Source organism: Urocitellus parryii, chromosome 13, assembly GCF_045843805.1.
Source record: "Urocitellus parryii isolate mUroPar1 chromosome 13, mUroPar1.hap1, whole genome shotgun sequence".
Lineage (NCBI taxonomy): Eukaryota > Metazoa > Chordata > Mammalia > Rodentia > Sciuridae > Urocitellus > Urocitellus parryii.
The window spans coordinates 36,088,605-36,376,962 of NC_135543.1; the positions used below are offsets into that span (position 1 = coordinate 36,088,605).

Genomic DNA, 288,358 nt, shown 5'->3' on the forward strand with positions numbered 1-288,358 from the left:
AATTGTGGTGCTGGGTGTGGTAGCACATGCCTGTAATCCTAGAAGTTTGGGAGGCTGAGGCAGGAGGATCATGGTTCAAAGCTGGCCTCAGCAACTTAGAAGGTCCTAAGCAACTCAGTGAGACCTTGTCTCTAAATAAAATATAAATAAGGGCTAGGGATGTGGCTCAGTAGTAAAGCACCCCTGGGTTCAATCCCTAGTACCAAAACAAACAAACTCTAATTAATTGTGGTGATGGTTTGTACAATTCTGAATATACCCCAAACCATGAATTATACACCTTAACTAGATGAATTGTATAGTATGTGAATGACATTTCAATAAAGCTATTCTATTTAGAAATAGGATTTATCAGTAAAAGCATCAGGGTTTGGTGATTTTAAATATAGTTTTAAGCTCCAAAGTCAATGTTTAAAATTGTTGTAGGATATTTTATCTTACGTAAACTTTGATAGTTTGTTGTTGATAGTTTGAGCCTTTGGTTCATTTTATGTAATTAAAAAAAATTGTCATTGTAGATAGACAGCATACATTTATTTGTTTATTTTTATGTAGTGCTGAGGATCAAACCCAGTGCTTCCCGAGTGCTAGGCAAGTGCTCCGCCACTGAGCTATAGCCCCAGGCCCCATTTTATGTAATTTATCAAATTCATTTGTATAAGTCATATCTGTGGGGTCTTTAGTTAAATTTCTTTTTTCCTTTCTGATTTGGCAATTTCTATCTTATTAAAATTTGTCAGTCTGACTAGAGGTAAGTCAAGTTTATTGATCTTTCAAGGAACAAGCTTTTGCTTTCATTGATTTTCTGTATCACTTTTCTATTTTCAATTTCATTACTGTGTTTTATTATGCCTTTCCTCCTGTTCACTTTAAATTTGTTTGGCTTCTCATTTCATATGGTGGAAATGGATGATCATTTTGAGACTTTTTTTTGGCAGGGGTGGGGAGTTGCTGGGGATTGAACCCAGGGGCACTTTACCTCTGAGCTACATCCCCAGCCCTTTTTTTGTTTTGAGACAAAGTCTCGCTAAGTTGCTGAGGCTGGGCTCAAACTTGCAATCTTCCTGCCTCAGCCTTTTAAGTTACTGGGATTACAGGTTACACCTCACGCCCAGCTAGAGAGTTTCCTGTAGCTAGCAAGTAATTGGATGCTTTTCACAAATTCCATTTTGCCAAGCTGTCTTTTAATTAACATGCTAACATCATTTACTTTTAATGTGATTCATAATATGTTTGAATTTAGGTGTCCCATTTTATTATTTGTTTTCTATTTTGTTTTAGTTAGCTTTTGTACTACTGTGACCAAAGTATCTGACAAAAACAACTCAGAGGAAGGAAAGTTTATTTAGGGCTAGTAGTTTCAGAGGTTTCAGTCCATAGATGACAGACTTCATTGCTCTGGGCCCAAGGTGAGGCAGCACATCATGGGAAAAGGGCCTGGCTGGGGAAAACTACTCGGCTCCTTGTGGGGTCAGGAAGCAGAAAGAGAGAGAAGGAAGGGGGAGGTCACAGGGAAGATGCATTCTTCTAGGGCCCAGTCCCAGTGACCACCTCCTCCAGCCACAGCCTACTTTACCTACCGTTACCACCCAGTCATTCCACTCAAACTAGGCTGGACTGAATATGTTCTTTATTTATTGATGACTGGGATTGCACATAATTTTGGGATTCACTGTAATATATTCATAGATGTGTCTAACATTATTTGATCAATTTCATTTCCCAGTGCCTCCTCCTCCCTCCCTCCTTCCCTCCCTCTGCTCCCCTTCCTCTATTCCACTGGTCTCCCTTCTACTTTCATGAGGTCCCTTTCCCCACTCTTTCCTCTCTAGCTTCCACATATGAAAGAAAACATCTGACCCTTGACTTTCTGAGTCTGGTTTATTTCACTTACCACAGTGCTCTCCAGTTCCATCCATTTTTCTGCAAATGGCATAATTTCAATCTTCTTTATAGCTGAAAAAATCTTCATTGTGTATATATACCACACTTTTTTTCCATTTATCTGTTGATTGACATATATGCTGATTCCATAACGTGACTATTCCATAATACTGACTTTAATTCTTTAGGATAAATACTGAGGAGTGGTCTACCTGGGTCATATGATGGTTCCAATGCTTGACTTTTGAGGAAACTCCATACTGCTTTCCATATTGGTTGTACTAATTGACAATCCCACCAATAGCATACAAGTGTTTCTTTCCCTCCAACCTCACCAGTATTATTATTTGTATTCTTGATGAATGCTATTCTAGCTAGTGAGATGAAAATCTCTGTAGTTTCAATTTGCATCTCCCTAATTGCTAAAGATGTTAAATATTTTTCATATATGTGTGTATATATATGTGTGTATATGCTATTTGCATTTATTCTTTTGAGAAATGTTTATTTAATTAACTTTTCCATTTATTGATTGAGTTATTTGGGGGATTTGGAGTGTTAAATTTTTTTGAGTTTTTGTATATTCTGGATACTTATCCTCTGTAATGTATTTTTGACATTATCTCTTTGCATACTTTTTCACTCTTCTAGAGATTACAATATACATATTTAACTTTTTACAGTCTGTTTAGAATTAGTATTTTACTATTTCAAGTGGAATATAGAAATTGTATCACCATAATGAATTCACCTCCCCTTTTTGTTATCATTGTCTTATGTGTTACATCTACATATTTTGAAGCCCTTTTAAGTGCTATTATAATTTTTGCTTTTGATAGTCACACATACACATTTAAGAACTCAAGGGTTCACAACCTCCACAAAAAGAAAGAAAATCAGAGTCCCAGGCCACACCCTAAACCGCTGAATCAAAATTTGAATTTGCTGGATGGGCATGATGGCACAGTGGTCCCAACCACTGTGGAGGTTGAGGCAGGAGGATCACAAGTTCAAGGCTAGGCCAGGAAGCTTAGGTAAATCCTGCCTCCAAATAAAAATAAAAAGGGCTGGAGATGTAGCTCAGTGGTAGAGCACCGCTGGGCTCAATCCCCAGTACTAAAAACAAACACAAACAAACAAATCCTCAAGAATAATCCATTACACCTATTATAACAGATCTTTACTATTCTGTTCTTCTTTATTCCTAATTTTTCACATTTCCTCTCCACTCTTACTTCCCTAAATAACCCCTAGTGGTCCAACAAAGACAATGAAGAATCACAATCAAAGAAAGAGGAATCAATTTTAAAGGATTTAATGGCTGCCTGACTGCTCAGACTATTTTCTAGTATAACTGCGCCACCTGCTGGAGAATACACTTTTTTGTTTTTATATTTATTTGGTATTAAGGATTGAACCGGGAGGTGTTAACCACTAAGCCACATCCTCAGCCTTTTTATTTTTTATATTTATTTTGAGACAAGATCTCAATAAATTGCTTAGGGCCTCGCTAAGTTGCTCAGGCTGGCTTTGAGGCACAGGGATTACAAGTGTGCACCATCACACCTGGCTGTTTTTATTTTTTAAAAGAACCTATCACCAAGTTCTTGCTGGAATTGAATGCCTGACCCAAGAATGCTTTGTGGTTCTTTGGCTAGACACCCCATTTTGGGCTGGAACAACTCCCCCAATGACTAACAGGGTGACAAGCACACAACAGATCTCTAACAGGAAATGGCAATATTCAAGGGCCAGTTGGCCAAGCTCTAGAAACATTTGCCTTTTACAGTTGAAAATGGGCAGCAGCACCTTAAAGTAAGCATTAATCCCCTCCATGTTCCCTAAAGCAAAACCGTTGACTTAGCAGCATCCTCAAGTCACAAAGATTTTCCTAATGGCCTGTGCCTGGCTCCCAAGGTTTGCTGTGTTGAAACCTGACGTGTCTACTGCATGGTTCAGTCTCAGTAGCCCTCAGCCTGGGTATCACCTCTGCACAAACTGAGACTCAGTGGACAGAACTCTCTCCAGTCCTCACACCCCATAGGGCCAGCGTTCATTACCTCTTCACTGTCACTAATGGCCTGGCCACACCTGCTACTGGGAAGACTCTAGGCTGTGGATTACAGACACCCCTCTGTGGGGCGATTGATGGGGCAGTTGGTATCACCGATATAATGCGCTCAGTAAGAATTTCCTATGAGACCTACAGGAACCAAACTTCAGATCCTGACTTCACTGCCCAGATCACAGCCATTCCTGCCTGGATCTACTTTCAGGTTTGGGGATGCCTTGAGCCCAGGCAGGGGATTCTGGAGGAACAAAAGTGGTCAGTTCACTGCAGGTGCCGGGGTACTTCAAATTCCAAGCTTCTTCCCATGCACCTGCTACTGTTTGCTTCTCAGAGTCTTCATGGAGCTGTTCCACACAGTGTGGCTATCAGTGGAACAGACAGGGAGGGGTGTGCTCACTCCATCTCACCCAGGACTAGAACATGAGGAAGAATTTTAGCAGGTGGAGAGGAGATTAGGGCATTTCTGGTGCAGACAAAGTGCCAGGGCTAAGGCACAGAGCAAGGAACAGAGGATAGATTCTGTGGACAAGAATAGCTCTTTGGCTGGGTCCTAAGTGCTGAAGGAGAGCAGCAGGAGAAAGATCTGACAGAAGGGTTTGGCCTGAGTCCAGGAGCCCAGGTGGGGCTTTGCGGGGCAGCACTCACAGGAAGCAACTGAGGGGATCCAAGAGCAGGTGCTAGGAAGGAGCTGTGCTTCAGGACCCTGAGTGCTTCAGGACCCTGAGTCGCCACCTGGAATGTTCTTTTTGCGTTCTTCACCCAGCCAGCTCTTTATCAACCTTCAAGTTTTGGCTTAGATGTCAATTCCTCAGGGAAGCCTACCTGGCACCCCACCTGCTCAGCTCAAACGGTGGCTCCCACTGAATTCTGTATGTTTCCTTCCTGGTCCTTATCATGCTGTCAGTTGTTAATCATTTGCAACAGTTCATTTCACATCTGTTCATTTCACATCCCTGTCACACTGTGAGCATATGAGAGCAGCAGCCACATACGTCTTGTTCACTGCTAAGGGTATTTGGTCTCAGTTGGTTGATCAGCCAACTTTTAGGGACAATATGCTCTGTGTCTGCCCTTACACAGGGCTCCAACATTCCTGGGAGGAGAGATGTGGCCCCTGTGCACTGTAATTGCCACAAGCTCTGGAACCCAATGTCAATCAACTGTCAAGGGTGTGTGCGCGCGTGTGCGCGCGCATGGAGGGGAAGAAGAAGGGGCCAGTGTTTGTGCTTGGAGACAGAGTCTGCTAAGTTGCTGAGCTTTGTATTGAATTTGCAGTCTTCCTGGGCCAGGATCCACTAAAATGCCCCTAAAGAGGGTTTCCACCTGCCAGCAGCAGGGCCTTGGGGTGGGTTGGAGTCCAGAAGCCGACTCTGCCTGAACCCTTCAGAAATACAAGGAGTGGCAGATTCCCAACACAGGAACTTCTGACACTCTCTGCCTAGTACTCCTCAAGCAGCACCAACAGGGCTGGTGGGAGGAAGGGTGCTGATCACCCCATGGGCCTGGCCCAGAGCCAGGGATTTTCATTACTATTCCCAGTAGCACAGGAGGCCAGGTCTGTAGGGCTTGAGACTTACATTGGATCAACTGACTTGGGGAAATGGCAGGGCCAGGACAGGGATGCAAGCCCTGTTTGCTGTGAAGCTGTACTGATCTCCAGTGATCACCTTTGTTCTTCTCAAATGGGATCTGGCTGGGCACAGTGGTGCATGCCTGTAATGCCAGCTATTCCAGAGTCTAAGATGGGAAGATTGCAAGTTCAAGACCAACCTCAGCAACTTATCATACCTTGTCTCTAAGTACAAACATAAAGGCTGGGGAATGTAGCTCAGTGGAAGAGCACCCCTGGGTTCAATCTCCAGTACTGCAAAAGGCAGGGTCTGCATGGGGAGGCCCTCTCAGGCAGCTCCCTCTCCATCCTCAGTCTCTTAAACCCTGAACTTTCTCAGGCCATGGCCTTGGGGGAAAAAAGACCCATGAAGAAATCATGTTCTGCAAGCCACCTGCTGTCCCCCTGGAGCAGCCCCCTCCTGCTGCACTTGTCTCCTCAGTGCAGTCTTCTTGGAAGGAGACTCTCTGTACCCAGGGTCCCAATGAAGCCCCTGATTATTCAGGGACACCTTCAGGCAGGGAAAGTAAGAAGAAGGCCTCTCTCAATCTCTCTCAGGATCAGGAACTTATACCTTTTAACCTCCACCCTCAGAATCCTTATCTTGAAAGGAGGGTATTTGCTTAGAAAAGCCAGCTGTATGGCATCCATAAGCTTTGCCCCCAGAGGGCGCTCTGCTCATAGAAGTCTGGCCTCGTCTTGCGTCTTGCATCCTGGGCCACAGCAGGGTCTGGTGGGAAAGACTGAGAAAAACAGTGAACAGACTTGCTTGTGTCTCACCCAGAGATTCTGGACCTATCTTCCTGGGGAAATAAATCCATCTTCCACAAAACACCTTTCAAGAATCCACTGCAGTCAGCTGGGTGTGGAAGCTCTTACCTGTAATCCCAGCAACTCAGGAGACTGAGGCAGGAGGATTACAAGTTGAAGGTCAGCCTCAGTCATTCAGCTAGGCCCTAAGCAACTTAGGGAGACACTGTCTCAAAATAAAAAAGACTGGGGATGTAGCTCAGCTTTAAAGTGCCCTTGGTGGGGGGGCGGGGGGAAGAAAGAGAAAAAGGAGTTCATAGAACTTAGATTGGGGGACCACCTGAATGTTTTTGTTTGTTTGTTTTGTGTAGATGCCTAAAATATGCTGACTAAGCAATGAAGCTTGGAGGGGCTATGTCCCTTCATAGAGTACCACCTTTACTCTGCTGAATCCATGCGATCTCAGAGCCCCTCCTCTGTGATGCCTCTGGGATCCTGTGCATTAGGGAGCTGAACCTGATTCATCTTGGCCTTCTGGGCCCTAGCATAACCTCCTCAGATGCTGGCGGTAAAGAAGCACAGGAAGTATTCCAAAACGTTCCAAACTGCTGTGTGAGTTACTTCAAACCAAGGGGAACAGTAGCTTCTCTTATCAGGGCTTTCCCTGATTCTTCCCCGGTCTGATTATCAGGAAAACCCTCCCTGGAATTCCTATCAGGAACCACCAACATGCCATAGGAAGGGACCGGTCTGGACAAGCTATCACCTCTTCATCTGAGGGCCTCCTCTTCCCATAATTGCTCACTCTCCCCAAGGTGCCCACATATCCACCTCCCATTTCTCCTGTAGGGAGGACACATAAACTTTAGGTTATACGAGGGTGTCTGCTGTTCATTTTTCCTTCAGGTCATGCTCCTCTGAACAATCATAGATAATAAATTTGTGTCATTGCCTTTTGTTGATTGCCAACTTTTCAGAGGCTCAATTATCAAATCTGCTGGCTGAGGTGAGGGATCCCTTTACCTCTACAGTGCAATAAATTTTTGCTGATGCCAAGATCAGCTGCAGAGCCAAGGCTATACCTCCTTCTGCAGGACTAAAGGCAAGTGTGTGTGTGGGGGGTCCCATCTTCATGAGAGCCTCAAAGCATGGCAAATTTCATGACTGTCTAAGTACATTGATTGCAGAGCTACTGTGTGCCAGGCACTGTGCAATTGTGCTCAGGCAGATTTTCTGCTCCAAGTTCTTCAGTCCTTTGCAGGGGAGGGGGTGTGTTATGTGATGGAGGAAGGCGCTGGCCCAAGTTCCCCTGCTCTGCTCTGGCTCACAGTACCATTCCTGTAGATCAGCTACACCTGGGACCTCATTCCCCAGCCTCCACCCACCCCAGTCAGTGTGGAGCAGGGATCTGGTCCAGGCTTGAAAGAGGGCATAGGCTGAGGCAACACATAGTAACACACAGTCAGGTGGGAGCATGGGGCTGAGATGGTCCCTCATAGTCTCCCTAGTCTTACTATTCCCCGTGGACCATACCATGCTCAAGTCCCTGATCACTCAAGCCCTGCTGAGTTGATAGCCCCTTGCATAAAAGCTGAATTCCTACAGCAGCTCTGACTCTTTGCTTCCTTCTGCTAAAAATAGGCAGGGCCTAATATAAATACCCCACACTGTTGAGGTTTTAGAGGCAATTCTAGTCGTTTTGGTGACTAACTACTGGAAAAACATTTCTAGTCTTTAGAGCAAAAATCAGTCTGCTGTTCTTTTCAAGAACAAATTATCTCAGACTCCAATAAAAGTAAATTGCTTATTTCTAGTGGTTTCTGGAGCACTCCGAGGTATGTTACTATAAAGCCAAGATGGCCCTCACCATGGGATTCTGAGGTGCTCATCAGGGCTCCCAAACCTCTCCCACTCCCAATGGAAGGGTGAAGGGGATGGGATCTCCAGGGCTACCACAGAGCTGTGGAACTTTCTGAGGGTATGGCCCCCAAGTGGCCAGGCCAGTTGGGGCTTCACCCTTGCCATTTCTCCTAGATCCTTGCCCAAGTGGGCACGTCATATCACAGACCAGCCCTCACAATCCAGAACCTGGGTTCTGAGGAGAATGTAGGGGAAATGTGTTCTTTAATGGAAAACTATAGATAGCCAGGCGAGCGCGCTACCGCTTGAGCCCCATCCCCAGCCCCAAAACTGAATTATTTAGATTACACCCTGTGGGGTTATCTGTGTGTATTTTACAACTGTATAAATTGTGATGATAGCAATGCAGAAAAAGTCTTGTCTTTGGACGTGCAACTGAATTCTCTCTTGTGGAAAGGCAACCTGCCCCCATGTGGAAAGTTCTCGATCCATTTCAATATTATTTCAATATTCCTGATATGTCTATTCTTTGGATTCTGATTGAAACATCCTATAGTTTCCATTAGTAATGAAATAATTAAAATCCTACACAATGTTCATTTATATGTACATTAGAATCATAATTTTTTGCTGTTATTGTTGTTGAAAAAAAGCCTTTAAAATACATTTCAGCAATCCCAGAGTTCCTGATAGAGGAGGTCTAGGGTAGGACCCAGAATATGGGATGGCTAACAAGTTCATAGCTCACACTTTGAGAACTCTCTGTGGTCTGAGGGCATCCTTGACTGTCAGGGCTGTGTTGTGAGGGAAATTCTCTTGGGTTAGTAGGAGGCTGAATTCCTGGAGACCCACAGGGTGCCTCCCAGATCCTCCCAGAGACAAGCAGCCAGTCCATGGAGGAGGCCGCAGCTATGGAGAGCAGAATCACTTAGCTGTTGGGGCTCAAGACAAACTTCCCCAAAATTTGACTGCAGGAGATCAGAATGTGCTACCCCAAAATATACTTCTTTAGCATATTTTGAGCAAGTTATTCTGGGAAATTGCAGACACAGAAGTAGCTCTGAGAAGCTGTTCCTTTGTAAAGCACATTGACATCTAAGAAGGACAGCTACATTAGTGAAATATCTGCATCAGTAAAGGGCTGAGATTTTTTCACTCGATTTCACCTGCACAAGGCCAACTTTACTGCCAATAAGAATTTCCCCTCTCCTTCTCATAATTTATTTCCACTCCACATCCTCCAGAAGCCCTCAGTCCCTGTTCCTTCTGTAACTCAGGATGCTATATAAGTCTCAGTCATCTGACCTTTACTTGAGTCATATTTTTGTGGGGCTCCCATGCTGAGGTATATAATTCAACACAGTTTTTTTCTTGTCAATATTTTATGTTGATTTACTTTGTAGCCCAGCCCAAGAACCTCAGAGGGTGGAGAGAAGCCATTTGTTCCTCCTCCACCAAAACAATGCTGCTTCTTTAACCCCTAGTGCGCAAGCTGTCAAGGTGTATGTGCTTATGACCCATGCAGCTATCACTGGTGCCCTTAAAGATGAGACTTTTTAAGGTGGACATGAAACCCAGGAGGAGTGGGTGAGTTGGGGCTGCACCCTTGCCACTTCCTTTGGATGCCCTTGCCCAAGTTGGCACGTCATATTACAGACCAGCCATGGTCCAGAACCTGAGTTCTGAGGAGGGACAGAGACATGTCACTGCAGATTAGTAATCCTACCACTACCTCTCACTACCACCACCATCCTCAACCCAGGACCCAGAGGACAGGGTGTTCTGAGGTCTCTACCACCCATCCCAGGAAGGGTCCTTACAGGTTCCCCAAAGACTGGGTTCTTCATTTTGAGTTTTCATGGGTGCCCTCTGAGATCAACTTCTAGGCTGTGCTTTAGCTTAGGGACCGCACACTCTAGTGACCAGCTGGAGCTTACCTGTGTGCTTCGCATTGCCTCTTGCCTTTTTTCATTGAGGTCAAGTATGTCTTGCTGGTCCTTCAGTTCTGATATCTGTGGCCATCTTGACCTTGGCAATCTAAGATATGCAGACTCCATTGTCCTGCAAGTCTTCCCAGCTCTTTACTTCTAGCTCACCACAGGGCTGGATGGATAAGGTCAGGCCACTCCTTGGTCACCTGAGCCTTGCCCAGGTTGGCATGGTCCCCTGCGGGAAGTGTCGACCCCAGGCTCGGCTGGCTTTCTAAACATGTGGTCAGTGTGAGCAGTGGCTTGCTTCACCTCTGTGCATGCCAGGCTCTACGGAAATTATAGTCATACCCACTTTACACTTCCTTGCACCTGAGTCTCCTCTGTACAAGTAGATGTAGCAAGTCCAGCCCACAGCTTGCTGCTGGGACATATCAGGTATTTGATAAAGGTTTGCTGAATGAGTGAGAAAGCCACCAACCTGCTGTGTCTGATGGAGTCAGTCCAGAGCACTTAGCTGGTCAGGGCAGGGGACTATGTTCAGGATATTTTATGCCCACCCCCTTCATTTTACCAAAGAGGGGACTGCCAGAGGGGGCTGGCAGATGACTGACAAAAGGTGGCATAGTAATTTGAAGACAAAGCCAGGCCCAGGGTGAAGCACAAGGGAGGCTACAGCCCTCTCTTTATACCAAACTTGAACTGCAGAATAATATAGTTGTGTTGTTTTAAGCCACCAGCTTTTTGATAACCTATTATAGTGGCCACAGGAAACCAAGAGAGATAGCAAAGGTGAAGGCTCATTATAAGAAGATCCAATGGTAAGGGGCACCATAGAGTTGATAAAGGAGTCACTGCTTCAAGTGTAATAGCAATTATGAGCTGTGTCCCAACCTCAGGAACATTAAAATATTTAAAAATGTTAATTAAAAATGGATCCATGGTTCTAGACAAGATAGAATAAATACATGTACCTCTATTTTTCCTGCTAAGTATAGCTAAAAGCCCTGGGCATTATACACAAAATAAATAAGAAAATGCCCAAAGGCAGTGAGATGAAGGGAGACCCATGAGGGAATCAGGACCTAAGGAGCTACATGATGGAGTTGGTTTTTTGTTTTTTTTTTTTTGGGGGGGGGTTGTTTTTTAACAGTCCTTGGGTTTGAACTCAGAGGTACTCTACCACTGAGCTGCATCCCAGCCCTTTTTAGTTTTTATTTTGAGACAAGGTCTTGCTAAGTTGCCCAGGCTGGCCTTGAACTTGTGATTCTCCTGCCTCAGCCTGCAGAGGGGCTTGGATTTCAGGCCTGTGTCAGGGTGCCTGGCACCCCCTGGTTTTTTGTTTTTGCCTTGTGTACTTGGACTGGATTCTAGAGAAGCCTGTAGTCTGGAGATACTGATGAGCACAGACAAAAAAAAAGTTCTAAGAAAAGCTCCCTCCCTCCAGCTAAGGGACCAGGAAAGAGGCAGCCTGGCAAGACAGAAAATGTTTAAAAAACAAACAAAAATCCCATGAAAACTGTTTTACTCCAGCTAAATAGAAAACGCTGACCCACCCCATCTCTGTCAACAAAATCCAAGTGGGAAGGCTAGACTTCTGCCAGTGGCCCAGTGTAGCAGGGAGGTATCAGAGGCGGCCACTTGAGGTGTCTGAATTGCCACCAGACCCAGCAGGAATGAGGTGGCTGTCTCCTCTCCATTGGGTCAATGGAGGCTGAGTGAGGAAAATTCCATCCCTACTGGCACAGGGTCAGAGAATGCATGCTAAAAAGAAAATTTAATCAAGATCTAGAGTCTCATAATACCCAAAATGTCCAAGACGAAAATCACTTGTCACCCCAAGGAAAATTCTAACTTGAATGAGAAAAATTAACAGACCAACTCTGACACAACCCACATTTCAGAATTATCTGAGAAGGATTTTAGAACAGCCATATAAAAATACTTCAGTGAGCCATTAAGAACATGCTTGAAATAAGTAAAAGAATATGAATATATATATATATATATATATATATATATATACACATATATACACACATATGTATATATATAATATATGCATATGTATACATATATGCATTTATTTAATACATACATTTATGTACTTTATTTTTTTTAAAGAGAGAGGGAGAGAGAGAGAGAGAGAGAGAGAAAGAGAGAGAATTTTTAATATTTATTTTTTTTTTAGTTATTGGCGGACACAACATCTTTGTTTGAATGTGGTGCTGAGGATCGAACCCGGGCTGCACGCATGCCAGGCGAGCGCGCTACCGCTTGAGCCACATCCCCAGCCCCACATTTATGCACTTTAGCAAATAAATAAAAAGCCTGAGGAATGAAATAGGAGATATAAAAATGAATCAAACAGGAATATTTTAACTAAAAATTTATAATAGCTGAAATAAAATGTTCACTGAATGTTTGGACATGGTGGCACATGCAGTTTAGAAGACTAAGGCAAAAGGATCGCAAGTTCAAAGTCAACCTCAGCAATTTAACAAGACCCAAAGCAACTCAGCGAGACCCTGTTTCTAAATACAATACAAAAAAAGGGCTGGGGATGTGGCTCAGTGGTTAAATATCCTGGGTTCAATCCCTGGAACCAAAAAAGAAAAAAGTTCACTGGATGGGTTCAACAGCAGAATAGAGAGAACTCAGGGGGAAAGAAATTAAGAACCAGATCAAAGAAAAATAACAGGAAAAAAATAAAACAGAGCCTTAGAGACCTGTGGAAATTATAACAAAAAAAGCCAACACTTTTGTCTCTGGAGTTGCAAAAAGTGATGAGAATTTGTGGGACTGAAAAAGTGTTTAAAAAATTCTAAATTTGGGAAAAGATATGATCCTACAGATTCAAGAAGCTGAGCAAATATCAAACCAGATAAACCCAAAGAAAGCTATGTCAAGGCAGATCAAAATCAAAATTCTGAAAACCAAAGACAAAGAATTCTTATCAGTGAGAGAAAAATGACACCTGGCCTATAAAGGAAAAACAATTCAAATGACAGCAATTTTCTCATCAGAAACCACAGAGGCCAGAGGAAGTGGCACAACATTTTTCAAGTTCAAAAAGAAAAGAACTGTCAACCCAGAATTCTGTACCCGGTGAAAATATGCTTTAGGAATGCAGGATAAATCAAGACATTCACAGATGGAGGAAAAACTAAGAGATTTCCTTGCCCACAGAACTACCCTATAAGAATGATGAAAAGAAGTTCTTTAAACAGAAAGAAAATAATGAAAAACGAATGCCTCTTGATCCCATACCTTATTTCATACATAAAATCAAAAAAGAGCAAATATCTTAATTTCAGAACTAAAACTATTAAACTCCTAGAAGAAAACATAGGAGTAAATCTTTGTGACTTTGGATTTGGCAATAGTTTCTTAAATATGACACTAATAGCATAGCAACCAAAGAAAAAATAGATAGATTGCATTTCATCAAAACTTCAAATGTTTGTACTTAAAAAGAGTATCATCGAGAAAGTGAAAACATTAGCTCACATAGTGGGAAATTTTTTTTTTCAAATCATGTATCAGATGAAGGACTTGTATTTATCATATATAAAAAACTCTTACACTATAATCATATTTTCCCCCCAATGGTCAAAGGATGTGAATACAAATGGCCAATAAACAGAGGAAAAGAAGCTCAACCTTATTAGCCATGAGGAAAATTCAAATCAAAACTACAGTGAGATACCATGCCATGCTTATATAAGGATGGCTAAGATAGAAAAAGATAGACAATAACAAATGTTGAAGAGGATGTAGGGAAATTAGAACTTTCAATAGTGATAGTGGGGATATAAAAGGATATAGCTGTTTCAAAAAACAATTTGGCAGTTCCTCAAAATGTTATATTTACAGCTACCATATGACCCAGCAATTGCACACCGATGTACATACCCAAGAAAAATGCAAGCATATGTTCACACAAAATCTGTGCATGAATGTTTATAGAAGTATTATTCATAATACAGTTGCGGAGAAACAGACAATAATAAGGACCCCCCTACCCACCAAACTTCGATTCTTGCAATCAAGTCAGAAAGATTTCAGACATGTCACTGAGGAACAGGAATGAATTTATTAAAGGGATAGAAAAGGGGAAGGGGTTACTATCAAGGGAGAGAGTGTGTCTTTTCAGAGAGTGCCACAGTCTGGCTGGGCACAAAATCACGAGCCACTCACAGCCTTGTAGATTCAAACAGCAATTCTTTATTCCCGAACTCACACCGGCACTCTACAATCACGTTCTGGGGAAATTCATGTTCTGGGCAAAATCCACGAACTCCACCAGGCTCTAATCAGCAGGATACGCCTTATTCCCGGCAGGATACACCTTAAACCTGGAACCGCCCTAAACCCAAGGAGAGGGATACTCCCTAAAACCTGATCCGCCCTAAACCCGGATCCACCCTGGTCCTTGAGCAAGGTCACCTTACTCAAGCATACATGCAATGTCACTGCAAATGACCTGAGTCTAAGACAAGCCCATTTCCACAATGGAGAGTCCTTCCTCTAAGCAACATGGGGTACACTGGCAAGGAAATTTCGATGCGTCATTCCTACTTGGCAATGGCTCTCAGCAAGAGAGGAGAGGGACATTGTCCTGCATTCCAGTTTTATTGGGGATCCCAGAGAAGTCTCCAGAGAGTCCTGCCCAGGTCCACCTCTTGACTTTTGATTGACAGGAGGATGATATCAGACTTTTAAGTACCTACTGTCATGGCAACTCTAGGTCACCCTGGCCCATGCTGACTGGTTCTAATTGGATTCTTCACCATACATTCTAGATTTATGGTTTGGAGGAACTATTCTTATTTCTTAGTTTCAGGATCTGATCACGAAATCTCCTGGTTTCCTCTCATGGACATTATCTTGGGCTTTCATTTCTCCTGCAGTTAACAGGTAGTTTGCTGAGGAATGTGACATATTCTGTCCACTTAGGCCAGGCAGGGCTGCAGGTGAATTGCTTCTTGGAAAAGAAAGCATGTGGGGGTCAGCACAGTGGGCCCATTTTATAGAATTATTCTCTTAACTTCATGTTCTCACTATCCTCATCTGTTTGTCCCCTAACAATAATATCCAAATGTGAAAACAACTTAATGTCCATCAGCCCATGAGTGTATGGCAATCATTGTGCGGCACATTCCCACAGTGGAATAAGGACGGACCTTAAAAACATTTTTCTATATGAAAGAAGTCAATCACAGGACATCACACATCGCAACATTCCATTTATATGAAATGTCCATAATAGGAAACTGTGTATAGAGAGAAACTAAATTAGAGCTTTCCTAGGACTGACGGGAAAGAGAAAGAAACAGATTAGGGGGTGACAGCTAAAGAGATGGGGCTTCCATTTGCAGTGATGAAAATGTTCCAAAATTGAGTGCATGGATGGTTGCATGACAGTAAATACACCAAACCCACTCAACTGAAGACATTAGATGGGTAAGTTGTACAAGATGTGAATCATAACAAAGCTTTTTAAAAATAATACAAAGGAAAAAAATACTAAGGATCCTTGAAACATCAGATGGGGGAAAATAAAGAAAAAACTGAAATGTGAGTAACTATAATAGGTTTTTCATTTTCTTGAGTTTGATGATTGAGGCAAACATTACTATTTTCTGACATGGTTCTCCAGATATGTTTAGGAAATAGTGAAGACATGCATAAATGGGGGAGAATTAAGAGTTTTGTGGGAAAATAAATCTTCCCTGGATTATCAGTGTTCCTGTAAAAAACCTCAGGCATCAGAAATTCAGAAATTAATATTCAGTAAAGTTAGAGAATGTCTATTTCTGCTTCCCCCAGGAACATATCCTTTCCACATATTATTAAGATTATTTTGTAGTCATGTGTTTTCCTAATGGCAGAGCTATTGCCTCCATCCTGTGAGCTTTCTCTTACCTCTCCAAGAGCCAAAAGAGCTACTATGCAGGATAGGCGCCTAGGCAACTGCAGTACTTTCCAAGATGGTGAGATTTCTAAAGGGATCCAACCTAGAACACAGAGACATTTGTTCTTTGTAGAAGCCAAGACGCTGGGCTTATGCGACCCTTGGAGATATTTATTCAATTCAAAGCCCTGTAAGGAAGCAAATCAAAGGAAACACTTTCAGAAGCTGTGGGGAGGCGCTGCCTCTTTCTCCTGTGCGTAAATGGCCAAGATGGTCTTTTCTGTGTTCCCACTTACCATCCAGACTTTGTGTGTGTAAGCACACTTGACCTGGCTCTCATCACACTGTCCTAAGAACACAGGAAAAGCACACATTTGTTATTTTTTTTGTAAGGTAAATAATCAGAACTCTGTTTCTTATCTCAACATCTCATAAACACATTCATAATACAATGAAAAAGGATGAATGTTAAAAACCTAACACACACCTTGAGCTGAAAAAATATTAACATCAGTAGACCAGGATCTTAAATACATTCGTTGTAATACTCTGGACAAATGCTTTAAAAATACCACACAGAGATACATTTAAAAAAAAAACACTACAAGAAAATTAAAACTCTAGAAGGTAAATAAAAATGGGAGTCTAAAACCTACAAGAAAATGACAACCAAGACATTAAAAGCATAGGAAACATCAGGAAAAAAAATTAAAATGGAAGGCTTAATCCTAACGTAATAATCATTACGTTAAATGAAAATTACCTAGACATATTGATTAAAAGACAAAGAGTAGCAGGTTGTATTTTTAAATTATCTCAACTATAGTCTGTGTTTAAGAAAGTCATTTCCAATATGACAATATTAGGTGTAATATTAAAAGTAAAAGAATGGAAAAAGATATACCATGCAAAACTTATTTGAAATAAAAGTGTGGCCATGGTATCAGATAAAACAGACTTCAGAGCAAAGAAGATTGCCAGTGATAGAGACACTGATGAGAAAAGAGTTGATGCACCAAGAATATATAGCAATCTTACTTTGGATGTACCAAACAACAGAACTGCAAAATCTGTGAAGCAAAAACTCAAAGAACTGAAAGTAGAAATAGATACATCCACAGATATATTTGGAGAATTTGACATCCTTCTCTTAACAATTCATAGAACAACTAGACAGAAAATTAGCAAGACTATAGAAGAATTTAACATCATCAACCAGCAGAATCTAATTGACATTTGCAGAATGCTTTACTCAACAACAAGAGAATATGCATTCTTTTTCAGGTGCCCATGGAACATTTTTCCAGTAAAAATCATAACCTGGCCTTAAAACAAATCTCAACAAATTTAAAAGAATTAAAACCATACAGATTGCATTGTCCCACCATAATGAGTTCAAATTAGAAATCAATAACAGGAAAAAAATACTTTGAAACCAAACAACATACTTCCAAATAACTCATGAGCCAAAGAAAAAAATGTCGAGGGCAATTTAAAAAATACAAAACAACATTGAACTGAATGAGAGTGAAAATACAACATATCAAAATGGGATAGTTAATGAAGGCAGTACTGAGACAGAAATTTATAGCATTAAATTCTTACATGAAAAAGAAGGAACATCTCAAATTAATAACAGAAGCACTCCCCATTAGCAACTAGACCGAAATAAGCTCAAAGCAAACAGAAGTAAAGAGATAATAAAAACGAGGGCAACAGAATCAATAGAAATGAGAAATGGAAAAATAATAAAAGAAATTTCCAAGTCCAGATGGTTTAACTGGAGAAGTCTGCCAAACATTTGAAGAATTCTACACTAATTATATAAATCTCTTCCTCAAAGTAGAAAACAAGGGATTACTTCCTAACCCATTTATGAAGTAGTATTAACTTGTTACCAAACTGCACAAAGATAGTACAAGAAAGTAAACTATGAAGGCGGGCATGGTGGCACATGCCTGTAATCCCAGCAGCTTGGGAGGCTGAGGCAGGAGTACCTCAAGTTCAGAGCCAGGGCTAGCAACTTAGCTAAGTAACTCACCAAGACCTTGTCTCTAAATAAAATTAAAAAAAAAAAAAAGAGTTGGGGATGTGGTTCAGTGGTTGAATGACTGTGGGTTCAATCCCTGGTACCAAGAAAGAAAATAAACTATAGACCAATATCTCATGTGAATATGGCTGTAAAAATCCTTAAAAAAATATTGGCAAACTCAACTCATCAATCTGTAAATTAATTATATAACAGGTCTTAATGGTGGGGGAATTATTCCAGAGGTGCAAGGCTAGTGGCTATTTCAATATGTAAAAATAAATTAATGTAACCTACCATTGTATTAGCTTCATATTGCTGCTGTAACAAATTACCACAAACTAGTAACTTTAAAACACAAGTTTATTGTCTTATAGTTCTGGAGGTCAGAAGTTCTAAATAGGTTTCACTGGGCAACAATCAAGTGTTAGTAGAGCTGTGTTCCCTTCTTCAAAGTCAGCAATGGCCGGTGAAGTCTTTGTTGTATCACATCTCTCTGGCCTGACTCTATTGTCTCCATCTTCCACATTGAAGGATATGCGATTACACTACCACTGAGACAATCCAGGATAACTTCCCTATCTCAGATAGCTACAACCTCAATTCCCCTTTGTGAACATACACAAATTCTAGGGACTAGGACATGACCTTCTTTGGGAGGCATTATTCTTTAAGATTCACTTGTATCTCACATGCAATTTCCCCAAACCAAGATGCCCCAGTGTCTCAATAGGATCAAGCCCAACAATTTCATCTAAGTGTTATCAACTCCAAATCACAAAATTTCATCACTTAAATCAGATATGGATGATGATCTGTTTATAATCTCTTCTGGAGAAAGATTATCTCCCTATGTGCTAATTAGTAGAAATATTTTGTTTTTTTCCCTGAGCTCCAGGCTAGAACATGCACAAGCCCATGTGGTGCCACAGCAGGGCAGACATCCTAACCTCTCTCTGGGATTGCAGTCACTGGTCCTCATTTCTTAGGCAAACACCTGCAGTAGCATCCTTGACTCCTTTGTTTCTCTCACATCCACATCCTGTCAATCCATCAGTGATGCCTCACTTTTGTTTTTTGTGATGTTGAGAAACCCAGGGCCTTGGGCATGCTAGGCAGGTGCTCTACTGCTGAGCTGCATCCTCAGTCCTGTTACGTTTATCTTTAAAATCCACAGCCCCATTCTGCCCAGCCGCAGCCCCCACTGCATCCCAAGCCCTCATTCATGGGATCCTTAAAGCACTCTTTCTGAAGCGTTGCTGACACTGTTAGTTCTAGCAGAAGATTCTCCTCACAGCAGCTAGAGTGACTTTTTTGAAACTTATGTCAGCTCGTGCCACTCCCTGGCTCAAAACCATCCTTCCTATCACACTCTGATTATAGTACAAGTCCTCATTATGGTTTGTAGGGCTCACTTACTCTGGCTCCTGCCTGCTTCCCAACACTGTTTTGGACTCTTCCCTGTCTCCTCACTATGCCTGGTCACACAGCCTGATCAGTCTTCTAGCTTGCTGACCTTGTCCATGTCCCAGGGCCTGTGCTGTGCCCTCACTGTTCCCCCATGAGGAACACTCCCCTGTTGACCTATGGCTTATTCTTTTGTGCCTTTGGGGCTCTGATCAAAGGTCCCCTCTTCAAGTAGACTGTCCAACTGCTCTAGAATGGCCTCTCCCTTTGTCCATCTGCTCCCATTGGCTTCATAGCACAATCTTTATTGTTGACTTGCTTTTATTTTTGTTTCCGTCCCCCGCACAATGTCAGCTCCATGATGAGAGGGAGTTTGACCTTCTGAGTCTTTGGTGAATAATAAATAAACAAATGACGACCATCAGCAAATAGAACAAATTGTTGTTCTGGAAATTTTCCCCTCTCCTTTCTGTTTTGTGTCCTAGTGCATTGCCTGCAACTTCCTGGGCTGGTAGGCAGTAATGGTGATAGCAGATATCCTTGTTTTGTTCTGGATTTAAATAGCAAGGTCTCTGGGGTTTTATTGTTAAATATAATTTTAACTGTTGGTTTGAAGTCAAAGTGAAGTAGAATGCTTTTGAAAAAACGTGTTAGCACATGCTTTTGCAACAATTGGTAATGTCTTATCATACATGCATTGCGATATGGTTGGCTTCAAATCCTGCTCTTTCCAAGATGCCAAACTACCTCCTCACAGCTGGCCCTCTAATTTGACCACTCGATAGTCAGTATTATGAACAAGGATGGTGTCACCCTCTCTCCCTGCACAAGCCCCTCCTTCAGAAGTGCAGCAGGATGTTGCTGGCTGTACTGAAATATGGCAAAGGCCCAAGGCTGAGGACAGAAAATGACAAGCTGTTCAGGCCTATGAGATGAGACCTCAGGTCCAAGAGGCAGTCTGCATAGGCAATCTGTACTGCGAAGGATCCCAGCTGTGAATGGGAGGAGAAAGAGATAGTTTTCTCTGGTCCACAGTATGTCCTTCATCTGCTTGGGGTAGGCTTGCTGAGAACCCCCCACCCCGCCAATGCCACCCAGGAGAATGAATACATACAAGCTGCATGGCCGAGAGGATCCTAGTTTCTAAGCACCAAGTAAGGTGGTAAAGGAGCCCTCTGGGAGTTGGCCTCAAGGGCAGCTCCACTTTGCCCAACTCTGGAGGGGAAGTACAACCAAGGACAAGATGAAGGTCACTGGTAGGCCCAGTGAAAACACCAAGGGAAGGAGAAAAGGAGAAATGCAGAGAGGAAGCAATTGCTGAGATCTCTGCTCATTTTTTTTTTTTTGCCTTTTAGTTGTTTTCTTCTTGACTTTTTGGAATTCCATGCTGGGTACACTTAATCAGCCATAGATTTGAGAAGTTTATATGCAGACTGGGGGGCCCCTCTAACTACCTGGGATTTTTCTCCCTCAACTTCCAGCCATTCTGTTTGCTCCCAAGACTGTGGTCTCCCCAGCTTTAATCCTACAGTTACAATCTGTGTGAACTCTACCTCCAGTGTGCTGTGTGCATGGGGAATGCTTTCTGGGAAAAAGCTGTGTTCTTACCCAGTACTTTATTGAGGTATAATATACATAAAGTAAAATGTATGTATGTTAAGTATAAAGGTCAATAAATTCTTATTTTTCCCAATAAATTAGTTTTTCTTGTTCAACAAGTTTTAGCTTTATCCCTATTGTCAGTTAACTCATTCTTTCAATTTAGAATAGTATCTAATGTATAAGTTTATCTTTATTTATCCAGTAACTTATTACTGTTGAAGTGTAATTACTGAGTCACAAGGTAAGCATGTTTACCTAGGAACTAGCAAAGTCTTTCCCAAGGTGATTATATGCCATCCTACATTCTAAGTTACTCCCTGTTATCACCATTTGACAGGTATGCATTGGTATGTCCTTGTGATTTCATTTTGCATTCTCTGATGACTAACATTTACCACACTTTCCTATACTATTTGTGTAGCATTTGAATGGCTTCTATGAAAGTGTGTATTCAAATCACCTACTCATTTTTATATTAGGTTGTTAATAATGTTTTTTTTTTAAAGTTTTTTTTTTCTGGATGAGTTATATGTGTTCTAATATTTTCTTAAGCCATGGCACTTTAGCAGCATCTTTTTGATGAGAAACATCTAATTTTGATGAAATTTACCTTTAGATTTAATAGTTCAACCCCAAGGTCTTTAAAAATACCTTTTTCTTCTGCAAAATGTATTGTTTTGTCTTTCACACAGATCTATAATGCCTTTTCAAAAAATTGTGTACGGTACACAGAATGCATCAGTGTTCAAATTTTTTACTGTACAAATAGCCACTACTCAGTTTCAATAGGAAAAACTTTCCTTTCCTATTGATTTGCTTCGTATTTTTATTGAAAAGTAAATGACCATGTATAATAGGTCTATTTCTGGACTCTTATCTATTGATATATTCTAACTCTAGTATCACACACTCTTACTTATTGCAACTTTAGAGGAAAAAATCTTGAAATTTGGAAAGTGTCAAGTCCTCCAGTCTTATTTTCCTTCTTCCACATTACATCTTAGTCAATCTGTATCTACTGCATTTCCACTTGTCAATTTCTACAAAGCCTAGAGAGGGATCTTGATTTCATTGAATCTATAGATCAATTTGTGGGAAACTGACATCTTAATATTATGCAATCTTCCAATCAATAACAATAGTGTATCTATTGTGTGTGGTTTTTCTTAGCACTGTTATCTAGTTTTCAGGTTAGAGGACTTATACATCTTTTGTCTTCCACAACTTTCTTCTTAGATATTTGACTTTGTTAATTATATTTCATTATAAATGGCATATTTTAAAATTTAATTTCAACTGTTTATTTCAAATGTATACATATGCAATCGAGTTTTGTATATTTGCCTTATCCTGAAAATGGCAGAAAAATAAAGTAACTCTTTGTATACACCTTTCACAGTTATCACTTTCAGAAATACTACCTTCTGAATTTCTCCTCTGAAAAACATGTAAACCTTGGAGTTTAATTTGTTCTTGGTATTTATTTGTGGAAGATAAGAGCACTGAAGCCTACAAAAAGAAACCTATGTTTTTTTTAGCTAAATGGAGAACAGGGAAAATGACACAAAGGCCTGCATGGTGTGTTACATTTGCAGAATGGTAAACAAAGTGGTATTTCTCAGGAATACCAATTAGGAAAGGCAGACTATTACAATGGACTGAGATTAAGATTGGGTGAATAGGTTTGCTGAGATTCAAATTATCTTTAATTGTCACTTATAAAATTCTTCACTGGGCTGGGGCTGTAGCTCAGCAGCAGAGCGCTTGCCTAGCATGTATGAGGCACTGGGTTGGATCCTCAGTAGCACATAAAAATACAATAAAGGCATTCTGTCCATCTACAACTACAATTTTTTTTTTAAAATTCTTCACTGGTCAAATACTAGTTGTATGTATTCATCCCTTGCTTTTTCTTTTCATTCTCAATTTCATTTGTAATAGAGAGATTAGCATCTCTAATCTACAAACAGCTATGATAAAAAGGGATCCATTTGAATTTCAAATAAAACCAATGTAAGGCACAACTATTCAGGAATCTTTTATATTTTCAAAATATTTAGGAATATTTTAATTAGAAAAATAAAGGCAATGGGATTTCTATCAGATTCTAAAAGTACCCATGAATTAAATCACTCATATCCCCCACTTAAAAAAAAAAAAAAAAACCAAACCAAACCTTAAATCACATTGCTATTAAGCTTTCTTATAGTAAGGAATAAGACCAAGCTATGCTAAAGTACAAAAACCTGAAATTCTGAGCATGAAAATAATTTATTGATTAGACATCTGATTTGTTCAAGCAGTAGGCCTAATGAAGACAGAATTAACATAGCTCATGGAATAGAAAAAAGATTCCATCCAGCACCTGCATCATTTCATATTTCCTGGGGACAGATTATGCATTCTGTATCACAGCCTCACCCTAAAGCATCCACATGTGCTTGATGTTGATGAACTTGAATTGGATATAAGAAACTTCATGTTTGGCAAGTATCATTAATGATGTTACTTTCAGAAACAATTCTTAGGCACTAGAAATAGCACTGCCTGCAGTGAGTCTTTGAAAACTAAAGAAAAGAATACCATCAAATATAATCTTAAAAACAGGAAGGAAAATATATGCATTTTCGTGAATGAATTGTTTTACATATCAGGAAAAAATGTTGCAATGAGGTTTTCTTTCTAGGAGAATTAAAAAGTAACTTTTAATTGATAGGTGATTTTTGTGGTATGAAAAATCAGAGAAAAATAAAACCAATTTAACCTAAATGGAATTTAAAAAGAAATGCAGGACTAGTAATATGCACTTCTTTGGCTAACTTATTAAAAACTGCTAATTAAACATTTTCAGTCAAATTTTATTAAAAAAAAGCAGCAGATCAACATTACAATTCAAGAATCTAATCTAAATATGCACTTGACAATGAAGCACATCTGAGTATGGAGTGAAAAAGGTTTTCCAAAAAAACCATCAAATATATTATCTCCAAATACCCAAATTATAAACCACTCCTTGAAAGCCTTTTGTTAAATGAAATCATAAAGAACTGAAGATTTATTGCTGTGAAAACAAATCTGTAGTACAGTAGTATGAATCTTGGGTATTAAGCATAATCAGCTGAATCAAGTTAGGAAGGTGAAAATGTGGTAAGAAGAATGTGTGTGTGTGTGTGTGTGTGTGTGTGTGTGTGTGTGTGACAGAGAGAGAGAGAGAGAGAGAGAGAGAGAATGAGAGAGAAAAGGGAGGGAGGGAGAGAAACAGATAGAAGACCGAGACTGTAAGCCAGTTGACCCAAGAACAACTGATATCTAACTTGTTCAGTTGAGACCAGGCATCATGTTAATTCTCCATTTTTTAGAAGGCAATTAAAAGTCACAATTCCAACAGCCCACAAATCAAATAAAAATATTGTAGAAAGAAATTAAAACTATGTTCAAAGAGCTTTTTCTCCCAGCTCATTTTCAGCACCCCAAGGAAAATAAAAGCATCCATGACTATCACAGATGAAAATAAAATGAACGTCATTGGAATCAGTTATTTTTCCCCACTGAGGTATAAAATCTATATAGAAATTTGATACTATACTATAACAAATTGTACTTCTCATAGTTCTGTTTTAATTTTGTTTAAACCCTGTTTAATATAGTTTTTTTTTAATGTAAAAATGTTGTTTTCATGATTCTGTATCTGGTTTCAGTTCTTTTTCATTTGCTTTTATGTCAATGTTTAATATACTGGCTACCAGTTCTAATCAGGAAAAAAATCTTGGTAATCTCTTCATTGACAGCACACTCAGCAGAAATTACTGATGTGCAAGCAAACCATAAAAGGTGCAGCTCTCCAGAAAGCACATTTTGTTGACTGTTTCACTGTCTGAATATTCTTTTCCATGATTCTTGATGAAAGACTCTTTCAATCTTGTAAACATCAGTGTGCACAGTCTCACTACTATGCAGTTTCACGTCCTTGGACAGGAAGGCTGGTTCGCAGCTAGTGAAAAGCTAGAGGAGTCTGAGTTTTAATGGCTGATAAATCTTACATCCCGCAGAGGAGGAAAGCACTTTTCCTTTTTTGCTACTTAAGAATGTGGCAGAAACGTATGCTGAGGTAGCCCAGTCAATCCTTATTTTTTTTCTTTTTTTAAAAATTTGGTCTCAGAATATTTCTGGAAGGGTGACATTTCGAAGAAGCCACTGCTGGGACCGGCTTCCACTGCAGTCTCTAATGCTGGGCACCTGGCTGTCCTCTTCCGTGGCTTTATCCAGGCACTGATTACTGTTCACATGCTGCAGGGTTAATTTCTGAAAATGACGGGGAAAAAAAAAGAAATCTTAACATGAAAGTGGAGAAGGAAAACATCACCCCACCCCCTTTTCTTGGTACTGGGGATTGAACCCAGGGGTGTTCAATCACTAGGCTACTTCCCTCGTCCTATTTTATTTTGAGACAGTCTTGTTAAGTTGCTTAGGGCCTAAGTTGATAAAGCTGGCTTCAAATTTGCTATCCTGCTTCAGCATCCCCAGTTGCTAGAATTACAGGTGTGTACCATCACATCCAGCTTCAACTATCATTTTGGTGATTACTAAATTTGTCTGTAGAAAAGATTTTTGGTGAGCAGTATAAATTATTTAAAAGACAACAGAGGAAATGTGCATATTTAAAGATGCATTAAGAGCTAAGTGGGAGAGAAAATCCATTTGGTTCAGTGGGGCACAATTGACCTGCAGGAAGATGACCTAATTCTAAGCCCTAATTCTGGCATAAGCTCTGTAACACTGTGAGAAACTTCTCTTTTTGTGAGTGTGCACTCTGGTTTCCCTAAAAAAAGAAAGAAATGAAAGAAAGGAAGACCAGATTGGTTCCTAATTTAGGATCCTCCAACCTATTTCCAAACAGCAATTTCAAAGTTTTTTCATTCCCCTGTGATAGGGCTTTTCCTGTAAACTCTGTGATTCCAAATCTCAAGCTTTAGAAATTTAGGTCTTTTTGCAGAATTAAAGTTGTATGAACACTGGGATGGCTACGATTTGGTACAAGCAATCTTAAGTCTGTGTTATATTCAATCCAAGAAAAGACTAGCCTTGTGGTTAAGGCAGGTGGTGTGGTACACAAGAACAACACAGGAACTTGAGTTAGTCTGGTTCATAGCCTGGGTAACTTGGCCTTCCTCCTTTTAAAAATGTAGATTACATATTTTGAGCAGATTCTGTGAGGTTGAGACAACAAAGTTTATATAATATCTTACAAAGAAGGTACTTAACAAATGGCTGACAGATAAAGCTATGCATCTTCGTATCTACTCATTTACATTTTGTAATTGATATTATCTTGTTGATTTTTAGGATAATTTCAAAAAGGCAGGAAAGAGAGTTAACAGATACACAGTTAAAATGATCCAGACTCTGATAATGTACTCTGGTCACATTAAAGTCTTCAGAATAGTTGTGGCAGGCATAAACTTCAAGTTATTTTATAAGTTCAAATGACTTTAAGGAAAGGTGGGACATCAACAAACATATTTATTTGGTTTGCTGACAATTTAAAAATAATTATTTTATCTGGAAAATCTCATTTTCATGAAGTTTTTCTTTTATACCTATGTCAAAACAAAATGTAATGATTATATAACAACTATTTTGGCTTCTAGTCATTCACTATTCTTGTGTTAAAACAAAGTGAGAACTGGCAAAAGATGGTATACATTTGCAGATGTCTCTATCCACACTGATTTAGGTTCAGTGACTTTTGAATTCCTATAAATGCATAAAAACGGAACCGAAAAAGAGTGGATGTTTTAATTTTTCACACAGATGCTGTGTAATTTATTGGCTGATAAGGTGGGCTTAGCAGTCAGACATTCCTGGAATGAATTTTGGATTTGTCAACTGAAGCATAACTTAATGTAACTCGTCATCAAAACAACCTCTCTGACACTCAGTATTCTCACTATAAAAAGGAAGCAAAAATACTCACTTCACTGGGTTTTTGTGAGGAAACAATGAGAAAATGTACACAAAGTGTTATCTAGTCTGGACTAAGAACTTGACAAATGGTACTTATTAAAAAACAATATCCTAGCTACACCCTGGGCAGCCATGAACACAATCTAGCAGCCCGACATACTAGACTGCTGAAGCTCTGCATGCACACTGTTGCCAAAGCAGTCACATAAACAATGCAGAACAAGAACAAATTCAGCAAAGCAGCAGGATACAAATTCAACATACAAAAATCAATAGCTTTTCTATACACCAATAATGAACCCAATGAAAAGAAGTCAGGAAAACAATTCCATACATGATAGCCTTAAACCAAAACAAGGGAATAAATCTAACAAGGAGGTGAAAGATCTCTACAATGAGAATTATAGAACACTGAAGAAAAAAATTAAAGAAGACATTAAAGGTAGGAAGACCTCTATGTTCTTAGGCAAAATTAATACTATTTTTAAATGACTGTATTATTAAAAAAAAGTGATTTATAGATTTAATAAAACTCCCACCAAAATACCAATGACAGGCTGGGATCATAGCTCAGTGGTAGAGCGCTTGTGCCTTACAGGGGTGAGGCACTGGGTTCAATTCTCAGCACTGCATATAAATAAATGAATAAAATAAATATCCATTAACAACTAAAAAACAATTAAGAATATGAATAGAGAACCTACAGAATAGGAGAAATCTTTGCTAGCTACTCTCTGATAGAGGATTAATATATAAAGAATATATAAAGAACTCGAAAAACTTAACACCAGGGCTGGGGCTGGGGCTCAGTGGTAGAGTGCTTGCCTAGCATGTGTGAGGCCCTGGGTTCAATCCTTAGTGGGAAACATTTCAATATATAAATGCAGGCATCAACTTCCTTAATAAGACTCAGTAAATGATGTATAAATAAAGCTCAGTAAATAACAATAAGAATCTATAAGTGGAATGGCATCAAATTAAAATGCTTCTGCACAGCAAAGAAAAAAATTAAGAGCATGAAAAGAAGCCTATGAATGAGAGAAATTTTTTGCCAGTTACGCTTCTGATAGGGAATGAACTAAATACTCATTTCTTAAAAGAAGAAATGCAAATGGCCAACAAATATATAAAAAAAAATGTTCAATATCCTGAGTAATCAAGAAAATGCAAATTAAAACTACACTGAAATCTCATTTCATTTAGTTAAAGTGGCAATCATCATCTATGTATGATATATCAAAGTGCATAAATGCATTCTACTGTCATGTGTAATTAATTAAAACAAAAAAATTCTTAAAAAGAGAAGAGAATATAAATAATAGATGATGGTGAGAATGTGGGGATAAAGAAACACTTGTATAATGTTGGTAAGATTGTAAATTAGCATAACCACAATGGAGATTCCTCAAAAGACTAGGAATGAAAACAAGGGATGACCTAGCTATTCTGCTCTTTGGTATTTATCCAAAATAACTAAAACTAGCATATTATATTGATACAGGCACATCAATGTTTGAGTCTTGTCTTTTTTTTTTGTGTGTGTGTGTGTGGTGTTGGGGATTGAACTCAGGACCTCACACATACTAGGCATAGCATGCTATACCACTGAGCCATATTCCCAGCCCTACCATCAATATTTATAGCAGTGCAATTCACAATAGCCAAGTTATAGAACCAGCCTAGGTGTCACCTACACATGAATGGATAAAGAATATGTGATATATACACAATGAAATTTTATTCAGCCATAAAGAAGACTGAAATTATGCCATTTGCTGGTAAATAGAATTAAAGAACATTATGCTAAGTGAAATAAGCCAGACTCACAAAGTCAAGGATCGAATATTTTCTCATATGCGAGAAGCTAGACAGAAAAAAGAAATTGAAAAAAAAAAAGGGAGGGATCTCACAAAAATAGGACAGAGACCAGTAGAATAGAGAAGGGAGGTTGGGGGGAGGAAAGAGGTGAGGGAAAGGGGAAGTATTGGGGAATAAAATGGAACAAACTATGTACATGTATGAATATGTCATAATGAACTCCACTATTATGTATAATATAATGTACTATAATTAAAAAAAAAACCCTGTGATTCTGCAATCTGTATTTGGGGTAAAAATGGGAGTTCATAACCCACTTGATTCTAATGTATGAAATATGATATGTCAAGAGCTTTGTAATGTTGTGAACAACCAATTAAAAAAAAAAGAATATTTTAAAAAAATAGATACATTGTCCAATCCAGGACAGCTACTTCTGGCCAAGATGGAGTCATGAGATAGATTTATATTTGAAACAACTTAAACAACAACAACAAAAAACAAAAACAAAAAAACCACACAAAATCTGTGAAACAACAGTAAAAGACAATAGACATGAGGCACCAAAGGACAGTGATCCCTGAGAGATGAGAACAACCCCATTGCGTCCCAGCTTACTGCATACAGTAGGTACCCAGGCCACAGCACAGGGGCAGGGATCTGAGCTGAGGGACAGAGTAAAGGAAAGGGAAGATGCAGAGAAAGAGAAGCCCAGAGGATGCCTCCCAAGTATTCCTGTCCAGAGACACAGCTCTGCACCTGCCCTAAAAGAGGTCTCTTGCCCCTTCACAGTCAGTCCCTGGAAACACACCCTTCATTCCCCATGTTCCAGAATCCTCTTGAAATGGATGGGCTTTGCCTGTTCTAGAAGTTGATGTTGTAGGATTAAAGTTCTCTTTCTGTCAAAGTTAAACCTGAAGTTTGAGTTTCATAATATGTAACAAAAATATGTTTGCTGTAATCTAAACCATTTGGTTGAAATGTAGCCATCTGAGCCCCCAACATAACTCCCTTGTCTTCAGTCTTCCAATCGTAATGGCTATGGTATAGCCAGGCATAACTGTAGCCCTTCCCCTTGCCCTCCCCAGTTTTAAATTACTCAGTCACATAGATTGTAACCCCAAACTTCTCCTATCAAAGCAAGAGGCAGTGCTGCCTTAGAAATAAAAACCTGGGCAGTGGGCTTGCCTGCCAGATTTTGGTAGCACATCCTTCTGCAGAAGCAGAATCTGCCTTGCCAAGTAACTTTTAAGTATGTGTTTGGTTTCTTCCAGTACCCTAATATTTCCAACCAAATGCAAAGAATCATATAATAAGCTTTAGGGTGGGGGATTCTGGTTTACTTTGCTCAGTGTGATACTTTTCTTGCATGTGTCAATACTATGTTTTATCTCACTACTCAGTAGCAATGCATCAAACAGAACAACTCTGTTATGGAAATCTGAGCCAGTTTCTTTTTGTTGCTATTTAATAAAAATGTTATAAGTATTCTTATACTTGTCTTTTTAAAAACATATATTTTAATTTCTTTATGTAAACATCCAGCTATAGTATTATTGGTCTGTTAGGTAGACACATGTTTATGAGAAACTGCTTGACTGATCTTCAGAGTGGTTGTACTACTTTGCATAGCTATCCACAATGTATAAGAATTCTGGTTGACCCATGTCTTCACCAACATTTAATGACGGTCTTTTAAATTGTAGTCTTTCTATGAATGTGCATGGTTTTATTCTGCATTTCCCTGATGACTAGTGATGGTACTGAATACTTTATGTGCTTTGTTAGCCTTTTGCCCATTTCTTAATTCAGTCGTTTATTTTTCTTATTGAGCTCTAGGAGTTGCTTATATGTTCTAGACATAAATCCTCTGCCAGAATGTGTTTTACAAATATTTTCTGCCTTTTCATTTTATAAATGGTATCTTTGATAAAGAGAAGTTTTAAATTTTGATGACAAAAAAAAAAAAACAAAAAAACCCTCAAACATTCCAAAACTCCCTGCAAAGCTTGTTCTATTGACATTCTTCCTCAGGCCCATGGCCAATATTATTAAAAACAGAAAGAAATTTAAGTACAATAAAAATTTGGTTGGATAATTCTCTTTTTCAAATCCCAATTTCTAAAAATGTGCATTTCATTTATCTAGATTAATTCAAATAAACTTGAAACAAATTGGGTTACTGTTTGGTACTGATTATTTAACTGTTTAACAACAGTATAAAATTCTCATAATTCAATTGAACAGCCCCCCAGAGACCTGGACTCTGGTGAAGAATCTTGTTCCAGATAAGGCTCTGGTAACTGACATGGGGTGAAGAGCTCTGTGGCTAGTGACACTGTGAGCTTTGTCATCTCAGGACTCAACAGAAAACCCAGCTAATACTGACTAGACTCCACATAGAGAAACCTCAATTAAGGCAACTAGACAGGCAAGTGACAAATATCTACCTTTAATCTTTGAAGAGGATAAAAGTTATAATTAATTTTTACAAAAAGTCTACATATAAGCTAGAAAAAATAATTTGCCCACCTCCTGCCCTGATCCCTAGATATAATGGGGTTTCAAGCCACACTGTAGTCTAGAAGGGACAACTGTAAGTAGTCATAGCAAAAGAGGATGGTGTTACATTATGAAATTTATGTAATATATAATATAAACAAGATTTAAAGATATATAAATATAGAAATTTAATTAAAGACACCATGGTATTATATAAAAAAATCCTAGACCAAAAATCAAGAATCCCAGTTTTGAGATCTAGTTTATACCATTACCTGTTCTGTGACCTTGGGCAACTGAGTTCCATTCTGGGCTTCAGTTTCTACTCACACAAAACAGTGTCCTGGATTTTATTTCTAGGGTTCCTTTGAAATCCAAGATTTCATTACTTTGAGTTTACATTTATAAATTACTGATATAAATATTTTGTTCTCTCTCTAGTTATGTTATGTTTTCAACAGCTAGAAGCAGGATAATTTGTTATGTTTTCAACAGCTAGAAGCAGGATAATTCTGATGGATTGTTCCCCTCTAGAGCTCCCTACTACAGTCAGCTCAGGCTGCTGGAGGTGGACCAGTACTGCAGCTTGACTTCTCCTTCTGTCCAATTTTGCCTTCTCCCTTTCCTTTTCACAGGTATTGATTAAAAAAGTGACCTCTAATAAACATCTGAACACTAAATTTTATTTTACAGACTGCTTCTGGGAGAAACTAGCCTATGACATTGAATTTTTAATCTCAGGAAAAAACTCTGCAAAGTGATTCGTAAGTTTTAAAACTTTACACTCAACAACCAGTTCTTTATAAATACCCCATCTCCAGCCTCTTATATTTCTAAGCAAATATTTACTTTTCAAATACCTGTTGTGGTAGACTGTGTAGGATAAATAGACAACAGTCATTCCCAATCTTTGTCACTTGGCAATCTCATACTATAAAGACTAGAAAACCAAATGCTTAGTTTTCTGTTCTTCCTTGTCACTGAGCTGGGGGTCACTATGGGATAAAGTTCTGGCCCATAAGAAATAAGCAGAGTTTGCTAAGAGGGTTGCAAAAAAAGCTTTTGCTTTCCTGAGTAAGAGCGACATATGTGGTAGCGAAACACTCCCTCTTCCCTTCTCTTTCTACTTTGAGTTTAGATGTGACAATGAGAGCTTCAGAAGCCATCTTCTGGCCATATAGAAAGTTGATAATACTATAGTTATGCTATCCCTGACACCAATGTCCCATTGAATCTATACCCGAAACCACTGACCTCTAGATTTACATAAGAAAAATAAATGCCTATTTATTTAAGCTACTATAAGTAGTTTTCATATTGCCTAATTAACACACTGTAAATTTCCAGTGAACTTAAAAGTGGGAGGTTTTTCAGACTAGTGGGATTCTACATCATATATAATCAGAGAATGAGAAATTATACTCTGCTATATATGATGTATCAAAGTATACTCTACTGTCATATATAACTAATTAAAAGAAAAAATTTAATTAAGTTCTCCAATGATTAAAAAAAAAAAAGTTTTGGTTGTCACAATGACTGTGCCACTGCCACTTTCTGCCTCATGCCAGAGATACTCTATATCCTTCAATGCATGGGGCAGGCACAGCCAAAAGAGCAGTAGCATGCACCACATCATTCCAGAAGAGACTATTCAGGCCATTTCCAATGGCCATATTAACCATATTAGTTGATATTAGTCATTGTAGCTATGAAGAATATAAACATACTTAATGACAGTGACAGTCTAATTATTTTATTCCTATAGGCTACTGGATAGGTAACTTACCACTGGGTCATACTCCCAGAGCTGGTTGCCTTTTAGGTGATGGCACTTGAGCATGGTAACTGGGCCATTAAGTTTGGAAACATCTAAGCAAAGGTCATCTGTTCTAATTTCTTTATTGGCAGTATAAGAGAAAACCTGGAAAACAAAATGGAAACATGTAAGCTTTAATAACAAACAAAAAAAATTAGCCAGTATTTCATATACTCAATAACCTAGGAGGGAAAAAAATATTCTAAGAAACACAATTCTGCATTTTATTGAATTAATAGAGACTTAAATGATTCATAAAAGCTACCACCAGGTTTATACAGAAAAAAGTAAAAATGGCCTTAGTTCTCTGCATACACTAAGTGTGCTGTCAGGGAGTATAATTTCACTAGAAAGCACAAAATAAATTTTGTGTTCAGCAATGTTAATATAGTTCTCACAAAGGGCCTGTTACAGGAAAATATTTCCTGAATGATGTCACAGATAAAAAGGGCAAAGTAAAAACAGACTTAAAAATATTCTCCTTTTTATAAGTTAATATTAAGATACTCACCTGATTGCCTCCCATACCATGACAATTAAAAATTCCAACTTTTTCATTCTCTTTTCTAGCCATGTTATCTAGACACTGATTTGTTTCCACATTTCGTATCTATGGGACAACAATGAAAATATCAGAAGTTAGAAGGGTTAACTAGACAGATAAACACATATACACTAAAAAATCAATTTAAGTTTTCCCCATACTACCATAAAATGACACTGGATTCCCCATATAAAGGTGGTAGGCTGGGGTGGTTTGTGGAGAGGATCAGTAACTGGCTACCTAAAATTCTTTGGTCTAAAAAGAAATATATATAAATAATTTCTGGGTTTAAGAGGGAAACTCCTTTAAATTCTTTTTCCTTCATTCTTCTAATGTTCTCTAGAATTTGTATTTAGTCTAATAAAGTCTTCTCTAGCCAAACAATGTAACAACTCCCTAAGGACACAAATAATAATCAAGACAAGCATATTATATTACTTTTGGTAACTACTCTGATGACTTTTCTGGATACTTAAGATGGGCATTTTCTAGTCAAAGACCTTGGAAATTGGCTTATTTTGGAAGCCTAAGCATGGTATAGTATAATACAAACTTTACTCTTTCATTAGACATTTATCAATTACACAAAAGGAATTTAAATCAGTCATCAGACTTGTGAGAAATATTTTGAGCAATGCCCCTTGACACTCTGCTTTCTTTAAATCACTGCAGCTTCAAAGCACTTGATAAATTAACAGACACCTGAAAGTCCTAAATCTATTACCCTGCATGGTATTGTTAGCAGGTATGCCAGGGGGAAAGGTGTGATAGACTACATTTGTCATGTTATATAGACAGAAAAATCTAATTGTGTGATGAAGTAGGGTTAAAGTTAAAAGCACAAATACGTCATTTGCTTTTATAAACAATTATATGGTTTACATATTATTCCAATATTTTAATAAGGCACTAAGAAGGCCAGATACATAAAAGTACAACTATTATTCCCAGGCAGCCAGGAATAAGAATTGAGGCTCTGGCACAGGAGACCCAGATTTAAATCCAAGTGGCCCAAACCTTTTAAAATCAGTAATGGCAATCAGGGTTAGCAGAGGGATGCGGGGGTGATGTCTAACAACCCTATAGTGAGATTATGTAAGACACTGCATCAAAGTATCTACACTGCATCAAAGTATCTACGTAAGAGTCCAGTACAGCTTGATTCAGAAACAGCAAGAATCTGCAATGTTACATTATCACTAGTCACCAACATGTGGCTATTCACTTTATTCAAAACAGATTTTTCAACTTTTTAATATTAATAGTTCCTCATCCAATATTTTAATATGCTCCCATCCCACCTTGAGAATTGCTACCTGAAACATATCTCATTATCATTCCTCAAAAAACTTTCCCTATTCTCCTGATTATCACTAATCTTACAACTTGTCCAATATTCAAGTTGGAAATCCCAAGGTCTTTTTTTGTTTCTGAGTGCAATATATCACATTAGTGTGTGGTAATTCTTTTACTACAAGATTCATATACATACAAGCGTATATGGATGTGGATACACACACACACACACACACACACACATTTTGGCCCTGGGGATTGAATACTCTGTTGCTTAGCCACAGCCCTGGCTCTTTTTATTTTTCATTTTGAGACTGGGTCTTGCTAAGTTGCTGAGAATACAGGGATGTGCCATTGTGCCTGGCCAATTCATATCATCTTTTAAATCTATTATTTAAATTCAGGAACCCATTACTTAATAAGAAATAATAGGTTTTATAATTAAACACAGATTTGCATAGAGCAAATCTTCCTATACCACAGTTGGAAATCAATTAATACTTGATGATGATGGCTATCTTACTTGAAAAAGAATTCAAGTTATGACAAGATGATGTATTCATACAAATCAATTATTCCTTATAGTTTTGATTAAAATATCAAACTCTCCAATTTTTTTTCTTTTTTTTTTCCTTCCAAACACAGATGTAAAAGTTGCTGAAGAATGGGGATACATACGACAAGAATGATTATTAGAGTAGAACCAATGTTATTCCTGGCTTCTCAACGAACAAAATAGCTATTTTGTTAAATAACTGACTAATCTTACAACTAACTTGTCCAATATTTATCAATTCAATATTTATTATCCAATATTTATTTACAATTCTTTAACCAAACTTAAAACACATTTTTTTTTTTAAAAAATGCAATACTCCCCAAAACATAACAAGGCTTCTTATCACTTTTTAAGTATTTTATAATAAATTAACTTTGGCCATTTTGCTTTTTATAGGTGATATGCTGCTAATAAATGATAGCAAATAAATTGTGCTTAACTCTGCTAGGCACTGTTCTATGAGATCTGTATAAGAGCTTATATCATAGATATAGTATTCACGACTAATTTTGGGTTGTTGTCTGAAATGAGAGCTGATTTCTATCCCTTGGGGTTACTACTGACTACTAGATGCAGAAAGTGAAGTTTCTACAAGAACTGGATACTTCCCATCAGCTGTTAAAAGTAAGGGAAAAATAGCCTATATCAGTAAAATGTGGCAGTGAGTCCCAGGTGAGATGGGAAGTCAGAGACCCAGTGTTAGGGCCTCTGGTAGGGCCTGGTGACAAATCTCCAAAAGGCGGGGAAAGTGAAGAGATGTCCTGCAGATTAGGTTTCTGGAAGAGGGCAGTTAATGAAGTTTTAATCTTGAGTGGCTTTAATATTAGCAGGAAGAGAGGTGTGTTTGCCTCAACAAATTTGTAGCATCTTTGTTGCTGGAAGGGTATGTCTGCTTGCCCCAGGTGGGTTGCTTTATACACTGGTTGGCTAGATGATGCAATTTTGGGGGAATATCCTTTCTCTTGTAAAACTGTATGTGGATTACCTCACCTATTGGGTGTTTTCTCAAGAATATACTAAAAATCAGGATGACTCATGGGTCAGGTTTTTGTTTTGTGTGTATGGTGCTTAGGATTGAATCCAGAGCCTTATGCATGCGAGACAAGCACTCTGCCAACTGAGCTATATCCCCAGACTTTGAGGGTCAGTTTAGGAAACAATTTTATTAGGATCCTAGGAGGGAAAGGATCACCTAGTAGAATTAATTATCTGGTGGGAATTAAATATGAAGAGCTTCTGGAGAAGAGAAAAACTAGGAACATTTTCTAAGGATGTTGAATTAGAAGCTCAAAAGTTGTAATTCCATATGGCTTTAAGAATATGCAAATAATTGTTAGCTTTCTAGTGAGACATGGAGGGTAAAAATGATGGCAACACCTCAATGTTTACTTTGCAATGGACATAGGTACTAGGGTTGGCTATTCAACACCTGACACTTTAAAGAATATTTGAGGGCTGGGGTTGTAGCTCAGTGGTAGAATGCTTGCCTTGCATACGTGAGGCCCTGGGTTTGATCCTCAACACTACAAAAATAAATAAATAAATAAAAATAAAGATATTGTGTCCATCTACAACTAAAAAAAAAAAAAAAAAAAAAAGAATATCCGAAACAAGAATGTTAGAAAAATATAGAATGCTATCAAACATATAGGCATGTTATTAGGGAGAAGAAAAATATGTGCAAGAATGTAAGACTAGCTAATGTAAGGATATTCTAGGCAAATGCCTCCTTTGTTGGACTTAAAAAAAAAAAAAGTACAAATCTTCTGAAAAGTTAGGCAGTATACTGAATTTCAATACAAAGAACAAAGAGGCTAACTTCTTTTTGGTTTTCCCCAGTCATTCAAGGTTTTATCCCACCTTCTGGTGTACATACAGTGCAAGGCTAACTTTTCAGGGGTCTTACAATGCTATTAATTCTTTTTAGTTTGTTTACCTTCCAAATCACACCTTGATGACTATCATAGAGTATGTTTCCTTGTTTGGTAACATACTCATAGCAACTAAGATTCTACATCATTAGGAACCCTTGAACTAAAAAGCTGATTTGATATGGGAAAAGAAGGGAGCTCTTTCTGGTTGAAGTGGAAATTCCTGAGCATCCGTATGGTCCTGATGCTCTCCTTAACCTAGTATGAAGATAACTACTGACAGGATGGCTTCGGAATTTGACATGGTACATCACACAGAAGTGTTTCAGGATAACTCAAAGTTATTTAGGAGTAAGGAGTGTCATGGAGAATATGTGTTAACTCTGATTTTTTTAAAACCAGGGAGTTTGACAAGCCAGATATGAGCATCACAACTTAGGACCCAGGCAGGGAGAAATATGTGAAATGACAAGGTAGCAGTGTAGATACAGACAGATGGATGACCTCCTGTGCTGGCTGGCTGTGTTAATGACTCCACATTATCCAACAAAACTTTCTGTAATGATGTCAATGTCTACATTTGTGCTCTTCAATATTGTAGCCATGAATGGCATATGTTCATTGAGTACTTTAAATGTGGCTAGTGTGACTGCTTAGCTAAGTTTTAAATTTTATCTTAGCTAATTTAAATTTAATGGCTATGCACTGGATGTGCAGGTTTAAATAATGACACAGAAGGAAACCTTCACTCAAATGGTGGACAACATGCTAATAAATCCAATTCATCACATCATTGACTACTCTGAAAATCATGTGGAAAGTGCTCAAGTTTGGTTTGTACTTTCTGAACAGTCCTAGGGGAACCTAAATGATTTCACAAGGCTAATTTTTTTTTTCCTCCCCCAGTGCTTGAGATCAAACCCATGATCGTGCCCATGATAAGCAGATGCTGTACTATTGAGCTATGCCCCAGCCTATGGTTCATCCTAAACAAATTATTTATGGCTGAATAATATATCTTTACTTATGTAGTCAGACATGCCACTGAGCCAAGCCAAAACCATTTTAGGCACCACATTCAGATTGTAAAAACGTCATAAAATGTTAGAAACAGGAACTCTTCTACTTGAATTGGCAATATAAGACTTATACTGGCCAGAGGCAATATCCACACTTTCAAGGTATCTATAAGGTGAGAGCTCAGGATGTGGACACATGCAGACCCTGGCCTCATCAAGACATTACCATTACTAGCTATGATACCTTGCAGGTAGTTATTGACTCTAATACAGGAGTGCCTAAAATCTTGATCTGAGGACACTATCTTGCAAGGTGTTGACACATGTGCTACTAAAAGATGGTTTCTGTGATCAAATATGCTTCGGAAATAGTAGGCTAAACAGATTTAAATAGGATTCCTTATTGAAGGACTTCTCACAGCTCTCTAATATATGAGGACTCCTGATGGAGATGGGAAATAGTGGTACAGAAAGACAGAAGAAAGATATAAAACCTCTAACACTTCCCAAACATTTATGGTCACAAAATCTGCATCTCTGTTCCCCCAGTATCTTGTTTTCCAGTCAAGAATTGTGAGGGTCATCAGGCATAAGTATTTGATTTTCTCATCATTTAAACAAGGACAAAAATCTTTTAGATTTGTTGAGAGCTCTAAGTAAAATACTAGAGAAGGCCTAGCAGAGACTCATACACAATAACTTGTTTTTCTTTCTTCATCCACAGATCCAGTAACTCTTTAACTGTACTTCTAAAGCACCAACAGGTGTATACAAACATGGTTACACTAATACATTATTTTTTACTTTAAGAGTTGAAATAATTGTGAATGTACTCATTCCTGGGAAGCCAGGCAAGAAGTCAGACCTTTTGTCTCTTAGTCTCTGCTACAGTCTCCTTCAGACTCTTGGTACCTCCATTAGGGTGGAAAACATAAAAATGTTGTCAAAGCATGTTTGGAACCTAGTATTGTGGAATCTGGATTCACTCATTCACTCTTATCCACAAGTAAAATTCTAGTTGGATCAGAGAAAGAATATGGTGTTAATGGTTAAGAGTATAGGCTCTCTTGGGGCTAGGGTTGTGGTTCAGTGGTAAAGCATTCGCCTAGCACATGCAAGACACTGAGCACCACATAAAAATAAATAAATAAAATAAAGGTATTGTGTTCAACTACAACTAAATGAATATTAAAAAAAAAAAGAGTATAGGCTTTCAAGTCAGACAATCTACATTCAACTCCTCTTTTCCATTTTGTGATTGTGACCTTAGCTATGCTGTTTAAATGTTTTATTTGTGTCTCAATTTGCTTATCTGTGAACTGGGGATAATAGCATCTATCACATAGTGTTTAGGAGAGAATAAATGAATATTAACAAAGCATTTATCCTGGTGCTTAACATAAAGTATATGCTTAGTAAATGTTAGAATTACATGTCTGCCTGAAAAGGCAACTACTCAGTCCTAAGACTGACCAAACCTGTTAAGGGCTGGATTATTTGCTTTTTGTGGCCGGTTAGAATGTTCAACACCCGGATTTAGGGAGAGTATGGTGAAACCTAGTAAATCATGCTATGTATGAACATATTACAATGAGTCTTGGTTATACATATGATTATAATGTACAAATAATGATGATGATGATGATGGAAGGGAGATTAGCATAAGAGAGCTGTAGAGTATATTGGGGAGGGGAGTGTGAGAAGGAGGGGGAAAAGAAAGGTACTAGAGAATGAGACTGATCAAATACATGTATAAATACATGTATGTGTGAAAATGGCATAATGAATCCTATTATTATGTATAATTATAATGCACCAATAAAAGTAAGCTTAAAAAAAGAATATTCATTTCCTGGATTAACAACTATTAGATACCATGAAGAAGCATGTTTATTTGACTCCAAGTCCTACAGAAGCTAAGGAAGTCAGACCTGGTTGCAGACATTTTAAATTCGATTACCATAGTCATATTTTATATTTCCCGATTTCTCCCTCTGCTCTAAAATTCTGATTTCAGATTTTCCTGGGCCCTTGAAGCATGACAAAAGAAAAACAAATCCCAGTCACTGGCAAAGGAAGGCTCACATGGGCAAAGGTTTGATCATAATCTTAATATCCTTATCTGCACTTTGATGGGTGCTTGATAACAACACTGTCCCAGAAATCAGATCTTTAAACTAGAGGATATAACTGGTATTAAAGGCCTATTAGGCCAAGTTAATGACCCAATAACAATAAGGCCATATATGGTAATATCTGTGACTTTACCAAGGAAGACAGCTGGCAAGTGGTAGCTAAGACACCAGCTTGCCTTGGCTGGTCTCTTATTATTAAAGTTAGACTAGTGTTTCTGAAATACGCCTATACTTCAGACCAGCCAATAATGCTTCGGCACTCTCCAAAACTAGATCAGTTCAAAGGAAAAAACCTAACTCCTCATTTCCCATTCTAAAGGCAAGTTGCAGGAGTGACTGCTGTAAATCCTTCATGGCACATCAGCCACCTTGGGCCTTTATTGACTGGAGGGGGCTGTGGCAGAGAAAACAAGACTCATTTTAATGAGACCTCAGTGAGAATCATCAGAAGCTCAAGAAACTCAACAAAACTGCTCCCTTGTTTCAGGATGGATTCCTTAAGTCACAACAAAGTTCAGAGGCAGCTCAAGTCAACCCTGTAGTAGCCTCAATAACTACTAATGATAAACATGGGAGGCAGTGCCTGCTCTAGCTCTAGAGAAAACACTACTAAGCCAAATGGTTTCACTAACCATTTGGCTCCACTTCTGTTTTCTACTTCTTTTCCCATATCCTACATTTCTGGTCCACATTTTTCCTTCTTTACTCAAGTCCCTACATCACCACCACCTACTGTCACTCTCAGCCAGTAAGCTTTTATCTAACCAAAGAAGCAAGTCATTAGAAGAGAACTTCACACTTCCACCTCCAAACCTATATCTGATCTGCACTTGTCCCTGTCTTGTCTACTTTCCTTTCTATTCCAAGGGATGAAATGCCTTCTTCCCACATCCTTAATTAATAACCTCCTCTTGTACATTAATCTTCCAACTACTTAAATACCTAACACCTTTGACTATTAGCTCTTCCTGGTTAAAAAAAACCAAACACACAAAAGTTACCATCTTAGCCAGTTTCAAGTACACTGTTCAGCAGTGTTAAGTATATTTACATTGTTGTGAAACAGATCTCTGTTCACGTCTCCTTCTTGCAAATCTAAAACTTTATACCCATTACACATCTTCTTTTCCACATCCCTTCAGCCCATAGTAGCCAGCGTCATACTTTCTGTTTCTATGAATTTGGCTACTCTAGGTACCTCACCCACGTAAGCAGAATTATGTTATTTATTGTTTTTTGTCACTGGTTTATTTCACTTAAGCATAATATCTTCAAGGTTCATCTATGTTGTAGTACATGTCAGAATTTCCTTCCTTTTTAAAGGCTGAATAATATTCTGTTATATGCAGCTACCACATTTTGTTTATCCATTCATCTATTGATGGACATCTGGGCTGCTCCCACCTCTTAGCTATGAATGGTGCTCCTATGAACATGGATATACAAATACCTCTCTGAGACCCTACTTTGGATATATATATAGTCAGAGATGGGACTGCTGTATCATATGGTAGCTGTATATATTTTTGAAATATTTTGGCACTGGGGATCAAACCCAGGAGTGCTTTATCACTGAGCTATACCACCAATCCTTTTTGTTTTCTCAGACAAGGTCTCACTAAGTTGATTAGGGCTTTGCTAAGTTGAAGTTGACCTTGAACTCATTATCTTCCTGTCTCAGCCTCTCCAGCCATTGGGATTACGATGTGCACCACTACAGCCAGAGTTAACTGTATTTTTAAATTTATTTTTATTTTATTTTTTTGCAGTGCTAGGAACCAAACCCAGGGTCTCACACATATTAAAGTTAAGAGCTCTACCACTGAGCCACATTCCTAGCCCTCTATTTTTTATTTTTTGAGAAACCTCCATAGCATTTTCCAGATCAGCTGTAGCATTTTACACTACCACCAAAAGTGCACAAGGTTTAGATTTTTCCACACCTTTCCCACACGTGCTACTGTCATTTTTTTTGACACAAGTCAGACTAATGGTCCTTCTTTTGTATGTTCCAATTTTCTCTTTTGTGCCTAACTCATATGGCCCAGTTTTATCTAAATAAATAAATAAATAAAAATTAAAAAAAACCTCTTTCCTTAACTACATATCCTCTTCTAGCTAACACCCATTTTTCTGCTCTTCTTTACAATAAAATTCCTTGCAAGACTGTTAAACATTCATGATCTACAGTTCTCCCATTCTCTCCTGACAATCTCCATGGAAACTCTTGACACTACTTACAGCATATCCTTGGCCAGATCAGATCTCAGTACTCATTTTGCTTGTTTTCTCTGTAGTATTCAAAACAATTGATTATTTATTCTTTCTTGAGGCAAATACTTTACATAGTCTCTGAGACACCATTCTCTCAGTTCTCCCTCTATTTCACTGTCTAGTTCTCAAAATTTTTTTGTGATTCTTTCTTATCTCCATGGTTTCTCAACTGTGAAGTTCCCTTGGCTTTGTCCTCAGTCTTCTCTCTCCACATGTATTTGCTCCTCCCAAGGTAACCTTATGTAGTTTTGTGAATAAAAATCATATATATGCTGACAACCCTTACATTTAGATCTCCAGTGCCAACCTCTTCCCCAAACTACAGATTTTTAAATGTCACTACCTAATCAACATCTTCCCTTGGATCTCAAATTTAATGTGCTCCAAACTGCTCTGCTGAATCCATTCAGAGGCTCCTCTTTCTACAGACATTTTCATCTCAGTAATGCCAACTCTACCAGTACCGGTATTTCAAGTCAAAACCTTAATATAATCCTCGACTATTCTTTTCCTTCCACTAATACACTGTTCGACTCTTGCTCCCACATATTTATGCTCCATATAGAGGCAATCTGATCTTTTTTTTTTCAAAGGAGTTTGCTCATATTGCTTGTCTTCCCACCAAAATAAAATCCAGAGTCCTCACTACTATATGTTCTGTATGACCTAACCCTCATTATGTTGTTGACCTTATCTTCTACTATCCCTCTACTTGTTCACTCTGTTCTAGACAACTCCCTCCCTGCTGAATATGCCAAGTGCATGCACATCTTAGGAATGTTTGTTCTTGGTGTTACTGGTGCTCAGAATATCCCCTCCCCACAAATTTATATGACTTGCTCACTCACTTCTTTCAGATCTCTGCTCAGTAAATTACCTTATAAGAAGGCTGTCTCAACTACCCTACAAAAAACAGCACCATTGTCCACGGTTACCAGTTGTTCTCTATTCTCTCGGCTCTGGCTATCATCTGATATACTGTATATTTTTCATAACTTGTTTCCCCCATGACTGTAATATCAACAAGGGCAGGATCTTTATTCATTACTATGTCCTTAGTACTTAAATAGTATCTATTACATAATAGGTACTGAAATAAATATTTCTGAATGAATGAACTGAAGAAGAGACAACTTCCTATAGAGTAGGGAGGGGATTACTTCCTGAGTGTTAGAAAGATTAACTGTTAGGATAGGGCCTGGCTATGGCCCTGGTCACACATGTCATCTTTTGCTACTATGCCTTTGAAAAGGAAATTTTGTCCTATCAATTTCTATCATAAAAGGTTGGATTTTCACCTCATTTTGCTTCTTGTTCTTTCTATAAAAGCCGTTTTTATAATCAAAAGCTCATAAAGACCTGCAATGAATTGCAGATGGTTCAGCCTGTTAACAAAACACATTGCTATAGGGAAAGAATAGCAGAAAAGGCAAGATTATTTATACACTATACACATATCTTCAGGCACATTAACCCAATGGATTTGACTTTTGGGGAGAGGTGGGAGCAAAACAGTATTATTTACACTTATGGGATAAAAAGGGGGAAGGAAGCAAAGAAGTTTAATTTTATCATTTGAAGAAAATATCTCAATAAAAGCTCCAAGTGTTCAAACACAAGCTGTAACAATAGATGAGGATAAGGAAGGTTGTCAGTGATTGCTCCTGACTGCATATTCCGGGGCTCAGTAAATATATTTGAAAGTAAATATTTTAGTCTTCTGGGTCATATGGTCTCTATGGCAATTATTCAACTCTACTGCTGTAGTGCAAAAGTAACTAAATGCAGTAAGTAAATTCAGGGACATGGCCATGTTCCTATACATATTCATTTACAAAAACAGGCAACAGGGTGGACTTAGCCTGCAGGCCATGGTGTGCTGATCCCTGTCAGAGACTACCAAATACATGCCTATGGTACTGGAATAACTCTTCTTTTTCCCTCTCTACAATTTTTCTGTAAGTCAAATAACTATGGAGTCAAAACAAGGATGGCTACATCTCTTCACAAAGGGCCTATGTACAAGTAAGTCTTTTAAGTGCTAAGACTATCCCAGAAAAAATGAGCCAATTCCAAGCAAAGGAGTCTGTGCAGGGGTAGAAAAAGAAATAATGGCTGTTTTATGCAAAGTAGGAGGCCTGTGTTCTCTGGGTAAAAGGGACAGAATGCAGAAAAGAAAGTGTATCTACTGGAACGGTGGACAATAAAAGAAGAGGCTAACAGATAGAAAACATCTGATAGTGAGTATATTCTATAATATAAAACTAGTCAAAAAAGAATTGTGATGTATCCTTTAAAAGACAGAGGCTTTCAAACTTTTTTGATTGTAACTGATATTGAGAAATATATTTTCTCATCATGATTCAGTAAAAACTTTACTGTGAGCAATACGAATTTGTACTTTTTTCCCAGACTATTAAAAAAAATGGTGGTCAAAAGCAGCTGAATTGATTTACAATCCAGTATTGGGCTGTGTTAAAAATCACTGACTTCAGCAGTGATAACATGGATCTTCAACTTCTTTAACAATGATAAAGAAGAAACTGCAAGATTATTAATAAAGGATATCTCAAATCTTTATAGTCCTAAAACTTGGAGTGTTCTACTATAATAAAGAAGAGAAGGAAAGGCACTGCTTCTTGGTAAGACACAGTAAACCAACACCTCTGCATTAAAAACTAGAGGCAAAACATCAGTTAAACTGCAAGCTGTTGAAAGCACTAACTTAAGGTAGACTGTGATACTTCAGAGATGAATACTGAAATCTCTACAGCAACTATGAAAACAAAAACACAAGCATTACAACTAAGAAGTCAACAACAGAGAATAAAAAGAAAATTAACAAAAAAGAAAATGGTTCTTGTTTCTTGGGAATGGAGGAAGGAACAGGGATTTAAAAGGGCTACAGATGAAGACAGTTGTGTCCGCTTCTAAGAAAAAAGTTTGAACTTAGGCTTCTGGAAGACTGACCTCCAGAGTCAACATTTTGGATTAATAACAATAACAATCAGAATTCTGGGCTAGAGGAAGAACCTATTTGGATCCCTAGACAAAGCCAAGGCCTAGATGGAACACAGAATGGATGGCCATTGACATTCGAGGAAGACGGCAGTAGTAAGAATGTAAGTATGTCTCTCTTATAAGAGATCCTTACAGTATGGGAATTCTCTGGGATAAAAAGCTAACCTCCAAAGCTTAACTAATTTGTTTTAACTAATTAGAAGCATTAATAAGCAGAGACTACTTCAGATTTCAAGAACATTTGCTGCTGAATTCTAAGAGAATAACTAAAAGCATCACCAGAAACAAACATGTTTATCGACATTCTTTCCAACTTCCCTGCCCAAACCAAGACTTACAACTCCCAAAGGATAAAATTTGCCAAAAATACAATGTTATGAATGATCTTTCAAACTTCTCTGTCAGTCTTTACAATTTATCTTGACTTTAAAATTTCTTAAGCTTTGATTTGGGACTAAAACTAGTATATAAGCTTTATGAGTATGTGATCAAGTAAATGGGTTAGTTTGTTAAAAAGTAAGTTTATTGAAGATATTTATATTGTAACAAGATAGAGCATCCTTATTTTAATAAAATATAACATGATAAAATAATATTTCAACTCATGAGGCAGACACTGTAAATAAGAACTTTTCCACACTTGAGATTACTTAATTTTAATCTGAAGGTACTCTGAAGTATCTTAGAAATTAAAAGTTTAATCTCTATGTTTTTTAAATGAGGAACTAAGAATATAATAAACACAAAGAATACATGTTTTTACCTCTCCCAATGAAAAATAGTGACGTGGAATTTGAGAATCAGGGTAAATATTCTCTAGGTACCAAGAAAAAGGTTTGCATTGTAGTTTGTGTCTTAGACCAAGTCTTGATGATATATCCCCATAATCTACCTTTGTAACACCTGTTGAAAGAAATAATTAATGCTGAATTATTAGTGTCCTATCAAGTAATACAAATCCATTTATATGTTGATTCTAATAAGACAGTTGAATAGAAAAATAGTATTATTTAGGTGACATGATTACATAGTTACACACCATGAATCCATCTCTAACGTATAAAACAAGGAAAAGACATTAAATGTATTTTAATCTTTCAAAAGAAAACTACATTTATGTGAGAATAAAATACATACTAACAATATATGCAAATACAAGCTATATAGGAATCAAACTTTAATATATCTTCTGGAAAAACAAAAAAAAATCAAAATCTATTTTGCTAAATAATAAATAGTACACTTGTTTCCAGTCAGGTTTCTCTTATACAACTCACTGAATTGTACACACTACTATTTGTTAGACTTGTGGTAACTAAAAAAAGAGGACAGAATTGTAACAATGTCAGGCGGATTTATAGCTAATGAAACAATAGTTCCCACAAAACTCTGAATAGCAGAGAAATGTTCCTAGAGACCATGTTCAAGAGCTTTGCATAGGACTTGTGATATTTGACAATTTAACAAAATCTTGTATGATGGCTTCAAGAGCCTGCTTTCAGAGAATAATCATGACCTACTGCTAAAACACTGTTTTGTTTTGTTTTGTTGATCAAAAAAGTTAAAAATCCAGAAAGTCATACAAGCCTGGAAAATAGCTGAAACATCACAGAATAAATGTCAAACACTGCAGTTAGGTTAAAAAAGAAGAAGGAAGAGGAGGAGGAAGAGAAGAAAGAAGAAGGGAGGAAGGAAGAGGAGAGGAGGAGAAGAGGGGAAGAAGAGGAAGAAAAGGAGAAAGAGGAGGTGGGGCAGGAGAAGAGGAAGAAGAAGATGAAGACTATGACAACCACTACCAACCACCACCACCACCTGGGCTGGCAAAAGTGACCATGATAATTTAGTATTATTGCCAATGATACACTGGGCACTTTGCCAAGCACATTCTATACTGTGGTTTCATTACTTCTTACCATGACCTCATTATAGGGCAAGTGTTCATGCTCAAAGCTTCATTTCTACCCTCTTGCCTCTCTTCAGAATGCATAGATGGGGGAAGAAAGTATATAGCCTTTTATTTCTAATGCAAAATAAACTAACCTGGAGAAATTATATAGAAGAAATTCTTGAATTCATCCATCCATACTTCTGCAAGTCGTCTGTTATTTTTATTGATAATTTGCCCTGTGCCTCCTGGAAATGTGTATGGGGTAGCCTTCCGAAACACATGTCCAACATGTGAGCAAGTGACAATTTCCAAAGTTCCTCCACACTGCCAAATCTGAACACAATGCAAAGAAGACCATGTAATACATTGCTCAGTATCCAGGAAAAGATAATCTTAGTCTTCTCATTGCAATTTTCCTTTCAAATGAGTAGAGGTTTGGCTTTTATTTAAACTTAAATGGAAAATCTTCATTTACTGTTAAAAACCTTCCAAACTACCTTCACACTACCAAATCTGAAAACAGTAAAGAAGGCCATATCAAACATTGATTTTCTAAAAAAAAAAAAAAAAAAAAAAAAAAACCTAAACTGTTGACATCTATTGAGTTTTATAGCTGTAATTTCATAGAATCCCAGGCAAACAGTGGTTATTTGATTACAAAGCCACTGCTTCTCAGGAGCAAACGTTTCTCCAATCATCAATTTTGAACAAACGAAAAATAGCAGATTAAAACACAGAAAAGATATATTAAAGGCTAAATACAGAAGAGACAGAAGATGTTGAACACTTATTTTTCTAAACACAGGCCAGGATTCATAAGAGGATCATAAATTCAAATATCAGAATTACGACCAGTCCTCGTTAACAAGGACATACTATTGCTTTGTTTGTGTATAATGTGTTTATTAATGTGATTCTTGGTTAAAAACAAAACAAAACATGCAACTGACCATGTAGTAACCAGCAGATTTTCTTTCCTCCCTTCTCTAATCTGTGTCACTATTTGTACATTAGACAGAACATAGGAATTGAAATCAGATCCATCATAAGTTCTTCAGGGAGATAGTGATAATGTTTTGTGGTAAAAGCAATAAAAACAAAAAAGGGGGAAAAGATCAAGTATGAGGACAAGTATTTAATGCAAAATACTTGTCCTTTCAAATATATTTTCTCCCTAAATTAAAAAATCTCATATAGCTGTTTGCAATTAAAATCACATTTTGAAAGGTTTTGATTTCATTAACTATTTACAGCCTATCTTCAAGTTTACCCAGGATCTAAAAAGTGTTAAAGCTAGATATATCTCCTAGAGGATCTAGGGCCCAACCCTCTCCTTTTACAAGAGGACAAAGGGATTCACTAGAAATAAGTGAGCTCAATGGTTCAGATTTCAGTATGGTTCTATTATAGTGAGATATGTGTTGTGAGTTAATTACTGAATATATAACGTCATCTAAATATGTTGATTTTAGTGAACATGAAATGGTTTTGATATAAGGTCAACTGTGTTAAATTAATTTAGAGCCAGTTTTAGAAGTTTTGTACTCTATTTTTTATTGAAAAATTTAAAGCTGATAAAATGACCAGGTATTATATATAAATGAAAAATTTTCATATAAGACAAAAAGTATATCACAGAATATGAAATTAAGTTTTAGCAGTTAAGTACCAAAGTAACATATATAAACTACATATTATTTTTTAAAGCTTGAATTGTTTCCTTGAAAATGATAGAAATTAAAAACAATTAGGGAATCTTATGTAAATTTTATAATTGGACTATTAAGATAATTAATTGTATTATTTGCTTAAATAGTTTATAATGAACCCTTAATAGTATTCCTAAAGTTTTTATGGGCCGAAGGCTTTGGAGTCAGATTAAACTCACATTAACTTCAATTTTATTTTTTATTTAGAGATAACATGAATAATCAAAGCATAATATTTGAGGTTAAATACAAGACTTAATTTTTTCAAAAGAAACTTACCCTAAAGGAAATTTCTAAGTTTTCTCCTCCCCAAATATCCATTCCAGCATCATATGTTCCAATTTCCTGAAAGTAATCTCTGTCTATTGAAAAAAGGCCTCCTGCCATTGTAGGTGTTCTGAAATTCAATCATAATACTATATCATTAATATTAATGATTAAAAATTTACAATGAATTTTTAAAAAATTATTTAATTTGTTATTAGAATAACAAATAATAGAATAATAGAATAAATTTGTTATTTCATTTCTCTGATTGTACACAAAGTAGAGTCACACTATTTGTATCTTCCTACATGTACTGAGGGTAACGATGTCCATCTCATTCCACCATCTTTCCTACTACAATGAGTTTTTGTTTTTAAAAGATACTATAGTTTTGTAACTGTTTCTAACTACAGAATAATGCTTATGCTCACTCTTCAAAAACTTTCAAAGGCTTCTAAAGGCTTTTGGTGTCAGACAAGACTTGTATACTGCTTAGGCTATCTGCTGGACCCACTGTCAGTTTCTGCCTGGATATCCCTCACTGTGCAAGTCTTAAGGATGTTCCCTGTCTTGAGCACCTTTCTCTGTTCTCAATTCTGACTTCGATTCCACTTCAAACTCCTTAAACTGAAGCTATTCCTCATAATCCTCTCCATGTGACTGTGTACACATTACACAGTTCCTAGCAATTATAAAGGCAGTTAGTTGACTATATGAACTCATGTTAGAGTTATATGCCAGATTCAAAAAGGTGGCAAATACTCCAAAGTCATAATATTAAATAGGACTGAAAATGATAAGGCCCTTTTCCTATGCTTAACAGAATAATTTAATAATTCTATTAAATCTTAATGATTCTATTAAATATTCTTTTTTTTTTGGGGGGGGATACCAGGGATTGAACTCGGGGGCACTAGACCACATCCCAGCCCTATTTTGTATTTTTTAGAGACAGGGTCTCATTGAGTTGCTTAGTGCCTTGCTTTTGCTGAAGATGGCTTCGAACTCGAGTCCTCCTGCCTCAGCCTCCTAAGCCACTAGGATCATAGGTGTGTGCCACCGTACCCAGCCCATTAAATATTCTTAATAAAATCATCACCTTGACCAAGTACGGTATGTTTTCTCCAAAGCGGAGCCCAAATCATTGCACCAGGTATGCAAGGGATTGGGGTCGGCGGGCATAAGTGGATTAAGCAGAGAAATCATAATAAAGAATAATTTCAGGGAGATTTCATTTATTTAAATGATTTCATTTATTTAAAATGAGTATCAGTTAATCATTTTATTTCCACAAAGAATGAGTATGGAGATAACACAGACTCCAGCAAGGAGAAAGTAAGTACTAGGGTCTGAGGATATTATAAAGATTATATTTTAAGATGAACTGGTCACTTCTATAGCCCTAAAATATATTTAATTCCATGGTCTACTTAAGATAACAGCACTTGCCTATTAGTGTGGAAAATTGTTTCCAAAAAAATTTGGACTTATTTTGATCTTAAAAGAGAAAAAGAATGAGAAAAGGCTAAAAATATTAGGAGTCAAAGGACACAGGCCAACATGCAGAGCTACTGTTTAGTATAGGGATACCTGACCTGCTAAAATCTTCTCTAAGTCCATGTGCATCTTTTCCCATTGGAGAAGACTCATGTCTTTCATCAGACTTTCAAATAAGTCCATCATCTTCAAATTGTTGAAGAACCCCTAATTTAGATGTTGAATTGAACTAACATCTACAGAGAGGGAATATACCTTGTCCTGGTAAGAACTCAGGCTGGCTTAGGACAAAAAAAAAAAAACAGTGAAAAATCTCAACTTAGCTAGAACTGGACTTGAATTCATGGGAAAGCAGACCTCAGAAGTCCAGAATAGGAGAAAGCAGAAGCCTAAAGAAACTGAAAGAACTCTTAAATACTACAGAAGCAACATGTGGATGCAACTGGGATAAATCCTAGATGATGCAAAAAGTGCAAAGATCTCATATTCTGAACTACATAAAGATTTTTCTGGGAAAAAAATCTATATATAGTCAAATGTGAAACAAAATAAAAATTAAAAAATGAATTAATGGATATCTTTTTTGTACTTTGTTAATTCTAGTTATTTTTATGTTTGAAAAAGCTTTGCTAGCCTTACCAGATAGGAACTATCATCCAGATGGTATGAGACTGAATTAAAGGTCTTCTCTTGTAGTGCAAGGATCCAGTTTTAAGTAATGTTTTTATATACTGACACAATTCATTAAGGGTCAGTTTGATTTATGCTAAATATTATTATCTTTAACAAATGAATTAAAGCAGATTGGACATTTTCAAAATGGTCATAGAGAAATGAAATAATATGTCATCATATTTCATGTATGTTAGATTTTTAGAATACATGGAAAAGTTCTAATTTTATTAACTGATTGGAGGAAAAATTCCTTTTAAAAATATTGATATATGTGAAATTGGCTCTTAAACTACATATAAGATACACAATTACTTCATGTTTCTCCAATTACACTTATAATCTTTTTGATACAACTCCCAAAGCTTTACAATCCTCTGTCAATAATACTTTACCTGACAGGAAGAGTCCTATCACCTTTCCTTCTGTCCATTTCTCTCTGGGGAACAGGATACCAGCGAAAATTAAGCTTCCAGTTGAATCCACCATAAGTCATATCAGAGCCTGCCATGTACTCAAAAGTGTCATCACTGATCACATCAATGATAGGACATACCACTGTTCTCCTAATATTATAAAAAGCAATTTAAAAATCTTTCAGAATGTTGCTGCTTACCATAGTTATATAACAATTATACACCAATTGTTTTTAAAATAAAAACATACTCTATAATGTTAAAGATAAGGATGAAAAAACTTCCTGCAGTAGCTAACATCATGATTATGTGTTGGTTGATAATCTTCTGTTCCTTTTTCATTTACACTTTTGCATATATGCCACATGTAAAAAATGCAAACTATTTCTACAGGTTTTTAAGATTACACTTTTAGTGACTATAGTCATTTCAAAGTATTTTCTTAATAAACAACTCTTGGACATTTGTGTTCTTTACAGTTTTTTTTTTTTTTTTGCTAATGAGATACTAAGTGACTTAACTGTTGCCTTAAGAGTAAACTTCCAGCAGTGAGGTTAGTAAATTAAAGGCTCTATTCCTTCTTGTTTTCCAGAAATGTTATATGCAGCTTTCTCATAATGCTATCAATTTTGGATGCTTTTTCTTATATAATAACATTAAATAATATCTCTGTATTTTAAAAATTTGCATTTTCTAATTATTAATATACTTTTCCTTCAGGTTTGTATTTCTTCATACAAACTAGTTGATCATAAATTGAAGGGATTTTCAACTGGTATTTTGGGGTTTTAAAAATAAGTCTGAAAACACACATGAATGACAACCGCTCTTTGTAAGGGAATGTGCCCTAGAGTCTTTGCTAGCCAAATTTTATAGTATGTAATATCCTACCCAGCCTTTGATCTTACTTAAGAAATCTTTCCCTCCCCCAAGATCATAAAATTGATTGCATGCATGAGGCCCTGGGTTCAATCCCCAGCATCATCCAAAAAAAGGAGAAAAAAAAAAAACCCTCAAAGAAGTATATTTTTGCTTTTCACATTTAAGTCTTTAATCTTTAAGAAACTGATTTTGGGTATGATAAACAGAGGTATCCAACCTTATTTTCCTTAGGGATTACCAATTGTTCCAGCACTATTTATTTATAGTCCCTTTTTCCTCTGCTATAATTATCAGCACCTGCTCTGTCATAAACTCTATCTAAATCAAGTATGCATGTGAAAATGGGCTGATTTCTGAGGCTGCCCTTTCACTAATCTTTTTATGAATTTCTACAACAATGTCATTGTCATAATTAATATAGCTTTAAAATAAATCTTCACAGTTGGCAGAACAAGTTCCCTTATGCTTACTCCCTCTAGGACCATCTTAACCATTTTTGTTCTTTTTTGCATTTCCATGAAAATGTTAGAACCAGCTTGTCAAATTTCTCAAAAAATAAAAATATTCTGAGGTTTCAATTGAAAACTCATTGAATTTACAGACCAATTTGAGAAAAGTTGGTATTTTTATGATAATGACTTTCCGTGGAGGGGGGAGGTGGTAAAGATTGAACCCAAGGCTTTGTGCATGTGAAGCAAGCACCCTACCAACTGAGCTATATCCCTAGCCCCCAATAATGACTTTTCTATTCATGAATATAAGCCTTATCTTCCCTTGTTTCATTTTGATCTATTTTCAGTGAATTTTAGTGGTTTCATATTTCATGCATCTTTTGATAGTATAATCCTAAGTACAGATTATGATTTCTATCACTATTTTTAAATGGTATCTTTTGTTTTTACTATATATTTTCTAACTATTCCTTGCTGGTTTAGAGAGAGCAATTTACTTTTCTCATATTTGGCCATATTGTTAAATTCTTATAATTTCTATTATTTTGTATACAGATTATCCTTCACAGACAAGAATATCATTTGCAATTCAGAGTATTTTTTTCCCCTTCTACTGCAAAAATTTAAGATTTCTAATGATACCAACAGAGGTGATTTAGGATTTGTTTCCTTTTGGTGCTCTGGATCAAACCCATGTACTCACATGTGCTCTACCAGTGAGCTACACCCTCAGCCCAATTCAGGGCATTCTTATTTTTCTCCCTATCTTTTCAAAAACAAACTCACTATGTTGCCCAGCTGGGCTTGTATTTGAGATGCTCCCATCTCAATCTCCAAAACAGCTGGGTTTCAGGTGTGCACCACCATACTGCTGCTTTCAACAGTTTTTCTTTTATATAGCGTTTGCTTATGAAGGGTTTTTATTTTTTTTTAAAGCATTCTTTCTTGGATTAGTAAATTTTAATTCCATAATAGCTTACTAAGTATTTTCTTATAACAAATGGATGTTAAGTTTTAGTGAACGCTCTTTTTCTCTATTTATGGAATTGATCTCAGAGGCTTCTAATAAGTTTGTAATTATAGTTTTACTATTACAGAAATGGATTTTAAACTAAACCAATTAGTTATATGTGTATGTGTGTGTGTGTGTGTGTGTGTGTGTGTGTGTGTGTGTATGTTTTGATGGGTTCAATTTGCAGGTATTGTGAAATTTTTATGCTAGCATTCACAATGGGTTTGGGCTATAATTTTCCTCATAGTTCTTTCTGTTTTTTTGTAAGCAAGTTACTCTAGCCTTAGATTTTGGTTGTTTCCGTTTTTCCTATACTCTGTTTTACAAAGCCCTATAGGAAAGTTGTTTCCCCTCTTCCATCCCATACTAAGGTTGAGACAGGCAAGTTTATTTTGATATGGTGGAGTCTATATATCATTCTCACACTGAGGTATAGATGTCAGATCACAGCTTTATATGGGTATTTGCTATTAATCTTCTCACCTTAGGTAAGGCCTAGGCTTTGCCTCCTGTCCTCTCATGTTATTTACCTATCAAGGCAAAAGCTCAGTGTCTCCAGAGTTCAGCATAAACCATGTAATTGAAAGCTGGCTTTAATGTTTGGACAACTCATTTGCTCTCACTTTGTTATAAGATTGGCAAAATTCTTAAAACCTCTGTGTCAACTCAATGATGCATTTAAAATTTTGTATTGTATTTTATCTGATATTTTATCTTTTTCACTTGAAAAAGTTACTCAGAACATCTAATCCACCACACAGCCCCAAATGGAAGTAACTGTGTTTGTTATTTTGGCCAGTTCTCTTTTATACTGTATCACTGCACACTGCTCTTTCTCTATGGGTTCAAACTCTTGTTTCTAAAGGTTATGTTATCTTTATGCAACCAATTCATTCCTAAATCTCAGACAGAGCTGAGATGACCTGTCCCAGTGTTACCCTAAAGAGTAGGGACAGTAAAGGTTTTTATCCTGCCATCCTCGAGTTCATTGTCCAGATGTTTGCTCCTGTTTGGTGGTGAATATTTAACAATTCCCACTAATAAAATAGTTTGTACACATTATTCATTCCCACTAATAAAATAGTTTGTACACATTATTGCCAGAGTTTAGGTCATGTTCTTCTTACTTTGTTTAGAATCTTCAGGGCTTTTTTTTTTTTTTTGATACCAGGGATTGAATACCTGGAACCCTTAATCACTGAACCACATCACCAGCACTTTCTGTTTTTATTTTGAGACAGGGTCTCACTAAGTTGTTTAGGGCCTTGCTAAGTTGCTGGGGCTGGCTTCAAACTTGTGATCTTTCTACCTTAGCTTCCTGAGTTGCTGGGATTAAGGCATTTGGCACCAAGCACGGCTTTTTAAGGACATTTTAAAAACAATTCAAGAAGAAATTATTTTTGTATTTATTTAAAAATAAAGAATCTTCCAACTCATCATGTAGTCTAGGACAAATGTACTGAGAACAAATTTAAGACTCCAAAAAATTACCTGTCATGTTTGATCCTTGCTAAGAGAGGCTCCAGCCATCCCACTGTGCACTCACAATGAGCATCTAAGAAGGTGATCACCTGGCCTTTGGACACTGCAGCTCCTTTCAATCTAGCTCTGATCAATCCAGAACGCTGTTCCATTCGAATTACATGAACTGGCACTTTGAGTTTCTTCACATAACTCTCTAGAGGTCTTTTCAAAAAGTCTGAAAAAATTAACAAAACAATATCATGAAAACTTCTGAACTAGCACTATCTAGATGTAAAGCAATTTTGATTTGCAGTATTCCTTTGATGTGTATTTACTAAGCACTCCCACCATGCCTCACAATGTATTTCCCTGAAGGAAGACTTTCCATTTCATGACAGCATGGACTAGAGCTGCCTCTCTCTTATTACATGTGGAGCTCTGACAGCATCTTGGCTCTGGCTTCACCAAGGATAGGCATGTCACAACACTTCTCTAAGTAACTCTGCCAGGCTTAATGCTTCATTTTCTAACCATACTTAAGGATCATCAATTCAAAGAAAGTAGTTTAGGAGTATTAAATCCTGACCTCAACAGAGAGAAGAGAATATGCCACAGCTATTACAGTTCTGAAAACTGTGAAATTTCCTCAGAGGCAGAAGCACTCTGTCTTATTGATTGCCACAGTCTCTGATTATACAGTTTTTTTTATTAGGAGGAAAGAAGTGAGGTGAAACAAATGAGAAATACTAGACTGTAACTGAAAAGCCACAGAGAGATCCTTAACAGAAAAGTAGGTCTAAGAAAAAAGCTTTTAAGAGGGAGGAGCAATTAAAGATGAAAAGGAAGTAAAAAGGAAAGGGAGAACTATCTTGGAGAGGTCATATAAGAGGTTATTATCTGTAAGGCAAGCATGTCCTGCCTGCAAAGTTCACAACTGACTAAAAAGTAGAAAAGACACAGCTTTATCAAAGTAAAGAGAAAAGATCTTTTGAATCAGATCACTTTTTAGGATTTTATGGCAGAGAAGTTATCGATTGATGGTAACATGACCAGATGTCTTCAACTAGTCCCCATGTGACAAATGTAAGGATAATTTCTGTAGGAATGGAAATATTGAGATGGAACTACTGGGATTTCTCTGACTAGCTCTATCTAATAGGACTCTAGCAATTCACAGAAATCAGGATGTAAATTAAGGGGTTCTTTAAATATTGAGCATAGGAATCCAAAGTACTTCCTATATAGTGGGGTAGGGAGGACAAATGGGAGTGATGTGATTCCTGTTTGGTAAAAGCAAAATGAGTCAATAATGAAGTAATCAGGGATATAGAAACCATCCAGATTACAAGTAATTTCCATTTCTGCTAATATACTTCCTAATATTTGAGCTAAAAATAGTATCTAACAAATATCAGTATGGTTTTATGAACTAAGCCTTCAGATCAGGAATACCTAATTAGATTATGAGTAAAAAGGTGGGAACTGCAAATCCCAGGAAAAAAGCATCATTTTGCAGTTAGCAGCTAACATTTTGTGCCTATTTAGCACAATGCTAACTTGTTACATGTTTTACCTCACTGAATCTTCACAACCACCCTGTGAGGTTAAATGTTATTATGCATACTTTAGAAATGAAAATCTAAGACTCAGAAAGTTATATAAATTCAATCAAGGTGACATAGCTTGTTATGGGGTTGGATGCAAGAGTCAAACCCAGTTCTACCTGCCTTCAAAGCCCACCTTTTTGTCCAGAGCAAGAAAACCCTAGAAGGAAACGCTAAAGAGAACAATTTAGGGTTGTGGAAACACCTGATCCAGCATCAATTTAAAATACTCTATCTCGAGAATTTGACAGAATCTCATGTGGTAGGTATGAGATATATTCTTGTACCTAAGGTTAGAAAAGTTGACTGTATCATAAAAAATGTCTCCCAACAATTTTTTCCAAAAAAATATATAAAAATTTAGTGTAAAATACTTCCTAAAAACTAAAGTAATCTAATCCCCAGATCCCACACCTTTGAAATACATAACTGTTTCTAGTTGATGCACAAAATAAAAAATACATGAGACTGTGTATGATAATGTAACAAACCGGGCGGGAAAAGTAGGAATATCAAGTCACACTTTACAAAAATGAAGCCATGAGAAGTGAAGTGACTGTGGTTAGAAACTACTATCTTTTCTTCAACTATTTATACTAATAATTCATGGGGTCCATACCTCCACATTTTTGTTTTCACTCTTTCTGAGATATAAAGTTTCAAGATTTCATCTTTCAGCATTATAGGTTTTCTGCCTCAAAGATTTGAGCAGTATTCCTGTTCCTTTAGTAAAGAGATGAAAGTGCATGTTTTTAATCTTCCCTTTTACAAAGTATTAAAATAAAGATTTTTTAAAAGCCATTACTTCACATAAAAATAAGAGTGAATCTTGTTTATTAGAATATCTATAGTTATTGTCCTATAAATGGACCCCTAAACAACTCTCCATCAGGAAGTATGAAGCTATTAGTGAGAAAGGGAAAATCTCACCATTCATAGCAACATCAGAGAAATATTAATTGGAACTCTAAAGAGTAGTAGGAAGAACAAGAAATGTAGAAGCTAATAAATCTGACTAATTGACTTCCTTATGTGTAAAATGAGAAAGACAACAACCATTTCCGATTAGGAATCTTATACAAATTCTAAGAGTTAAGATAAACTTTTAAAGTTATGATCCCGTAACTACTGACACAAACCAGGGATTTATTCTTTCTGGGACTTCATTACAGATCATACAATAGTAAAGTTCTGTCAGAGGCAATCAGAAGTGATATATGCAGAAGTTAAGAGGTCAGGCCCTGAGTTTACAGAGTCTAGATATCAAATAGGGATAATTGGAGCATCTACTTCATACTTTTTTAATAAATAGAGCTTCTCAGAAGGTTAACTGTGAAATCAAGTACTCTTGAGGCCATGCGCAGACAATGCATACCATATACTCCAATTAGAAAGTATAAGACAAATTAAAAAAAAAAAAGAAAGTCTGCACAGAGCATTAAAGGATGGTAGAACATGCATTCAATAAATGTGCACTATGTAAACAGTCTGTGGGTACTGAGGAGATAATTGTGAGCAAACAACCCTGATGGAGGGATTAGTGTTATAGAAGAACATAGACATTAAACATACAAGTCAATAATGGAAACTCTGTTAAGCACTGTAGAAGAATAGGAAGTGTTCCAAGATGTGTTCAGAGAGATGTGACAGGGTCTGGAGAGGTCAAGGAGAACATGTTCTAGAATAAAGAATAGCAACAGTAGAGGTGAAAGGTTCTGAGACAGAAAGAATGGTTCTTTTAACAAATTCAAAGAAGAAAATTATGAATAAAGGACAGAAGTATAGGACCAGAGTGGCAGGGAATGGTTCAAGAAGTGCCTGGAAATGCCAGATAGAGTTAGGTGACACAAACCTTAATCAGAGAAGTCACACAGTCATGTTTTTATAATTAAAGGCCCATTCTGTTCATACTGGGGTAAACAGATGGGAAGGGTTATCTAAATAATTCTCAATCTGTACAGCAAAGTCTGTAGCTATACAAGGAAAATAATACCTAAGGTTCCCCTATATCAAACATGAGGACCTGGATACTTGACACTTTCTAAGAAAAAAGATAAAAAGAGAATCAGATCCCAGAACAGAGACTCTGAGGTAGCATTCAGGAGACCCTGCCTGGAAATTAGGAGCCTTGGGTGAACCAGCAAAGCAGACATCTTCCCACATCAGTTTTCACTCAGATTTACAAAACTTGGGACATTAAGTAAAGGCCTGAATGAGGCAAAGGAAAGAGAGCTGGCATACTTGAGTTCACTTTAGAGTGAACACTTTAGTTTGGGTACAAATACATTTCTAAGGAAGCCATATTCTACCCAAACTTACTTCTATATAGCTTTTCAGCCATTCACAGAGTAAGAGAAAACCAAAGGAGGAAATGGAAAAAGAATTCATTCTCTTTGTGGAAAAATATCTCTCCTTGAGAAATATTTAATTTAGCAAATATTAACACATAAGTAAATCAAGCATAAATCACTTGCAGGATGTTTGTACCACGATGTATTGCATAATGCTATTTTGGTCAAGGATGGACCGTATATATGATGGTGGTCCACAAAATTACATCACTTAGTGTTGGCACAGCTGTCTTAGTTTGTGTAAGTACACTTTGTGTTTGCACAATAACAGTCACCTAGCAATAAATTTTTCAGAACTGTTCCCATTATTAAGCAATACCTGACTTTTATATATTGCTCCTTAAATTAAATTAGGATAATTTATTGAAGAGGAATAAACTTATAGGAAAAAGTAATCCATATGAAACTTATATTTTTATTGTCAATAGTAATTATTTCTTTGTTAAGGCTTGTGATTTATAACAACTCTCATTTCACACTGAGTTGTTACACATTAGAGTATTTATGTTTTGTGTGATTACAAATTATTCCTTTAATTAGGGTAAGGAAGAAGATACAAGGCACTTGAGAAGGTAACTGTATTATTATTATTTATTATTATTATTTTTTGAGGTGCTGGGGATCCAATTCAGGGCCTTGTACATGCTAGGTTAGCAATCTACCAATGAGCTATATCCCTAGCCCTAGAACCATATCTTATTCTTCATTTGTACCTGTAAAATCTGGCAAAATAACATTTAAATTGTTATTTTTAAAAATATTTATTTTTTAATTGTAGTTGGACACAATACCTTTATTTTATTTATTTATTTTTAATGTGGTGCTGAGAATCGAACCCAGGACCTCGCACTTGGTAGGTAAGAGCTCTACTGCTAAACCATAACCTCAGCCCTAAATTGTTATTAACACATAATTTACTCCCCATAATTAATATTCAGTGTAGGCACAGAAATGAAGGGTAGAATACCTGACTAAACCATCTTAGGAGACACAATGATAGAGTAGGTAAGATAAGTTGAAGACAATAACAAAAGAAGTTAAAACAATGGGTCATGAACTTTAAAGCTGAAGGAAGGAAAGAAAAGCAATAGGAAGCTGTTTTCTGTAACGCTTTCCAAATTTTTCTTATCTAAACACAGAAATATTGGGGGAACACACAACACCAATGATCCCTAAATAGATGTACTGTGGGGGGGGGATAAGAAAATTAGGAAATATTGGCTGAGTTTGACAAGTTTCTCTACTGATGGACTAAGTTTTTTTTCCTATAGTACACTGCATTGTGAAATCTACAAGGATTCAGAATAAATAATGCCAGCCCATTACATTAATTTAACTTTTCCCAAAAGAGTGCTTTATGAAACTGTTTAGGAGACTGTAAGCTTATGAAAAATTCTGAGATTTTTAGAAGAATATATGGGCAAGAGTTATTGCAGAGATTTATTAAGAGATTAGAATCTTTTATTACATTACATACTAGGGATTGAACTTGGGAGCACTTTACCACTGAGTAACATCACCAGCCTTTTTTATTTTTTATCCTGAGATAGGGTCTCACTAAGTTGCTGAGATTGGCCTCAAATATTGTGATCCTCTTGCCTTAAGACTCCCAAGTTGCTGGGATTACAGATGTGCACAACAGTGCTTCGCTCATCCTTCTTAATCTTTTAATGAACTTAAGATTCCTGAAACTTGGAAATAAAGAAATAAGGAAACTCCACAGAAATAGGAAGAATCTGAAGAACTAAGGGCTCTCCAGCTTAAGACTCCATTTTGCTGTCAAAGGTACTTCCTATACATAGAACTAAAATTCTCCAATTATGGCTATAAGTAGGATCTAGTCTTTTTTTCACTGACTCAGGGCTGCAGCTTTCCACAGAAGAAATTCTAACAAAATTATGTGGTTTTTTTTAACTGTTCTCATAAACATTTACATTATAAAGCATTTACCACAAGCACATCAGACAGAGCACTATTCTAGGATATATAAAGCACTCAAAAACCTTAACACCAAAAAAAACCCCAAATAACCCAATCAATAAATGGACCAAAGAACTGAACAGACACTTCTCAGAAGATGATATACAAACACTCAACAAACATATGAAAAAAATGTTCAACATCTCTAGCAATTAGAGAAATGCAAATTAAAAGTCTCTAAGATTTCATCTCACTCCAGTCAGAATGGCAGCTATTAAGAATACAAACAACAATGAGTGTTGTCGAGGATGTGGGGAGAAAGGCATACTCATACATCAATGGTGGAACTGCAAATTGGTGCTGCCAATCTGGAAAGCAGTGTGGAGATTCCTTGGAAAACTTGAAATGGAACCACCATTTGATGTAGCTCCTCGGTTTATACCCAAAGAACTTAAAAACAGCATACTACAGGGACACAGCCATATCAATTTATAGCAGCACAATTCACAATAGCTACTTTGTGGAACCAATCCAGATGCCCTTCACCAGATGAATGGATAAAGAAACTGTGGTATATATACACAATGGAACATTACTCAGCATTAAAAGCGAATAAAATTATGGAATTTGTAGGTAAATGGATGGAGTTGGAGAATATAATGCTAAGTGAAGCAAGCCAATCCCAAAAAACCAAATGCTAACTCATAATCGCTATGGGGGGGGGGTGCAGCATGGAGGAACTTTAGATAGGTCAAAGGGGGAGATGGGGAAGGGAGGGAGCAAGGAGGTAGGAATGATGGTGGAATGAGTTAGACAGCATTACCCTAAGTACATGTATGAAGATACAAAATGGCTTGAAAAATTGTGCTCTATATGTGTAATATGAAATAAATTGCATTCTGCTATCATGTATAACAAACTAGAATAAATAAATAATTTTAAAAACATAAAATAAGATTAAGATGTGATACAAATTAAATGCTAAATGAATACTCTGCATTTTTTCAAAAAATTACAAGTTTGTATAAAATCATTATAAAAATTATAGCAACTAATTTGCAAACTATTAGTGATAAAATGTGTAGGATATCACTGCCATCAAAATTTACCTCTTTCACTGGCATCATCTACTAGAACAATTTCTTCTATCATGTGTCTTGGTGAGCGATTAATGACACTATGGACAGTTCGCAGAAGTGTGCTCCAAGCCTCATTATGGAAAACAATCACGACACTTGTTGTAGGAAGATTATCTGGATACACCTTTGTTTTACACCTAAAAACAAAGAAAATACCTTTATAAAAAGTGACTGTTAAAGATAATATAACAAATCAGTCTGGACTAGAAGGGATGAAAGAACAATAAAAATGGTATGAATTAGTGGCAAGTCTGTTAGTACCTTTTATTTAGGTTGTGATTAATGTCATATATTTAATAAATACCTATTTAAAGCAATAAGTTATTTTAAAGATGTTGCTCATAATTTTAAAATCAAATACCCCTTCCTGATAAATGTTTATAGTTGATTCATTTCAATGTAAAATAAACTAAGGCTGTATTATTATCAATCCCACACTGAATGTATTTCAAGAATCCAATTAAACAAAAAAAATCAGAAACACTAGTTTAGTTTAATAACCTAAACAAAACTATAACTTCTACAAAGAAAGAGAAATAGCATTTACATGAGTACCTATTATGTACCAAGTTCTTATTCTTCCTATTCATTCTGTAAGGAAAACTAAAGTCACATGTCACACTCACGTGACAAGCCAAGACAGAGATAGCTAAAAAGCAGCAGGGCCTGACTGAAGACCTCACAGCCCATGTTCTGCTGACCAAACTCCTTGTGCTGCTGCTTCCATAACTAATTATCAACTAAATGCATCTCACTTAGTAAAGATTGTGCTTACACATGCAAACATCAGAAAGATCAAACAAACCCAAAATATATTCACACAAAATCAATACATTACATTGTATGTTTCTAACACTGTGTTAAGTACATGGTGTCTTCCTTCAACCTTGTTAGCTAGATATTACTAGAGAACAGATACCAAGAGAATAGTAGTAAGCAATCACCTATTAAGGGATGTGTTTTTAAAATCTAAGCTTCTAGGAGCTGGGGATGTGGCTCAAGCGGTAACCTGCTCGCCTGGCAGGCGCGGGGCATTGGGTTAGATCCTCAGCACCACATAAAAAAAATAAAAAATCTAAGCCTCCTAAAAAGAGCGTCTGTAACTCCCTGTTAGATATCCACACTTGTAATAGTTTCTCCAGCCTTTCTTCCTTTTTTTCCCTGCTCTCTCTCAAAAACCTAGTGCTTCTTACACTGTTATAAATTTGGAGAGTGGAAAATGGGAAGAAGGGAAAGGGAACGAGGAAAACATCAACCAAACTCCTCTTCTGAAGCTTCTGTACAATCCTACTTACTGTACACTCTACCCTGGGGCTTCTCACAGGCAGTAGGAAGAAAAGGGAAAGGGTAGGAAAAATGATGACAAGGTAAAGGGGATAAAAGGAAAAAGAAAGGAAATCACTGTAGAGCCCTATCAGTCCTTGTTCCTCTGCTCTCCTAGAGAAAAAGATACCAAATGAGTAGTTTTCACTGTCATTCGCTATATACCATTTCAGCTCCTCTCATCCTTTTTTACCAAATTCCCATGACCTGGGCTTTCCAGCATGGTCTCCATCCTATTACCAGGAACCTATCTAGCTGCAACTGATCCACAATGCCCACAGCCTCATTTCCACTTCTCTGTCCATGCCCCATTTACCCTGTTTACTCAAAGCCATTGTATATGATCTCTTTTCCCCAACTAAATCCTTATTATTTTAACAGAATTGGGAAGGAGAACACAGCCAAGGTTATTGCATAGCTGCTGGTTTACCAAAATAACAAAAAGAAAAAAAAAAATCAAGAGAAACAGAAGGTTATTAGGTAAAACGTACCAAGAGCATTGTTAGCCACGTACATGGCAAGAAAAGCAGAAAGCAATAGAAGGCCCATACAGTCTGCTACACTCTGTAGCACCTTTCCTCCAAGTCTGAAATAAAGACAGGACCCAAAAGACTAACTACGTAGGCCATAATAAAGTGTGTTCCTAGAATTCCTAATAATACTTCTGAAAAGTTTCCTATCACAACTTTGTTATAAACAGTAGCTAGATAATTTATAATTATATAATATTATGCTTCAGGTATGGAATAAGTAATCAAGCCAATATTCAATGTTTTATGAGGATGCATCCTGAATGTCTCACTTGAAAATTACTAGCACAAGACTGTGAAATCAGGAATGGCCTGGGTATGAGCCAAGAAGTTCTGAGAAAGTTTCTTTTATTATTTAGCTGGATGGTATTGTGTCATATATGGTCGCTTTTCCTAAGTTAATCCTTATTAGACAGTAGGTTTTGCAGAAAAGAAGTAGTGATTCAGATTTATTTAATGAATGTTAAAGAATTAAATTTTAAAACTGTATGAAAAAAATAAGATTATAAGAACATAGTATTCAAAAAGAGAAAATTAGATGAAAACAAATAACCCAATCAACAAATGGGCCAAGGATCTGAACAAACACTTCTCAGAGGAGGATATACAATCAATCAACAAATACACGAAAAAATGCTCACCATCTCTAGCAATCAGAGAAATGCAAATTAAAACCACTCTAAGATACCATCTCACTCCAGTAAGAATAGCAGCCATTATGAAGTCAAACAATAACAAGTGCTGGCAAGGATGTGGGGAAAAGGGTACACTTGTACATTGCTGGTGGGACTGCAAATTGGTTCAGCCAATTTGGAAAGTAGTATGGAGATTCCTTGGAAAGCTGGGAATGGAATCACCATTTGACCCAGCTATTCCCCCCTTCTAGGACTATACCCCAAAGACCTAAAAAGAGCATACAACAGGGACACGGCTACATCAATGTTCATAGCAGCACAATTCACAATAGCTAGACTGTGGAACCAACCCAGATGCCCTTCAATAGATGAATGGATAAAAAAAATGTGGCATTTATACACAATGGAATATTACTCAGCACTAAAAAACAACAAAATCATGGCATTTGCAGGGAAATGGATGGCATTAGAGCAGATTATGTTAAGTGAAGCTAGCCAATCCCTAAAAAACAAATGCAGAATGTCTTCTTTGATATAAGGGGGGGGGGGGTGACTCAAAACAGAGCAGGGAGGAAGAGCATGAGAAGAAGATTACCATGAAATAGGGACAAGAGGTGCATGGGAATGGGAGAGAGAAGGGGAATTGCACGGAAGATGATAGGAGACCTTCACTGTTATGCAAAATTACATATAAGATGGTGTGATGGGGAAGAAAAAAGAGAGAGAAACATGTCACAGTAGATTGGGTAGAAAGAGGTGATGGGAGGGGAGGGGAGGGGAGGGGAGGGGGGATAGGAAGGGTAGCAGAATACAACAGACACTAGTATGGCCCTATGTATAAATGTAGCTGTATAACCAATGTGATCCTGCAATCTGTACATGTGGAAAAATAAGATTACGAACCCCATTTGAAGCAAATGTATGATATGTCAAGATCATTGTAATGTTTTGAGCAACTAATAAAAAAATTTAAAAAAAGGGAAAATTAGGATCCAGGAAAATTATATACAGAAGAATAGAAGACAAAAGTTAAATAATATCCTAAGTCTAACAGTTAAACATAATAATTCAGAGACCACAACAAATTTGCACAGGGTAATATTCTCCCAAAATAAATCAGAAAGTACCACAAAGAGTGGGAAAATCATGTATGCTCATGAAAATACACAAACCCACCTGGAGAGCCATAAAACACTTGAGAAGAACCAAAGAACCTTTTGGAATTATAGATCAGCTTTTATAACGGAGAGATCACCTGTCTGTGTGCAATGATCTACACATGACTCATGAGCTAAAAGTCTGGTCTTTTAGTGTGGTGATGTTGAGAGCTATTAGAACCTTTACAAGGTGGGCTACATATAGGGAGAGGTCACTGGAACTGCTGCACTTGGGAGAAGTGATGTAGTTCTTGTAGGATCCTAGTTAGTTCTCTCAAGAAGGCTGTTATAAAATATCAAGCCTGACCCCATGTTGGCTTTGTTATAAACAGTAGCTAGATTATTTATATTTTTATAATATTATGCTTCAGGTATGGAATAAGTAATAAGACCTTCACCTCCTGTGAGATTTATCACTCTCACATGTACTCCCACCATATGACATCTATCATGGGGGTACTTCATTATGCTATTTAGAGTTACAGACTCCAAAATTGTGAGCTAAATAAACCTCTTTTTTTCTCCATTTATTTTTATTGATGTGTCATAGTTTTACATAATAGAATTTGTTGTTACATATTCGAACATATACACAATATAACAATAGAATTTGGTCAATATCATTCCCCAATATTTTTTTATAAAGTTCCAACCTCAGGTATTTCATTACTATAATGGAAAATGAACTAAATAACATTTTTTTGTTGTTGTTGGGGGGAATTCACAGAATGCAGAGCTGAGGATAAGCAGAAAGGCCCCAGGCAGTGTTATAAAGCAGATTCCACTCACCATGTCACAACTCAGTCTTTAATCTTCAATCATGAAACTAGCCAGAGTAAGTTAGGGATAATTTTTTTAAGTTACATACAAGATTAACAAGAGTACAGAGTTAGGAAGAAAGGGAAATGTCTTCCCTTTTTTACTGAAATATAATACAAATATAATAGAAATACATATAAAACCCTGACAAATCATTAAGTGTTTAGATGAGTGAACTTCCTCAAAGTGCAATGGCTTCCACTGTGCTCCTTCTCCCCAGGATTTCTAATATTACAGTTGAGTTTTATCCGTTTATAAAGCAGTAGTACTCTTAATTTTTTTTAAATTTAATGATCCCTTTATGCTTAGAAATTGAGGACCTGAAAAAGCTTTTGTTTAAGTGGGTTATATCTATTGCTATTTCCAATGTTACAAATTAAGACAGAACTTTTAAAAGCAGGAGAACTCATAAACTCATCACCATCAACTACCAGAGATAACCCATCATGTCATATGGTACCCATTATACATTTATTGCCTTCAAGCTCTAAATAGATTTTTCATTTTCAGTTCTATGACACTGGCCCCTCCAAGTGGTTCTTCTTTGCAAGGGGCATCATGTATACAGAAGCTCTGTTAATGGAGGGTGTTGGAGGAATGCTGCAGGAAGAAGAAACTTTACTTCTAATTCCCACGGGCTCCATTTGTTTTCTTTTCCTTCCTATGGTATGGCGCTCAGAAGTGTGGGTGAACACCCAAAGGCATTTAGCAAACTTTTCTGCTATCCAGTGAACTGCAATCAGATCTTCTTCAATGAGATCTGAATCCCAGCCTTGGGGAAGGAGCTCCCTTCTGTGTCCCCCCCCCCTTCCTTGTACTTTTCTTCAACTCTAGGGTATCTATAATGTCTTTATCTTCTTATAATCTGTCCCATTATAGTTAATACTTATTAACATTAAACTTTTTATATTTAAATTATTGTATGATCTGTCTACTCCTTGGTTCCTAATCCACATAGCCCCTCCAACTCCATTACATAGTAGTTGAAGTTGGGCAAATAATGTCTTAGTATTATTATGAGAACTGTTTTGGCTTTGCAGACTCCCTAAAAAGGGTCTCAGAAATTGTTTGAAGTTCCAGCATGACAATTTGAGAACAAGCGAAACAAAGCATAATCTTTCGTCTGAATTTTTTCACTCAAAATTATATTTGTACATCATCCATGCTGCATGTACAATAAAGAGTTTGTTGACTTCTATTAATGCATGGCAATAAACTATATTAAACCATAATTTACTTTTCCATCATAATACTGATGGACAACAGTACTTCTCAATCTGGATTATTATGCACAGTGCTGTGATCATCACTCATGTACACATTTTTTAGTGACATTTCTGTATTGTTGGGAAATAGGGATGAATAAGTTCAGTTTTAGTAGATACTATGAAACTATTTCCTAAAGAAGCTGTAAAAGTTCTGTGTTAGAGTTCTAGCTGCTCTATAAACTCATCAATATTTGGTTTTGTGTCATTTTTTTTCATTAAATTAATTTTAATGTTTTCATTTCTCTCAGTATAACACCCAGTATGGGCTCACTGGGTTTCATGTAAATAAAACCTCATTTGAAAAATTGCCTAACTCTGTCAAAGAGACTGCAGCACTCTGCAATCCTAATAGAAATGTATAAACATTCCAACTAGTCTGTATCTTTGTCAGCATTTCATTTTTAATTTTAGCCATCTAAATAGGTGTAGAGTGGTATCTCATTATGGTTTTAACGGGCAAACATGGCTAGTATCTTTTCATGTTCTCATTTGCCAACCTAACAGCATTTTGGGTGACATATCAAGTCTCTAATTTTTATTGTATTAATTTTAAAAATTAGATTGTATACTTGAAAGTTCTTTAAATATTAAATACATAAAAATATGTCCTTTATGGCATATTTGCCTTGCAAACATTTTCTTCCAATTTTTAGCTTGTCTTGTTATCCACTGTACAGTGGCTTTAGCAGGGTGAAAGTTTTAAAACTTGATGAAGTTCATTTATCAAATTTTTTCTTTTATGAAATCATGCTTTTGGTATCATATGTAAACATTCTTTGCCTAACTCCAGGTACTAAATATTTCCTAAAAGTTATAAATTTTTAGGTGCTAGATTTAGATCTATGAGTCAATCTGACTGAATTTTAATAGAAAATGAGATTTAGGTTGAGATTCACAATTCTGCATAGAGATGTCTAATATTCCCAACACTATTTGTTGAGAAGATAATTCTTTCTGTATTGGATACCTTTTGCACTTTTGTCAAAAAGCAAACAGTTCTATCTATGTGAGTCTAATTCTGAACTCTCTGTTCTGTTTCACTAATCTATGTAACTATTTCTTTGCCAACATCACACTGTCTGGTATACTATAGCTTGACAGTGAATCTTCAACTTGGGTACTGTTCATTTCTCTAACTTCATTCTTTCTTTAAAAAAAAAAGTTGAAATCATTTTTCATGGGAGGTATTATACTTTCTTTGCCTTTCAAAATAAATTTTTAAATCTCCTATTGGGACTTGAATGGGAGTGCATTAAATCTACACAGCAATTGGGGAGACCTTTTATGATTGAGTGTCTCACCAGAACTAGAAGAGATGAGCTGTTGGTTTCCTTGCTTTGATGCATACTTCTGAGGATGGTGTCATGTGTTCTAAGTCAGTGGTAGAAGACAGAAAAAGGAAAGCAATGGTGATTCTACTCATTCTCTAGAATTAAAAGGTTTTTTTTTTTTTTTTTTTTTCTGGTCAGAAAGAGGATCTCCCTCCCTCACAGTTTTAGTTGCTTTCTTGGACACTGCTCTCACTGCTGTGTCACCTTGACCATATAGCCTAGAAGCTGTTGTAGTAAATAAGCAGAAAAAGTAGGAAAAAATAAAGAGAAAAATATCCCCCTCCTTCTAATATTTTGTTGTTTCTTGAACCAGAAAAACAGGACCCAGTGTGCACTCCTGAGTGTTGGGATGCCTTTAATACAATTCTGAATAAAAGCAGTGAGCACAGACATACCTTTCTTGTTTGTGATATGACACTGAAAGCACAATCTGTAAAAGAAACAGTTGATAACTCTGACTTCAAGTTTAAAAGTTTTTATGCTTCCAAAGGCAATATTAAGGAAATGAAAAGACAAGCCACAAACTGTGAGAAAATATGAGAAAGTAATTTGAATAAAGGATTTGTACTGAGAGTACACAAAAAAACTTTAGAAAGACAAATAATCTAAAGAAAATCAGGCCAAAGATTTGATGACATTTCATCATAGCTACAAGAATGGCAAAGAAGTATCTGAAAAGATCTTCAATATTCTTAGTAGTTGGAAAAATGCAAATTAAAGTCATGAGATACCACTTCATACTCACTTAATACCTGTAGTAGAAAAGTAAAAAAGTATAAATGAAGATGTGGAAAAACTAGATCCTCATAACATTATTGGTAGGAATGTAAAAGATACTGCCACTTTGGAAAACGGTTTGCCAATTTATAAACAGTTAAACACAGAGTCACCAGGGGATCCACCAACTGAATTTCTAGGAATCTACCCAATAAAAGTGAACACTTGGGCTGGGGATATAGGTTAGTTGGTAGAGTGCCTGCCTCACATGCACAAGGCCCCAAAAGAAAATTTATATTCACACAAATATTCTCAGCAACATTATTCATAATAGCCAGAAAAATGAATCAACATTGGACAACACAAAGGATGCAAGTTAAAACATAATGAATTCAAACATTATCCTCAGGAAAAATGCCCAGATGCTAAAAACTGTATCGTATATGACTACATTTACCGAAATGTGCAGAAAAAGCCAATCTAAACAAATAGTACATTAGTGACAATCTAACCCTGGAGCTGGGAGTGGGAATGGAAAGTAACTATAAATGTGCAGGAGAAATATGTTGGGGGTGATGGAAAATCTCTAAAACTTGTGATAGTTGCATAACACTGCAAACTGACTATATAAATAATTGAATCATACACTTCAAATAGGTGTACTATTTGCTTCCAAGAAAGATGGAGTAAATGCACTCCATTCTCTTTCCCTGAGTGAACTATAAATCTGGAAGGAATTCATAGAGTAGCTATCTGAGCAGACTTATTATGAAATGTAAATGGGAGCAGGTCCACTGGAGAAGAAGACCAGCATTCAAAGTTCCCCTGAGGCAGAGACTGGCCTAGCATGTACAAAACCCTGGGATTTTCATTCATTCTCCCTCTGGCATTAGCCAAGGCACACTCAAATGTAGTCCAAAGCTGGCACTGTGCATTGAGTATTTTTTTTTTAAAGTGCCCAAAGCCCCAAGAGAAGCCCTCTCCAATCTGAGGAATAAGAAAAGGGTATATTAAAAGTCAAAAAGTAGGGGAAAATCTCCCCTTTTATTCCTTTTTCTTTTTCTCCTACCCTAGCAAGTTTGAGAAGCACTGCATTGAGTCAGTCTGTGCTGGGTGAGATGTATAGAGAGATCAGAATTATCTGAGCAACTTTTTATATTTTTAGTTTGATCAAAGTTACATACACAAGCTTAAAGAGTCAAGCAACTTTCCAATACTTGTTTAAAAAAGAGGGGGGGGCTGTTCCTTCAATTCTCCCTTCCCAATTTTTTCACTTGTTTCTCTTTCTTGCTATTTATCTCCAAAGTTGTTTTTTTAATTTATGTATTTATTCTAATTTGTTATATATGACAGCAGAATGCATTTCAATTCACAGTACACATATAAAGCACAATTTTTCATTTCTCTGGTAGTACACAAAGTAGAGTCACACCATTCATGTCCTCAAACATGTACTTGGGGTAATGATGTCCATCTCATTCAATCGTCTTTCCTAACCTCCTGCCTCTTCTTTTCCTTCCCTCCCCTTTGTCCTATCAAAAGTCCCTCCATTCCTACTATCCTCCCCCTACCATCCCCATTCTGTAATCAGCATCCTCATGTCAGGGAAAACATTTGGCATTTGTTTTTTTAGGATTGGCTTACTTCACTTAGCATAATATTCTCTAACTCCATCCACTTACCTGCAAATTCCATGATTTTATTCTCTTTTAATGCTGAGCAATGTTCCACTGTGTATATATATCACAGTTTTTTTTAAAAATCTATTCATCTACTGAAGGGCATCTAGGTTGGTTCCATAATTTAGCTATTGTGAACTGTGCTGCTATAAACATTGATGTGGCTGTATTACTACAGTATGCTGTTTTTAAGTCCTTTGGGTATAAACCAAGGAGTGGGCTAGCTGGGTCAAACGGTGATTCCATTCCAAGTTTTCCAAGGAATCGCAACATTGCTTTCCAGATTGGCAGCACCAATTGCAGTCCCACCAGCAATGTACTAGTGTGCCTTTCTCTCCACATCTTCTCCAACACTCATTGTTGTTTGTATTCTTAATAGCTGCCATTCTGATTGGAATGAAATGAAATCTTAGAATAGTTTTGATTTGCATTTCTCTATCTGCTAGAGATGTTGAACATTTTTTCATATATTTGTTGATTGATTGTATATCATCTGAGAAGTGTCTGTTCAGTTCCTTGGTCCATTTATAGATTGGATTATTTGTTTTTTTTTTTTGGTGTTAAGTTTTTTGAGTTCTTTATATATCCTAGAGATTAGTGCTCTATCTGATGTGTGTCTGGTAAAAATTTTTTCCCATTCTGTAAGCTCTCTATTCACCTCACTGTTTCTTTTGCTGAGAAGAAGCTTTTTAGTTTGAATCCATCCCATTTATTGATTTTTGAGTGTATTTCTTGCACAATAGGAGTCTTATTAAAGAAATTGGGGCCTAATCCAGCATGGTGAAGATTTGGGCCTACTTTTTCTTCTATAGGAGCAGGGTCTCTGGTTTAATTCCTATGTCGTTAATCCACTTTTGAGTTGAACTGTTTAAATGGTGAGAGATAGGGGCTTAATTTCATTTTGTTGCATATGGATTTTCAGTTTTTGCAGCACCTTTTGTTGAAGAGGCTATCCTTTCTCCAATATATGTTTTTGTTGCCTAATATGAGATAACTGTATTATGTGGGTTTGTCTCTATGTCCTCTATTCTGTACCATTGGTCAACAAGTCTATTTGGGTGTCAATACCATGCTGTTTTTGTACCTCCAAAGTTAAGTACTGTGTATTTTTACTTTCTGGTTTTTAAATTTCTAGTTCTAGGTATCATGTATTTGCTTCCTATTATAGAATGAGAATTTACTTCTATCCCCATCCCAACACATATACTTTCCAGTTTCTCAATCTCTCAATGTAATTTGGTGACTTCATTATTTAATGATTACATTAGGATTGCATAAATTATTTTTCAATATTATATTTTTAAGGTTGAGATGCATTATTCCACTTATGTTTACAAAACCCTAAGACTGAAGAATTACTATCCCAATTTTACATATGAGAAAACTGAGGCTTAGAAAAATGAAGTAGCTTATCTGGCACTTCATGTCACAAAATAGAGAGGGTTGGGAAAATGAACAGGTAGGTGTGAATACACTCAAAGACTAAGCTTAAGAAAACCATATTTGTTAACAGTGAAATGTGTGAGACTTGCGGAGGGTTTGCTCCCCGCCTCACAAGTAGAAGGGAGCAAACCTTCTTGGGAGGTTCCTGAGATTTAGACTGCCAGCAGAAATCAGCATCTGCCTGACCCTAGGTAGGGGTGTACTGATCTAATCTCTCCAAATCAGATACCACTCAATAAAGTCCCTAAAACCTGATTAGAGCTAAGCCTCAACCCCCGACCCTCTGAACTTCCCACTTAGAACTCTGCAGCATTCTCATCATGGAAGTACATCCATCTCGTCTGTCTGGACAAAATTCCAAAAGAGAGTACTTTCCATTCCATCCTACATCACAATGGTGAGATGGGAATTTGAAAGCTATTTCAACCAGCTCCAGCTTTATTTTTAGGCCACTACAGCTGGCAGCTTGGTGAGCAACACACAAAAAGAAAAGGATTTAACAACTCTCAGCCCTTGCATGCACTAGAGAGCATGCATACTCTTTCTTTTGCTCTCTGTACGTAGCCCAAAAAGAAACAGAACAACCAGCATAGGCAGTTATATCCTCACTGACAGTTATAATCACCTAGGAGACAATAGTTTTATTTCTCACTGAGAATTTTTTCTTCTTTTTTTTTTCTTCCTGTTCGTATTCTTGTTGTGTTGATTGGTTCGTGTATGCACACACGTTTCTTTTTCTCATTTTTTGCATTTTTTTTTTTTTTACAACTGCTCTTTGTTGTGTCTTTTGACGGTTAGGGTTTATGTGGTTTGTTTCAGGTTTTGTGTTTTTTTTTCCTCTTTCTCTTCTTTCTTCTCCCCCGAAAAGCCAATTCTCTTGTTCTTTCTCTATCCCTTTACGTAGTGTTTTTTTTTTGTTGTTGTTGTTTTTAATATTTTTTTCAATTGTAGTTGGACCCAATATCTTTATTTATTTTTATGTGGTGCTGAGGATAGAAGCCAACGCCTTGCATGTGCTAGGTGAGCGCACTACCACTGAGCCACAGCCCTAGCCCCTTACGTAGTGCTTTTTAATTTACTTTTTCTCTTCTTTGTAGCTGTCAGTTGCTACATCTCTTCTGCTTTCTGTTCATATTTTGAATTTTCTTAACTCTTTTCTACCTTCTTATTATATTTTCTTTTCTCTTAACTGTATTTCTGCCATCTTGCAGAACTATTTAGTTTATGTAAGTTCTGTTCCCACCATTCATGTTGTTGCAGTGATCAGTACAATGGATGACAAGCTGCTTATTTTTTTGTTGTTGTTTTTGGCAATTGCTAACCCCCACCATTCCTGTTGTTGTGGACTGGGCATTTATTTTAATGTTGTACACTGTTTACTTCTGTTGTTGCTACTGTTTGTTTCTTCCTTTTCTGTGAGGTGCTGGGAATCTACTGGGACAATAAAAGTTCAAAGGGTAAAGATTCAGCTACTGAGCTAAATCCAGCCAAGAGACAGTATACTTTGCTCCCCATACAACTTAACCAGACTTACACTTTAATAAGTGATACTTTAATACAAAAAACAGAAGAGTCAAAAATCCCAAACTAACAACCAGGCCCCAAGTAGCAACAGCTAGTGGAGCCAGTCAGGCAGGTCCCATTCATGGACATAACACACACCGAATTAGCACAAAGGCTGTGGACACCACATCTGACAGGTCTCAATCTAGATCACTCCAATACCTCTTTAGAATATACAGTAGAAATGTTAGTGAAAAAGAACAATCACAGAGGGTGTATCCCATATAGCCTAACTGAATACAATTGCCAGATCTACAAGAAGGACCCCTTCTTTTGAGACCTATAGGAAAAATGGAATCCCCAAATTCTGACATAATACATACTGTATCAAAATACACTAATCATCATCAAAGAATTAGCAGGGAAACTATAATTCAATACCCACTTAGAAATATATTAAAAAATTCCTGACAACCTGATATCCCAGAACACTTTGGCAAAAGTAGGCTGTGCCATAAAAAGGCCCACACAAGGGAGTGGAGGAGAAATCTCTCCCAACAGCTGCATAAAACCCAACACAAGAATACAAGAAATATGAAAAAATAAGGTAACATAATGCCTCCTTTAATTTATAATACAAGAATAACTAACTCCAAAGACACTAAAGTTAAGATACCAGAAAAAGAATTCAAAAGAATGATTATAAAAGTAATCAATGAATTCCAAGAGAACACAGGAAAACAACTGAATAAATTAATGAAACCAGTATAGGATATGAATGAGAATTTCAATAAGAATTTTAATTCTTTGACAAAGAATCAAACAGAAATCTTAGAAAAGAGAGGCACAATAAATCAGATAAAATGTTCAGGTGAAAGTACAGAAGACAGAATCTCAGAGTTGGAAGACAAAGTGACTGCCTTGAACATTCAGATACTATTAAAGAAGAGAAAACAACTAGGATCAGAACATACAAAAGCTCTGGGACAACATTAAGGGATCAAATTTAAGAATCACAAGATCCAAAAAGAACCTCTCCACAACACATTAACACAAAGAACAAAGATAGAATTTTTAAATCCTCAAGAAAAAAACCTAAAGTCATATTTAGATGCAAGTCAATAAGAACTCCAGTTTCTCCGCATAAATTCTAAAATCCAGGAGGGCTTAGAACTATATGTTCTAAGTCCTGAAAGAAAATAACCATCAACCATGATACTTATATCCAGCAAAGCTATCCTTCAGTATCAAACAAGAAATAAAACCCTTCCAAGAAAAGCTGAAACAAAAAGAATTCATGACTACTATGCCAGCACTACAGAAAAATACTTAAAGAAATACTACACTCAAAAGAAATAAAAATACCCAGAGTTCACAAATGAATAAATCTAATTTAAAGAGCAGCTAAGCAAATGAGAAATAGGAGCAAATTAAACATTAGAAATAAATCAAGCCAAGTGCAGTGGTGTACTCCTGTAATCCCAGTGACTTCAGAGGCTGAGGCAGGAGGTTCAAAGCCAGCATTAGCAAAAGCAAGGCACTAAGCAACTCAGTAAGACTCTTATCTCTAAATACAATAGGGCTGAGGATATGGCTCAGTGGTTGAGTGCTCCTGAGTTCAATCCAGGGTACCAAAAAGGAAAAAAAAAAAAATGAAAATGGCAGGAATTAAAAAAAAATTTTTTCTATAACAACACGGACAATACTCTCCAATTAAAACACACAGGCTGGCAGAGTGGGTTAAAAAAACAAAACCCAATTGAATTGAGAGACTCACTTTACAGGCAGGCTTAAAGTGAAAGGATAAAAACTGATACATCATGCAAATGGAGGTCCTAAAGAAGCAGGATTAGCTACTCTCATATCTGATACAGCCATATTCAAACCAAAATTAATTTGGTCTCAGAAGAGACCAAAAAGGTTACTTAACACTGGTAAAGAGAACAATCCAACAAGAAGATATAACAATAGTAAATGTTTATGCCCTCAAATATTTGTACACTTAATTACATTTAACACAGACATCACTCAAATTAAAGCTTCACACAGACCCAAGTACAATAATACTGAGTGATTTCAGCACACCTCTCTCACCAATAGGTAGTTCATCTAAACATAAACCCAGTAAAGGCTCTTCATACCTAAAAAATACTATAAATCCAGAGGATCTAAAAGATATCTACAGAATACTTAGTCCAACAACAGCCAAATTCATTTTCTACTCAGCTGCTCATAGAACCTCCTCCAAAACAGGAGGTTTACAAAGCAACTCTTGATAAATATATATATATATATATATATATATATATATATATATATATAAAATGGATATATAAAATATATATATAAAATGGAATAAAATCAGAAATCAACACATACACATGGAGACATGGAGAGCAATCCAGTTTTGAATAAGGAATGGTTGATAGAAGAAATGAGAAAAGAGACTGAAAATCTCTTAGAATCAATGAGAATATTGATAAAACATATCAAATCCTATGAGACACTATAAAGCAGTTCTAAGATGAAAATTTATAGCTATGACTGCCTACTTAAGAAAATCTGAAAGATCCCAAATAAATAATCTAATGATGTATCACAAGGTTCTTGAAACACAAGAACACACCAATCCCCAAACCAATAACAGAAGAAGAGAATTAAGAAACTCAATGAAATAGAGAATAAAAAAATTACAAAGGATAAATGAAGAAAAGTTGGTTCTTTAAAAAGATAAACAAGATTGAAAAACCCTTATCCAAACTAACCAAAAGAAAAAAAAGACCCAAATTAATAAAATTAGAGATGAAAAAGGGAGAAATCACCACAGATATCATAGAAAACCTAGAAGAAATGGCTATATTTGTAGACACAGTTTTGACCTGCCAAAACTGAATCAAGAGGACACAGAAAACCTAAACAGATCAATAACTAGCAAGGATGTAGTAGTAGTAATAAAAAATCTTACCACAGGGCTGGACTTGTGCCTCAACGGTAGAGCACTTGCTTAGCATGTGTGAGGCACTGGGTTTGATCCTCAGAACCACATAAAAATAAAATAAAAATATTGTGTTCACCTAAAAAAAAAAAAAAACCTAAAAAATAAATATTAAAAAACAACAACAAAAAAACCTTACCACAAGGAAAAGCCCAGGAGTAGATGGATTCTCAGCTGAATTCTACCAGACCTTTAATGATGATCTGCTGTCAATACTCCTCCTACTCCACGAAATAGAATGGAAGCAAGTATCACCCTTATACCAAAATATGATAAGAACACATCAAGAAGAGAAAACTACAGACCAATACCCTGCTGAACTTAAATATAAAATCATATTAACAGAGCTACAGTAATAAAAACTGCATGGTGCAGGCATACAAACAGACACAAAGATCAATGTTATCAAATAAAAGGTACAGAAACAAACCCATACAGATACAGTCATCTGATCCTTTACAAATGTGCCAAAAATGCATGCTGAAGAAAAGACAGCCTTTATAACAAATGAGGCTAGAACCTTTTCACCCTGTAAAAATTGACTCAAAATGGATCAAAGATCTAGGAATTAAACCAGAAACTATGCAATTCCTTGAAGAAAAGTTTTGCCTCAACATTCCAACATACCGGCACAGGCAACAACTTACTCAATAGGACCCTGAAAGCTCAGGAAATAATGCCAGGAAAATTAACACATGGGATGACCAGTATAAAGTTTCTGCACAGCAAAGCAAACAATTAAGAATATGAATATAGAACCTACAGAATAGGAGAAATCTTTGCTAGCTACTCTCTGATAGAGGATTAATATATAAAGAATATATAAAGAACTCGAAAAACTTAACACCAGGGCTGGGGCTGGGGTTCAGTGGTAGAGTGCTTGCCTAGCATGTGTGAGGCCCTGGGTTCGATCCTCAGCACCACCTAAAAATAAATAAATAAAATAAAGATATTGTGTCCGACTACAACTAAAAAAATAAATACCAAAAAAAATTTAAAACCCCCAAGCCATTAAAAAAAAAAAAACACACCAAAACAAAACAAACAAAAACCCCCAAATAAACCTATTAAAAATGGGCAAATTGGCCAGGTGCAGAGGCACACGTTTATAATCGCAGAGCTCAGGAGGCTGTGGCAAGAGGATTGCAAGTTCAAAGCCAGCCTCAGCAACTTAGTGAGGCTCTAAGCAACTCAGTGAGACTATCTCTAAAAAAGGGCAGTGCCCCCCCCCCCCCGAGTTCAATCTTTGGTACCAAAGGTGGGGGAAAATTAAATAGACACTTCTAAATAGACATTTCTCAAAAGAAATACAAATAGCCAATAAATATACAAAAAAAAATGTTCAATATCTTTAGCAATCAGGGAAATGCAACTCAGAACCAGACTGAGATTTCATCTCACTCTAGTTAGCATGGCAGTCATCAAGAATACAAACGTCCTTTCCACGATACTCAGGGAGGGGTCCATTCAGCATTGTTCTTGATTCTAATCGTAACTTTAAAGGGAAACTGTCACAATGTCTGGAGCCCTTGAAGTCCTGCAAATGAAGCAGGAGGATGTCCTCAAACTCCTTGCAGCAGAAACCCACTTAGGTGGCACCAACCTTGGTTTCCAGATGGAACAATATTTCTACAAAAGGAAAAGTGATGGCATCTACATCATAAATATGAAGAGCACCTGTGAGAAACTTTTACTGGTAGCTTGTGCCATTGTTGCCATTAAAAACCCTGCTGATATCAGTGTCATATCCTCTAGGAATACTGGCCAGTGAGCTGTGCTAAAGTTTGCTGTTACCACTGGAGCCAATCCTATTGCTGGTTGCTTCACTCCTGGAACCTTCACTAACCAGATCCAGGCAGCCTTCCGGGAGCCAAGTCTTCTGGTGGTTACTGATTCTAGGGCTGACCACCAGCCTCTTAAAGAAGCATCTTATGTCAATCTGCCTACCCTCCTCTGTGCTATGTGGACACTGCCATTCCATGCAAGAACAAGGGTGCTCATTCTGTGGGTCTGATGTGGTGGATGCTGGCCTGAGAAGTTCTGCACATGTGCTATACCATTTCCCATGAGCACCAATGGGAGGCTATGCCTGATCCATACTTCTATAGAGATCCTGAAGAGATTGAAAAGGAAGAGCAGGCTGCTGCCGAAAAAGCTGTGACCAAGGAGGAATTTCAGGATGAATGAACTACTCCAGCTCCTGAGTTCACTGCTGCTCAACTGCCGTTGCAGACTGGTCTGAAGGTGTGCAGGTGCCCTCAGTGCCTATCCAGCAGTTCCCTACTGAAGACTGGAGTGTCCAGCCAGCCACTGAAAACTGGTCCACTGTTCAGGCCACTGAGTGGGTAGGAACAACCACCGAGCGGTCTTGAGCTGTTCTGAGGACACTTATTAATAAGCAAATGGAAATAAGGTTACAGAGAATAAATACCAGTTTCTTAAAAAGAATACAAATGTACAATAATAAATGCTGGAGAGGATGTGGAGAAAAAGAAATACTGCTACACTGTTGGTAGACATTGTTGGTAAAATTATAAATTAATATAACCAATATGGAAATAATTATGGAAGTACCTCAAAAAACTAGAAACAAAACCACCATATGACCCAGTTAATACCATTCCTGGATGTTTATCCTATATGAATTAAAAGTTAGCATACTATAACAATACATGTATACTCATGTTTACAGTAGCACAATCCACAACAGCCAAACTTGAGAACATTATGTTAACTGAAATAAGCCAAACTCAGGAAGCTGAGGGTTGAATGTTTTTTTTTTTTTCACATTTATACAGAAGCTAGAGAGGAAAAAGGAAAAGAAAGGTGATGGAAAAATCTAAGGGAGATCAGTAGAGTAGAGGAAAGAGACCCAGTGGAAGGGAGGAAGGAAGAAAGGAGAAATACTAGGGAATTTTGTTGACCAAATCATATTTTATATTGTATACATGTACAAATATATAATAACAAATCCCACCATTATGTGTAACTACAATATATACCAATAAAAACAGATGGAAAAATATTTGGAAGCTAAAACTTCACCAGTTAAATCTAATTTATCAAATAGCAACGAAGAAAGGAAATTTAAAAAGACAGTAAACAGAAAACTAGATTCATTAGATCAAAATTTATGATATTCTAGCTCAATCCAACTGTTTTTTTCACTTGAGCTTCTGTGTGTGTCTAAAGAAAACATATGACCATGCTGAGTGGTATCATTTCAAACTTACAGCCACAAACCTCAAGTAGACTCAGCACTTCCAACAGCACTGCCACATTTCCTAATCAACTCCTTCAAACTACTACCTCTCCACAGATCCTAAAACTTCTCCCTGCCTCCTCACTGTCAACCTTGTTTCTAATTTCACTGGACAAAATAAATAAACAAAAACCTTCAGATGAGAAGTTCCATAGTCCCATCAACACATGTACCATCCTGTATGCACCTGAGATTATAAACGTTGCACTTTCTCCTACTACACAATGCCTGAATACCCTGGTTCTCATCAAAGCAAACTATATCCCTTCTCACCTATGTTCAGGCTCTTGGTATGACTCTTCTCTCAAACTTTCCCTCTCAACTGGATCATTTCTATCACCACACAAACATACTGTACTAATACCACCTTTATAAAAGATAAAGGAAAAAGCCTCCCTGATTGTATGCTCTCCCCATTTAGCAACCCTTTCTCTTTCTTCTTCACAACAGCTTAACCTCAGAAGCACTGCTACATTGCTCACTCCATTGCTTTACCGCCCACTTGCTTCCAATTTGATTTTATTATGAAGTATAGCACAAATACTGATATGGAGTGCACACAAAAGGGAGCTGAATGAGTTGCTGAGCTAACACTGTGTAACCACCATTCAGAAAATGCTGCCAGCACCTCACAAGCCCCCTTGCTCCTGTTAATCTGTTTCCTTCCCAAGAGTGATCAATCACTATACTGTATTAGTTATTTTGCCCATTTTGACTCCCCACAAATAGCAGCACTCTCTGAATATTCTTATTTGATTGCTTTGCTCAATATAATATTGTTAAAATTTTGGTGAGATTCATCCATGGTGTGGCAAGTAGCTTTTGTTCATTTTTACTGCTTATAAACTATTGTATGAACATACCACATTCTATTATTGACGAACAGATGTTTTTCAGTTCAGAATGAATAAAACAGCACTGCTATAAACACTTTGGTCCTTATCACCTAAACATTTCTAAGATAACTTGGAGTGAAATTGCTGGGCCATGAAGAATGTAAAGGTTCACTTTAGTAGATACTGACATATTTTTCAATGTGGCTGCACCAATTTAAACTCCAAAAGTGTGTAAGAATATAAATTGGTATGTCACTGTGGGTTTTTTTTCCCCTTTTTAATTTCTAGTGAGTCTCAGTACCTGTCTCATGTTTATGGCAGTTGAATGATTATTGATTATGCAAATGATTATGCATCTTCTATGATATTTGTTTCCCACACGCTTTTTTATTGGATTGTCTTTTTCTTATTGATATGTAGCAATTTTTAAAAATTTCTGGATCTAAGAACATTACTGATTATGAATGTCATAGATAATATCACTTCAATGACTTAGTTATTTCCTTTCACTCTTTTTTTAAATGAACAGAAAGTCTTTGATGAGGGGATCAGAGTGCAGCTCAGTAGTAAAGTAGGTGCCTAGCATGTCCAAGCCCACAGGTTCAATCCCTAACATGGCAAAATAATAATAATAATAATAATAATAATAATAATAATTAAAAATAAGTCTTCAGTGTAGTCAAATTTATTAAGCTTTTCCTTCATATTTTTTGTGTGCTTTTGTGTTTTAAGAACTCTTTCCCAAGTGTAAAAGGATATTCTCCTATGTGATCATCTAAGGTTTTACTGCTTTGCCTTCACATTTATATCTGTTATACATATGAAATATAGACTATTCTGTATGATGTGAGGAAAGGTAGTTTCTATTTAGTCCTTAATTATATCAAGTTGACCCATTTGTTTATTTTTTTAGAAGATCATCCTTCTACTACTATGTACTGCTACCATTGTCTTCAACCAAGTGTTCAAAGTATGCATGAGACTGGTTATAAACTCACTACTTTGCTCCACTGATTTATTATATTATGCCATATTATCTTAATTACTATAGTTTTCTTTAAAAAATTTTTCATAATTCTTCTATAGGAATGTTTGAGCCTCCCAGGTCTTTGCATTTCCAGTGACATTCAAGAATCAATTTGTCAAATCACATATACACAAGGTTATGAATAAGACTACAATAAATTTATAAATTAATTTGGAGAGAAGGAACATCTTTATAATATTGAGCAGTCCAATGAATATGAGGCATTTCTTCATTTATTTAGGCTTCTAATTTCTCTCAATGTTTTAGAATTTTCCTTAAAGGGTAGGTTGTTTTATTTTTTGATATTTTACATTTTCTGACTACATCTTAAGTGACACTTAAAAAATTTATTTTCTAGCTTTTGTCAGAAAACAACTGACATAGAAATACAATAGTTCTTTCTTATAAATACTGACCTTAAAGCCACCAACCTTTTTGAATACTTACTGATTTGAATCTTTATCTATACTTTGTTTGGATTTTCATCCTACACAATCATTTCAACTGTAAATAATATGGCTCAATTCCTTCTTTTTGGATCCTTTTCTTGTCTCCTTACACTGGCTAAGCCCTGCTGTGTGACAATGAATGCCAGTAAGTTGTGTTCCAAATCTCAGAGAGAAAGGTTTTGAAATTATTTTTAAGTATGGACAAGGTAGTGTTCTGTTTGTTTAGGCTCTCTATATCAGACTAAGGAAGTTCCCTTCTGCTCTTAATTTGCTAAGGAGGTTTATCTTGATAGTGACAAATTTACAAATAATTTCTCTGCATCTAATGAAACAGTCACATAATTTGTAACTTTCCCCTGTTAATTAGTAAATTTTACTGAGTTTCAAATACTAAACCAACTTCCTATGTCTGAATAAAACAATTTGGTGTTAATGTATCAACTTAACATACTGCTGGCTTTAACTAACTCATGTAATTAATGTCAGTATGAACTTGTCAAATTTAAGATCTTATGCGCTGATTACAGGAAACACATTTAGTAATGTTCCCTCCTGTTTTAGTATCTAAAAAAGTTTCTGTTAGTTTCAAAGTATTTCTTCCTTAAATATATATAAAAACCTAATTTGTTAACAAAGCTGTCTATGCCTGAAAGTCTGTTAGTATTTATGTATGTATGTTTTTAGATAGTTTTTAAATGATTAATTCTACTTATTGATAGTTATAGTACTTTATATTTTCCACTTTTCTCTGGTGTCACATTTTTCTAGGAACTGTTAATTTTATCTAAAGTCTTAAATAATTTTATTCATAATATTGACTTGTAATCTTACTTTGGTTTTGGTAAAAAAAAAAAAAAACATGAGGTCTACCTTCTTAATAGATGTTTAAGTGAATAACGAGTAGTGCAATCTATAGACAATGCTATACAGTAGACCTCTACCTAATTATCTTGCAAAACTGAGGCTTTATACTTACTGATAAACTTCTCATTTTCCCTGCCCACCACAATTCTATCCTCTGCTTTTGTGAGTTCAACTATCCACTTATAATACTTTACACAATCCACTTATAATAATTTAAATATCTACAAGATATGCAGTGATACTCTCTTTTTCATTCCTGGTACTTACTATTTAGGAAAGCATTTCTTGTTTTGTTAACTCTTCAAAGAGCTAACTTACAGCTCTGTTGAGTCTCAATACTTTATGTTTGTAGTCTATTTTATTAATTTCGGCCCTTAATAATTATTTTCAGATCTGGACATATAATAACCCCCCCCTCCTTTCCATTCCTTACTTAAATTATCTGTGACTCCTTCTATTTTCTTGATTGGTTAGTTTTATTAGTTTTTTCAATGAACCAGCATTTGACATTGCTGTTTCCTCTATCATATACTTACTTACTATTCCAAGTTTTATTAAATCTTTTAAGTTCCTATTTTTGCTTCTATTTGCTCTGAATTCAATTTTCTGTTCTTTGTCTAACTTCCTAAAACGGACAGGTCATTAATTTTCTATCTTCTTTTTAAAATATTAAGTGTATTCAGAGTTATATAATTTCAGCTAACTGAAATGCATCTCACAAGTTTTGAATTGTAATAGTGGCATTATTAATTAAGATAATTAAGTATTTTCTTCCTCAGTGAATTTAATACCTGGTTAATAGGAGTTACAAAGAGAAGACAGACAAATGGGACACATGGATCTGTCCAATAATGATATAACACTTACAGGCCAGATTTCACACCTTTATTACCACAAGCACACAATTTATTTGATTTCAAGGACAGTGGGTTCACAATTCCTCTATATACAATTACTAATCTATAGGGAAGAAAGAAAACAGAGACACATGTTCAATGACGCCACAGAGATGGAGTCAGCAAAATGCAAGTTAAGAACAGACAATTCTACTTGCATTCATCAAATAGTAAACTGTAGGGGAGAAAGATGGACAAGGATCTTAGGTTTAAGAGACATGCACCAGATGCAATGTAACCACCTTATTTCTACCCTGATACTATAGAAAAGGAAACTATATGGATAATCTGCTTCTACCTTATTGTCCACAGATGTTTCTAATCTAACATAGTGCAGATAGGTTTCTACACAGGTTTCTCTATAAAGGCTGCTCTTGTCATATCAGCTGCTTACCCTAATGTAAATGACTCTAACAAGAGTAAAAGTCCAAAATGGATACCACAGTTTATTTAATAATTTAATTTTGAAAGTTACATTTTGCTACTCATATCCTGTATTATTGCTCAAACAGACCAAACCTAGTACAATGTGAAAAGAGACTTCACAGAGGTGAGATTGTTATTATCTAGAGGCAAAGATTGTTGAAGACTATCTTAAGAGGGGACAGATGAGTATATAAACTGAGACTGTTGGGAATTGTTGAAGGTAGGCTGTGAACACATGAAGGTTCATTATTTACTATCTCTATTTTATTTTTATACACATTTGAAATGTTTCATAATAAAAAATGTAAAAATTGTTTAAAAAGTGGGGGGATGCCACTATAAAAAGGTAATTTTATGGTAGTAAAGAGTCCCTCTGAGATCTCATGGCTGGTCAAAAGGATTGCATATAGCAGCTGTACTTTTGTCAAGTCTGAGGAAGCCTCATCAAGCCTAAAATCTGTTGTGCAAGCATGTGTATCACACCATTTATGTTTTAAATATAATGAAACTATTCACTATCAAAAATTAGTGACTTAGGGGCTGGGGATGTGGCTCAAGCGGTAGCGCGCTTGCCTGGCATGTGTGCGGCCTGGGTTCAATCCTCAGCACCACATACAAAGATGTTGTGTCCATCGAAAACTAAAAAAATAAATGAATATTAAAATTCGCTCTTTCTCAAAAAAAAAAATTAGTGACTTATAATGCTACTTACTGATAAGATTAAGAACCACATAAAGGAGGCTTTCAAGATGGCAGAATAGAAATCACTCTCCTGGCTGCTCCATGGTATGAAACCAAGAAAGCAGACAGGCAGCTTCTCAGCAAGTAAGGTATTGGAAAACTTCAGAGACACTGTAAGTCCACAGGGTAGAAACTCTGCTGCTTCAGATCCACACTGTTAAATGGGCAGACATACAAACAACATGAAAAAGTAAGGAAACAAATTGCCCCAAGCAAACCAAGATATATATTTCCAATAACAGAATGAATTGACACCACAGTGGAATAAATGTCAGAGGAAGAGTTTAGAATATACAAAGCTAAGCTGACTTGCAAGGTAAGGGACAGTTTAGGGAGTAAAATCAGAGAGAAAAACAGAGAGTGAAAGATCACTTTAATAAAAAGAGATTCTAGGAGGAAAAAAGAAAGCAGAAATCCTTGAAATGAATGAACCAATAAACCAAATTAAAAATTCAATTGAAAGCATCACCAACAGACTAGATCACTTGGAAGATAGTTTCATGCAAAAAAGACAATATACATAATCTTTTTTTTCATGGGGGTGGTGGGTACTGGGATTTGAATTCAGGACAACTCGGCCACTGAACCACAACCCCAGCCCTATTTTGTATTTTATTTAAAGACAGGGTCTCATTGAGTTGCTTAGTGCCTCAATATCGCTGAGACTGGCTTTGAACTCTCAATTCTCCTGCCTCCGAGTCACAGAGATTATAGGCGTGTTCCATCACACCTGGCCCAAAATATATAGTTTTAAAAACAAAGTTGACCATGGAGAAAAGATGTAACAACACCATGAAGAGAACTTCCAAGAAATATGGGATAACCTGAAAAGACCAAATTTAAGATTTACTGAGAGAGATGAAGGCTCAGAGATACAAATGAAAGAAATATACAATCTTTTCAATGAAAAAATAATCAGAATTTCCCAAAACATAAAGAATGAAATGAAAAATCAATTACAGGAGGCTTACTGAATCCTAATTATACAAAATTACAACAGACCCATACCAAAGGATATTATTATGAAAATGCCTAACATACAGAATAAGGGTAGAATTTTAAAGGCTGCTAAAGAAAAACAACTGGTATTGTTTAGAGGGAAACCAATCCAGATTTAAGCTGATCTCTCAATTCAGACCTTCAAAGCTAAGAGGTCCTGGAAAAATATATACCAAGCTATGAAAGAAAATGGATGCCAGCCAAGAATACTATAACCAGCAAAATTAAGCTTCAGAATTGATGATGAAATAAAAAACTTTCATGATTAAAAAAAAAGTTATAAGAATTCACAACTAGAAAGCCTGCATTACAAAACATACTCAAGATATTTCATGAAGAAGAAATGAAAAATAAAAACGAAAACAAGCAAAGGGAGGAATTACACTACAAGAACAGTGAATCAATGGTAAAACAAATTCAAATTAAAAACCAGAAATAAATCCAAATGACGGAATAAAAATCATATCTTAATGACAAAACACTGAATGTAAATGGCCTAAACTCATCAATAAAAAGACAAAAGACTGGCAGACTGGAATAAAAATCAAGACCCAACAATATGCTATCTCCAAGACACTCATCTCATAGGCAAAGACATCCACAGATGGAGATAAAAGGATGAGAAAAAACATATCATTCACATGGATCTCCTAAACAAGCAAGGGTTTTTCTCCTCTTATCAGATAAAGTGGATTTCAAGCCAAAGTTAATCAAAAGGGAAAAAGGACATTTCATCCTGCTTAAGGGAATTATACATCAACAAGACATAACAACTGTAAATATTTATGCCCCAAATAATGGAGCATTTATTTACATCAAACAAACTATTCTCAATTTCAAGAATCAAACAGACCACAAAACAATAATATCAAGTGACTTTAACACACCTGTTTTACGATGGAATAGATCCTCCAAACAAAAACTAAATAAAGAAGCTATAGACCTAAAAACTAAAATTAACTACTAAAATTCACACTGAAAAGGACAAGACACTACTAAAATACAGATAATAATCAGAACCTATTTTGAAAATTTATACTGTAATAAAAGAAAATCTTGATGATATCAACAAATTTCTAGAGATGTATGACCTACTCAAATTGAATCAGGAGGACATAGAAAATTTAAACAGATCCATTTCAAGAAATGAAATTGAAGACACTATCAAAAGCCTACCAAGGAAGAAAACCCCAGGACCAGATGGATTCTTAGCTGAGTTCTACCAGACATTCAAAGAAGAACCAACATCAATCCTCCTCAAACTATTCTGTGAAATCGAAAAGAGGGAACCATTCCAAAATCAATCTATGAAGCTAGCGTCACCGTGATACCAAAACCAGACAGACACACGAAGGAAATAAAATCTCAGACCAATATCTCTGATGAACACAGATGCAAAATTTCTTAATAAAATACTGGCAAATCACAAAAAAATATATAAAAAGGTAGTGTACTATGATCAAGTGGGGTTCATCCTAGGGATGGCAAGGGTGATTCAACAAATGAAAATCAATAAATGTAATGCATCACATTAAAAGACTTAAAGTCAAGAATCACATGATTATCTCAATAGATACATAAAAAGCATCTGACAAAATACAGCACCTCTTCATGTTAAAAACACTAGAAACACGAAGAACAGTAGGAAAACATACCTCAATATTGTAAAAGCTATATTTTCTAAGCCCAAAGCCAATATCATTCTAAATGAAGAAAAACTGAAAGCATTCCTTCTAAAAAGGAATGCACTCATTCACCACTTCTATTCAACAGAGTCCTGGAAACTGGCCAGAGCAATTAGAGAGAAGAAAGAAATTAAAGGAATACAAATAGGAAAAGATGAACTCAAAATATCCCTATTTGCTGATGACATGATTCTATATTTAGAAGACCCAAAAAACTCCACAGGAAACTTCTAGAACTCATGAATGAATTCAACAAATCAGCAGGATATAAAATTAACACCCACAAATCAACTGTGTTCCTATATATCAGTGATGAATCAACTGAAAGAGAAATTTAAAAACAATCCTATTCAAAATATCCTCCAAGAAAATAAAATCTTTGTAAATCAATCTAACAAAAGAGGTGAAAAGACCTCCACAATGAAAACTATAGAACACTAGAGAAAGAAATTGAAGAAGACCTTAGAAGATGGAAAGATCTCCCATGTCCTTGGATAGGCAGAATTAATATTGTCAAAATGGCCATACTATCAAAAGTGCTATAAAGATTTAATGCAATTCCTATTAAAAATCCCAATGACATTCTTCATAGAAATAGAAAAAGTAGTCATGAAATTCATTTGGGAAACCAAGAGGCTCAGAATACCCAAAGCAATCCTTAACCAGAAAAGTAAAGCAGGAGGCATCATAATACCACACCTTAAACTATACTACAGAGCAACAATAACAAAAACGGCATCATATTGGCACCACAACAAACATGTAGACCAATGGTACAGAATAGAAGATACAAAGACAAATCCATATAAATACAGTTAGTTCAATCTAGACAAAGGTGCCAAAAACATACATTGGAAAAAAGATAGTCAATTCAACAAATGGTGCTGGGAAAACTGTAAATCTATATGTAGCAAAATGAAATTAAACTTCTCTCTCTCACCCTGCACAAAAATCAACTCAAAGTGGATCAAAGACTTAGGCACTAGAGCAGAGATGATATGCCTAAAAGAAGAAAAAGTAGGCCCAAATCTTTATCGGGTCGGCTTAGGACCTGACTTCCTTAACAAGACTCCTAAAGCACAAGAAGTAAAATTAAGAATCAAATAATGGGATGGATTCAAATTAAAAAGCTTCTTCTCAGTAAAGGAAACAATCTATAACGTGAAGAGAGATCCTACAGAATGGGAGAAAATCTTTACCATATGCACCTCAGACAGATCACTAAGAGCACTTCAGGATATATAAAGAACTCAAAAAATTTAACACTAAAAAAAAAAAACAAATAACCCAGTCAATAAATGGTCTAAAGAACTGAACAGATACTTCATACAAGAAGAAATACAATTGATCAACAAACATATGAAAAAATATTCATCATCTCTGGCAATTAGGAAAATGAAAATCAAACTAAGATTTCATCTTACTCCAGTGAGAATGGAAACAATCAAGAATACAAGCAACAAATAATAAGTATTGACGAGGATGTGGAGGAAAAGGTACTCTCATACATTGTTGGTGGGACTACAAATTGATGCAACTTCTTTGGAAAGCAGTATGGAGATTCCTCAGAAAACCTGGAATGGAACCACTATTTAACCCAACTATCCCACTCCTCTGTTAATTCCCAAAGGATAAAATCAGCATTCTGCAGTGACACCACCACATCAATGTTTACAGCAGCTCAATTCACAATAGCTAAATTATGGAACCAACCTAGATGCCCTTTAACAGATGAATGAATAGAGGAAATGTGATATATATACACAATGGAATATAATTCAGCTTTAAAGAAAAATGAAATTATGGCATTTGCATGTAAATGGATGGAACCAGAGAACATCATGCTAAGTGAAATAAGCCAATTCCAAAAAAATCAAAGGCCAAATGTTTTCTCTGATAAGTGGATGCTGATCCATAGGTGGGGGGAGAATGAAAGAACTTCGGATTGTGCAGAGGGGCATGAGGAGAAGGGTGGGATTGTGAGGATGGGAAGGACGGTAGAATGAGACAGACGTTATTACCCTATATATATGTATGATTACTACTGGTATGACTGACTCTGTACCATGTACACAGCCAGAGGAATGAGAAGTTGTGCTCTATTACTATACAATGTGTCAAAATGCATTCTACTGTCATGTATAACTAATTAGAACAAATTAAAAAAAAAACAGAAGGGAGACCAGTAGAAAAGAAGAAGGGGATCAGGGAAGGGAGGGGAGAGAAAAGGGGGTACTCGGTAATAAAACTGATCAAATTATACTGTTTTATTGTGTGTACATATGAATATATATGTTATGTATAATTATAATGTGCCAATAAAAAGGAAAAAAAAGAATGATATTACAGCATTTGCTGGTAAATGGATAGAACTGGAGAACATTATGCTAAGTGAAATAAGCCAAACTCAGAAAATCAAGGGTGGAATATTTTCTCTCATACATGGAAACTAGAGTAAAATAAGGGGAAAAGGCAGGAAGTGAGGGTAGGGGAACCAAATACCATAAAGATATAGGAAAGATCAGTGCAGTAGAAGGACAGTTAGAGGGAGAAGGGAGTGATGAGGCAGGGGAGAAAATGCTGAATGAATTTAACGAAATCACATTATGTGCACATATAAACATACCATAGGGAATTCATTCCATCTTTAAAAGTAGAAAGCACCAAATCAAAAATAAATAAATAAGTAAACGTGTGAAAGAAAGATCAGTAGAGTAGAAGAAGGAGAACAGGGAGAGGGAGGGAGAAGGAAGTGAACAAGGACTGAAATGGAGTACAAAGAGTCCATACATACATGATTTTGTCAAAAAGAACCCAATTATTGCATATAAGTATAATGCTCTAATAATTTTTTTTTCTTCTTCCTGAATAGTCTTTACTTGCTCCAAGTTACTTTTCAGTTTGTTTTGAACTCTACTTTTCATGTTTGAGGATTTCCTATGATGTCTGGTATTCCATGGTTATCTGTTTGTTATTAAGAATGGAGGACCAAAAAACTGATTACAAATAGAATTTATCAGCTATGAGCTTTGGAAAATCCACAATGTCTTTGTAGGGTGTTTTTTTCCTCCAACATGACTAGTCTAACTCTGCTAAAAAAGATTCTCCAATTTTTGGGGGACTGGAAATCCTGGCTGCATTAATGAAAGCCATACAGAGCAAGGTAGCTTGGGATCTCAATAGCCAGAATGTAGGTGATCACTTAATCCCTTTGTCTTTTGCACAGTTCCCTTGCTTTTAACAGAGTCTATTATCATCTAGTCTAAATATCGTGTATTATCTTCTTCACAAGAAACAAGCAGACCTCTTATATTACTGATAGGAATGGAAATTGATGAAACATTTTGGAAAAATGTTTGGCAGTACATGCTAAAGCTCTATAAATTTCTAGCCTATTCTCCCTTCCACAAAAGAAATGAAAGTTTAAATTGTCCAAAAGGAATGCACAAAAATGTCACAATTACTTTATTTACAATAGTCAAAATGTGGAAAGAACACAAATATCTATCAATGTATTTAAAAAACATGGTATATTCATATAACAACCACTATACTACATTGGTGGGGAGAAAAAAGTCAGACATATGCAACAATATGAGTCTCAAAGACATGAGGGAACATACATACACACCTACCTACCATGTGAATCTATTTATAAAAATTAAAAACAAAGACATGTGTATTTATAAAAAATTACATAAATATATTTATATAAATTAAATATATTTATAAAAAATTAAAAACAAAAAATATGTGTAGAGAGGTCACAACAATGGTTGCCTCTGGGGATGGAAGCAAGGACTGAAAAAGAAAATAAGGGAAATTTAAGGAGTGATGAAGATGTTCTGTCTTGGTCTAGATGATGGTTACACAGTTGCATACATACATAAAAAAATCCGATAAGCTGTAGCCTTAAGTTATACACAACTTGAATCTTTTTATAAAAAAAATACATAAATATTTTGGTAATAACAAAGTTTAAAATCTCCTATTAATCCATTAAGATAAATGATTATTTTCCAATAACTGGAATAATCAGCAATATCATGAGGTATTCTTTTATTATCATTTAAATATGCTTTAATTTCATTAAGTAGTAACTTAATAAATGTAACATTCACTTTAAGAACAATCAGCACTAAAGTGCAATTTACTGGGAATTCAGAACATATTTTTCATTCAAATACTAATGGGCCCACACTAGGTACTTACCCTTCTAATCTAACATCTGGTAAAGATCTGTTGAGTGCAATCATCTCACTTGCCATTAAATTGAACTGATTGATTTTAAACATCTCTTTCATCTTTTCTTGATCCTCTTTAGGAATGACAACTGGTTTCCCCATTTCTCCAGGACCTTCATGAGGTTTTTGTACTGGCTCTAGAACTAATAAGGAGGAAAAACTTAAATTAATTTCATAGCAATTAATTTATGTTTCTGTTTAATAACATTTGAATTGAAATTGTGCCCTCAAAAACTAGAGCCATTTCTGAGCCCAAAATCTCCCACTCTGTTAATACTCTAAGGGGTTGGGTTGTCCTCTACTTCCATGCTGGGATGACCTGACTCAAGACGTATTCACTTTGTCCTATTCATCTGAATTGCTGCATAGTTTTGCATTCCCATCTCAAATATTTTTGCCACATTAAGTTTCCCAAAGCACAGCCTTCATGTTTTTTCTCATGGTCTCCTAAAGTCCAACCTCTTTAATAAAGAATTAAATTCAACTTTCCAAACCTATTATCCATTTGGTGCTGCTCCACAACCCCTCAGAGTATTCCTTCCTTCAGTTCAATACTGACTCACTACTTTCCTTCAAATGTGCTTCATGTTCTCTTGCTTCTATGCCTTTGTTCAAACAGGTCCTATCCCTTGACATCCCCTTCCCACTCCTATCTCTGCAATATAAACCCACATTTATCATGCCAGGCCCAACAGCTTTTTTAATCTTTCTATGAAAGTCATTTAAGATTCTTGATTATCACACCAATTTCATCTGGAACTCTTACTTCTCTAATCAATTGCTAACTCCAACTATAATGATTACTAACCTGTTTTGCAACACCCCCCACTATGTCACATTTCTTTTTTCGACAGGGATTTGAGTCTTCCTATATCTTCTATGGAGTTTAGTGTGGTGCCTTATAACAGCTTTGTTAACTATATGCTGAATTAATATGTTAAGTAAAAATGCTACTCAAAATAAGTTAAGATGAAAATCCTACACTTGATAATGATAGGTACTATAATGAAGTTTATGCAAGGTGGAGCATCAGGAACAATAATTCTAACCAAAAGCAGTGTTATAGCATTATATGTACATGTGTGTGTAATACAAAGTAAGCAATATGCCCCATTAGCACTTAAAAAACATTACTCCTTGTTTTAATCCTTTTGAGATGTTAATAAATGTTCCAAGAAAAATAGGTTCTGAGATACTGAACTTTGAAAATATTGTGTTATATTTCTCATGTAAAAGGGACAGAGAATGTGATAAGGCCATAAATAGAAAAAAATATGTCCTGCATGTTACTTGTTTATTTTTAAAGCTGAAAATTTTATTTTCCTTTAGTGTTTTTTTATGTTTGTGGTGTGTGTGTGTTGGGGGGGTGGAAACTGGAGATTGAACCTAGGGATGCACTGAATAATATCCTCATCCCTTTTTATCTTTTGAGACAAGGTCTCACAAAGTTGCTGAGGCTGGCCTTGAACTTGTTATCCTCCTGCAGGGATCCTTTCCTCACAGGGTTTACAGGAGTACGCCAACATGTTGGGCCCTTCTACTGTGTTTTTTAGGCATTCTCAAAATATCTACCAATTAGATATGATTTTTTTTTAAGTAGCATTAAGGGAATAGAAGAGCCATCTCTTCCATTCAGGCTTTATCTGCCCAATAACAGCACTAGTTGGTAAAGTTGTTCTGTAGGATGACTGCTGCAGATGGTGGTACAAAGCAAACTATCAGAAATGCAGAGTACGAATTTATTCAGTGTGTTTTCAACAAGTTTCTCAGAATATAAAAATCCATTTCATAGAACTCTTAATAAAAAATGATGTACAATAATTTCCCCTGTTCTTAGAATAAACTGGTTTTAGGAAAAACATTAAAATATTAAGAAATAATTTTTAAAATTGTAGAAAACACAAATAATACAGTTTTGAAAACAAATTCTGTCAACTATCTACCAAGCAAATAAGCTCTTTAAATATAGGGTTGGCAGAATTTTAAAAAAATTCTCAACAAGTATAATAAAAACAAAATGTGTAATGTCTTTTTTCTTTTTTTAACTTTCAAAATCATTAATCATAAAACTCTTAAAGATCATGTCTACTTACTTACCTCTGAAAATAAAGGGCAATCAACAGATTATGGGATTGGAATGTACAGGGATCAACAGGAAGGAGTAGAGGTGACAATGATCTTTTATGGATGGCACACATAAAGAAAAGGTGGGAGACATCTAGTGGCCCTGATTATAAATATTCTTCTCTTACCTTCGTTTGATTTTGGTATAAGGTTAAAAGAGAAATATTTTCATGCTGCTCAATTTAAAAATTATGAGTATTAAGTTACACATTCATCTTCTATAATGAGTTTTTGCTAAGAGTTAATAAAGATCCTGAATCTGATCAAACCTCTGGACTGTCTACCAATTCAAAAAAATATGGGAGAAGAATAACATAATAAACAACATTAAAAGGGATACAAATCCCGGCTGTGGGAAACTGGAAAAAAAGGAACAATACAATTTTTTCTTTTTCATCAACAAAAAAGGGAGGTTGGGGGACAATGAGAAAGAAGTATCTGTGCCATAAGACTAGCCATGAACTGATAACTCTTGAAGTTGATATAAGTTCAATTTTCTGTTCTCTCTTTTGTTTGTTTCAAATTTCAATGGTGATGGGCATGAAGAAGAACTCAATAAATTAAAGAAATTATTATCTTAAGAACTATATAGTATAAGTGTGATTGTTTATAGCATAAGAAACTAGATATGATTAGAAATTTAAATCTTGCCCCATCATTGTTGACTTTGAGATCTTAAAGAATCAAGCCAAGAATGTATAACACATAGAATCCTTCTGTTGCAATATTTTATAAGTTTAATAACCTGGTACTTATTATATTTAAGTTCTAGTATAAGGCCTACATCTAATTTATTGGTACACATGAGATATCAGAGCCACATTCAAAATTACCATTAATCACAAGTTGTATGACTTCCAGCAGCTCAGGAGGCTAAGGCAGGAGGATCTCGAGTTCCAAGCCAGCCTCAGCAAAAGCAAGGTGCCAAGCAACTCAGTGAGACCCTGTGTCTAAATAAAATATAAAACAGGGCTAGGGATGTGGCTCAGTAGTCAAGTGCCCCGTCGAGTGCCCCTGAGTTCAATCCTCAGTACACCCCCCAATCCAAAAAAGTTGTATGACTACTGTGTGACTTACAGAATCTATTATAATACTCTAAAGAAGAAATGGTAATGGTAATATCCTAAAGAATTACATGAACTATTAATTTTCCTTGGCAAAGCGGCCTGGATAAAATGTATGCAGCTATGAATATATTTAAATATTAGTGCTAGAAAGCAACCAACAAAAAAGATGGTTTTAACTTTTCTTGTACTCACCTATCTTTCTTATAAATTAAAAGGGTATTTAGGGGCTGAGGGTATACTTCAGAGCTGGAGTGCATGCTTAGCAAGCATCAGGGTTTGGGTACAAGCCTCAGAACCAAAACACACATACACAAAAGAATTTAGGACAATTTTTGTTTGAAATTAATTCAAATGGGGCTTAGGTATCATTTCAACAACTGAAAAACTTTTTTGGCATAAAATTTTATATGTAGATAAATTCTAAGAATCAAATCAACTTTGAAAAGGGAGTGACAAAAGTGTCTGTGGAGATTTGGATAAGTGTCTCCCAAAGATCTGTGCATTAAAATGCTTGGTCCCTAATTCGTGACACTATTGGACCGTGGTAGAACCTTTAAGAGTTGGGGCCTGGTTCAAAGTCTTCTTTCTGGTCATATGGAGACATGCTCCTTATGGGGATGTTGGCACCCTATGCGTCCCACTCTTCTCTTTTTGCTTCCCTGCCACAATGAGGCAAGTAGCTTACTCTGTCATGTGCTCCCATCATGACATACTGTCTTGCCAGGAGCCCAAAAGCAACAGGTAATTTATCTCAGGTATTTTGGTCACAGTGAAGAAAACCTAACACAGTGTGATTCCTAAGTATTATGTGAGGACAAAAATACTTTTAGTAAATACTTCTGATAAGCTTCATTTACATTACAATTAGAGACATGTCATGTTTTAATAAACTTAATTACCAAGAAAACTACTGATTCACTCTGAAAGCCTGAACATAAAACATACACAAACTACAGGACATACTTTGAGTGTACTTTAGTCAATCCTTCAAATTTCTAATCTGTGGTTTTTTCATGGAAATGGAATAAAGATGTTGAAGTTACAACTCCTTTTGTGGGGGGAGGTTATTAATAAAAAGTAAAAAAAAAAAACTGTCTTCCAAACTATTTTTTGTCTTATTAAAAATTATCATCTTTATGTAATATACTTCACCTATTCCAAAACCTTTTGACCACATTTTAACGTTTCTGAAATTGGAATGTGGCTTACAATAATTGGAATATATTTGTTTTCACAGTGGCATATAAAATAGATATCCTATAAACAAAGATTTACGACGTACTGAAATTTAGTATATTATCTGATTCTTTTAAACTTAAAATATCATCTATAAATAAATTCACTTCTAACACTCTGCTACTTCAATATCCTTGCCAATTTCAACCTTTGTTCCAATCTCATGTACAATTTATAAAACTCTAAATGATTTTTAAATAATTCTAATAGAGTTTCTGAAAGCTTTTAATGATAATATTTTTACAAAATCTTTTAATCATTGGAAATTCTTTCTGTAAACTGTGCCCTCAATGTTTCCTAATATTTGACAACTAACAAAAGAGCCTGAAAATTAAACCAACAATATTTCAATGATCTGGATATCAAGTAGAGTGGTAAGCCTGAAGGATCAATTCCTACTTAAAACTGAACCTGTAAAAATAATGAACACTCTATATAACATCCAAATTCATAAACTGAAAGAATGAGCAAATCCTGGAAAGTGGAATTCCTAGGCTATAACCCACACTAACCTTGATATTTCAAAGAAGCCCCATCTAGCACTCTAGCATCAGAAGAATTTTTCTACTTTCAGATAGTCTAGAACATAAAACCCACATACAAAACTGTGAGAGAACTACTCAGGAAAACAAAATAAACTATGGAATCACTGAAGAATAGCCCTCTTAAAGGAAGTGGAACCCAAATAATAAATTACTCGGCTCTGACAGAACTACAGACTGTACAACCACTGCACTGAAACTTTACTTCAGGGTAGAGTTTTCAACTGTACTCTTTCCCCTAATCATTTCTCTTCCTTTTGCTTCACCCTCTTAAGACTGTTTTTATAGTATGACAGCAGCTGCTCCAAAGCCTTGTAAGAAACATCACCACACAAGGCCTTCAGTCCTTGCCTTCTGCCTTAAAGCTCAGCCCTCTTTTCTTATTCTTCCACTGCTGACTTCCTTCTCAGTCCATCCCAGTGAACACCAAACACCCCACATCATTACCAAGCCTCTTCATTTTGCCCCATCTACTAGTCTAATTCAAATCCAGCTCTCCTCCAGGTTCCACTAACTTCAAAATCTTTTCTGGGATAATCATTCATTTGCCTTCTTTCCAGCTCCACACTGTTATTTCCAACCATTTCGCCCTTATTTTGTACTTTTGTACAAAACCTACTCCTTTTCTTTGAGGTTCATGCCACTAGTGGTTTTAAACTGTTATTTTACCTTAGGATTCTCCTTAAGAATAATAATCCTTTTCTTATGGTTCTGATACCACACTATCTCATAATTTGATCTTTCAAGTATTCCTTTTTTCCTCTATATTTAAAACCTCTCTTCTCAACTAATATAAATAATATATACATACATACATACATACATAGAAAACCAACTTTGGCTCCATTCCTTTCTTCTGACTTTTGTTTTACCACCTCCCTTTCATACCAAGACTTCCTAGAGAACAAGTTACACATCTCTATTACTTCACTGGTACATCAAATCCACTGGTCTCCACACTTTGTTGTCTGAAATGCCAGGATCACTAGAAACTCCATTACTAAACATATCAGAAACACTTCATCTTAGGTAATTGCACAAATGTCATACCAGAGTCACATCAAAGCTGCTCGTCCTCTGGGAGTTCCACTTCTTACCAACTTGTCTAACCAAGGAGACCTAAGAGTCACCTTAAACTTTCCTTTCTCTTATTCCCAATATTCAATGCTTCCCAAGTTACATAAATTCCACTATTTAAACACTTCTCATATATATGCATTTCCTCTCTACCTTCAGTATAATTTTAGTGTAAACCAGGGTACATTTCCAAATTTTCACCATAGTCTTCAAGTGGTATTTGCTACCTGTCAAATTCTCTTCTAGTTCAATAGCCAATAGACCACCAAAGTGTTCTTCTAAAAGTACAGATTTGATCTGAAGTTAAGGTAACTTAACACCCTTGTTTAAAAATTCTTCAAGAGCATGTCATTGACTAAAGCACAAAGTCCAAAATGTTCATTATGCCATAAGGATTCTCTGACAATCATGAAGTTGTTCCCTCCCCAAGATTCATCCCATGCATCCTCCAACCCATCAACTCTCTATTTCTTATCTTGCACATGCTTCTTTTCTTGGTTTAGTCAGTTTTCATCTCTCATATCAAATACCTGCCTATCCCGATACTCAACTGGAGCACACTTCCTTGTTATACCTTCTCAGTCACCCCAAGCCCTTCCTTCCTTTCTGCTTGTGTACTTCTGTGATTTCTATGATATCATTATTTTAGAATTATTCCCTCTCTCCATTAGACTGAGTTTCTTAAAGGGAGGAATTCTGTCTCACTTAAGATGTTGTTCAACAATGTTATGACTAGCACATAGTGCGTGTCCAGCACTATGAACTCTCTATATAACATCCAAATTCATAAACTGAAAGAATGAGCAATATATCAGCACTTTAAAAATATTCACCAAGTGGATCTTCACAAGCTAATGGCTCTATTCTTTCTCACTTTTAGGCCTTAGAATTTAAGATAGAACACTATAAGCTTCCTATACAGTGGCATTCAACTAGGGTAGAATGAGGGGAAAGTTAATCCATTCTGTTTGAGCAAAGAATACTTGAGTTTCTTACTGATGAATGGGAATATTTGTTCTGTGATTTAAAGGTATACATACAGAAGGTTTAGCTCTGACAACAGTTATGAAGTTGGTGTTTTACTACCCACTAAAGTTACTTAACAGAGGAGTCATAAAGTAAATATTATACAAATAAGCTGACTTTGAATGAAACTGTATTTTATTCAAACTTATGTAGAAAGTAAAAATTTAAAAAGGTAATGGTTAGCCTAGGTATTACTAGCATCCTGTACTAGCAACAGAATCTAACTGAAGGAAAATTTCCCAAGAAGAAATAAAAAGGTAGTTACCAATACAAATGAATAATTTTTAGATTATAAATGTTGAGGGACCAAGTGCCATTTCTCTTATAAAAGTGTAAAAAATTCAAATGTGGCTATATACGCTAAGAAAACCTATGACAAAAGAACTATTATTTACATAATATTCCTTAAATAGTGGAAGTATTATATAACTAATCATAGACAGTTCAGAGCCTTTAACAGTTAAACTAATAACTCTTCACAGTACAGTTATTTTCATTATGGCTAAAGAAGAAAAGAAAAAAAAGGCAACATGTTTGTTGATATGAATGCAAGGAGTTTAAAATCGAATTTTCCAAGTGTTCTCTGCCAAAATATCAGTACCACGTACCTTGGCCCTTCATGTTTTCTTTTCTCCCCCTATATCATTGCAATGAACTCAATGTAGCCCCTATTCTATATCCTGATCCTAAGCCCTCCCTAAAAGCACTAAAGAGAACTATCTGTAGCATTAACAAAAAGAACTCTCCAGATCTCATGTATCTATAAAACTTCTTCCCCACCGAAATAAGATGGCAGGGCAGGAGACACATCTCTTGATACCTAATGGTATTATTTTAATGCTCCAGCAAGCATATGGCATTAGACAAATCTTGTATAAAATTTTGATAGTCCAACTACTAGATTCCCTACATTATTTGCTAACATAAAATAATTTGTAGAAATTTAACTACATTTAATATTGAATATAAAAACAAAATTGAGTGATTAAATAATGATAATTTAATATTAGAAGAACCTATTAAAGAATTGTTAGAAATACGATCACCACATATATAGGAAGCTAGGAATTATACCTAAAATGCTTAACTTTTATATTATTCAAGTTAGTAAAAACTAGTGATATGTTTATCAAAATAGTTGTATTATAAAATGTTACTCACCATCCCCAGCAGGAAGTCCTCTTTCCTTTTTCTCATCACATTTGTTGCATTCACTGAAGTAAAGCAGCAAGAACATATCCAACAGTACCCAAATTAAGGAGGTGGCTAGGACCACCTTGCAATATGCAAATTTTCTCATGGCACTTTAAGTCAAATGCAAAATTTTAAAATATATATATATATATAAATATACAAAGATCATGAAAATTATTCCAATCCAGTTTCATCAGAAATCACATTCACACCCTGTAAAGAAAAGAAGGAAAAACAGTGACTTAAAAAATTTGAAACCTAGAAAACGAATTGTCTAATACATTAAGATATGAATTAATTTCATTAATAATGTGCAATTTCATGATTATACAAATAACTCTTACAAAGCAGTATTCAATAGAAAAATGAATAAAGGATTTAAACAGGCACTTTGCAGAAGAAAAAGATACAACCATGAAGAAATGTGCTCAATTCCCTATAATTAGGCATATGAATTAAGACAATACAAAGTTTGCTATTTCACATCCATCAAACACATGGGTCTCAACTCCCTTTCTATACAACTGCTACATTTATTGAAAACCAAGTTCTGAATTGCCTTGGGTTTGTTTTGTTTTGTTTTGTTTTGTTCTTGGTACTGGAGATTGAACCCAGGACCTTGTGTATGCAAGGAAAGTACTCTACCAACTGAGCTATATCCCCAGCCCTTTGCCTTGGGAATTTAAGCAATAAGTGACCCCTGCCTATTTCAAATATCCACATTCAGTTCCTAGATCCAAAGACCTCCCTGTAGCCTGTACTGCCGCAGGTACTTGGGATAATTCTTGTCCTTCTTCCCTGCTGAATCCTATCCTAAAAACTCTACAATCACCAATCACTCAGGAAATAGAAAACATCATGAAAAAGAAAAGGGTATCATACAATCTGAGATGGAGTCTTCACTCTTGACTTCCCTGATTTTTAGTTTCTATTTCCCACTATCCCACTTCCCATTCTTCTGTTGTAACAGTATGAGAAAGTACTTGGAGTAACTGTAACCAAATTTGGAAAGTAACTTAGGATAGTTTGACTAAAAATTTTTCTGGCACATAAAAAGTTCATCTTGCCATGGGAGGTAGAGCATGATGTAATAACCAGCGACTCAAGTAGCTGAGACAGGAGGATGACAAGTTCATGTCTACATTGGCAGTAAATGAGCAAGATCCTCTCTCAAAATAAAAAAAATGAAAAGGACTGGGGATATAGTTCAGTAGTAGAGCACCCCTGGGATCAATTCCTAGTACCAAAAAAGAAATCCAAAAAACCGAGCTCATCTTGGTGAGCTACGATGAAGTCTGAGACTTCATAGAGGAAAGGAATGTTACTGTGTAATGGACAACAAAGTTCAAAGACCTATCACTGCGGATCAGGAGAGAGATAAGCAAAGTGCATTCCAATACTGTAAACTGAGGAATTATATGCTATGCATGCATGCCCCATACAGAGAGCCACAGAAGCAGATGTTCTGAAGCACTGCACTGACAGGATGTAGTCTCTTCTTACAAGGGCAACTTTATGTAACATGTTCCATGGTAGCCAGCAGAGATAGATAAACCTAAACAATTCAGATAAAGTGAGTGAGTTTATTTATAAAATAGATATAGTAGTTCTTCACAAGATTGCTAGTCAACAACCTGAAAATCACCTAAAAAAAATTAAAAAAAATATATATATATATATGGAATAGTTTAAGCACAAAATATTCCTTTTTCTGTTCATCTCTCTGGAGTCTCTGATTTCTTGCTTATATTCTTCCTTTAATCAGATCAGCATTCTCTGGCTGCAAAGTGAGAACAAAGATGCTACTGCCATACTTCTGCCTTAAAATCATGCTAAATCAATTTAACACTTGATATTGTGTCACATGCAGTGAGCTGCCACCAATGACTATGATAACGGGTAAAGGGATTATAGGGCACAATGTCATGAGACAACAGTTCTCTGCACAGAAGCAGATGTATGAATTTATATTCTGAGCTATTTCACATGAAAGGCTACACCTCTTGTGGTCACTAGCAAAGCATTTGATTACTCATGAAATGGATTTCAAATATGGTTTCATGGTCTCTAAAATATAATGATTTTTTAAACCGATATATAGTCAGTTCAGCTTTACAGAGAAGATCTCAAGAGAAAGGAAAAACATGTCTACACAAAAAAACTGTATTCACATTATTTAAAATATCCCATCCCCTGTATCCAAAACCTTACAACACTTTAATCATAATCAAAATCTGGAAACAATCCAAATATCCATCACCTGATGAATAAATAAACAAATTGTAGTCCAGATTGAGCATCCCTTATACAAAGTGCTTGGGATCAGACTGTTTCAGATATTAGAGTTTTTCAGATTTTTGCAATTTGTACAGACTTTACTAGCTGAACATCCCTAACTCAAAATCCGAAATGCTCCCAAAACCCAAACTTTTAAACTTTAGAAAAATTTTTTAAATATATATTTTTTTAGTTGTAGGTGAACACAATATCTTTATTTTATTTATTTGTTTTTTTTTATTGGTTGTTCAAAACATTACAAAGCTCTTGACATATCATGTTTCATACATTAGATTCAAGTTGGTATTTATTTGTTTTTATGTAGTGCTGAGGATCAAACCCAGCACCTCGCACGTGCTAGGCAAGCGCTCTATTGCCGAGCCACAACCCCAGCCCCAAAACTTTAAAAAATTTTTTAAAGTGTCACACTGCCACTAAAAACATTTCAGATTTCAGAACATTTTGGATTTCAGATTAGAGATATGCAAGCTGAATATCTATAAAATGAAACGCTACTTAACAATCCAGCAATAAGTCAGAGGAACAAGCTTATCATCTGAGAGACTATGTGTACAGTCCAATAAAGTTTACTGGCTCAATATTTCCATTTAGAGCATGCAGCATCTGATACCTTGAATTTTCTAAAGTAATAAACTGATTTAAATTCTAGCAATATCTTAAAAGTTGATAGTTTCTTCTATTTATACAGTAAATATGTTCAAGACAAAGACCCTGGCAAACATAGAAAACTAAAAGATTCAAAACTACCTGTAAATTCACATTCCAGTTAACTCAATAAGTTAAGTGTCCTTTCAGTCATTCAGAACAGACAGTATACAATGTCATATTTAAAAGCAACTTTGTAATATCTATTTTGACTCAAATGCTTTAATAGCTTCAATGGCCTCATTATGGGGAGGGGGAGAAGATGGGTATAACTACAAAGTGGTAGCATGAAAGACCTTCATCATAGTCACACTGCATTTTTGGTTTTTTAATAAACAATGTGTTTAACAGATACCCCTCTTCCCACCACAACCACTGAGAAATGTGTCTTTTTGTTGTTGTTGTTGTTGTTTTGTTTTTGGGGGGGAGTACTAGAGATTGAAACTAGGGGGCACTTAACCACCAAGTCACATCCCCGGCCCTTTTTCTTTTTTGGAAATTTTGAGATAGGGTCTCGCTAAATTGCTTAAAGCCTCATTAAGTTGCTGAGGCTGGCTTTGAAATTGCAATCCTTCTGCCTCAGCCTCTTGAGTTGCTGGGACTACAGGTGTGTGCCACTACACTTGGCTTGAATACTGTGTCTTAAGAAACATATGTCTTAATCCTCACTTCAAAATAGCCATGATATCCACAAAGCTATGTAAAAATGGCACATGTACTGCTTTAAACTTGGAGCAAACACATAACAGACAAAAATAAAAGAGGCTTCCTGGCTCAAGATTCTGGCCCTTATCCCCTTTCCCATTCCCTCCTGTGAGCACTGATACACACTCTTTGGTAGTGAAAAATGTTTACAAATGAAAAATTCTTAAACTTGCTGTTTTTTCTAACATTGTATTCAGAGATTCATCCGTATACTGAAGATAGGTGTAGTTAATTCATTTTCACTATGAACAGTATTCTTTCAAAGTTTAGCATACCACGGTTTCTTTACTCTTAAAGAACATTTAAGTTCTTTCTAGATTCATTATTATTGGGGAGGCAGGGGTGCTAGGAATTGAACTCTGGAGCACTTGGCCACTGAGTCACACCCAGCCCTATTTTTTATTTAGAGACAGGATCTCACTGAGTTGTTTAGCACCTCGCTGTTGCTGAGGCTGGCTTTGAACTCGCAATCCTCCTGCCTCAGTCTCCCGAGCCACTGGGATTACAGGCATGTGCCACTGTGCCCAGCTAAATTCATTATTATAAGTATGCTATGTAACTATACCAGATCATGTTCCCTGGTACACATGTACAGAAGTATTTATGTAAGGCAGAGGTTTCCCAACCTTTATGGCAAAGAGCCAGATGATAAAAATTATAGGTTTTGGGGGCCATGGTGGTGCATGCCTGTAATCCAGCAACTTGGGAAGCTGAGACAGGAGGATCAAACGTTTGAGGCCAGTAGCAAGGCCCTAAGCAATTTAGTGAGACCATGTCTCTAAATAAAAAATAAAAAGGGCCTGGGATATGGTTAAGTACCCCTGGATTCAACCCCTGGTACGAAAACAAATTTTTTTTAGGTTTTGTGTTTTATGGCTTTATGGGTCATTCTCTGTTGCAACCATTGAACTCTGGCATAAATTTATGCTGCCATAAATGAATGTGGCAATAGCCAACAGTTTATTTATAGGCACTGAAATCCAAATTTCATAGTTTTCAATTACAAATTATATATAAAATATTATTTCTATCTTTAAGCATTTAAAAATATTAAAATCTATTCTTAATTCATGAGTCATCATAATGACCCCTGACCTAGAATATATACCTGGGGATGTTAGGTCAGAAGGTATGTGTTTTTCAATATGATTAGATATCATCAATTTATTTTCCCAGGTGGCCGAAACAAACTACCCAGGAACTCTGGAAGATGTGTTCAATCCTTGGCCAGGCTTACTGTTGTCAGACTTTTATTTTTTACAATCCTCCATGAGTGTATAGTTGGTATAGTAATGTAGTTCATCTCTGACATTACTGGTCATTCCATTTCTTCTCTGATGTGCCTACTGAAGTCTGGTTTACTATTCTATTAGATGAGTTGTTTTGTCTTAGTTTGTGAAAATCTTAATACAATGCCACATGAGTTACATATCCTGAAAGAATCTTTTCCCAGTTTATAAAGAAACACCAACCCAGGAAACCTGACAGGAAAAGATACATTCAGATAAAGAAATTTTCAAACAGGTTTTATCAGTAGGCAGTATAAGGTAAGATTTCAAGTAAGTTTTTTTCTACAGTTGTTTTGTTTCTGTCATTCCTTTACCTAAAATCTTTTCATGGCTTCCCACTGTCCTTTAATTAATGTTTCCCACTGTCGTGTTTTTCTTAAAGAACATTGATACTGCAGGGCCCGTACTTGAGTGGGTCTTCACTAAACAAATTCTATCCATTGTCAAACAGGTTGGGGAAATGTTGCCCAGGCGAGGTGGTGCACACCTGAAATCACAATGGCTCAAGGGGCTGAAGCAAGAGGATCATGAGTTCAAGCCAGCCTTAGTAAAAGCAAGGCACTGAGCAACTCAGTGAGACCCTGTCTCTAAATAAAATACAAAAAAATAGGCCTGGGGATATGGCTCAGTATTTGAGTCCCCCTAAATTCAATCTTTGGTACCCCCAAAAAATAAGTTGGGAAAATGTTATATACTTATATTCACCCTAGAAGGTGCTAAGCAACTCAGTGAGACAATCTCTAAATAAAATACAAAAATAGGGCTGGGGATGTGGTTTAGTGGTCAAGTGCCCCTGAGTTCAAACCCCCAGTACCAAAACACACACCAAAAAAAAAAAAAAGAAGAAGAAGAAGAAAAAAGAAAGGAAACCTATTTAAGTTTTTAAATTTATAACTTCTCAATTTCAAGCATGGAACTTTCCCCATGTAAACTGTCTTTACTGAATAACATGAAATAGAGTTCAAATAGCACTGGAATAGTAAAAACTTGTTCAAAAACCTAAAATTAGGCAATTTTTAAAATTATGCATTGTTTGCTTTTGTGAAACTGGTATTTCTGTGAATCTGCAAATTCTATTTTTAAAAAAAGGATCCCAGTATATTTAAAAGCCAACATATATATTGATTTAACTATTTGAAATTCATATTTCTCTATTGTTCTGTAATGTAAGATGTATTTGCATATAAATCAGATAGTTGTGGACAAAAATGCTGGAAATTCTATAAATCCCTAAATGAAAAGAATCTACAAATTTCCCCTCAGAGAAATGAAATTTATCAACTATTTCTACTATCTCATTTTTTTTTTTTTTGGTCCTAAAGACTGAACCCAGAGGCACTTTAATGCTGAGCTACATCCCCAAACCTTTATTTTATTTTGAAATAGGGCCTCATTATTGCTTAGGGCCCCTCTAAATTGCTGAGACTGGGCTCAAATTGTGATTTCTCTTGCCTCAGCCTCCTAAGTTGCCTACAGGCATGCACCACTGTGCCCTGCTTTTTTTTTTTTAAGTTTATAATATCATGCTCCAAAGACTATATTTACCATCAAATACTTCACTCATTATTTCATGTAAGATACCATAAAAACAGAATTAAACACAGCAGGTCTGTATTCTTTTAATCTCTAGGGCATATCTGAGCCTTGGTGGTAACCCTAGTCAAACTCTGAGAACTGAACCCTAGAATGTTCAGTTACTGGTTAATGATCTTATTCTGTATGTTCCAGGCAATGGTCAGGTTGTAATAAGCTATTAGCAGGATTTAAAGAATCGTCAAGATTTGTGATGTGTACCTGATATCTGTCTAGGGTTTCAAATTTCAGTTGCCAGAGATAATTATATGGCAGAAATAAATGTAACTGTGGGTCCAGCTCCCTATAAGACTAACACTTACAGCCATGGCTACAGATATTTTGTATGTGTCTCTCTCATTTATAGCCAGAGAAAAGCATGTTCATATGATTCTCAGAAGACCTAGAAGCCTAAGCCTGACCTCTCTTATATTTATCTGAACAACTTTTCCCTTCTGTTTTGTACTGTAGCCTTTGCTATAATAAACATCAGCAATGAGTACAACTTTATATTGAGCTGTGTGAGCCTTTCCAGCAAACTAGTGGCAACTGAGACCAGTCAAAACAGATATCATTTTAAAATGTGGTTTGCCATAATACCTACTTCTCTATTTGTCAGAAGGTAAGTGATCATAATTATAATCCCTTCAAATGAATAAATAAATGGTCAGGAGAAATTTTAACATAGTAGCCCTGAAATTGCTATCCTTATAAAAGCATGGTTGGCAAGGTTACCCCTGGCTGGCACCTAGGAATCTGAATGGTAAAACAGTTCTCTATACCCATTTAAAACCTTCCCTAAATGTTAAGTGTGGATCACTGTACCTAAACTGTACAAACAGTATGATTTATGCCACTCATTTGTTTTCCTTCTAGAATCTAGAATTTTTCTATGTGCTAAACAGTAGATGCCTACTAACCAACCCCAATAAAAACCTTGACACTGAATCTTTAATGAGTTTTCTTAGTAGACAACATTTCACAAGTGTTGTCACAATTCACTGCTGGAGGAATTAAAGCACATCCTCTGTTACTCCACAGGGAGGGTTCTTAGAAGAATATACCTGCTTTCCTCCCCATTTCATCCCTGCAACTTTTCCCCTTGCTTGGAATCCTTTTGCTGTAATAAATCTTAACTGTTAGTATGACTATGTGATACAGCCTATGAGTCCTTCTACCAATCACTGAACACAGGGGTGGTCTTAGGAATCCCCAATACAATCATCACACTAAAACAGAAATGAGTGTGTGTTTACAAAGCCCAATACTAAAGTTCAAATGTAAGCTCAAATTACAGTTTCAACACTTATACATACCCTAGCTAAGTTAATTTATTAACAAAAACCTATGCTTCTTTATTCCTTAAATGAGGAAAAAAAAAAAAACATACCTACTTCATAGTACCATCACAGTAAATTAAATGAGGGAATGCACAATTCACATACTACACACTTAGTAAATACTAAATGGTATTTCCGGGTGTACTTTCTGAGATGAAACAATCAAATCTTTTACTTGTACACGGATGCAATGAAAATTCTATTGGCCATTTGGGGCACCACAAAAAGAATATCAGCACGACTGACCTTGTATCTTCAAATGCTGGCTTTCTGAATTATTTCCAGATCACATGACAGGATTATTAGATAAACTTGACCAAGTTAAACTCTATATAAGAATTATCTTTTGATTTCTGAGGCTGATCTTCATTTAATATTCAAATTGAACTCTCTAATGAGAAATAAAAGTACTAATTAACTAGTACTGGGGCTGTAGTTTATGGTTATGATTCTCAAATTATTAAACTGGGATTTTAGTATAAGCCCTTCTCTTACATGTATATGAAGCATAAAGTCCAACTAATGTAAGTTCATAGCATAACCAGTAAGTAGGTTTTCAAACCTAGAAAGCTAAAAGATCAAGCCCAAATGTAAAAAGAACAAAACTGAAGTCATTCACTCCAGTCTATCAACTTACCCCAAAGCAGTTTTTCAAATGAATTAATATTCCAAATCCACATGTCCCACATTTCCTGTTGAAAAATAAATTTCCTAAAATCAGTAGATTTCAAAGTAATTCTCTCTTTCCCCACTTACCTGAGCCACCCTGTTCCACCAGACTGCAGGCCAGCTGCCATCTAAGTGCAAGGACATGACAGCACAATACCTGGCACACACTTAGTGCCTGTTAAATAAATGAGTGGGTCAAAAAATGAAATATTACTAAAATCCAACACCAAATTCAGTGGAAATACTATAAAATTTTCTTTCTTGTTCTAAGAAAATTATGAGGATATTAACTTTTCGGGGAGAGGACAAAGATGCTCAGCTTATTCATTATTCTACTTCTACATATTTTACTGAATTGGACCTCAACTGAATTCAAGTGATAACTCTATGCTAAGCTTCCTATTCCTAACTGGTCCATATCAACTATAATGATTCTATTTCTCTTACCAGGGTAAATGATCAAATCCTGAGGGGAAGCCTGCTAGGAAGCATTTGGGAAAAATTATTCTTCTATATAAAAATGCTGAAGGAGAAACTATACTTTTCCATCTTTGGATAAGCACATTTAGAAGAGCTGTAGCCATTCTGAGGCCATGAGGGAAGCAATCATCAACACGCTAAGAATGACAAAATAAAATCATGGACAACACACAGAACCAAACCAACACTGAAAATTCCTGCATGTATGATACATGACTTGATAAAGCCCTCAGTGATCAATTGGGTATTCTGGCTCCTACAATCAAATACTTCCTGATATACCACTCTAAAACTTATAATTATTGATTTAGATAGGTATACATCCCTATAAAGAAAAAAATGAAGATGTAGAGAATCTAAATTAAGAAATCTACTTTCATGGAAGAATACAAAAAAGTAGAATTTCAACATAAACTTTATACCTAAAAACCAGAACTTTTGGTTTCTGACATCTCCAGCTTAGACATGACATTACAGTCAGGAGCCACATCACAACAGGATATGTTCTGAAAAAAATGCATCATCAGATGATTTCACTGTTATGTGAACATCAGTGTGCTTACACAAACCAAGTAGTATACAGCTACTACACACCTCAGTTATATGGAATATATCATTGTATATGGTCCATCCTTGCCCAAAATACTATTATGCAACACATGGCTACATATAATTAATCACAGGATTAGAGATCCCTAATTTGCTCATACTTTGTCAAATATCTGCAAGACACTACTATAAGTAGTCTGATGCACATAAACATGAAAATGTTCAGTCTCTCATATGGTTTGCTTATGTTTCCCCCAAAGTTCATGTGTTAGAAACTTAATCCCCAAATTCAGATGCTGATGATTTTGGAGATAGGATCTTCAGGAGGTAATCAGGGTTAGATGAGGTCATGAGGGATGATGAAGAAGAAGAAGAAGAAGAAGAAGAAGAAGAAGAAGAAGAAGAAGAAGAAGAAGAAGAAGAAGAAGAAAGAAGAAAGAAGAAAGAAGAAAGAAGAAGAAGAAGGAGAAGGAGAAGGAGAAGGAGAAGGAGGAGGAGGAGGAGGAAGAAGAAGAAAGAAAGAAAGGAGGAAGAAGGAGGAGGAGGAAGGAGGAGGAGGAGGAGGAAGGAGGAAGGAGGAAGGAGGAAGGAGGAAGGAGGAGGAGGAGGAGGAGGAAGGAGGAAGGAGGAAGGAGGAAGGAGGAAGGAGGAAGGAGGAAGGAGGAAGGAGGAAGGAGGAAGGAGGAGGAGGAGGAGGAGGAGGAGGAGGAGGAAGAAGAAGAAGAAGAAGAAGAAGAAGAAGAAGAAGAAGAAGAAGAAGGAGAAGAACCTAAGCTGAAATAAGCTGACTTATTAAGCTTACTTAATAAGTAAAGAAATTTAAAACCACAAATACAGAAAGCACAAAATGAAATATTAGGGAAAAAATCCAATAAGAAGATGTCAAGGGCTGAGAATGTGACTCAGTGGTACTGCACGTGCTTATCATGCATCAGTATCTAGATTCAATTCCTACCACTGAGGGAAGGGGGGATAAGATACACTGTTGGATAGGAGTTTTTAAAATTAATTAATTAATAAAACCTATATGTTACTTATGAGACATATACCAGAAATAAGGATTCCAAAAAGTTGAAAGTGAAAGCACAGAGAATTTCACTCAGAAAAGTAGAATACTTACATTGGACTAACACACCCATAAACAGTAAATTATGATCTCTGGCCAAAACATAAAACTAACTATGTGCAGGCTCCAGAGAGCAACTAAAAGGCAGAAACTACCGAGAAGCCAACACTTGAAAGAGAGAAACATATAAGAAGTGCTTTTTTATATATAGCTGCTTCCTAAAGACAGATACCAACTCAGCAAGACAGTTAAAACTCAAGAAATTGCAATCACATTACCTTGAAGTACTAAAGGATGAGGTACCAGCTAGCACAGTAACTGTAAAGTGAGGAGGAAAACCAAGAATGTGGAACCCCAAAAATATGTATGTAAATTCCAAAACAACCCTTAGCTAAGCCATAAATCATACAACACAAGATAGACTCCTGTTACAAAACAATAGTTAGATGGCTAAAATAACTGAGCAAAGATATCCCCTGTTGCCTAATTTAGGGGAATCAGTTTAGAGTTTAAGTCTAGCCAGTTAACTGCCTGCTAAAAAAACAAAGAATCAATACTCTTTAGGAGAAAAATGAATTGAGGGTCAGAAAAAGTATTATCCACAATATCCAGTAAACAACAAAAAATTACTAGAAATAAAAATAAACGGGAAAATGTTATTTGTCATCAAGGAAAAAAGCAATCAACAGGTATCGAACATAAAGCGACTCAGATGATGAAATTAGTTAAAGAAGACTATAAAGTAGTTATCATGTATAAGTTTAGTAAGTTAATAATAAAGGAAGAGAGAGATCTCTCATCAGACAAAATTATAAAAAAGAACCAAGTAGAATACAAACAAAGTCCGAAATGTGAAGTTTGCTTAATGGTTTAACAGCAGATCAGAGACAACAAAACATAAGGTCAATCAATGTAAATATAGATCAAAAGAAACTATGCAATCTGAAGATCCAAAAGAATAATTTCCTAATGAACAGAACCTCAGTGAGCTATAATTCAACATAAAATTAACATGTGAAATTGGGAGTCCCAAAAAGGAAAGTACAAAGAAAATTATATAGAAGAGGTTTCCAGTGACCTCTAAAGAAGATAAATATAAAAAAGTAATAAATCCTATAATTAGAGCACATCATATTCAAACTGCTAAAACTCAAAGATGATAAAAATCTTAAAATCAGCTGAGGTAAAAATGACATTTTATATATGAGGGGAAATAGCTGACTTTTCTACATGAAACAAAGACATTTTCATGTAAACAAATGTCAAGACAACTTATCTCTCAACAGCCTTGCACTGTAAGATATATTAAAGTTTCTTCAAGTACAAAGGAAATTACTCCAGAGGAAGCTGTAAGAAAAAATGAATAACATAAAAAACATAAATATATGAATATAAAAGCCTACTTTCCCTTTTAATTTCTTAAAAGACATATGACTAGTGAAAACAAAAATTATAGCTTTGTACTATTAAATTTATTAACATGAAGATACAATATGTGACAAAATTAAAGCAAAGGATGGAAGTAGGAGAAAGTTTAACTATGCAGTTGAAAGGGATTTACATATTATGTAACACAGTACAACCCAGCATCTATCTAAAGCTAAAACCAAATAACTCCTGGGAAATTAGAATAGGAAAGGACTTTGTTAACCTGACAAAAGATACCTGCCCCAAATCTACCATAAAAATAAATAAATAAGTAAAAACTATTACTGATTAAGTGTTGAAATTATTATTATTATTATTATTATTATTATTATTATTTGGGTGGTGGTGTTGGGATTGAACTCAGGGTCTTGTGCATTCAAGGCAAGCACTCTACCAACCAAGCTCTCTACCAACCAAGCTAAATCCCCAGACCCCTGGACACATTATCTTAAAAGTTAGGAAAAAGACAAAGATGCCTCCTATCCCTTTCTTCTGTCTATAGTATACTAGAGCTCCTATCCAGCACAATAAAACAAGAAAAAGAAACAAAAGATTTAAGAATCAGTAAGAACAAAAGAGAGAGAAAGAATTTGGATTAAAAAATTGAAGGAAAAAAAGACTACTGGAATTTATGAAATCAACATACAAAATTTAACTGCATTACTTGGTACAAATAAGAAAAAAATTGCCTTAAATAAATATGTGTGTGTATATGTGTGTATAGTTCAATAAAAAAAGTAAATTCTCTATGTGCTTTATACAGGTTTCCAATCAAAACCTCAACATACCTCTTTACAGAACTTTAAAAGTACCTAAAACCACATGGAAAATGGCCAAGAACTAGGTGAGACAATGCTAACATATATCAAGCAATGGTAATAAGTCAGTGTGATAATGAAACAGAATAAAAGATGAACAAAACAGAATAGAGCCCAGAATCTGAACCATATGAATATGCAAACTTGATATATGACATAGATGGAACTACAGATCAGTGTAAAAAGGATGGGCTATTTGAAAAATATTCACCTATGCATAAAAATAAAATTCTTACTTCATACCATACCAAAAAAAATTCAGTTACATATGGATTAAAGACTTAAAGATATATATATATATCTCCCAAACTTTAAAATATTGGCCTATATCTCCATGTCATTGAGTAGGAAAGAATTTCTTAAATAGCAATAAAAAAGATGAATAATATCTACTACACAAAAATAATACTTTTAATACAACCAAAGACATCAGACAGCTAAAGGTGGACAAAGATCAGGAGAAAATATCCACAAAACAATTAGCAAAAGATTAGTATCAGAATGTATTAAAAACTTCTCTAAATTAAAACAAACAATAAACAAGAATGCATACAACTGAAAATGGCCAACAGGAATAAAAGGGCAAGCCACAGAGAAGAAATCAGAAACAACCAATGAACATAGATAAAAATATGTTCAGCCAGGAATGATGGTGCTCGTATCCCAGTGACTCAGGAGGCTGATGCAAGACAATCACAAGTTCAAAGCCAGGCTCAGCAATTTAGCATGACCCTGTCTCAAAATAAAAATAAATAAATAAAAGGGCTGGGGGTGTACCTCAGTGGTTAAGCACCCATCGGTTCAATTCCAGGTAATGACAAAAAAAAAGTTCAACCTCAGCAGTATTAATAAAAACACAAATTAGTAAATAAAGAAATGGACATTCATACATTGTTGTTCCAAGTGTAATTTGGCATTGCCACTTTGAAGAGTGACCTGGCAATACCTAGCAAAGCTGAAGAAAGTACACCCTACCATTCAGTAATTCCACTTCTAGGTTCATAACCCTGAATAAACTCTTACATGTGAATATAAGTAGACATGACTGCACCAGTGTTTATAATGACAATAAATATATAAATAAATAAAACCTAAATGTACATCCTGAAGAAAATGATAAATGAACTGTATTACAGAATACTATAGAGTGGTTAAAATGAATAAGCTAGAACTACATCTATATAAGTAAAAAAACTCTGAATGAGAAAAAAGTAACTTGCAGGATAGGTACAGCCTCTTCCACTTATATTATAGTTTTAAAACATGTTTAAAAAAGACATACTGTTACAAGTACAAATATAACTTGTAAAGATAGAATAAGCCAAATACATGTTAGTGGTCACTGCCAAGGAGGAAGGAGAAGGGCTTCAAATATACTGAAACTTTTTTTAATAGAAATGATCTAAATTATGGCAGACTGCTACTTGTTCACTTAGTATCTACTTTCTTGTCCTTTCTTAGCAAACAAACTATTATTACTAAAAGTGGCAATCTACATTTCCTTGCCTGCCTTGCAGATTAGGGTAGCCAATAACATAAAATCAGAAGTCATAGGATATTTGGCTCTGGGAAAGATATTTAAGGGAGACAGACTTCACTGGAAGATGGACCCTTTTGCCCTTATGCCTTCCTTGATTCTACTCCCTGGAATGTGAACATAATGGATGGAGCTGCAAAGACCTTCTGTACAATCATGAGATAACCTTGACAGGGAAAATAACAAGCTAAGGAAAGACAAAAGGAGCTGGTCCTTGGCAACCACACAGTTACCATATCCAGAGTGGGGATGGGGAAACACTTTAGCTTGTTTTAAAGTACCTTTTAGTGGGGAAGGAAGGAATGCAGGCATCTTTCAGATGCAGCCAAACCTAATCCTAACTGTAACTGAATGACATAGGGCAAAATATTAAGATAAGACAGCGGAGAAGAGGACTCATGAGGTCTCGTTCCTTATCTTCAACTCACTGTGCTTTTCTATAGGTTTTTTTACATTAATTTTAAAAACCTTTTACTTCTCAGATTTTGAACAGTGATTCTCAAACATTACCCACAAACATCCATTGGCTAGCAGATCAAGTTAAGAGCAGAGACAACATGTATACATATACTCTGAGGTGGCCAACCAGAGTGGATAAAGAATTCACTAGGAACTTGCCAACTATACTCTAGAGAGCAGTGCTGCCACTGCCAGTTTGGATAACAAACAAGACTGTAAGATCCCACAGTCTCTTGGCACTGGACTGGGGATGAAAAAGACCAAAAACAATGTGCAGACTAAATGGAAACCTGCTGTCACTCCTTTTCCCCTATTTTTCCTTCTCCATGCATTTCCCAGAGCTCAGTCCCATAATTTTCTTCTTCCTCAACTGAGTCACCAAGGAGAAGAAAAAAACAGTTGTTCCCTTAGATGAAATTTTGATTGTCTTTTACAATCATAATCATAAAGCTCCTTCTAAACCAATTCCATTAAACACTGTGTAATGTTTCTTGGATATTAATTTAAGTGACCTTTTGAGATCTAAAAAGTTTCAAATTCACTCAAAAGAAAAAATTTGGGATGGAGTAGATTTTAGATTCTGGCCCAAGATAATCATCTGAAATATTCAGTTACCATTGAAAAAACAAAACAAAGAAACTGTTCATCTGTTAGTCTGTTACAGATAGTTATCTAGTTAGTTACGAATTCAACTTCACAAATTTTATCACAGGTACCACACACTATAAAAAGCACACACCCCTCATTTTCTTTCCTTATCTAGTCAGCAAATTTGGTATATCGGTTTTTGTGTTGTTTTCTTAATTTGGTTTCTTTCTTATTTAGTTTCTCTCTAATGTCATTTAACTTTTCCTAGTTTATAATCTTGTGGTTGTTTGCATTATCTCCTGCGGATTTTTCTGTCAATAGCTACTACCTGTCTCACTCCCTCATTTCAATATTCTCCGTAGTCTCAAGCTTCTGAATTCATACCAGTTAAGACCCCTTTTAGGGGATGACATTTCAGTACCTTTTAATGAGATTTTTTTTTTCAGCTTTTACAGGGACAGATTATAGGATCTGCTTCCTGCTCTCAAACAAACAAAAATAGTGCAATTAAGCTGTTATTTACTCAACAATGTAATAGGAAATTAAGTAAATTGTTGGAAAAGTCTCCAAAATAATCCTATTTAATTCACATCAATAGCTCAAAACATTTTTTTTTTGCATTACTTTTTAAAAATCTCATCTACATTCTCAAAATTGTATGTTACTAAAAACCTTTAAACCCTTGGGTTATCTCTCCCTGCCTTATTAAAAACAGTAAGTATGTTTGTCTTTCTATCAATAAAAATATCTACTAAAAAATAAACTTTTGCAGATGACATTTTCCACTTGAGTTTCAGAGAATATAATTAAGTTTACCCACAGCAATCTATTCCAAATACAAATATATTATAGCCTAGTCTCAAGCTTCCCTCTTTAACCATAAAGCCAAGAGAAATAACTACAAAAATTTTACAGATAAATGTAAGCGTTTTCAAAAAGCATATTTTTAATAATTATAAAATAACGTTTCAGCTTTCACAATCCTGTGATAGCACTGAACATAATGCTATGCCACTAATGAGAAAGTTCAGAGAATAGTTACACTTAGCTGTAATTTTCAGTTTTGCATTTTACTGTGCTATGTTTCATTCTTAAAACAAACAAACAAAAAAGCACAGAAGTCTTAAAGAGAAGATGAAACCTTCACTTGATATAGCAAAGTTTATGGTTTCATTATAAAGAATGCTAATCTTGAGGGAGAATTATGAAAAAGAAAAGAAAAATACTAAAAACCAGGTATTTTACTCTTCCTAAGCAGAGCTTTTTTATAAAAAATAAATGTAATGTGTGGACCGTGTGTGACTTCTGAATCTATAAGCCAACTTAAAAAGACACTTTAGGGACCACTAGGGAAATATGATAATGGACTAGATATTAGGTACTACTAAGGAATTATTGTTAGTTTTATTAAGAATAACGACATTGTGGGGCTAGGGCTGGGGCTCAGCAATAAAGCACTCGCCTAGCACATGCAAGGCACTGGGTTTGATCCTCAGCACTACATAAAAATAAAGAAATAAAAATAAAGGTATAAAAAATATTTTTTAAAAAAAGAATGACATTGTGCTGGGTGTGAGGGGCACATGCCTATAACCCCAGCAACTCAGGGATCTGAGGCAGGAGAATCACAAATTCAAGGGCCAGCCCCAGCAACTTAGTAATACCCTCAGGAACTTAGTAAGAACCCAGCTTCAAATTTAGAACTTAAATGGGCTGGGGATGTAGTTCAGTGATAAAGCTTCCCTGGGTTCAACATGCAATACACAAAATAAAAACAGTAATAATAATAATAATAATAATAAGAAGAAGAAGAAGAAGAAGAAGAAGAAGAAGAAGTAGTAGTAGTAGTAGTAGTAGTAGTAGTAGTAGTAGTAGTAGTAGTAATAATGGCATTGTGGTCCTCTTTTAAAATGTTCTCATTTGGGGGCTGGGGATATGGCTCAGTAGTACAGTGCTTGCCTATTATGTGAGGCCTGGAATTCAATCCTCAGCACTGGGCATGGGAGTTTCATTTTAAAAAATTCATACTGAAGAATATTGGAAGTAAAATGGCTACCACTTTAAAATACTTGCTCTTAGGACAGGAGAGAGAGAGGAGAGGAGATTAAGAGGTGAAGCAAAAGGGGCAAAGTCTTGGTCTTTGTTGAATCTGGAAGATGGATACAGGTTTAAGAAAATTTATTTTACTTGTCCCTCTATATTTATATATGTTAGAATTTTCTAAAACACAAAAGTTAAAATAAAGATATGACTTAAATGTGTTTCAAATAGCTAAAAGATAAATTAAGATTGCCAATGGATTTTATATTCTACTTTGGCAGACCAAGTATTACAAACACTAGTTTTCCATAAACTTGGGGCATGCACATATTCACTCACTCAGACCATGGAGAACAAAAGTAAGTGAGACAATGTTACTGTTGTTAGAAAGGAGAGAGTGAAAACAAATTTGTAATGTTTCAATAGAAGGGTATGGAGAACAGCAGCAAGACAGAAGATGGAAGGAAAAACTGACTGAATGGCTGCAATGTGCCATAGGTATTATATTTACATATCACTGCTGTTCAAATGGAAGAGGAACTACTCATGAAATTGTGTTTGTTTTTATACCATACCTCATCCCAGCATAATTAAATCAGAATATATGGGTACAGAGTTCCTCCACGAAAATTATTCATTAGAGAATTTCACCCTAACAACAGTCCTTTAAAGTAGGTTTTATCTTCATTTTCCAGCCGAGAAAGCTGTACACTCGCAAGTTTTAAGGATGATTAGAACATTGACATTTACATAACTAGAGGGTCTGAGAGGTCAGGGAGAGTGGTGACTAAAACAAAAGCACACAGAGTTCTGAGAAAGGAGTCAGAGACAATGCTAAAGAGAAAGGTTAAGTGACAGCAGAAACTGTTTTAGCCAAGTATTCGGCAAGCAACAGTGAGTTTGGTGATTTAAGTGTACCACTAAAAACATCAGAGGGGCTATTTTACTTACCACAAACTGTGGTAAGTAAAGAAAATTAAACATTACTCAAGACTTTAGGGTGCAAATATTTGAGGGCTTAGTATAGCCACATATTAGCTATAGCTATACAAATCTGGATTAAAAAAAGAATTTGCAATTCCCAAATCAATAAAGGCTCTTTTTAAAAACAGGATACAAGTTAAAGGAGAATGAAAGTATAACAGTCACTGAGTACTTATTATGTACCAAACATTTTTACTGGCACTACATTATATAGTCTTCCCAACAACTTAATGAGGTAGGTCTTCTATGCTCATCAACTTACAGATAAGAAATAACATTTTGGCATAGAATGCTCTCACCATGCCACACCCAACTCTATTGGCTGTGCATGTATGTCTATACGCCCACCATGGTCAACATCTGGCAACTGAAAGGAAGATGGCACCTGGTGGGTGGCAAAGGCTTTGATGAATATATATGAAGGAAGTAGGAATGAAACCAACACTGTGAAAAATGGATGTGATGCCTAAACCAGATTCTGTCATCACTTATGATGGCAAAAACCTCACTATAAAGACTGAAAGCTCTTTGAAAACAACAGTTTTCTTGTACCCTGGGAAAGAAGTCTGAAGAAACTACAGCTGATAGACTCAGAGTGCCTGCAACTTACAGATGGTATATGGGTTCAACACCAGGAGTGGGATAGGAAGGAAAACACAAGAACAAGAAAATGGAAAGATGGAAAATTGCTGGTGTCCCACTTTGTGCGTAACTGACAGCTGTATGCAGGTCTATGAAAAAGTAAAATAAAAATTCCGTCATCACTTTAGATAGCAATTAGCTGTAAGAATCGCTAATTCAGCTCAGTTCAATGAGCAAATCTCCACACTTTTTTTCCCCATTACTGTGTTCAATTATCCTTATCATAAATACTTTACAAGCAACTATTTCAGAGTGTTGGTTTATGTTTGTGCTAAAACAAAATAAAAACACTCCAGAAAAAATAAATAAATAAAAGCTGAAACTTTTAAAAAAAATTCAGGCACAGTGGTGCATGCCTGTAAAAACTTTTTTAGGCACAGTAGTACACGCCTGTAATCCCAGAGATTCGCTCAGGAGGCTGAGGCTGGAGGATTGTAAATTCAATATCAGCCTCACCAACTTAGTGAGGCTTTTAGAAGCTTAATGAGATCCTGTCTCAAAAGAAAAAATAAAAGGGCTCAGTGGTAAAGCACCTCTAGGTTCAATCCCCAGTAGCACCCCACCCAAGAAAATAGGTAATTTTACCAAAGTCACAGAATATATATGTCAAGGCCAGAATTCAAAATTAGTCAAGTCCCAGTAACCATGGTAAAATTCATAAATCTGTACCCTTTACATTGCTCCCCTCTGGAATTTACATAAATGAAATCATACGACAATTTATTCTTCTCCTCCCTTTTTAATCCAACATGTTTTTAAGACTCATCCATAATTATGCATTAATAGTTCATTAACTACAGTGTCACAAAGCAAGGGTTGGCAAACTATTTTTGTAAAAACAATTTTTGTGGGAATATAGCTCACCCATTCATTTATATATGGCTTATGACTGCTTTTGCACTATAATGACAAAGATGAATAATTGTGAAAGAGAATTTTGGCTTGCAAAGCAAAAAATATTTATTATCTGGTCCTTTAAGGAAAATTCGCTGATAGCTGTCATAGAGACATACATGGATAATGCTATACCCAATAATGTCAAACTTTCATAATTTTGTCAGTATAGTTTTTAAATCTGCATTTCATTAATAACAAAGTTAAGTGGCAATTTTTCTCAATTTTTCGCCTATGAAACGGCTCTTCCTTTTCCTTATTTAGCTTTTTCACATTTACATACATGTGAGTACTAACAAATATATTGTATATTGTGAGTAAGATCCTTTATGTGTTAGAAATTTCTTCTACTACATACTTGGTTTTTGTTTTTGTTTTTTAGGTAATGGGGATTGACTCCAAGGGCACTCTGTCACTAAGTGGCATCCCTAGCCCTTTTTAAATTTATCTCAAAACTTAGTCTCATTAAGTTGCCGAGACTGGCTTTCGATTTGCAAGGGAACACAGCCCAGGGCCCTTGCACATGCTAGGCAAGTTCTCTCTCTATGAGCTACACCCTTATACTCTATACTAAGTCTCAAAATCTTGTAGAACAAGTGCCTGCTTCAGGGATTTTACAATTAACTTGTCAAGTTCCACAAAAACAAATAAAATCATATTCTGCAGGGCTTTTTAAAAAAATACCAAAGAATTTACATATTATTGACAGGTTAACATATATTTTCAATAAACATGACCATGTCCCCACATATATTTAAGTCTTTAATGTCCTTCAATATATTTACAACTTTTCTGATTTAAAGATCTTGCCCTCCCTGCGTAGTTTGATCTTGATTTTCGTCACCAAAATGCCCATACATTAAAGGCTTGTCAGCACCCTGTGCACTGGGAGATGGTTGGATCTTTAAGGGATAGGACCCAGCTGGAGGAAGTTAGATCTTGGAGTTGGGAGGAGGGAGATACTCTTCAAGAGGTTATTAGAACCCAGTTCCCTTTCTGTCTTTCTCTTTTTCGTTTCGCTACAGAGCTCTGAAATAAATAGGTCTCTTCTGCCACATGCTCCCACCATGATGTACTATGACACCACAGGCCCAAAGCAACAAGGCCAAGCAACCATGAAGTGAACCCTCTGAAACTGTGGGCCAAAAAAACCTTTCTTCCTTTTAAGATTATCTTACCAGGCAATGGTAGCACACACCTGTGATCCTAGCGCTTGGGAAGCTGAGGAAGGAAGATTACAAGTTCAAAATCAGATTCAACAATTTAGTGAGGGCCTAAGCATTAGCAAGACCCTGTCTCAAAATAAAATATAAAAAGGGATGGGTATTGGACTCGGGTCAAGTGCCCCTAGGCTCAATCCCTGGTACCAAAAAACAAACAGACAAAAAAAGATTTGTCTCTGTTATTTTTTATAATGATAGAAAGCTATCAAATTCCCCTTTTAAGTATTTATTCCTAGATAGCTCTTTAATTATTGTGAAATGTTCTTATTATATTTTTTATTGTGTGTAGTTTAGAGTAACAGAATTTATTTTACTATATGAAGCTTATGTTAAACACCTTACGGAACTACATAAATCCAAAAAATTTATCTGGTCTTCTTGAATTTTTTATGAAGATAATCATATTGACTCTAGAGAATGACCACCTGGTGACTTCCTAAATGAAGCCTTACAACTTTTTTTTTTTTTTTGCCTTATTGCACTATCTCGTATTTCCAGTGGAGATATAATACAATGCTGGAGAGACAAAGTATGATGGACATTTCTATACTGTACTAGTTCTTGTATTAAAGGAATGCTATTAATCAAGTATGATATCTTCAGTAGGTTTCTCATAGATATCCTTTATCAAGTCACAGAATTTCCTTTCTGTTCTGTCTGTAATGAGATTTTTACCATATAAGGCTGTTGATTTTAAATTAAAAATTTTAAATTCATTTTCTGCATCTTTTTAAAAAAAAACTTTAAAGTGTTCATGTGAATAATTACATTAATAGATTTTTGTAATGCTGAACCAAGTTTGCCTTCCTGGAAAAAATCCTCTTTTCAATATGTAGTATTTCCTTTACACACTGCTGAATTGAGCTTGCCTACCTATTTTTGATAGTCTCTTGTTCCTTAGCCACATATTTTTACCCTTTATACACAATAAACATTTTATATTCTGAATCTGACAACTAGAATATCTGTATTTTTAAATACCCGGTTGTACAGTTTTCTTGCTCTGCTCATTAACTCACTGTCACTTATTTGAAGTATTTTTTTTTTCATTGTAAGCTCATGTTCCTTGAAACTTCACCTGCGTTCTCTCTCTGAGGCCTGTGTTCCTGTATTTCTCCAGAGAGGAGCTGATTTGGTTCTCAGTCCTAACCTGAGACCACTTTTCACTAAATTCTTGGCTAGGGATGGTTGTTGTTTTTTGCTTGCTTGTTGTTTTTGGTTTTACCATTCAGGTAGTAGGAACTTTAACCCAAAATCCAGTTAGAGCGGATTTATAGTTTTAACTTCTCAGGGAAGACGATTCATCCTTTCAGTAAAAAACAAGCTTAGGCAACTTTCCCTTTCCCATCCCACACTTCTCCCTGCACTGTGGATGACTTTTCTATTTTTTTCTAGTTTTACCCACTGATAACTTTCAGGGAGTTCCAGGTCTCTACATGTTACTTCTGATCTTTCTTGATATCCCATGGTTACCTGCAGAAGTCAAATCTCTAAGCTTCCAGAGATCTACAGTACCCCTGGTAGTGTGACTACTACATAACCTCTGTGGATTCAAGGTTTCTTGTTTTTCAACTCTGTTATGGTTTAGATATGAGATGTCTCCTGAAAGCTCCAGTTAATACAAGAATATTCAGAGATGAAACGATTAATTATGAGAGCTATAACCTAATCAGTCCACCCTAGCTTTGAATAGACTAGGTATTAACTACAGGTAGGTAGGACATAACTAAGGGTGGGGACGGAGGGGAGTGGGCACTGCCCTGGAAGGGTGTATCTTCCCTGTGGCACTTCCTCCCCATCTCTGCTTCCTGACATGGCCATAAGCTAAGCAGCTTTCCTCAGAAAGGCCCTCACACCATGATATGCTGCCTCATCTTGGGCCCAGAGCAATGGAATTGGCATTCTATAGTCTGAGACTCTGAATCCATGAACCCCAAATAAACTTTTCTTCCTCTAAGTTATTTTTGGTGAAGGCAAAGCAAAGACCAACTAAAATAGTCTCTGAGGAGTTGCCTTGCTTGTACTCAAACTCAACAATGGATTTAAGATATTTAAAATATTTGGTCCAGTAATAATATTAATGTTTTATAATGTAGACCTTTTTTTTTTCCTATTTGAATGTCTAGTCTGCCACACTGCCAGAAAAAGAAACCTTTCTTCTATGAGCTGCAACAGTTGGCCAGCTGACTATTTTTCCCCAAATGAAATGTACCTTTACTATCTAAAGCCAAAGGAAAGCTAATTAACAAGTATCTGCCAAACACTGTTCTAGGCACTTGGCACATAACCATAAAACTAAACAAAAATTAATGTAAAGTGTCTATGTGGGAGAAAAGACAGCAAACAATAAACATAAGTAAACTGGATTATATTATAGAAAGAAGTAAATACAGTGGGAAAAAAATCAAGAGACTGGGTAATAAAAGGATCAAGAGTGTCTGGCGTTGGGATTGGGGGAGTAAATTAGTGGTAAAGAACTTGCCTAGCATGCCCCAGGCATTGGGTTCTATCTCCAGCAAACACACACACACACACACACACACACACACACACACACACACACACTTAGTGGTGGCATAGTGGTTACAATCCTACAAAGTAGATATTACTAAAACATTTCATATTTCCCTACAACATACCACCAATTAAATTTTATTAAGTATAAAATTATAAGGAACTATGAGCATTTTCCTCTTAGTGTGAGGTAACAAGAAGGGCAGCCTACAGATATGTTATTACTACATGACTCCATCTACTTCAAAGAAACTGGAGCACACTTTAATATTAATACTTGGAGATGGTGCTCAAAAAGTTGTAAGGCTCCCTATTCAAAAAAATTAAAATAAGTGAAATCTAAAAATAAACACGAAAAAATATGATATGATCAAAGTCAGTACTTGATGTTCACTCAAAGAATGATTTAATAAGCAAAATTACCTTTCACAAACACTTCTAAAGATAATTACAATTTAACTGTATTTCTATTAGTCAATTCTTTGAATGTTATACTTAACCTAGAAGGCAACTTGTCCAATTATCTATCTTTCATGGAGATATGCCCTATTAACTCTTTAAAATGTTTTTTTTTTCCTTCTCTTTGAAAGAACTGGTACAAAGCTATTAAATCACACCTTAAAAAACTGAACTCCAAACCCAAGATAGTACTTTGTAGCCTTATAATTACTTTTATGGTTTTTATCTTTCAAGTTTTTGCTATTAAATGGTAGCAAATAAAACTAAAGCTAACATTTTAAATAAACATTGTGTTATATAACACAACAAATCATTTTTTTTCATTTTTTCCATCTCTCTTTTTAATGATATGAATGATAAATGGTGATAGTAATGAGGCCACTTTAAGTTGTCTGTCAAAACTCCCAAAGGACAGGGCATACAAAACTTAAACATAGGATTTACTTATAAAAATAAAAATTTTATAGGAAACTTTTGCTGTGATCCCCTTTTCAAGACAAACTGTTTCATGGGCAAATAAAAAAAGACCAAGTTGAGAATGTTTCCCAAGGCAGACAAACACAGGTTTTTGTTTTTGTTTTGTTTTGTGTGGTGCTAAGGATTGAACCCAGGGCCTTGCACATGTGAGGCAAGCACTCTATCATCTGAGTTATATCCCCAGGCCCCAAAATACAGTATTTTAACACAGCAATATAAAATCCGCTAATAATAATGGCACTTAAAACACTTCCAAGCTCTAGTCTTGCTCTTGCTCCCTGCCATTCTCCCTTAATCTCTATAGACCATGAGAATTCCTCCTATATTTGGTCAGTATATTTAGTCTCCCCAATTACCAAAATTCAGCTTCCTATAACTCCTTACCTTTATATATTACCAGGTATGCAAAGAAAATAAACTGTCTTTTAAAAACCTAAGATATTTAAAATTTTTGTAAATTACAAATTAAATTTTTCTTACTGGCTTATACAAAATTGGAAAATAAACCCCAGAAACAAAATGTTGTTTTTTTTTTTTTTTTTTTTTGTGTGTGTGTGTGTGTGAAAGCAAACTAATGATTATATACTTACAGGAAAATGGCCTTAATAACATATTAATACTTATATTTCAATGATTACAATGTTAGTAATGTATATATAAGACATACACTAAAAGGCCATTAAATAAAACACTATAAAGTATGGTACCACGTATTAAATCCCCACAGTATGCTCAAATGCCTTTCTTGCTCTAACACAATATTCCTACACTGGAAATATCAATCCCTTGGCCAATGTAGTGGTTTAGCCAAGGAATGAGAAGGAAAGGGAAAGGAAAAACTCCAGAGACTCCCCCCCACCCTCTTAGTCCCAGCACATATGCACTTTAACCCAAAGAGTTCCACTCTGTCTCTATAGATTGAAGGTGAGTTCAACATATTATTTGAAAATGTACTCCTGCTACTAAGAATTTTGAAAACTACATCTAGCATCAATTCTTCAAGTGAAGTACAGGGATTTACCCTGCATTCTAGGAATCATCAAAACTCTTTCTGCAAAGTCAAAACCATTTTTATACTGTATCAAGTTATTTGCCATTTTATTCTTATTCTCTAAAGCAGAGTTCCAGGGACTACATGATATGCATCATCAAAAGACTGATTAAAAAGATTATGAGAATGCAGCTACAAGAAAGGCAGATACTGTGTTTTACACAAATATAAAAACAATGTCAAATTTCTCACTAATTTTTTGTTTGCTAAATTATTTTTTGTAAAAATAAATACACTAATATGTAATCAGATTATTATTTTGTGGAGTGTTTGTTTGTTTTGCAGTACTAGGGGTTGAACCAGGGCCTGGTATATATAAATAAGCAGCTCTACCACAGAGCTATATCCCCAGCTCTCAACTTAGTACTTTAAATGAACTACCTTTAAATTTTTAGTTTTTGTCTTTAATATAATAAATATCAACATATATTTCCCACAAAATAAACTTTTGGGGTCATTAATCACTTTTAAAAATGCAAAATGGTCTAGAAGACAATAAGAAGCACAAATCTATAGAACAAAACAAAAATCATAGTTTAAAAAAATCCACATTTACTTTCATTCATTCCACAACATATATTAAATGCCTGCGTTACGGTACGATCTAGCATAGCAGTAAATATGATAGACAATGTTGTACTCTCATGAGACTGTAGTCAAGTGTTCAGAAATACACAATAAAAAAGTAACACTAATAAGAAACTCCATGAATAAAAGAGCTGGTGTGTTCTCAAGAGACTGTGTTACTATATTACACTGGCTCTTCAGGAAAGGCTTCTCTGAAGCACTGTATTGAGGAGGAAGGAGATGGGGGAAAGCAAGGAGCCAGCTACAGGAAGAGCCTTCCAGGCTAAGATCTTTGGGACTCTGCCCATCACAGAATCAACCATACTCCATCTTCCACACCTGCTTCAAGTGCCCTGCTCTTCAGTTACATCCACCAGCTCTTAGATTCCCAAATACGTCAAGTTTTCTCTTGCTTCCCTAACTCCACATCCATCTAAAATGTCCTGTTTCTCCATCTACCAAACTTGATCCAGGTCAAAGTTTTATGAATGCAGAGGTTTTACATTCCCAGGATCCAGGGCTATGTCTGCTGACATATTGCTAGAACTCACCAATATCTCCCTGTCTTATGGCACCTTTATTAATGTCATGTAGTTGTGCTTTTATATGCCAGGTTTACCCATTTGACTATGAGTCTCTTGAAGGTATTTCTGAATTTGCGGTACTGAACACAGTGCCTGATTTACAGTAGTTAATAATCATCAGGCAAATGACTAAAACAAATAAATCACTGGGTTTTTGTTGTTGTTGTTGTTGTTTTGTTTGGTAGCAGAGACTGAACTCAGACGCACTTGACAATTGAGCTACATTTCCAGCCCTATTTTTTTTTTTTTTTTGTATTTTATTTAGAGACGTCTCACTGAGTTGCTCAACGCCTCACTTTTATTGAGGCTGGCTTTGAACTTGCGATCTTCCTGCCTCAGTCTCCTCAGCAACTAGGATTACAGACATGCACCACCAAAAAAAAACCTGGCTGAATCACATTTTTTATTCTTATTGTAGCTATTTTTATGTCTAATCTTTTACATGTATGAATTATGTCTCATTTGTCTTTCTATCACTGAGTCTAACACTGAACATATAAAACCACACATAGTCCATATATGGTAATCTGTAAAGCACTTTATAATTTTTAAAGCCACTCTGTAAAAGACAATATTAAAAGGAATATCCAAGTTACGATTTTACCTAAGAATGGAAGGTGTGTCTGGTATCCATGGAATGGAAGGGTCTCAGTTCCCCAGACCAATATTTAAAGGTAGAAAAGGCTCTATGTTAAACACTGGATTTTTACTAAGGTCAGTCAAAACCTGAAAATTGGATTTAACATTCCAGCTGGCAACTGCACAGAGCAAGTTAAACAGTAAAAAATGATCCCCATATTACTAGTTCTGATTATATCTAATCAACTGAGCTTATTTCTGTTATGTGAGAAGCTCGATTATATACTAGCTGTTTATACTGCAACTTCCTTAACCCCACAATGTTCTTAATTTTCACAAGCTCTGAATAGTTTATTTATTCATATACTTTTCTAGTAGTTCTCTTGAACTGCTTATCCAGTATATTCACCCCAGCCTATGGTGAATACATTCTTTTCTTCATTCTCTTTCCTTTGAGTCTTTCAAGACTGGTTAGAACTTTCAGAATTTACAGGAAAATAAAAAAATTTAAACCTACACCAATAAATAATGCAGCAGGATTGGAATATGACAAAGATGATTTATTTATTTTGGTGCTGAGGACTAAACTCACAGTTTCCTTTTCTACCACTGAGCTACAACCATAGCTCCTATGACAAACATTTTTTTAAAAACAAAACTGTTTGGAGGGAACACAAAATTGGTTATGCCAAAACAACTATTAGAAGGTCAACATTCACATTTTAAAGTGATTGAACTATGAATCATGTTTAAGTAACTACCTGCTCCCACTTATTTCTATCATCAGTCATATATATTTAAGTTTAAAGTGATTTTGAAAAACAAAAACTACTTGATTACTGCTCAAATTAGCTTAATTTAGAAGAAAAACTGTAGTGAGGGGGTGCATAAAGCAAGTTTTCAATAACAAACATGCTGGCCATTGTACCATGTTTTCTACAGGCAATACAGACATACCACACTTACACAATTATAAAGAGTTCATCTACACTATCATAAAGGCCCTTTGCTTTTCCTTATCCTCCTTCCTGTGAGTCTTTCAAGGGTGGTTAGAGCTCTCCGAATTTACAGAAAAATAAAGAATTTTAAATCTATACAATAAATTTTGCAGCAGGATAGCAAGTATCACCAAGATGATTTATTTATTTGGTGCTGGGGACTGAACCCAGTTTCATTTTCTACCACTGAGCTACTTCCCAGCTCCTATGACACAAATTTTTTTAAAGAACAAAACTTGCTAGAGGAAGAACTGGGAAATAATTCAGAATAAAATTCCCTGGAATTATTTATTTTAACTACTCATATCATTATTTTTATGACCACTGTGAGAATGGCAATTATAAATTATACTGTCTCAATATGACAATTTAAAGATGGCAAAAAATTAAAACTTTCAGAAGCATTTTTAATGGCCTATAAGAGAGAAGAGGTTAAGCAATAGCAATGGGTTCTAGGTAAAGGAACGCTTCCCTATCCAAGGGGTGACAGGGAACCCCAGAATCTCAAAGAAGTCTGAAAAATAAAGCTATTTCCACATCCTACAAGGTAGGCCTCAGAAATAATGCTCTATTAAGCTCAGGTTATCCTATATACACTGAATAAATTGACTGTACTTTAATTGACCTGAAATTTCTACATAAAAATTCAATTTCAACTTAAGCTTTTAATGTAGATATCCTCTAGGGTACCACTAATATTGAGGATCAAATTTCTAAAGACAAATATAGATAACAAAGGAAATGAGGGTAAGATTTAACGTAAAACAAAATGCCAGTGGCAATCTGTCAATTTATAAACACTGCTATGTTAAAAAAAATGCCAGAAGAAATGTTTTAAAATGATATTTTATTTTGTAAATAAAATAAAATTGGACTTCTGGAAAACTGAGATTTGGTGATGAGAAAAATTTTATATGACATAAGCATTATACATATACTTACTGCTCTTCTGTGGTAGGTTTAGGGATCTGTTTAGAAAGCTTCTTTTACTCTGTTCACTGGGTAGCTCTCATTAGAAGGAGTATCTGCAACTGAACTAATAATAATGCCCCATGAAGGCTTAGTCTTAAGTCAGCATCATGAAATGGATGTTCATTTTCTGTTTTAAAGAAATAAATGAGGTAAAATATACAGCCAGCGATTCTTTTTTCCCCCTGTCATTTTTTTTCATACCTTTATTTTATTTATTTATTTTTTTATGTGGTGCTGAGGATCGAACCCAGGACCTCATACATGCTAGGCAAGCACTCTACTGCTGAGACACAACTCCAGCCCCTTTCCCTGTCATTCTAATAAGTAAACTATAATGAGAATCTTTCTTATTTTATTTATCATACTATATTATTATTTACTCATACAAAATGAACATCTCTAATCTGAAAATATAAAATCCCTCAAATTCCAAAACACTTCAGGTCCCAAGCATTTTCGACAAGGGATATTTAATCTGAACATCTGTCTCTCTGCCAAACTGTGAGACTAAGATGTGATGAGCAATGGGACAAGGTTTATTCCAGTACATGAATGTGAGAGAATGCCCCAGAGAAATAGAGAACCATGGTGTAAGAAATTAAATTGAAGGAAGAGAACCCAATTACTCTAAAACCTTCTGCTTAGTGAAATTCAAGGGCAAATATTTTTATGAGGTCACTTTCAAAGAGTTGTATGATAAAAAAGCACTCAACCTCAGGTTTACTGGTGTTGCCTATACACAACAGGAGATCTTCCACAAAGAATCAAGTCCAAATGATCTCCTCTTCCTTCCCCCCAACCTTTCTCGCTGAAATCCTTTTTCCTTAGATCAACATACTTTGGCATAGATGGTTCCAGCTTACAAGGAAAGTCTATGACTGCTCAATAATATTTCATGGAAGAGAATATTCAGAAGTTAGAGAAGAATACAAGTTATCCAGCTGGCTTGATTCACATTTAAAGTTCTTGATAATTTTTTCCACAACTTCTATTTTACTACTGTATTCTATATTACTAGATCCAGTCTACTGTCATTTGTCTACTAGTTTCTACCTTCCTGCCCAATCTGAATCCAGCTACTGCTCCCATTGGTCTCCAGAGAAAGTAAAAAAATTCCAGTTTAGGGCCCAGATAATGTGAAAGTCTCCTCATGTTTCTCTCTTTGCCGTAACTTATCTTAACCTCTGTATGTAACACCCAATATCCTAAATTCTCCCCAAATTCTCCCCGCCCCCAGTTTTCACAGCATCCTCTTTCTCCAAAATATATCCCTACCTTCTTCCATTATTCAAAATGCAATTCAAATTTAATTTTTAATGATATCTATCAGCAAGTCACACCCAACTGATGTTTTCTTCCCCCTCTAGTTTAATTATCACATCTTTTCATAATATTATACTTCATTAAAGAAACATTTTAGATATCTCTCATGTGGCCCAGAAAGATTTATGACTTCCATTTACATTGTTAAGAAAAAAATGACTTAGGTGAAACAATCATTTTTCACTATAACCTTCTGGTACTGTCAGGATAATTTATCATATAAACATGTTATTTTTCTATTTTTTAAAAAAATCCCACTATTTAATAATACAAAAAAGTATCAAATTTTCCTACTCTCCCAATAATAGTTTTATGAAGAAATATGTTGACATCAGATGGAGAGAAGAGAGCTTCCCTAAATTCACAATCATTTTGATTTTTTTTTTTTTTTTTAGTTTTCTATGGAGGGTAAGAGGTGGACAAGAGCTTGTTGCCATAAAATTACTTTCTGGTCATTAAAAAAAAAAATGCTCTAGCACTGCTTTAAAAAAAAAAAAAAAAACTAAAGACTTTTTCAAGTACTTGACCCCTTAGAAAGTGGTACTACAAGTACTCAGGCTCCCAAGGAATGTTACAGCAAGATTATTCACTGCCACTTACAAGTCTGGGAGCTGTAATAAAGTGGGAACACAACTGGTCCAGACTTACAATCATCTCTGGTGCATGGGTAAGACTCCTAGGTGGACCCCATCCTTTTTCCCTAAGCAGAATGGATCACTCTAGATCTTTTGACATATTATTTTATTGCTTTTTTTGGTTATATATGAGAGTAATTTACATAAGATATTTTCCATGTGAATGCTATAACATATCATAAATGTGAATTAGTCAAAATCTGCCACTTGACTTAGGCCCTACCCCTAAAATATCTGTTCCATATACAGAGACTGATCTTTTTGGCACTATCCATTGAGCTGATATTAGCACTAGATCTACCATCTTCTTCCCCATTTCCAACCCCATCTCAAGCTTGCCTTTAGCAGACTCAATCCTGGTGATGTCTTATCTCAGGGCCCACCACCAACTTGCCCATCTACACCTTAAACTTACACTCCAGTCAAAACTAAACCTAGACAAAATACTTCTCAACCATGGTCTCCTGACCAGCTGGTGCTTAGATTCCACCCCTGCCAAACCTGCTCTTCTCCATCTACTTGCAAATCACCTCCTGACTAGGTTTCCAGTTTAGGCTCAGCTACCAACCTACAAGTTATACAACCTTTATAATTATGCACTTTGGCACACATAAATATCCTTCAATAGGTTGAACTTTTTAGTCTTACAATCTCTAACCCTAGACAAACACGATTATGCACTTCTACTTCAGGATATTAATATAGCAAAGAAATTTCTGGAAACACTGCTTAGTTCATTGTAAACTCATGCTAACTAGCCAGATGGTGCCCCATTCTTTACAACTCCTCTCCTTCCACCTTCATTTATGCAAACCCTCACAAGTCCTCTAACATAATCCCTGCTCTGCACAGAAATCCTACCTCATCAGATTCAAGTTCCTCCCACCTCACTTTTACCTCACAGTTCCTTTGTTCCTCTCTCTCAAAGGCTCTCCTCCTTTTCAAGGATAATATTCTCTACTTATACACATAATTACATTCCTTTCTATATCCTTGGTTTCCCTGTCCCACAAATCACTCCTCTTCACACCAATTGACTCTACCAGCCCTTTCCCTGGCTGTAATTTATAGACTAAAAACTATGCAAAAATGAGAGTTTTGCCCCTTCTCTGTCTCCCCCCAAGAAAGATTTTTAAAAACTGAATGACTTGCCAACATTTAAAAAATCAAGACATTTCACTTGAAAAATCAAGATGGCTGGTTCCTCTGATAAGATAAAATTCTCTGCCATCACTATACATACACAAGCAGTGCTATTTCCTCCTCAAAATCTTTCAAGACACTGAGGACAAGGTCCTGCACCAGCTATCCACAGTAATTTTTCCACCTTCATCTCACTCCTCTTCCCTTCTGCAAAAGGCCCTTAAGTTACACTGATCCTTCAGTTCTTTAAACAGAATGAGCTCTCTTATGCTACATGGCTTCTGTGTATACCATTCTTTTTACTGGAAATCCCTGACTCTCTGTATTATTAAAATCATTTGACTTATGTATTGCTGCTGAAATGTCATTCTCCAATACTTGCAGAGCACCAGCCTAGCAGGCATGAGGCCCTGGGATCCATCCTCAGCTCTACCCAAAGGGGGGGGGGGGGACACATTCATTAACTATCCTCAAACTTAATGGTGGCATCCACTCAGGTCAAGAGACTCAATTCTCTCTTTCTTCACCCAGTGACAACACTGGATTCCACTTCTAAAAATGTATCTGTATGTTCCTGCACCCAAGTCATCTGGGCAAAAAGTCCATTAGCCTCATTTCTTACCTGTAGTCTTTTATTAAAGAAACTTACTAATACATTCAAGCTTAGTTTTGATCATGTCAGTCAATACGCTCATCAAAACCCTTCAACAGATCCCTCTTGCCTTCCAAATATCCATACTCTTCTATTTAGCATTCAAAGCCCCTCTCAGTCCTGCCTCCTAGCAAGACAGTCTAGTTTGCTGGTTAAGACAGTAAACTCTGGAGCCCTAATGCCATGTTACACAAACAAACAAACAAACAGAAAAACAAGTGCAGATCCCCATTTCACCACTTAACTTTGCCAAGCCATGTAATTTTACTATAAGGAGCAAATGTATAAATGTAAGTAGAGCTCTTAGAATAGTGTGTGGCATATGGTCAATGATATCTATGTTGTATTTTGCAGCTCCATCTCCAATTATCAAAAGCCAGCATTCCCATCTGTCTGAACCAACTCACAATTGCCCTAATACTCTTCAGACTTTCCCTTCTTGAGGCCAGAGTCTTCTACAGGGTAAGAACCAGCAGATAAGCTGACAGGGTTGCATTCCCTCCTTTAACTTAAAAGCAGTCTAAAGCTTCTGCCACAAAAGATCCTTTCTCTATACATCTCATGCACTGACAGTTTGCTCATCAAAGAACTTCCAATCCTGATCAAAGATTCTCAGTCTATAATTAGTCACCCTCTTTCCGCCTCTACTTTCTCACTACTCTCCCAAGATGTTGATCAGAAATCATCTTACCACCTATTTTCATGCCCAATAGCAAAGCTGTTTTAGTTCTTTTATACCTCTAAACTAGGTAAAAGTTGAAACTCTCATGCTCTTCTGATAAGCAGTTTCATTACTTCAGACTATGTTCAATTTACATGAAATAGAACAACCTTCTCTGACAGAGGACAATTCTTGAGTCAAGGGTATACAAATAGCTGTGCTTCGTTACTAGAATCTTTAAACAAACTCACGGGGAAGCTGAGTAAACCCCAAACAGGATAAACCTAAAGAAACGCATAATATGAAGTACCATAAATTTCAGAAAAAAAAATGTGAAACACAGCTAAAACAGTACTCTGCAAGCAAGAAACTTTTAGTGCTAAATGACCTGTGATTATAAATGCAAAAATCTTTAACAAAACATTAGTAAGTAGAATTGAAAAAATATAAAAGAATTATATGGCATGACAGAGAGGTTTATTCCAGAGATAACTTCAAAAAATTTTAAAAAGACAAAAAGTTCCAAAGAACAATAAGAGAAAAATACACCTTAACTTCAGAGGAAAAATGATTTGAATGCAATGGATTTCTCATCTGAACTTAAGGAAACCAGAAGAAAGTGGCACAATGTCTTTTAAAGAAAAAGAACTATGCACACAGAATCCTATACTCACAGAAAATGGAAGGGGAAATTAAGATATTCTCAAATGAAGGAAAACTAAACGAATTCTTCAGAAGACTTACTCTACAAGAATGAATAAAGGAAGTTTTTAAAAGAAAGTAATGTATAAAAGAAGGAATCTTGAGACCTCAAGAAAAAACACAGTAAGCAAAAATATGGGTAAATACTAAAGGTTTGGGATTTTCTAATTTATTTTTGACTCAGAAAACTAAAATTAAAACACTGTCTCATGTTATGTGTGTATGTATAAGAAACATTTATAATTATAAACAGAAGTGTAAAGGAATGTAAAAAGAAGGTTTCTATATCAATTGAATAGGTGAAATTAAAACACTAGCAGATAAAATAAGCTCTATAAAGATAAATGTAATATCTAGAGCAACCAATGAAAACAAAACAAGATCTATACAAAGAATTATACTCGGGCTGGGGCTTTAGCTCAGTGGTAGTGTGTGAGGCACTGGGTTTCATCCTTAGCACCACATAAAAAAAAATAAAGAAATAAAATAAAGGCATTCTTTTCCATATACAACTACAAAAATATTTTTTACAATAGTTACACTCAAAAACTGTATAGAAAATCAAAATGAAAAATTTTAGGGGCTGAGGATATATCTCAGCTGGTAGAGTGCTTGCCTCACATGCACAAAGCCCCGGGGTTCAATCTCTAACACCACCAAAAGAAAAAAAAAAGAAAGAAAAAAGAAAAATTCTAAAATATTCAAGCAAAGCACAAGAAGTCACAGAAAGAAAAAAAAAACAGAAGAAACAAGAAAAAACTAAAATACTAGACTCAAGCCCCAATACAGCAATAATTACATTAAACATAAATGTGATTATAAATGCAATAAAGACAGAGACTAGCCAAATGGATTAAAAATATGACCCAACTAAATGCTGTTTACAAGAAATTTACCTCAAATATACCAGAATAAGCAGGGTAAAAGTCAAAAAGGGTCAAAATAGATATATTAGATCAACAATCAAAACAAAGCAGTACTGGTTATGTCAACATCAGGTAAAGTACAACTCAGTGCAAAGAGAACACTATCGAGTCAGAGGAAGACACTGTATAATGAAAAAAGGACAATCTACCAAGAAGACACAACAACCTTATATGTGTACGAAACAGTTGAAAAATACATAAAGCAAAAACTGAAATAACTTAAATAAACAAATCCACAATTATAATTAGAAACTTGAACAATACTTTCTCAATAGTTAATAAAATACCTACACAGAAAATGAGCAGAAGGTTGTGGGTATAACTTAGTAGCAAAGCACTTGCCTAGAATACACAGGCCCTGGATTCAATCCCCAACCCTGCAGAAGAAGAAAAAGAAAAGCAAGGATACAGAACCCAACAAAATCATCAACGAACAGAATCTAATTGGCACTTAGTCCACCCAATAGCAGCAGAAAACAAATTCAAGTGCCAACAAAACATATACCAAGACAGATTATATTCTGGGCCATTTTTATTTGTCATTTTTAGTTATACATGACAATTGAATATATTTTGACATATCATATATACGTGGAATATAACTTCCCTTTTTTTTTTTTTTTTTGGTTGTACATGATGCGGATTTATGCTGGTCATGTATTCACATAGGAACACAGGAAATTACATCCAACTCATTCTATTGTCTTTCCTATTCCCATCTCCCTCCCATCCCTTCATTCCCTTTTGTCTAATCCAGTGAACTTCTATCCCACTACCCCCCAAATTATTCAGAATTCGAATCCACATAGCAGAACATTGGGCCTTTTGTTTTGGAGATTGGCTTATTTCACTTAGCATGATAGTCTCCAATTCCATCCATCTTCCAGCAAACGCCATAATTTCATTCTTCTTTATGACTGAGTAATATTCCACTGCATATATGTACCACCTCAACAAATTTAAAAGAACTAAAATCATACAGAGTTATATTCTTCAACCATAAACCATAATAGAATCAAACTGGAAACAGATAACAGGAAAATCTCCAAACACTTATAACACAGCACGATTCAGAATAATACATGAATCAAAGAGAAAATATCAAGAAAAATAAAAACATACATGGAATTGAATGAAAATAAAAATACAGCATATTAAAATTTGTGGAATACAAGCTTAAAACAGTGCTCTTCAAGAAAGAAACTTTTAGTACTAAATGCCCTCATGATTATAAATGCAAAAATCTTAAAAATTCAGAAATGCATAAAAAATAATGATAGGGTATATCCAGTGTTGTTTATTCCAGGGATAAACTTAGCTCAATATTCAAAACTCAATCCACAGAATTCACCATATCAAAAAGAAAAACTAGGGCTAGGGATGTAATTAGCATATGTGAGGACACTGTAAAAAAGCAAGAAAGAAGGAAAGAATGATCAATTGATCATATGATTATATCAAATCGATGCATAAAAACAAAATTCAACATCTACTTAAAATTTTAAAAAATCTTCAAGGGCAGGGGCTGGGGCTCAGTGGTAGCACACTTGCCTGGCATGTGTGAGGCACTGGGTTCGATTCTCAGCACCACATATAAATAAATAAATAAAGATCTATCAACAACTTAAAAATATTTAAAAAAAATCTTCAAAAACATAGGAATATAGAAAACTTCCTCAACTTGATAAGGAGCATCTATTTAAAAACTCTACACTTAACATATTTAATGTGAAAGAATAAACACTCCCCCCCCCAAGGTCAGGAACAAGGCAAAGATGTCTTTTCTCATCCTTCTTTCTCAAAACAGTAGAAGAAACTTTAGTCAATGCAGTAAGAAAAGGTAATAAAATGCATATAGAATAAAAAGAATGAAATAAAATTACCTCTATCTGCAGAAGAAAGGATTATCTACATAAAATAATCCAAGGAATCTACAAAAGACTCCTACAACTAATAAGTAGGTTGAACAAGATCATAAAATACAAGATCAGTATATGAAATTAATTTTACTTTTCTTTTTCTTTACTTTTCTAGCAATGAATACAAGGATACTAAAATTAGAAATTCAACACCACTTACAATTGTTAAAAATTTATTTCTATATTCATGTATATAAAAGTCTAGCTGGACACAGTGTTGCACACCTGTAATCCCAGCAGCTCTGGAAGCTGAGGCAGAAGGATCACAAGTTCAAAGCCAGCCTCAGCAACTTAGCAAGGCCTAAGCCACTTAGTAAGACCATGTCTCTAAATAAAATACAAAAAAGGGCTGGCAATGTAGCTCAGTGGTTAAGCACCTCTGGGTTCAATCCCTGGTACCAAAAAAAAAAAAAAAAAAAAAAAAAGTCTAAAAAAAAATCAACCAGATCTAAGAAAACTGTTTTTCCCTCTGTGGTTTTGGGTATTGAACCCAGAGGTTTGTGTATACTAGGGAAGTACTTTGCTACTGAGTTATACTCCTAGCCCTAAGAAATCATATGTATAGGACTCATGATAAAACTACACAATGTTAATGAAAGAAATCAAAGATCTAAATAAATAGACAATACAGTGCTCAAAAATTGGAAAATGCAATATAGTAAAAATGTCAATTTTCCCCAAATGGATTCAGGTCCACCAAAATCACAGCAAAATGTCTTTGGAGATACAGATTATTTTACAATTTAATGAAAAAGGAACATAAATAACTAAATAAACTTTGAAAAGGGAATAAAGTGGGAGGAATCAGTCTACTCCATTTAAAAATTTTTCATATAACTATAGTAACCAAAACTGTGTGGTACTGGCAGACATACACAGAATAATGAAACAGAAAAGAGAATCCAGAAGTAGACTTATACAAATATGCCCAATTATTTTTTGGCGAACATACAAAAGCAATGGAAGAAAGACAGCATTTTTAAGAAATAGTACTGAGGCAATTCAACATCTATAGGCAATTAAGAAATAAACTTTGACTTAAGTCTCATACCTTACACAAAAATTAACTCAAAATAGATCATATAAAACTATAAGGAATAACTTTTAGGAAAAAAAAAAAGCACAGGAGAAAAATCTTCAGGTCTAGGGAAAGGATTCCTGGATTTGACACCAAAGGCATGATCCACAAAAGAATAAATTGAGAAACTGTACTTGATTTCTGCAGATACCTTCTTAAGGGAATAAAAAGACATCTATAGACAAATTACATTTCTAACAAAGGACTAGTTTCTAGAATACATAAAGAACTCTTACAACTCAATAGTGTGTATATATATATGTGTGTGTGTGTGTGTGTGTGTGTGTGTATTCCAATTAAAAAATGAGCAAAAGTCATTTCCCTGAAGTATGACAAATAAGCACATAGAAAAAAATAAAATAAAATGGCAAATAAGCATATGAAAAGACTATCAAGGGCTGGATGTGTATTCAGTGGAAGAGTGTGCCTAGCATGTGCTGGGCCCTGGATTCAATATCCAATGTTACTAAAAACAAACTAACTCAACATCATTAGCATTTAGAAAAAGCACCTTAAAATCACAGAGAGATTATTACTCTGTACCTAACAGAACAGCTAAAATTAAAAAATAGTGACAACACCAAATGTGGAAAGGATACAGAGAAACTGATCATTCATACATGACTAACAGGAATATAAAATGTTTCAGTCACTTGAAAACAATTTGATAGGTTCTACAAAAAGATAAACATTCAGTTATCACACAACCCAATAACTGCACTCTATCACTTTGTCCCAGAAGACTTATGTTTCTACAAAAATCTTACAGCAGCTTTACTTGTGATAGCCAAAAACTGGAAACAAACTGATGTCCAAAAGGTAGATGGTTAAAACAACCATAAAAGTACGTCCACACTATGAAATACTACTAAGCAATAAAAAAGAAGCAAATATCAGCATATGTAACAACCTGGGTTAATCTCTGTACTATATGATTCCATTCATAAAATATTATTGAAATGACAAAATTGCAAAAATGGAGGACAGATTACTGATTCTAGGACTTAAGAGTGGGGTAGAGGTAAGGGAGAGAGGCATAGCCATTTTAAAAAGCAAGAAAAGGAAATCTTGTGAAGATGGAAATATTTTGTATCTTGACTGTATTACTGACACTATTATCAGTCTGATATCATGGGTGCTATAGTTTTACAAGATGATACCACGGGAAATAACTAGGTAAATGGTACATAGAATCTTTCTGATTATTCCTCATAACTGCATGTGGATCTATAATTATCTCATAACAAAATGTTTTATTAAAACAAAACTTTCACTTACTGTTCTAAGGATCATCACCCAAATGTGAACACTTCAGATCTCCATTTCAACCCCTTATTAGTTCTACTTTGTGCTGGACTAAGTGAAGACACACAGATATAAATGCAAAGTATTATCCCTACCACTGAACATCACACACTCAAACAGAGTGACAAACACAGGCATAAATCAACAGTGACAGTCTTCATAAAGGAGATAGGATGTGATCAAACATTTGCACAAGAGGCAGCACTTCTGCAAGTGGAGGTGGAAAGGGGAACATCTTGGAAAGAGAAGAAATCATTGAAGTCACAGAGCTAGAAATAAATACAGTGCCTATGGAGAAAGTGATGTGTGTGTTGTGAAATAAACAGAAGGATTAGCAGTTTGGAGTTAATTAGGGAGGGCCCCTAAAAACCAGAGACAGGAGTTCAAATGTCACTCAGAGAAGCCTTCCTCATGAACCCAGTCAACAAAGCAGTAGCTCCCTTACCCTCTCTTTCACACCATCCAGCCCCTCTAAAATCCTTTACTTTATAGCACTCATCACAGGCTGTAATTATTAGATAATGAATTCATCTGCATGTTTACTTGTTTAAAGATGCTGGCTTGCCCCCCAGTTATCTTGAGCCTCTAGCATAGGTCAGGCATACATTAATCACTCAATAAATAGTAACTGAATAAATGAACAAACAGTAATTATTTGCTTCTGGTTCTTTTATCTATGTAGCTACCTTACTTACCTTACTTCTTCCTCTATTTTCTTTCATTCTTTTGCATTTGTCCTTCATTGACCTATTGCCTCTTTCACCTGATATTTCCCCTCTCCCCGCTCTTTCACCTGTCCTTATCTTAACTCATCATAAAAATAAAACTCAATATATATTAAAACAGTGGTACACAACTGCAACATTGCAACATTTCCCAGTCTCAATCTATGAGGAACTGTATCCAAGAAATTTGTTACTGAAAACAAAGTACAAATGTTGTTATGTTGTTACTTGAAAATAAGAATATGCACTACACAAACAAATTAAGAGCTGAAAAAGGATTGTCCCTGTTGTGGCTATACTTGCCAAAGTATGAAAACCTCTCAGACTGGATGATTCTACTTGGTCTCAGGAAGCCAAAGAAAAGACACTGATGTGGTGGAGAATGCCTGCAGTCCCAGAGGACAGGGATACACAGGAGGATCACTTATGCACAAAAATTGAGACTAGCTTTTATAACACAACAAGATCCTGTCTCATAAAATGAAATAGAAAACCAGAACAGTACTCCTCCAGGCCACCAAAGTTATGAAAAACAAGGAAAGCTTAAAAAAGGAAAAAAGAAACGCTACAGACCAAAGAGGCATGACATTTAAATACAATGTAGTACCCTGGACTGCACCATGGAACAAAAGGAAGATATTAGTAGAAAAATTGGTGAAATCCAAATAAAGTCCAGAATTCAGTTTTTTTTAAATCCTACATAAGACATTAATATATGATTAAAATTTGAATTTATTAATATTATGTTATTAAAGAGAGAGCTAGATTATATACCAGGAGCAAAATCCAGCTCATTTCAACTGAGGTCCCCTGAGCTCACCTGATGCAATGTGAGTACTTGGGACTAACAACCAGTTTTAACTATCCTAGTAGCTTGTACACTTACTCAGCAAACATTTACTGAGTGCCTACTATTTATCAGACACTATAAAGTCTGTAAAGATACAGGGCTAGATAAGGGAGGGGAAAAAATTTAAACAACACTGAGAAAAATCAAGCATTTAACAAGTATTTGCATAAATGGTGAGTACTCCCCAAATTTTTTACAGCCATTCATTAAATCCAGTAATCCCTAGTATTCTAAATAAGGCTTCTTAAGATTCAAAGTACACACAAATAACCTAGAATCTTATTAAAGCAGAAATTAATTCAGTTGATGGAATCTGGGGCCTGAGATTCTGCATTTCTTCTAGACTCTCATATGACTGTAATGTTGCTGGTCCATGAACCACACATGCAATAAAAAGGCTCTGAAGTACCACGGTTTTAACATCCTCAAACTATCATGCAAAACACAAACTCCAAAAACGCAAAAACATTGTCTCTCATTTGCCACAGTATTCCCAGGACTTAAAACTGTGCCCAGTATATTCAAGATTTAAAACTAAGCAGCTGGCACTCAAATATTTACTGAATACATAAATGGATGTATGATCTAAACTGCTGTTCAACTTAGCCACTTACCCATTTGGCTATTAAACACTTGAAATATGGCTAATGACTAAGGAGCTAAATTTTTCTTTAATTTTAACTTAAATAACCACAAGTCACATGTAGTTATTTTAATTAAGACTATCATAATGGAAAGTCTAGGTCTATGTGACGAATGTGACACAAAGAGCACTGAACTAATAAAAGTCTGAGTTTCAATCCCAACTCTGCCGATTAGCCTGTGACCTGGAAAGTTTAACTTCTTGAGGCCTCAACTTTTTCATCTGTGAAATGAGGTCAAGATCTCCTAAGTCTCAAGGTTCCTGACAAGAATTATCACAAAGTAATGTATTAAACATAAGGTATGATAAAGGTGAACATTTTCTGCCCTCCATAAACAGTTCACCATCACAAAAAGACCACTTTACCCACACTTGCCAGAAAATGCCAAGCGAGTTTGGTTGATGGACTAACATCGCGGCTTTGAGAAAGAGGCCAAGGTCATAAAATGGGTGGTAGGGGTCGCTTAGTAAGATTGATGTAAGATTGGCAATGACAATGCAAATCATCACAATTCCTGGCAAATCTTTAAACAGGCATTGTATTGATTATGGGTGAGTAAATGACATTTCATTCATTCATTCTTCCAGGAAGGGCTCCCACATTACCTAAAGCCCGCTACTTCCCAAGCACAAACATTTGCTCATTCGGAGCCAGGTCCTCTCGGCCCACAGCCGGCCGGGAAGCCCCCGCCTCCAGTTACCGGCGCGTCTTCCCCTCCCCCGTCGCGCCGGCCCCGGCGAGGGTCAGGCTGGTACCACGGCTCCAAATACCCCACGACCGAACCCAGAAGCCATATTTAGCTATATTCTTGTCAATAAAACAAACTTCCGTCTCCTAAAGAAAAACGGTTCTAACTCAATGTCAAACTAGGACGGAAACTCGCTGCTCGCCGCAGCTGCCAACCAGAGACGCCGCGTGTCCCCCGGCCCTGGAGTCCCCGACCAGGACCCCGCAGCGAGCGCACCCGCGCCCCGGCCCTCAGTAGCACCGGCCACAAAGGGACAGGGGGACGCGGACGGGCCTCCTTCTCCTCCTCCTCTGGCCCCGCGCTAGCGGCTGCGGCTCCAGGGCTGCCCCGGCGCGAGCGGACACTCACCTCGCTCTGCGCGCGGCGGCGGCAGGCGCTCCTCCGGGCCGGCCAGGGCGGTCGCGGCGCGGTCCCGCGGGCCGCAGCGCGGGCGCTACTCTGGGGCCGCCGTCCGCCGCGCCGCCTCCTCGGCCACTGCCGCCGGCTCCCCCGGCGGGCGGGCGGGCCTGGCGCGAGCCCCGCCTCCGCCGCGCCCGCCCCCGCCTCCGCGGCGGGCCTCCTGGGCTCGTCGGGCTAGTCGGGGCCGCCCTGCATGCCGCGGTCGCTGCCGCTCGCTCTGGGCCCCCTCAGCGCCGCCGGCCGGGGCCGCAGGGCCGCCCGCAGGCCGCTCGGGCGCGGTCTCCACAGCGCGCGGCGTGCTCCGCGGCGGCGGCGGCCCGTGCGGCTGCGCGGGGGAGGCGGGGGCGCCGCGCGCTCACCCGGATGCGCCGGCCCCCTCCTGTGCAGCGAGCCCACCTCGCGGCGGCCGCGCTTCTCTCCGGGGCCGGGAGGTTCCGGCCTCTCCACTTGGCCGCCTTTTCTGGCCCGACCCGCCGGGAGGTGCCGGACCGCGGCGCCGGCGTCCGGGTCACCGGGAGGGAAGCTCCCCCTGCGATGGGTTCAGTGGTGCTGTCTGGGCCGAGGGATTCTGCCCCCCGATCCTGTGTAGGGACAAAGAGGCTGCGGCAGCGAGTAAAATAAACCCAGGCCGCTTCACGTCGAGCCCGTCACGGGCGGGAGAAAATGGAGGAGCCCTCACCGCGCGGAGGAGGCCCTCGGATCGACCCCGGGCCTTGCCGCAGGCCACCCCTGACTCGGGCGGAGCCACCTGTAGTGTCCGGGGAGGTCTGAAGCTGGAGAACTGTCGGTGGTGCCTCGTCAGACCAGGCGGAACCGGGCGACTGGGCTGCCGTGGTCCAGGAACGGAGCGGGCAGTGAGAGGAGAGGCCACCGACCCGCACGGCCGGAAGAGGCAGCCCGGCCCCGAGGGACCAAAAGAATGCCTGGGGGGTGAGGGGTGCACGATTGGGACCGTTTAGGGGTCTGGCTCCTGCGCAGTATCCTACAAGTGTCTTTCCACTACGCCCCCTTGGGAAGCACTGCTTAGTACTCCTTCTCAATACCCAGCCGCTCCCTACCCTGAAGACGGTAGACCCAACCCTGATCCTCTGTCACACTAGGATAACCAACCGTCTTTTTACCAAGTAGTCATCCAGAGGTTTGTGTCTTACTGCTTGCCAACCAACAGCCGGAATGATAAAGAGACTGTACCATTGAAATAGCCCCATCTTAAACTTTTAAGTACGTATTGTTATATAGGCTGGGGGCGTAGCCCAGTAGTAGAGCACGTGCCTACCATGTGCAAGGCCTTGGGTTTGAGTCCCAGTACCACAAAAAAATATTCAGGGGTGTGTGTGTGTGTGTGTGTATGTGTGTTTTGACATAACCAAAAGGTTGCAAGCAAAAAAAAACAATTTACCAAAAAAAAGTTTACTATCCTGCATTTGCAATTATCCACATCTTCCAAGTACTGTATTCAAAAATAAAAGTTTAAAACAGACTATTTTTAAAATACTTATATAATATTTTGGAAGAAAGTCAGTGATTAGCCCTTTAATGTTCCACAAGAGGAAACATCACTTTGAAATAAAGATGTAGTCTTTTTAAAATACTGTGTCCATATTTTGTGAGCAAATATTCACAAATCACATCTGATAAAGGATTTGTATGCAAAAAATATACAAAGAAATATTACAACAACTTAATAAGGCTAATAATCCAATTAAAAGTGGGCGAAAGAACCCACATTTAACCAAAGATTTAAATGATCAACTATTAGTATTCAACATTATTAACCACTTAGGGAAATGCAAATTAGAACGGAATTTCTCAATGGGAAATTTCTCAACGGGAAAGCTCTTCACCCCTATCAAAATAGCTAAAATTAATAAGCAAAAAAAAAAATTTGCCAGGAAGTAGAGAAATCAGGACCTTCACAACCATTACTTAAGATAATATAAAACAATGCACCACTTTGGAATAAAGTTTTTCAGGTTCTTAAAAAGTTACATATAAAACTAACATATGACCCAACAACTTCACTCCTAGATACATACTCAAGAGAACTGAAAATATGTTTAAATGATGTATGCTTAAATATTTATAACAACATTGTTTGTAATCATCAAAAAGTGAAAACAATCCAAATGTCCAAAAACTCCTGAATAGATAAACTACATGTGCTGTATCCTTATTTGATAAAAGAAACAGAGTACCTATAAAAGATACAACATAGAGGAAACTCAAGATTAACTAAGTGGAAGAAGCCATTTTGCAAGAACACATATAACATGATTCTGTTTATTTGAGATGTCTAGAAAAAGTAAATCCATACTGAGAGTTGATTGGTGGTCACCTAGGGCTGAGGGCAGAAATAAGGAATGACTGCAAAGAGTACAAGAGATAGTTTTGCAGTGATAGACATGTTCTAAAATTGGATTGTAGAAAATTTAAGGCCAGCCTGGGCAACTTAGCAAGACCCTATCTCAAAATAATATAAAGGGCTATGGATGAAGCTCAGTAATAGAATATTCCTGGATTCAATCCCCAGTACTTAAATAAATAAATGGGTTGTGGTAATGGTTGTGCAACTCTGTAAATTTACCAAAAACGGAAACAAGTGAACGTTGTGATATGTAAAATTACTTTAAATAAAAAAAAAATTTTGAAGATTTCTGTGTTCCCTTAAGTGATAGTACCTTTTTGGTTTGATTTCAAAAATCCTTTGCAATTAAAAATGTAAAATGCAAGTAGAAAATTGGCTGTAATTTGCATTGTACAATGTAATGAAATGTACTTTTTTTGCAACTGGTTGTATAGCCAAACACATTTAACCTTCAATGTCCACATTCTACTTACTCCTATTCATTCAAAACTCTTTCTTCACTTAATCCACTATAAGAATAAGAAATGAGGTAGAAAAGGATAAACATGTTTGAAAGCAAGAAGGAACTGAGTATCTGTGGTGATGGACAAAGTTGTGACTTATGCAGTCAAGGGGGAGAAATAAAGAATGTCCACGTGCTTCTGCCTTTTTCAATGCTTTATTCACTCAAATCACTCAATACAATTCCACTCTATAGGTTCTTAATCGAGAAAATGACAATCCTTAATGTCGGGCACTGCAATAGACATAATGAATTCAAAGTAAACAATTCTAAGTACTGTTAACACACTTAATCATGACAGACTCATTACATACATTCCCTCTGCACGCTAAGCTCAAGTGCTAAATCTAGAGTCTAAAGTCTTAGGCCTTAAGTCCAGCAGATGCACACTCACTCAGACCACAGTGATCAAATCAGGAACCTATGGAGGCTTCTCCTCTGGTAGAGCTTAATAATGTTGAGGAGAGGGTCCTAAGGGGAAGTTGCAGTTCTCACCAGGGTCAAGATGTGGCTGTAGAGTTTGAGAGCGATGAGAATGATGCAGAGGATCAGACAGATGATAAGAGGTGGGGTGTCAGTCCAGGTCCTCATCAGGCTCTCTGGCATGTGGGCTTCAGTGTTGGCTGGCTGGATATTCATTTGCTCCATCATTTATGTTAAATTTTGGGGCTTCTGCTCACCCTTTCAATCCCTACCAGCCATTACCAGATTTCTCAGTGATGTCTTTCATTCTAGGGTCAGGATATCTTGTCTGGTGGTTTCCGCCCTGATCTCTCACCTCTGACTTTATCAGGGCAAAGGCAAATGACAGTTACTTCACTCTGAGTTTTATCTGGGTTGTGGAAAGTGACTTATTTTATCAGGTTATGCCTGATGACAATATTGGAGGGCTCCATAGGCTTGCCTGGTGGGGATTACAATTTTATTTTAAGATGGAGTTACTTAGGCTAAAGCCCTTCTTAGCGTAAGGCCATCATTGCGGTATCTCCCATCAGGGTCCAGCTCTCCAACGAAGAGTGGAAAAAAGGGCACAGATCAGAGAGTCCAAAGTAAGGACACTGACATAATCTTTCCAGTGTTATTCTCATTTCCCTTAGTCTCAGATCCCCAGGAGTCTGGTTTCCTCCAAGCATGCAGATGTGTGCCTCAAGGGGAGAACTGCCTTTGGGCTAGATAATAATATAATTCAGAATTTTTAACATAATTGTATGTATTTTAAAAGGATTTTTTTGACTTCTATGATTTTACCATCTGGTGCCTAGAAGATTGATTAATGCAGACACATTGAAATTGAACATCCCATATGAAGTAGTCTATCTGCCCTGCATTCCTTCATCATAGCTCCCCATCCCAGGAAGCACACCAGAGGCTGCTGCTCCTTTGAAGGAATCAGTAACTCAGTGCATCATTTCTAGAATGCCTTCATTTAAATAGTTGTTATTTGAATGATGCTGATATTCTTTTGACTTGTGAATAAAGCCAAGTTTGTTCCCAGCTAGCTAGAAAGCAAATGAATGGTTTCTAGGATAGATTGGTTTTTGTGGGAAGATGTGGGAGATGGCCTGAAGCAAAATAAACTGCCTGTGAGTGATTGACCTGTGGTAAGAGGAGAGGAAAAGGCAGAAGAGGTTGGTTATACAGAATGTTGTGTCAAGCACCCAAAGGGTAGGGAAGAGCAAAGAGGGTGATGAATGAAAGAGGAACAGGCAAAGAGGAGCCCATACAGGACTCAATATTTTGCTTTTCCAAGCAAAGAGCTGGCAGCCCTACCTTGTGGCTACAGCCTGAGAAATGAATGTGGGTGCCCTTCATTCTCTCATAGCTCCCCTGCCTATTGCACATCATCACTGTCAAGACAGCTGCACTGCTCTGAGGTCCAGGAATCAAAGGGTGTGAATTGGGTTGAGGCAGGAAGCTGTTCATCCTTTGGGTGGTGATCATGTGTAAGGTCAGGTGGTGAGTCAGCAGTCCTGGGCAGAAGAAGGTGAAATCACAGTCAGGATCCCACCAAAGCCTTGGATCTGATGATCAGATCAGGTAATTATGACTAACACTAACAGTTATACTGTACTAGATGGCTAAATATAAAAGTCCCAAATCCTGGTCCCTTAAAACTGTGTAAATTCTGCTGGGCATGGCAGCGCATACCTGTAATCCCAGCAGCTCAGAAGGCTGAGGCAGGAGGATTTGTGAGCTCAAAGCCAGCCAGGGCAAAATCGAGCAGGCAACTCACTGAGACCCTGTCTCTCAATAAAATACAAAATGGAGCTGGGGATGTGGCTCAGTGGTTGAGTGTCCCTGAGTTCAATCCCTAGTGCCCCCCCCCCAAAAAAAAAAAAACTATGCAAGTTGCTTTCTATCTCACACTCCATGTCCCTTGAGGATCAGTAGGGGCTCTGCACATCACTGTGAGCCCATGTTAAAGGACAATCAATAGCAACACACAGCTCCTCAGTGGAGAAGACAGTGCAGGTAACAGCTTACATGGAGTCTCTACACTTCGTCCCCAATATCTCTTTCATGCTTGTATTTCCATGGTCACATCAAATCACATGATCAGGGAAACAGACTCAATCCCAGTGTGTACCCTAAATGCAGAGGGAAGGAAATATGTGGATCACAACATTAGCGACTACCAAACATATCAAACATCAAAGTCAGGGTAATTTTTTAAAACTTTATTTTGAAATAATTATAGATTCATAGGATGTTTTAAAAACTGAACAGAGAGATCCTTTATACCCTTCACTCAGTTTTCTCCAGTGATTACATCTTATGTAACCAGTAGTATAGTATCAAAACCAGGAAACTGATATTAATACAACATGTGCATATAGCTCCCAGCCATTTTTAGCACATGTGTAGGTTTCTGTAACTACCTCAAGAATCAAGATACAGAACTATTCCATCACCACAAAGATCTCCCTCATTCTGTCCTTTTATACATAGTCACACCCACTCCTTCCCTAGCCCCCATCTCTCTAAACCCTGGCAACCACTAATCTGTTCTCCATCTTTATAATTTTGTCATTCTGAGAATGTTATATAAATGGAATCATATAGTATGTGACCTTTCAAGGTCGACTTTTTATTCAACATATTATCCTTGCAAACACAGGGGTCATGTTTGTACTGTCTGCTCTATTGACTGACAGGATGGAAGTCCTGGCTCCAACTTGGTCTTCTCTGACACCACCCAGCAATGCAGTCAGGGCCCTGAAGGATACTTGGTGAAGGTGGAGGTGAAGGTCGGAGTCCAGGTTTTCTATTTAGCCATTGCTGACTAGGGTAAGGGTGAGGCAGTGTTTTTTTTTTTTTTTTTTTTTTTTTTTTTTTTTTTTTTTTTTTTTTTGTGTGTGTGTGTGTGTGTGTGTGTGTTTCCTGCAGTGTTTGGCTGGAATAGAGCAAGTTATTGTCCAAAAGTTTTTGTCTAGTGACATTACCCTTCTCTTGGTCTTTTGCCTAGAGAAACCAAGGCACTTTTTTATTTGGATTTTTTTTTTAAAATCTTATCCTATGATAGTCTGGGGTTGCCTACTTCTCTAGCATTTAGTCCAGGATGTATGAAGCTAGAAAAAAAACCAGGAAAACTCTTTGCCTTGTCATTCCTCAGGTCCCAAGATTCTTAATCAATTATCTTCCTCTCTCCATGCACCTAAATCTCCTTCTGTTTGTTTATATACAGTGCACGGGCTTTGACCTGTCCTCAGAGGACATGTACTCCACCCTCTATTTTACCTTGGTCTGCAATAAAAGTGGAGAATAAACTTTTGAAACCTACATTAGAGCAGATAGCAAATTATTCCTATAAAAATGTCCCTCCTGGTTTCTTGTGTTACATTTGGCTTTCTTGAGTTAGAAAGAAAAAGAAAGATTCACTGCTGGTCTACTAGGAGTTCCAAATGTACACTTTGGACATCCATATAGGTTGTAATGTTTATTATAGTGAGAAAAATGCTAGCAACTGCTAGCTAGATCACAGACCCAGTTGGAGTCTGCAGTCAGCAAGTATGGAGGAATGGAAAAGTGGAGACAACCAGTGAGAAGAAGCACAGCAGGCCAATAGATCAGTACTTGCATTGGTACAGGCAGAAAACACTGTAAATCTTCTAGAAACGTGGTCAATGAGAATAAAGAAGGTAGTGGACAAAAAGAAATCCAAGAAACTAATATTTTGGAAAGTCAGACAAGTCATCAATATGAATTCTCTTAATTTTAAGGAAAACAGGAGCCAAGATAGAAGGAAAACCTGTCTGGTATAAAAAGCATCAAGGAAAAGGGAAGCAAGTCTTAAGAAGCCATAGATTTGGTTTGGGGTTTTTTGTGTGAGGGTGGAATTTTTGTTTTGTTTTGTTTTGTTTCTGTGCTGAGGGTTAACCAACTCAAATAGGGTTGCACAATTTAACCAGAGGGGACCAAAGCCACATAATGTCACTAGCTCATTAATCTATCCTTGCCAAATGGATATTGTGAGGAAGATGATTGGGACAGCAACACAAAAAAATTCCTGAAGTGAGAGTGACCAGACTTGCTGTGGATCCCAATTCATTCAACTATTTTAATAAGTGAAAAACCTACTTTGCTCACAATGCCCTTCAACTTTCCACAGCTAGGTACATTGTGCTCCTCAAAGCGTTACCTACTCCACAGACAAAATGAGTGAAATTCAAACTGGCTGAGATTGTTTTCAGAGTTGGAAAAGTCGGGGATCCAGTGACAGGAAAACTGGGTGCAGAAACAACTCACCTGGAGAGTCTGTTCAGTTTGTAAACCACTCACCTAACCAAAAATCTGGAAGAACTTAGTATCTCATCAACACAGTGGAGGAGGAGCAGAAAATGGAGCCAAAGGGAAAGATTTACACATTTGCTTTATGGAAAAAGAAAATTTTCTGTCTCATCATAAACTATGTCCAATTTCTCTGTGGTATTTATGAAATAGCTAAAAGTAAATGGAGTAAAGGGCTTATTATAATTTTTCATGAAGGTTTGTGGTTCTATTTTTTCACATTTTCTTTTAAATAACATACTTTCATATTGCACTTAGTATGCCTAACAATATTGCACTTAGTATACCGAGCAATCTGCTGCTGCATTATTTTGTTTCAGAAGGTATATTTTTTCAGAAGGTTTGTTTTTTCCTCATTCAAAAGAATGTTGAATTTATCTGAGAATTTTATTTTGGGAGAAGAAAACCTCTTATATAAACATGTAAGTCCACATTAAATGAGTATTTTTGATGGTCTACATTCAAAATAAATTTAAAATTTTTTCTCTGATTTCACCAATTCCAAAAGGAAATCATCAACATGTTTGTGGTCAGAATTTTTTAGATTAAGCTGTATTAACAAGAATATTGAATGTAGAAATAAAATTTTTAAATTAAAAAAAAGAAAAAAGCAAATCAAATAGCATGAACTTCAAATTAGGAGAAATGGAAGAGGTGATGGGTACTTGATTTAAAATAGGCACTGTAGCCTGCATGGTGACACACAACCGTATCAGCTATTCTAGACTGAAGCAGGAAGATGACTTGGGGCCAGGATTCAGCCCGGGTAAGGTAGTGAGCCCCTGTTGCAAAAGAAGAGAGAGCGGGGGGGAGAGAGAGAGAGAGAGAGAGAGAGAGAGAGAGAGAGAGAGAGAAACATAGGGCTAAGGCTGTAGCTCAGTGGTATAGTAAGTGCTTAGCATGCACAAAGCCCTGAGTTAAGTCCCAGCATGGGGGAAGAGGGAGAGAGAGACAGACAGACAGAACTATGGCAAGAAGGCTGGGAGTGTCGGGAAGCCTGGAAAGCTTGACCAACAAATGTGCACAGAGAGTTGTTTCATGAACTAGGTGTTTTAGGAAGACCAAGATAGCAGGGCTGTGTAGAATGGGTTGTATATAGAGAAGAGAGTTCTCAGAGGTGGTGGAAACTATCTCAAGGGCCCCTTTGGCAGGTAGTGTGGCATATGTCAAGGTATAGTTATTAAGTTGTATAACTCTTGTTACTACATCCTTTGGGCCTAAATATACAAAAAAGCAGTATCTAACTCTTTTGCTAGAAATATGTGGTTCTTTATTCAGGTAGGCAATTTGATTGCCCTGCAGGACTGGAAAAATATGACTTGCTGAAAGAAGAGGCTATATTTTATAATCCTATGAAAAGTTTTTCTAACTGGAAAGACCTGTAGAAAATTTTCCCATCTTGTGTTACTTGACATGTTTTTTTGTTTGTTTGTTTGTTTTATTTTGTTTTACCTTCTTCTTCATGGAGTTATCCTAAATTCCATCTAATAATTATGAATTTGTAGTTACAATTTTTGTTGTTACTCTGCAGTCTTTTCAGCCCCTCTCCACATTTCATATGCTATTTGTTTCTTCTTTACTTATTTTCCTCCATTTCTCTTAACCCCCAAAGATCCATTCTACGGCAACTTTGCCTTCAACGAGCACTTCAGTTAGATTGATCTTTTCTTTTTTTCAGAATTCCTACAAAATTCAGAATTTCATCATTTGTTGAACTTTATTTTTTCTGACATTAATTAAACATCTCATCATACTGCTGCTATAATGTTTTACACTTTAAAGGTCTAACCTCCTAGATGGTGTGCACTATGTTTGTATATTTTAATTATAAAAATAACACGGGCATTTGATTGAAAAGTCAAAAGGGCAGGAAGATAAAAAATGAAAATTTAAACTCTCCCTCAATGCCATCCTCCAAAGTAACAACTTTTTAAACATTTGTGTTACTGTGTATCTCTCCTGTAAACCATCCCTAGCTCTAAACAATACACTTAGAGTTCCAGTTTTTGATTTATAAACCTTAGATAGTGTGTCAATTTTTTTGCTGCCATACAAAACAATCCCCCAAACAAGGTTTACAACATTTACTTCAAGCTTATGAGTCATTGGATGCAGCTCTGCTGGACTTGGTCCAGTGTGGGTCTGTGTATCTTCTCATTTGGGGACTGGGATGAAGGAGTGGCCATTGTTTGGGGCACATTGTTTCCATGGCAGAGGGTCATAGCTCAAGAGGAGCAAATGTGATACTTTAGAAGGCCTCTGTTCAGAACTGGCCACTGTTACTTCCAACTGTTACTTCTACCTGTATTCTATTATTCAGACTAACACAAGGTCCAATCTTGAGTCAATGAATAGGAGCACTATATGTGCTCTGCCAGGATGAAAGGCAAAAAATCACACGATAAACAGTGTGGGAATATAATGTATTACAGAAGGGGAGCATAGAATTGGGGACAATTGAAGCAATGATCCACTTCGCCATATACAAATGTCTGTTGAGTCTCACTTTTCAAAGATAAGGAATTGATCTCCTTAATATCCTGTTTCCCTCTTCTTGAAGTTTCTCAATTGTATTACACATAGTTCTTCTACTTTATGGCTTTAGATAATATAGATAAAATGTTTTCTGATACTCAGCTTTAGATAAAATCTCTTTTGAGTTTTTATTATTAAAATAAGGATATGCATATGTAACCCTTAGATTTTTATCTCTTTCCACCTCAAAGCATATCATGAACATTTATAACATGCCCACTGTGTTTTATCACTAAATTCAAGTCTTTAATGCCTTGGATACAAGTCAATTTAAGAAACTAAAATCCAATGAAGATCATTTATGATACTATCCTTGTGCACATGTTATTTTTTACAAAACCAAGAAATGTAGTTGGAATGGACTTGTAGAAAAAGAAAATTGAAATCATCTGCTAAATATGTATAAATGAATATTTTAAAAACTGAGATCAAATGATTTATCATTCATGACACTCTACATGCTGTTCAGAATCACGCTACACTTAATTTCTTTTATATGGGACTGTGCTTTTTGCTATAAAGCTTTTTGTTTTTCATGGAGTTTCTCCTTGTTGACAGGATTGTCACACTACCTCTAAGTTCATAACAGCTTCTTAAATCGTACTTATTTGCTGAAGCGAATCCAGTTTCCAGTTTCTTATCTCCAAGCCTTCTGATTATTTGTTTAATTTGAACCAATTGCCTTGATATCTACTGCCCAGCCAATTAGCCTGAAGGTTCTTTTTATCGCTGTTCTGAGTTGTGACCATTATTTCCTGGATTTTTTTATCTTCATTTTTTAAAATTTCCATTTTCACTTTCACTCAACTGATTTTTTTTTTTTCAAAAAAGGAATTAAATGTTGAACCTTTTCAGTCTGACTTGCAGACTGATAAATTGGCTGGGACATAGAATTCTATGTCCCAGGACACTTTCTCTTTCTACTTTGAAGGCATCATTCCATCGTATTCCTGCCTAAAACTGGAAAATCCAAAAGCCAGTATGATTCTCATCCCTGTGCAAATAAGTTGTTTTTCTCTCATAAAGCTTTTAAAAGTTTTCTCTTTGACATAGTGTACTGAAATTTCATAAGAATATAAAAGTTCACAATGAGTTCTTTTTAAAAAGCAGTTGTTAACCAATCGGAATTTTTAAATATCATGTTACATGGTCTATAGTGTTGAAGACATGGGGGGAATGTACAAAAGGAACACAATAATATTTCAAAGAGTTTCAATCCAAGGACATTTATAATCTAGCTAAAGAATAAACAATTAGGTAGCCCTTATGAAATGAATTCTTAATTAGCCAAAGTGAGTTCAGACATTTATTTTGTGTCTGATGATATAATGTAGGGATTCCACCTCTTGGGTCCCCTTCTTCCTCCGGGAAAAGTCTTTTCTGCTGTCCTTTAATAAACTTCTAATTTCTACTCTGACCTTGCCTCGGCGTGCTTTTCTGATGTTATTCTTCAACATTGGGGAAGCAAGGACTCCTCACCGGTCAACAGCGGTAACATATTGGAGGTCCCAGACCGAGATTCTTCTACACCGAGGTAAGCGCCTCTCTACGCACCCCATGTCTGTCTGAGGTGCATCTTTCTCTTTCTTTCTGGAGGGGAAGTTGGGCACCCAATGGCTACTTAAATGCAACTAGTGCAGCCGCCACTCTTCAAGACTCGGGTGAGATGTTTCCCGGCCTAGGCAGCTCTCAATCACCTGTTCGGTACGGAGCAGGCATGTTGGGTTCTGCCAAAGCCGCTTCCAACTTTTCTGTCTGGGCCCGGAGAGCAATTGGCGTGAGTACACAGTGTCCAGAATCCCGATCTGCCTCGGATGCGTGGAGGTGGAGGAAGGAGTTTGGAACAACTGCGGAATTCCGGTCTGGGCCACACTCAGACATATTCCTAAAGTTCCTTTCTCTTGAGCCCCCTGACAGCCCTCAGGGGTATCTAGGGTGATCGGTAGATGAATGGCACTGAGGGAAAGCCCCAATCACATTTGCTTCCATATGGGCTATGCAACACTCCCAACCCCGCATCCATTCCTTCTTGGATGCTCCCCTTCCTTCACAGGTCAGAGATGATATAATGTATACTATATTCCCTCTCTCTCTGTCTCTCTCTCTCTCTCTCTTTCTTCTTCTTCTTCTTTTTTTTTTTTTTTTTTTTTGGTACTGGGGATTGAACTCAGAGGCACTTGACCACTGAGCCACATCCCCAGCCCAATTTTGTATTTTATTTAGAAACAGGGTCTCACTGAGTTGCTTAGTGCCTCACTTTTGCTGAGGCTGGCTTTGAACTCATGATCCTCCTGTCTCAGCCTCCTGAGCCACTGGGCTTACAGGAGTACGCCACCATGCCTGGCTTCATTTTCTCTTTTTGATTTGTTCTGTAACTTGATCACATCTTCAGTAAGCTTCTTGGTGACTTGGTTTGTCTTCTTAAGTATTACTATATTTTCCTTTAGGATCATAAAAATCCCATACCAAAACATGGCCATTTTTTATTTTTCCTTGTGGCTACGTGCCTAGAAGTGGTCTAAGACCACATTGCTCTTATAGCAGTGAATGAGAACATGATCTTTCAAAGTAGATGGAAATAAATGAGATATGGTGAGAAATACAGACCCCAGAGAGTCCTCCCCCAACCCACACAAAAAAGAATAAAGTGAGAATACCACCTCTGAATGTTTTTATGACCTCCTTGTTGCCAGTGAGAGAAAATAATCAAGGAGTAGTTTAAAGAAACTGATCATTTTAAACAAGGAAAAGGAATGTACTTCTTTTAGGCTAAAGATCCTTTAAAATTATGTTTCTCAATCCTTAATGTGATTCAGAGTTCTCAAGAGATGCTTGTTAAACATACAACTCTCAGGGCCTCACCCTTGTAGCATCCTGGAGCAGGTAGAGCTGGATTTATCCCCTCCCAGTCTCAGAGCTCTTTCAGGAAAGTCTTTGAGACTTTTTTTTTATATACAGAAGTTAAAAAAAACCTAAGACTCTATTGCAAAACAACAGCTCGATGCAATTGCCAAACTAGTGCTACCTACCCCACCCTTGAAAGGTGTTGCCATGTTCAGAAGGCCTTTCAGTGTTTATATTTCTTTGGATGTCTGTTTGTAACTTAGATAACTAACTTGCTGACTATTAGAAGAGATTGGACACAAAAATTTTCACTTTGGGATTTTTCTCAATGTATTTTCTCAGACAAATGACTGGAAGAGAAATTTTATAGCTGAGAAAATTGAATCCCTACTGATGGGCGTGTGTGTGTGTGTGTGTGTGTGTGTGTATGCACATACTATAGCACACACATGATAACACTCTTACATATATAACCATGTACACAAGACTTTTTACTATATAGATGAGAGTCCATAATCAGAAGGCAAGTTTAGAGTATTCTTCTGATACATAGCTAATCAGAAAAGCTTCTAGCCATGAGAGAATGAAATAATTTGACAGACAACACAAAAATAAGATAAAATACTAGGATTTTCAGAACTGTATGGACACTAAGTCCTGTTCCTTTCTCTGGTTCTTTTTTTTTTTAACTTTTTTTTTTTGTAGTTGTACATGGATAGCATGCCTTTATTTTATTTGCTTATATTTAGTGCTGCTAAGGATCAAACCCAACCCCTCACACATGCTAGGCAAGCGCTCTGCCACTGAGCTACAGCCCCAGCCCCTCTCTGGTGTCTTAATAGCCTTCCCGACATCCCTGCTAAGTGGTCATCAGCCCAGGTTTGAACTTAATGGATGGGAAATTTAGTTACTCTACGGGTCACTATTCTAATTTTGGTATTGTTGCCTAGGGATTTCATCCTTACATCGACAGGAAATCTAGAACCTTTACCTTACCTTACTGTCTAGATTTTGCCTAATTTTATCATATGTTATGCCACTTATTTTTCTGTTTTGGCAATTTTTCTCTATCCTTTCATTTTCAATTCTCTGTGCTTTCATTCAGGTATGTCTCCTCCAAATAACATAGAGTTAGAATTTAAAAAACAGTCTCTGCAATAAATTTTTCTTTGAAACTGTGCTTATTCTATTGAGTATTATATTTGAAATTATTTCTAGTACTCATTGTAGGGATTCTATTTGTCCTATTTTTCTGTTGTTGCTTCTTTTATCCTTTCTTTTTATATTCAATTCTACTTTCCCCCTATCACTTTATTGTTGCCGAGGTGTTAGTTTGGAGATTATCTACTTTATTTCTATTTTTTCTAGAAACTTTAACAATATTTAATTTACTGATAATTTTATTTGCTAACCATTTTCTTCTTATATTTCAGATCTTGCCTCTGAGATAGTTTCCTAAGTTTGTTCCTAATGTTTGTTGCATGAAACACAACCCTTACTGTTGGCATTATAGAGGGTCTATAGTATTAAATGATTTCTATTTGTCAAAACATATCTTTATTTCATAACATAATTTTATTCTTGAAAGTTTCAATGAGAATACAGTCCTAGATTTATGGTCAGTGTATTGAAGATACCACTCCAAAATTTTCTTGGCTTCCATTATCACTGTTGAGAAATCATCTTTCAAAAACATTTTTATTTATTAATCAGTAATTTATATTTTTGTTTCTGGCTGCTCTTTGTCATTGTTTAAATAACTAGAAATTCACAGGAAGCTCAACATAGTATGGAGCTGCCTTTCAGACCCTTCCCCAGTTTTCCCCATTGGTTGTATCTTACAGAACTATAATAAAATAGCAACATGAGGAATCTGATGTTGGGACAATGTGTATACATAGTCCTATGCCACTTTATTACATGTGTAGATCCTGCAAGCTCATCTAGTTTCAAGATGCAGGACTATTCCATCACCCACCACAAAGATCTTCACAATGGCCCTTATAGTCACACCCAAACTGCCTATCATCCCTAATCCCTAGAACTACTAATCTGTTTTCCATCTCTATAATTTTATATTTTTAAAAACATCATATAAATGGAATTATATTGTATGCTATGAACTGAATTATATCCCCCCAAATTCACATGTTGAAGCCCTAACCCCCAATTTGACTGCATTTGGAACTAAGGCCCGTATGTGATAATTAAAGTTAAATGAGGAGACACCAGGGGACTCCTGTTCCCTTCTTCTCTCTTTCTTTCTCTCTGGCATGAAGACACAGCAAGAAAATTGCTGTCAGCAAGCCAGAAGATAGCGGTTACCAGAAACCACCAGTTAGCTCTTGATCTAAGACTTAGAGATCAATTTTCTCCACAACTTTGAAAAAATACATTTCTGTTATTTAAGCCAGTCTATGGTATCTAGTTATGGATGCCCAAGTGGACTTATGTATGTTATGTAAACTTTTGAGACTGTTTTTTTCCCACTCAGGATAATATTTTTAAAGTTCACTCAAGTTGGATGTGTTAATGGTTAGTTCCTTTTTATTGTTGACTAATATTCTAGCTGGCTGCTTTCAAGAGCTTCAACTTGTCTTTGGTGTTCTATAGATTAGTTACAAGGTGTCTAGTTGAAATTCTTCTTTTATTTTTCTTTTTAATTTCTTCTTGAGACTTTATCTCCTCCCCAAATTTGAGAAATGATGTTATTAATCAATTCTGGAAAATAGTCAGTATTTCCTCTGGTATGGCATCTCTCCCATTCTCTCTTTTCTTTCCTTCTAGAACTCTGATTAGATATCCTCACTTTATCCTCCATGACTCTTGTATATCCTCTCTCTCTCTCTCTCTCTTTCTCTCTCTCTCTATATATATAAAATACTAGATTTATATTCCAGATAACTTACATTTTCTAGTAGTTTAATCCATCCATTGAGTTTTCATATCATAAAAATTTCATGATAATATAATGCACATTATATTACCTCTTTAAAAGTACAAAAATTTCATGTTTTTAGTATATTCACAGAGTTGTGTATCCATACCACTCTGATCCAGAATATTGTCATCATCCCAGAAAGAAACTTGCTATCCATTAGCAGTCACTCCCCTGCCCTCTCTTTTCCAATACCTGGAAACTACTAATATACGTTGTTTCTGAAGTTTATGTATTCTGGACATATCCATGGAATTCATATCCATGGAATCCTACAATATGTATCCTTTTGTGTCTTTTTTTTCATTCAGCATAATGTCTTCAAATTTCATTCATATCATATCGGTATTTCTTTCCTGTCATTGCAAAATACTATACCATTGTAGCAGACCATATCCCATATCACCATTTATTTGTTAACCACTCATCAGTTGATAGGCAGTTTTGGCTGTTACGAACTATGCTGTTATGAACATTCATGTACAAGTTTTTGTGTGAGCATATGTTTTAAATTCTTTTGGTTACAGGAGTAGCCTTGTTGGGTAATACAGTACCTCTATGCTTAATCATTTGAGGAATTGCCAAATTGTTTTCCAAAGTGGCTGCATGATTTAACATGCCCCCTAGCAGTATGTGATGGTTCTAACTTTCCTGTGTGCTTGCCAGTACTTATTATTTCCTTAATTTGTATCATAGCAATCCTAGAGGGTTTGATGTGGTAGTATTTCATCATAGTTTTGATTAGCAATTTTCTAATGACTAATGATGTGAGGATCTTTTGCTGTTCTGGTTAGCCATTTGTACACTTCTTTGGAGAACTCTCTAGTCAAATACTTGGATCATTTAAAAATTGGATTCTCTACTACTGAATTTTAAGAGATTTTTATACAGTCTAGATACAAGCCCCTTATCAAGTACAGGTTTTATTAATGTTTTCTCCCCAGTCTTTGGATTGTCTTTCACTTTTTCCTGTTTTGTCCATTGAAAGACAGAAGTTTTTAGTTTTGATGAAATCCAGTTATTATTCCCTATTCTATTGTTCCTTCTGCTTTTCATAATATTTGTCCAAGAAACCTTTGCTAAATCCAAAGTCATAAAGATGTGTTCATGTTTTCTTCTTATAAGTACTGCACATTGATTGAGCCACTGAAGCTACTGTATGTTTTATTCTAAGAGTTTTATTGTTTTAACTCTTACATTTAGATCTTAGGTCCATTCAGAGTTTTTTAAAAATTTTTTAATTGATTTAAAAAGTAAATAAATGACAGTGGAATGCATTACAATTCTTATTACACGTATTCAGCACAATTTTTCAAATATCTGGTTGTATATAAAGTATGTTGACACCGTGTCTTCATACATGTACTTTGGATAATGATGTCCATCACATTCCACCATCCTTGCTAACTCCCTTCCCCCTCCCTTCCCCTCCCACCCCTCTGCCCTATCTAGAGTTCATCTATTCCTCCCATGCTCCCCCTCCCTACCCCACTATGAATTAGCCTCCTTATAGAGTTAATTTTTAAAAAATATTTTTGGTTGTAGATGGAAACAATACTTTTATTTTCATGTGGTGCTGAGGATCTAAGCAAGCCCTCTACCACAGAGCTGTAACCCCAGCCCAATTTAGAGTTAATCTTTGCATGTGATATAAGAGTCCAACTTCATTCTCTTGCATGTGGACATCCACTTGTCCCAGAACCATTTGTTGAAAAGATTATTCTTTCTTGCTTTAAATTGTATTTGTGTGTGTGTGTGTTTTCCCCCCAATAGTCTAAGGGTGTAGATCAGTGGTAGAGTGCATGTTTAGCATTTTGAGACAGAATCTCTCTAAGTTGTTCAGGGCCTTGTTAAATTGCTGAAGCTGGCTTTGAACTCCACTGCAGTGCTTCTACTTCAATCTCCAGAGCTGCTGGGATTACAGGTGTGTGCCACCACACCTGGCTTCTCTCTAGTCTTTATGATTTTCTGCCTGCCTCATTTTAAGGTTTCAGTTGCTCTTCCTTTGTTCTATCTTTTCTTTTTTCTTTCCTTCCTTCCTTTCTCCCTCCCCCCTTTCCTCTTGTTATGGGGAAACCGACTTGTCGAAAAGCAGCAACTTTATTTTATGCTGGCGAGCCCAGAGGAAAAACAAAACTCCAAATTCTGAGCACCTATCTACAGTTTCTCACAATATTTACAGGCTATCTAGTGTTATAAATTTTCTAGTCTACCGGATATATGATTGTGTATGGGGTTTCTAGTGGGAAGTGTGTTTACAGAAGCAGATTGTCCTAAGGGGGAGAACAAGGCCTTCAGTACATCTCTACCTTGGGCCAGGAACCTCCACAGGTGTGTTTACATTTCAAAGTTATCTACAATCCCATAGTCAATCAGGCTTCCTGAAGAAAATCTATGAGAAGGCAGGGGAACTGACCCCTACTCTAGACATAGGTTTCTTACCATAACATTTTTATAATTTCATTTCTCAAGTAGGTCTGGTTTTGACATCACACTCTCTTTATGTATCTTTCCTTCCTTCCTCTTTTCTCACTCCTTTCTTCCTTCCTTCCTTTTTCAATGCTGGGAATCAACCCCAGGGCTTTGGGTGTGTTAGGCAAGCACTCTATTAATCGAACTACACTGTGGTTCCTTTATTTATTTATTTATTTATTTATTTAATGGAGAGAGGAGAGAGGAGAGAGAGAGAGAGAGGGAGAATTTTTTTAATATTTATTTTTTAGTTCTCGGCGGACACAACATCTTTGTTTGTATGTGGTGCTGAGGATCGAACCCGGGCCGCACGCATGTGAGGCGAGCGCGCTAGGGCTTGAGCCACATCCCCAACCCACGTGGTTCCTTTAAAAAAAAAAAAAAAAAAAAAAACACAATGTTACCAAAAGCTCAGTCCTTGTCCCTGATGCCAATCTAATAACAAGGGCATTGTTTTGAGAAAAAGGAAAAAGAAGTTTTATTGCTTTGCTAGCAAATAAGAAACAGGGGATTCCTGTCCCAAAGGCTGTGATTCTGACCAGTAGCAGGAACAGGGGCCTTTTAAAGAGGTGATTCAAAGGCTACATTCCATGTATTCTCTGTTGGAGTTGTAACTCACTTGTTAGTCTGGGGGATAGTCATTTCTGAAATCTTCTGGTACCATCCCCAAAGTCTGGATTACTTTGCGTCTGTTTCCACATTCCCCTGGTCCACTTCATGCTTTCCTGTTCTGCCACAGCAACTTATTTTTAAAATGGACGTATTTCTTTCTTTTCCTCTCTCCTTGCTCCTCCCTAATCTCTCCCCTTTCCTAATCTCAGGGAAAACAGAATTTCCTTTCTTCCCCAATTTTAGGCAGATTCATCTGTCCTGAATACAGACCCACCTTAGGTACAAATCAATCCAGAGGAGGCCACTGGCCACAAAGGATGTGGCAGTAGGTTCCAGTATCATTGGTTTATGACCTGGGGACAGAAATAGTCTCTCTTTTAAATATCTTACAGGACATCCCATTATTATTATTCACTGGGCAGAGCAATTCTTGATGTAACAGGATCCCATCAAACTAAATGCCTGTGGAGACTGGCAGAATAAATAACTGCACCCAGAAAAGAAAAAGACAGAAACTAATGCCAACCAGTGTTTTGTAGGTGGCCTCAGCAAAGGGATCTTCAAGGAAGTCTAAAGAAAAGGATGAAAAGGGCCTCCTCCACTGCTTATCAATATGCCTAGTATAAGGAAAAGACCCAAAAGAAGACTGGGTAAAATTGACAGTGGGGAACACACTTAAAGTTGATGGCATTTTGATAATGATAATGGGGACAGGTCAGGCTCAAAAATACCCTGTGCTCCAACCCCTTGAATGCTACCTGGGAGAGAAAAGATGAAGTCACAGTTTTTGTATATGCCAGATTGCCTGATCCCTCTTCTGGGATGAAAAATTTACTGTGTAAATTAAATTCACAGATAATATTCATAAGGATTATTTCAGAATGTAAAATTTAAGAAAGGGTCCAAAACAAGAAGAGATAAAAGAAAGATGTAGTTTTGGAAATACATTTTAGTATGGAAAATGAGAAGGAAAAGAAAACGTTTCTGGATTACAAAGTATTTTGTCTGGTAAAGCAATATTCCTGGGCTAAAGTCCAAGATGAAAGAGGACAAAATTAAGGATGTAAACAAGTTGTGAATGTCTCAGAAGTTGTAGAAGGTTTGTGGAAGGTTAATCTCAAAAGTTGTGTTTGTGATTATATTGCCTATAATTAGCAGCATCAGTCAAAATTATTTGAACTTTAATGTAATGTTATGAAACAAAGCCTAAAGCATTGATATGCTTTTATATATCAAGATAATTTTCTTGTATTTCTTTGTAACTGGTTACAAACTAATTATTTATAACTTTATGTGTTTGCATCTAAAGTCTATATCTGTCTAAGCCTTGCCTAAGTGTTATGCAAACGTTTATAAAATGAAAGTTTATGTAAGTTTACTGGCAAGTTAATCAATAAGTGCTCTCTTTTATATATTGTATCTGATAGAAGGGCCACACTATCATTTGAAGACTTGAATTATATCCGTTTGTTTTGACTAAGTCAATTTCTGATCATCAACAGTGTTTTCTAAATGTATAAGAGATTTACGGCTATCCTTTGATTTTCTGTTAACCCATGCAGACTTGTGACTATTATTACTGTACATTCTGGATTCTAAATTTTACTTTAAAAGTTAAACTTAGTTAAATGTAAAGCATAGGAGAGCACTTTGCCAAGTTGGCATTCTCCAAACTAAAATTATGTATAGCAAAAGTCTCAGATTTGTATAAAAATAACAAATTTGGTTGATATTTATTCATGTTGCTGCCAAAAGCTTGGTCCTTGTCCTCAATGCCAACCCAATAACAAGGACATTGGGGGCTGAAGTTATGGCTCAGAAGTAGAGTGCTCACCTAGTATGTGTGAGGCACCGTGTTCGATCCTCAGCACCACATAAAAATAATATAAAGGTGTTGTGTCCACCTACAACTAAAAATAAATGAATAATTTTTTTTAAAGATAGGACATTGTTTTGAGAAAAAGGAAAAAGAAGGCTTATTGTTTTTCTAGCAAAGGAAAAACACAGGGGACTCCTATCTCAAAGGCTGTGATTCTGCCCATCAGTAGGAGCAAGGGGCTTTTAAAGAGGTGATTCAAAAGCTACATTCCATATATTCTCTGTTGGAGTTGTAATTCACTTGTTAACACGGAGGATAGTCATTTTTGAGATTTTTTGGTACCATCCCCAAAGTCTGGATTATTTTGTTCCTGTGGTGTATTCAAGGACAGATAACTGCCTAACATTGGGAAGGAATGAAATCCTATTTCCCCTGAAATTAGGAAGGGGGAGAGATTAGGGAGGAGCAGGGAGAGAGGAAGAGAAAGAAACATATCATTTAAAAGATAAATTGCCGTGGCACAGCAGCAAGGGCTACATTTAAAGCATGAAGTGGACCATTGTTACAATGTCTCATTTGATATTTTATAGCTGGATAAAGTAACCTGTTGTCAATAAGTTATATATACAATTTTGTGTTACTCTTCACACTGGAATTGGAATTTAAATGCATTTTTGGAAGATTATAAGGAGATCCTGATCTGTTTAAAGGGTGACATTGAAAAACATGGAAGAATTCTGCCACCTTTTCCACAAAAAGTTAAAAGTTCTCTTAGGCTTTCTTTGATTCATGTTTCAGATGTAATGTTGTATTGTGTTATTTGTGAAGAGCCCCACCTTGTCTGAGATAAGGTTCTGCCTGCCACCTTACTCCAACTTAGAATGGCTCCAAAATAAGCTAGACTTCAGCTCATTTAAAGTTGTATTCAAAAGATTGATTTGGGGGGGCTGGGGTTGTGACTCAGTGGTAGAGCGCTTGCCTAGCACATGTGAGGCACTGGGTTCAATCCTCAGCACCACATAAAAATAAAACAAACGTATTATGTTTACCTACAACTTAAAAAAAATGATTGATTTTTGTTGTAAAGATTACTGTGATCTTAAACAGGGGATATAATGTATAACTAAGTAAAGGTTCAAGATTATAAAAGTCATTTTTCTTGGTTCATAGCTATTACACAAACTGAATATGTTTTTGCTCTATTAATTTCATTTTTTATTTTCCTTGTAAATTTTATAATTGTTGCCTATTAATGTTGTTTCTTAAAAAGAAAAAAAAAGGAAAGGGGAAAAAAAGCAACAAACAAAAAAATCCAACCTGGGTTAATTTGAGATATAAACCATCATCTACAGGACAGATATAATGCTGACTTCTAGTACTAATGCTTACTCCATTTAAATAAAAGGGGTAACTATAAAATCATAGATATTGAAGTTATATCCTGTTATTCCCTCTTTTAAGACAGTTGAAATTGGCTTGCTGGGTGCTTAAAACCAAAAATTTGAAGACAAAAGTCAAAAAGTAAAAGGGCCAAGTAAAACAACAGCCAACATTTTGGCCCTTGCCCTCTAAGGACAACCAGGACCCAGAGAACAACAGGACCCCTCTCTGAGCCCTGCAATTCTGGTAAATCAGGGAGACTGAGAAGACCTTGGAGAACAGGAAGTCAGCCAGTGCAAATTCTGCAGAGGAGGGTCATTGAGGATGGAAATGTCCCTGATGCTTCCAAGAGAAGCCACATAGAGTCAGCAGGACCCTGACCTATCATGGCATCACTGAGAGAGGAAAGCTAAAAGAGCCAAGAGGCTTCACACACGTCCCCAAGAATGATGACTGAGGAATATCAACTTACTCATAAGAGTAGATAGGAAAAAGGTCAGTTTTAAACAACTTGGTCTTAAACACCTGGCAGGAGAGTATAGTCTAAGTGCGTCCTTCATGCACATTTAAAAGGAAAAACAATAGTTTTTTAAAATGTAACTTGAGGTGTACAATTTGTCAGCCCTATCAAAAGTAAGTAAAGCTGGAAGCTGTAAAGGAAGGGTTCTTGTATGGGAGTGCCTAATAATAATGTTCACCAAGGACTCTAGAATCACAAATTTGTCCTGAGTTAATTTGAGTATGATCTCATAGGCCTACAAATCTTCCTAACCGCCTACATAAACTTGAGCTGTTTTTCACTGATAAGATTATGAGTTAACTGTCTTCATGGTTTTCAGAGAGTGACTGAAATACTGATGATTTTTGTGCTAATTGTTTACCAAAAAGTAATGCTTTGCTGTCTTGTTTATTGTTGGCTTAGCATAATCCCTGCCCTATATATGTCTTGAACAGTCACTTGCCATCTGCAACTATGGACCTCTGAACTACTCTAATGCTGAATGCCTTTAACTGTATGTGCCCCACCTCATAGAGAACAAGGACTTCCAGTTACTTCCCCCAACTCCACCCCCTTTCAGCAGGAAGCAGTTTGGAGATGTCACCATCCATTTTTCCATAGAAATGGAATGCGGACATTGACTGAGGAAATTTAACAGTGCTCTACTTTCTGCCATGGCAGCTTGTTTTTTTTTTTAAAATGAACATGTTTTTTTCTGTTCCTCTCTCTCTGCTTCTCCCTGATCTCTCCCCCTCCCTAATTTCAGGGAAAATAGGATTTCACTTCTTCCCAAAGTTAGGCAGAGTTATCTGTTATCTGTCCTTGAGTACACCACAGGAACAAAATAATCTAGACCTTGGGGATGGTACCAGAAAAATCTCAGAAATGACTATCCTCCATATTAACAAGTGAATTACAACTCCAACAGAGAACACATGGGATGTAGCCTTTGAATCACCTCTTTAAAAGCCCCTTGGTCCTACTGAGGGGCAGAATCACAGCCTTTGGGATAGGAGTCCCCTGTGTTTTTCCTTTGCTAGCAAAGCAATAAACCTTCTTTTTCCTTTTCCTAGAAACCGTGTCGAAACTGTGTCCTCATTATTGAATTGGCATCAGGGACAAGGCCTGAGCTTTTGGCAAGGGTAGTCTATTAGATTCTTCATGTGGGCTTTTTCTTCTTTATTAATTATGGGAATTTACTGATATAAGTTTCCTTACCCCTGCTTTTACTGCATTTTATAAGTTTTGGTATATTGTACTTTCATTTTTATTCATCTCAGAGCACACTACTTTCTAATTTCCCTTATGATTTTTTTCTTTGATCCTTTGGTTACTGAAGAGTGAATTGAGCCTGGGGTGGTGGCACACACCTATAATCCCAGTGAATTTGAGGCAGAAGGACTATAAGTTCAGAGCCAGCCTCAGCAAATTAGTGAGGCCCTAAGCAACTCAGTTAGATCCTGTCTCTAAATAAAATACAAAAAAGGGCTGGGGATATAGTTAAGTACCCCTGGGTTCAATCACCAGTACAAAAAAAAAGTGAATTATTTAATTTCCACATATTTGTGAATATCCTGAATTCTTTCTGTTACCAATTTCTAACTTCATTTCATTTTGGCCAAATAATATATCTTCAGTGATTTTTAACTTGATTTTAAAATTTATTTGGTTTTGTTTTATGCCTAAGCATATGGTTTGTCCTGGAGAATGTCCCATATTTACTTAATAAGAATGGAAAAAATGTGTAGAATTTTCTATATATGTCTGTTAGGTCTTGTTGGTTTATAGGATTAAGTCATCCATTTCTTAAATGATCTTTTGCCTGGTTCTTGAAATATTTTAATATTTTTAATCTATAACTTTTTTGGTCCTTTAAAATTATGCTTGGTTATTTTTAATTAGCTTTTTCTCTCTAGTTATATTTTGCCTCTCGTTTCTAAATTTCTACACACAGATTAAACAAACTTAATTTAGATTTAGTATCTGATGACTTGAATAACTAAAGTCTGTTAGAATGAATTTGCTGTCTGCTCTCACCCATGCTACCTTGTTTTCTTGTATATTCTGTAATACTTGACATAGACTTTCTATGCTTTGGAACTTTGTGGAAATTCTTTGAGCTCTGACTTCAGGGCATATTCTTTCATAAAAGATTTGGCTTGCTCCTGTGGGTGCCAGAGGCTACTTTAAATTTTCAGACTGAAGTTTTTAAAACCTCATGAGTAGTTTGAATTCAGGCCAAAACCCATATGTGTAATTCTACTGAGGATTACATATTATAAGGGAAGATTTTTGGCCTCCACTCAATGTCGAAGTTAAGACAGGCAAGTTTCCTTGCTGTCTTTTTCTCCATGGTAATTGTATTTGTAGTCTATCATTACATTGACATGGTACCCCTTGGGTTTCCCAATTTTATGCAGGCATCTCCTTTTAGATTCTGCACTTTGAGCAGGCCTTGGATTTTAGCTCCTGTTTGTCATATGCTGAAGGACCATCCAATGAAAGCTCAAGGTCATCGGGGTTCAATAGATAACCTCAAAGTGAAAGCTAACCTCAAGGATTTTCTTCTTATCCAGATTTAAAATTTTATTTCATTTTTTGTCTTGAGAGGCTTTCTTACTGCCTTGAGAGTTCATAGCACTTAAATGTGTTTATAATATATATTTCAATAACTTATTTAGCATTTTAATTGTATTCTAGTACAGAGTTACTTAAGGTATGTTCTGTACATGTTCATTAGGTCTAGTCAGTATACACTATTGTTTAAATCATCTTTTTAAAAATTGATCTTAGGGGATGGGATTGTGGTTGAGAGGTAGAGCACATGCCTAGCATGCGCTAGGCACTGGGTTAGATTCTCAGCACCACATAAAGCAAAATAAAAAGACACTGTATCCACCTATAACTAAAAATATATATATATATTAAAAAATCAATCTTAAATGTATTACTACATTTTTAATTTCTAGAACTTATTTTTGGCTTTTAAAATTATGATTTGTTGCTTAATTATCTCTCTTTTTTATTATTAGTTGTTCAAAACATTACAAAGCTCTTGCCATCATATTTCATACATTTGATTCAAGTGGATTATGAACTCCCATTTTTACCCTGTGTACAGATTGCAGAATCACATCGGTTACACATCCACATTTTTACATACTGCCATACTAGTGTATATTGTATTCTGCTGCCCTTCCTATCCTCTACTATCCCTCCTCCCCTTCCCTCCCCTCCCATCTTCTCTCTCTACCCCATCTACTGTAATTCATTTCTCTCTCTTGTTTTTTTTTTCTTCTTTTTTTCTTTTTTCCCCATAGGCAAAGTATTGTATACTAGTAGCTTATAGTACGTATGATACATGCATAGCACATACTGCCACATACTATCAATTAGTCCTCAACAGCCCAGCAAATTCTAGAGAAAACAGCATATTAAAAAGATGCCACTTTTGACTACCTTCTTTTTTTTTAAAAAATATTTATTTCTTAGTTTTTTGGTGGACACATCTTTGTTTGTACGTGGTGGTGAGGATCGAACCCCGGCCGCACGCATGCCAGGCAAGCGCGCTACCGCTTGAGCCACATCCCCAGCCCTTGACTACCTTCTTAATGCATCTCAGAAAATGCTTCTTTACAAGGAGGTGCTTGAGGCATAACCATTCCCACTGCTCACCGTCAGTACCTCCTTTTTGTGTCCACCCAGCATCCTGGATACCAAGGTCTCAGGCCAGGAAGAAAGTGTTCCTATAGCAGAAAGAAGCAGGAAGAACCAAGGTGTCAGGACAATCAATAGGAACCCTGCCAAGCTGAAGGTCAGGAGCAGATGGATAGTTGGATTAAAGAAAGGAACGAAGTATGAAAGCCAGAGCCAGAGGCCATGGCCATGGCCATATAGAGTCAGAGTGCCACAGGTTGGCCCTCCAATGTCTATTCCACTCAAAGTAGTAGTTTCATGCTACCTCTAGTCTTTGTCCAAGATGTGCCACTTCATCTTTTAAACTGGGGCACAAAACTGCTGCTTGAGTTGTTGTAGCGGAGTCATTGGCCCCTTACAGCAGATGCTGTCACTCTAAATAGATGGCCAGACTGCTTTAGCTTTGTCCATTGACTCATGCTGAGTTGACACCTAAAACACCCCAATTCTTTTCCTCATACTAATTCATCCCCCCATTCCTATATAATTGGATATTTTTGTTTGTTTTTAAATCTTAGCACATAAACACATTGAGATTCAACCCATCATTGGAGCCCACCAGAGCTTTTGATTCTGATCTGTCTTCATTAGTATTTACCATCTTTCTTGGTTTCATATCACCTGTCAACTTCATGAGTACTTTGCTATCTATTCATCCAAATCACTGATGAAAATACCAAGCCAGATGAAGGCACAGTTCTTGAACATTTTTTTCCCAGCTGATGTGCATGCATTGCTTGATACACTTTGCATATGATTGTTCAACTAATTATTAATTCACCTAGCTGTACCCGTACCCAGAACAAGTCTGTTTGGTTATCATACATGTTCTTGTCAAGAGCCTTGTTGCAAGTACATATTTTGCCAAACTACCTGCATAGCAACCATCGCAAAAGAGTGAAACCAAGACAGGTTTAACAAGATTTGTTCTTAGTGCATCTACTTTAATGGCTAATGATAGCTACCACCTAATTACTCACCAACTTCCCTTTATTGATCCACTCCAGAAAATGACTCAAGATCACCTTCAAATTCACCAGTCAAAATTTATGGACTATGCCTTCCTCTCTCCTAAAATAAAAAACTTATCCCCACGTTTTTAAAAAATATTCCTGCTTCCTGATATACTAAAAAACAAACAAACAAACAAAAAAACCCAAAACTCTCTTGGTAAGTTTTTTTTTGTTGTTTTTTTTGTTGTTTTTGTTTTGTGTGTGTGTGTGTGTGTGTGTGTGTGTGTGTGAAGAATAAATGAAATATTCTGGACAAAGAAACTTGCAATAGAGTGCTCAGCACTTGCAATGTTCAACAAATTCTAGTATCCTTCCTCCTTCCCACGTTAGCCAGAAAAACAATTTTCCATTTAAATGCTTTGAAATTATTTAGCCTATTTGATTGTGCTCTTACATAGTATATCAGGTAGACAAAGGAAGCCTAACTACAGGGGCCTAAGCAAAACAGAAGTTTACTTCTCCTACACATAAAAGCTGTACAGTCAACTCCAGAACATGTAGGACCCAGCACCCTCCCCTCTTGCTGCTGTGGCATTCTTACCAAGCAGTTTCCATCTCTCAGTTTAGGCACCAAGTGTGTTCTTCTTTTCACCTCTGAACTACTGGGAAGACAGAAAGGAAGGAAGAGGAGAGCATGCTTCCATGGGAACAACCCAGTTATTTCACTGATCATTTTTGCTTGTATTTCATCAGCTATAACTTAATTGCATTGCTACATCTACCCAGAAATAAAGCTGGAAAATAATCATCTTCATTTCGGGCAGCCAATGGCCTACCTTGGATGACCAACTCATCCTACTTTCTCCAAGTCTTTCTTGGATCTGGCATTGAAAGTCCTGCATCTCTGGAACTCTCTTAGTCCTGAGCAAACAGACCCTATGTGTAGCTAAAAAACCTTGGGTTCTAAAGACAGAAGTGGATATTGGTGGACCACTAGCTCTCTTTCTCACTCTCCAGTTTGTCTTGTGAAGCTGCTATTTCTTCCTGCTTGTGGGGCTGTTCTTTCTCATTTTAGCTTGAAGATATTTCTCCTTCAACAGAGGACCAAAGTAGAATTAGGTGTTAGAGAATCTGCATGGTCCTTGTTATCGGTCAACATTGCATCTATCATCCACTATTAATTTTCTTGGCTCTGAACATTTAGTTAAATCCCTTTTGATGATCTTAGCATTAAAAAACAGATACCCAGATAATTCACAAAAGAATGTATAAATTGGCTAATACAAGAAAGAATAAATACTTAACATGATTAATAAGAAAAATGCAAATTAAACCTGCAAGGAGATCTCATTACACACCCATTTGAACTACTAAAATTTTAAAAGACTGATAATATCAAATATTGGTGAGAAGGTGGTGCAACTGGTATTCTTACAAACTGCTGTTAAGTTTATAAAATGGTACACCAGTTTAGAAGACAGTTTGACAGCATCTTAAAATGTTAAACATAATTCTCTCATGACTCATAGTGGAATTTGCCCAAGAAAAAAAAAAGAAAGCTTATGTTTATACAAAGACTTGGCCATACAGTTTATTCATAGCAACTTTATTTGTTATAACTATCAACCTGTAAAGAGCTCAAATGTCTGTCAACAGGCTAATGCCTATACAAATTGTGCTGTATTCATACAATAGGATGCTATTTGGCAACACCAAGTAACAAACCACCAACTCGGGCAACAACTGGATGAATCTTAAAATCGTTATGGTAGGCGAAGGAAGCCAAATAAAAACCAAAACAAAACAAAACAAAAATAGTAATGTATGATCTTATTTGTATAAAATCCTAGAAAATGCAAACTAATGCATAATGACAGATCAGACTATGTCCGGGATACAAGGAGGGTTGGATTACAAATGGACTTAACAAAACTTTCAGGGGTGATGGAAATGTTCATTACCTTGACTAGTTGTGGAGCTTTATCTTACCTTTCAAATATATAAAGTTTATATCTTAACAAAGTAATTTCAAGTAGGTAAAGTGCTTTGGGCAAAACGAAACTATAAATGTTAGTAGACAGGTTAGCAGTTAGGCTTGGTGGGGTTGGGAAGTATGTGGATGCTTAATCATAGCAAGGAATCATGAGGGTATTTCTGGGAATGCTGGAAATGTCTTGTGTTTTTATTTGGATGCTGATTACATAGGTCTATGTTTGGATTTGGGTGCTGGTTACATAGGTGTGGTCAGTTTGTGAAAATGAATTGAGAGTATGCTTGTGTTTGCTGTGCTTTTAGTACCTGAGCTATTGCTCAATACAGCTGGTTACTTGAGAAAAATATCAAGCCCCATTTCTTTTTGTGCATTATTCTTCCTGCTATCATTCTTATCCATCTGACTAACCTTGTAAAGTCTTCCTTGGTTCTGCTCCCTTCTTTCCATCCAAACTGACCACACATTGGAGCTCTCAGAAAATAACAGCTTTCTTGCAGGTATGCCCTTATTTTCTTCCCAGAACAACATATTATATTTAATGGTTATATTTCCATTAAAACATCTGAAATACTAAAGACAATTTAAGATGGCATACTATAAGCTCTTTGAGAGCAGGTGTCAGATTCCAACATCTAGAACAGTTCTTGGTACACCTTATATGCTTGATAAATATACACTTATTTCCTCCAGGTTGCTGCGTGTTTTCTTGATAAGCTGCCTAATATGTGCTTCTACTGGCTAAAGGAAGCTCTTACATTGTATTCTGTTTTTGTTGTTGTTTGCAGTTCTGGGGTTGGAACTCAGGGCCTCACACCTGCTGAGCAAGTGTTATACCACAGAGCTACACTTCCAGACCCCATATTCTGCTTTTGATTCTCAACATATCAGTCTTAATTAAGTCTAAATTTACCTTATTGTCCCTGCACATTGAGAAAATTAAGGCCACATTATGATAAGAATTGTCCCTCAAAAGCTCATTTTCGAGACAATGCAAGAATTTTCAGAGGTGAGATGATTAGATTATGGGAGGTGTAACTAATCAGTGGATTAATCCACTGATGGATCAACTGGGCAGTAACTGTAGGCAGATAGGATAGACTGGGGAAAGTAGGTCACTATGGTGTGCATGACTTTGGGGGTCTATATTTTTTCCTAGTGAGCAGATCTCCCTCCCTCCTCTCCCCTGCTTATTGGTTGCCTTGTCCTGAGCCCATGTACTGAAACTCTGGAACTGTGAGTCAAAGTAAACTTTTCCTCCACTAAGTTGTTCTTGTGAGGTCTTTTGGTCACAGTGACAAAAAAGTTGACTAAAGTGGGCCATAAGATTTTCCTCAGAGAAATCACTGCCCTCTTAATCTTTCCATACCATGTGGGTTGTTTTCTTCTCCTTTTTACTCCTCCATCTTCTTCCATATTTTGTATCAAAACCTCTTAGGTACTGTATCAAGTCTTCCTACATGTACATAGATAATTTATTTATTGTTTAATAGTAAGACTTATTTTGCACTGGGCATAGTAACACACACCTGTAATTCCAGTGACTCAGTGGGGTTCTGGCAGAAGGATAGCAAGTTTGAGGCCAGCTTCAGAAACTTAGTGAGATCCTGTCTCAGAATAAAAAATAAAAAAGATTGGAGATGTTGCTGAGTGGAGAAAGCATTTCTGGATTTAATCCCCATTGCTCCTCCCCCCCCCCACAAATATATATGTTTTGCATTATGGATGTTTGAATCATTTTGTTTTCATCTTCATGTATATTTATATTTTTTAAAAAAGAAAACTAACATACTTTCTAAGATCCTCTTGAGTAGCTCACTTAGTTTATGAGCAAGCCAGTTCTTCCTTAACTTTGTGAAGTCTACTTCATCGCTAGCTAGAATTTTCATTCCAGCCTTTTATGTTAAGGTCCAGAATGTTAAATGTCTCTGTGACTTCTGGTAAACAAACAAACAAACAAAAAACATTATTTCCCTCCTATATTTCTGTCCCCAATAAGAAATATATATTTGAACTGTACTTCACAGTTCCTGGGACAGAAGTTCTAAGAGCTTCTAAAGTTAAATTACAAATTCCTGAGTGATAAAAGCTTCTCTGGTATATTTGGTCTTAGTTCCAAGTAACCCAAGAGCTTCTAAGACCCATGGTATGGCTGGATGATTTTTGTATGTTAATGAGGTGACTAGTAGTTGAAAACCCCTAGATAGCTTCAGGAACAGGGCTGATTGCAAGAGGAATCAACCTTGTGACTAGAGGATTGGCAATTTCAGCCCACCTCCCTTCCTCCTTGGAGGGAAGGTGGTCTAGAGATTGAGTTCAATCACCAGCAGCCAACTTAAATCAATCAATAGAACTTCCATAAAAACCATAAATAGTAGGGAGTGTGTGTGGTAAGCCCTTAACTCCACTGGGCACAAGCTCCTATGCTAATGACCCTTCCATATCTTGTCCGGTGTTCATTAGTATCCTTTGTAATAGCCTTCATAATAAACCTGTAAATGTAAGTGAATGTTTTCCAGAACTTTGTGAGCTATTAGAGCAAATTATCAGACATGAAGAAGGGATTGCAGAAGCCCAGTTTGTAGCTGGTTGGCTAGAAGTGTAACACGGAACATGGAATTCAGGTGGGTTCTTTGTATTTCAAATTTGAAGAATGAAATCCACAGACACAGGTTGAGAGCAAAGTAACGGAATTTATTAGAGAAGAGAAAGAAAGCAGAAGTCCCAAAGAGGGAGGGGTCCGTCGGGCTGGGAATGTGGCTCAAGCAGTAGCGCGCTCGCCTGGCATGCGTGTGGCCTGGGTTCGATTCTCAGCACCACACACAAACAAAGATGTTGTGTCCGCTGAAAACTAAAAATAAATATTAAAATTCTCTCTCTCTCTCTCCCCCTGTTTAAAAAGAAAGAAAGAAAGAAAGGAAGAAAGAAAGGAAGAAAGAAAGGAAGAAAGAAAGGAAGAAAGAAGGAAGAAAGAAAGGAAGAAAGAAGGAAGAAAGAAGGAAGAAAGAAAGGAAGAAAGAAGGAAGAAAGAAGAAAGAAAGAAGAAAGAAAGAAGGTTTTGTGGGCTTAATCTGTCCCTGTAAGTGATTGGTGGGATGACATGTAAATATAGAATTCAATGAACTCTCTCCATTTTGTCTTCAGCAAATCTAGAGAAAAGTGATTTCTAAGCCTTTATTAGCACAAGGGTGGGGATGAGGGTCTGTTGTCACAAGAGGAAGTACCTTTTGTGGTTAGTCTCCTCTCTACAGCGTTAAGGAACTGTCCTTGTGACTAGGACCAGCTGGGGCCAGAAGCTTGATTTCCCAATCCTCTCTTCCTCCTTTCCTTCTTTCAGACCCTTTTCCTGGATGTCTATGGGTGTTTTATCTGTCTCAGGAGTACTGGTGACATCCCAGGAGTGGTGAATGGAACATGAAGTTGGGGCATTCTTGTGAAACTGAGCCCTTTACCTGTTGGATCCGATGTTAACTCAAGGTAGACAGTATTGGAATTGAAATGAGTTGCAGGATACCCAGAGGGAATCTGGAGAGTTGGAGGAGTGATCATTGGTGTGGAAAAACCACGCACCAACCTACAAATAGCTTGCAAAAACACCACATACATTCCTTGGGTCTTCAGTCTTCTAATAATTTTCAAATGTTAAAAATTCTCAGCACCACATAATAAATAAATAAAGGTATTGTGTCTATCTACAACTGAAAAAAGTTTTTTTTTTTTTTTTTTAATTTCCTTCTGGTCCTTTTTAAGCAATGCCACTGTCTTTCTGTAAATAAGCACATTAAACATCCGTGAGTGGTTTTGAGATAAGATTCACCCAATATTATCCCATTTAAGAGGGTGGCAGAGCTGGGCATGGTGGTGCAGGCCTGTAATCCCAGTGGCTGGGGAGGCTGAAGCAGGAGGATCACAAGTTCAAAGCCAGCCTCAGCAATAGCGAGGCGCTAATCAACTTAATGAGACCCTGTCTCTAAATCAAATACAAAATAGGGCTGGGGATGTGGCTCAGTGTCGAGTGCTCCTGAATTCAATCCTGGGTACCAAGAAGAAGAAGGAGGAGGAGGAGGCGGCAGCCCTTGGCACTGCCTGGATCTATCAGTCCCTAGCTTTCAGTCTGTCTGTCTGTCTACCTATCTACCTACCTACCTATGTACCCTGGGTTTCTTTTCCAGAGGTTTTGTAAATTCTAATTGAATTGTGATTCTCTAGGACTCTGGTTCTTTACTTTCTCTTTCTTCTCTGCTACCTTTTGGTTCTAGTCAATATTTTGATTCAGGTTTTATTCCTATTCACTTCCTCAGAATCATACATTTCTCTTCTTTCTGAGAAGTATATTATTTCTTTCAATATATCTAGGGATTTTTACCTCCTTTCAAATGGCATCAGAATAATATAAAAATTGTTCTTTTGAAAGGGAAAATATGAATTCAGAAACATGAGTATCCCTTTTAAGAAGAGAATTGGCTTTGGTTAAGGGGAAATGAGGATACAACCCCATGAGTCTTTGTTTATTCAGGTGCAGTACAGTAAATTGCCTCTGCTCCAGAATATTTCCAGGGCTTGGGAGTGACACAGTTCATTTCAGAGCTGGCCTGAGTGGACTTAGATCAAAGGTCTGTGCAGACAGCACTCTGCTGTTCTCTGGTTTTGCCTCCTGGACTTCATTCACCTTTTGTTTATAGTCCAAGGAGATAAGAACTCTCTTAGCTGTATTAGAGTCTGCCTTTATCTTTCAAATGAAGCATTAAGATCCATGCATATACCTCTAGGTTTGTGAACAACATTAGATAACCTCACAAAGCCAGAAATATAGGAGACTAGAGGACAGTGGAGTGACTGCTGGCTTCAATCTGGTTCTGATGTTCTAGTGGTCATGGCTTCTAGTATATGGACCAGTGTGTGAGAGAATGAAAGCCATATACAGGCAGATGTAGAGCTATGAATGGGCATATACCTGTAATCCAAATGGCTTAGAAGGCTGAGACAGGATGATCTTGAGTTCAAAGCCAGCCTTAGCAACGGCGATATGCTAAGCAACTCAGTGAGACCCTGTCTCTAAATCAAATAAAAAATAGGGCTGAGGATGTAGCTAAGTGGTCGAGTGTCCCTGAGTTCAATCCCTAGTACCACTCCCCACCAAAAAAAGAACCTCTCACTATTGTCCTGGAGGACTGCTTATCTGCCTTGTCATGGATTATTTACTTTAGCCTGAATGTCCTTACTCAACCTTATATTACCTATGTTTCTGTCACTAGCAACCAAAACTCCCTGAGGACCACATGTGCCTGCCTTGGGACTCCAGTTGCTGAGGGCCCTTGTCAGGAACTAAACATGGAGAAGGCAGAGTGAGATCTGCAAGCCTGGACTTGGGTGCTCCAGTGGAAATGAGAAGACAAAAGACTAGATCAACAGACAGTTGGGAGGTAGAAGTAGTTCCTGATTCTCCCAGTTCTGCCAGGGTTGCCCAGGGAATCCAGGTCATCATCATAGACAGAAAGCAAAATCAGAGCAGTTTTCAAGCTTTCTGCAGACCCCTTCCCTTGTTTTCAAAGACCATTGGCTGTTTCCTTTTCAAGGGGAAGCTCTCAGTAGAGGTAACATTTGCCACAACTATCAAAGGTTTACCTTCCCCTCTCCAGGGCAATAATAAACCTCTCTGAGTTCTCAGGTGCTGATTATATAACAATGCTAATAGTTAGATCCTACTGTTATATCCTTGTTGTATATGTAAGAAACTAAGGCATAAAGCATGCCTGCTGTCTGCTCACCAGGGACAAAATACAAGCCCCAAGTGCATGCCCGTAGTGACCTACTTTCTCCAGCCACACCTTACCTGCCTATACTTACCACCCAGTTAGTTAATCCATTTCAGTGGATTAATCCATCAATTAGGTTAAAGTTCTCATAACACAATCATTTTGCTTCTGAACATTCTAGCATTGTGTCACACATGAGCTTTTGGGGAAACCACATATCCAACTCAACAAAGGGTAAAAGGCCAGGTCAGGGTGGGTGAAACAGAGCTGAGGTTTGCTGTCATTCAGGAGATTCTTTTAGTCAAGTTCCCAGAACAAAAATATTTTGCCACCCATAGCAGAATGAAGTGTTGTCTTGGAGTGTGTTATATATTTAAGAATAAAATTCTGTTTAAAAAAGAATAAAATCACAAGTAACTACAAAGTACTACACGGGGAATAATCACATTATCTTAAATATTTAAATGAATGACAGGGTTTAGCACAATGGTGAACATCTATAATCCTGGCATCTCAGGAGGCTGAGGCAGGTGGAACCTGAATTGGAGGCCAGTCTCAGCAACTTAGTGAGAACCTATTAAAAAAAAAAAAAAAAGTTGGGCTGAGACTGTGGCTCTGTGACAGAGTGCTTTCCCAGCCTGTATGAGGCACTGAGTTTGATCCTCAGCATCACATAGAAAAATAAATAAAGTTATAAAAAAAAAAGTGAGGGGATGGGAGGATAAATCTCAGGGGCAGAGCATATCTAGGTTCAATCCCTAGCACTTGAAAAAAATATGATGGGAAGAAAATACACTAAGATAAATAGTCTCTCTCTCTCTCTCTCTCTCTCTCTCTCTCTCTCTCTCTCTCGATAGGATTAAATATTTTCTTTATGTTTTTTTCTATCTCTTCAAAAATTTATTCAATGAATATGCATTACCTTTATAATTAGGAAAAATTATTAAAAAAGTAAGGTGCTTTTGCAAGATTTGTGAGCCAGAAATGAAAAAGGAAAGAAAGAAATAGCTCGACATAAAATAGCAATTGTCCAAAATATAGATTGCTATATTCACCTAATTTTGATGGTCTAAACACAATTTTAAGATAGGTTGTATATTTGATTACTATGAACTGGTTAATTTTCTCTTATTCATTTACATCACAGGCAATAGTCAAAGGAATGACGGTTCTACATTAACTTGTTAAATGTACTGGAAACTGAAAAATAATTTTATTTTGCATTTTTTATTATAGATTTTTTCTTTTAGGTGAATAATGCATAAAGCTGTCCTAGAGGATTTCTTGCAGAGCTTCCATGTGTTAATGATAACTTCTGTCCCTCCTCATCTTCAGGAGTAGGTTTGAGTACTCATTAATTAAAGTTGCTTTTGTGATTGGGGAAAGCAAAATCTGGGAAAAGCAGGTGCCTAACAGGCCCCATTGAACGCTGCCTGGAGCAATGAATGTACTTGGCCATCTCTGATTATCTTGCTTAAGATAAGAACATGTTCCTATAAATCAGAGCTGGTCACAACACGGATAGCCAGAAAATCCAGACCTCTGCTGGTGGACTCTACCTTGCTTTCCTGATAGCCATTCTGCTACTGCCAGTAACTCAGGCCTGCAGACTCAAGGGAAAGAATCCCATTCTCCAAACCACATCAGGGAGAAAACACTAGGAGAGAGGGAGGCTCTGGCAACACAGTCTGGCTGCCCACATGTTGCTTCCTATCATTTAATATTCATTCGCTACACACTTTTTTGAGGTCCCTCTATTTTCCAGGCACTGTACTGGGCACTAGGGACAGAGCAGTGTCATAACAGACTGAATTGTGCCCTGCCAAATTCACTTGTTGGAGTCTTAATCCTAGTTCCTCAGAATGTGAATATACTTAGAGTCTTCGAAGAGGTGACTGCATTAAATCAAGGTTGTTAGGGTGGACTCTAATCCTGTATCTTTATAGGAAAACAAGAATTTGGATGGAGAAAAGATGCTGTGAAGTCACAGAAAGAAGTTGGTCATCTACAAGCCAAGGAGAAAATGGAAATAAATTCTCCCTCATTGTCTTAGAAGGAACCAACTCTACCAATTCCATGATCTTCCAGACCTTAACTTCCAGAATTGTGGGAAAATAAAATTCTGTTGTTTAAGACAACCAATCTGTGATATTTTGTTACAGCAGCCCTAGGAAACTAATACAGATTGAAGGAAGGTATAAGGCCTTTACTTCTTGGAGCTTAATCAAAACAAAAAAAAAACGGTCATTTTGGACATTTTCAAACATATATAAAAGTAGAGAAAATTATATAATGAAACCCAAAGTCCCATAATATAACAGTCCCTTTGGTTTGCTCCCCAATTTCCTGATAACCGGCATCTCTCCAGCCTACCTTCTTCATGCTAAGAATGGAAACTGAAAATCTGCCCCTGGCCCTCCCACTTAGTCCTGGTGGGTACCAATGAAACTGGAATTGCCATGTTTCTCTGGCTAACACAGCTCTGTATATTTCCTGGCTTTTATTCCTATATGTTGTAACATTCTTGTAGGACTGGTGGAGACAGATTAGCTACCTTTCCAGTTTGGGCCAAATTGTGATTAAATTCATTTTTACTTTTAATGTTATTTTCTCTTATTTCTGATGGGGCAGGTAACAGAATCCAGTCTGGGGGAACCTCAGCAGGGCCTCTGGCCTGGGGTTCTGGTAACTCTATGTTTCAACTTCAATGATAATCAACACATAGTCAACCATGTTTCTTCTGTACTTCCCCATTCCCCCTGGATTGCCACCTATTATGTTAAAATATAATTTCCAATTATCATTTTTCCATATAATTTTTCCTCTGTAAATACTTAGATCTGTATCTAAAAGATAAGAACTCTACTTTTTTTTTGGTGGGGGTACCAGGGATTGAATTCAGGGGCACTTGACCACTGAGCCACAACCCCCACCCCAGCCCTATTTTGTATTTGATTTAGAGACAGGGTCTCACTGAGTTGCTTAGGTCCTTGCTGTTGCTGAGGCTGGCTTTGAGCTCACAATCCTCCTGTCTCAGTCTCCAGGAGCTGCTGGGATTATAGGCATATGCCTATAATATATAATGCCTATAATATATAATGGTAAAATATAATACCCAGCAGGAACTCTACTTTTTAAACAGTCACTGTACCATTATCATACTTAAAAAATTAACAATTCATTTAGATCATCTAATATTCAGTCAATGTGTCAATTTCCCTGTTGTCCATAAATATCATTTTTGGTGGTGGTGGTAGTGCCTGGGGCATGCTGGGCAAGCACTCTGTCATTTAGCCACATCCCTAACCTGCCTTATCCCCCACCTCCCAGTTGAGATGTTTGATCAGGATCCAAACAAGCTCTACATACTCCCATTGATTGACATCTTTTGAATCTCCTTTAATTTCTAAATTTCCTTTACCTCCTTTTTTTCTTGCTATTTATTTATTTATTGTAGAAATCAAGTCATTTATCTTGTAGAATTTCCCAGATTTCAGAAAGTACATTCCTGTGGTATCATTTAAAAAAATAAACTGATGTTTGGGAGTAGAGGCTTGATTAGATTCAGAATAATTATTTTACAGGAATATTTCAAATGTGGCTTTGTGAGTTTCCTATTACATCACACAACAATTCATATAATGCCTGATTCTCTCTCTCTCTCTCTCTCTCTCTCTCTCTCTGTGTGTGTGTGTGTGTGTGTGTGTGTAAGATTGATTAGTGGGTTTAAGTGATATTATATATTTATTGGTCTAATTATTATAGAATTCTTCAGAGATTGTAGAGAAAGTATGATTCTGCAGAGTTGGAGCTTTCTAAATAAATTTTACTGAAATTTGTTTCCTGACCCAAGAGCAAGCTTGGAGGGCAATTTATGCATGATCAACTAGTGAGAGCATTCCAAAGAGATTGACAGAACTCTGGCAGTAAGAGGCTCAGAGCCTTGGAGACATCCCTGAGTTGAAAAACTAAATATACTGGGCTTATCTTTTCCCTCAGAGATTTATTTTCCTATCAAAGGACTAGGATAAGAATCCTCCTACCTGATCTCCAAGGTCACTTAGAAGAAGAGAAGGGGAAACGGTGTCTTTTCCCTTTATAAACACAAGAAATCCATATTTCTCTGTGGCCCCACTGCTTATGAAGTCCCCCCTCCATCCTTCTTTTCTGTCTGATTCTCACAGAGTACTCTGTGGGGATGCTGCATATTGGAGAGCAGTGCTGCAATGCTTTGCTTGCTGTTGATCTTTCTGTGAGTGTACAAAGAGATCTGTCTTTGATCCAAAAACCTTGTATGTATGTTCCAGAAAAATTAATAAAGATAAATGTTAAAAAATAGCAAAGTAAACGATCAGTAGAATGAAAAGACAATCTATGGAATGGGAAAAAATGTTTGCAAATGATAGATCTGATAAGGGGTAAGCAACCAAAATATGTAAGGAACAAAAAACAACTCAATGGCAAAAATCAAAACAAAACACCCAAATAACTCTGATTTTAAAATGAGCTAAGTATATTACTTATGTTTTATTACTCCCCTCCTTCTGGCTTTGGGTATATGTTGCTCTTGTTTTTTCTAGATTAAGGTGAAACCTTAGATTCTTTATTTTAAAATTTTCTTATTGTTTAACAGAAGCACAAATTTTTAAGTACTGATATAGCTGTATCTCACAAATTTTTAATATACAGTATTTCCATTTTTCTTTAAATCAAAATATTTTCAAATTTTCTTTGATATTGCCTCTTTAATACATAATTATTTAGAAGAATTTATTTAATGTCTTAGTATTTGGAGGTTTTCCACTTATATTTCTGTTATTTGTTTTCAGTTTGACTCCATAAAGGATAGAGACAAATCTTTATATGATTTAAATTCTTTTATATTTGTAAATGTCTGCTGAATAACTCTGGATGTACTGTATTTTGATGAGCCATCTATGTATGTTTTAGTCAGCTTTTTCACTGCTGTATTAAGGACCCAACCAGAACAATTGTAGAGGAGGAAAAGTTTATTTGAGGGCTCACAGTTTCAGAGGTCCCAATCCACAGACAGCAGGCTCTATTCCTTGGGGATCCAAGTAAGGCTGACCATCATGGCAGAAGAGTAGGGCAGAGGAAAGCAGCTCATATGGTGATCAGGAAACAGGGAGAGTTTTGACTCTCCAGATACAAAATATATACCCAAAGCCACGCCCCAATTCCCACCTCCTCCAGCCATACCCTACCACTTCAGTTACCACTTAGTTAATCTGTACTGATATATATTGGTATCATGGGATTAAATCCCTGATTGGGTTAAGACACTTACAACCCAATCATTTCTCCTCTGAACCTTCTTGCACTGTCTCACAAGAGAGCTTTGGAGGCACACCTCATATCCAAACCATAACAATGGATGTCTGAGAAAGAGCATTGTTCTGCTTTCGGGTGTTCTGCCTTTTAATGTCAATTAGATACAGCTGTTTCATGATGGTGTTCAGTGCTATATTTTTGCTGGTTTTCTGTCTACTTGTTTTATCAATAACTGAGAAAGAAATATTAAAATCTCTAGTCTATTTTTGGACTTTAAAAAACCATTTCAATTCTGTCCATTTTTGTGGTATGTATTTTAGAGCTGTCGTTTGATGCATACACATTGATGATGGATATGTCTTTTTGGAGAAGAACTGATTTTCTTATCATGCAAGTTTCTCTTTATTCCTGGTAATTTTCCTTTCCCTGAAGTGCACTTTGATATTAATATGGCAATTCCAGCTTTGTTTTGATTAGTGATTGCGTGTCCCCTCAGAGGGTCTCTGGACATAGCCTTGTAGGAGACTGGGTGCTCCTATAGCTTGAGTTTTCACAAGCATGGCTGATCAATGTGGCCTGGACATTTTCCTCAGGGCTGGTTTCTAATCTGTCCCTGCCTTCCCTGTGAGACACTGAGGTCCTGCCTAAACTATTCCTTCCTCTCTGTGGGCTCATATCAGTGCCTCTGCTTAAGTATGAATTCAACTACTCTACCTCTCACTAAGGAAGCCAGATACACCCCTTGGGGAAAATTGTACTGATATATTTGGAATTGACTTACACAAAAACACTGTGGCACGGTGGCACATCCCTGTAGTCCCAGCTACTTGAGAGGCTGAGGCAGGAGGAGGATCCTTTAAGACCAGGAGTTCAAAGACAACCTGCTCAAAAGTTTTAAATTATATAATCAGTGACGTATTCTGAATCTATAATGATGAGAAAAATTGTAATAAAAGATGACCCAGAGAAAGCTGCATTAGCTCTCTCTCTGGAGATTGCTCCAAAAAAAAAAAAAAAAAAAAAGACAACCTGCTCAAAACAACAACAAAGCCCATCAACCAACCATCACCACTACCAACAAGAAAAAACATTTGAAAATGTTTGGGAATCTGAGGCTGGAGTTTTGCTCAAACTGGTAAGGAAAAGTACGGAAGAACAAAAGCAAATTTGCTGAAAGCTTTAGTCGCAGCAGGCTGCCATAGTAACACAGGAAAACTGATCTGAATTAGGAGATCACTACAGGGTTGGAAAGAAAAACCTGTGTGAAGGAGGGTTGGGGAGAAAAGAGTGAGAGAAGTGTAGGGATGGGAGGGAGTCAAGAAAGAGGGAAGAGTTTCAAGAAAAAAAACAAGAAAGGAAGAAAGAGTGTATGTATATGTCATCTACGTAGGCAGAGCTTGCTCCAGGATTTTTTTTTTTTTTTTAGTTCTATAACAAGAAGTAGAACAGGCAGGGACAGGACTGACCGGTGAGTTTCTTCCCTATCTCATGGATTAATTTACTTACTCAGGGATGCTGTGGTATGCCAGTCATGCTGCCAGGTAGTGGGATATGGGCATAAGTGAATTCTCAGATTCTCAAGTCACTTGCAACCTTGGGTTGGTGTCAGCAAAGTGCTGGCTGATTCTATGGAATTTGTTGTTGTTGTTGTTGTTGTTGTTCAGAAGCTGCATGGAGGAAGGTCTCTCTTACTCATTTTGAGGTTTAGAAAGGATAAGGCAAACAAGAAATAGATATATGTACAAGGCGTGTATTAGTCCGCTTTCCATTTCTATCACAAAAATACCTAAAGCTGTGGGGTTATCTAGCTCACAGTATTGGAGGTTGAAAATCTAAAATTGTGGCAGCCCCATCAATGCTACCTTGAGTGAATCTGTCCACCATGATGGTAAGAGTGTGTGGAAGAGGGAGAGATCACATGGCAAGACAGGAAGCCAGAGTGAGAAAGATCCCAGGGAGGGGCCTGGTTTGCTGTTTTACAACAACCTTCTCATGAGAACTAACCAGGATCCCATGAGAACTAAATTAATTCTTTCTGAGGGCAACACTCCCTATGACGATCCACTGGGTCCCACCTCTTAACATTGCCAACTAGGGAACAAGTTTCCAATACACAAACCCTTAGAGGACAAACCACATCCCCATCATAGCAAACCACATCTAATCATCTAAGAGCTAAAGTTGCAGAATACCACTTACTACCCAAAGAACTCCTGGGCTTCAGGGACACTGAAGTTCTGCACTGAGTGAGAGAAAAGGAAGGAAGCAGCAGAGTCTCCTAACAGTGCTGTCCACAGACAGTTTCAAAGTGGTGCAAACCATAGGAATATAAAAACAAAGCTCTGGGCTTCATGCCCAGATCTTCTATTTGCTAGCTATGAGACTATGGGAAATTTGTTTAACTTTATTTATTTTTTAATTAATTAATTAATTTATTTATTTTTGCTGTCCTAGGAATGGAACTTAGGGGTACTCTATCTCTGTGCTACATTTCCAGCCTTTCTTATTTTTTATTTAGAGCCAGGTTCTCAATAAGTTGCTGAGGCTGGCCTGGAACTTGTGATCCCTTGCCTCAGCCTTCCAAGCCACTGGGATTACAGTTGTGTGCCACTGCACTCAGCTCAGTGACTATTATTATCATCATCCATCAGAGGAGCCAAGATCAGTCCCTTTGCCAATAGGCAGAACGTCACTGAGGCTGTGAAGGATGCCATGTGTCACTGCCCTTTGTTCTTCAACCACGTAGTTGGAAATATTGACATTGTCAGAATGTGTGGTACCCAGAAACTGGATGCATGGTTTTGTTTCCTCTGAAGGAGTTAAATGATTATACCACTTAATTTTCTTAATAAAAAGTTCAATCTGATTAAACAAATATGGGTTTATAGCCTTGGGGGAATATCTATAAATTTCCACAAGTGGAAAAGAATAAAGAGTAACATAATCAATTTTCTTTTTCAAGAAAATGAGCCCTAGGACATGTGTCTCAGCACTAAGGAACTCCCTAGCTAACCTCTACTCCTGCTGAACTTGAGTCAGAATGCTCAGATATGTTCTGATACTTGTCCCTTCTGTAAGTCTAGAACCCCTGGAAGACTAGGATCAAGGCTTACTCATTTCCTTACTCCTTGTGCCCAGTAAAACACCAGGCACATAGTAGAAGTTCAATAAAGGTTTGATGAATGGATAGAAATTATAAACTATATGCAAGATCACTGACTCAGACTTTATATTTCTTCCCAAGGAAGAACTTCCACTCCAAGTGCTGAATCTAGTGTGTGTTGGCCACATTAGTGTACAACTAGGTTGTTGTGTAAGATAAGGGAATTTAATGATAGATACTCCCAGAGTTCAGGTAAGTTAGTATGTATTCAGATATTACCCAGATGATTCTGTCCAGGTTTTAAGCATGAGACAACATCTCCCAGGCACTCCCAGATTTCCTTCCCCTCTGAAGGCTAAGCCTGCTCTCCTTCAAACCCCAGTTCTCAGCATTCTGTATTTCTTTTTTTTTTTTAATTTGTTATACATGTCTGTAGAATGCATTTTTGACATATGTATACAAATGGAGCACAACTTTCATTCCTCTGGCTGTGCATGGTGCAGAGTCACTCCAGTAGTGTAATTATACATATATATAGCATAATAATGTCATTCTCATCTTACTGTCATTTCCATTCCTATAGCCCCACCCTTCCCCTCACTCCCCTCTACACAAATCAAAGTTCTCTTGTTCCCCTACATGCCCCATGGACTAAAGAAAACATTTGGCTTTTGGTTGTTGGGGATTGGCTTATTTCACTTAGCTTGCTTTTCTCTAGTTCCACTCATTTACCTGCAAATGCCATAATTTCATTCTTCTTTTTTTAATATTTATTTTTTTAGTTTTAGGCAAACACAATATCTTTATTTTACATTTATGTGGTGCTGAGGATTGAACCCAGTGCCTCATGCATGGTAGGCGAGCACTTTACCACTGAGTTACAACCCCAGCCCCAATTTCATTCTTCTTTAAGCCTTCTACATTTCAATTGTTGTCATCAAAGGCAAGCATTTATTGGGGACCTCATCCCATGTACAAAGCTGGATTCTGAGTATTCAGGTGAGAGTGAGTCCTAGGAACACCTGAAGTTTAGAAACCTGTATCTGTACAAAACGAACCATCTTCAAAAGTATTTGTAAGTAAAAATTTGTAAATAAAATTAAAATTTTGTAAGTAAAAACAAATATTATTTTGTTCACAATTCCCTGGGTTGGTTAGGATGGCTTTTATGGTCCAGACCAACTTTTATGGTTCAGTCCACTGGTTGATTTAGAACATTCGGTTTCACTCTCACCATGTGGCAGTTGGCCAGCTGCTCAGACCAGAACAGCTCATCTTTATTTGGCCAACTGAGATGACCCATCACTTCTCTTTGAAGTTTCTCTCATCCCTCATTGGCTAACCCAGGTTCCTTATATGGTAGTCTCAGAGTTTTCTAATATTCTATTGGCCAAAACAAGTCATATTCAGATTCAAACTTAGATTCAAAGAGTGAAGACAGAGACTAACTTTGGGGGGCAAAAGTGGCAAAGGGGCACATAGTAAGTGTGGAAGAAATGACTGTGGCCATATTGCAAACTATTATTGGAACAAAGAGAGTGATACATTTAAAAAAATATATAAATAACAATATGAAACAACACAGGATACATGCCAGGAAACACAGAGGAAGCCAGACTTGAATTGAGTAGGAGAGATGGAACAAATATTGGATGGAGGTAGAAGAACATTCCAGCTTGAGAGAGCACTACAGATGTGGAAATGCATTTGATGTGTTTAGGGGGCAGTGAATGCACGGCTTTGATCATAGCAGAGAGCTCACTTAGCAGGTAAGTGGGAACTTAGAACAAGGGAGTAGTTAACAGCCAAATTGGCAGGATCTTGATGTAAGGCACTTGGGCTTGATGCTCTAGGCAGTAGTGAGCAATGCATATTTTTGATCCAAGGTCAAGAAAGAATACTCTGCAATAAGGTGCAGATTGGAGAGAAAGGCTTATTTTGCCAGAGGGAAGATCTGATTTTGTACAGATGCAACGTCACACCTAGGCTACCACATGAGTAGTCAAACACAAGAGGGACTTTTTAGTGAAGGGTTGTTCTTCGTTATTGTTGTTTTGTTTTGCTGCTCTTTTTAATTCTATGTATACCTTGGTTACAAACATACAATTCTTAACTTCTAAGGGTTGTTGTCGGATTGAATTGGCAAATATGTTTAAAGGGCTCAGCATAGAACTTGGTTTTTGTAATACAGAGTAGAAAGATTTTAGAAAAGGATTCATAAGAAACAAGAGAAAAGCTTATGTGTACTGAGGGTCTACTGCATTGAAATTATTAATATTTTTGAAAAGGGACCACATCTTGTACTGGAACCCACAAATTATGTAACTAGTCCTGGTCATGTGTTCTGTGCCCTAAATGGGGAAATCCATGCTAGATGTAGAGAAAGAGACTAGTTCTAGAATGACCTATGAGTCTTCTCTGTCCAAATGTAGTGCCACCTTAGCTCATTATAGATCAGGCTGGGTAGGAACCTGACAACTGAGCACCTGCAATTTTCTTTCTTTGCAATTAAAAAATTTTTTTTTAGCAAATTTAAAAGTGGAAATGTCAACCCTTCCTTCTCCTAAATCTTAACACCTTATGTGTGCCTATCATTCCCGCTGTGGGTGGAGCAGGAAGATGGGGAATGTGCTAACGGTAGGTAGGGTGGAACCAGGAAGTGGTCAGTGGGCAGAGGTGGTGGAGGAGGTTTAGGATGGTTCTAGAGCAGAGGCATGTGGGTGGGCTGACTTGCCAGGAATTCTGTCACAATTTTCCACATTTCATTATCTTTTCTTTGTGCATTCAAATGCAGGAAACAACAATGTTCAAGCATTCAGAAAGAATGTTAAAATACCTGGATTTATAGTAAATGTGTGTATTCTTACCTCTTACTTAGTTTATAATATATATGTTTTTTTCCCTCATTACCATATTAGGCCAGCATCAGCATTGTTTTCAATCATGTGACAACCTATATATTATGGATTAGTTTTAGTATTGTTTGTATGTGAAACTGAATTCTGGATTCTTTTAGAGCACCACTTGTTTATGAACTCGGGCAATACATATTTAAAATTAGTAGAATATTGAATCACAAAGTCCCAAAGAGAGTTATGCAGCAATAATACTCTAAATATATCTTAAAATGATAGAGGTAACCAGTCTACATAGACTCCTCCATAGACAATGACAATGATTGGGGACATCATGAGGGTTTTAGGAAGTCTAGGAAGCCTGGCATAGTGATGCTTACCTGCAATATCAGCTACTCAGGAGACTGAGTAAGAAGGATCACAAGGCTAACCTGGGCAACTTAGCAAGATGTTGTCTCAAAAACAAAATAAAAAGGTTAAAGGTGTAGCTCAGTGGTAGAGCACTTGACTAGCATGCATGAAGTACTGGATTGAACTCGGTACTCACCTCCACATACATGAAAGTACCAACTTAAAGACTGGGTATATATAGCTCAGTGGCAGAACACTTCCCTGATATACACAAAGCCCTGGGTTCCATCCCCAGTACTGGGCGGCAGGGGTGGGAAGTCTAGGATGTGGGGGTGGGAAGTCTAGTCTTTATTACTCTGATCTCTGGCTTTTTTGTTTTTGACTGGTATGTCTGGGCTAATATGCTGTGAGATCAATTTCCTTATATTTTTTTCTTTCTTTCTCATCGAGCTGGTAGTTAACCTTGTTTTTATGTCCCTAAGGCATTACCTTCCCAAAGTCTTTGCTCTTGGGTCAGATCAGGCAGTCTGGAGTAAACACAAAGGGAGAAGGTTTATCTTTGACTAGACAGAGCATGTGGGGTTGGAGAGAGCTGTTTTACTGAGTCAGCTGAACCAGTTAGGAGCAAATGGGGAAAATGGCTTTATTTTACCTCCTTTCTTTGACTTCAAACATGTTTTGCTGAATTTCCATTCTTGATTCTTTGCTGTCTCAGGCTAACTTTTATTTTTAGGGTTATAAGCCTCCAGTGGTATTTCATTTAAAATGTCACTCTCCTCTTTGAGCAGAGCTGTGTGGTGGTACAAGGAGGTGGGGACAGTCTCTTGGCTGTCCCTCCCCTTTCACACTGCATTGGTGAGGAGAGGCCACATTCCTCTCCAGTCACTGACAACTTCTCTCCTTTAGTGAGCTCTCCTTCTTGGATTTCAGTCCTCTACTTTTACCTAAACATGGAACTGAAGGTAAAGGTTCAGTGTAACTCTCTCCTGTGGGTTTAATGGGGGTGGTTTATAGGATGTGAGTATGAGGAAGAATGCAGGAGAGATGGACACACACACACACACACACACACACACACAGTGCTCTGTGAGGTCCTAAAACCACAGAAATCTGAGCTGAGATGCTCAACAGCTTCCAGGGAGATGGGTGCAACCCAGAGAGGAGACGCTGTCACCCAGAGGCCATAGCTAGATTTGGTCATAGAGACGGATGTCTTCTTTATCATGGATCATAGTGCTGTAAAAAATTTGAATGTCATTGCAGGTTGTTATGGTTGACAGAGGGCTCCCTGGAGTGTGGCCTGTAACAGGCCCTTCTCATTTCTATTCATAGTCAGGAGACCATGACATACATGGGAACTCGGGCCTCAGGCTGCCTTGACTCACATTCCAACTCCCTGAGGCATCCTTGGTATACATGTGGCCAGAGAACCTGAGTACCAAAGAGGCCACTTGGGGAGAGAGGATAAGAGTTTGTTCTCCCCTACCCCCCCCCCCCACACACACACATAGCCTAGAACTATGTAACCTAGGCAGAGAAAGGACATCAGTAGAGCTTAAGTCCTTCACAAGCCAGGAAGATTTGGGGCTGGGAGTCAACAATTAATCACTTAAAAAAAAGAAAGCCTTAGTCCATTTTGTGCTGGAAAAAAAAATCAAGGGATTTTGCATATTTGAATTAGTAAGAGAAAAAAATTAAAAAGTAAAATTAATAGTTTGTTAAGTTATCTTATTTCTCATATCACCTATCATCCATCTTCTCAAACATCTATTTTTGTAGTCATCTTCACTATTATCCAGTTGTTGCCTTTCCTCTTTGAGCTTGTTTATGCATTAATTCCTTCAGCCATTCATTAAAAAAAAAAAAACCCACCACCTTTCTGTGATGGGGACTTAAGACAAAAAATAATCAAAAACAAAAAAATAAAAACAAAAAAGCCTGAAAGAATCTCTGTCCTGAGTGAATCTACAAGGAAGGAAGGAAAATGCATAATCCTCAGGAACATGCTCACCTGACCAGAAGCATACATGCCCTAACTCATGGCCATTCTGCTTCTTAAACTAGAGGTTAAACTAGCACCTCAATGTGATTGGGTAAACTAGTCCAATGGCTGCTATTCCCTGCACTCCCAACTTCTCGTCAAAGGGAAATGGTAGATGAAAAGGATTGAGTCAGAACTGATGCCATTCTGCCTGGACAAAAGAGAGCCACCACAAATGGCTACTGGGTTTGTGTTTCTGTGTATACCAGGGTATGGGATTATCTATCGATGTATGTATATATGAGTGTATGAAAGTGCAAGTGCTTGTGTATATAGATGTGTGAGTATATTCTTTGTGCATGTATGCATGCGTATTATGTGTAAGTTTTGACATCATATCTGGGGAAGAGGAGGGTAATCAAGAGATAAATGCTTTTCAAGCTCATGGCACAAAAATGTCACCTGGGTTAGGGCTGAAGGGTATCATGGCTCATGATGAAGACTGAAGCCATGCCAACACAAGGAACATTTTCTCTTTCCCTGCAGCATCTGAAAACAGGATTCCTTCTCTTTGCCCAGTGAATGTCCCTCCTGGGCTGAGGTCTTGCTCTCAGACTTCTGGAGGGCCAGGCCTAGCTGAGCCTGAGTGCTCTGCATTGGACAGAGCATCCCAGGCATGCTCAATTGGGCACCCTTGGGCTTTCCTGCTCAAGAGGCTTGACCAAGTTGCTCCATGTGGCAGGCCATGAACTCAGGACAGGAAAAGAAAGGGCAGAAAGCACTGCAGTCCCCTAAAGGCTTTTACCCGGTGGGACAAGGGAATGGTGGATTTGCTGAATCCTTCAATTTTGCTCTTCCTTCACTGGAATACCATCTGAAATTGCCTGGCTCCTACTAATAATGCTTACACAAAAACAACTGCGCGGGGTGTCCCAAAATTCATTGTTGTAAAATTTAGGGTCAAGTTATAAGAAAATAACTATAGGCAGGGGTGACCTGTTCAGTCAATGAACATTTATGTTGAAACTTCTGTAGTTTATACAGGCACATTCCTGGGTATGGGGAAAGATTAACATTTTTCATACCCTGGTCTGGCAGTGCATGGACAAGCTGTGGTAGGAAGGGTAGCTGGGCAGGATAAGAAGCTCATTTGGGCATAGAAAATTGCTATGGGGCACTATGGTTGTCTATGACATGAGCTACCCCAAAGGCTCTGTGTAAGTATGACAGATATTAATATCCAACTTCCTGTTTTGTCCCTGGACTGTGAAATGTCACCCTGTGAGACGTAAGAAAAAGCATCATACATTTTGACAGGGACTGTTTTTCCTTTGCGAGACTGTCCAGATGGGAAATTCTGGTTTCTGAAAGACATATCATGATGTGGGCAGGAAATGTGTCACTCCCACTACCATAGGGCAGTCCTGTATTCAAAACTTGGTGACCTTGGTCAGATGAGGTGACCATAGCAAGGCCCATGAACATGTTAGAAGGAGGTGTTGCACAGGAAGCTCTGCAACATCTCCTTCCAAGTGAGGGGCTGTTTGTGTTTGTGGTGTACACAGACATCATGGAATCCAGGGACCCATAGCACTACTGAGGTATGGGAGCCAGTGAAGGAAATACAGTCCTCACCTGTGACATGGGTATTATAGGCCTCATCATAGGACTGATCTGAGGATAAAGGTGACAATGCATGTGATATGTTGGGCACAGGGCCTAGCATGCAGGATATGCTTAGGATGGAACATCTGGGCGTTTCTGCATGTTTAGTCCTCAGGCTGAACTTTGGTCTCATTAAACTTACTAACTGGCTGAATCTAATAGTGAAGTTGCTTATGCCAGTGACTCAAAAACATGATTTCCTCCTACTCTTTATGGAAAAGAGCAAGAGTTTAAGGTTGCCCATGATTCCAAATTTCAGGTGTGATTAAAACTTTGTTTCAAAATAACATTGATGATATTTTGGGCTGGGAATGTGGCTCTTTGGTAGAACACTTGCCTAGCATTTGTGAGGCCCTGGGTTCTTTCCCCAGCACTGCAAAAATGAAACAAAGAAACATTGACAGTATTTACTCATTTTCTAGTAATTTTATAGTCTTAATACTTTAATCAGTCCTAATAAGGACACTGAATTTGGCTCAGGACACTGAATTTTGGTTGTTATGGAAACTTTGCATAAAATAGGTGATATATTTGAGATGCAATTTCCTCAAGTGAAATCAAAGGATTTTTTTTTGCCCCTGCTCTCATTTGAGTTGGTCTCCTTTGTTATAAGGTTATATCAAGGCATCTATAGCTCAGTGTGATATGGAATTTCAACCTGTCATCACTTCCAAATGAAGATTTCAATACTTTAAAGTCTTTTGGGAGGAAATTAATGACACTCTCAAGTTAGGAAAATTCACAGAGGGTTTAATGAAATAACAGTGTGGGCTGGGTAGGGGGAGACTACAAGGAATAGTGCAACTCCCCAGGGCTCCCATGGGAATCTAGGAGGAAACTATATAGAGGTGTGGAGGCCTCCATGACCTTAGGTTTAGGAATATAGCCCACTCAAAGTGATCTTGCCGAGAGGAAGCTGGGGGAATAAATACCTAGATCCTATTCTCCTTGCCCATCCCATGTAGGTGTTCCCCAAGGGCTTAAACCCACCTGGTCACCAGAGAGCCCTTGACCTGTCTATCTGGTCAACCTTTAGGCAGAAAACAGAAGGTGGAGTAAGAAGAGCAGAGAACAGATATGGAAGAGCATTTTTCACGGGAATGAGTTTCCAATCTTAGATATGCATTTCTAGATAGAGAATTAAATGAGCCTTCTCAGGTATGTACAACATAGTAGGGTGACACCCAAAGAACTAAAACTTAACCTGAGTGTGCAGTAAAACCAAAGAGCTGCAAAAAAAAAATTTTTTTTAAATGCACTATTGGACTTTACCTCAGAGTAGGTTTTACTCTATTAATAGGATCTAAAAAAAAAAAACATATAAACATATACGATCCACAGGAATGGAATGTCAACCCAACTAGGGCTGGTGTGTGTGTGTGTGTGTGTGTGTGTGTGTGTGTGAGAGAGAGAGAGAGAGAGAGAGAGAGAGAGAGAGAGAGAGAGAGAATGAGAGAGAGCGCTGCGTCCCTTTTACATGCAGAATCAGGGGGTTCAAGGCACTTGCTATATGTAACTCAGACTTAAGCTAACAGCTGGCCTCCAGAGATTATGTAAGGAAAGAATAACTATGCATGGGAGCACATGGATGAGCTGGCTTTCTCTGGGCAAGAAAGGAAACTGTGATGTTTTCCCCAACACCCTCTTTAGGGTTGGGCTCTCTAACTGAGAGTTTCCATCATGCCCTCTCTCTCAGCCCATGAGAATTGCTTCCTCATTACTAAGACCTGGTGTGACCCAATGCAAAGCCAGCCCAAGTCATGACAACAATAAAAATACTAGAAAGGCAACAGGGAAAGGCAGGAGAAAAAGAGAAATCAAACAGCCAGGACACCAAGGCCATGAGAAGATACAAAGAGGCATTCCAGGATATATACCCAGAGAAACAAGGATCAGAAAATTAGGGAACGGGAAAATAGGGAGGTAATATTTAGAAACTTTATGGGTTTGTCTGCTAAATACATATATTTTTAACAACTATTGATATCTTGATTTTCAAGCATGATTAATTCTGCCCAGTGGGGAGAATGAATTGAATTCACTTGGAGAGATTATCTGTCTAATTATTTATCTTTTTGAAACGGACCCTGGTGGGTTTCCAGACCAAGGAAACAATATGAGGCCTGGGACAGAGAGTAGCTTGGGGTGGTGGGGGTTCAGGGAGGAAGCAGTGAGACTAAGCACATGACTAGAGGAAGCATGGCAGTGCCATACCTGGAAAGAGGGGCCTCATACAGTATAAACATGAAAATTTCTCTCTTACCTCATGGTAGAATATACTGAAATTTGGGGGCAAAATGTTTTAGATATTAGGAGATACTAACTTTTTGTGATATATACTTTTAGAATCAGAAATCCTTTTGCCAATAAGAAAGCCAAGTAATGTTTAAGAGATACACAGACCTGACATACAATATGTGCAATCACTTATGAGAAAAAAAAAGATATACAAAGTGGGATTCTTCTAGTATTTGCTTTCTAGTGGATCTATTTTGGGATAAACAACTTCATGAAATTGGAATTCTTATGCAATGTGCTATAACGACTAGCCTAAAAAAGTAGACCTCCCATTAGATGGTCTGAAGCAATATAAGACAAGCAGCTTACAATGTAGTTGAAAAAAAAAATAGGAACCAATGAGAAAATAGTATAAGGTAGGTTTAACAAAGGGCTTAGCTGTGTAGGTCTGGTTGTCACGGTGACATAAATTCTGAGAAAGGTCTGTGTGGTGTTGACAGGTTCTCAGGAAGTCAAGAAGAATGCCAGCTGGGTCTGGAAGGAGGGAGATGATCTGAAGCATGCAGAAGAGAGAACATTCTGCTTGAGGACTGGAGACTATGAGTGTAGAGGGAGGGGTGGGAACAAAATGAGCTGAAGGTCCTAGGTGAGGGGGCTGAGAAAGAACATCCCTACAGCATCTGAAATAGTACTCATTCTCAGAAGTCACTGGTTGCTGAAATATTTGGGTCAGATGAGAAAGAAGCTCTTTGTGAATTCAGTTCACAAGTTGCCACTAGAACATCATCCAGACACCAGCTTCATTCTTCCTGGGGCTGGCAGGGACAATTAAAAATAATAACACTGTTTCCTATTGGTAAGAAAGTTGAAATTAACAATAGCATTTAGGATTGTCAGTTGTTGACATTTTCTGGATTATTTGTATTATTTATTCTAAATAACAACCAAGGATCCTTGAAATAGCCACAAATAACTTTATTGATGAATTAAACCAAATCCTTAGAGAAGAAATAATATGCAAAGTCTCTGGGTAATTGAAGAAAAGGAAATATGTCTAAACTCAATTAGTTACCCTAATACCAAAACCTGGCAAATGCATGACAAGAAAAGAAACTAAAGACCAATATTTCTTATGGGTATAGCTGCAAAAAGTTCTTAATAAAGTTGTGTAAAATCAAATTCAATATTAAAAGAATAACACGTTATACCCAACTGAGATTTGGTCCAGGAATTCAGGGTTGGTTTAACATTTAAAAATTAATTTAATTTGCCTTCTTTTGTGGGGGGGTATACTGGGGATTGATTGAACTCAGGGGCACTCGACCACTGAACCACATCCCCATTTTTTATTTAGACATAGGGTCTCACTGAGTCGCCTAGTGCCTTGCTTTTGCTGAGGCTGGCTTTGAACTCACAAACCTCCTGCCTCAGCCTCCTAAATTGCTGGGATTATAGGCGTGTGCCACTGCACCCCGTTATTAATGGACAAGAAAAGGTATATGATGTCCTTAATAGATGCAGAACAGACATTTGATGAAATCCAATCTCCATTCCTGATTATGAACTCTCAACAAACTAGGAGTAAAAGGGAACTTCCTCAACTTGGTAAAGGGCATGTGTTAGTCAGCTTTCCATTACTGTGACAAAATACATGGATAAAATTGTAAGAAGAAAAATTTTAATTTGATTCATAGTTTTGCAGGTTTCAGTTCATGGTTGATTGTCTTGTTGCTTTTAGGGCCTGAAGAGAGGCAGCACATCATGGAGGGGAGCATATGATGGAGGAAACCACACAAAGAGGAATATATATATATATATATATATATATATATATATATATATATATATATATAAATATGGAGAGAGAGAGTGCACGAGAGGAGGAAAGGCGTGAGGGTCCCCATAAGGACCTGTACTCAATGATCTAACTTCTTTCTACCATCTCCCAAGCCTTTAACACTTGGACCTTTGGGGGACACCCTGGATCCAAACTACAGAAGCACATTTAAAAACTCCCCAGCTAATATCATACTTAATGGTCAAAGATGAATCTTTTCCTGTAAGATCAAGAGTACGAGCCAGGCACAGTGGCACATGCCTATATTTCCAGTGGCTCAGGGGGCTGAGGATTGTGACAAGGATGTCTGTTCTCATTGCTTCTATTCTATTCTGCATTGCACTGAAGATTCTGACCAGTGCAATAAGCAAGAAGAAAAGACCAAAGATTTGATTGGCTCAGTGCTGACACCAAGAAACAGGGCTGGGTTCTCTAGGAATGCCTCTGATGTTCTCCTGCATATGACTGGACATCAGATACATTGCTTATGCAAGTGACCTTGGCCACTGTGTAGCTGTGTTGCTTTAAAACATCCCTTAACCTCTTGTAACCTCAGTTTGCCAAGTTTGAGATAAGAATAATAGCAACTCACTGGCAGACCTTTTGTGAAGATTAAGTGGAGTAAGTATACACATGAAAATGCTTATAAACTATAAAGGGCTATTCCAGCATTTGGTTTTGTTATATGCATGTTGAATGGTGGCAGGAGCAATATAATCCTTTGCAGATGCAGCAGGGAGATGTGAGGGTTGGGATTTGAGGACCTGGGTCACCTAGGTGCTCAAGGAGGGGCTGGAAATTAGGCTGGAGATATGGTCCAATACTTACTAGATGGTAGCTGGACCAAGCCTCTGAGCACACTGGGTGGGATTCCAGCTTGGGCTGCACCTCCTCCTCTCAGGTGTGGCAAAGGTGGGGCATGGTGGTTAGCTGGAGGAAGGAGCAGGGGACACAAACACCCTGGATGAGATGTGCTCATGAGTTCCCTCCTTATTGCTCTGCTCTCTTTGTTGAACTTTAGATGCTCTACCCAATCCCAAAGCCTCCTCCAGGTTCAGGGGGAAATAACCCACAGCGGGTCCCCATTGCTTGGTAACTCAACACTTGACCTCCTTGGGGAACATGTGCTTTTTAAGAGGGCACAGGGTGCAATGCCACAGTGCCTCCCCAGGACTTTGCAGGGGCAGTGGGGCTTCTACTCAGAAGGTAATTGAAGTCACATTCTCTGCAGAGTCCTCTCAGACTGACTGGATGGCCTGCCCCTCTAGCAGGGCATAAGGGAGGCAAGCAAAGAGTTTTCATGAAAGAATGAGGCAATTTTTCAGGAGGAAGCACCACATGGAAGAGAGAAGATGGAGAAAGGCAGAGCAGATGTGACTGTTAAATGGTCTGCCCACAATTGGCCCCAAGAGGAGGGCTCAGCCATACAAAAGCCAGCTGGTCTGGCCAGCTCCAGGAGGCTAGGAGAGACTAAGGAGGATCACCTGGGTGTGCTTGTGATCACTGCGCATCTGTTAATGAGCAGCTGTGCTTCTGGGAAGATGAGAGGAAGCAGAATTTTACTGATCTCAGAAATGAGTACCGGATCAGGTATTTGCTTGAAGCAGAGTGCAATCATTCAGATCTTTGAGGAATCACGAGGCATTATGTTCCAGGTCTGGGAACAAAACATGCCCTGTTGGGTGGTTGCTTCAAATACTGAAAAATTAAAGTGGCTTGTTGGGCAACCATTTGGTTTGGCAAGTCCTCTGGCATATGATGCACAGTTTTGGGAAGCTGTATCACTTCTGGACTTTTGACAGTTATACATTTTGAGAGTGGAATAGGTCTAAGGTGTGGCTCTTGGGAGTTGTAATTATAGAAAACAATGAGAAATAAAATAATTAAAATGGGGGGGGGTGCTGGGGTTGTGGCTCAGGGTAGAGCACTTGCCTGGCATGTGTGAGGCACTGAGTTCAATTCTCAGCACCGCATACAAATAAATAAAAATAAATGTTCATTGACAACAACAACAACAAATTTTTTAAATAATTAAAATGGTCTCTTCCCATAAATGGCCTGAGGTGATCTGTGAAAATCATCTGCTACTCTCTTGACCCGAAAACCCCACAAAATCATGCAAAACAAAAAGTTCAAATCTTCATGTTCACTTTAAGAATACCCATGAAACTGCACAGGCCATCATGGATATGCATGCCACCAAGTACCTGAAAGATATCACTTTAAAGAAGCAATGTGTGCCATTCGGTGTTACAATGGTGGAGTTGGGAGGTGTGCCCGGGCCAAACAGTGGGGCTGGACACAGGATGGTGGTCCAAAAAGAGTCCTGAATTTTTGCTGCACATGCTTGGACATATCCAGGTGAACAAAGCACCCAAGATGCACCACCACACTTGCAGAGCCCATGGTTGGATTAAACCATACACGAGTTCCCCCTGCAAACTGAGATGATTCTCATGGAGAAGGAACAAATTGTTCCTAAACCAGAAGAGGAGGTTGCACAGAAGAAAAAGATATCCCAAAAGAAACTAAAGAAACAAGAACGTATGGCATGGGAATAAATTCAGCATAAAATAAATGCAAATAAAAGTAAAAATAAAATAAAATAATTACAGTGAAGAAAATGTTCAGATACTCTTTAGCTATGATTTTTTTTTAAACCCAGGAAGGTTAAACAACTGGTAATTGCTTTACTTTTATTATCATGACTAGCCACAGTCCTAATGGTCTTATTAAACACCTTTTGGGGCTCAGAGACCCTTCCTTGTACAGAAGCTGAAAATGTCCACATTCTCTAAGTCTCCCTTGCAGCAAGGGTCTGAGCACAGGCCACAAGCTCCCCCCACCCAATGGCCTAGCTCAAACTTTCTTTTGGGAGAGCACTGCAGGACACAGACTGGCAGGTCCCACCTGTCGGGCCCAGGCATGGAGGAGTAGGTATGGGTCTATTCACCCTGGTGACTGAAGCATACCTCTGTCAGAGGCTCTTTTCAAACTCTGACCATGCTCCAGTTCTGCTTTGCTGCTTGGAACAAAATAACACCACTCCAAGGCCAAGAACACTTATTGCAAATTCTTCTTGTTCACTTCCCACCCTCTCTTCCTAAGCCCTTCAGCTGATCAGTGTCCTTGGACCAATTCCATCACTGCACTTGAAGCACTGCTACCTTGGCACACATGAACACATCTGTTGTTTAATGTCTTACAAGAGCTGATCCTGGGGCTGGCACAGGGAGACGCCAGAAATATGAGATGAAAGAAGCATGAGGAAGCAGAAAAATCACAAAATGAGTGACTTTTACAGACAAACATAGTCTTATAAATCATCACTGATTTAGAGATGAGGATTTCATCGTCCAGAACAATAACATGCTTCACTTGAAGTTTCACTTGAGTGATTTCTACAATACTCCACTGCCTTTTTCCTTTCTAGGTGCATTTATGTGGCAAAAATAGTTATTCATCATAAATTTCAATGAAAATGTCCTGATCATGTGGAATAATTGGAATTTTCATTTGCTGTGGGTACAACCACTTATTAAAACTGTTGGACATACTGTCCACTAAAGTCTGACACCAAGAAATTCCATTCTTGGTATAATCCAACAGACATGTGTCACTATGCACACTAGAATATATGTGTACAAAATGTTCAAAGCAGATTGATTCAAAAGAAACAAAGATGCTGAAAGTATCTCAATGTCCAGCAGAAGAACATGAACATTGTAGGATATTCTAGCAATGGAAAATTGTACAGCAATGACATGAAGTACTGCCACATGCCACACAGATGGATCTCATCAGAGAAGGTAATATGCATTAGTACGATGTGTGTACGATTGCCTTTCTATAGTGTTCAGAACTAATCTCTGGTGTTATAAGCACAAGAGTGATACCTTGTGGTGTGGTTGTCTTTTGGGAATGGCAATGGGCGTAAAGGAGGGACTTTAAGGTATTAATAACATTCTATCCCTTACTGGTTCATCAACTATGTTTACTTTGTAAAAATTCATCTGATTGTCCACTTATGATATGAGTGCTTTTCTGTATGTGAGTTATGCTTTAATAAAAAAGTGTTTTTTTTAAAAAAAAGAATGTTTCTAACTGGGTATGGTGGTACATGCTTGTAATCTCCATAACTCAGGAGGCTGAGGCAGGAGGATCCCAAGTTTGAGGCCAGTTTCCACAATTTAGTGAGACCCTGTCTCAAAATAAAAAACAAGAAGGACTGGAGACATAGCTAAGTGGTAAAGTACCTTTGGATTTAATCCCCAGCACCACCTCCTATCCCCCACAAATCCCTGACAACACAGGTAAACAAAATTAATTATTTCCAAGGAAACTGAAGCCAAAAAGAGTTACAATACAAGAATACAAACAGTTATATTGGTGCTGGATCATTTCCTATGGGGAACGCTTTATTCAGCTGCTCACAAGAACTTCTTTGTATTACAGCATAGTCCAAAAACTTTCAGTTCATGCTGACAATCTCCAATCTTTGCAAAAAGTTCAGATCCTTAGCGCAAGCAGGAGGGGAACCAAGCAGAACATTTCAGAAAGAGCTCTACAGCAGGGCTAGGGAGTTGTGAAAGTAGATGTGGAGTAAGGCAAAAGGCCAAAGCCACTAGCCACACAAGTCCAGGAAGTGGGATCAAAAGAGCCAAGGCAGGAGTTGAGCCAGGCTAGAGGTGGAATTTAGCTCTCCAAGAGCCCTGAAAGAACTGGGATGGAGAGAGGACAGCTGGACTTGATCAGAACCCATTCAACATTCTAGTGCCCCAATGTGAGAGTTAAAAAGGAAAGATGAAGGGATAGGACATAGGGCATCCTGTGTAGTTTAAGTCTTTACAGATTTAAAAAGAAATTCTAAAAATCTGTAAGTGTGTTCCGTTTCTTGCTTTCCAAACAATGTCTGGCTTCCTTGGACAAGGCAGGGGATGGGAACTTCTTTGTCCCACCAACTTCTGGGTTCTCTCCAGGGCTGTGCCTGGGAAGAAAACTGCTGATAGCCAGTCTTCCCACCGTTCTTTGCCCAGAATGGATCTCCCTCCCTCAGCCACACCCTCTGCTGGCTCTGTCCCTTGTCCCCAGGGTTGGAACACATTCTGGGAGCTGGACTGGTTGGCTCACCTACTTTGGAGCAAGAGCAGTAACATGTTGTGAGTATTGAGTAAGGGTTACCCTGGAAGAGGCCTCAGTCTCTCAGAATCTTTGGAGGATTTTTCATGAGCTTAGAAAAGGAACATCTCTGAGCCTCCATAACATCTCTGTTTAGTTCCATAACCAATTGACCCCAACTGGCCTTCTCTAGAACTGTATCAATGTACATGTGTAGTTGACAGAAACAAACTGTCATGTGTGAATAACAGCAAACAAAAACAAACAACAGCAGCACAGTTAGGGAAATGAAACTGGGGAAAATGGAGGAAGCAGGCTGACAATTTAAGAAGGCAAGTATTGTCACAGCCTGGGGATTAGCAAATTTGAGGTTTTAGAAGAGCAAAAAAGGGAGAAAATCTCAGAGATGGAAGAATTATAGTAATTAGAATTGTTTTCTTTCTCTACGGTATGCACAAAGAGTGTTAAAATAATAATTCATTTTAAGTAATGGGTGGGACCTTGGGTAAGAGAAGAGGAAAGGACCAGTGCCCAGAGTGGGATTCACAGGGGTGGGTACCAAGGGTGGGGAAAATGCCACCCTGGGAGCATGATCCTGCCTCTCACAATGAAAAGTAAGCACCTCACTATTTGGGAAGTCCTTTGTCAGCATTTTTGGGCTATATATGTAGTGCTAAATTGGTGTTTACTTTACACACATGGATTTAGGAAGTAATTCCATTAAGCAAAGGGGCCCATAAAACTATTTTCCCTCATTCAGACTTTGCAAAACAATATTACCTGTTGAGGCCAAAAATCAGAGAGAAGATTGCATGAGCCTGGGTGTGCAAGAGACACAGTGCTTGACTCCGGAGGTTGCCATTTGCATTGCAGTTGCTGTAAAGGGCACTCTGGAGTTGAGCTGTGCCCAATATGCCCATGTGGACATTCACTAGGCACTGCCAGGAAGTTTTCAGCCTTCTCTCATGATACTGTTAAAGAGTGGTTTTTCCAAATCTTGCCTCTGACCCTTTCCAAGTCTCTGCCACCTTCCCTCCACCTAGCAGGCGATGCTGCATCCTCCCCTTCCCTGTCCCTGCAAAAGTCAGGACTACAAGTTAGAGACCATATCAACTCCCTGCCCTCTCAATTAAAAATGCATCTCTTTCTGGATCTGCATTTCCCTCTCCCAGCTCAGCTGAAAGGAAAGATGGAGTTCCTTGACCCTCACTCAAGCTCCTTATTGGGGCCTTCTTAGGACTCCAGCACAGGCTATAGGCCATATACACTCCGGCTTGGGCAAGAGGGCTCCCTACTGGATGTGCCCTTCTGCAAGGAGTCTGGAGACAGGGTAGAGTGTCCACATGGGCTCAGGGTCCTGCTTTGAGAATGTGCTCCAGGTACTGAGAACCTCAGAATCTTGTGCCCAAATGGTTCTGTATCCCCTTCAGGGACTTTAAGACGCTTGTTCTGGGTTTGAGGTGCTTGCCCAAAGACATGAGAGGTGGTCACCAGGAGGCTGTTTGTGGGGATGGAGGAGAAGATGGATGAAGCTTGAACATGTGGGTTGGATTTCCATGTGTGTGAACACAAGACCTCTCATGATTCCCTGAGGAGCAAGGGATGAAGAGAGAGGGACTGGGGCCAGAATAGCTCTGACTATAGTACAATATCCAAAACATAACTCCAAGGAATTTGAGCATTTTTACTCAAACTCTGGCCTTCTGACCTATGAAGGAATGTTTGCCAAGCTAGAAGAGTAGACCACATTTCAGTTTATAGTTTATTAGCTTGATTTGTACATTTTAATATCAAGGCTTTAAAATATTAAGGCCCCTATTTATAATCTTGCCCTAGACCAAGCAAATGTTAAGGTCAGGCCTATTTTCAATCCATCTTTCTTTCCTGCCTTTAAATACTTCCATGTATCTGTCAAGTGAGAAAAAAGCAAGTAACTAAATGAGAAAAGACCTGTCCATAGCCCTCACTCTCCCCATCTCTCTCTTTCTAAATACAGATTGTTTAACCAAAGAGGAACTCAGCAGACTGTCACAGAGAGCCTGCAGTGCTCTGAAAACAATGAAGACTACCTCTGCCTAAGTAAGCCTGTGATCCACAGGTATTTACCTCACATATACTTTTGTCTGTGATGGAGAAAACACAGACTATTTCAAGAAGATTCTTCAGAGAGGCATCCCCCAAACAAGCACCACTCTCACACCCCTGAGAGGCTATGACTGACTTCTGAGGGACTCCATTAGCTTCTTGTTGCAGTGGATTTGTCTTTGGTTGCTTATCCCATAGTTTAGAATATGCAATGCACAATGTGCTACCTCTTGCAGTTGGGGGTTTAGAGGGTCCTGACTGAGTTTTAAAGTTTTTTTGCCATAATCAAGAAGTCCCATATCAACTGGAGCAGCCATTTTTTATATGGTGAGCAGTTACTAGTATACTTTATGCATATTATTCCAGAGAACATGCACAGTGTGCTTTCTATCCAGCAGCCTCATGATCCCCAATATCCACCCTATTTCCTGAGATTCTTGAGAAACAATAAACTAGGCACTCTATGTCTCAGATGATACTGGGTAGCTTAACAAGTACATTATTCATGTATAATCCTTAAGTCTTAACTGAGATCAAGACTTTGGCTGAAACTTCGTAACTGATGCACCTCAGTCATGTCACCCGCATCCTAAGGGGGCTCTAGCAAACTTTGGCAAAGGAAGCAAGGGACTGGTGAAGGACTCAGGTGCTTGCTGAAGAGAAAGTACACAAAAGGGCTCATGCTGCTGCAGAGGTGAGACATACCTTTCAAGTTCTCAGGCATAACTTGGGAAGGAATTTGGAGGAGGCTTAGGTCCTGTCTCAATACACTAGCTAGCAAAATACGGGTCACCAGTGCTAATTAATCTATAGCAATGCATATGGAAACACGTGAATTACAGATGCCTCAAGATGTATGGAGTTCCCTTTTGTGTCAACACTGGGCAGGATTAGAGCTGCCAAGGTAGATGTGGATCAGGTTTCTTGCCAGCTCAAAGCCTTTCCTCCCTTGCATGGATGTCCTCCAGTATTTCTCTCATGCTCTTTCCTGCTACCATCTCTTGGTGCTCTGCCACTCAATCCTTGATGACTCTGGCAACTGTCCACAGGGAGTTTATATCCAGTGAAGAAGACAAATAAATGCCTTTCTTTCCCTACTAGATTGGAGGCTGCAGAAAGCAGGAACTAAGAACAGTCCATTATCTTCGTCCTCAGTAATTAGTATATAAAAGGCAATCAAGGAATACTGGATAACTGTGACTAATGGGAACATGGAACTGAACAAAAGGGATTTTAAAAGGATATAAACATTGCATGTCAACCAAGACAGAAAGGGTAAATGGAAATTGATGAGACTACAGGAGGATGGTGTTGGGAGAAAAGGAGCTTCCATGTTGGAGCAATGAGTCTCTAGACCCTGAGTGATGAAGGTGCACAGCTAGTTGTTGGAACTGACAAAAGTGAAAACTGAGCTGGAGTGCAGAGACTTAGGGCAAAGGCAAGGCTGGAGAGATGGCAAGTCTCTGAAGGCCTTTAAAACCATGTTGTGGACATTGGGTTTCATTCTAGGGTCTGTATTAAGCCACTGAAGTGTTTCAAGCAGGGGGACATGATCTGAAAACTGGAGTATCTTCAAAGAGATCATCTGGATCAACAGTGGAAGAAGGGAAACAACTCATAAGGCAATGTGCAGTCCAAGAGAGACAGATGATGGTGGCCAGAACAAGGTTATGGTGTGGAGGGATATGAAAATGAAGAATCAAGTATGACTCCCAGTTTTTAGTTTGAACAACTAGTAGATAATTGTGGAATTTACTGACATAGGAAACACTGAAGAAGAGAAGAAAAGATGATGAATTCTGTTTTGTCATGCCGAGTACAAAATGCCTGTAAGCATATACATCTATTATATGGGTGGGAAATTTTATATCTGGAAATGTATCTTTGGAGAATGAATCAGGAATTTTCTGCACATGGAAAACTCCAAGAGTTAGTAAATGTCTGAGGAGAATAAAGAGTAAGAAGGACAGGGTGTCTTGGACATCAGGAAACTCTCATGTGTAAAGATTGAGCAGGAAGAGCCTGGTTCCAAAGAGGGCTTCTCATGAGAACACCTGGGAAACTTTTAAAATATGTAAGGACATGATTATGCAATATATATTTTGAGAAGCCTGTAATAGCATTAGAAAGCATATGCTAAAAGAAGATGACTATCAAAGAGGTAACCAGTGTTTGGGGAGTGGATGGTAGTGTTTCAGATATAAAGGGGAGAATTTCAAAAAGAAACCAATCTTTTAAAAGCAGGACTGACTTTAGTAACATGAAGCCAAATGGTTTTGCATCCACTTGTCTGACTCCTTAAAAGAAAGAAATTAGCATTTGAACTCAATAAACATTACAAGAAGGAGCCTAGCAAAGCACCCTGTGCTCAGTGTCCTCAGACATGTGGACAAAACAGAGATGGGAAGGAGAGGAGAAGGAAGGTGCTTTAGATGGCAGAAAGCTTCTCATTGGAAGCAGAATTTGAACTGAGACAAAACAGATGGTAATGAGGCAAGCAGCTAAGCATTCCTAGGAGAGAAAATAGTAGAAACAAAAGTATGAGTTAAGAGAACAATGTATAGTCTAGGAAACAGAGTTAGTTCCTTGGCTGGAGCAAAAGGCATTAAGTATTAGAAATGAGGGTAGTGCCCAAGTTATTAAGGACCTTATATAGCAAGCCTAAATTTATTTGGATTTTTATTTTCAAGGTAAAAGAAACTCAAGGAATATAATAAAATAAGTGGTACATTGGATTTGTGACTTAGAAAGCCCATTCTGTCAGTCAGGGAGGAGGATGGTCTGGGGTTGGGGATGGATTAAGAAAAGATAGAGACCCAAATTCCCACTGGGAGACTGTTGCAAGGATGCAGACATGAGAGATGGGTTCACCAGGGTTAGAGTAGGGGAGAGGTGAGCTGAGCTGAGGGCAGGATTAAAATGGGAGGTGGATAGGATACCAGAAGTTTGCTTAGGTGACTGGCTGGCTGAAGGTATCAGTCCTTGAGATGAGGAATAAAGAAAAAACTAGATTTAGGGGAGGATAGGGGTGGAGATTCCATATGGCAGAGAACATTTTGATACTGGAAGGTTATTCCATTCTCCAAAAGAGAAAAAAATACCGGTAACAAAATTGTTTCCTTAACTGCTCTTTTACCTGTAAGTCATTCTATAGCATTCTTCGTTCAAATATCCAGACTCATATGTCACTTTGGTTTCCAACTAGCCACTGCATGAAGTTCACTCATTTATTATTTACTTTATTCAAACATAATTCCAATGCACCAATAACTTGTAAGTTACTGACTGTGAACAGACAAGTAAGACATAACTTGCCTTCTCCTCAGAAATGGCATTCTAGTTGGATCCAAAAGGACTATAGCCACTCCATTATAAATCATGTAGTTTGATACCCTAAAGGTTCTGAAGTATAGAGTAGAACCAAGTAAATATCCATGAAGTGGAGCAGAGATTAGTAAATAGGCTTTAGCAGATCTGTGACCTCCCTGAAATCTGTATTAAGGAGGAATAAAGAAAAGTAAGGAAGGGTAGTATGCTCAAACAGGTCTCTAACCCTTAAAAGGTTAAGAAACACTCTAGCTTTCAAGTTCATTTGGGTACTATTGAAATACTTTTCCAGCATGGAAAGGCAGAGACCAAGGGGAAGCTAATAGCTTGGCAATCTGCCTAGTCCACTGATATTGGACTATATTGTCTTTTATTTTTATTTTTGTGGTACTGAGGATTGAACTAAGGGCCTCATGCCTGCTAGGCAAGCACTCTACCACTGGCTACACCCTCAGCCCTAAACTACCTTCGTTCTTACAAACATCAAAAGTGACCAATCTTCTGACTTAGCGTGAGAAAAGGCAACAAGATCATTAATTCTAAAAGCCTAGTTATTTAAAAAGATCAGATGTTCAATGGGGATTTCCAGGCACGTGCGCCAACGCCGAGGGCACCGCCTGGCTGACACCTTCCCGCCCGATCGAATAAACTGTTCCGAGCTCCGCCTTTTAGACTCAACCGAGAGAAGTCAGCGAAAGCTGTGGAATCCAGACCAGGTTTTCAAGCAACAAGACGGAAGTAATAACAAGCCGGAAGTTCCAGAGCCAGCCCAGGGAAAGGGGGAGGGGGGAGCAGGAGAAAGACTGGGTAGGATGGCGGCTCAAATTCCAATTGTGGCAGCCACTTCCACCCCCGGGATAGCCCGGAACAGCAAGAAAAGGCCAGCTAGCCCTTCCTACAACGGCAGCAGCGGAGGGGGCTACGGAGCCAGTAAAAAGAAAAAGGTATCCACCTCTGGCTTTGCGCAGGTACGCTGGCACTCTCCTACTCTGCGCGTGCGCGGGGCCGACAAGGACAGAGCGCATGCGTATGGCCGGCGGGGCGGAGCGTGTGCCCGGGCGCGTGCGCAGTGTCGGGCTGGGATGGTGCCGACCGAAGTAAATGCTGGTTGAAGTAGATGCTGGTTGGTGGTGTAAATGAGTATTTTCCCCCCACCCCACCCCCCTAAGTTTTAACTCTTCGGGCTTTGGTTAGATTCGCCACCCACCTTGTATTGTGAGGCTAGAAGAAGAGATGAGTGGTTGTTACAGATTGAGGACAAGGACCGCCCATCCCCATCGAGGTCACATTTCGAGCGGGGCGCTTGACTTAGAACCTGAATGTCTTTGAAAAGTAGCGGGTCTCCCCTTGGTTCATCCTACTACATTGGCTGAGTGTCTGAGGTGCAGAGCGCCTTGCCTACATGGAGGAACATAGAAATGCATTGATAACGTATGGTTTCCCTCATTTAGGAAATTTTTAATTTCTGCGTTATGATACCAGAGCAGAGACAGGCTGGCCTCTTGAAACATCCTTTGTGTTTTCACACATAATATAAATGAAATCACACAGAATATTCTTTAGTGTCCCTCTAAGTTCCTTTGTAGAAAAGTCTTTTTGAGACTTTTTTGGTGTGTGAAAAAGTCTTTATGAGACTTAAGTAAATCTGACATCTTGTACAAACATTTATTGGTGGACATTTGAGTTAATATAACTGGGATTCCAGGCGTGCTCCACTTGTGCATATTCTTTATTGGAGTCTTTTCTGAGATATATCGTGAATACTTTCTCCCAATATGCCTATTGTTTTGATATTCAGTTATGCCAGGACCAAGGAATGTAGTCAGTACATTTTGGAGGAATGATTCTTTTGACCCCCAAAGTAGCATTGGTCAACTCTTACCATAGCAAGCTTCAGAGAATGACCAAATGACTTCAGGATACTGGAAATTCCAATAGCCCAAAGAAGTGGAAATTACAATTCTGGGGCCTTAGAACACTCACTGAAAGGAAGGGCCTCCAAAGTACTCCCTGAGGACTTTCTTTGTCTTAGCAGCACCCTCTGGAGAGGCTGGAAAGAGCAGGCATAGTGAATTGGCATAGTGAATTCTTTTTTTTTTTTTTTTTTTTTCCTTGACTCTCCTCTTCCCAGCTGGTGTTTAAAGAAATGTAGTAACCAATTACTGCTTCCACCCTCAGCATCCATTCCACGAAGAAGGAAAACAACTTGGCTTCTGTCTCTGGCAACAAGTCTTAAATTTTTGTCTTGCTCTAATTCCCTGATCCACAGCCATTAGCACAGTACTTCCTTGAGAACTGCCTGGAATTTTTCTAGAGGTGATCCTCATCTGTGTTCCTTGCTCAGCCTTTCTGTTATATTTCAGTTCAATTCAGTCAGCAAGTGTTTATGGTATTGTGTTTCTGTTATGGCCCCAGAAGTATGCTTAAAGATATTTCAAAGTATTATATCCTGTTCCCTCCCTTCCAAAAATCTCTCAGAAAAAGAGAATGGCAGATATATATTAGCTTTCTGTTGTTGCTGTTATGAATTACCACAAATTAAGTATCTTAAATAACTCATAGGGTGAGAAGGCCAACCCACAGAAAAACCACTGTCTGAGAATGGAGTGTTGGGGAGAAAAGAAAAGCTTTATTCAGTGGCCAAAAAATGAGGAAGAGGGAGTTTTGCTCACAAATCAGCTTCTGGACTCTAGCAGCGGGTTGAAGATTACAGATATAGGATAGGAATGGTGAGGGAGAGACTAATAAAGGGGAGGAATATTCATGTCTTCTCTGGGACTAGGTAGTGATCATCCAGGAACTTGCGTGCTACCTTCTTTCACTCATTCCATGAACTGGTGTGTCTGGGCATGGCAGCTGGCAGGTGTCTTTAGCTTATATAGGGAGAAACTAGGCAGGTAGGTCTTGTCATATTAATCCTATATTATAGTTTGGGACAAAACATTTCTCGAATGTTTAACAGGTTTACTTGTGGAGCTGATTAGAATCTGACCCAAAAGTTAATGAAACAAAGGAGATAGACATAATATGAAGATAGAGATGCCAACATTCAGTCACCCATGGGACATCTGTAGGCCCAAGTGAAGAGTTAGTGCTTTCAGCAAAAGTGGTCTTCAGTTCCCTAAAGAGAAATGTAGGCAATGTTATCATCATAACCCACATGCCAGAGATATTATCTACAACAAAGCTAGGGGAAGACTAATAATTTATACCTGACTCTGTGTCCTCCAAAATTAGTAATTTTCAAGTCAATAAATAGCAAGTATCCTGTTTTTCACTTAGGATTATTTGTGAACATTTCTCTGTATTGACAGTCATCTCAGTCAGTCTAATAGACTTTTAAGATTATCTGACTTCACTGTGTCCTAAGGAATTAATTTCTCTTATTTAACTGACTTTATTGAATATCGAGGTTTTATCTTGCATTTTTGCTATAGTAACTCTGCAGTTTTAGACTTATCCTTTTTTAAAAAATCTGGGATTCTAGATGTATCTGGTATTTGCTTTTTCAATGATAAGACAAAAAGACATTTGTCTCCTTTTTTTTGTAACCACAGACAGAAAGCCCAAGTTATCCTGAAGTCTGTGTCTGAGTCATGCAGGCTGCTGTCTGGAGAGAAGAAGCTATTTATTTGGGCTCTGTAGTTGGGCAGTGATGGGCTGAGACCCTAGGCCTTGCTGACTTCAGTGTCTTAGCGACAGACATGTGCTTCTTTAATAGCAGTCCAGGTTTCTCTTCTCTGGCACTTACATAAGCTCTTTTAGTGCTGCAAAGAGAGGACAGCCCTTAGTGTTAGGCGTTACTTCCTCTCCTCTGTTTAGGGTGTTCGTGTCTCTGGACAGTCCATCTCATAAAAATCTCTTAGTGTTAATAATGTTTTCATAATATGGAAACTATATATCATTTTAAATGTTGTTTTAATGCATCTGAGCCCCAGAGACTTGGACTTCCCTTTGGCTAAGGTGTCTCCCTCTCATCTGCTTGGCTGAGGTGAAGGGGAAGGAAGGTGAAGGTGGAGTAACATGGGGGTGGGAGTAAGGTTGAAGAGGAAAGACAAGCAGAAAACCAGTCTGAACTTCCTGTGGGGATTTATCTGGTTAGAGAGTCAAGAAAGCCCCCCACTATTTTCAGAGGCAAGATCCACTCTGGAATTGTATGGCTCAGTTCTGTTCAGGTGGTTTCCTTTCTCAGCTGCTTCTTTAGCTTGACTTCTCAGGGGATTCAGGCCTGCTGAGTGGAAGAGCAGAGGATGGAGCAGGCCCTCCAGGAGGAAGAGTCTGTTTGAAAAAAATCCATGCACATCATCTTCATTCCCTTCTTGACTCTCTAGCTTGGGGCTTGGAACTTAGACTTCCAGCCTGTCTTTTAGAAGCCACCCTTCTCTTACTGTCAGCTATGCTCTTTTCTGATGGTATGACCTCTCCCCTGGCAGGACTTCCAGACTATCTAGCCTACATTGACTTGCTGAGTGCCTGTTTTTCATAATGGCTTCTGGGGAAGTCCCCTACCTTAATCCCACACTGTTCCCCCTGATCTGCCTTGAGACAAAGAACTAATGTCAAAAGAATCTGCATTCCTTCCCCTTCACTGAGCACTCAACACCTTTGAGCTTCCTTGCTGGGAATCAGGGGAGAAAAATAAACAGAAAGGGAGAGGTGCAGTCTTGGAGCATTTAGGGAGTAGAGTAAAAGTCAGTTGCACTCCCTGAAGCTGGGGCTCTGGGAGCTGGGCATGCTCTTGTGGATGGTTCTGTAAACACTGTCCAAGGTCTTGGGGTCCTGTTTTTCTCTTTTGAATTTCCTCTTTGCTTATTTAGCAGTTCAGTTTGTTTGTTTTTCTCAGATGGAAACAGTATTATAGTAATAGTCATATTCTTTATGGAAATCTCAAACTATTAATAAAGTTGAAATTTGAGGTGTATCTGGAAATCTTTTTCAATTCTGCCCATTTTCCCTAGACTAGACCCTAAGTCACCCCTACCTGTCTTGGGTATCCCTTCTAATATGATACCCACTGGGTAGTTCTTAGGGTTGTCTGTCTGTCTCAAGTTCTTAGGATTTTTGTTTTTCTCTTTTTCTTAAATTTAGACCACCCAGTAGGCCTGGCCTCCTGACAATGCAGGGGCATTGGCCTGTTTCCTGCTGAGTAGTCCGATGGAGCACCCTTATGAAGAGTTGGATTCCTTGGGAGAATGATCTCTTTTCTTCTAAAACTGGCAGGTTTCCTTAGACCTATTCCCATCATGTCCTTTTCAGTCAGTGCCCTGGACTTTCTCCTTTGTCCCTGGATTACAACCTCTAAAAAGAGTGATTTCAGTGTGAATTTCCTACAACAAAAGATTTTGTATAATGACAGGTAAGACTGGTTTGAGTGAGGATGAAGGGAGGGGCCATTCAGACAGGGGGGATGGAATACAGGTTCCAGATTCCTTGGCTGGAGCCCTAGCCCACCCAGAAACCCCGAAGAGGAATCTGGGAAGGTATTTGCGGAAAGACTGGTCAGAGTAACAGAGTGAATGCTCCTTGTTTTCTCCACTCTTCTTTCCTCTTACAGATCCCATTGAGAGGACAGGAAAGTATGCATGCGCACACTTCCAGAGACGTAACTTCTCATGAAGTTAAACATGCACTTACCAAAAAACACAACCACTCCATTCCAAAGTATTTACCCAAGAGAAAGGAAAATATTACAGCAACTTTATTTGGAGTAACTTGGCACTGAAAATAAACCAAATGTTCATCAACAGGAAAATGAATAAACACTTTTTAGTACGTCTATATAGTGGAATTCTCCTCTGTTGAATAGTAGTAGGCAAATACATTGAAACAAACTACTGATCCATACATATATCAACTTGTATAGGTCTCAAAAACTTTATGCTAAGCTAAAGAAGTATATGCTGTCAGACTCCGTTTATATGAAGTTCTAGAACAGGTGTAAGTACTATAGAAATCAGAGTAGTGGTTGCCCTGGGGCTGAAAGGTATTGACAAGGAAGGGACATGAGAGAACTTTGTGGGATGATGGAAGTGTTCTGTATTTTGATAACAGTTTGAATTACACTACTATAAACATTTAGCAAGCCATGAAACATACACTTAAGATCTGTGCATTTTACTATGTGTAAATTTTATCTTGTTTTTTAAAAAGTTGAATTGTAGTCTGGAAAGATTGGAAATTGCCTCTGAAATCAGATAGAACCTTATTTTAGCTATTTCTAATTTGTTATCAGCTTAAAGCTTTCTTGTTTTAAAGCATATCAGCCTGCTTGTCAGAATACTGTCTGGCTGTAGCCAGCTGACCTGTGGCACTCCAGCTTCCTCTTCATTTTCCGTCCTCAGAATGCCCATGTCCTGTTGTGTCCTTATGCATGCTGGCTTCTGCGTAGGTTCTCCAATGACTAAACCCTTAAGGTGCTAAGCCTTTTTGCCTTAATGTTTTAAGACACAGCTGATAAGATAAGCAGGAGTTGGGACTGTGTGGTATCATAGAAATGGTGGGGTTTTTAGAATTGGCTTGATCTGGGTTTGAATCCAAAGGTAGAGTACTGTGTGGCCTTGACTCCATCCTTCTGAGCCTAGTTTAGTTTTTTTCAAAGTGGGAATGATAGCACTTCCTTTGTAGCTGTTGTTGGAGTTAAATGAGTCAGCTTGGGTCGGATAGCCATCCTGAGCTTGGCACTAAGAGGAACTAGAAAACATGGCAGCTGCAGGTCCTACCCTCTCTCCTGCTCCCCATTAGGCAGGGTCTCCTCTGGGGCAGACGACCTGCTAGAGTGCTAGTTGCAGTTTGTCCTTGTATGTTCCCTCTTGTTGAGAGCAGAAGTGGTGAATCCTGCTAGAAGAAATTGACTTCAAACAATTCTTACTATGTTTTAAGGGTGTCAGCATGGAAGCCATGAATGAAAATAAAATGGTGTCCTCTGAGTTTAGCACAACACCAGTGGAAAAAGCTGGAAAACCTTTGCCGTTTAAGGATCCTAACTTTGTGGTAAGTTTCTAAGGCATTATATTCATAAAAAAAAAAAAAAACAAAAAAAACAATCACGTGTTGGCTACTGATCATGCTGGGCCTGCAGCTTTGGTGGCTCTGGTGTCCCCATCTTCTAAGTTGCAACCTTTTCCCCATGGGCTGTTATGGGAGGGAAGGGGCAGGATAAGAAGGATCCTTCCTGTGGATCTTCTACTTTGCCAGAGCCCAAGGACTTTGGTACCTTTGTGGAATTAATTAAAGGATAACATTTTGAGGGTGGGTCATTCCCATGATGATTGCTTCCCTTCCCTTTTTATTGGTCTTGCATTAGTTTCAGGTAAGGCTTGAAATATTTAACTGAAAGAAGAGTGTTCCTCATTAGTTTCTTAAACAAATCTAAGTGTTGTGCTATGAAGTAGAAATGGGCACTTTTTCTTTCATTCTTAAGGGATATAATAACATTGACTCAAAGATTTGGATTACACTATTAAGTTTATTTTTTATGAATGAGTTTTGTAAATACAGTGTTACTAGTGTCACAAATATTTTGGTAGTTTTTTTTCCATTTTATTTTGTAATCTTCATAGGACCAAAAAAAGAGAGAGATTTCCAGAAGGCTTGCCATGCCACAATTGAGGCTTACTCAAGTTTTCCAGGATCACTAGTAATTTGGAAGGCAGAGACTTGCCCTCAGAAGGGAGTTTAGAGATTCAGTCATGAGATTAAATCTAACTTTGTAGTAAATTTATTTTAAGGTGATCAAGTCATGAGTGAATTCTGCAAAGTTAGACCCAATAAAAGATTTGATTTTGTGTGTGCATATAAAAACATAACCTTTTATTTCTATTCTATCACCAGTTAACTCGTAGATTTTGACAGTCCAAATTTTCATTTGTTCAAATTAAAATGAGTATACAATGAAGTACTTTTTAAAAAGGTCTCAGGGTACAAATTATTGGTGATAGAATGAAAGGTACTTAACAGTTATGATAGCATAAATGTCAGATTCTCATAGTAGTCTCTGTGGATTTTTGTTTTTTCTAACCTATGCTTTTAACTTGAGCACTCTGGCCATGGTGGTGCAGTAGCTGGCAAGAAGAACAGAACCTGGAAGAACCTGAAACAAATTCTCGCTGCTGAAAGGGCATTGCCGTGGCAACTGAATGATCCTAACTGTGAGCTGTCTAGAGTCTTCCATGTGATTATAATGCTCAGACTAGGAACTTCCTTACGACAGACCTGTGTTATTTTATTGTGTTTGCTTTATTGTAGGAAATTGTTTTTAGCTTGAAAATTTTATAGTGGCATTGATCTAGGAATATTATGTGTGTATTACCTGTGAACTGTGCCTGTGTTGAACCTGTTTGTGTTGTCATGGGTTAGAGTTAGTGTCATTATTAACATTTCAGTTTGAGAGATAGGTCCTGCTATGATAATATTGATGTTTCTATTAGACAAAATTCTTATTTAAAAGTCTACTCTTAAAATTAAGAATAAGGTAGCCCAAGTATAATGCTAGATTTAGGAGATTCCAACAACCAGCTTAAAGTCCAACTCTTTTGCACTCTTAAGCCAGCATCTTTGAATGTGAATACTTTCTGCTGCATTATGTTTAAATTTATATAAAACACTGTTAGATGTTCTGTTGAACTTCATTGTAAAATGCAGGTTCATTGATCACTACACCTCCTGTCTTGCTGTATGTCTTTCATGGGGGTGACTCAGATGGATGACAAATAAGCTAGTCAGTCATCTAGGTGTGGACATGCAGGAGTCTGGGTGCTCAGATCCAGTTAGTGGGTTATTTGACATTTCATTACCATCAACCCATGGAGCCTGAGATTGTGAAAGTAGCTTGTGGGCAGATGAATTTTCCAGCAATTCTGCTGGGATAGAGGGTTCCTGGTGACAAGGCAGGGCTGGATCCAACCCTGTACTTGGTCTGTAACATACTATACTATTTTTCTAAGACTCCTCTCTTATTTGCTTGGTTAATCCACATAATCCATAATCATAAAGGAAAATTTCAGGAATATTATCAAATGTTATTTACTGTGGTGGGGGGAAGGAGAGAAAGAGAAGAATGGAATTAGAATGTTTTAAGGCAAGTTTAGTCATCTCTTTTTTCCCCCCCTCAGACTTTAGTATTGATGCTCCTCCATCCTTTAAACCAGCCAAGAAGTATTCTGATGTTTCGGGTCTTCTTGTGAGTATAATTATATCTCTATTTATTATAACATTAAACTGAAGAAGATTTCAGAGTAATGTCCAGACTGTGTTCAATATCCACCACCAATGATTCTGCCTACAGCCCAGGTACTATGAATAGGTAATAGGTTTGTGCAAGGCATCCATTCTGCAATCTGGGACAGCTATGTGGGCATCCCAGAGGGAGGATTGTTCTAGAAATCAGGAGACATGAGTTTTACTTCCTTTTTCTCGGATAGTTAACTATTTGGAACAATATGAAAGAGACAATTACCTTTTTAACTGCCAAAGTTTCAAAAACCTGCATTTTAGATGATTATACTTAAAACAAAATATTTAGGGCTGGAGGTGTAGGTCAGTCATAGAATGATGGCCTCACATGCTTTAGACCCTGGGTTTGATCTCTAGCATTGGAAAAAAAAAAAAAAAGTAAATGTTTCCATGGAAGCACTGTGATTTCCAAACTTAAGCACCAGACCCCCCCCCTTTTTTTCTCCAAATAAAATCATAAGAGAATCCATATATCTAAAAGGGCTAGAGTCTTTCCTAGCCATTGAGGTCTCCTGGTCCTTTTCCTCCTCCCTACCCCCATCCTGATGACCCCCTCAAGTGCTTCTAGGGAACAAAGTTTGGAAACTACTAGTGGAGCTGGAAGTAGGAATTGGGGAAGTGGGAATTGGGCAAGTTACTGAAACTCAGAAACTGAAAAGAGCCCTATTTCCTTATTTGTAGAATATAGAGCAAGTGGGGTACTTGTAAAGACATCTTCCCCTCACCTTCTTAATCTGTTCTTCATATCTTATGAATTTATAAGATGGGCTTTTTCTCATAACTATAGAAATAAAACTTGCTGTTTTTTAAACATCTATCTCTTAAATCCTTATATTTTAATGAAAATGTGTGATCCCCAAATTCTATAACAAATTGACCAAATTAGTTATATACATTATAAAGAAGAATTGCCTCCTTCCTATATCCTTTTTTGGGGGAATTGCCTTTTTATATATATCCTTCTTTATTCCTAATCATTTTCATTGTTCCGAACTCATTTTCATTTGTTTTCCATTAGTACTGTATATGCTATAGTTTGAATATAATTTGTCCCCCAAAAGTTCATGTACTATAAAGCTTGGTCTCCAGTGTGACTTGAGCTCCTGCTTCCTGCCTGGTAGTCAGGAAATGGTCATGGCAGAGGGAGTTGGTATGATCCTAGATCTCATCTTATAGGCTTCTTTTTTTTAAATAGGCTTCTTTTTTTTTTTTCAGCCACTATAATCTTGTACTACCTCTTATCTCTTTCTCAAAAATAGCTGCTTCATATTTTTTTAACCATCTTAATAGTTGTTTGTGGCAGGAGAACTAGTCTGGCACCAGTTATTCTGTTATGGCCCAAACTGGAAATCTCTTGCTGTGTCAATTCAAGCTTTTGGAAGCCAGACCCCTTAGAATGTCAGCTTTATCCTCACCATTTTGGGCAGTTCATTTACTAGTATAATTTCACCTGTTAGGAGGCATGAGCGCTATTTTGAGAAACATTATTCCAGGTCTCTTTTTGCCATTGGTGAAGGTCTTGCTGTGTTACACAGTACTTGAAACCTCTTCCCCCACTTCTTTGTGAGAATTAAAACATTCCGCATATTCAAAAAACATCAAATCATTGAAAGACAGTTCCATAGGAAAATGGGCAAAAGAATAAGAATTAGAAATTATAGTAGAAGAATGTAGATGACTAATAAGTAAGCATTTGTCTGGTAATTATAAAAAGGACTCATTCTACAGGGAAGAAATTAAAGACTTTTTTTTTCCCCCCTGTACTGGAGATTGAACCCAAGGATACTTTACCATTGATCCACATCCTCAGCCCTTTTTATTTATTTTTTTATTTTGAGTCAGGGTCTCATTGAGTTGCTTAGGACCTTGCTAAGTTACTAAAGCTGGTCTGGAACTTGCAATCCTCCTTCTACCTTCCCAAGTTGTGTGCCACTATGCCGGGCAAGAAATTAAGATGTTTGATTACATATTTTGGCCCCAACATAAGGAAGTGGATATTCTCATACATTGCTGTTTTCAGGTGGGAATGTGCATTAATACAGCTTCTTGAAATGACAATTTGGCATTTCTCTTATAACACAAAAGCAAATGAATAATCCAGCAATTTGCCTTCTAGGCAGTTGTCTAGAGAAATAGGTGCACAAGGAGCTTTATGCAGAAATACTTATGGAAACTGTGTTAGCAAAATGTTGGAAACAACAGAAAGCTCTATCACAGGGTATATTGTCACATTGTTCTGTGAGCTTGATGCATATCAACATGCTTAAAGTTCTAGGATGCAAAACAGCATAAAATCAGCATGCAGTGTGCACTTCTGTAGCATATATGTCAAAATTAGAATGATATAGAGATGATTAGCACAGCCCCTGTGCAAGGATAACATGCAAATTCACGAAGTGTTCCATTTTTTAAATTCTTATTTTTTACTATGCCAAGTTTAGTTTTTCTTCCATAGGATTTCGTACAAAACAGGAATAAGCAAATTATGGCCTACATGGCAGATTTATTTATTTTCTATTTTACTGTGGCCCATGAGTATCTTTGTTGTTATTGGTTATAAGTTCTTTATAGTTGTTGTGTGGTTCTTAGTATTCATGTGACTTAAACTGTGTCTTTAAGTAGCATTATACCATTTTATATATAAGAACCTTGTAGGGGTATACTTGTATTTATTTCTTTTCAGTACCATGCTTGTTGTATACTTTACTCCTACATGTTATAAACCCCACAAAAACTTGTTATTATCTTGCTCCAAGTGGTCAACACATTTTTAAAGAATTTGAAAATAAGAAAAAATAAATCTTTACTCATCCACAAAAATAACACATTCACAAAAAAAGACATGTTGACTAATTTCTCTGTTGTTTTTGTGTTAAGGGTATAAATAAAAACTTCTGGAAGAGTGCCCACACCTAGCGGTGGTTTCCTCAGGGGAAAGCAAGGACTTGTGGGTGGAAGGCAATGGTAAAGGGAGACTTTAGTCTTACTTGTACTGTTTTATTTTTTTTCCCAAAGGAGAACATGGTTCACTTATTATTTGTATAATTTAAAGTTACATAATTAAAAACTAAAGCCTAACTCATATTTACAGTGACACACCTGTCCTCAGCCAGCCACATGACTGTTTCCTCTGCACTTGGGCATGGCAAGAAGACATGTGGAGGTCACATCTGTGTTTAACCCTCATTACAAAGCTATGGAAAATGTTAAGACTCTGGGTGAGATGGGGAAGCTGTGAGCACTGCCTGTAACTCTTTGCTTGTCACCCTGCAGCAAGGGGGACTAAAGCTGATTGCCATTTAGGAACATGACCTCTGTTTGTTGCATCCAGGCTCAAGGGACAGGATGCAGAGGCAGGTAGACTGTGGAGATGAGCTTCCTCACTTGTTCATCTCTGGGGTATTACTTGGCATCCTTCCTTGAGTTCAAAATGCAGGATGCTGGCTCCTGGGTCAGGCCCATACTGTTCCAGTTTTTGTTGGTGCCACAGGATCTCTGTATCCCACATTGTTTCTTCAGCAGCCTTCTTGGCAGTAAGGTCTGAACTTGGGTAGCTTAACTAACACAGATTGGTGTAAGGAGAGAGGCATCCATGCAGTGGAGCCAAACTGAAGCCAGCTCATATATGGAGGCCAGGTGGTCCTCACCAGATGACATGCCTGCACCCTTCTCAGAGCTTCAGATAGTCTTCCCCTGCCAGATAGTTAATCTAACTGCCTCAGGGCCATGAGCCCTCGAAAGAGACTTGTCACTGTTTTTCTAATTAAGTTTTCCCTTATAGTACTATCATTAAAGGAAATGTAGTACAGAAAGGCACTATTTAGATCAAGCAAGAGGATCAAAGTTTTATTTTATATAGAGCTTTAATTAATCTTTACTTTTTGGGAATACATCCCACTTTCCTGACACACAGCAGCTAAATACTGTAGGGAGATGCCAGGTGGCAGGAGTGAGAACATGAGAAACCTATGACTCAGTTCCTTTCGGCTTGTTGCCTCTTCTCTGAAGTCTTCCCCCTCATCAAGCCACAAAATTACTAAGAGTCTAGGTCCATACACACATGACAGCAGTGGAGCAGACAGTCCACCCTTGAATAATTGGACATTATCTGTCTAGACTTTAATGCCATCTTTTATAATTTTTTAAATGGAACTTAAAATTACTCATATTTTTTAAAATAAAATCTATAGAAGCCATGCTCTTTGAGATATATAGTAAGCAAATTATTTTGTCTGCTTTGCACATGGGAAAAATAGACTGAAAGAGAATTTTGATGTGTCTAGGAAACAAGTACTCTTTTCTTTTGTGATGGTCCTGATTGTCTGTTTCTTTGTTTGTCATTCATTCATTCAGTCATTCAGTATATAACCACTGATGGCTCCCTGTGCTCTCTGCATTGCACAGGAACTGGTCTACAATGATAAGCCAGCCAGCTTACTTCTACCTTGTGGAGCCTCACAGCCTAAACCTTAATCAGAGAGTATGTAAATAGTAGACTTCAAAGCAGCAGAGATAAGCATTGCTCAGGAGAGCTCCACAGTGCTATGAATATGACCCTCTGCAGAGGCACTGATAAACCTTCCTTGAAGCTGTGACTCACCTTCAAGTGGCAGGAGGGGTGTGGGTCCAGAAAGCATGGGAGCAGCGCCTGCCTTGAGGAGCACAGACCTGGGGCACTTACTGGAAGGGAGTGGCTGTTGGAAGGCAGGGATTGATGACCATCATGAATTCAGTTTTGGAACTGTTGCTTGCAACCCTTGAGGGACCAAGAAGAAGGGTCCTAGAATAGGATGTGGTTGTTCTTTCTGTCTGTTCCCTGAAGTGTTTCTCAAGTCTGAGGAGATTAATGAGTCTTTGTCAAAGTGAGCAATTTAGTGTTCTTGGTGACAGTAAAACATAATGAAGATATATTTTGCTTTTTGTAAAGTAGAAAAAATGTTAAGACTTGTGCTTGAACTTGAAACACCACAACCAAAAACTTTGTCCTTCACTGTGCCCATATCTCACGCAGGCCAACTACACAGACCCCCAGAGCAAGCTTCGGTTCAGTACTATTGAAGAATTTTCCTATATTAGGAGGCTGCCATCTGATGTCATCACTGGCTACCTGGCTCTAAGGAAGGCCACGAGCATTGTTCCCTGAGCCTGAGCAGTGGAGATGAAGTGGGAACTGTTTCAAAGGCAGACTTTGGGCTCGATTTTGTTTCATGGAAACAAACGCATTCTGCTGTCAATCTCAAAATGTCAATGCTGTGCCTTGGAAAGAATGTTTGGCTTTAATTTAAGGGTTTTTAAAATTTTTTTATTTCTCTGTTTTCCCTCCAAGTGTGATATTTCCTGTTGAATTAAATTATATTTCAGTTGTTGCCTCAAGTAAAATTGTTTGACAAGAAAATACAATAAAATTGTGCTTTTAATTTAACCCAAGTAAGTACCATATTTTTATTTCTAAGCTGTGAACTCTTGTCTAACATTTAAAGATTCTGCAGTGAATCCACAACAGATCTGAATTATTCTTGATCCTAGTGACTCTCTTTTTAGAGCATGTTACCCTTTCTCTTGGATTAGAATGATCAGAAGATTGGAAGAAGTCTAAAATTTGGAATGAAGAAGAAAGAGCTGTGTGCCCCATCCTATCACACTGGACCAGTCCTTTGCCCTGTGCCTCAGCCTTTCCTTGTCCCTGGACACATGGGAACCAACACTGATGCTCCCTGTCTAAGAATAATCTTGTCTTGGTGGAGGATGCTGCCCCTTGGCCTGCAGCCTGCTCCAGGAAGTTGGCATGTGCTTCCCTGTTCTACAAGGAGAGGAAACATTTCCTTGGACCAGGAAAAGGAGTCTGGAGACATGCCTGGCTTTGCTGAGCCCTGTTGCCAGTTGTCATGTTTCTGTAGGATAGGTGGTAGTACCAGGCCTTGGATCTTCTGGGCCAGGGCCGCCTCTACTTTATAGAGGATTGGACACCCAGATGCCCTTTCTGGGGACAGCCCCTCCTACAACCCACCCCAGGCATAGAGAAAAGAAAAAACAAAGCCTCATCAGCTGGGAGTGCAACCTGCTAGCTGGTAGCAACTACCTAAAACTTGACTTTCCTCCTACCAGGTACAGTAGCCCCAATGTCCTTCGGTACCTTCTCACTAGTGGTAACAGAGAAGGGGTGTTGTGTAGCATCCCCTTCCCCATAACAAGGGACCTATGGTGACTAGGAAAGGAGGGAGCTTTCCTCAGCCCATGGTCACCAAGCATTTGAGCCTCTGGTGCCAGGGTTCTCAAACCATAGCCACATCAGAGTCACCTGAGGGCTTCTGAGGGCTTTATAATAAGAGACGTTGTGAGGTATGCTCTGATGGTGAAATTGAGGTGTCTGAAAAGTCAGAGGCTTCTGCCTGGCTCCTACACTGGCCTTCACACTTCCTGCCTTCAGGAAACACCCCAGCTTCCTTTTCAATGGAGAACAGTTAGTCAAGGACACTTCCTGCTTCTGCTTCCATTTTCTATTATGTAGAGTAAACTTGGGGTCAGTCCATGTCTTCCTCGAAGACCCTCTCACCAAATGGGCATTTCCATTCAATACTGATGCTAGATGCTGCCTCAGTCCTACCTATTCAGGCTCTATGGGTTGTGAGGGACTAAAGAGAGAAGCCCTGCCCTGCACATGTCCTCTGAGAGGACCTGCAGACTGTTGCTTCCATGGGCCTCAATGTTTCTGGATGTGTATTCCATGAACCCTCTGAGTCAAGTGGGAGACTGCTAAAATGCAGTCTCCTGATTCACATTTGAAACCCTTTTGGCAGACTCAGGGAGTGAGGCTCAGAAATCTACATTTAAAAAGTGTGGTTATAATACACACAGGAGTTTGAGAATCACGCAAGATTGTGGACTGGACAATTTGGTCCTATCTTTCCTGTTCCTCTGCTAGGTTTTCCCCATGGGCCTCTTTGCTGAAGAGCTGTGAGTTCCAAAGTTCAGGTCATTTCTCACCCCAATCTCCAGAAGTTCAAGCTGAGCCAAACCAAGCATCAAACTCTGAATATTTTCAATGAGTCCTATAGATTTAGAATGGGCAGGTAATCAATCCAGTGCTGAAATAGCCCTTGCCATCCATGTGGTGGCCCAGCCCTGGCTATATGCAAGAATCGTTTGTGTGTGACTCACTTTCTCCATTTCTTTTTCTATATTTTTAATTTTGTTCTAAAGCAGGAACTAGAACCAAATAAAATTAAAGCATTGTTTTGGTTTGATTGGTTTAATATTCTTCAAAGAGCTGAGGATGACTCACAGACTGTGCCCCTTTTATTAGTAATTAAACTGAAAGATCATATCAGCTCATAATGGCTGATTAAATACCAAGGCTATACCTCACTGAACAACACTCCTAAATTTAAACTGATATTGTTTAATATTGCTCTCAGATAATTTTAATATTTGATGTTTCAGGGTAGCTATAGCAAAGTAGCATTAAGTACAGCCATTTTAGTTTGTTATTTTCATTTTTGTTGGAAAGGGGTTTTCACTTTGAGTAGAAGAGAACACAAGATAAATAATGTGATATCTATGGATTTTATTGCATTGACAATGCTTCTGTAGCTTTCATGTTCCATTTTTGTGAATTTAAAAAATTATTTGTTTTACTCTTAACTAAGTAATCCATGTATGTTCTATAAAATTTAGGAAGTACAGATAAATAAAATGAAAAAATTCAGAAACTATGCACAATCCCCCACCTTGTAAGAAACTACTCTTAACATTTTAGTGTACATCTTTCCAAACATTTTACCCATGTACATTTATGCATGCATTTAAAAAGAATATAAACCTTAATATATTAAAAAAAAAAGAATCCAGCTATGTGGATGGGGAGCGGGAATGGTGAGGGACATCTTAAAATACCCAGAGAGATTTTGAGGTTTGTTTTAAAAACTAGATTTATTAAAGTATAATTTAAACAGTATAAATTGCTAATTTTAAGTTACTATGCAGTGAGTTTTGACAAATGAATACCATCAAGTCTCCCTCAAAATCAACATATGGAAATTTTTCATTCACCTCAAAATGTAGGAGCTTTTTTCTAAATCATTCATATTGTAATGAAATATAAATGGAGGAGTTATATATTTCCAAGTTTTCCTCATGCTCATATCTAATTTATAATTAACTAAATTCCTGGCCTTAAGAAATTAAAAAGCTCATTCTGATTCAACTGGGCTGAGGAGGGTCTAGGCATAGTATTTTTAAAACTCTTCAGATGATTTAAATATGCAGCCCCTTTTGAGAATTTTTGTTAGAAATACAAAGAAAATATCTCACATGGGATATGTTTTCTTATTCCCAGATCAACCTTCTGTCTCAGGACCATGGACAATCTGGAAGGGGGTTCAGGGTGTGTGTGTGTGTGTGTGTGTGTGTGTGTGTGTGTGTGTATGTATGTATTTTTCATTATATTAATTGAATACCTGAGGCAGGCTAACTTTATAAAGAAAAGATATATTTAGATCACAGCTCTGGAGATTGAAGGGCATGGTGCCGGTGTGAGAAGAGGGATCACATCGAAAATCAGGAAGTCAGAGAGAGACTGGGGTGGTTCATTTCCTTCAGGGGGCACACCGGAAGACCTAAGGACCTCCCACTTAGAGACCTCACCTCTTAAAGGTCCCACCAACATTGCCACACTGAGGACCAAGTTCCCAACACATGAACCTTTGGGGTCAAAAACATAGAAATCATGGCAGTGTGTATTTAGGATTCCTATTTATAGCATCCCACACTGGAGTTGGAAATCTGAATGTCACTGCAGACTCTTTCTTCCTGTCTTTTCCCCCTACATTCAGTTTCTTCCTCCTCAGTTCTCACACTGTCCCCCTCCTCTTCTACTTGGCCATCCTCCAGCCTGACTTCAGGAGTACCCTACCTCAGGCTTGCACACTTTCAATGTCCTCCTAACTCCTCTTTCCTGGATGCTGACTCCTCCCTTCTGCTCTCTACTCTGCTCTCAGAGGGGTTTTGAATGGCTTTGCCCATCAAGACCTGTCCACGAGTGACTTGTATCTGATATCTGGTCAATTCTGGCATTGGCCTCTAGGGCCCAAAGGATAAACACAGCCCTTAAGGAAAAACAACAATGAGCTGGATTTGAGAAATCAGATTTTCTTTTTGAAACCACACTGAGATACAATCTATTCTAACTGGAGTTTGAAAATATCTGATGCATGTTTTCACAGTAAGATGAGAACAATCTAGGCATATTTTAGGACTATGTATATTGTTGGAGATGTGCTTTCCAGAACTGTGGGTAGCACTCATGGGTGAAGGAGACCTATTTGTCCTACCTCCCCAGTTAAAGCATGCATCCATCCAGATTTGGTATGTGTTTTGAAATTGATTTAGCACCTGATGGAGGGCTAAAAGTGTTTACAATGAGAAATCTCTGTTTTATGAACTCGTGGCTCTTTGGAGGAGATATCAGACACCTGATGCTGTTTCCAGAGCTTTATCTGTAAGTTGGAAGTGTTTGTTGAACTAAGTAAATGTAAAGGAAAGAAGCAGATATTGGCCCCTCACCGAACAGGACAGACACTTTGCGGAGAGATTGCAAATTATGTCCTCTTACAAATGTGTGGAACAAACAGTGTTATTTACAATGTTAAAAGGAAAGGTTCATATTCTTAGAGACGCATGTTGAAATATTTATGGGTGGAATGATATGATTTCTGGAATCTGTTTTAGGATGATGATTTCTGGAATCTGTTTTAGGATGATGTGGGAGGAAGGAAGTGGATAGGAGTAGTATTGAAACAAGATTGGCCATGGGTCAGTTATTGTTAAAGCTAAGTGCTAAGTACATGGAGGTTTATTCTACTTTTGTTTGTGTTTGAATTTCTCTGTAGTAAAAAAAAAAAACAATTTTAAAGAATATGATGTTCTCATTTCTAAATATCATGATGAAATTGATAATCTATCTGCATTTACTTGAATTGGCTTGTGGATGCTGAAAGTTTGAGAAATGTTGCCTGAATGATGAGATGTTGAATAGAGAAAACACTCAATGCCTAAAGCAACTCAGAGATTAGGAGAAAAGAATAAGGTAGATGACCCTGTCCTTTACATGTTCTTAATAGAAATCTTTGTTGGATGTTCAGTTGTTCTGGAGGATGGTCAGAGTACTTAGGAGCATCTTCTGTGAAGTAAGTGAGCATGAGAATAAGGAGACCAAAGATATCAGCATTGAGTGTCTCATGGGATATAAAAAAATCATGCTAAAGAGGGTTTGGGACACACTGTAATGACAATAGTTTGAGAAAATACCTGTTACTCAAATTCCCAATAGATTCTACACATAGAGAAGATTGGTAATGAGAAGGCACACATTCTTAGGCTATAGTTTCTCTACAAAACCTTCCAGACAGCCAAGCAAAGAGTTTGGGGGAATTGTACAAATGTATATTTTTGAAGCATTATTTTCAAGGTCTGGTATGGCTTTGAAGAGACTTTTTTTTTTTAGACCAGAAATTCTCATCTTTATCTCTAGTTAACACTTTCCTCCACAGTTGTTATGAGGGGAACTATCAGTCAGCAAGGCCTTGGCTGGATCCCCATGAAAGGCCCTTGCAGTTCCACACTGCAGACCCCTAGGCCACGCCCTTCTGCTTTCACCTGGAAACACAGGGAAGGGAATTAGATCATCAAAGTACTAAGCGCATAATTAACTGTTGGGATTTAAGAAATTGCTATCACTAAATTTCAACTGGGTTTATGCTTTTCAGCTCTTATATTAAGGAACTTCACTGAAAGAGGTGAAACAGGCCTTCAAAAATAAAAATGCCTATTATGTCTTTGCAGACTCACCCCCTAGAATCTCCCGCTTCCCTGCAGGGTAAGCTTTCTGGTTCAGCACCCAGACATGGAGGAGCCTGATCACCTGGGTTTGACTGTCACTTTTACATTGGAATAACTCTGTAGTTTTGGAAGTTACTAGCTTACTCTTGAATTCTTACGTTTTCTTATGTGTAAGATGAGCATAATGGTGTCCACCCCACATGATGTGTCAGGATCAAATGGGAAAATGTCAGCTGAGCATCAAATTCAGTCCTTTGCCGGATAGATGGTGATCAGCCACCTCCCCTGATCTGGGCATTACAAAGGCAGATCTCTTCCTGACTTGCACCTTCTGACTTGTCTCTTCATTTCTTGGGCTTATAACTCTTCGATCCAAATTTGTGGCCCACTCTGGTAACTGAACTACATCCTGTGATAGAAAATAAAGAGGAGCATGTGACAATACCTATCAATTATTTTCCTTATCTTTTTCATGGATTATCTTGGACACTTACTCCATCCTTTATTCTGTGCATTTTAATAAGCCAGCTCAAAAATTTTATGGGACAAGGGAAAGAATAAATAACCAGCTAAAAATATAAGTAAATGATCTGTGATTGAGGCTTGGAGGGGAGAGAAGGTGAGGGGGTCTTAGGGTGGACACTGATGGATGAGCTCCTACAGAATAAAGATGACAGAGGAGGAACCAATAGAAACCACTTGCTGGACTTCTTGAAAATCATTGCTTTATACCTTCTTTGGTATTCATTGTATATATACCACTGATTGTTTCCCATGTGAACACAAGCTGTAAAACGCTAAAGACAAAAACAGGGCTCATTGTTCACTCCTTTTGGTGACAGGGTTGGGTGGGGAAAATGGGGGTCCTTCTTCCCAGCGCAAACACAGGATACTTGGATCCACCTGGGTTTCTTCCATGACTGAGTGGCCTCTGTCCTTCTGTTCCAGTTGCAGACAAAGGCTTTCCTGGGAAGAGTCAGTGTTTTCCTGGCCTACAGGATGCTGACTGATGACAGGTGTGCGGTGTGCACCGAACATACCACTTTCCTCTGCTTGGGGTCAGGAAGATGAGTCATATCCACCAGCCCTGGTGACATGGAACTTTGGATCTTTCCAGCATGAATGCAGGAGGGCATGGCCTGGGGTCTGCAGTGTGGAATGTAACAAGGGCTTTTTTTGCAGAGATCTAGCCAAGGCCTTGATGGCTGATAGCTTTCCTCATAATAAACAGAAAGGAAATTGCTAACTGGTGATAAAGATGAGAGTTCCTGGTCTCTTCAAAGAAAAAGTCCCTTCAGAGATAATACCAGACCTTAAAAATGATGCTCCAAAAGTAGATACCTTTGTATAATTCCCCCCAAACACCTTGAGTGGCTGTTTGGAAGGTTTTGTAGAAAAACAGTAAACTAAGGATCTGTACCCTCTGATTTCCATTTTCTCTGAAATTTATTTTTTATTTTATTTTTTTTTTTTTATTTATTTTTTAGTTCTCGGCGGACACAACATCTTTGTTGGTATGTGGTGCTGAGGATCGAACCCGGGCCGCACGCATGCCAGGCGAGCGCGCTACCGCTTGAGCCACATCCCCAGCCCCCCATTTTCTCTGAAATTTAATGCTGCCATTTCTTTGCTTATGAAGTGGCAGAGGGCCAATGCTTTTGGCTCAGCCTGAAAGGCAAACACAACTACAGAGGCCAAAAGAAAGACAAGACACTCTAGGGATGGAGTTAGTAACTGGGTCTTCTAGGTGCAGGTTGGGTCTCAGAGACCAAAGGCAAGCACTCATGGTCGCATTGACTAGGCCAAGGCCCTTTCAAGGGAAAAGGGGGCTACATAATGTGGACATTCCCTCTCAGAAAACTGATTTCCTAGCAAGGCTCATCTTTTATTTGTAAGAAATCTTTTTTCTCTCTCTTCTCTATTTTAATAGAGAACAGCAAAATTTAAAACCCCCACACACAAAAAGTCAAGCTTTAGATATGAAAAGGCACATATGGTATGTGGCGAAGTGAACAACAGCAATAAAATCAGAACACCATAGACAAAACCTTCCATCCTCTGAAAACATCCCCCAAGTTCACGTGCTGGAAATTTACTCCTCGGTGTAACCGTGTTGGGAGGTGGTGTCTTTAAGAGATGATCAGATCACAAAGGCTCTGCCCTTATAAATGGATTAATGGTTATTAAAAGAGTGGGTTAATTATCTCAGGAGATGGTTCCTGATAAAAAGGATGAGCTCAGCCCCTACCCCTGTCTGTCTTGTGAGTGTTCAACTGCCCTTCCACCATGGGATGTCACAGTACAAAGCCCTGCACCAGGAGGTGCCATGTTCTTGGACTTCCCAGCCGCCAGAACCAGGAGCCAAATAAATTTCTGTTGTTGATAATTTACTCAGCATGTGGTATTCTGATGTAGTAGCAGAAAATTTTTTAAAACAAATTACACTTTTGTAGCAAAAATTAAAAAAAAAAACATTAAGAAAAAATGTGAAATGATTTGTGCCAAGGAGTTAATAGTTGTTTCCTTTGAAAAAGGGAGTAGACTGGGGTAGTTTGTGATGAAATGGGAACTTAGACTTTTTAAGTTGAATTTTTGGAAAAGAGCACATAGTAATTTAAGAAGAGAGAGACACTCAATTTAGGAGCTCAGGGTTGGGAGAATTGCTGATGCTTTCCCATGAAAGCCACTCTCATCCTTAAAGTTAGTTTTTCCTTTCCCCCAAGGAAAGTCCACCCAAAACATGGAACCCTTTCTGCCCCTCTCTATGTCAAAGCACTCTCGCTCTTCCTGATAGGGCAATGACTGAACTTAGGAGAAAACAAACGCCGCCCCCCCCCCAATACATTATTTCCATCTCACACAATAATCCAGCAAGATTGGTAAACAGAGTAGTGTGCTCACTGGACATGAAGGACGTGAAGTCCCAAGGGGAAAAATGCTAGGGGAAGAGAGGGCTGTGAGCCAGGTCCCTCTGTCCATGCACAGGATCTCCAGCCTCCCACACTCGCTGGCAGAAGGTTGGCCTAGAGCTACCTGAACTCCACCTGCACGTGCATGGGGACACCAAAATTATCCTGTAGTTCGTCATCCTGTGTCATGTTCTATAATGGTTAATTTTATGTGTCAACCTGGCTAGACCACAATATTCAGATCTTTGATCAAAGGTGTCTGGCTGTTACTGCCAGGGTACTTTTTAGATGAGATTAATACTTAAACCAAAAGAGTTTAAGCAAAGCAGATTATCCTCTATGATATGGATAGGCCTTATCTAATCTGTTGAACCCCTTAAAAGAACAAGGTCTCCCAAAGAGGAGGAAGTTTGGGACTCAAATATTCCCTGGTCTCTAGCTCACTCATCTTCTGTGTGGTTCTTAGATTTTCCAGCCCCTATGATTGTGTGAGTTAATTCCTGAAGATAAATCCCTCTATATGTATACACACATACCACCTTCTTCAGTTTCTGGAGAATCCTGACCAGGGATTCTTTAAAGGGAAGACTTGACACACTTAATTCAATCTACTTTCATAGGCATTGCCACACCTAACAGTGAGCTTTTTACATGCTTCACAAATTTTTAAGTGAAAATTAATGGTAAATCAGGTGTGATGGTGCTTACCTGTTGATCCCAGCTCCTAGGGAGGCTGAGGCAGGAGGACTGCAAATTAAAAGCCAGCCTCAGCAACTTAGTGAGGCTCTAAACAACTTAGAGAGACCCTGTCTCAAAATAAAAATTAAAAAGACCTGGGGATGTGGCTCACTGGTTGAGCTCCCCTGGGTTTAATCCCTGGTACCACTCACCCCTGTCCCGCCCTAAAAAAAAAAAAAAAAAAAAAAAAAAAAAAAAGAAGAAAGAAAGAAAGAAAAGAAAAGCAATAGCAAGACAAACCATTGGATGGCTTTGCCAGATGCAGTATTTATTTAAACTACCACTTTGTTCCCCTGTGAGTCATTTAATCTAATGGAAAGGAACAGAAATTGTTTTGATGAAATTGGGAGGGGGGGAGGAGGAGGTGAGGTTCATTCAACTTCTGAGCCATCATTATTCCAGAAACTCTTAGTTTTTGTTTTGTCTTTTATTGTATTTTTTTAATTTGTCTTTTAAATTAGAGTAAACAGGGGCTAGGAGGGCCAGAAAGAGAGCTCTAAGGCAGGCAGCATCATCCTCTTCTGACCCCAGGTACCCTGAGCCTCTGTGCAGACCCTTCCTCACAGAGAAGCCCCATTCCATTCCGTCCTTGTCATGAACAACACTGGCTGTTTTCCTTAGCTGTTCCCAGTGCTGTTCCCCTAGGACTCCTTAGGCAGGCATTATTAATTTTGTTTTCAAGAGACATGGAGAGGTGTCAAGAGGAAGTGTCCTGGCTTCCCTGAGAGCCCATGACCCATCTTTTCTGCTGCCTGAAGAGCAGATCCTGATAAAGGTATGGTTTCACCTATATTCTGGGTATGGAAGAGTGCTTCTTAATTCCCATTAACGTTTTTGGCCTAAAAGTAAGTTGTATCCAACATAGCATTTCATTTTCCACAACATGGCAAGCTTACCCAGCCCCTTGTCCTCTGGAGTGCTCCCTTATCCTTCAACTCTCAGCTCAGTAGTCACTTCCTCCAGAAAGCTTCTCTGTCCCCTCCTCTGCCCCTGCCTTTCTCCTATGGCAGGCACCCTGGCAGTCCCTCACTCCACAGGTGTTGCCAGCCCATCTGGCTGAGGTCCTTAAGGACAGGGAGGCTGACTCCCAGCTGTGCCTTCCCGTGGCAGAACTCTGTACGCAGTGGTGACCAAGCTAAGAAAGCAGCCCACAGCAACGTGATATGAGTTAGTAAATCAGTGAATTTTTTGATAGGAGAAAATAACTAGAAATTACTAATCATCTCTTACTCAGTGTTTACAGTATAATGTGTAGTTCTTCAAAGTGACAATCATTAGATGGGTGTGGTAGTACAGGTCTGTAATCCCAGCTAGCCAGGAGGCTGAGGCAAAAGGATCACAAGTTCAAGACCAGTCTGAAGCAACACAGTGAGACCCTATCTCAAAATTTAAAAAAAAAAAAATTAAACAATTTTAAAAGGCAGCTTGATGGTAAAGCACTCCCAGGTTTAATCCCCAGTGTCTCCATGACACACACTAAAGAAAAGAAAAACTGACAATAATGGATGGTTCTCTAAACTGGAGAGAATATTCTGAGAATAAATACCTTCTCCAATCTAATATGTGCTGTGGGGACACTGGGTAGTACCACTGTCATTTCTGAGTAAACATGCCAATGACTAGGAAGAAAACATTTTCAATATTAAGTTTTCTTCTCATAATTTTCCAAAACTATATAGGCATTCCTTGTTGCCTATCTAAAATCTAGTAATTAGTCCCAAATTTAGCCCCAAACTATGTATTATAGGTATTTTAAACTTGAAAACCCAATATGACATGATTCTAGGGACCTACCACTTATTTAAGATACATAAAATAACATGTAGACCAATGGTACAGAATAGAAGACACAGAGACAAACCCAAATAAATACAGTGATCTCATACTAGACAAAGGCTCCAAAAGCATACACTAGAGAAAAGATAGCCTCTTCAACGAATGGTGCTGGGAAAACTGGAAATCTGTATGTAGCAAAATGAAACTAAACCCCTAGCTCACACCATGCACAAAACTCAACTCAAAATGAATCAAGGACCTACGAATTAGACCAGAAACCCTGCGCCTAACAGAGGAAAAAGTAGGCCCAAATCTCTATCATGTCAGATTAGACCCTGACTTCCTTAATAAGACTCCTAAAGTGCAAGAAATGAAATCATTCATAAATGGCATAGACTCAAAACTAAGAAGCTTCTTTTCAGCAAAAGAAACAACCAATGAGGTGAAGAGAGATAGAGTACTAATCTCCTTATATATCCTGGAGATTAGTACTCTGTCATGCATGTGGCAAAAATTTGCTCCCCAAATTTTTGCCACATGCATGACAGAGTATTGGATATATAAGGATATATAAAGAACTCAAAAAACTTAACACCAAATAAACAAACAATGCAATAAATAAATAGGCTAAGGAGCTGAACAGAAGAAGATACACATTTAATCAACAAACATATGAAAAAAATGTTCAATATCTCTAGTAATTAGAGAAATGAAAATCAAAACTACTCCAAGATTTCATCTCATGTCAGTCAGAATGGCAGTTATTAAGAATACAAACAAATAAGTGTGGGTGAGGATGTGGGAGAAAAGGCACACTCATACATTGCTGGTGGGACTGAAAATTGGTGCAACCACTCTGGAAAGCAGTATGGTTATTCCTTAGAAAACGGAGTTTGGAACCACCATTTGATCCAGCTATCCCACTCCTCGGTCTTTACCCAAAGGACTTAAAATCAGTATACTATAGTGATATATCCACATCAATGTTTATAGCAGCTCAATTCACAATAGCTAAACTGTGGAACCCACGTAGATGCCCTTCAACAGATGGATAAAGAGACTGTGGTATATATACACAATGAAATATTAATCAGCATTAAAAGAGAATAAAATCATGGCATATGCAGGTAAATGAATGGAGTTATAATATTATGCTAAGTGGAGTAAGCCAATCCTCAAAAACCAAAGGCCAAATGTTCTCTCTTAGAAATGGAAGCTGATCCATAATGAGGGGAGGCATGTGCAAAATGGAAGAACTTTGGGCAAAAGGGAGGGAGGGGTGAGGCCATGGGGGCAGGAAAGATGGTGGAATGAAATGGACATCATTACCCTGGGTATATATATGACATAGGGTATGACAGTACATGGTGTACAAACAGAAATGAAAAGTTGTGCTGCAATTGTGTACAATGAATCAAAATGCATTCTGCTGTCATATATACCTAATTAAAATAAATAAATTGATTAATAAAAAAAGATACACAATTTTGATACTTCAAATAAAAATTTCTGTCCAATTCAACAAATTCAAATTCACTTGGTTTAAGTGTTTGGCATCATTGTAATAGTTCATTTTCCATCCATTCTTCCAGCCATTCACATGAGGAATGGGAGAAGCCTCCTGACAAAAGAAGTTAAAAAAAAAATGGTCAGTTTTCATGTGGAATGTAACTACTGAATTTCCTGGAAAAATAAAGTCAAAAGATGGTCAAGGCTGGGGATGCAGCTCAGTAGTAGAGTGCTTGTCTGGCACGTGTGATGCCCTGGGTTCCATTCCCAGCACCACAAAGAAAACAATATGGAAAAAGATGGTCAAGGACACAAAAGAGTGATAAGCAGAAAGGAGAAGGGTCACCGTAGATGTGTGTGCCTGGACCAAACTGAGAAGGATGGGCTTGACCCTTGATCAAGTAGTCAAGGAAAACTAGGTAGAAAGAAAAGCCAATGTAATGTTATAGTCAGAGGTGAAGGAGAGCAGGGATGGGATCCGCTTGATTTTTTGAGCAGGACGCAGAAAAGGTGAGGAGATAACTTAGGAAGGGAAACATTTCTGGGGTAATAAATGGTTGTTTCATGTAGGCAATAAAAATAAATCTGGGGTGTTTATGGAGAAAAGAAAAGGACAAGCAAACTATGGACAGAGGCCTGGTCCTTAGGCCAAGTGGAAGCAAGGCAGTCTGGGGCCTGAAGCAGTGACTCAGGCAGGAAGAATGTGGCTCAGGCTGCCTGCAGCTGTGATAAGGAGGACAGGATGGGGCACTGCAGAGGACATCCTGGAGCAGCCTGGGGACTTTCCATGCAGGAGCACATGTGGAAACACACAGTCTGAGAGAATTCAGGCCTGTGCCAGGCAGAGTCCTTGAGTGTGGACAAGAGGGCTGGAAATGCTCTCTCTTCATCACCCAGGGGTAGTGGGTTTGGGGACATGGGATGGCCAATGTCCCCTGGGTTATATAGACCCTGCAGGCTCCTGCCTTTTGGGGCCTAGCAGCCCATTAGTTGTACTAAACCCTTTTCCTGGATACTCTGGGGTATGCCCATGCCCTGCAGCTCCTGGCCCACACTTCTGAATCTCAGGCATGTTTCTGCTGCTGGCCTGGTCTGGTTTGTGCCATATCTGCGAGGAGCTTATGCCTTAATGTACTTAGGATGCTCCTTAAACAGGCCCATTTTAAACACAACGTCTGCCCCATATTCACAAACAAAAACTCCTACCCAAGTCAGTGCCATCCCCACCCCCAGGAGATTCCTGGGCTTTCTTGAAGCATAGTAACTACCCATTTGGATATCTTCTCCCAGATACCAGATGGGTTCAGGTGGCAGGCACAGGTTCCCTCCTTGGAAGCAATCTCCTTCCCTCAGCAGTGTAAGTGACAGTGGCTTTTGGGGAGGCACTCTCAAGGTCCCTGCCTGGTTGAGGTTCTACCCCATTTCCATTGCTGGATCTGGAGCCCAAACCCCTCTCCCTACAGCCTCTTGCACACATGCCTAGGAACCGGGTCTGGCCCACCCTTTAGGAAGCTCTGTGCTGCCCCCAGGAGGTCAAAACCATCTTATTGCCACTCACAGTGAAAAGTCACTTTGATCCCAGGAGTCCTTGGTAGGACACAATGAGAATGATGCTTTATCTCTGTGGTTTCTCCAGAACCCAGGATGCCCAGTCTAAATATGAGGACATCAGATGGACCCCACAGGAGGGACAGTCTACAAAATACCTGACGAGCACTCCTTAAAACTGGGGAGGTGATCAAAAATAAGGAAAGTCTGAGAAATTGTCACAGCCAAGAGAAGCCTGAGGGGCCAGGACAACTCCATGTAATGTGGTATCCTAGATGGGATTACAGAACAGGCAAAAGCTAAGGAAATCTGAACAAACTATGAGCTTTAGTTAATAATAATATATCCATTTTAGTTCATTAATTTTAACAAATGTAGCATACTTATGTTAAGACATTAACAATATGGGACACCAGGTATTGGGAATATAGGGACTCCATGTAGTATCTATGCAACTTTTCTATAAATCGAAAATTAGTTTTAAGTTAAAAGTTTATTAAAAACAATAAAGGGTCCAAAGACATCCTACCACTCTCCATGGAGCAATAGCTGCTTTTTTAGATATTGTGGGAAGAACTCAGGAATCCTATGGACTGCCTTTAAAACTACAGGCCTGATAAAGTATGAACTAATTACCAAGCAAGAACTCATCTGCTTTAGCTTCCTTATTAGTATTTTAAATATTTTTTGTACAAACTACAAGAATTGTTAATATGTACTTTATTTTTATTTATTTATTTTTAAAGAAAGAGGGAGAGAGGGGGAGAGAGAGAGAGAGAGAGAGAGAATTTTAATATTTATTTTATAGTTATCGGCAGACACAACATCTTTGTTTTGTATGTGGTGCTGAGGATCGAACCCAGGCCTCACGCATGCCAGGCAAGCATGCTACCGCTTGAGCCACATCCCCAGGCCCTATTTTTATTTTTTTAATAACAGTTTGTTTTTTGTTGTTTTTTGTTTGTGGGGTTTTTTTTTTGTTGTTGTTGTTTTGTTTTGTTTTGTTTTGTACTGGGGATTGAACTCAGGGACACTCGACCCCTGAGCCCAGCCCTATTTTGGATTTTATTTAAAGACAGGGTCTCACTGAGTTACTTAGCACCTCGCTTTTGCTGAGGCTGGCTTTGAACTCGTGATCCTCCTGTCCCAGCCTCCCAAGCTGTTGGGATTACAGGCATGCTCCACAGTGCCTGGCTAATAAGTACTTTAAAATTCTGTTTGGACTTATTTCTGACTCAAAAGGCAACTTGTTACTTGGTAGAACCTGAAAAAAACAAATTGCTGTCAACATTGTTTCTACATTAAGAAGGAGTATTATTTGAAGAAATTCCCTTAAGAGAACTTCTGGAAATGGCTCAGAATGCCCCCTTAGTCCACCACATTCTACCCAGTAGATAAAGAGGCAGCAAGAGCCAGGTGTGCTAGCCCCCAATCAAGTAGATCCCTTATATCCTTGTGAATATGTAAAGTCTAGCCCATCTTTCCTGCAGTACTTCATGAGGTTATAAATACATGTTATTCTGATTTTCATCCCTCATGTGTTTCTCATGCTACTCTTGTTTTATAGAAAAAGGGAGGAAATATTATTAGGGGAAAATTTGGAAAGGAACTTTTCTCAAGTACAAATATCTCAAATACAACATTAGGGCTTTAGTTGGCCTATTTGTGTCACATAACACATCATGATACCATTCAAGTTATGGAAGATGTTCTATTGAAGGAAATAAATGGAAAAGAACCAAGTAGGCAAATGCCTTTGAAAAACTGAGCTATAAACTGGGCCTGGTGGCACACGACTGTAATCCCAACAACTCAGGCGGCTGAGGCAGGAGGATCACAAGTTGCAACTTAGCGAGGCCCTAACCAATTTAGGAAGAACCTGTCTCAAAATTAAAAATAAAAAGGTCTGGAGATGTGGCTCAGTGATTAAGCAGCCCTGTTTTCAATCAATCTACAGTACCAAAAAACCAAAAAAGCTGAGATATATATCACGGAGCTTACACACACAGACCTGAGTACCTCTGAAATCCTAATAACATCTGTTTTATTTTACCTACCATCTCTCCAACTTTCTTTTTTGGGGGGTGTGGGGTGTGGGTGGTAGCCAGGGATTAAATTCCAGATGCTCAAATTCCACTGAACCACACCCCCAGCCTTTTTAATTTTTTAAATTTTTTTAAATTTTGAAACAGGGTCTCCTAAGTTGATTAGGGCCTCATTAAATTTCTAAGGCTGGCTTGGAACTTGCCATCCTCCTGCCTCACCCTCCTGAGCCACTGGCATTACAGGCATGTGGCACCATGCCCGGCCTCCAGCTCTCTTATCTCTTGGGACGTTCGTATCTCAGCCCTGGCCTCTTGTTTTCTGCCCTTTGCCAGCTTCTTCCTGGCTTCATGTCCAGGGTATGACCTTTACCTGTAAATGAGTCAACACAGAAAGATCTATCCAAAAGGGTAGAGTTGAGGAGGTCAGAGGTGAGGAGGCAGTCGGCCTGACTCACTTCTTCCCTCTCTCTCTCTCTCTCTCTCTGTATTGAAAGTTTCTTCTTCTCCTATAAGGGGTTAGTTAACACGACATCTATTGAGTCCCCGTGTATGCCCAGTTCTTTGTCAAGCATCCTCATGGCTTATCTCATTTAGTTAGCAATATTTGGGGCATTTCATGATAAAATGAGGGTTAGAAACACAAATCAATTAGCCTGTCAAAAAGTTTTAAAGCAACCGAGGGACTTCAACATCTTAAAATGCATGTCTGAGGCTGGTCCACAGCCACAGGGAAGGCCCAGTGGAATGAGTCTCTTTGGGCAGTGTCCTCACATAAGTTAGTGATAACCAGTGAATTAAAGGATCCCCATGTTAAGCAAAATCCAAGTGGTCTGCTCACACTTGGAGGTTCTAATGCTGCCTGCTGCCACCAAACAACAGCTGGGAGTTCCCACCACCTTTGCTGGCCTTATGTTTGCAGTTTACACAGCACAAAGTAATGCTGGGATAGGCAAAGATATCTGGTTGGCTCTGGCACCATTCTATACATTTAGTAAATGTTGTTTGCATGTGGATTCACTCCCCACCCCGCAACCCCGTGCTGATGAGGCAGAATTAGTGGCTATTTCTATTTCTATTTCCTGGCAATGCCGTAGGAAATACTTGACCCGGAGTCTGAGGATCTGGGTTTCAGTTCCTAGCCTTTACTTACTAGGTGGGTCTAGTCAGTTACAAGAATGTTCTGGAATCTTAATGTGTTCATCTTAAAAAGAAAATAAGAATCCCTGTGTGTTGCGGGGCTCATGTAAAATTTCACATGACTGCCCTTTTTGCGGGGTGCTAGAGATCTGAAGTGCTTTATTTAGCATTGGCAGTGTAAAACCATACAGAAGATGCTTCTTGAGCAAGCGTAGGTATTATGCAGGCAGTTTCAGAATTGTCAATTTCATCATGACATTCAAAATGTGGTTCTTAATGCCATAAGTGCCTAGAGGTTGGCTACCAATTGAATGCTAAAAAGAGGGTTGAGAAAGCTATGGCCTATTGGTATTTGCAGAGATTTCATTAGAAGTATAGTATTTGCTGTTAGAAAGCTCTTGAATTGGGAGGTGTTTTAGTCATCTTTTTCACTGTGGTGACTAAAAGAACCTAACCAGAACAACAGAGGAGAAAAAGTTTATTTGGGGGCTCACGGTTTTAGAGGTCTTAGTCCACAGAAGGTCGGCATCATTCCCCCATGCTTGAGGTGAGGCTGAACATCATGGCAGAAGAGTGTGGCAGAAGGGAGCAGCTCACAGGATGACCAGAGAGCAGAGAGAGAGACTCCAGGCTCTTTTAGATACAAAATATATACCCCATAGCCACGCCCCCCACGGAACCACTGCCACCAGCCACACCCCATCTTCCTCCAGTTACCACCCATTAGGGATTAATTTGCTGATTGGGTTAAGGTTATAACCCAATAATTCTCCTCTAAACCTTGCATTGTCTCATATGTGAGCTTTTGGGGGACACCACATCTAAACCATAACAGGAGGGTTGTACTCATTTCTCACAACTTGTTAATCTGTCAGTCTAACTGAGAGAAAGATGGGTAGCAATTGACAAGGCCGTTTTTTTTTTTTTTTTTTTGGTACCGGAAATTGAACCCAGGGGTACTCATCCACTGAGCCACATCCCCCCATTTTTAAAAAATTTTATTTAGAGACAGGATCTCACCCAGTTGCTTAGGGTCTTGCTAAATTGCTGAGGCTGGCTTTGAACTCACAATCCACCTGCCTTAGTCTCCCCAACTGCTGGTATTAACAAGAGTGTGCCATCACACCTGGCTTGCCATTACTTTTCACTTAAAAAAATTTGTGAAGCGCGGGCTGGGGTTGAGGCTCAGTGGTAGAGCGCTTGCCTAGCACATGCGAGGTACTGGGTTCAATCCTCAGCACCACATTAAATAAATAAATAAATAAATAAATAAATAAATAAATAAATAAATAAATGTATTGTGTCCATCTACAACTAAAATAAAAAAATATGAAGCATATAAGATACTCACTCACTGGGCGTGGCAATGCCTATGAAAAATAGATTGAATTAAGCGTGTCACCTGGCTTGACAAGGTCTTTTAAATGACCCAATCCTTTGGAGCAGGAAAGTGAAAAGCCAGCAAGTTGCTGGGACTAATGCCACTAAACAGAATGTGAGAGTCCATCATTCTTGTAATTTCTAAATGATACCTTTTGATGAGCCGAGTCTTTTTTTTTTTTTTTGCAGGGGGTTGGGGGCTAAAAGGGATTGAACTACTCAGGGGCACTCAACCACATCCCCAGCCCTATTTTTGTATTTGATTTAGAGACAGGGTCTCACTGGCTTTGAACTCGAGATACCCCGGTCCCAGCCTCGGAAGCCACTGGGATCACAGGCGTGAGCTGAAAAACCAGCCACTACCTCAGAGCAAAGCCTGTCCAAGGAAGGGACATGACCTTAGTCCTTGGAAAGACCCACAGAACACTCCTAAGCACATACTCACCCTTCTGAGTTGTTTACCTACAAATAACAGGAGAGATCTGCTGCACCGGGTGTCCCTGACTCAGTCAGGCTAGGTGGGGATCCATAGCAGCCCCCTAGCAACCACCAATCAGCATGAGACAGGGAAATACCTGGGATGCCAGATAACCCTCCCAGTGGTTTATGGTGGTTGATAACAAGTTGGGAAACCATGTAGTTCAACCAATCAGTTCAAATGAATACCCCTTTTGTACTGACCAATCACCCCTACCCAACTTGTTCCCGCCAGTGAATGTGCTAATCATATTTTAGAGTTGTTATTTGATTTTTCCGCGGTGTGTGATGATTTGCTGTGATGTATGTGAAGTCCCTGCCCTCTCCAAAGAATGTATAAAACTGCTGCAAACCCTGGGCTCGGGGCCTCTCAGCGTCACCAGTTGCTGTGTGTGTGTGCGCACGGAGGACCGAGCTAGCTTGCAATAAACAACTCTTTGCTGCTTGCATTGATCTTGGGTCTCTGGTGGTCTTTGGGGGTCCCGAATTCGAGCATAACATAGCCACCACACCCAGCAAGCTGAGTTTTAAATTTGATGCCCTTTTGAATCTATTGTCCCCCTTGCAGTTGGTGCTTTTTGTGTTCTAAGACATCTTTGCCTGCTTCAAGATCTTCTTTCCTTTAGAAGTGTTATAGTTTTACCTTCCATATTTCAATCTGTTATCCATCTTTAGTTAATTATTTTGCATATAATGTGAGGTAGGGTTCAAGGTCCCCCCACCCCAGGACATTCAGTTATTCAAGTAGTATGTGTTGCAAAGACTTTGTCTCCCCAGTGAATTACTTTGGTGCCTGTCTTGAAAAATCAAGGAGACATCATTGTGTGAGCTTATTATCTGTCTTTTCTGTTTGATCCCATTGATGGTCCTTTTATGCTAATGGGGAAGCCACATCCTGAGTTAAAAGACTTTTTTTACTCCTCCTTTTCTTCTTTCCAATTTCTGCGACTTTGTTTTCTTCCTGCACTGTGCTCCACATTTAATGACTAAGTGTACAATTAGTTAAAATGCACGGGCCCTTTCTTTGTGCACTGCCCATCCCTAGGTTACAGGAAAGGTCACAATTAAAACGTAGTTGTCAGGAAAATATAAAGCAGACACTGGCTGTGATGGAAACCAGATGCATAGACCTTCAAATAACAAGCCTCTGAACAATCCTTACTTTTTTAGAATCACAGGTCCAGGACGCTTGTGATCTCCAGACCAAGATAGGTGGTTCACATGGCATGTTCCAGAACTGGAAATTTCTCAAGACTAATTAACTAACCTGGCCCTTGCTTGCCTGAAACTGAGATAATATTCCCACAAACGGTGCTATATAAACCTTCTCTTGGCAACACGAGGCAAGATGGTCACAGGCATTAGCTGTCGGGTTGCTAATAAAAACCTTTCCTCTCCCACCACTCTTTCTCTGGGGTTACTGGCTCTCACGGGCGGCAGCAGAACTGGACCTTTCAGTCAGTTAAAATACTTTGCTGCCACAATGACTATAGATTTACAGAAGTGCTGAAGTCAGGCAGTGGAGGTCTTCAACTTTGTCTTTTTTAAGATTGTCGTAGCTATTCCAGGTCCTTGTTTTTTCCACATAAATGGTAAAAGACTATTGTTTTCTAAACAAAAGAACCCCCCCCCAACAAAAAAGCCTACTAGGATTTTAATTGAGATTGCATTGAGTCTATAGATCAATTTGAGAAGAATTAATATCTGAACGGTATTGAGTCCTCTAAAATATGAACTTGACCTGTCCCTGCATTTACTTAGGTCTTCTTCAGTTTCTCTCAGTACTGTGTCATGGTTTCCAGTGTAGAGATCTTGAATATATTTTATTATATCTATTCCTAAATATTTCATGGGTTTTTTTTCTGGTTACAATTAGTAATGATATTTAAAATATTTATTTATGCACAGTAATATTCAGACGTTGTTGTTTACATTTCTATGTTGCAAATACTCTTTTTTGAAAAATTAATATGTAATTTACACACAATAAAAACCATTTTAAAATATATACTTCAATCATGTTTAGTATACTAACAAAATTGTGCAACCATTACTACTACCTGATTTTAAAACTTGTCCATCATCTCCCTCAAGAAACCTCATATCTACTTGCAGTATGTCTCCATTGCTCTCTCTTCCCAGCCACTGATGGCCAATCTCTTTTTGTCTCTATGGATTTACTTGTTCTAGATATTTTATATAAATAAAATCCTATAATATATGGCCATTTGTATCTGATTTCTTTCACTTAACATGATGTTTTCAAGCTTTAACCATGTTATAGCATGTATCAGCACCTCAATACTTTTTTTTGAATTTAAAATTTAAAAAATGTTTCTAATTAGTTATACATGACAGTAGAATTCATGTATGCACTTTGATATATGAGTGGAGTATAATTTCTTGCTTTTTTCTGATTGTACATGTTGTAGAATCACATTGGTCATACAGTCATATATGTACATAAGGTAATAACATCTGTTTCATTCTACTATTCCTACCCCCATATCCCCTTCCCTCCTTTCAGTCCCCTTTATCTAATTTAAATAATTCTGTTCTTCTGCATATCAGAGAAAACATTCTGCCTTTGGTTTGGGGGGACTGGCTTATTTTGCTTAGCATGATATTCTCCAGCTCCATTCATTTACTGGCCAATGCAATAATTTCATTCTTCTTTAAGGCTGAGTAATATTCCATTGTGTATATATACCACATTTTTTTTATCCATTCATCTGTTGAAAGGCACCTAGTTTGGTTCCATAGTTTACCTTTTGTGAGCTGAGCTGCTATAAACATTGATTGAGGATACATCACTGTAATTTGCTGTTTTGAAGTCTTTTGGGTATAAAACAAGAAGTGAGATGGCTGGGTCAGATGGTGGTTTCATTCCAAGTTTTCTGAGGAATCTCCATACTGCTTTCAATAATGATTGCACCAATTTGCATTCCCACCAGCAATGTATGGGCATGCCTTTTCCCCCACATCCTCACCAACATTTATTGTTGTTTGTAGTCTTGATAATTGCCATTCTGACTGGGGTGAGATGAAAGGCACCTCATTACTTTTGATGGCTGAATACTATTCTTTATATGGCTATATCATGTTTGGTTGGCACATCTATCCATCAATAGATACTTGGGTTGCTTTTGCTTTTGGGCTACTGTGAATAACACTGCTATGAGCATGTGTGTACAAGTTTTTGTTTAAATACTTATTTTCCGTTATTATGAGTAAATATCTAGGAATGGAATTGCTGAATCATATGATAATTCTAAGTTTAACTTTTTCAGGAACCACCAAAGTGTTTTCCACCTTGGCAGCGCCAACCAACATTATAGCAGCGCCAACCTACATTATAGCAGCCATGTGTAAAACTTTCAATTTCTCCATATTCTTTTCCACACTTGTTCATTTGGGTTTTGTTTTCATTAAGAGTCATTCTAGTGGGTATGAAGCAGTATCTCATTGTGGTTTTGATAAACATTTCTCTAATGGCTGGAGATGTTGAGCATCTTTTCATGTGTTTATTGTTTGATATGTGTTTGTAAAATCCTTGAGCCACTTAAAATCAGATGGCTATCTTTTTATTGTTCAGCTGTAAAGTTCTAGATATTCTGGATACTAGATCCTTATCAGATATTTATTTGCAAATGTTTTGTCTCATTCTGTGGGTTATCCTTTTACTTTCTTTTTTTAAAAAATATTTTATTTTAGTTGTAGTTGGACACAATACCTTTACTTTATTTTTATGTGGTGCTGAGGATGGAACCCAGGGCCTCGAACCTGCTGGACGAGTGCTCCACCGCTGAGCCATAACCCCAGCGCCCCTTTTACTTTCTTGATCATGTATTTTGATACACAAAACTGTAACATTTTTGAAGTCCAATTTATTTTTTCTTGTCTTGTCTTAGCCAATAAATCATTGCCAACTACAATATCATGAAGCTTTTTCCTTAAGTTTTCTTCTAAGAGTTTTATAGCTTTAGTTCTTACATTTTGATCTTTGATCCATCTTGAGTTAATTTTTTTATATAGTATAAGGTAATGGCCCAACTGCATTTCTTTGCATGTGGACACCCACTTTTTCCAGCATCGTTTCTTATAAAGCCTCTAATTTCTCCAATATCTGACCTTGGAATCCTTTTCAAAAGCCAGTTGACCATATACATGAGGGTTTACTTCTGGGCCCTCTATTCCATTCCATTGGTCGGTATCTGTTCTTATGCCAGGTACCACACTGTTTTGACTACTGCAGACTTTCAGTAAGTTTTGAAATCAGGAAGTCTGAGTCCTTCAGTTTTGTCTCTTTTAAAAATTGTTTTGGCTGTTCAGGGTCCCTTGAGATTCTATTTGAATTTTAAATGGATTTTTATTTCTTTTTTAAAATTCTGTTGGGATCTTGAAAGGAATTGCATTGAGTCTGTAGATTGTTTTGGATAATATTGCCATATAAACAATGTTAAGTCTTCCAATCCATTTTTAAAGATCTTCTTTAATTTCTTTCAGCAATGTTTCTTTTTTCAATATCAAACTTTTTTCTAAACAATGTATTATAGTTTCCAGTGAACAAGTATTTCGCCTCCTTGCTTAAATTATCAATGGTATTATTTTCAATGCTATTGTTAATGGAATTGTTTGTTTTATTTTTTGAGGGGGGGTGGTACCGGGGATTGAATCCAGGGGCATCAATCACTGAACAACATCCCTAGCCTATTTTGTATTTTATTTCGAGACAGGGTCTCGCTGAGTTGCTTAGTGCCTTGCTTTTGCTGAGGCTGGTTTTGAACTCAGAACCCTCCTGTCTCAGCATCCTAAATCGCTGGGATTATAGGCGTATGCCACTGCACCCAGCTAGAATTGTTTTCTTATTTTAATTTCAGATCATGCATAACCACTACCACATATGTGAGTCCATCCCAAAGTCTTTTCTCAATCTGACCCTCTCTAGTCAAATGATATTTTTTTAAAAAATGATTTTCCAATTGTTTGTTGCTAGTGCATAGAAATACAATTGATAAAGGGATCTTGCATCCTAAGACCTTGTTAAATTCACATAAGTTAAATTCACATAGTTTCAGACAGTTTTAGTTCTTTTTTTAATATTTATTTTTCAGTTTTCGGTGGACACAACATCTTTATTTTATTTTTATGTGGTGCTGGGGATAGAACCCAACGCCCTGCGCATGCCAGGCTTGAGCCACATCAGCAGCCAGTTTTAATTCTTTATTCTCAGTCTTTGTACCCTTTATTTCAATTTTTTTTGTCTCACTGTAATGAATAGTAATCTCTAACACAAGGTTGAATAGAAGTGGTATAAATGGACATCCTTCCCATGTTCTTTTTTTTAAAAAATATTTTTTAGTTGCCGATGGAACTTTATTATGTATTTATTTATATGTGGTGCTGAGAATCGAACCCAGTGCTTCACACATGCTAGGCAAGTGCTCTACCATTGAGCCACAACCCCAGTCCCATGTTTCTCCTTTTTCACCTTAAAAGGTGAAACTTGCGATATTTCATTATTATGTATGATGCTATCTATAGGGGTTTTTTAAAAATGCTCTTTATCAGGTTGAGAAAGTTCATTCTTGTTCCTAGTGTGCTTAGAGTTTGTATCATGAAGATGTTATGAATTTTGTTAAATGCTGTCTCTGCATCAATTGAATTGGTTGTATGATTTTTCTCTTTAGTTCTAATAATGTGATGAATTATTTTGACTGATTGATATTGAAATAATAAAACAATCTTGCATTCCTAAGGAAAATTCCACTTGGTTGTGTTGCATTTTCCTTTAAAACAATTTTTTGGGGTTCAGTTTGCTAATATTTTGTTAAGAATTTTTGTGTCTACAGTTGTGAGGGATACAGGTCTGTGGTTTTCTTTTATTGTAATGTCTGTCTGGTTTTAGTATTAGGGTTTGTGTTAGTCAGCTTTCCATTACTATTAACAAATACCTGAGATAATCAACTTGTAAAGAGAAAAGGTTTATTTTGGCTTACAGCTTTGAAGGTTCCAGTCCATGATTGATAGGCTTCATTGTTTTTAGGCCTGTAGTAAGACAGCATATTATGGCAGGAGAAAATGGTAAAGCAAATCTTTAGACTCTTGCTAAATCTTAATTACCTTCTTATATGCCCTATTTCCAAATATAGTCACATAGGGAGTTAAGGCTTCAATATATGAATTTTCTGTGGACATAATATTGGGTGGACACAAGTCTATAGCAAGTCTCCAGAAAAAGGTATTCCACTTCCCTAGTTGGAAAAAGGCCAGGGATTTCCCAGGCATAAATTAGGTCAGCCTCTGCTCAAAAAGCATGTTGAGTGATATTCTACTGCTCTGGGTGAAGGCAAACGCTCAGTTGACAATGTGGGATGTTATGTTACACAAGTCTCTTCCAAATTGAGCTGATATGCAAACACAGGAGCTGCACATGGGCTCTCAGTCTTGAGACCTAGACAGGGAGGAGAGGTGGCCCACTGGTACATCAAAAACTGCCTACTGGCCTGCATCCTCCCTCCCCCTCCCTCACCTGTGCAATGGGGATAATACAGTGAATTCTTATACAAATGCATGCTTGACACCTTGAAAAACACAAATTACCAAAATAGGCAGAGGAAGAAGTAGAAAATCTGAAGATCCCATGTTGATTTTAAAAGTTGAATGTGCAGTTACTTGCAAAGAAAACTTCATTCATAGATGGTTTTGTTGTGGGGCAGGTCGCTCAGAAAACAAGTCCCAGTTTTGTTCAAATTGAAGAGTCTTTATTTAGCCGGCTAGCCGGCAACTGCTCCCCACAGGACCCATAACTGTCTCTGCAAGGAACAGCCCTGAATCTGTGCATTTAGGATATTTAAAGGCAAAAACTACATCTGTGTTGATGTAGCAGTAAGCAAGCAGATACAGAAGCTGGATTGGGCAGTCAGTGAGACAATGCAATGGGTACATTGGTATTTCCCACCTGTGGCCCACAGTGCCCACTTAGCATTAATAGTTAGTCTTTGAACACTGTCTGGAATTGGTTTTGCTTTTCTCCCACAAACTGATGATCTTCCTCAGAGATTGCCTTGAAGCCTGCAATGAAAATGCCTTCCTCAGACCTTCACCCTCCACCCTAGGACACTGTGATTGTCCCCACGGTTCCCATGATGCCTTGGGCTGCTAAGGACAGAGCTTTAGGGCACCAGGACAGGGGCCAGGTTACACTTGGTATGGAATGGATCTGGGAAGGAGCAGGCTGGATTTAGGTTAGATAACAAAACTGAAGAATGCCCCCCGGCTAGGTCACTCTTTCCAGTTGCCCAGGGATGAGGGCCTTTGGGCTGGGGGTCATGGCTCTCTGCTAGGCAGGGTGGTTTATTACACTAAGCTTGCAGTATCTTGCATATCTCCATTATGGAATCTGATGCTTCTGGGCTGAGGCCCAGAAACTAACAAAAATTAGTTGAAGTTGGTTTAAGCTTTGGTTGGGAAGAAGAAGGGAAAAGAAATGATAGGATAAAATGAGTAGGAAATGAGTAGAAAAGAAAGATGACAAAAAGAGTCGCAGGAGTCAAAGCACAGAGGCCTTCAAGTTCCATGACTGGGTTGAGAGGGGCAGACACTTAAACGTGGTGATACCTGAGTTCCCATCACTCAGCCACCAAGCTCAGACATCCAACACACAGATGAATGCTCACAGGCTACTTTGCCCATGACAAATGGCCGATGGAAAGTGTATGATTACAGAAAAAAACCCTCTTAGAGGCGTGGCTCATTTTAGCTGGTTTGTAAAGCTGTCGGGTTTTTGTTGTTGTTTGTTTGTTTTTTGTTCTGCTTTGTAGACTAGCATGTTTTTGCAAAAGCAGCACAAAAATCAGGCTGACATCATCTGGTGTCAGGGAGAATGCCATAAATGTTTCCATTTTAAGTCAGGCCACAGCATTATTTTACAATACTGCCTAATCATTTCTTCCAGCAATCACCCAATCAGTTCAAATGTCAAGCAAATGCTCAAAACCAAAGAAATCAATAGATTGAGAAGCAAATGAATTTATACTACTACTACTAATTACCACCAGCCTGCAGGCTGCGGGCTAAGTACATAGGTTCTGGATTTCTTCCAGGGGCTTCCACAGAGCCAGGAATGCTTTTGCCATTCAATCACACAGCTGAGCTGGCCAGCTGCCCTGACCAGGAGATTTGTTTATTTGGTTTTCACTTTTCAGCTCGAAATATAGTCTTGATTCCTCTGCCTCTGGGGCTCTCTGACTGTTTTTAACTAGAGTCCTTTCTGCTCACTTGCAAAAAAAGACTCCCTCCTGGAGGACTGGCGGGTGCCTGGAGGCTCCGTTGGGGGGTGGTGGGGGGTGTTCTGCTTGGACCACAGCTTGCTTAGTCAGCTAGTAAATCAGGAGAGTTTCTGAGTTAAGGCTCTCCTGCGGTAGTAAGTTTTATTTAGGGATAGCACTAATTTGGCTTTTGAGCTTGATATGATTTTCTTGTAAACTTAGCAGAGTGCCTCATCTGGGGAATTTGTGCCTGGGCTCTGTCCTGTCATCCTAACCACATTACGCAGTTTGTGGGCACGTTGGCCTCTGTGTGTCCTGGTGATCCCAGAAAGCTTTCCCCTGATGGAGGATGATTATCAGAGGTCTGACTTCAAATTTAGTGTCTGCATCAGTGCTCCTTTTAAAAGGCAACTGGGGTAAAAGGTAACCGATGTTTGTGGGGGTTGAGGGGTTACGGTTCAAAGGAGAATGGCCAGTTTCTTTACAAGTAAATATGCAGCTAATTTAATATATGGCCGAGAGATTGTATGCACTGGCATTTATCCCAGAGAAATTAAAACTGTGCTTATACAAAAAAAACTACACATGAATTTTCATGGCAGCTCTAATTGCAATAGCCCCTAACTAGAAACAATCTGGCTGTCCTTCAGCCAGAGAATGGCACAACACTGCAGTCCACCCATGACATGGCCTACTACTCAAAGGAACAAAGTGTTAACGCACACAGTCATCTCATGAGGCACCAGAGAATTACTCTGAGTGAAGAAAGTCAGACCCCAAAGGTTAGATACTATTTGCTTCCATTTTATAATTTTTTTTTCTTTTCAGTACTAGGGATTGAATCCAAGGCCTCACCCATTCTAGGCAAGCTCTCTCTACCACTGAGCCACACCTCATCAGCCCTTTTTATTTTTTATTTTTTGGTTTTGAGACAGGTTCTGGCTATGTTGCCCAGGCTGGACTCAAACTTGCTATCCTCCTGCCTCAGATGGCCAAGTTTCTGGGATTATACATAACATTCTTGAAATGAAAAATTATTTAGAAATACAGAACTACAGAACAGATGAGGGGTTAGGGATTATGGAGGATGGATGAAGGAAGGAAATACATGGGACTATAAAAGGGCTACATGCGGGATCCTTGTGTTGATAGAAATGCTCGGTATTTTGACTTCATAAATGTCAATATCCTGATTATATGTAGATTTGCAGGATGTTGCTATTGGGAAAATCTGGGTGAAGAGAACAGGGACCCTTCCCTCCTCTTCCTCCTCCTCCTCCTTCTGCTTTTAGATGGAATCTTGCTATGTTGCCCAATCTGGCCTAGAATTTGGCAATCCTCCCATGTCAGCCTCCTAAGTACCTGGGGTTACAACCATGTACCAGGGAACCTTTCTTTATTCTTGCAACTATGTGTGAATCTACAATTATCTCACAATAAAGAGTTTAAAGTGGCCAAGGTCAGACACTGAGAAGGTGGCCTTTGAATGAAGACTTAAAAGAGGTGAAGCAGACTGCCAAGCATCTATCTGGGCAACAACATCCCTGACAGATGCTCCACTGCAGGAGAGCATCTAGAAGGCTCGGAGTCACCTAAGGGGTCTTGTGAGGACACAGAAGATACATCAGAGAGGTAGTTGTGGTCAGACCCCCATGGGTCTGAGTCAGCAAAGACTTTCACTTTGTGTGACCTGGGGAGCCACAGATATATCAAGCAGCAGAGTGACCATTTCAACAGACCCTCTGGCTTCTGAGTGAAGACTAGACTGTAAAGAGAAGTTGGGAGACAATGAGAAGTCCATAGCAGTCACTCTGGATGACCTCTAAGTTCCCCACACCCAGCAAGATGGAGATTGTATGACCTTGTCTATGACTCTCCTGGATGTGTGTACATTTAGATGGTTGATCCTTCATATAAGAGCTGCCTGTAGAAGCAGTGATCCCCATGCTGATGATCCATGGAGAGTAGACTACACAGTCAAGTATGAGGGTTATGAAAGTGAAGATGAAGCATTGTCCAAGGATGTGGACCTCAGGCTGCAACTTATTCATGAAGCCTTGGGGCCAATGAGATGCAACTGTGAACGCCTAGTGGTCCGGACAGTAAAAATGCCCTCAATGGTGGGCAAGGTGTTTGCATATATGTCAGTGAGTCTTTGCAAGTAGAAATACATCCCATGAAAGTTTTTGAGCCCTCAATATGTGTTGGGAGCTGGTACTCAGTGTCAAAGGTACATAGCTGTTACTCTCAAACAGCTCACCCTCATAAGTGAGTAGACAAATAAGTAAAACGGTGAGGAGTCATAAAGGATGTTACGAAACAAGCAGAGAATGGGCTGGGAAGGATGTGTGTAGGGAGGAGACAATTGCACTCCCTAAGTCAGAAGGTGGCCCTAGGTTGAGGCACAGAGTTAGTGAAGGAGCAGATCAGAAAGTTCCCAACAGAGGGAACATCTGTGCAAAGGCCCTGACTGGAGGAATGAGGCAAGATGGGATCCAGAGATGCAGTCGTCTGCCATTGCCACCATCCCTACTTGGCTCTCCCAAGGACAGCACTTGGCATCCAGGGTCCCAGCTTCACACTTCTGCCATTTCTCACATGGACTCATAATTGGGCCTGCGTAATGCTTCCCTAGAGCCTAAGAAACAATAAATGCAAATTATGCTTTCCCCTGTAAGTATGAGGAATCATGGGAATATGAAATGCAAATCTATTAAGTGCACTGTTTCCCATGGCCTCTCCTGCACTTGGTGTAGGACCTTGTGGCTCAGGAGAAGAGGACATGGCAAGTGGGCTGGTGTCCCAGGGAGCAGGAATGGGAACTATGAAGTCTGCTATCTTGGATATATAGAAGATGGAGCAAGCAGACTATCAACATAGGCTTGCCATGTGTATCTGTTTTCTAGGGCTGCAGTAACAAAGTGTCACAAACAGAGTGACTTCAGATAACAGAAATGCATTCTCCCACCGTTCTGGAAGCTGAAGTCCAAAATCAAGGTATTGGTAGGGAAATCTCTCCCCCCACCCTGAAATCTCTAGGGAGATTTCATCTTTCCTACTTCTCTTAGATTCTAGTGGCCCCAGGTGTCCCTTGGCTTATGTGTTATCTGACCTCTGCCACCATATGTACATGCTAGCCTCCCTCTGTGTTTATCATCTTTCCTCCTCTTATGTGGACACCAGTTTATATTGGAGTAGGACCCACCCTAATGACCTAATCTTGATTCATTACATCTGCAATGACCCTATTTCCGAATAAGATCACACTCTGAGGTACTGGGGATTAGGATTTCTTTTAAGTGACGCAGTTCAGTCCTTAACCAGGCCAGGCTAGGAAGGAAACTGTAACGAGAAAGGACTGGGCAGCTTTTATTTTGTAGGAACAAGTTACAGATATTACACAGAGAAGCCATTCTGAGTTCATGTCCACACCCTGGGTCTGCTGATTCTGAATCACTCATACAAATACCTTTAAAAATATGCTTTACTCTGGGTGCTCTTGTTACTGATTTTTAAGTTAAAAAATATATTTTTATGCTCCTAAAGACTAGGGCATTTTTGTTAGTAGTGCAAACTCTCATGGGGATGGTTTCCACCCCTTTCTTTACCCCATGGCTGACATGTCTTCTAGATGGGAAGTAAGGAGAGTATTAAAGGCCAGACTAGATCATGGGAGCCAGTAGGACCTGGACTAGATTGGGTAGGCAGTAAGGATAGTCATCCAGGTCCCAAGTGGAGGAGAGATATGGGAAACACAGGGTCTCCCAAGGCTAGGCAAGGCAGAATGAAGCTGATCAATCAGGAGATATCTGGAAGTGGAGCGGAGGTGAGAGTCCAGCAACTAGGAACTGTCAAGATGAGGGAGCAAGCAGGTTATTTGATGCTCTCAGGGGAGACAAAGATGAGCCATGGAGCTCTTCTTTAGGAAAAAATGGATTGGTCTGTGATGAAAACCAGTGCACGCAAGACAAAGGAGAGCTTCAAACAGAAGAGAAAGCTAAATGGCCTCTTGCATACTAGAGGAAAGTGTGTGGTGGTTTTCATAGGAAGTCCTCCCTCTCTAGATGTCCTCTTCATCCTCTTCAGGATGGTTCCTTGCCCTCTTTCTAGGATCCTGGGATGTCTCTGTCTCCCCAGGTACCATATGGTCCCTGAGGCCAGGATGGATGTCTTTCTGACCCTGGAGCCTCTCTCTCCTTATCAGCACATCAGCAGCAAAAAGAACACTCTGGAAAGGAGTAGGCTGGAAAGACACAAGAGAAGTAGCCTGATTGAGAGCTCAAAACGGTCACAGTCCTGGCTTCAGGCAGGTTTCCACAGTCTCCTGGTGCCATGGACATTACAGCTGAACCCACATAAATAAGGAACATGAATATATAAATCATGATCTCAACTGTCCTTCAGCCTCTCATGGGACACCAGGGAAATATTTATATTATGCTTTAATAACAACCAAGGTCAGGGATAAATTTAGCATTCTTTAATTTAGGCTCCAGTTCATTCATACATTTGTTACTAAATTAAATAATTGACATAATTTCCTACTTTGAAAATATGAGACTCTTGCTATTCAGATAAATGGATTTTTCAAATCAAAGACTTGAAATCTTAGGAATTTTCTCAAAATGCTTCTGATCATAAAATATGAATGTCATATTATTGTGAACTGCAGACTTTCTAAATTTATCTTTACTTATTAGTCCTAATCTAAATTAATAATATGTCATGCTTTAAAACAATAAATGCTTTTCTTTAGATATAAAGTATATGTAGATAGGTCTTCCAGTTATGATAGAGAAGAGATCAACAAATCCTCTCCTCTCAAGACAGCTATGAAATTGAACTGAATTGTCAAAAATGATAATTTTGGCAACAATTAATTACTAATTTCTGTAAATTGACCACAGACAAAATAACAAATTGAGGAACTCATATTAACAAAAAAAAACTATGGAGATTCAGGTAAGAATAGGTGGAGAATTATAATCTGTTGTATCTGCTTCCACACCCATGGTTTCTTTACCAAGTTAGGACTGGCCATCACTTGATTTAGACTGAAGAAAAGAAATCCACAGCTGGAAGTAAGCGGGAAAAACTTGCAGAACTGGCCTGAAGTTGCAATCCTGGTTGAGATGGATGATATTGGACTAGGAAGATCCTGGAGATGAGATAGCATTCCATATACCTGTGGCTGGCTGGGAGCCCATGTGCATGCACAGTGGAAACACAACAGGGCCTGGAATTAACATAACTGTTGGGTCAGAGTTGAAAACTGCCTCAAACTTTATTACATTCTCCCAATTCCAGATCCACCATTAACAGAATGGAGTATTTGAGCTCAGCCTCTGACCAGCCATTAAGTGACCATTGAACTATGCAGACACAGAGGTGACTTAAGAAGCCAACCTTTCTCCCCCCACAAAAAATACAAATGAGAATTATTTTTAAAAGCCTTAAGAGAGCTATCCACATATTCACACTTCAGGGCAAAAGGTTCTGTATTTCAATTCCAGGCAAGTTATAAAAAAATATAAAGCAATGACAACCAAGACTCTCGAAGGATAAAAAGAAAACTGAATCTAGAGTTGATGTGATATATTATCTAAGATATCCAGTTTTCAACAAAAATTTATGAGTTATGAAAAAAAATCTTTTAGGGTCCCAGATGTTGGATTTAATAGAAAAAGAATTCAAAGCTGCTATTTTAAATGTGTTGAAAAAGTTGAATAAAATCAGGTTTAAAGAATTTAAAGAAAATATTATGAAAATGACTCAATATGTAGAAATGTCAATAAAGAAATAATTTTTTAAAAAAGAAAAAAATGTAAAATAACCAGGTGGAAATTCTAGGGTTGAAAAATACAATAACAAAGTAAAACATTGGTTATATGGGATAAGCAGTATATTTGAAATATCAGAATAAAGAATTTGTAAATTTTAAGATAGGTAAAATGTTATCCAATATTAAGAATAAAGAGAAAAAAAACTGAAGAAAAATTAACAAGTCTCAGATATTAGTGGGACAACAGGAAGTATACCAACTGCATAATGGAAGATCCAGAATGAGAAATGAGAAAGAGGTGAGAGGAAAAAGAGAAGGAAAAAATGTAAAGAGATAATGGCTAAAAGCCTCTGAAATTTTATGAAAAACGTTGATCTGGAGGTCTAAGAAACCCAATGAACTTGAAGTTGGAAAACCACAAAGAGATCTTCACTCAGTCACATCAAATTGTTGAAAGCAAAAAGCAAAGAGAAAATATAGAAATCAAGAAAAAACTGATCATCTATAATAGAACAACACAAATAATGACTAAATTCTCATCGGAAAAAAATGAAGGAGAGGGGCTGGGGTCATGGCTCAGGGGTAGATCACTTGCCTATCGTGTGTGGGGCACTGGGTTCAAATCTCAGCACCACATATAAACAAATAAAGGTCCATCAATAACTATTAAAAATATTTTTTTAAAATGAAGGAGAGAAGGCAAAGGAATTCAAAGTGTTAAACAATTGTTAGCCCTAATTCCATATCCAGCAAAACTATCTTTTTTAAATTTTTATTTATTTATTTATTCTAATCAGATACATATGACAGCAGAATGCATTTTGATTCATTGTACACGATTGCAGCACAACTTTTCATTTTTCTGGTTGTACATGAAATAGTATCACACCATATATGCAATTATACATGTATCTACAATAATGATATCCATCTCATTCTACCATCTTTCCTGCCCCCATGCCTCCTCCCCTCCTCTCCCTCTCCTTTGCCCAAAGTTCCTCCATTTTTTCCATGTCACCCACTCTCTCTGCATTGTGGATTAGCATCCACTTATCAGAGAGAACATTTGACCTTTGGTTTTTGGGGGGATTCACTTACTTTGCTTAGCATGATATTCTCCAACTCCATCCATTTACCTGCAAATCCCATAATTTTATTCTCTTCTAATGCTGAGTAATATTCCATTGTGTATATATATACCACAGTTTCTTTATACATTCGTCTATTGAAGGGCATCTAGGTTGATTCCACGGTTTAGCTATTATGAATTGACTTGCTATAAACATTGATGTGGGTGTGTTACTATAGTATGCTGATTTTAAGTCCTTTGGGTATAGACCAAGGAGAGGGATAGCTGGGCCAAATGGTAGTTCCATTCCCAGTTTTCTAAGGAATCTCCATATTGCTTTCCATATTGGTTGTACCAATTTGCAGTCCCACTAGTAATGTATAAGTGTTCCTTTCTCCTCACATCCTTGCCAACACTTATTATTGTTTGTGTTCTTGATAACTGAAATCTTAGTTTTGATTTGCATTTCTCTAATTATTAGAGTTGTTAAACATTTTTCATATATTTGTTGATTGGTTGCATATTTTCTTCTGAGAAGTGTTTGTTCAGCTCCTTAGTTCACTTATTGATTGAGTTGTTTTTTGTTTTTGTTTTTGGTGTTAAGTTTTTTGACTTCTTTATATATCCTGGAGATTAGTGCTCTATCTGATGTGTGTGTGTGTGTGTCAAAAATTTGCTCCCAAAATGTAGGGTCTCTTTTCACTTCATTGATTGTTTCTTTTGCTGAGAAGAAATTTTTTAGTTTGAATCCATCTCATTTATTGATTCTTGATTTTATTTCTTACACTTTAGGAGCCTTGTTAAGGAAGTCATGATGAAGATTTGGGCTTACTTTTTCCTCTTAGGCGCAGGCTCTCTGGTCTAATTCCCAGATTCCAGAAAAACTATCTTTCAAAAGTAAAAGTGAAATGAAGATATTCTCAGATAAACAAAGACTGAAAATAATGTATTGCTAACAGACCTGCCTTACCAAAAAAAAAAATAAAGGAAGTCTCTCAATGTGTTAATTAGCTTTATATCACTATAACAAAATACCACAGATAGTAAACTTCTAGAGAAAAGTTTTATCTTGGCTCACAGTTCTGTAAGTTCAGTCTGTGATCAGTCATCCCTATTGTCTTAGGCCTGTGGTCAGGCAGCACTTCATGGCAGGGGTACACAGCAGAGCAAAACCATTCACTTCCTTTCCAGAAAGCAAAAGAGAGGAGAGAGAGAGAGAGGCCAGGATCCCACAATCCCTTTTTGGGGATGTGCTCACAGAGACTTAAGGACTTCCCTTAGGGACCTACCTCTTCCCAGTAACATCACTCTGGGTCTAAGCTTTTAAGTTGACCCTTGGAGGACATTCAACATCCAAACTCATGATTCAAAATGAAAGAAGATCACTCCAATTCATAACTTGAATCCACAAGAAGAATCAAAAAAGACTAGAAATGGCAAATGTGTAGGTTAATACAAAAGACTTAATGATATACATTTTTTTCTATTATTTCTGTAAATCGCCCTAGATTATATTAAACAACTACATTGGATGGTTTGTAACATATATGGATACGGTAATATATGACGTTAACAGCACAAAGTTAGGGAAGGGTAGGGAGGAAATGGAGCGATATTAGAGTAAAATTGCGATATTTTACCAGATTAAGTTAGTTTGAGCTTGAAATAGATTGAGGTATGTTAAACTGTATATTGTGATTCCCAGAGCAAATTCTAAGACATTAAATCAAAATTATTATTTAAAAAATCAGCCAAGGAATTAAAGTACTGTACAAAATTATTTGCTTAACACAAACGGGGAGTAAAAGAGAAATGGAGGCGGGGGAAAGGCATGAAGCATGTAGAAAACAAATAGCAAAATGACACATATAAGTCTGACCACATTAATAATTGCATTAAATGTGAATGAAATAAGTATTCCCGTCAAAACTCAGAAATTGTGAGACTAGAGAAGACAGCAAATCTGACTATATATTGTGTACAAGACACACACTTTCAGTTCAAAAATACAATTAGGTTGAAAGATAAAGGACATCTGCTCTCACCATTTTCATCTAACATATTATTGGAGGTTCTGGCCATTACAATAAAAGATTGGTCAAATGAATTGTGTATGGAATGGAAAAGAAAAATAAAACTTTTTCCCCAAAACAACATGATCCAGTATGTAAAAAAAAAAAAAAAAAGTGTGTGTGTGTGTGTAAAATTTGGTCATGTCTCAGGATAAAAGATCAGTATACAAAATGTAATATTTTTACATTTAGCAGTCCAAAAATGAAATTAAGAAAATCTTATTCATAATAGCATCCAAAAAAAAAATCAAGTACTTCAGACATACAAGATTTGGGCTGGGAGTATGGCTTGGTGGCAGAGTTCTCAAGGCCTTGGGTTCAATCCCTAGGACCGCACACACATATAAAAAGGTACAAGACTTGTACACTAAAATGTACAAACCATTGCAAGAGAAATTAAAGATCTAAATAAATGGAGACATAGTCCATCTTCATGGATTGAAAGAAATACTATTATTAGGATGGCAGATCTCCCCCCAAATTCCCTATAGATCCAACAGAATCCTTATCAAAATCCCCAGTATGAGCCAAGCACAGTGGCTCAAGCCTATAATCCCAGAAACTCAGCAGGATAAGGAAAGAGTTTGAGGCCAGTCAGGCAACTTAGCGAGACCTTGTCTCAAAATTAAAAATAAAAAGGGGCTGGGGATGTGGGTCAGTGGTTAAGTGCCTCTGAGTTCAATACCTGATAACAAAGTAAATAAATAATAAAAAGGGCTGGAGAAGTAGCTCAGTGGTAAAGCACCCTGGAGTTTAATCCCCAGTACCAGGAAGAAAAAATTCTAGTAGAATTTCTTGTAGAAATTGGCAAATGAATCCTAAATGAATATTAAATGCAAAGAACCCAGAATAGCAAAAACATCTTTATAAAAAACAGAATACTCATACTGCCTGATCTCAAAACTACAAAGCCACCATAATCAAGACAATGTGATATGAACACAGAGATATGGGTCAAGAGAATATATAGATCATACATTTAAATAGACATAGACATATAGATCAATTAAGAGTTCAAAAATAAATCCTTGTATTTATGGTCAATTGATTTTGCAAAGTTGCCAAGATAGTTCAATTGAAAAAGAATGGCCTCCAACAAAATGTTGCAGCACACTTGGATATACACATGTACCAAAATAAACTTAAGCCCTTACTTCAGAACATATACAAATATTAACCCCAAATGAATCATGAGCTTAAAAGTAAGACTAAAATGCCAGATGCAATGCTGCATGCTGAGACAGGAAGATCATAAGTTCAAGGTCAGCTTCTGCAACTTAGGGAGATTCTGTCTCAAAATTAAAAATTAAATTAAAAGAGCTGGGGATGTAGCTCAGTGATAGAGTGCCCCCGAGTCCAGTCTCTAAGTGATACACACACACACACACACACACACACACACACACACATACACAGGAGTAAAAACTATAAATCATCTAGTGGAAAAATCTTCATTAATTTCAAATCAGATAATAGACTTCTTAGCTTAGACACGATATATATATATTTATGCATATGTGTGTGTGTTATATAACATCAAAGGAAGCAACTTATAAATTGAATTCAAATTTAAAACTTGCTCTTCAAAAGATAACAGTAAGAAAATATGAATATAAATCACAGATTATGAGAAAATATTTGCATATCTGTGTCTTATAAAGGATTTACATCAAGAACACATAAAGAATTCAATAATAAGTCAAAAACTCAATTTAAAAATAAGCAAGAGATTTTAATAGGTATTTCACCAAAAATGATGTTCTAATGACTAAACCATCGCACAAAATTATGTTTATACAAAGACTTTTACATGAATATTCATAGCATCTGGGCCCTGAGGGGCTGGCTATGTAGACGCAGAGAGTTGGAGTTTGCGTTGTCCTGCTGTGCTTGAATGAAGCTGTGATGCACAGACCAAATCTATCATGAGTAGTCAGTAATGATGACAAGAACAACACTAGCATGTAATCTATTCATTCCAAGTAACCATCACATTCTGCCCCAGTACGCTCCGCCATTTTCAGGATGCATTGATGGCCACCACATTATCTGGGCCTCACTCATGCACTGAGTAAAATTCTTGTCAAGACTTGTCTCCCCTGACCACCTAGCTACCTCTTTGCCCCTTCAGGTCACCTAGTCACCTTTCAACCTCCCTGCCACAGCCTAACAGCATCCCAAATAGCACTGGCCCAGCTACTAGCCTGTCATTCCTGGGAAGGTATATTTTACTTGGTTAAGACTGAACACTCTTGTTCTTCTGATTTCTGTCTCTTTGAAATCAAAAGATGTGTCCTAAAAAAAAATAATAAAATAAAGAAGCCTTAAGAATAAAAAAAAAAAAAAAAAAAAGATGTGTCCTACCACTCTGTTATGTCTATAAGAGAAGAACAGAGAGAGAAATGAGAACATTTACCACGACATTTCCTGGGAGTCCATAGCCATGACATGTAAAAACCAGTGCAAAACCACAGTAGCTAAGAAGGAGGGAGAAATGTGGTTTTCTGAGCTTTGCTGAAAAGAAGGAACTTCTCTCATGGGGCAATTTGCTTGGAAATAGAAGGAGCTGCAGTCGAGACATGTGATTCTCATTACCAGCTACATCCTTTCAGACAGGAGGCAGAAATAATTGGATCCATTTCTATTTTAATTATAACTCTTTGGTTTTAAAGAAATCGCCAATGGAAATCTGAAAGCCACTACAAACAACACTATTTCAAATTCCCCGGATTTTAGTGTGGCCTGGATTTCCTTCAGCAGGGCCGAGGCCACCCTCCACAACTGGTGTTTGTTGTTGTAACAGACTTAGGTTTTCTTGAAACAATGAACTGATCTATCTCTCTCTCTGTTTTTTGCCCCCTTTCTCACCATCCCTGCCTTCCTTATTCTATTTTTCCTTTTGAAACAAAATGGGGATTGTATTTTGCCAATCCTTCTCCTACAAAAAATTAGGAGGCAGAAGAAAGTCTCTTATGATGAATGACAGCCGAGGACAGGCACACAACACTTCCTTTTGTTCTCCTGTCAGTTCCCGGAGTGATTCCCCAACCTCCCTAGGGTCCCACATGGAGGACAGGCTCCTAGCAGTCAAACAGCTGTGAGGTTGTGGGGTTGGACCTCAATGGAGCCATTTCCACACACTGTCTTCCCATCAGCCCCTGTCTCAAAGATGTTCTTGGCAGAGTTGGAATCTTAGCACCATCAATACCATCCAGTGCCCAAGGCAGGGGATGTAGTATCCATGGAGCCCTCAAGAAGATTTCTGCTCCCAAGATCCCACAAGAGAAACCTAATGGACATCTGAGGTCCCCATGCCATCCTGACATTGATTAGCCCCACAGGAGGTTGGCAGCTTGTTGAACATAGTTGGCACAAAACAGAAGCTAGACTCATCTTTCTTTCGAAGCTAAGTGAATAAATATAAGGAGCACAATCCATGCAGTAGCCACAGTTTTCTGTTTTAAATTAAAATTCAGATAAAAATGCTAGGAAAGTATTCCAATGTTTTGCTTGTTTTTAATTTGCCCTGCACATAACTGCTTACTCAAATTCACTATAATTTGACAGTTCTTAAAAAGTCACTTTAGTGTGGAGGCAGAACAGTGGTAGGTTGTTTGGGTGGTTGATTTCTTTATACACATATGCAAATAAAAGTGCAAAACATTCATGGATACACCCCCACATATACCAAAACATACAAATAACTAAATATTGCAGTTTCATAAAACTAAACACAAGAATTATGCCACATTAATAACACTATCTTATCATTTGAATCTGAAATGTCCCCGGAGAGCTCATGTGTTGAAGGCTTGGTCTCTAGGCCTGCAGTAGGTGGGTCCTTTTGGTGGTGATTGGATCATGAGGGTGCTGACCTCATGGAATCAACCCATCTATGGCTTCATAGCTTAATGGGTTTGCGGGGGAGGGGCTTTGCTATCAAAACAAGCTATTTGCTTCCCAGGTGCCATGAGCTGATAGCTTTGTTCTACCACATTCTCCCCATCATGATATTCTGCTTCACCACAGGCCGAAAAGCAGTAGAGAAAGCTAACCATGAACCCAAACTTCTGAAACTGTGAGCCAAAATAAACTTTTTTTCCTTAAGTTAATTTTATCAGGTTATATGTTACAGTGATGGAAAGGTAGCAGACACAATTTTAGAATACAGAAAATACATGAACGAGAACCTTCAAAATGTTGCTATTTGAAAATGGTTTCTGAATTAACCATATAATCAAGAGGTTTTTAGCACATGAAGGATAAGCAGAAAGTACAGAGCCTGTGTGAGTATGCTTATGTCAAGAATTCTGGAAATCAAGTCTCTTGAACAAGTTAGGCTTGGGTTGATAAAAGCCATTTCATGTGTAGAAATAAAGCCCAAGAGATCATTATAAGCCAGCCAACAAGTGTGTTTGTTGTTGTTTTGTTTTTTAGTTTTTCTTTCTTTCCAGAAAAGGAAGGAAAGTTTTATTAATAAAGTTTCATTAATAAAACTTCATAAAGTTTAATAAAAACTGAACAAATTAAGTTTGATATTTCCTAATGTTTTAAAAGAGGAAGAAAACTAAAACGATCAATAATAAATAATAAAACTGAAGTGATCAGTAATAAAACTTTCTTAATAAAACTTAATAAAGTTGAATAAAACTGAACAAATTAAGTTTTATATTTCCTAATGTTTTAAAAGAGGAAGAAAGCTGAAGTGATCAAATACCTCACTCAACAATATTTTTTCTAGGTTTGTGCTCTCATTCAGAAGAGAGATATCCAAGACAATGTGCCTTTTGTAAGCTTATCCAGAGAGAAACACTAAGGCCTCTGTTCTTTTCTTGAGAGCTATTCTCTCTCTGAACCTCTAGTCTTTCCTGCAACACCTAACAGCAGTGAGAGCCAGCAACCTCATTAGATGGGCCAAAGTCTTGTGTCAACACTGGTTTTACATTTCTATAATTTAAAAAGTTCCACAGTAACTCGTCCTATTATCATCAGGGACCCATGAATCATAACTGAATCTCTTTAGAGAAGTAAGGGCCTTATAACCATCCTCCTCCAAACACTGAAGAAAGCTTATTCTGGAAATTTCTTCATTTCCCTTGCATCTTTTTCATGGGGACTTCAGATTTCTTGTCTTCATGATAAGGGTACTGGATGACTTTCCCCTGAAGCTTCTTATTGCAAGTTTGAATCCCTTCTCTTGTGGTTTTCCAGATTCTGATCAAATTTTGCTTCTCCTGGCTTCTGTTCACTATCTTGTCCCTAAAACCTATGTATAAGCATTTTATGATGGGGCCATTGGAGACAGTCCCCCAAAGATGCTTATATCTTAATCCCTGAAAACTATGGCTATGTTAGGTTATATGGGAAAACAGAATAACAGTTGAAGATGAAATTAGAGTTGCTTATGAGCCGACCTTAAAATAGAGGAAATTACCCTGGATTTTCTAAGTTGGGCCCATGTAATGTAAAGTGGACTTCAAAGTATAAGAGCAAAAAAATGGTCAGAGAGGATCATATAACTCAAAAAGCAAATGGTCAAGGAGATATAACACCAATGACTCTGCAGATGGGGAAATGGGGGGCCACAAGCCTGGGAATGTAGGCAGCTTTTAGAAACCAGACAAGAAAACACTCTCTAGAACCTTCAGAAGGAAGTAGAGCTGCTGACACCTTGATTTTAACCTACTGAAGCTGACTTTGGACTTTGGACTTCCAAAACTACAAGGTGATTAATTCGTATTGTTTTAAGCTACTGAATCAGTGGTAATTTGTTACAACAGCAATAGAAAACTAATGTAGGATTGAAACACTTCACTGTTGCCCATTCTCTTCCAATACCTCAAGTGATCTTTAAGCTTGTTAAGTGTGATAGTGTTAAGGGGATAATTTTTAAAATGGTATCCTTATCTAATGGAACTGCTAACTTGAATATTTATAGGTGCAATTTCATGGAGGCTTAGATTTGCTTTAAAATACTCCAATGCAAAAATCAGGTTGTGGAGAGAGAAAGAGAGAGAGAGAGAGAGAGAGAGAGAGAGAAAATATGAATCAGATTATTGTTGGTAATTGTTGAAGCAGGATGATGGGTACATGGGAGCTCATTTTGTAATTCTCTCTACTTTCTATGCATGTCTGAATATTTCCATAATATAAAGAAGACATTTAGGCTCAACAAAATTTCTAATGTCCACTTCAAAGGTAGTTATTTTAGTGTATATAAGCTTAAGGGGATTTTCCATTGTTTTCCCTTACAGTTTAGTTCTTATGGCCTCATTTGTTATTAACTTTATCTGTGCTGGTTGTGGCTCTAGAATCTTGATTTTGACCATCTTCCTGAGATGTTGGTAGAGAAAAAGATATTCAACCTAATGTACATAATGTGTGCAATGTTACCTTCTTTCTTTGCTGGGTGGAAAGGTTCTGGGGCCTTGGACAGTTGGAGGAGGGACAATAGAAGTAAGGCAGTGCCGGGGGCCAGAGGTGGGTCATCCTCAGGTTTTGACACCACTCTGCTTCCTTCCCTCCAGGCTTAGTTTGGTTCTAAAGCTTCTACAGAGTTTTTATTTTTACATATGCATTTTTTTTTCAGTTTTTATGAGGATTTAACCCATGGTCTTGCACATGCTAGGCTAGAGTTCTACCACTGACCTCTGAAAGGGGAGCTCATATGGACACACACACTTGTACATCACCAAGCACAGTGTCCTTCCATAATTTCTTCCCCAAAGATGCCCCTTTCCTGCAAGATCACTGTGCTCCAGAGACACTGCCAGCATATTATGTTGCTCTTGAGACCCAGGTGTGCCTGTGTTCCTCTCTTACCAAGGCAAACATCCCTATGAACAGGCTCATGTGGAAGCCTTGGGGAGAGACCCAAAGGCAAGCATCTCCTTCCAACTAGATGGAACCCAGAGTGGGCCTGGATCTATTCCTGTCAGTCTCTTTCCTTGCCTTTGGGAATGTAATACTTCATAATGATTTCTCCAACAACAAACAGATGAAGAATTTTGAGTTTTCCATGATTCTGTGGTTGGATACTCAGCTGCAGAATCTATTATGGAGGATGGGTCAGTGACTGGCCTCACAAATCTTGTGGTGGGAATTGTTCTATGGGTACAGGCAGGGCTTAATTACATGGAGTCTTTGTCCCTTTCTAGAGACAGGTCTGCATCTTGGCTTCATTAGGGATATTTAGAAAAGAGAAAAGATGGCATTCCAGAGAAACTACAGACAGCCAAGAAAAAGGAAAACAGAGACTTGTCAACAGCAACTTCTGGTATGCAGGGCTCATGGATTGATGAATTTGAAAGAGTTGCAAAAGAATTGAATATTTTTATCCAGAATAGAATTTTTTTATCCAGATATTTTGCTATTTAATGTGAGAGTGAAATAAAGATATTCTGGGACACAGAGACTTTAATAGAATTTTATTGCACAAAAAAGAAAAACCTTTTTTTTTGGGGGGGGGTACCAGGGATCGAACTCAGGGGCACTCGACCACTGAGCCACATCCCCAGCCCTATTTCGTATTTTATTTAGTGACAGGGGCTCAGTGAGTTGCTTAGGGCCTTGCTATTGCTGAGGCTGGCTTTGAACTCGTGATCCTCTTGCCTCAGCCTCCCAAGCCACTGAGATTACAGGTGTGGACCACCACACCCATCAAGAAAAACCTCTTTGATAACACTCTTAGAGAAAAAAAAAAATTAGCAAGAAGAGAAATAGATACAGGAAGTTACTTTGAAATAAAGGATATTGGATCAGTACATAATTTGGTAAAGTTTAATGTTTGTAAATATAAATTTTGCTGTTGTTAAATAGGCAAGAATTTCCTTTTTTGTGTGTGGAAGGGGTACTGAAGAATGACCCAGGGGTGCTCTACTACTGAGCTATATCCCCAGTCCTTTTTATTTTTTATTTTGAAACAGTGTCTCCCTAAGTTGCTGAGGCTGACCTTGAACTCGTGATCTTTCTGTGTCAGCCTTCTAAGTTGCTGCAGTGACGGGTATGAGCTACCATGCAGAGCTTCCAATTTAAATTTCTCTTTTTAAATATGCATGAGAAATCATAGGTCACCTTATGATAGAAGAAAATCTGAAGTATGAATAGAAATCAAATAAACAACAAGAAAACGGTTGTTGGAGACTAAGATGATATAGACAGCAAAAGAAAATGTTTTAAAATATAATTAATTTTCTAGGTAGATAAGATATTACATCCATTAAATAAAAACAGGAGGCTATGAAATAGAAACATTAAAAAACAAGAGACATCTCTTAGAAATTAAAAATGTAATAGCAGGAAATGCAAAATTCAACAGGAGGTTTTGAAGACAAAATCGAGGTCATCTCCAAGAAAGTAGAAAAAGAAATAGAAACACAGAAAGAAACCAGGAGAAAAAGAGAATATAAAATTAGGGGTTAGTACAGGGGGTCCAACATCCCAATAACTGGGGCTTCAGGATGAGAACCAAAGCGGGGACAGGAGGGAGGGAGGGAGGGAGGGATAGACAGACATAAGAAAAAGAACTACTTAAAAAAATGTACAAGATATTAATGGTGATTATTTAAAATCTCAAATTAATAAAATAAAGAAAAGGACATTTGCTTCTACTCAAGATGGAATGACAGGGATTAAATTTACACTCCTGTTTCAATCAGGATAAAATATATAGAACAATGGCTTTCAGACACTGGGCATCAGGCAACCTTGAAGATTAATCCTGAGAGACAGGAAACAAATGAGGGGAGCCCTGTATTGCCTCAGCTCTACAAATGGAGAGAGATCTGGACAGAGCCCAGAAAAGTCAGAACTGTGTGTCTCAGGGAGAACAAGTTGGACAAAGTGAGAATCCCACCTATCTGCTGATGGTCACTCTTTTTTTTTGGTACAAGGTATTGAACCCAGGGATGCTTAACCATTGAGCCACATGCCCAGCCCTTTTGTGGATTTTATTTAGAGACAGGGGTCTTGCTAAATTACTTAAGGCCTCCATAAGTTGCTGAGGCTAGCTTTGAACTCGTGGTCCTCCTGCCTCAGCCTCCCAAACAGCTGGGATTACAGGCCTACGTCACTGCACCCAGCTTAAGGGTCACCCTTGAGTATTCAGTGAAGAAGCAGCCAGCAGAGTAGTGAGAGGAAACTACTCCAGGCTAAGAGAAACATCTGCCTGAGAGGATTAGAGAGCAGGGTCTGGCATTGACACTAGCTGGGAACTGCCCTATTCCCACTAGCCAGGCTGGGAGAGACTCTCGGGGTTCAGAGAGCATGAGGTAGAACCTTAGGCAGGCACTGGGTTTGATTATCAGCACTACATATAAATGAATAAAATAAAGGTCCATTGACAACTGAACAAAAAGTAAGACCTGAAAGATCAGACTATTTCCAAGAAAACTGACTGCATCTCAGAATAAACCTCAAGCATGTTCTCAGAATTAAAAAAAGTATCCAGTGCCCAACAACAGCTGGCATCAAAACCAAAATCACCAGGCAATGACAAGAAACAGTAAAACATAATTCACACTTAGAAAAATAAGCAATCAATAGAAGCTGACCCAGAATTGAGAGGCATTAGAATAAGCAAAGACAAGTATTAAACTTGTATTTTATAGTTCTGAAAAGTTAAAGATGTGTGTCTTTTTTTAAATAAGAACTAAATCAGACTTTTACAAATTAAAACTATAATGTCTGAAAAATTTTTAAATGCCCTGAATGTATTAATGGTAGATTAGACTTAGCATAAGAAAAGAACAAAGAAAAATGAGAGAAGAAAATTGGAGGTCAAAACTAACAAACAATTTGAAGCTGGGTGTAGTGTTGCCCACCTGTAATCCCAGTAACTCGGAAGGCTGAGGCAGGAGGATTACAAGTTTGAGGCCAGCCTTCAGCAGTTTAATGAAGGACTTAAGCAACTTAGCATGACCATGTCTCAAAATAAAAAAAATTAAAAGGGCTGGGGATATAACTCTGTAGTTGAGTACCCCTGGGCTTAATCCCCAATACAAAACAAACAAACAAACAACAACAACAAAAAACACTTTGACAAAATCATGGCTGAAAATTTTCCAAGTTTTCTGCAAACTATCAATCCAAAGATCCAAGGGACTCAGTGAACCCTAAGCATTAGAAATGTGAAGAAGCTACACCGATGCACACAATAATCAAATTCTGAAAGCCGCTGGTGAGAGCATCTTAAAAGCTTCTGTGCATAAGATGGGCAGAGTATTATGTACAAAGAGACAAAAGTAAAAATGAAGACTTCGCACTGGAAACAATATAACTAAGAAGACATCTTTAAAATACTGAAAGAAAAGTTGGCCAGCCTTGAATTCTACATCCAGTGAAGGTGTCTTTCATAAAAGAAGGCAGAATAAAGATGTTTTCTGACATTCAAGAGCTAAAAGAAATAATCACAATCAGATTGGTACAAAAATATATCGAATATCATTCAGGCAGAGGAAAAAATAATGTCAGAAGAAAATCTGGATCTAGCTGAAGAGAGAACAGAAAATGGTAACTACATGGGCAAATGCATGGCACTTTTTCTTATTGTTTCAATCCCTTAAAAAATAATTGGCTATTTAACAAAAGCACTAACATTGCATTGTGGGATTTATAACAGGTATAAAATGGACAATTTAAATTCTAAAAAGAAAAATGTAAGTAAAGAATTATAAGGATCTTATGCTACTTGTGAAGCTATATCACTTGAAGATCAGTTGTAATAAGTCAAAGACATGCAATATAAACCCTAAGGTAACTACTAGAATCCAAGAAGGTTTATAAACTTAAAGATAAAGTAATAGAAACTACTCAAAATAAAACGCAGAGAAGAAAAACCTGAAATCAATTAACAGATCTGCAGCAACTTGTGGAATAACTTTAAACGATTATCTCTGTATCCAGTTGAAGCCTCTGAAAGAGGGAATAAAGCTGGTAGTCAGAGAAAAATATCTGTGGCAATAATGGCCCAAATTTATAATTTGATAAAATTATAGCCCCAAAGATCTAAGAAGCTCAGTAAAACCCATGCACGAGGAGGAGGAGGAGGAGGAATAAGTACACTAAAGCACATTATGACCAAATTTCTTAAAACCAGTGACACAGGGTGTAGCCTTAACAGTAGGGTGGGGGGAGGTGGGAGGCAGGGGGAGGAGACATTTCTTGGAAACCAAGAATGACAGCAAATTTCCCATTGGAAAAAGTCCAAGCTAGGAGACAATGTGGCAACATCTTTAAGTATTGAGTGGGACCTCTCCTCAACACAGAAGTCTTTACTCAGCCAAAAGATTTTTCAAAAAGGAAGGCAAAATAAAGTCTTTCTCAGACAAGCAAAAGCTGAAAGAATCCATCTCGTGCACACTCATGCTACAGGAAATGTTCAAGGAAGTCCTCCAGGTAGGACACTGATACCAGAGAGAAGACTGGATTTACTCACAGAAGTGAGAATCAGAAACAGGAATTGCATGGGTAAATAGAAAGAATTTTTTTTATTCTTTAAATCTCATATCAAGATAAGGGGCTGCTTAAAGCAAAAGAAATAATCATATATTGTGAGGCTTACAAGTAAAATATGTGACAACAATATCACTAAGGCCTGGAAGGGAAACATGGAGGTATACTGTTATAAGATTTTATAATATATGTATTTTATGAGGTACTGTAATATAGCTTGATACATTGAAGATGTCTTCTATAACCCTGAAGCAAGCACTAAAAGAATATGACAAAAAGTTATAGCTACTAAGGCACAAATAAGATAAAATCATAAAAAATAATCAACACCAAAGCAGGCAGAAAAGGAAGAAAAAGGAACAAAGAACAGATGGAACAAATAAAACACAAATATCAAGATGAGAGATTAAAAGGTAATCATATAATATCATATCAAATGATACATCATATCAAATGTAAATCTCCATCTGTCAAATTGGATTTTTTAAAAAGCAATACTCAACCATGTGCTCCCTATAAGAAATGCAATTTAAGAGAGTTGGGGGTATGACTCAGTAGAGAGTGCTTGCCTCGCTTGTGTGAGACCCTGGGATCTATCCCTAACACCTAGTCCGAGAAAATAAAAGCAATTTTAAGTATAAAAATATGTGTGCATATATATCCAAATAGGTAAGTTAATTAATGAAAAGCAAAGAAAGGCAATTTGTCCTACCAGTTAATTATGAATTCACATTGCAATGATGCAGTATTAGTAGATTCTAGCAAAGGAGCAGACAAATCGATCAGTAGTACAGAATACAGAGCTAAAAAAATGTATCTAAATGTTATGGGATATGTATGTATATAGTATATGATCTTTCAAAATGCTCTCCGACTATACCAAGGAAAGAAAGTATTGTTTAATAAATTGTGTTGAGAAAACTGGTTTCCCTATGGATAAAACTAAAACAAGATCTTTACCTTACCCTGTATGTATGTGTGTGTGTGTATATTAAAGATAAAACTTATAGGTCATAGATGAAAATTTCGGAGAATACATTTTTTAAAATTGAAGTTGACAGGGATTCCTTCTAACAGAAGATCTCCCCAAAAACCAACCACAAAAGAAACATATATGTGGATTTGAGCATGTCAGATTTTAGGATTTCTATTTTCCAAAGGACTCAATAAACTGTTTCCAGACAGTTGACAGGTGAGATGATATTTATAATGACAGAAACTGATGGGGGATTAATACCTAGACCCTGCACTGTCAATCATCCATGTCATCTACTAGCCACCTGTTGCCAGTTACATTTGAAGTTAAATTAATAAAATCGAATAATATTTAAAATTCAGTTCCTCTGTTGCACTAGCCACATTTCGGTGCTTGACAGCTGCACATGGCTGGTGATCCCCATCCTGGACAGCACAAACAGAACATTTCCATATCTCACAGAGTTTTATTAAACAGCACTGATCTAAAATACACATGGACATTTTTCAAAACAGGAAAAAGAATAGTGAACTTATTAGAAAAGTGGGCAAAGGGGGCTGGGGATGTGGCTCAAGCGGTAGCGCGCTCGCCTGGCATGCATGCGGCCCGGGTTCGATCCTCAGCACCACATACAAACAAAGATGTTGTGTCCGCCGAGAACTAAAAAAAAATAAATAAATATTAAAAATTCTCTCTCTCTCTCTCTCTCTCTCTCTCTCTCTCTCTCTCTCTCTCCCCTCTCTCACTCTCTCTTAAAAAAAAACATTTAAAAAAAAAAAGAAAAGTGGGCAAAGGATATAACAAAGGCAAATCCAAATGGTTAATAAGCACATGAAGAAAAGCTCCACCTTATTACTCATAAGGACATAAGACATCACTTTGTACTCATCCTATTGACTAAAATTTGAAGGTTGGGTAATATTGAACATGAATGAGCTTGTGAGAAATGGAAACTCCATATCTGAGAGTGGGAGGAAGGACTGGTGCAGCCATTATGGACAACAACCTAACACTGCTAACTGTAATTAAATGTGTGCCTATATCTATGACACTGAAATCCTTCTGTGTATTCCCTGCCTGGAAACTTATACATTGTATATGGCAACAAGAAGCAGAGCACTAGATCACATGAATAGCAGAAATGTTAAATCAGCAAAAGTTAGAGTTGAGGAATCTTAAGTAGATAATACCCTCACCAAAAATCCCAAGGGATGCAAATATAAGAAAAAAAGATTGGCAAAATTAGAGTTTCAGTCCAGTAAGTCAAATTACAGGATCCTAAAAGCACAATGCCATTGGTATAGTTTAAAACACAACTAAAGAGCCTCATAGATTTTTTTTTTAAGATTTGTGAATTATGCAGGAGTGTTCACCAGACACACTCTGGAGGAGGTCAGCTGCTGGGACTGGTGCTCAGAGATGAGGAAAGCATGATTGAAGCAAGACAGAGGTCACGTGGGCTGATGAAGATAGTGTAGGTCACAAGGAGTATGTGCCCTTATGGAGACAGAGGAAGGTCATGACTACAGGAAGTGTGCCGCTTAGAAAGAGAGAAGACAAGTCAAAAGGTCAGTCATGCGGAAGAAACTTTAAAGAGGAACTTCTTTATTTTCTCTTTCCTCCCTAATTGACTGTCTCACACCAGCTCCAGAGGAGTACATGAAAGAGGAAATGAGGTTCATTGCAATTGGATGCTTTTAAAATGGCAATTCAGTAATATTTCCTCTCAAGGGAGTAAAAGTACATACAGTGCAGGTGGAACCTGGCATTTACCTAAATCTCATTTCACTCATAGTAAAGAAATGAGATGGTATGATTTATACCTGTACCAGGAAAATGTGAGAATGACCTTAACTAGTGGTATCTTACCAAGAAACGAGGCAGCAATGCTGCAGAAACACCTTCCGTACTTCCCATCACCTGCGCACTGAGATCACTCACCACCTTGCTCCTACTGACCCTTTCTGCCTCAATCTCCATTCTGTTCCTAGCAATGGGAGCTCAGCGTCACCTAAATAGACCAACTCAGCATTCTACCAGCATACCTAGAGGTTTCCTGACCACCTGTCTGTAAAACATCATTTGCTAATGCCTCTTTAAAAAAATTTTTTTTAAGTTGATAGAACTTTACTTTTATTTATATGCGGTGCTAAGAATAGAACCCAGTATCTCACACATGCTGGGCAAGCAGCTGTACCACTGAGCCACAACCCCAGCCCTGCTAATGCCTCTTTAGGAGCTTAATTTAGTCCTTATTCATTCCTGTGACCCTTTCATCTCTCTCCTGTCCTAGGTGAATGTTCCTGCTTATGAAGGGCTAGAGCACTTGTTTTCTACACTGTTCACTGCCTGACATTTCCTTTTAGCAGTTTGAAGGTACCATTCCATTTTCTTTTAGATTCTATTGTTTTTGTCTAGAAGTCAGCTAGAAATTTATGGCTTAATATTTTTAAAAGATTTTTAAAAATTATTAATAATGCTTGATGTGGGGGTGGGGGGAGATACTGGGAATTGAACCCAGGAGTGCTCTACCATTGAGCTATATCCTCAGCCCTTTTTATCTTGACTAAGTTGCCCAGGCTGGCCTGGAACTTGGGATTCTCCTGCCTTGGCCTCCTGAGTAGCTGGGGTTATATGGTCGCCACCACACCTGGCACAGTTATTCACATTTGGAATACTGCTTCTGTCCCACCTACCCACTCCACTTCTGGGACTGCTTTCCATAAGTGTCTCTTACTTTCACTTCTGTACTCTGTATATTGTCTTCCGACCCATCAAAAGTTCATTAATTCTTTCTTTAGCTGTCTAGTCTGCCGTTAAATCCATCTGCTGAGTTACTAATTTTGATAGTTGTATTCTTAGTTCTAGAACTTCCCTTTAACTTTGTTTTTCAAATATTCAGTCTCATCTTTCATCTCTCAATGAACACAGCAGGCATAATTAAAGTTGGAGCCTTATAACTTTATTCTCCAACTCTCTCGTGGGTGAATTTTGCTGGTGGTTATTTTGGTGGTTTCATCCCCTGTGTGTCTGGTAAGTTTTCTTTTTTCAGGTGAAATCCACATAACATAAAAATAACCATTTTTAAAGTGCATGATTCAGTGGCATTTAGTCCATTTGTAATGTTGTGCAAACACTACCTCTATTTAGTTTCAAAATATTTTTACCACCCCAAAAGAAAACCCTGTATCCATGGAGCAGCCACTTCCTATACCACCAGCACAGCCCCAGGCAACTACAGACTTGCATTGTTTTTTATTTATGTCTTTGGGTTTAAAATGGGTCTCTTGGTAGGCAGCTTATAGTTGGGGTCTTGCCTTGCTTGGGCCCCCTTCCCTATACTGATACCTAAAAGTGCCCAAAGCAATCAACTTAGGGCAATAGTTTGCTTCTCTTATCTCAGAATCACTGTCCTTTTTTCCTGATGGCCAGGGTCTTGAAAACTACTTTTTTCTGTGTTTTGTTATTCCTTTTTGGTTATTTCAGATGGGAAAATAAATACAGTCTCTGTTACTTCACCTTGGTTAGGAGCAGGAAGTCTGCTGCTCTTTTAAAGCATAATTTATGTGCAGCTAAATGCATTCTATTCTATTTTAATTTTAATTAATTCAGTTTTCATTTTAGCTTTCTCTGAGGCATGGTGGCATTTGGTAACATTTTAACCAAGATTTTGACCATCCTGAAATCCTTCTTGGTTGCTCAGATTCTACAAAATATGCCCACTTCTTCCAAGTTAACCTCCTTTGCCTGTAATCAGCCAGGTGCCAGTCTCCAGACCCCCTTTTCCCCAGGAGCTGATGAGAACAGCTGCTGACGGTGTCCTTAGTCATCAGACTATTGCTGTCCTGTCTTCTAAAACTGAGATCATCCCATCCCCCACACCCACCCCACCAGGTGTCCACAGGACCCTTGGGCACCATGCAAACCTATTAGAGCTCTGGGAGAGTTTTGCTCTCTCTTTTAAAATCTACCCTAGTTATAATGTATAGGTGTTTGTAGACTTCTAAAAACAATCCCCATGTACTCCAAGATATTTCTGAGTTACTTTCTCCTCCATCTCTATTTTTGTCACCGGCTCATGGTGCTGCCACAGCTCCAGATGCTCCCTGCTGCCCAGCCAGACTCTCTCGGGCTGTGAACCTGTCTGAGAACCACTGTCACTGTGGTATATATATGGGATTGGTGCCATCAATCATCTTGCCAAAGGCAGGGACCTGTTTGAGTCCCTCCCTGCAGGCCAATGGATGTCACATTGGCTTTAACCTGTCATGGCCAAGGAGCATCTAAACAAAAAGTGGGCTCTTTTTCCTCCTGCTCAAACCTCACCCATTATAAAAATATCATCCTCACTGCCATTGCCTCATTTCTCTCTGCCCCTTCTCAGCCAAACTTCCTGAAAAAGAACTGTCTGCACTCCCTCCCTCCATTGTCCTCACGCCTGGCCTGATGGCAACCTGGCATCCCGCTCTTCCTCCAGCCTCCCAGTACATCTTTTATGGGCCCTGCCATCTTCCTTAAGGTCCAGTCCTGCTTGTACTATAGCAAGAGATGCCGCAACCCACCCTCTTCTCTTCCCCAGACCCCCTGCAGTGGCTCCACTCTGTCTCTTCCTCCTGTTTCCTCCCTGTTTGGTTGATAGTCCTAGGGGCTTTGTTTCCACTCCCTTTGTTTCTTCCAGAAGAACTCATGGCTCCTGCAGCTTGATGACTCCTTGCCTAACAGGGGGATGAGGATGAAGGAGGAGAAGACTTGATAACCAGGGGAGGGCTCCAGGCTTTGGGTTAGACTCTGAGAGGGCTGCTGAGGAGAATTAAGTCAGCAGGAGGAGAATGGGACTCCAAGGACAAGCCTGGCGCTTCTCTGGTGTGGCCTCTAAGCACTGAGGAGTCAATAGCACTTGGGTGTTAAGAAGATGGAAACACAAAATATGCAAGGCAAGAGGTTCCCACAACCGATGATCGCATCTGACATTAGATGCAATACTTCAAACTGGAATGCTGAATTCCAAACTTCATTGTTTCAGATTGCCAAAAGGAGTGTGACTTTGGCATGTCGAAATTCCCCCAGAAGGGAAAGAGCCATTTTCCAGATGTGTCTGTTCCCGTTGGCTTCACACATGTCTATGACATGGCGCAGTAACAGAAGACACCACCCTTCTAAGGTCTAAACTTCGGAACCTATTAACCACAATTTTGTCCAATTGCCAACCTCAATCTGGAAATCTCTCTTCCTGCCAAGACCTGATCCTGCTCCCCAGCCCAGTTCAAAACCACCTTTCCCAGGAAGACTTCTGCCATCCTTGCTTGGCCCTAGATATGAACACCTGGGTACTCACAACTCATTCTGCAGTGTCTCAGGAGATGCCTGGGTAAGATTCTATCTGTGGCCATTCTGTAGGATTTGGAAAGGCAGGGCTGGTCCCTCAAAGCATTTGGCAATGCACCTCACACACCATGAGCACTTGATGAGCATGTGTGAGCTCAGGTTTGTCTGGAAATTCCCTCAGAAAGGTGAGGATTCCTACAGGGGGGTGGCATTGACAAGGCTTGTGGCAGCTCACCCCAATCTCCTCAATGCCTATCAGCCACGGTGTGCCACTGAAGAGCCCTGATGTGGTACTTTGCCACCCCCTGCACCAGATAAACAATTCTCTACTCTAAATGAAGGAGGAAGAATGGTGAAAACCCTTGAAGCCCTCTCTGTCCTATTTGGCAGCACATCCAAGAGCCCCTTGGAGGGCACTGTGACATGGGATAAGGAAGGGAATCAGTGTGTCCCAGCTGAGAAAGGCCCAGGTCAGATCACAGTGTGTGAGTGTGTGTGTGTGTGTGTGTGTGTGTGTGTGTATGCATGCATGCATGAGAAAGAGAGAGAGAGAGGGAGAGAGAGACATATCTAGGGCTTAACAATTGGACATTACCCTGAATATTCCAGTCATTCCAACAATCCCTTCTTTCTAGTCTATTCCCCTCCCTTCCAGCTGAGCTTCCTGAAGACTTCCGCTGCCATGACTCTTCCTGCAGCCAACTCTACTCACTTGCTGCTCTGCCTCCTCATTCCATGGAGACATTTACACCTGCCTATCAGCCTCTCCACCCATCTTCTGTCACTGCCGCACCATGAATGAGCCACCACACCCTGGCCTCTCAGTCCTTCATCATCTCAAATCATCCTCTCCTTCCTCAATACTTCAGCTGCACCCACACCCAACCCCACATCTTACTTTCTCAAGAACGTGCACCACTTTCCAAAGCTTCCTTGGAAGCTGTCCTGGCACCTCCGCTGGGTGCACAGCTGCAATCACCCCGCACTGAACTCTTAACTCTGCCATGGCTTGCCAGCCTGGCCTTTATATGGAGCAAATGGGCTTCATGGAATGGAATCAGAAAACGCCATTTATTTCCCCTCATGGAGCTAGACTTCCCTGACCCCTCGAGAAAAACCTCAGGCAGCTCCCAAGATTTTTCCCATTACTTCTGAGTAACAGAAGGTCCTCTAGTCACTGTAAGTCCAGTAATTAAAATGTTGCAACTAGTACAATAATAATAAGAATAAACTCTAAATGCACTGCTGGGCTGGGTTCCCCTCCTCTGGCAGGGCAGGTCCACTGCAGGCCAGCCACCTTCAGGGAATAAGGTCCTGAAACATTTCTTTTCCCTTTGACTTCTTTTAGTATTTCAGCCCCACCCTTTACTGTGGGTTTTGACCGCACCCAGGTGGAGGTGGAGAGTGAGGGTGGGGTGGGAGTCTCACAGCTGGGAATTTTGAGAGATCTGGCATCAGTCCTCTCCTTGAAGCAAGCTTTTTCCTTCCACGGGTACTTTTGTGGATTTTTCAGAGACCCCAGCCCTTAGTCTCTGGGGCTCTCTTTCTAGCTGGTCCCTGTAGTCACCTTCCCCAGCCCACATGCCTGATGGAGCCTCTGAGCCTTCTCAGGAAAAATATAAAAAGCCCTCTACCAGCTTTCTCACTCAAGTGACCCAATCTGGGAAGTGCTTCCACATTCTCTTTGCTCCTGCAAACTGCCACCCAAGCCCCTCCTCTAGGGCCCCCTCTGCTTCTTCCTCCACAGCTCATCTGGGACCAGCACACCTTTTAAGCCTCTTTTTCAGGCCAAAGGTACAGGTACAAGGTCAATTAAAGCCATAAAACTAGTTTTTGGAAGGCTCCTTGTAAGGTAATCTTGAACATCGCCCAGGAATGCAGCACTATCTATTTTGCAGCCCAAACCAAGCTGACTATAGCTCCATTTGAAAATGCTGCCAGCCCTGGTGGCCTGTGCATTTAACTCTTTTGTGGCTGCTGTTTGTTTTAAAACAGGAAGACAGTGAAAAGTCAAGAGAAGAAATGACCTAAAGGAAAAGGGACAACCGGATCAGTGTAACGTATCAGTAAAGGGTCAGCCTTCTCCACGGGCCCACAGTGCAGGTGGGTAGCTTGTTATAGCCACCAATATGGCACCCCCTGACCCCTGGTAACATTTAAGAAACCTGAATGTGAGCAGAGGTGACAGTGATGCCTCTGGTTTGGCCAGTGAGCCCCGCTTGTCTGGAACTGACTCCCCAGTTGGAGAGACCCCTGCATAGTCTGAGAACAGGAAGCACTTTCTCTTTTAAGCAGAGAGGGATTAGGGAGAGAGGATTGTTTACCAGGGTCTTGCAATGACCGGGGAGTGCAGAGAAGGAAAACAGGTGGCGGTTACCTAGATAAGAAGCCACTGCCATGCTGGACTGGTGCTCCTGAGCCTACAGCCGCCTCTGTGCTGCCCAGGGTGCTGGTGCTGGTGCTATAGAGTGGCCAGTGCCAATAGCACCAAACCACTGGCAGGGCCAAAGCCAGTCCAGTCCAAAAATGTGGTCATGTCAGCAGCATGCTTCCAAACCCACTGTCCAAGATGGGTATCAGGGGGAGTGCAGAGTCCCTGAGCCAACAGGAAAGTCTCTGGAGCAGATCCTGGGAAGAGCATGTCCCCTCCCTTCAGAAGTCTGCCTTCTGTTCTTTTCAGAAGCTATACAAATTGAGGTGTAAAATAATTTATGAACTCAGAAAAGCTTACAAGAGTTGCTGGAATTATTCAGTTCTCCCTGGGCAATCCCACTTGAGTTTCCCAGATGAAGAAATAACAGCAATTGTAACAATAGCTATATTTTTAAGTATATACAAAGGATTTTCTAGACACTTGGGAAATTCTACCTCATTTTCATTTCACAGAAGAGGAAACTGAGACTGCACGAAGCAAATTCACTTGACTCAGGTGCCCTGGCCAGAAGAATACCCCGCTCTGGTGGGATTTCCATGACAACATGACCCGACCCAGCAGACAAGCTCAGGGACAATGCTTTCCTAGAAGGATCCAGTTTTTTTTTTTTTTTTTTTTTTTTTAAGAGAGAGAGAATTTTTTAATATTTATTTTTTAGTTTTCAGTGGACACGACATCTTTATTTTATTTGTATGTGGTGCTGAGGATCGAACCCAGTGCCTCGCACATGCCAGGTGAGCGCGCTACCGCTTGAGAGCCACATCCCCAGCCCAAGAAGCATCCAGTTTTTAACTTGAACAAAGCCCTGGTTTTGAAAACAGTATGAGATCAGAGTGAAATGCAAGGGTGAAGCCTGAAGACCAGGCCACAAAAGGAACAATGGACATTGTGGAGACAGTGTCCACTCCATCCAGGAGAGCTCCCCAAGTCCTGAGGGTCAGTTCACCTCTAGGCCCTGAGAGAGGCAAGCTGACCAGGTGAAGATGCAGGGGGATGAGGAAGGCAGTTCTGGGGCTGGGAAAGAGATGGGTTGAGGAGAGGTAAAGAAACCCAGAGATCAGGGAGGCTCCAAGCAGGAAACACCTAAGAACAGGAGAGGCATTGTTTAGAGGAGATTAGAGGTCCTGGACTTATGTTAATATTTGAGAACCCGCCCTTAGATCATAGAAAAGATCTGAAAGAAAACACCAACCTCTTAGAGGAAATTGTCCTGGACAAGAAAAATGGCCTCTGTGAAGAGAGGGTAAGGACAGCCTGGAGAAGGCCAGGGAGTGACAAGATTGGGAGGGAAGAGAGGAGCTTCAAGGGGTGAGGCAGGGAGAACAGAGCTCGCTGAAGTAGAAAGGGTTGTCCAGGAACTCAAACAAAAGAGACCTCAGAATCTGCCCAGTGTCTGGAGGTGGAGTCTTGGCTGAGACACCACTTCTGTCATGGCCCCCCATCTCTAGGGTGCTATTAGCTGTCTCCTACAGTCATCCTGGGCCCTCCCAGCTCCCACACTTGACTTCCTCGTGTACGGCCCATCCCACCTCCACTGTCTCAGCCCAGTCCATCACTGAGGTTGCTGCAAGGTACACATCTTACCTCGATTTGCTCCTCCATGTTCCAAACTCTCTGCAGGAATACCCCATCTCATTGCCTTTGGGCTAAGTCCTCCAAATGTAAAATTCTTGATCTCTGTGACCCTGCTAGATAGTGAGGGCCTTGAACTGTGGCTTGTTCTTCTGGTAGCCCTGGTAGAGCGCCGCGGATCTCAAAGGTTGTTTATGAAGGGGTAGAAAGGGGTGAACCCTTTCCTCACCCATCCATGGTAAGGGTCATGGTCAAAAGACAGGTTAAAAAGAGAAAAAAAAAAAACAACAAATTCATTTATCAAAATTTTACATGACATGAGGGAGAGCCTTCAGAAAGTAAGTCACGAAGACCCAGGGAACACTGCCCTAGAATCTGAGTACTTAGATTCCGATGTGTAGAAATGTGATTGATGTAATAGACTGAGGGGGCAAACCCACCAAGACCTATTCAAAGTCTCCTTGGCCTCTGTGCAACATTCTCCCTCCTGGGTATGGGGCAGGGATGAGGCTCTTCAAGGGAGCAGAAAAGAAAATGAGCTTCCTAGGTTTATAGATGGCTTTGGGGGAGAGGGGTTTTATTTTCCACGACTTGCCTTGACGAAGAGGGATTCTGGTTTCTACACCTCACTTAGGAAGAGAATGAGGGGGCCAGACAGGAGGACAGGAGGACAGGAGGACAGGAGGGCAGACAGGCTTTCCTTTTGAGGCTGCTTCTGTGGACTTCCAATCTCCTTGACTTTAAAGCACTTAGCTGTCAAAGTGCCATACTTTGGGGCAGCATTTTCTGAGCCCCAGCATTAAGATGTTAACGGGAATTTGTCAACTCTATCAAAAAGGAAGTAGGAGACAGTGTGCCAAAGGCCCAGGCTGAAACAATGGAATAGAAGATTTCGTTCACCTTGCGCCCTCTTGTGGAGAAGAGGACAAAACACTATTTTACTACCTTGGAAGATGGAGGTTTAGTTGTTCCCCTGTCCCCTCCTCTTCCTGTGAATATAGTTATAATACAATATTAATGATGTCTTTACCATATTTCGATTTTGTATGTTTCACAGATTAAGTATTCAGTATTGTATAATTATATTTCTTTTCTGGTAACACCCTGCTGTGTTTTTGTACTGGCAAATCATTACACGATTTCATTTTTTCTTTAATTTCTAGGTGCTGATCAAAATTAATACCTAAACTGAAGAAGTTGTAAGGCTCTTTTCATATTGTCAAGAAAATCTGGACTCTCCAACAATTTTATTTTTTTAAAAAGTCAGTGAAGCTGTTCTCCGTGTTATTGCTCAAATTGAGACTATTTTCTCTCTTGTAGTTCTGGGATTCCACACTTGCTTACCTTGACACTCATTTGAGGAAGAGAAATTGTGAATTTTAATAAACAATATTATAATTTTCTCCTGTGTGACTAGAGCTGTTAGTGTCCCATTTTTAAAATCTCTCCCTATCCCAATGTCTTGACGATGTTTGCTTATATTATATTCAAAAATCTTTCTTATTTTTTTTTTCACAATTAAGTCTACAATTCACTTGGAAATAATTTTTGTGTATGGTATGAGATAGGGATTAAGATTTATTTTATTTTTTTTCTGTGCAGATATTTAATGTACCCATGTGATTTGTTGAAAAGATCACCTCTCCTATTCTTCTCTAGTTATTTGTGTTACATGTCAAGCATCTGTGTGTGCGCGCACGCACACACACACACACACACACACACACACACTCAAGAAAGGGAGGGTGTGGGGGGACAATCTACTCCTGGGTATTTATCTCTTCCACTGATCAGCTTGTTTGTTTTGGTTTTCTGGTACCAGTGATTGAATCCGGATGCACTTAACCTCTGAGTCACATCCCCAGCCCTTTTTATTTTTTATTTTGAGACAACATTTCCCTTAGTTGCTGAGGCTGGCTTTGAACTTTCTATTTTCTCATTTCAGCCCTTGGAGCTACTGGGATTACAGGCATGCTCTACCACAACCAGCCATTGATCAGTTTATTGATCCTAACATTAGTACCACACTGTTTAAATTACTCTAACTTTAAAAATCTTGATAGCCTTTAGAACTAATCCTATCATTACATTAGCTTTTAAGAGTGTCTTGATGCTTAACATTTTGTATTTCACAGTTAATATCAGCTTTTCAGTTTCCTCAAAAAAATTTCAATTTGGGGAGAGTTGCATTAAATCTAGAGGTTAATTTTGGAAGAATTGTCTGTTTTACAACATCAGGTCACCTAATCCACAAAAACAGAAAGTCACTCCATTTATTTAGATCTTCTTTAATTTCTGGCAGTAATATTTTTACTGGTTCCTGAACATTCATCTCGATAAATTTTTATTTTATGAGTCCTGTTAGATTTTAACAATTGTGATGACATACACATGACATGAAATTTACCATCTTAACCATATATTATTGTGCAACTCAATAGCGTTAAATACATTCACATTGTTGTGTAACCAATCTCCAAAACTCTCTTCATCTTGCAAAATTGAAACTCTATACCCATTAAAGAACAGATCCTCATTGCCTCCTCCTCCCAGCCACTGGAAACCACCATTTTATTTGCTGTCTTTATGAATCTGGCTACTCTAGATACCTCACATAAGTGGGATCATATGGTATTTGTCTCTGTGACTGCCTTCTACTTAGCATAAAGTACTCAAGGTTCATCCATATTGCAAAATGTGTCAGAATTTCCTTCCTTTTTTAAGGCTGAATAATATTCATTTGTGTATGTATCCTATATTATTTATCTACTTGTCTATCAGTGAACTTTTGGGTTGCTTTCATCTTTTGTTAAATGAATATTGCTGCTAAGAACATGGGCATAAAAATCTCTCTTCAAGATGTAGCTTTTTATTCTTTTGGGTATATGCCAAGAAGAAGAATTACTTTTGATTCTTTTTCCAATTTTTAAAGAAATTGCCATTCTGCTTTTTTCTTCATGGCCACATCATTTTACATTTCTGCCAATAGTGCACAAGAGGTCTGATTTCTTCACCTCCTTGCCAACGCTTTCTTTTTTCTGTTTTGTGTTGATAGTAGTCATTCTAATGAATGTGAGGTGGCATCACACTTTGGATTTGATTTGCACTTCCCTAATGATTAATGAGGTTAAGCATCTTTTCACATCATTTGCAAAGCTTCCCTGGAGAAATATCTATTCAAGTCCTTTGCCCAGCTTGTAATTAGGTTGTTGTTGAATTGTGGGTGTTCCGTTTCATAGAATTTGCTCTGTGCTTCCCAGGTACCTAAACAAGGCTATGGGTTTATTTCATTTTCACACAAAAGTCCCAGTGGTTGGATGATCCAGGCCTCTGTATCTCTGTCTTTTACTGTTATTCAGAGATGCAGGTTATTCTGTCCGTGATGTTAGTCAATCCCTACAGGGTTGTCCACATTCATAAAGTAGAAACTGGTCAATTGCTCCCATGTGCATAGTGTTAAGTCAGTTTTCTATCACTAACAAAAAAGAACTAAAATAATGAACTTAAGAGGAAGAAGCTAGATTCTGGTTCATGGTTTCAGGGGTTCAGTCCACAATTACTTGGCTGGGTTGCCTTGGGCCTGTGGTGAAGAAGAACATTGTGGCAGGAGTTCTTAGAGAAGAAGTTTCTCAACTCATGATAGCCAGAGAGCGAAAGAAAGAGAGAGGGAGACGCTGGGGTCTCAATGTCCCTCTAAAAAAAACACATCCCCAATACCTAACTCCTTCCATTAGGCCTCACCTCCTGAGGTTCTGCTGCCTTCTAATAGCACCACAGGTTGGGTACTCTAGTCTTTAACAGATAAGCCTTTGAAGGGATAGTCCAGATTCAAACTATAGCATACATGTTCTATTTTATAGAAATAAAGAACACCTAAGTTAAGGGCAAGGAACTTCCTTTCCAGGATATAACTGGGAAGCAATAATATATACACTAGAACACCTTGCTGTAAGGGGAGCTGGGACATGTCCTTTGCTCAGGAGTGACTGTATTAGTTTCCTATAGCTGCTGTAACAAATTTAATGGCTTAAAAAAAACCAGATTCATTGTTTCACGGTTATGAAAGTCAGAAGTCTGAAAGGGCTCTAACGAGGCTGAAGCCATCATGACATCAGGACCGTGCTCCTTCTAGAGAGTCCATGAGAAAATCTGTGTCCTTGCTTTTTCCAGGTTCTAGACATTGCCTACACCGCTTGGCTCATGGCTCTTTCTTCTATCTTTAAGTCCAGTAATGTGGCATATTCAAATTTCTCACTCTGAAATCCTTTTCTACCTCCCTCTTCTACTTTAAAGACCTTTGTGCTTTCACTGCGCCCACCTAGATAATTCAAAATAATCCCTTAAAGTTAACCAATAAAGTTCCATGCCAACAACATCGTATTCACAGGTTCCAGGGGCTAGGACGGGGATGTCCTGGTGGGGACATTAGTCTGACTATCACTCTTGCCATCTTCAGTGTGCTTGCATTTCATCTTTTTGTTATTGGCATCACAGTTTCCAAATAACTGGTGCAACTTCAAGCATCACCTTCTCACCTAGCTGCATTCAAATCAGGACTAAGAAGGAAGGAGTAAAGAGCTTCCTTTTACAAGAGGAAAGTCTTTCATAAAAGCTTTCCAGATTTTTCCTGCATTCTCCTCACTAAGAACTCTCTCAGCCAGCCCTGACTGCAAGTGAGGCTTGGAGTGTGAGTAGATGGCAGAGAGGAGGAACTGGCTTATGATCCGCTAGGGAGGCGCACTGGTTTCCCCCCAAAATAAGGGTTCTTTTTGCAACAAAAAGGGGAAACTGCAGTTGGACAGGCAACTTCTGTGTCTCTCCACCAGAGAGCCACCAGCCACTGTTTTAATCACTTCCCTCCCGCATTCCTGTTTTCCCACCCACTTGCTGGCCCCATTTTAACTCATGCCATTACCCTTTTATCCTGACTCACTATTGCTTATGCTATTAGATTTATATTTAGGTCTTTCAGATATCCACTTTTGATTTTCAAAGACAAATTTTTATAACTCAAGAAAAAGAAAAGAATAAGGAAATTTCTCAAGAAGTTCACTTTTAAAACATAACTCAAGCCAGGCGCAGTGGTACACGCCTGTAATCCCAGCGGCTTGGGAGGCTGAGGCAGGAGGATTCCAAGTTCAAAGCCAGCCTCAGCAACTGTGAAGCGCTAAGCAACTCAGTGAGACCCTGTCTCTAAATAAAATACAAAATAGAGCTGAGGATGTGGCTCAGTGGTCAAGTGCCCAATAAAAAAGTTCAATCCCCAGTAAAAAAAAAAAAAAATAAAAATAAAAAAAGAAAGAAAGAAAGAAAACCTTCAATGTTGTAAACAAACAAACTTAGCTCTAAAGACTATTATGCCTGTTATGAAATTTTTAAAAATTATTTAGCAAAACTCTTTGAGTTTTTCTGTCTCCTGAAAATATCCTCTCAGGC

The 288,358-nt window shown here is 38.1% G+C and overlaps 2 protein-coding genes, 1 non-coding gene and 3 pseudogenes across 6 annotated transcripts; 5 read left to right on the plus strand and 1 right to left on the minus strand.

Moving 5' to 3' along the window:
* Positions 1 to 23,408: 23,408 nt before the first annotated feature.
* On the minus strand, positions 23,409 to 145,400 carry Galnt1 (polypeptide N-acetylgalactosaminyltransferase 1). Its single transcript, XM_026400030.2, has 13 exons — positions 145,334 to 145,400; positions 110,734 to 110,788; positions 102,215 to 102,460; positions 93,950 to 94,124; positions 63,123 to 63,289; positions 56,166 to 56,373; positions 52,308 to 52,478; positions 49,756 to 49,873; positions 47,920 to 48,100; positions 46,643 to 46,782; positions 33,672 to 33,770; positions 33,131 to 33,265; positions 23,409 to 25,359 (listed from the first exon to the last, which is right to left on the minus strand). The coding sequence occupies exons 3-13, from the start codon at positions 102,351 to 102,353 to the stop codon at positions 25,213 to 25,215; spliced, it is 1,680 nt and encodes a 559-aa protein (XP_026255815.1). The 5' UTR covers positions 102,354 to 102,460; positions 110,734 to 110,788; positions 145,334 to 145,400; the 3' UTR covers positions 23,409 to 25,212.
* LOC113190634 (small ribosomal subunit protein uS2 pseudogene) lies at positions 80,069 to 80,924 on the plus strand (annotated as a pseudogene).
* Positions 121,064 to 121,464, plus strand: LOC144249941 (fatty acid-binding protein 5 pseudogene; annotated as a pseudogene).
* A 7,279-nt stretch (positions 145,401 to 152,679) lies between the features above and the next one.
* LOC113190645 (small ribosomal subunit protein uS17m pseudogene) lies at positions 152,680 to 153,156 on the plus strand (annotated as a pseudogene).
* Positions 153,157 to 211,145: 57,989 nt separating this feature from the next.
* On the plus strand, positions 211,146 to 225,021 carry Ino80c (INO80 complex subunit C). 4 transcript variants are annotated; one of them, XM_077792294.1, is made up of 6 exons: positions 211,443 to 211,508; positions 215,474 to 215,741; positions 217,265 to 217,375; positions 218,421 to 218,532; positions 219,496 to 219,563; positions 224,628 to 225,021. In XM_077792294.1, exons 3-6 carry the CDS (start codon positions 217,274 to 217,276, stop codon positions 224,757 to 224,759), a joined length of 414 nt encoding a protein of 137 aa, XP_077648420.1. In that variant the 5' UTR covers positions 211,443 to 211,508; positions 215,474 to 215,741; positions 217,265 to 217,273; the 3' UTR covers positions 224,760 to 225,021. The 4 variants fall into 4 exon arrangements, with proteins under 4 accessions (XP_026255828.2, XP_077648418.1, XP_077648419.1 ...); XM_026400043.2 differs by lacking the exons at positions 211,443 to 211,508; positions 215,474 to 215,741 and adding an exon at positions 211,146 to 211,353; XM_077792292.1 differs by lacking the exons at positions 211,443 to 211,508; positions 215,474 to 215,741 and adding an exon at positions 211,146 to 211,329.
* LOC113190651 (U6 spliceosomal RNA) lies at positions 221,923 to 222,027 on the plus strand. The gene has a single exon (XR_003301806.1). It is a non-coding gene; the product is annotated as a U6 spliceosomal RNA (small nuclear RNA).
* Positions 225,022 to 288,358: the final 63,337 nt, after the last annotated feature.

Coding starts and splice junctions, on each gene's coding strand:
- Galnt1 (XM_026400030.2), bottom strand. CDS start 102,353: ATGAGAAAATTTGCATATTGCAAGGTGGTCCTAGCCACCTCCTTAATT. Junction 52,479..56,165: donor GCAAGGATCAAACATGACAG/GTAATTTTTTGG, acceptor TTATAATATTAG/GAGAACAGTGGTATGTCCTA. Junction 46,783..47,919: donor CTTCTATATAATTTCTCCAG/GTTAGTTTATTT, acceptor TTCTTTCAACAG/GTGTTACAAAGGTAGATTAT.
- Ino80c (XM_026400043.2), top strand. CDS start 211,198: ATGGCGGCTCAAATTCCAATTGTGGCAGCCACTTCCACCCCCGGGATA. Junction 218,533..219,495: donor GCAACTGAATGATCCTAACT/GTGAGCTGTCTA, acceptor TCCCCCCCTCAG/ACTTTAGTATTGATGCTCCT. Junction 219,564..224,627: donor CTGATGTTTCGGGTCTTCTT/GTGAGTATAATT, acceptor TATCTCACGCAG/GCCAACTACACAGACCCCCA.